Source organism: Plectropomus leopardus, chromosome 20, assembly GCF_026936395.1.
Source record: "Plectropomus leopardus strain MGB_pleo_1.0 chromosome 20, ASM2693639v1, whole genome shotgun sequence".
Lineage (NCBI taxonomy): Eukaryota > Metazoa > Chordata > Actinopteri > Perciformes > Serranidae > Plectropomus > Plectropomus leopardus.
Window position 1 is genome coordinate 13,750,006 of NC_142195.1, and position 223,319 is coordinate 13,973,324.

At 39.1% G+C, this 223,319-nt stretch overlaps 6 protein-coding genes and 1 long non-coding RNA gene across 15 annotated transcripts; 5 read left to right on the forward strand and 2 right to left on the reverse strand.

Annotated features, from left to right (window-relative positions):
* Positions 1–20,029: 20,029 nt before the first annotated feature.
* LOC121960025 (ADP-ribosylation factor-like protein 3) lies at positions 20,030–24,776 on the reverse strand. Its single transcript, XM_042509614.2, has 6 exons — positions 24,630–24,776; positions 23,099–23,242; positions 22,809–22,925; positions 22,611–22,661; positions 22,073–22,258; positions 20,030–20,426 (listed from the first exon to the last, which is right to left on the reverse strand). The coding sequence occupies exons 1-6, from the start codon at positions 24,630–24,632 to the stop codon at positions 20,379–20,381; spliced, it is 549 nt and encodes a 182-aa protein (XP_042365548.1). The 5' UTR covers positions 24,633–24,776; the 3' UTR covers positions 20,030–20,378.
* Positions 24,777–26,469: 1,693 nt separating this feature from the next.
* On the forward strand, positions 26,470–36,911 carry wbp1 (WW domain binding protein 1). Its single transcript, XM_042508880.2, has 4 exons — positions 26,470–26,730; positions 27,595–27,697; positions 28,651–28,818; positions 30,775–36,911. Exons 1-4 carry the CDS (start codon positions 26,668–26,670, stop codon positions 31,317–31,319), a joined length of 879 nt encoding a protein of 292 aa, XP_042364814.2. The 5' UTR covers positions 26,470–26,667; the 3' UTR covers positions 31,320–36,911.
* Positions 36,912–38,132: 1,221 nt separating this feature from the next.
* On the reverse strand, positions 38,133–46,202 carry lman2la (lectin, mannose-binding 2-like a). 2 transcript variants are annotated; one of them, XM_088070849.1, is made up of 9 exons: positions 45,982–46,202; positions 44,413–44,531; positions 43,335–43,452; positions 42,838–42,920; positions 42,652–42,684; positions 42,172–42,333; positions 41,599–41,713; positions 40,751–40,870; positions 38,133–39,748 (listed from the first exon to the last, which is right to left on the reverse strand). In XM_088070849.1, the coding sequence occupies exons 1-9, from the start codon at positions 46,169–46,171 to the stop codon at positions 39,606–39,608; spliced, it is 1,083 nt and encodes a 360-aa protein (XP_087926975.1). In that variant the 5' UTR covers positions 46,172–46,202; the 3' UTR covers positions 38,133–39,605. The 2 variants fall into 2 exon arrangements, with proteins under 2 accessions (XP_087926975.1, XP_042365141.2); XM_042509207.2 differs by lacking the exon at positions 42,652–42,684.
* A 6,173-nt stretch (positions 46,203–52,375) lies between these two features.
* On the forward strand, positions 52,376–61,846 carry mtfp1 (mitochondrial fission process 1). Its single transcript, XM_042509904.2, has 4 exons — positions 52,376–52,535; positions 56,665–56,792; positions 57,316–57,548; positions 58,989–61,846. The coding sequence occupies exons 1-4, from the start codon at positions 52,466–52,468 to the stop codon at positions 59,053–59,055; spliced, it is 498 nt and encodes a 165-aa protein (XP_042365838.1). The 5' UTR covers positions 52,376–52,465; the 3' UTR covers positions 59,056–61,846.
* Positions 61,847–63,201: 1,355 nt separating this feature from the next.
* On the forward strand, positions 63,202–64,308 carry LOC148186191 (uncharacterized). Its single transcript, XM_088071171.1, has 3 exons — positions 63,202–63,359; positions 63,501–63,692; positions 64,132–64,308. The coding sequence occupies exons 1-3, from the start codon at positions 63,254–63,256 to the stop codon at positions 64,281–64,283; spliced, it is 450 nt and encodes a 149-aa protein (XP_087927297.1). The 5' UTR covers positions 63,202–63,253; the 3' UTR covers positions 64,284–64,308.
* A 3,939-nt stretch (positions 64,309–68,247) lies between these two features.
* LOC148186192 (uncharacterized) lies at positions 68,248–77,533 on the forward strand. The gene is made up of 3 exons (XR_015775243.1): positions 68,248–68,376; positions 70,647–70,783; positions 76,720–77,533. It is a non-coding gene; the product is annotated as an uncharacterized LOC148186192 (long non-coding RNA).
* Positions 77,534–78,174: 641 nt separating this feature from the next.
* On the forward strand, positions 78,175–179,953 carry LOC121959487 (mediator of RNA polymerase II transcription subunit 13-like). 8 transcript variants are annotated; one of them, XM_042508792.2, is made up of 31 exons: positions 78,175–79,519; positions 100,988–101,225; positions 140,274–140,358; positions 144,649–144,732; positions 158,042–158,187; positions 159,119–159,325; positions 160,295–160,459; positions 160,575–160,731; positions 160,827–160,931; positions 161,263–161,919; positions 162,226–162,439; positions 163,371–163,452; positions 163,584–163,705; positions 163,913–164,009; positions 164,160–164,377; positions 166,238–166,416; positions 167,500–168,428; positions 169,180–169,359; positions 169,506–169,735; positions 169,848–170,046; positions 170,752–171,040; positions 171,134–171,386; positions 171,486–171,674; positions 171,788–172,011; positions 172,228–172,370; positions 172,910–173,068; positions 173,394–173,558; positions 173,844–174,007; positions 175,898–176,062; positions 176,230–176,339; positions 178,261–179,953. In XM_042508792.2, the coding sequence occupies exons 1-31, from the start codon at positions 79,448–79,450 to the stop codon at positions 178,391–178,393; spliced, it is 6,360 nt and encodes a 2,119-aa protein (XP_042364726.2). In that variant the 5' UTR covers positions 78,175–79,447; the 3' UTR covers positions 178,394–179,953. The 8 variants fall into 8 exon arrangements, with proteins under 8 accessions (XP_042364726.2, XP_042364730.2, XP_042364727.2 ...); XM_042508796.2 differs by having other exon boundaries at positions 163,931–164,009; XM_042508793.2 differs by having other exon boundaries at positions 163,374–163,452.
* The last annotated feature ends 43,366 nt before the right edge of the window (positions 179,954–223,319 follow it).

A 223,319-nucleotide genomic window follows, 5' to 3' on the forward strand; every position in this document is an offset into this window, starting at 1 on the left:
CAGGTACACCACACCTGACCCGGGTTCACATCAGCGGGTTAAACAGGAAATGTGACTCACTGACACAAGATATGTTTCAAAACTGTTTTATTGAACAGTTATTATAGGGTACTATTATGAATAAGAAAAAAAAGCAGAGGTAGAAAATTGTAAACGCAAATTGACTTCCGGTCATTCACAGATATATAATTATAAGACATTAATGGAATTCTTATCGCCAAATAATTGTCGTTTCCAAGCCCAGATGGTGAGTTACAGCCTTTTATTAAAATAAATGTTACTAACTCGTTATTTCAAGTGTGCATCGAAAAAGAAAATAATGGAAAATAATGGAGGTGATAATTTATTATTCTCTTTTAGTCAGATCAGTTCAAAAATCTGAAATCATGACTTCAATGATAAATTATTGAGCACTATTTTGTGCAAGTAGAAGAAAGTATAAGTGGAAAAGTCCAGAGGCAGATTTCTGTCCAAACCATTGACCTTCAGTCATTCACAGATAAATATTTTTGATTCGTGTTTCCAAGCTCAGACACTGAATAAGGTTTTTTTTTAATTAAAGGAGACAATTTCCTAATAAATCTCATTATCTCATGCATACATTTATCCTGAAAAAGAATGGAGGTAAATGGTGTTTTTTTTCTTTAGGTCAAATCTGTTAAAACATATGAAATCATGACGTCAATAACAAATTACTGGCAACTATTTCAGTAGAAGAAAGCAGTTAAAAAGTGAAAAAGTGTAAAAACAGATTTCTGTCCAAACCATTGACCTTCAGTCATTCAGAGACACATGATTCTGTAAGACATTACTAGATTATTTTTTCCATATAATTGTTTCCAAGCTCAGATAGGTATCTCTCCTGTACATTTCTATTTCATGTATGCTTTTGTCCTGTAAAAGACTGGCGAAAAATGTTAAATAAGTTAAAACATCTGAAATCATTAACTTAATAACAAATCAGCTGATTCTGCTAGACAGACACCTTTTTTTTGTTGTCAAATTTAGAATAAATAATATTTCAATTAAGATTAATTTGGGCACTCTAATAGTAAAGCCTAAGAAAACATGAAAATCAATGGATCAGGTTGCTATTGGCTCACATTGCTTTTTGCATTAAATCCATTGTGAAAATTACATGAGATTAAACCACAACAGAGAGTTGGCCTCTGTGCATCTCTATTTCATGTATGCATTTGTCATACTTTTTTTTTCTTTTGGTCAATTAAGTTAAAACATCTGGAATCATTAACTCGAAAACAAGTCGAGTGTCGAATTTGAGCTAAATTACAGGCCTATCTGAATTAAGATTAATTTGGGTTTAGATATGTATGCAGATTTGCGTTAGATTGGGCTGTTTCTTAGCTCATATTGCTCTTTTCACGAAATCCATCTTGGAAATTGAATAAGACTAAAGCAGAAAAGAGTGTTGGCCTCTTTGCATCTATTGGCAGATTAAAAGTGATACAAATGAAATAAAAACAAACTCGGAGCATGTAAGGTGATACTCCCTCTGGGTGCAGCATGAATTTATTTCTGTGTCATTCTGAAAGGATGTGAACGTGCTGAGGTGTGATCGACTCCCTCAGAGCAGATTTCTCTGCAGCTTTTTCTTGCATGCAGACGACTCGAAGCTTCAGAGAAGTGAGTTGATTTTACTTTGATGTCACACCAGGGTGTCAGGATCCCCCTGAGTTAAAACGCTGTTAATGTTGTATCTCATGAGCCTGCAAAACAAACACAACACCTCTAATGACAGCCATCCATGGCACCGTGTCGCCTGTCTGATGGAAAAGCAGGTTTATTCAGCCATATGGAGCTTTCTCCTTTTTTAGGGGAGTTGATGAGAAAATGGCACACATTTTTAAGAAAATAATTTATATGGTGTAAAGTTTGATCTGCAAGAAATAAACAGTTTTAGGCACATTTATTTAGTTTAACGACAAGAAAAGGGAACCAAAATGCAACGTCAGTCCTTATCTCGTCTCTGTGATTGAAGTTATTCATCCCTCGTCTTAAAAAAACCCTCAGTGCCTCTGCAGGACAATGGAGCGACTGTTTTTAAATAAATAAAAGCGCCAGGAGACTAAAGGGAATCATAACCTGAGATGGAAACAGAGACAGTCCTCTGTAAAGTGACCAGAGAGAAATGACAAGTGCCCGGAGGGAAGAGGAGACAGAAGAAAGAGAGGTTATAGAGAGTTTAACAAGGGATTAAAACGCACAGATTGGTATCTATCGCGATGATACTGTGAATTGAAATTGCGCGTAATTATATAGGTCCACTTGCCAAGGGGCAGGAGCCACACACGCCCTAAATCCGGACTCTCATAAAGGCCGATATTTAGAAAAGAAGCATATTTGTGTTTTCCTGAAGCTTCATATCGAGCCGTTTTCATGAGGATGATTGTCGTTAAGTGAGGGACAAAATTCTTCATGTTAAAAGCTACAAATTCTCTACTGACACCTACAGTGAAAGATGAGAAATAAAGACTCTCTGTACTTTGGACTGCAGAAACACTCTTACAGAAATCCAAGAAGACGCACACGAGGAAATACATTTTCGTTAGAAATATGGTATTCTTGGATTTATGGGTGATTCAGATCTTTCTTTTCAAACGAAACAAATGTGTAAAAATGTTATCGCTTATTTTCCCTAAAACTGAAACTTAGTCTTAAAAAATGCAATTGACAGTTTTAAAACGTGCAGTAAATATTAACTAATATGCTATTTGTCTTTAATAATCAGGCTTTTTAAAAAAAAAATGTTTTTGTATCCAGGACCTATATGTTTAATAGGCCTGTGCTGGAGGGTAGTGAAAAGGAGAGGGGACAACTGCGCAATAAAATGCCTTTTTAGGGCTGACAAGGTACAAGGGGTAGAAAATAATCTTAAAATCATTTTTTTTAAAAAAAGACCCAAATGCTCTCCAAAATTGCTTTTGCATGTACACAGGCTGGAATGTTACTTTAAATATTTTCATGAATGAATAAATGAATGGATTACACCTTTATTGTCTTTACCTTGAATTTACCTTGCACAAGTGAGCATTAAAAAGTTTCAGAAAACACTTAAACAACACCAACTCATGACATAAAAAACATGCAAAAACATCATAAAAAGCATCATCAAGTGCCAGTTCCAAGGTGATGCAAAACGAGGTACCCAAACCTATCCAAACCTCGTCAAACATGAGGTGCAAGCTGTTTGAACTGCTTTGCTTCGGCCCTGGTGTCACTTAAAATTCACTGTCGTTAAATTATGTCATAAAGATTCTTAAAGGACACTTTGCCAGACTTCAGAAATCCTTCAGCACACTCACTGACTCAGATCTGCAGTCCCATCATTTTTCCTCTCGAGTATGCTGCTGACTTTTTTAAAAACTGTTTAGTCTTTCAATAATCATGAGATAAAAATGGCTTTAAATCGTTTTCTGTAGAACATTTTACTCACTCTGTGTGTTACAATAGGCTATAGAAACGCTAAAAAGTGGGGACTATACTCAGAAAAAAATGCAATGTTTATCTCCTCTCTCTCTTGTCTCCGGGTGTGTCTTGTTGACGGGTGTTTCTCCGGATTTACTTCCCCGAGCAAAGTTTGTGTCCGCAAGAAAGCAGCGTAACCTGCGGCGACAGGTGGCAACAAGAGGTGAGGGAAGAGGTCAGAGCGAACACTTCCGACTGCAAAGATAAGGACACATGCATAACCTTTTTTTCCGTGTTTGGGAAATATTTTCCAAGATGCCTGAAAGTATTGCTACGCACAAAATAAACTGGAAACGAATTGTTTTTGATATAAAATGCAGTTTCACGTCACCATATGAAGTTTAACTGAGAAATTAAAAGCTATTGGTAGTTCTGCATGTATAATATAATTTAAGACAGGAACAGGTGGAAGTATAACACCGCAGGGAATTTAATATAAACAGCACCGTGAAGGAATATGGTCTAAATAAAGCCATTTTAAACAAATAAAGACACGCTGCTTATTGGAGGATTATTAAAGTGAAACCAGTTGAAGATAAATAAGCACACAGTGGCTGATTTTGTAAAAGTCATATTTTTCCTTCACCATAGCGCACTCTGTCTCATCTTTATCCCTCACTTACAGAGGTGTGACTGTCCGACTCGCAATGCGCGCTCCCGCACTGCATGATGCATCGCCTCCTGCACCTCTGCCGCGCGCCCCCGTACAAATAAACGCATCCCGAGGAAAAAAAAAAAGCACCCACTTGATGACAACTTTTATAAATCTAGCCCAGCGAGCGCACGTCTTCTTTGTGGTCAGCGAGTCGAGATGAGCCAGATAATTAGGTCGTAATAGCTGCAGAAACACCTCACTATTGATGATCCCATTAGGGCGGTGATTTTCTCAGCCAGCAAGTGCTGAAACGTATATTTTCTGCCCTGTTTAATTTGGACATTCACATGGAGAATAATTACATGTTTTTGCAATATTTAAATGAGACTGCCGGTCACAATCTATGTTTATCCACTCAAGTGTCTTTAGACTTTATTTGTGGGTGAAATGAAAATATTCTACATTCCTTTAAAGGCTTTCTGAGGACTGTCCAAATATGTCACTGTGAGAACCCTTAAAGGTCCCGTGTGTAGGATTTTGGGGGATATATTGACAGAAGTGGAAAATAACCCAATAAATGTGTTTTCTTAAGTGTATAATCACCTGAAAATAACAATCATTGTGCTTTTGTTATCTCAGAATGAGACGTTTATGTCTAGAGCAGGTCTTGGTCTAAGGAGACAGCCATGTTGCACTGCCATGTTTGTGCAGTTGCCCAGAATGGACAAACCAACCACTGACTTCAGATAGGACCACTTACATTTTTCTTGTTGGCCACCATCACCCTTACGCATCAAAAAGTGTCAGAAAAACAGTGATTTTTAATTTTTTAAAAAAAATAATTACTTGAAACTGTTTTATTCAGCAGTTTCAATCACCTGGCCCATTTGTTTTCGATAAGACCTTTAGGGATAATTCTGTTCACACTAAAAACCTGTGGAACGTCTGGATCTTAGGTTATCAGACAAAAAGGTGAACACAAATTAGCAGGTGTTTGTGTAGCGGTATGCAGCCAGTTCACATTCCCAACTCATCAAATACTGCCGCTTGGTCAGAAATTTTGGTGTCGGGCACTGACGCAAAAAGCCACCTTCTGCAGCGGTATGTCATGCCATCAGACAGCGTCAGTTTGAAACGCTGCTCACCTGTTGTGCACTTTCTGCATGAATAATAAGCCAAACCATGATAAAAGTATACAAAGTGTTTTACCAAAGCTGTAGGTTTATTGTGAAAAAGACTGTATGCATCTAACAAGCAGAAACTGTACATTACCTGTGAAAAGTGTATTTTGAAACTTTACAATGCATATAACGAGAATAAAATGACATGCCGACTCGCAACGTCAACAACAGATGCAGTAGGATACCTAATGCGTCATATATAGACCTGAACAACACCGACCAGGCTGCAATATTTGACGAGTTGGGATGAGAGTGTGTTGATCTCCGAAATGCAAAACAGCAAAAACATCGATTTGTAATCTGAAACTGCTTTATTCAGAAGTTTTTTACCACTTTTAATAATTTGTTTTTGGAAGGAGGAGACCTCTGTGGATAATTCGGCCTCAGATAAAAATCTCCTGCACAAGAAACACTGAAGGAATTCTAACCAGGAGCAGTTTCAGCTGGTTGCAATCTGCAATCCTCACCGCTTGACACCCGTAAATCTCTCTAAATCTTGCACACCGTTCCTTTAAGAAAGAGCAAAGTCCATATAAGATATAGTTGATATGAGGAGTTTTGTTACATATAAAAGTGTCTGTTTGTTGCCATATGGGATTCAGTCATGTTTAGGTGTTACTGTCATGCATGTGTTGTAGCTTTTCAGCTCTGGCCCCTTCATCCTTTCAGTGCCGCCCTCTTTCTCTCCGACCGGCCTTTACCATCTGTTTTGGCTCCCCTCCATTCTGTCCCCTCATCTTTTTCTCCTCATCTTCCTGTGTTTTGTGCACTGTCCACCCTCCCTCCAGCTTTGTCTGTCTTAGTCCAGCCCCATCCATTGTTCCCCCTGTGCCTCCCATTTCCGCTTTGGTGTTGCCCTCTGACCCCACACCCCGTCCTCCCCCCGTCCCTCCTGCTGACGTTCCCCCCCTGTGCAGGACCCCAAATCTTCTTGTTCCTCTCTTGACTGCTCCCCCTTTAAGTTTTTTTTGGGGGGGGCTAATAACTGTTGCCAGCAAGCTCCACACAAAATCCCAGCGTGATCGCTATTGTGAGGCCTACAATGGCATACAGGCAGTAATGGCCATTAGCAGCAGAGGGGCTTGGCCTGCGAGCAGTGTTTAGTTGTGTTTAGCCCACATGCAATTTGAACTAGTGGTCAGATGTGAACTCTGCAGTCAAGTTTCAGTCCCTGTTGGTGTATTACTGACCAACACCTGACTACATTTCTCCTAAAATAGTGTAAAAGTGTGCCGACCATCATGATTTAGATGACTGACTTCAGTGTGGCCGATAGTGGCCACAAACACACACCAGCATCGACACACACTAGTGATTGCAGCAGACTTTGATGATCAGAGCGGTCCATCAGAGTGGACCTAGTCTTCATGCCTGTCAGTCAGAGTCGGTCTCCGCGGTGATGGGCATCACACAGGTGGCAGTTGGCTGTTGTGTTTTGAGGGATGTGGAGCTACATGTCCTCGTGAAAAGTCAGGTCTTCTGCGTTCAAATAAAGGACGCAGAGTTAAATATTTGGATACTAAAAGAGCCTTATTATCCGTGCAGCGGTATGTGGCTGTGCTGCAGAAAATATCAAAGCACGACTCTGTTGCCAGGCTGAGTGAACGTCAGCAAGGAAACCAAACACTTTGTGTCATCTTCCAGATTAGTGTTACTTTCAGCCTTTAATTAACTTCTAGATTATCAAAATAAAAAGACACGTTATGGCCACTTTTCAAAAAAAAAAACAAGAAAGATTTTGTCATGTGTAAGTGTCCGTGGAAGAAGCCCTACATTTACAATTGACTGAACTCAAAAGGTCAATTCAACCAAATTTTCATCAGAAGAAAGTAATTCCAGTGATGATAGTTGGCAATTGCTCCAACACTTTTGTCCAGATCTCAACAACAGTTGGATAAACTGCCTCAGTTGTCTAATGAACTGCCATAAAATGCTGTACAGAGATTCATGGTACTCAGATGATGAACCCAGCTGACTTTCGAGATCACCTGACTTTTCCTAGTGTCACCATGAGGTTGACATTTTGAGTGAAATATGTCAACAATTATTATTGGATGGATTGCCATCAAATTTAAATTGCAGATGTGAGTATTTCAGAATATTTTAGGAGTATTTTAGGATATTTATATCTATCCAATTTACCTTTGGCTTTTGACATCTGAAGCTGCAATCTCTTTGGCTGGATATTGCCTCATACTTAAGACCACGTTTACACGTGAAAGACTGATTGTGTATTGTGGCCCAGCTGGAGTCATTTACACAGTTATATGATCCACCTGGCACCTGAAATCTCACGTGGAAGCATTAAAACCTAAACCTACAATATGACCCATACAATGTAGAAGCAGTGAACCATCAAAATAAGAGGTTTAGCAGCCGAGTTGTATTCTCTGTCTTGTTTTGGTCGATACTTTTTACTGTCAGCTACACAGAGGGAGGTACGAATAAAAGAGGTAGTTAAGCATGCAGCTTCTCCTGCATCGTATATATTTTCGTACAGTCAATTTCATGTTTATTAGACTGATATAATGCAAGTGTGACCGACTTCAGTAAATTTGTCTGTCTCTGCTGTCAACAGACGATAAAGCGGAAAGAAATGTTAACACTGTATTGGCAACAGGCATTAAGAGAGACAGAGAGAGCGCCTGCAGATTTACTGCTGTGATGTCCCACTGATGCGTCGTGTTTGACGATTATGGACAGCCCAGGGTAATAGCAATGTAATTAGGCCTTTACTGTCGTGTAATTCTCCGTCAAGCACATTGTCAATAGCTTGGTTGATGAGGTTGAAAGTGAGATTGGAATCCAGTGACCCGGGCCAGCCGCCGTAATACCAGCACACACACATTAATACACACACACACGCAGGCAGAGTGCTTGTAATGCAGTGTTGATGCTGTGATATTTGCTTTTGTCCCAGTGTTGATCTAAGCTGACATTATGCTGTATGGCCCTGATCGCTGTTTGTCTGAGTGTTACATTTGTCATCTGTGGGAGGGCAAACGAGGGATCAGGAGGACTGGAGAGCAAAGTGAGAGAGGGAGGGAGGGAGAGAGGGCCTGGCAGGTGAAGGAGGGAGGAATAGAGGGAGTGAACGGAGGAGGAGGGGGGAGGAAGGGGTGTATGTGCTCATCTCTGGTGTGTCAGTTGCAGATCTGCTGGTGCGGAAGCAGATCTTTTCCCTCAGTGACTCTATTAATTTACCTCATTTATCTTAACCACCTCCCCCTCCCCCCAATAAATACTGGAGACCTCAATCCGTGTGTGTGTGTGTGTGCACGTGAACAACCATATATCTGTGTGTGTGCGTGTGTGTGTGTGTGTGTGTGTGTGATGGAATAAAAACACAGCAGCTCCCCTTTCTATTCCCAGAGGACAAATCCGTGGCGGAAAAACTCATTTTCCTGCAAATAGTTTGTCAGCCAAGCTAGGAGGAGTGATAAATTATCACAGACGTTAGGTGAAGGAGGGTGACTGGAGGAAGAGGGAAGCCCTCTCTCTCTCTCTCTCTCTCTCACACACACACACACACACACACACACACACACACACACACACACACACACACACACACACACACTTTCCCAAACTACCCCTCTTGTACTTCCGCCTATCATTTCTATTTACTTCCCATTTCTCTCATCCTGCATCTCACATGTACAAAGCTCTAAACAAAACATGATACATGCATTCCACATGCACAGATAAACACTCAAATGCAGGCACTTGCACACACACACACACACACACACACACACACACACACAGAGCCCAAGTTGGAATTGGGAAAATGTGGTTGCCCCTACAACTCAAGTGTGACTCCCCATTCCAAATGATAAATTGATGGCCAGAAAAATGGATTTGTTTTCAACTAGTAACACATCAAAGAAATAATAATTCTGTGCGGGGGAGAGTGGCGGGATGATGAATGGGGTGGACAGCTGGATCACAACGGAGCAATGGAGTGAGTGAGTGAGAGGAAGAGAGAGAGAGAGATGAAGGAGTAGGATGTGAGAGAGAAACTGCAAAATCAACACGCAAACAAAACACTGTCAGACAGCTCAAATGGTTGTGTACGTTTTGTAACAGGCCGACTCTGGGCGGACAAGTCTGATCCCGGTCTCAATTGGCCAAATCGAAATCTGGACACCTGAGTGTTACACCCATTTGTGATTGCTGGACATCTCACTTCATAACTGTGGGGATTAATGTGATGCTATGACAGCCTTTTCTCTAATAGGAAGCACCACAGGAATATTAGTGTACGCAAATTCATCACAGAGGTGTTGGATGAGGTTCAAGCTCTGCACACAAAACTGGAAAAAAAAAACATTTCTTGTGGACCTGGCTTTTCCACATTGTCATGTAAAAATAGAAAAGGTATTCCCCAAAGTGTTGCCACGAAGTTAGAAGCACACTATTGTCTTAAATCACTGTATGATGAAGTGTTAAGACCTCATACTATGACAAACAGCCCATGATCACAAATATGTTAAGCCAGGAGTGGCCAGTGTAGCTATATTCATAAAAAATATGTTTTTAAATGTATTTATTTATTGTATGTATTAAATGTGTATTATATTTCATTTGATTTTTATTAGGCATTTTAAATGTTTCACAGTTAGTTAGTGACACTGATTAAAATAGAAAAAAATGATCGATGCAACTCCTTGACAGACAGATGAGGGAAAAGTTCAGCAAAGCTGAAATCTTAAGATTTAATGGCACCATAAAGTATGTACATAGTTTAGCTTTGGAATTTTTATTTCAGATGCAATTATCAAAATGCTCCTTCTCCACAAGTATTTCACATTTATATTTTGTGACAGAGTGAAAATAATCTAGTTAAAATCATTGCAACATCATGATTCGTCTATTGCAATATAAGTTTATACTCTAAATACTGAAAGGGCTCTCTGCATTATAATTTATTTATAGTTTGCAGGTAGTTTGTAAAATTGTTGAGAGGTTCAAGGAGCTTCACTTAACCTCTGATTTATCAAACTGTAAATGAACACAAACATTCTTATGATGGATGTCAAAGTTACTGTGCTATCAAATCCATTTTTTTTAGTTTAGCCACGAGAGTGAAGCCATTGTGATGCACAACTGTTCCTAAATGCCTGTTTTTCAGGGTGGGACAGCTGTGCTCAGAGATAAACAATGTTCAACTTTTGGAACACAGCAACCCACACTGCATGTCATGTGACGTGGAACAACCAGTCACAGCCGGTAGCTATCTTCGCTTTCTTCCATAAATATCAGTCCATGATAGATATAAAGGAGAAGTTGATCATTTTAGTGCAGGGCTTCCCAGAGCTGTACGTCTGTCCAACGGACATCATTAAAGGCTTAATGATCACTTTAGTGAAAAAAAACTGAAATTGTGATTTCTATAGGCCTGATTTCAACCTGCCTTGACATGTTTGAAAGTTGGCACAGAATACACACATAAGAAGCACCCAGTGCCCGATTTTGCGCTTTCCAGGTTGTTAAAGTCATAGGTTTAAGAGGCCCCCTGTACAATGGACTGAAGAGTTTGATTAATTGAAGGGACCATCTTGCAATGGGATCCGTCCAGTTGTGATACAGCAATCCACAGCTTAAAACAAATGCAGGCAAGGTGCATAAAGTGGGACGGCCATTTCCCCCTTCCCTACATCCTACCCTGCTTCTTCCAGCCCCCTCGCTCGGACCAAGCCTGCCTTTGAACTCCGTCTGCATTTTGATCTCAGCTACACATCTGTAAAGTTTCTTGACTGCATCTTGCCCAGTTGGGACGCTATACAGACATATAAGTCACATCAGCTTCTATGGTGGCTCCCGTCACAAAAGGTTACACCAGGACTACATTTCTCCATGATGACACACACAGACTCACAAGGTGAAAACTATACCCCAGCTGTTAACCCTCTGCTCTGCAGGATCTTCATAATGCTTTAATGCTTGTTAAACAGATAAGTGAACACAGAATCAACCATCGCTATTTCCAAGAAAGCTATATTGAAATTTCAGTTTTATTAAAGCAGGAGGTAGAACAGTCATTTTACACAGTAAATGGATGACGATATCAGGAGAACAAAAACAAACAGGTGTATATTAGTCCCATCACTTCCTTGTGTGTGTGTTAAAGAACAGTAACCTAAAAAGATCATCTTCATTTCTCTCTGTTGCAACTCAGTCCTCCCACTCAGCTCTCTCAGGTAGGCATCTCGCTCAGGTAATAACCGTTAGCATAAGCACTAAAATCACATCATCATAATCATCATCATTATCATCATCGTGACTGCTCCCAACACACTTACAACCAGAGTTAGAGCCAGTAATAACACAATTGCATTCATATATCCACACAGTATTCGGGCAATTATTTGGACTGCCATCGTGCACAGCGGATCATTAAATGTAAGAGGTGTTCTTCCCACTCGTTTGCTCTCTTCCCTGCAGCTTTTTAAAACTGTAGTCTCCGATGTCTATACCCAATGTGTGTGTTTTCATCCTGCTCATTTTTTCCCCCAACCATATCTTATTTCTATTCTTTTTTATCGCCCCCCTCCACCCCTCCACACTCTCTTCTCTCCCCTTCGCAGTGATTGATGGAGTTAGGCAACAGAGCACAGAGCAACGTGTGGCCAACAGTCCAAGACAGCCTGCATCTGAGAGGGAAAAAGAGAGGTTGGTGAGGAGGAGGAGGAGGAGGAGGAGGAGGAGGAGGGTGGGGATTAAACGAAGAGAGAGGTAAAAGGGAGGGAAGGAAAGAGGAAGGGTAAGGGGAGTGTGAGTGAGAGAGAGAAGGGGAGGGAGGAAGAGGGAGAGTATGAGAGAGAGAGAGTGAGAGAGAGAGAGAGAGAGAGGGGAGCTCAGCTGAAAGCCACAGACTTAATTCTATGCATCATTAAGCAGTCTCACTCAATGCAACATCCCCTATACATCATCCACGCTCAGTAAACACAACGGTGACATTACATTAGCAACTGCAAATGAATTTTCTTTTTAGAAGGAAATTGAGAATACTCTCTTTCTCTCCCTCTCTTTTACCCTCTCTGGCGCTTGCAAAGCTTCGGCGTAGGCCATAAAAGGCAGGGAGATATAAACAAAATAAAAACACAAACAATATTTCCCTTCTCTCTCCTGCCTCTGTTTCTCTGATGGCACACACACACACGCACACGCACACACACACACACACAAACACTCAGTTTGTCAGCGGTGCAGAGATTTGTGTACAAAATACACACCACTGTTTTGCTGTAATTTATTCATAATATGAAGGCAACATCATAAACATCAACATTCATGCTGCTGCAGGAAATGTAGATTATATTTAGTTAAAGATAAGGTAACACTAAAGCTGTTTGTGTTGTGTACTGTGATATCTCTCAGTTTGTTTGTTTGTTAAACTGCATCAGGTCCTGGAGGAGGTTGCTCCAGCTGTTCCTAAGTTACCCTGATGTTGCTGTTTACTACGTTGGTAATCACATTTACTTTATATCAGTAAAATTTAAAAAAGGGTTGCACCACACAAACTAGTTGTCACATAGAGATTAGTTGTTATATTCATACCAAGTCACTGCCAGATGTCACTAAACCAACCAACAACACTGCCATTTGCTATTACGTGTTTTGACTTTCGAGTATGAGGCAATACACTCGATATGGCAATCAAAATTCTGTTTAAATAATTATGCAAACTTACCTCAAAGTAGAAAATGTTATGTTTACTTTAGCTTAAATGAAGTAAATTGACCAACTAATATAGCGTAGGCCTATCACGAATCCTGCTGCATTTCTTGCTGCCCTACTGTGCTGTGATTGGCTAGCACTCGCCCTAAATGTGACCTCTTTATCCAAGGCATCAACATGACCAGTGCTAGCCAATCATGGCGCAGTCCCACTGCACGCAATGCTTAAATTACATTGGTTGGGTCAATGTTTGCTTGACTTGCTTGGCTTGACAATGAAACCACTTCAGACAGGTGCGCTCCGTCAATTAACATCCCCTAATAGTTATTCATTTTGCAACCAACAGGCTCAGATTGTTATTATGAGTGTCTTAAAACAGGACCATACAGATAAATTAGGCTTTTTTATTTTTTACATTCACTGGTCTTTTTGTTGACTAAGTCTTGCAAGAAATCTTTTTCTGAACTCTCACAAACTTTTCGACATTGTAGAATTCAGCTAATTGTTGTCTCATGACTGTTGAATGAATCTTTTAGATAAGAGAAAGACTTCTTTTCTGTACTCCAGCACAACAAACTCTTACTGGCATTCCTTTCTCCAGCTCCTACTCAAGTCGCCATTGTTTTCTTCCTCCAACAAGTCACCTCTCGTGAGAAATCAAACTGAACATTTTACTTAGTGAGACTTGAAAACAAAACAGACCATTTTAGCCTGTTTTTGCAGCTGATGGCTGCAGCATTCTTGCTCAATACTGGACTAATTTGAAAAACTGTTGTTTCCACAAGTCACTCAGACACAAAAACATTGAAAAATGTGATTGAGGTTAAAAAGATACCAGAGTTTCCCTGTAATCTAGTAATTATATCTAAACTGCATTAACTGCAACGTAGTGTTTTAGGGGACATTATGTTTTAAAAAAATGCTGTTTAAATAAAGATTTGCACTCACAACCTACCTAGCCTACCTTAAAGCAAAAAGCAGCAGCATTCGCCTTAACATTTGTTCAGGTAATATTGCCCTGTCACTCTAAACATATCATATTTCTTTATATATGCATATACATACAAATACTGTTACTGTCCAACTAAAACTGTTATTTTCTCCAGTGACGTTATTATCTTATTTATTGCCTTATACTCGATGCTGTTATGGATGTTTCTAAGACACTGATTTACACATTACTTATATATGAGGCTCACCAGAGTGAAACTAGACTGTGGTTAAGAATTTTGGAAAACACAAACTTATTAATGTATTCATGATGATGCAGCCCATCCAGGGCCCACACACAGATCAGCATGCAGACACGCACTAAATTCACACACATATTTAAGCTGTAATGGCCTAAGAACATAAATTATCAAGCAAGTCAAATGAATAATTATGTTTTTATTGCACAAATTATGCCCTGTCCCCTAAGCTAGCCGGTCTCTGAGGCCTGGGAAATCTATTAAGGCTGTGCTATAGATCATCCCATCCACTGTGGCGTGTATATAGATCGGTCGGCTCATTTGAGGAATATTGAATCGGTTACAGTAAAGTAAGCCCCTGGATTGAGTCAAATGTAAAAATCCATGCATGTGTGAGGAGCTGTCAGCGTGTGCTGTAATGACGGATGGCACTGGGTCTCTGTTTCAGCGAGAGGTGATAAAAAGTCGTATTATGAGTGCCGGAGAGGGACAAGGCAGTGTGGGGGAGGAAAGACAGAGAAAAGAGAATTGGAGCAGATCCGTCAAATGATAAGGGCAATCAGTCAATCTGGGAACGTTTCGGACGATGGAAAGTGTATTTCCTCCCAGTGCAGTTTGGAGTCAAGGGTCGGTGAGGGGTCAAGAGTATGACCTCTGACCTCATGCTAGTGAAGAGGGAGACACCAGTCAGTCCAATATTGATTCATGGTCTTCACTGATTACCCATGTTATTATCTACTGGACATGATTGGTGTCCAATTGCAGTAATTTACAGTGAAAGTGATTTAACACAAAGGAGTGACAAGGACTTGATTCGCAAGTAAAAGTCTTTTTTATTCCTGTAAAAAAAATCCTCCTAAATTTAGTGAACCTCTTTCACTATGCAGACATGCACTCAACATTTGTTTCTTTTGAGGTGAAGATACAATTTAAATGTTTTATAAAGAAAATGTTGTGTGTATGTATGCACTATTTTAGCATTTGATAAGACTCCTTTGCAGAGATGTTGCAAATTAGTGTTTCGCTACAAACACTAAACACTGTGCATCTGGTTCTTGCACATAAAAATGCTACTGTGATGTCAACCCGACTCAACTCAAACTCAACTAAGCTAAATGGCTCGTGTTGGGCATACTGTTTTGCTTTGACAAACAGAGAACGAATACAAAAGAAAACCAGAATTATTCAATTTTTTTAAGAAGTATTCCAGGTAATTTCCCTTTTTTTTATATAATTTTCAAAAAACAATTTTCAGGGTTTTTTTTTTTTAAACTAATTTTTGGTCATTTTTGTCTGTTGTTGCTCATTACGTTCTTCCCATGTTTGTGAAAGAAATCAAGCCATTTTGCACAAATTTCAAAGGTTTAAACTGTGGAAAATAAGCAAAGAAAAAACATTCAGACACCTCTGACTATACAAACTCACACACTTAATAACACTTTCATAATCAAAATAAAAATTAAATGCTTTTTGGATAAATTCTTCATGTAGGGCTCGGTTGTTTTTCAAGAGGTGGGACCTATATTTAGACTTAAGGTTTCTGTCATGTTTCTGTCTCAGGTCAGTTTTTGTTATTTCCTCTTTTTGTCAGTTTCCTGTTTTATTTTCTTAATCTCTGTCTCATGTCACTTCAAGTCCCCATGTCCTGTCCAGTTTCCCTCCTGATTACTTGCCCTAATGTGTCTCACCTGCGTCTGATTGTCACCTGTGTCTTGTTTGATGACCCTCCTCTTGTATATATAAGCTGGCTGTTCCCTTCCTCTGTGCCAGTTTGTTTTTGTCTCTAGTTGCAGATGGTCCATCATTATTTTCTTCCTGTTTGCTTTCTCATGCTTTATAGTTTTGGACTGGTATTTTATTCTATGTCTGTCCAGGCTTTGTTGGATTGGTTTGCCTCTTTGCTTGTGTACCCGACCTGCTTGTGTAATCAAACTTTGTTTACCTGATCTGCCTCTGAGTCATGCACATGATAGTGGAAGTGATGTAAGAGACATTAATTTACATGAAAATCTTTGAGATGTGGTACTTACTTTAATTTCAACTTTGATCACTTTATATTGAAGCAGTTTCCAACAATTGCATCCACCATGCTGATTTCTGTCTTTACAAATAAATACTAAAAGTGACCCCATGCTGGCTATTCTACCTTTTTTTTTTTTTTACAGAGCCAGTAGCCTATTGTCAAAGATTACATTTTTTTGAACAACAGGACCCTGCAGTTCAAGCAAATTCACAAGTTTATTCCAAAATCAAAATGTGTCCCACTACGATGGCCAAAACTGTTTTAAAAACATTAAATTTCTTAAAGTAAACAAATGAAATAAACTTTATTAAAATGTACATGTTCATGAACTCCCCAAAGTCCAGACACTTCCTCTGAACCAACACACACATAAGAGTGATCCCAGTTCTTTAGTTTGACTTTGCTCAGTATTCACTAACAACCTCCTGAAAAAAGTAACTATGTTACCCCACTTTTGGTTTCCCAGCTTCTCGCTTTACCTCCACACAGACGCTCTCCCTCAGCTCCCTGTCTCAGAGCATCAAACATAGACCCCCCACCAGGCCGACCCCCAAGCGGTCTGAAACTGACCCGCTCCGAGGTGTGAACTTCTGTCCCCCAGCTGATAGAGCCTCCTGATCATTTTTATAGTCCCCATCCCTCGCTGTTTATGACTCTGCAGTTTGATTATAGCAAAGGGGGCTTGGAGTGGGAAGAACCCCGGAGAGGTACACACACACACACACACACACACACACACACACACACACACACACACACACACACACACACACACACACACACACACACACACACACACACACACACATCAAAGGAGCTATGAGAGGAATGTGGACATTTGTTGTTTGTTTTATCATCCACTACCAGGACTTATCTGCTTAATCATAAAGGATTGGCCTGGGAATGAGGCAGGAGGGACTCTGTGCTGGCCAAACAAACTATCCCCAGCATTGTGATTGTTACTGGAGGGACGAGCCAATTTCATTTTGGTTGTTGTGGCTTACAAGGTACATGGGAGTTTTATTTGGAGTGAGCAGAGGAACAGTTTACTTTAGCATTACAAGTGCAGACAGAAGACAAGCTGTTGCATGTACAGTAAAGATGCACTTAAATGACTCTGCTGCAGCAAAGTCACTATTTATGCTCTTTAACATTAAAGATTATATATAATCATGCTGCATACATGCTCCTGCTAAAATTGCAAAGACCTGGTGCCCTTTGTTAAAAACAATGTCTCAATTCATAGAGTTTTAATGTTGTATTCACTCCCAATTTTGAACCATTTAATGTTTAGGGTCTCTTTTCCCTCTCAGTTATACAGACAGTATTATTGTAGATGTCTGCCTTGCAATATATCATATTGCAGAATTACCTGTCTTATAATATAATTGTGATCAAAGTCTTACCTCTCTGTTGAAAGCGGAGTCAACATGGCAGGCGACATAAAGTGCATGTAAATGTTTGTATTTGGTTAATCAACAGTCTCAGAATATGTAGTTCTGTATGATAGATGCATACAACATAAAGCCACCTATGCATTTTTCTCACATTTTCTTTTCTTTCTTAATGAAATGTAAGTAGATGGCATTCTGAGTATGGTGCTCAAAGCACCCAAAAAAAAAAAAAACATTTGTAAAATCTCAACAGCAATGTCTCTCTGCAGAAATCATGACTGGATTACTCAAGATATTTTACAGACCTTGTTGTAAGCAGTTTCATGTGTCAGCTGTTTTCTTTTTACCAACTACAACTGCAAACCGTGTCTGTGCAGAAAGAAGCGCGCATCTACTCTTAGGCAAGGGATTCATGCTCGTGACAGCGTGAGATGTTTACTGCAATGGCATCCTCCTCGGCTGAGCTGTAACATCAGCTGCTTCTCCACGGTGATACTGTTGACGGGTAAAGTTTGGTAGAAAGAAAATAGTTTCTATATGAAACTGCTCACAACAAGGTCTGTGGATTATTTTAAGTAACTGGTCATGATTTCTGGAAAAAGACATTGCTGCTGAGTTTTTCAAATGTATTTTTTGGTACTTTGATCACCACAAGTCGAGTGCCATGTGGTTCCATTATACTGCAGAGAAGGCAGACATTGCTCTCTGATAACTCCAACAGTCCAGCCACTCACACCACAGAAGTGTAGACTGACAAATATCCCTACAGGTAAGAGGAAAATATGTATAGCTGATTTTGGGCTTGAACTGTCCCTTTAAAATGAGGTTGAGGATAATACCTCACCATCTCAACACTGATGCACCCCATGCTGCTGCAGTGACTGAGCTGTAGTTACAGTGTGTGAGATACAAAACACTTTAATTAAGTCACAGCATCGCACCCCCCTCTCTTTTCTCTCTCTCAGTGGCCCTGAGAGTCAATCAGACTCTCTGCCCTTCGTTTCCCCTGTGTGGGAGGCCAGTGTGCCGGCCTGAGTAGCTGGGAAAGTCCCCATGATTTATGGCCCTTTGCAGGCCTGACTGCTCCTCACCTCGCTGGTGATAGAGCCAGAGGTAACGAGGACTGGTTGCTCCAATCCACTCTTCTATTTGCTAAATCCAATTTTATTCATTTGGGATTTAAAGGCACTTCACGGCAGTTGCCATGTGATGCGCATACTATTGGTAGATAAAATTGGAAAGATTTATCAGAGTACTTCTATGTGTAATTGGGTATATTTCTTACAGGTTGGGTGATAATCACATGGATTAGATGTTAATGATTAAGCACTCCAAAGGGAGAGAGCGGGCATTTTATTCTCAGTCTCACATGGCAGACTTTCATTTCCTTATTCATTACTTTTTTTCCCCGGCTTTTGATGTACGCTCCATGGAGCCTTGTAAAAGTGTTGAATGCATTTGCACGAGCAAATTGAAAGCCGCTTTAACTGAATAACGCTAGGTGCGACAATGTGTTGTGGCTTAATATTTACCTTGTGACTCTTTGCCCTGGTCAAGTGTCCCACACTGCTGTATCAACAATATTCAAATGTGCTGCTTTGCACATACACATGAGACCAAAGCTCATACTGAATCATCATGAGGTGCATTTTGAGGCTTTCCACACTTATTTCAGTCTCCATCGGAGGATCAAGTAAGTCTGACATATTAAAATCAACCAACCTTACATATGTAGAGGGACGAACATACTCACCAGCAACAGCAGGGGCAGTAACTCAAGGCCAAAGGAGGAGGTTTATTTTTATCACGGGCAAAGGCGCCAAATCATGTTGGTATGAAGGGGGCTATATAAATGCAAATTGTATTGGAGAGCTATTAGTCCTGGAAAAGGTTTGTATGTAAATGCCCTATAGGACCACAGCGGAGCACTCGGCCAGTTCAGATTAGTGGAGTTTGTGGCAAATGTGCTGCAAAAGACAAAATAGAAAAAAACACGCAGAAATGCAATTGCCTCATGGTAAATCATGGTGAACAAGGTGAGTATTTGAGTAATTGAATGGCCAAGGTGTTTCTGCATGGTTTATTGTGAGGTCTGTTTCCTGTGTGTATCTGCATGTGTCATTTTATTCATGATATTTTTTTGTGCACCTGTAAAACATACACAGTGTGGCCATAAGCACCTCTGTGAAAGTGTGAAGAAGCGTTGCTAAATGTATTAATGCCTGCCTTCTTTATGACATTTTAATATATTAAAATAAGACTTTGAAGTTGGCAATAGAGAATACTATATTGACTGTAGAAAAGACTGGTGATTATGAAATGAACAAATCAAATATGGCACATCATTCATGGAGGGTAGAGGATTGAATAACTGGGCATCAGGCTGTGGGACACAACTCTAGCGCAAGGCCGCCCTCTAGCTTTAAGTAGAAAGACTCACAGGCATACCATCAGTCATGAATACGCCACACAAAATATTGCATATTTTAGTATTTAATTTTATTCAGACAGTCAGTGACTACATACACTTTCATCAAATGTACCACATTATAAAATAATTGTGTGCAAAACCACCTGTTTGAATACAACATACTTTTATATATATATATATATACACAGTATATACACTTCATGATATGTATTTACAGGGTTAAGAAGTTACTGTATTGGCAGCCTCTACCTAGTTTTATACTGCCAAGTGAAGATGGAAAGATAATGGTATAGTTTCATGAAAAAAATATAATAATACACTCTTGACATAAAATGACTGTGTAGGTCAAATGTAAAGTGCAATTGCAATTCTTCACAGATCTTTTGCTTCCTGAATTATTTCTTCCGAAATGTTATATTTCTGCAGACCCAGTTCATGCCATCCTGGAAAGAAGCACATAATGTGTTTGTGCTGTTAGAATTAGTGAGATAAAACTGATGACAGCTGCAGGTTAAAATTATGTTTGCAAGACAGTTTGCTGCTGATTTGTAGGGCAATATGAAATCCACTTTTGGTAGCCTACTGACGAGGACAGGAAGCGGGCTACTGCATCCTGACTTACATGCAGTCAGTGTCAGTGTCTAAGTCTGTCATGTAAGTCTGTTAGCAGTTTGATGATGTGTGATGCCTTGACAGGCAGTTGAGAAGAACATTTTCTTACTGGGGCTGGTGTTGACATTTTCATAGGACACTGAACCTTTTATACATTTGGTATAGATGTAACAGCAAAGTCTCTATGGTCATTAGAAACATGCCTAATTTCAGACCTTTAAAGGTCTAGTGTATAAACTTTAGGTTTTTAGGGACATCTATATGGAGCTAGATCCAGGCCAAAAGGTAAAAAAATTGATTTTTGAAAGTTTTTATCTTAAATTATATTTTAAAAAATCAAAAACATAAATAAAATCAACACAAAAGAATATCAGAATTAAATCAAAATTATAATTAAATTGATTTTCCTAAACTTTTTTTGTTTTTAAATTGTTTTACCTTTTTTTCATTCAAAACTTGAACTTTTGGCTTCAATTTTTTTTTTTTTTTTAAAGTTAAACCGTTTGGCCTTGATCTGGCTCCATATATCTATTGACAGATATGGTGTAGTGTATTGTGTATTGTGTATGTATAGTGTATTAGAAGACAATGGGCCTCTGGGCACAGATATGTAAAAGGCTCCACCACCTGTCCTACACAGGAGCAAAACACACAGACTTTGTGGTGGTTTTGTGTCTCATTTTAGTCATTTAGTGTCTCCTTGTGGTTGTTTTGCATCTTTTTGAGGTCACTTTGAGGGTCTTCCAGGCCAGGTGGACCCCTATTACTTTGGGCCCATGGGCCTGTGCCCAATAAGCCTGTTCAGTAACCCATCCATGAATATTATATTCATAACTATGTTTTCATTAGTATTTTATTTTATTTTTTACCTTCAAGTGAGCCGTTTGTATCTATGTAGGGAGTAGGTCCTCTCCCACTATAGCCCAGAACGGCCAAATCGAACAGTAGCTCCTGAAAGAGCCAAAGGTGCTTTCGCACCAGCCAACGTAGCTCCACTACACGCTTGGTACATGGGAGAAGTTTCACTTCTGCAACCTCACCACTAGATGTCAACAAATCCTTCACCCTGAACCTTTAACTTTGGCAGTCTTACTATAAGTATCTGTAATTTTAATGGTGTCCTTCTTTCAGTTCAACACCCAGATTGAGCTGAATATAACAGAAATAAACTGCAGAGTTGCTCCTGGCTTGTAAGTTAACATGAACACAGTGTACATCAGTGTATATTTGCAGTTTTCAGTAAGGTGGTTTTAACCAGTCTGTCTATTAGCTTACCATTTGCTACTGCTTTTAAATTTCCTCACACTCACACAAACTGTATATGATAGAAAATACACCATATGTTCATTTGGTCTATCCAACATAAAAAGGTTTTTGTGACCCCTGGTAAAATGTTACATAATAAATTTGAATAAAGCAACCAGTGGCAATATTACATAAGCCCTTGCATGTTGCACACAGTGTGTACTGCATGTACCTGTACTCCTTCAGCAGTGACTGCTGAGCAGGCCTGGACCTGCCACATGCGATCCCGGATCGTATGCAGATTGAGACATTCTGCCAGCTCAGACGCTGGGGTGGCTGTCATCAGGTCCTGCTTGTTGGCAAAGATTAGCAGTGGCACAGCAGCAAGCTTTTCCTCATCCAGCAATTCAGACAGCTCCTGCAGGAAAACAAGGGTAGTCATCGACACGTGTTCTGACTGAGTGAGAAAACAAAATAATATTGACTTTTTGGCTATAACTCAATATCATCAGAAAACATGCTTACAATTGACATCAGGGCGTCTACAGATATTAGACACTTAAATCTTTTTAAGACCTTTTCAAGATAATTTTTGACCAAATTTAAGACTGCTTTTTTGGCAAGTAATATTTTTAAATGACTTTTAATGCCTAATATTTATTGAACCTAAAACATTTTAAGACTTTTTAAAAACCTACAGACACTCTGGAAATACTGTGAGTAACTGTGTATGAGACACTAAAACATTATTGCACTTATTTGCATCTCACCAGGCTCGTCTCTTCAAACCTTTTCCTGTCTGAGCTGTCAATCACATAGATCTGCAAATAACACATTAACAGATATTACCAAAACGGTTTATAACGTGTATGACATACTTTGTCATGAGAACTGCTACCTGTGGATGTTAAATTTGTTTAATTCTCAATATTGTAACAATCAGTTTAAGCATATGAATGAAAACCTACCAGAACATCTGTGTTCTCAAAATAGTTCCTCCAGTAGGGGCGGATCTTGCGTTGGCCTCCAATGTCCCAAACATTCAGCTTGAAGCCAGATGATTGAACGCTTTTTATATTGAAGCCCTGTTAAAAGATATCCCTTCAGCACAGGTGAATTTAAGCATAATTTGGAATTCTATTTGAGTGCAAAAAAAAAATAAAATAAAGTAATGCATCTGTTTGAGGAAATGTGTGATCAGGTCATGTCTCTGCAGTGTGTGACTCAGCTATGTGTGCGAATGTGTGCAGATTTGTACTTGTGTAGGGGTGATGTGGCTGATATCTTCAGCTGCCAGTTGTTTCAGCAGAGTGGTCTTGCCAGCATTGTCCAAGCCAAGCAACAGCAAGCGCACCTCCTGTTCTGGAGACTGCTTCAGCCTCCGGAGAATGGCCAGCAGGCCCTGCAGGTGGGTCAGAGGACATGGTCGAGATGATGAGCTTCAATGGGACAAAACCTTCCAAGATGACGCATCATAGGGGAAACCTGCTGTATCAGGTCATCAGAGGCCGACACTGCATCAGGGGTTGGCAGAGACACCCAACGCAGCACGTAAAGGAGGTTTAACACTCATCCCACAGCAAGAACCATCTAGAGCGTCAGGACTTAGCTGTTAGTCGTTTGCAGTGACCTACATGTTTATCGGGGCCAAAAGCTCTCATTGGCTAAGATTAGACATGTGCACAGTGAGTGGCTTGAGTTCAGAAGGAGGTAGGAAGGCTTTGACTCAAGCCATTTACCTTGTAGAGCTATGCTATGCTATCACTGCACGCTGTGACCTGAAACATGTGCACTGTGTCAAATATAGACACAACTGTTACTCAACAGATTTTCTCCTTGGATAAAAAAAATGGATACATAAAGTAATCTGTTCAGCAAACTTCAGTGCACTTAATTAAATACTGTCTTAAAACATGTTTGTATTCTTTGGCTTCTTGATTTTGCAGCTTTATAATTTATGGTTTGTTTTTATAATGTGGTATGACAATTGACGGTTATCATACTGTGTACATTTACATATATCTACGGTTTTGAAAAAAAAAAGATTGAACAGAGGATCTCTCCTTTATTTTAGTTATTTCAGTTTCAGTTTTATTCAAAGGAGAGACTATTAAAACATACTGTCTATGTTTAACCAAAGAAAAAAACTTCAATTTTTAGTCTTTAAAGGGTCAATGTAACTGTTAACATTAATTCTGTAGTACTGTTTTACCTTGACACCACAATATTTTCTGACACAGTTATGGTAAAGTCTCATGCCGTTTCAACCCTGTTGCCCACTTTGTCTTTTTATTTCCATATATTGATTTCTCTGTCTCACTTTATTTCTTCATTCTTTCTCCTGTAAAGCACTCTTTAACTGCTGTTTTGAAAAATGAAAAATTACACATAAAATGTGCTTGTTTGCTTGCTTGAATGATCCCTTAAAGAGAACAAAACATCATTCTAAATAAATTATTCTACAATTCACCAAACCATAGCATACATATATGCAATGATAAAATGCACAAATATTATTTTCAATGACAACCCATATTATTTGCCTCAGTATCAGTCTGCTAAATGCTATTTTTTGACAGTGCCAACTTTCTGAAACTAATGCAGTATGAAATTAACCCTCATTAGCTATAGGTAAGTTAGTCTACTAAATTAGCATGTAGTTAATGTTAGCCAGCTTTAGCTAAGTTTTCAGTAACATACACGTCATAAATCACTATTATTTAATGAAAATATGAACTAAAATGTCAATTTTCTTCATTCTAAAGCAGCTGTGAATCGTTATAACTCACCATGTTTCCTCAGGTGTTGGTGTTACGGCAGTTTGCTCAGACTTAGTGGATTAACCTATCATCTCTCTGACCATGCTTTCTGGGAGAACAGCTGTTAACTTCCGTTGCCAGGGAAACCGTGACGTCAGCGTAAACAACGTGACTGCTGGGCATCTGTAGGCATGAAATAAAATTAAAATATTATTTAATATATTATATAACCTCTTCATGACTACAGAAGGAATAAATTTAATTTGCACCTCTTTTTTTATATAAATATTTTTGTTGAATTATTTTTTGAAAGTGCTTTAAATAAACTCTAGTAGCCATCATATCATTATACTGGATGACAATATAATACTTTTGACTTTTTCTGGCAAATTGTTCCAAACTTAGCTGCCGCAGTCTGTTAAAAACTATGCTGACCTGATTTTTATATGTCAATGTACTATTTAACATTTTAAGGTATTTATTATTCTGTTCGACCAGTGGGTTGATTTAGATTTGATTGCAGGCAAGTATAAAGGTAAATATTAAATATGTGAGCTAGTCCCATGCAAAGGTAGCCTATAGGCTTTAGAAATATGGTTTTACTGGGCTACATGAGGAATGTAGACTATTATGCAGAAGACCATAACTAATTTTAACAAAGGGAAATTAAAAGATGGATAAACAAAATTGTATAAAATGTTTTTTGCAATTAAGACATTACAAAGTCAATATTTAAGCTTATGTAATGGCTTTTCCTTTGAAGCCTACTGAATTTAAGACATTTATGACTTTCTTAAAGACTGCACTGAACTTGTATGCAGTTTTGAAGCCCTTCTTCATCTATCTGCAAGACACAGGGCTGATAACAGGGATACAAGACTTCTGTAACACTGCAGTTAGTTACAGTAATGCTCCTTTCGGTTGCAATTTGCCATTAAAAGAGGAAGGATAAGATTGAACTTATACTTGCATCAGAGACAGTTCACAAAGTTAACTAATGTTCGGGACTGTTCATTACTTATGAGAGGGGAGCGATGGTGCAACATACAACTTTAAATGCTCTCCCTCAGAGGTAGAGCAGGTCGTCCTCTAATTGGAAGATCGGTGGGTTGATCCCTGGTTCCTCCAGTCAACATGTTTAAGTATCCTAAGTACTGTTTCAGTATCCTAAGCTATCCTAAATTGCTCCTGCTGGGTAATTGATCGATGTGTGAGTGTGTGACACCTGTGAGTGTGTGTCTATGAGTAGCAGGTGACACCTTGTATGGTAGCCTCAGCTACAATGTGAATGGGGTAATGCGACTCATACTGGGAAAGCCCTTTGAGTGGTAAAAATGACTAGAAAAGGTCAATATAAATGGCTGTATGTTGTATCTATTTTAAACGTTGTTTTTTAAAGAAGAAAATTACATTTATCATAGCCATAAACTGTAAAAACTGAAATTATGGTTGGATTTTCAAATTTTCAGTGGTCCTTGAACACATTATGGGTGATAGCAGGAAATTTGTAAGAAAGTTAAAAAACAAACAAAAAACAAAGAGTAAAAAAACAAAACAACAACAGAAATGAGATAGAAAAAGTGCTACAAAATTGTAAGAATTTTGTCACGTAATTTTAAATATGTAATCATGACAATTCAAAATATATTTTTTTTACACCTTTTGCTTTTTGCATAGCTTTTCAAAATAATTTTCTAAATCTACTAATTTCTTAGTAGATCTCATTTATATCCAAGTTGCTCATTGTTTTTTTTATTTTAATCTAATAGCTAACAATATTTTTGCTTGCAATGTGTGTAATCATGTTTCCACAGACCATAGCCTGTATTTAAATACTCTTTCAGTCTGTTTCACAGACGCGTGCACAGCGCCCTCCAGAGTTCAGCGGCAGACTCAGTTTCACGTTACTGCCGGAGCTGTTTGTTTCCGAGGAACAACAAAAACATGTCCGAGTACGACAGGATAAACCGTTAATCAGCGACAGCCACCTGAAGTCACCTCAACACGTCGTCGTTTCCACCGACTGCTTTATGATTCCCGTCGTGTTCACGGCCGAAAACCCAGAAAGATGCCGCAGAAAGCACTGGGATCCATTGTAGGTCTTCTTTGTACCGGGACTTGTCTGGTGCAGGTAAGCCGCAGCTAGCGCCCCCGGGTTCGGCTGCCACTTCCAGCCGAGGCCGCTGCTCTTGGGCTGGGTGAAGGCCTCTGCCGATCCTTTTTGTCTCCTCCACAAAGGAAACTGGGCACGGTTAGCTGTTGGGTGACGTCAGTTAGTCAAAGTTTGAATTTATATTTCGACAGTTTACTTGCTAGAAAATTCATAACAACAAGAAAATATATTTAGATGTGTTTTAGTGCCTCAATTCAACAGTTTTAACCAAGTATACCAAGATTAACGTTAGCCGCTGCTAGCTGGTGGCACCCGGCGAATTGACGTATTTATACATAGTTGTAGATATTAGCTAACAGGACAAGGCAGTCGGTCCCAGTTTGTCCTGTTTGTTTCCCCGATAGAATAACGATTTAGATCTAATGTTAAATAGCCTGACACAATATTTACCCTCACAATGGTAACTTAAGCAATTTAGCATTTTATCTGCATATCTGTTTACGTCCTGACCTCATTTGGCACTCTAACGTCATTGTTTTATCTCTGCAAGTTGCTTTCAAAAAACAATTTAAATTCACTTTTAATGTTGTTGCAGCAATTAATAATTGTATTGTACCATTGGCAACATTTAGCAGTGACTGCGGGCAATGCCTCGGTAACATTTCAGTATATGTATTTAAATCTCAGTGAATTTTGTCTGTGTAAATATGGCTGTGACAGCTCAGAAAATTAGCACAGAAGTGTGCAAACTCAACACTGAAGTGACAAATGACAAAGGCTAAATAGACCTTAGAAATAGGTCAGTTTGTCAAGAGCCTGCTATGCAGTTGACTTGAGTGAAAAAATGGCTCTCATTTTCTGTACCTGTTGTATGTACTTTAGGGGAAGGAGTTCTGTTTCGGGGTAAATAATGAGCAGTACCGCTGTGAGATGGGGTACTGCTGTGGAGAGACAGAGTGCTGCACCTACTACTACGAGCTCTGGTGTAAGTTCCTATTGATTTTTTTACCAATTTCTTTATTTACATAAATAACGCAATTGTCTTTCTATCCCATCCCTATTGTCCATTTAACTCTGTTTTCAAGATTTAGCTCTGTTAAATTCTGTCATCAATTGTCTTTATGTGTGTCATTTCATCCTTAAATTAGCTTGACTTGTACAAAAAATATACTGAAAAGTAAAAATGACTTTAGCTTGAAATTTGAGATTGCTTTACTATGATATATGGAGCCCAAATGCCCATGGACTTACCGCCTTTGCCTGACTCAGTTCATCAGTTACCTATGTTATTGTGTTGTCTATTACCTAGCTATTAACCAATGATCGCTTAATCAGTCATCAAGAATTAAATCGAATCTATTAAATTGAATCGATCAGTCGATAGGCTGGCCTTCGCTGTAAAACTATATATGCAGTATTCCTGTGATCTCAACTAAAGAAAAAACACATTGTTTGAAATAAATTAAGTTTTCATGTTTATGTCAAATAACAAATGATTAATTTATTGTTAATTGTATTAATAATAAATTAAGTGCTTGCAATTTGTAACCCTAAATTCCACAATACTGAAAGTTCTAACTTTGATACAATATCTTTAAAGTTATCAGTATTCGATCCCATTTTCTATACCAAAACTGATACTGAGGGCAATCTATTTAACATTTTGTTAAAATATAAATAAAACAAAGCTATCATATGACAGCAATTGCTTTTCTTTTCTTGGTCAGTGGTGGAGAATAGCAAAATGTCTGTAGTAAACATTAACAATAAGAAAGATCGAGAAAAGGGCAGCCGGTACGGGTGTATAAATCAAGGGAAAGATTAGCATTGATGCAGTTTCAACTATTAAAAATCAATATGTATCTATTAATCAGTATTTTCAACAACACTAATCTGTACAGGATGCTAGGATTACACTGAGTCTGTCCCTCCTCATAGGGTTCTGGTTGGTATGGACCCTGATTATCATGCTTAGCTGCTGCTGTGCCTACCGACACCGGAGGGTTAAGATGCGTCTCCAGCAGGAGCAACGTCAACGTGAGATCAGCCTCATGGCCTACCAGGGAGCCTCCAGCTCCTTCATTTCACCTCCTCCGCTCAATCTAAGTGAGTATTCTTTGTGTGCTATTTGGGTTAGTCTTACCAGCAGATGGAGAGGACACTCAGAATGCAGATTACAAACAGAGTATAATGGTGTAAGCAAAGCAGCCCAGATAAGCTATTCTACAACATCTTCCTCCTATGGCAGGGATACTCAGCTTGTTTTGCTTAGGGGCCACTTTTGCAAAATGGCAGGAGGCGAGGGGCCGGTTGCAGCAGCCCCATATGTGTTTCTAGGAGTAAAGGACATTCCAAGAATTTTTTGTGTGATGGATTTCAGGAAATTTCTTGGATATTAGGAGTGTGTTTAGCATTTTGGGACATTTCTGGGATTCTGGGACATTTCTAGGATTGTTGCACATTTCTAGAATTTTAGGATGTTTCTAAGAATTAAAACATTTTCTCTGAATTTAAGACATTTCTAGAATTTTATGGATTTTTAGATTTTTTTTCCAGATTTCAGGACGTTTCTAGGATTTTAGGATGTTTCTGGGACATTAGGACACTAGGGGCTTAGCTGGGACGCCTGTCAGAGGGTGTTAGGAACCACCATGGAGCTTTTTTTGATAAACAAGCTTTGTTTGGATGCTGTTTTATGCACTCTGGCACCTTATGTATACTGAAAGTACTAAAGCAATCCCCAGTGTGAATCACTTATTTTTATTGTGGGTAAGAAAATTGTTGGGGAGCGGGCACCTGGCACCCTGTCAGGGGCTTGATTTGCCCCGCAGGCCGTAAGTTGAGTATATGATTGTCCTTTAGGACAGTGAGTGTCCTTGTGTGCTTATGGACATACTGGGAGATTCAGTTTCTGCTGGGTTTGCCCTGAGGTCTCCCCTGATTCAGTGCAGAGTTGCACCTCTGTATGTCTTAAATAACTTTCCTCCTCTACTTAGAGCCAGTCATCCTACAGACTTCATGTTGGCAGCTTGTATGTACAATATTTATTTAAAACTTTGCTCACTCTACCACCTAAATACAATATAATGTACACATTACAGCGGCAAACCTTGGAAGCTTTATCATTCAGATCCACAAGATACCTGAACTCTCCTTGCAGCAACTGTCCTCTCCTCTTCCTTAATAAAACGGCCACCTCTTAATGAGAGAGTCATAGTTGGAACTTAATGTTGTCCTGCTCAGCTGCAAATTGCCTGAGTGTATATCAGAGATCATAGTCTCATGTTGTGAGAATGGCACCAGACAGCAGAGATGCCACACTAATGTCAGTGGTCACTCCGGACATCAGCTGAAAGTTGATATCGTGTCCCCTAATATCATAAACAGGGGGTGGACAAGCCAAGGTGTATACTTGTCAAGAGTCAGGGGGCCCTCAGTGGACATACTTGACTTACGGTCAAGAATGTGAATACAACTCTTACTTTGAACATTCATAGATAGTGACTCACACTGAGACCCTGGTAACATTTACTCCTGCAGCACTTTCCACGCACAATATTGGAATCAGGAACAACTTTTTCCAAATGTTTAGGGTATGCTTTAGCATTTTTGTTAAGCATGACCTCCGACACTACAGCTTTAAACATATAACCCTGATGTATTCAATGACTTGCCTGTTCAAGGCAGACATATAACACCGTTATACCCCCTCGCCGTTCTGCATATAATGTCCAATCGCCATGCATGTAATCTGGCATAAAATCTGCACTGCGATTTGGTCACATGGCATATGGCACTGGTTTTCGGTTCCAAACCCTAATCATGGAGGACAAAGAAGCAAATTTTAACATTGAAGCACCTATAACCATCAATCTTTTGGCATTTTAGCTTTTAAAAATGACTGAAACAATAAATCACTGATCAACATAGTTTTCGATTACTGTTCTTTTGATTGACTTATTGATTAAAGGACTAGTTGTTACAGCTCTGCGTGGCTGTACACCTGTTTCTATGGGGAAGATGAGTTGAAAGCTAAAGCTGTCCGTATTTGCTGACTCTCAGGGTTCTGGAACGACTGCAAGCTTCCTGACTATGAAGAGGTTGTAGGTCACCCCCCGACACCACCTCCTCCTTACTCTGAAAACCCCCCTGAGACGACTCCAGCGCTCCCTCCACAACTGAGCCAGCCAGACGCCACGGTGCCACAACCCCTGCCCGAGGCAGACCCTGGGGTGGACAGTCAGGCGTCAGGCTCGTCATCAGACCAGGAAGCAGTGTCGATGTCCACCCAAGCGCAGTGTCTGGCAGAGGAGAACGTGGAGGCTTCACTGATTGCAGCGGTGGCGGCAGAGGGGGAGGATGAGGAGCTTGTCACTCGACGTCGCCACGTCACCGGTGACTCAGGGATTGAGGTGTGCGTCTGTCAGATGGACGTAGATGAGGGCTCGGGGCTTGAGGAGGAAAGTGACGAGGAGCACCGGATGTGCAAGGTCACCGGTCAGGACTGCTGCTCCCGGCACCAGCAGCAGACCTTCAGACAGAAGGAGCACACCTCTGAGCTACCCAGCCAGACCGCCAGCACCAGCACTGGAGACCACATGGTGTGATCCGCAACGTGACTAACCAGCCAACTGGCGCGGCTTTCTGCTTCACGCGGAGGGATACAAGATATCTGTTGCTGTCATCATCGCCACAGAGACTGTTTGTGTTTTAATTCTTTGAACTAACACACAGGCATGACGTTAAGATGATGATGATAACTAATCCTTAAAGGCTCCTGATTAAGAAAGATGAATAACACATTGTGCGGACAAGCTCCTGGCTTTTTAAAATTTAGCTTTGCTTTTGTTTAGTGGGGAAACCAGTAAACACATGTTGATGCTTTTTTTTCTTAGCATTGAATGAGAGAACGTCATTGGGTAGTGAGAAGGCAGCAATTGATTGTGACTGCAACCAGAGGTGACTGCTTCCCTCGCTCCTACCCTCTCCTTGAGCACTGCCATCATGTGTCTGACCCGCCACGCTCCTCGATCAGAACATTTCCGGCCATCCCTCCATCTGACATTTTACCTCTGGTGGGATGGTCAACTCGGAGCATACCAATATGGTCAACAACATTTCTCCCCCTATCCCCACTTTGACTCTGAAGCAGAGGAGTCAAAAACAAACCTTGAAAACTAAGGACGATACTGGATGAATCGCCAAGATTTTCCCCCAAAGCTGTGTGTGCGTGAGTGTGTGTGTGTGCTGTGAAATCTAGGGCACAGCTGCATGATGATGTCAGCTCTGAGGTCATGGCAACCGGCGTCTGGTGTGAAGTCTGTGGGACTTTTCGCTTCTAGAGTAGGGGAGACTTTACACCCACAAAGAGCTGTAGACAGAGACAAGAAGGGGTTGTTGTTTTGTCTCCAGGTTTTAAATGCCTCACACCTCCCCCAGCTTCTTTTTTTTCCATGTTTTGATATCCAAATTGTGGTCTCCACAGCTCTGTGGTCACCAGTTGGCATGACTGTGGGTAAGGAGCTTAGAATCAGTTTCAGACTGCATTGAATTCATAGAAATAGCCAAGAGGGCTACGCCACCAGTTTTGTAATCAATAAAAAGCCTCGTGGGGGCTCTGTGTTAGGGTGTTTTATTTACATCAGAGCAAGAAGTGGCAGCATTTTGCTCATTCTAAACAAGCAAATAGTTGGATGTTCATAAAGAGGGATACACTTGCTTTAAAAACAAACATCATAATCAGCTATACTTCAGTAAAAGCTGCAGGTGTCACCATTAATTACAACAAAGCTCCTGACAGGGCTGCTAGAGTGTGTACTAGTGAGTTGTTATAGTGCAGTAGGCAAGGATTGTGTGTCTGTATATCTTTCAAGTGCTGCAGCATCTGTTTGTAATACTTGCTCAGCACTGAGGTGGATTAACTATTAAAAGCACTGGTATTTTGCATGAGGCATGAATTTCTGTGTTTCTATTTGAGTTGATTAGCATTTTCTGGCGCTACTTGCTTTTCTCATCAGCTTGTCAAAATGATTGGCTACACAGCTGTGTACCCAGATGTTGGGGTGAAGAAATTGAGTTGAGATGCCCTGGGTCCAGTTTCATTGTGTTGTTTGACCGTGTGAGCCACGCTGTGCTGTTGTGTGATGCTGGTGGCCAGTTAGCTCATGCTGTCTTGGCTCTCTGTGGCCCCTGTAGCTCTTGGCAGCATGAGGGATTTGCAGTGGTATTTTCCATTGGCAGCAGAGGGTGGGCGCATTAGCAAGTTAAGGTGGATGCACGCTCTGTGCAGTGTTGGCACCGCTGCAGAATCTATTGTGATTTAACTGCATGCTTCTCTGCATTGTTGCATTGCATGTTGCTCGCCCAATATACTGTACAGTGTGTGCAAAACAAAATTACAATTTGTTGCGAGATAAAAGTATGTGCAAGTAGAGCTGCAACAGCTTCAATAAGAATTTAGTTTGCTCAACGACTTTTCATTTGTCTGCTCTGATACTGTGTGTTAAAATGGGCACAGTGTAAAGACTCAGGTCGGTCATTCTGCTTCACACAAGTAACACGCTCACAAAGTGCTGCTTCTCGTTGGCCTTTATCATTGTTATGGTGTGCAACCTCCATGGTGCAATATTTTATTCCAGATAAATCCATCTAAAATGCCCTATATACAGACACTATCTTGGATCTATGGACTATCTTGAATTAACAGTTTAAATGTCCAGTTATCACTTAACAGGCTAACTTTCAAATATAGCTAATAATCACACATTTCCAGCCTGCAAAATAGGGAGTAAATGCTAACATTTCATGCTTGTCAGCTAGATTTATTAAGGCATTAAAATAAGTTGGCATGTCTCTTTATTTTCAGCACTGTTTGAACCCTGACAATGACACATTTAAGAAATTCTTGGCCTCTTAACAAGAGATGATGCTCTGCACTGGCTGTAGTTGTGTTTTTTATCATTCAAGCTGAGTGTATAGGGAAACAAGACAAGAAAAATATCAATATAAAGTGCAACAAAATGAGTGCATGACTTAAACTGAAAGAAGACTTTGTTTCATGTTCATTGAAAAACCAGGTCCAACATCAGTTTTCTTGTGCTGCGTTCAGGCGCCTTTGACAGGCTGTTTAACCCTTTCAGATCTGAGCAGATTGCTTTGATTTCTTTCACAAACATGGGGAAGAAATGGGCAATGACCCACTTGGAGAGAAATGTCCTACAAATTGCAAGAAATTTTTAAAAGGTGATGAACAAAATTACATGAAAATTAGTTTTCATAAAGGAGGTAGAATTATTAGAAATGATAAAAAAAGGGGGAGAAAAAAAGTCCAGAAAAAGATATTTGTTAACATCATATCTTTGAAATTATCTTACAGGAAAAATCATATACATATGTTGTTTGATTTTCTGAACTTTGTTTTTTACTTTTCTTTTTTTTAACGTATTTTCAGGTAATTTTCTCGTAACATTTTACTCATTTCTTGTAAATTTCGGGGACATACGTTAAGTTGCGTTCTCTCCTATGTTTTTGGAAAAATGAAACCAATTGACTCAGGTTTCAAAGGGTTAAATAGGCAACGTGTTGTAAAGTTTGCAGTCCTTGTGTTGCGTAGTCGAACAGGTGCTTAAATATGAAGCCAAACTAACATGACATCGACCTTTTAAGAGGAGCTGTTACACTGTGAGCATGACTACACGCCCATTAGCAGAAATAACAAGACATTTTTTTGACCAACACACCTCAAACTGCCTTGCTGCATCTCTAGAGAGCAAATGTCTTGATCATGGAGCTGCACAATAAAACGAAGCCTCTGTGTGCAGAAACAGACTGCCTTATTCGAGTAGATGTAGTCTTTTGAATGGTCATAGTTGTGTTTTGTTTCTAGCATGATTGCTTCAGAGGCAGAGGAGCGCTTGCATTGATAGAAAATAACGCTTGTTCTGGGAAAGTGTGCTCGCTTTGTGAGAAGAGGATGTGGTTTAAAAACTTTTAAAGCCACAAGTTATAATCTGTCATACGTTGTGTAGAGTTTTACTTGCATTTTGTATCTGAGGGGTGGCTGTGTTGAATTATAACAAACTGTGCGTCTAGTTAGTTGTGGTACTGATGGAATTAGTCAAGACCAGATTTTGTGCTTGTTCTGTTTTTGTTCCAGGGATCTGGTTGCAGTTAGTTTGTGTTGTTAACTGGCTCGAAAACATGATGAAAATAAGGAAAAATGTTGTTTTTCTTTTTTATGATTTTGTTGTGATTTGTGTGTGGAGGACAAAAATGAACAACAAGAGATTGTGTCGTAACCTTCCTGCTAAGGTGCATTTTTGCTTATTTGTATGTAGACAATATAATAGGGGATGTGGGTGAGGAACGACGGGAACGATAGGGGTTCTTGTGTGCATGAGTGAACTGGAGGTCCATAGTTTTCCGATTGCCAAACAACGACTATGCCTCCCTGGTTTTCACACGTTTACCGAGATTAAGGGCTAACAGAAGTCATCAGTTGTGGACAGACATCCAGCCATCCATTTCACCGCGTGATCCGTCTCCTTTGTGCTGTTGATTAAAAGCCACAGTTGCCGAGATCCACTATCTAAACATGGTCCGTGTTTGGACGCCGTTGTTATGTTGTGGTGGAGCTCATATTTAACAATAGCTGATTGTATATTGACTGTATATGTTTGTTTTTACAGGCTTTAACTTTGCCTTTTTTTGTTTTGTCAACGGAGGTGCGTGATGCGACATCCCTCCAACATCCCCTTCCACTTAATGAGATAATTATTTCATAGCTGCATGTGTGGCTGTGACAGGAGTTTTGTTCCGTTGGCTCTTTGTGGACAGTGACTCCACCCTCCGCCAGGCTCTGTCCTGGTAACGCAAACCGTAGCTCTGCGCGTGAAAACGGGAGGCTGCATCAACTCATGCACAAGTGTCGACAGAATAAATCTACCAAAGTCGCTGCCACCTCTGTACTACAGAGATCGTCAGTTTTCATTATTGTGTGCGTGTATGATTGTCATGACGATTTGGTTTCCCACTCTCAGGGTAATCTTTAACAAGCAATGCTTAGAGTTTTAAATACACAAATTATTTGACCCACCAGTCTCATAAAGCCAAAGCCGTTCTTTCGTGATAGTCTCCCCATTTGTTGGTTAATGTTGTTTCTGCATCACGCATCTCTATAGTCTGTTGTACTGAACTAGGCTATGCAAAAACATACTGTTATATGCTGCGACCCCCTTTTCTCACTCTCTCTGTCATTTGTCTGTGGGCACCAGTACAAGCAATATAACTCTCAGTACTCGTGGCACTGCACTGTACTGTAATCTTTGGTTGGTGTGCGTATTTGTTTAAGAAAACGTGTAAAAAAAAAAATACTTGTAATGCTACTGCAATGATGTGTTGAGTATGTATGCTTCCGTGTCAGCTGAGGGGCTTCAGTTAAAAAGCCATTCTAGTTTATTATATACTCTTTTTTTCTCCTCTTTTTGGCTTTTTCCTGCCTGCCTCCTCAACCACTAACACTTTGTACTCCGGACTTATGGATAAACCACATTAGTAAGTTGTTTAAAGCCGGAGGAAAAAGTTGAGTATGTATGTATCTTTAATCTGTTTGCCACTTTTCCATCCGTCATTTTTGTTGCACTAATTCGATGTGTTGGTTTTCTCAGTTAAAGCAACAGCTTTTCTTCTTTTTCCATCCCGGTGAAGTTTCACTGACTGTTGCCTTTTTAATCCTCAGTTATTACAACACAAAACTTTTATATATTATACATATGAAAGACCTCAACATGGAACACAGTCAGCCTACATTAGACCATTTGACTGAAACAGGGACATTGTCATTGTTCCCATCCAACAACTTGTAAACTGTACTTTTATTCTCAACCATATGATACCAAACAGATGGAGGTGCCATGGTTGAGTTATGCGGATTTTTTTTTTTTTTTTTTTTGCCAAAATGAGAAACATCCTAGTTTGAGAGGGAAGCAGGCATTTACAAACACACAACCGACTCTTTCTACATTGTTTTCCTAATAACTTTAAACAAGCCAAAATGAGTAATGTGGGAAAAACAGAGAAAAAAATATGTAAAGCACTGAATGAAAGATAAAAAGGCTTTGGGTTTCGTAAGAAGTCTGCTGTGTACTCGTTGGGTCATCATTTGTATTTTATTTTTTTAATAAAACAAAGATTGGCACTCAGCTGACTGAGTCTTTGGCATTTTTCCCCCCAAAATCCTCAAATAGCCTTTTTAGGGTTCCCACAGTCATAAAATTCTTGTAAAAAGTTAGAAATCAGAAGTACTGTTTGAATCCACTTTGTTTTGGCTCTAGTTTTAAATGTAAATATAAAAATCCCAAATAGGCTTGCGGATAAGATTGTCATGGTACAATAATATCACGGTTTCACTGCATCACAATATTACAGAAAATTATTATCTTTGTTTGTCATGGAAAAGGGGTCAAATATTGTGGAAAAGTTTTGAGATTTTATTGATATTATCTGTGGGAACTTGCCTTTTGCACAGTCCAGGTACAATATTTGTAAAGCCTAAAAAAAAAACAAAAAAAAAAAAAAAAACATTGAGTGCTTGAAGAGAAATGAACCTTGAGCACTCGAGCGTGTTGCCCTTCCCTAACATGTGACAAAGCGGAGATATTGATCTGGAGGAACATCGCACGGCTGTGTGAGAGCCTGAGTTATTGACAGGGTGTTATGTCATCGAAAAATGGGATGTTGTTGCCCACACAAACACACACTGAAAGCCTTAAACGTTAGACGCGCTTTCTACAGCACACTGCAGAGTTGTTATAGTTTTGTGTTTTTTAAAAGCTTTTTATTTAGACGTCTTCATTTTCAATTTTAATATGAGTTCAGTTTAGTTTCCAGAGTGGGTCTGCTTGTTTCAGTTTAGTTTCTATCATTTAAAAATATTTATTTTTAGTTTAGTTTTTATTAGTTCCAGTATTAGTTTTTTCTTTCTTTTTTTTGTAAATTGTGATATGGCTGGTATTTATAAGGGGCAAGATTCAAGTTCAGAATAGGTATTACAATACAAACATAACCTTGTGAAAGCAATTGACTCCCGGTCTCATAAAACATATGCACCAATGCCTCCTGGTGTTTCCTGTTTATTTTTATTTTAATCAGTTTTGTGAGTACATGGGTTAGTATTTGAATTTTTGTATTTATTTTATTTGGTTTTTTATTTGGTTAATTTCTTTTAGTTAATTAACATGTTTTTTCAAATGTTGCTTGAATTTTTAGTTTAGTTTTAGTTAACTATAACAACCTTGGTGCACTTTTTATCAGGAGGTGATTTATTCTGTAACTTTCTATCTGGAGCACAGATAAAAACGTATCTGTATGTTGTTGCTTTAAATATTAGCACTTCATACGCACAGATCATAAATAACATCATGTGGGTTTTGTTTGGTCTTTAATGAGGCAATTAAATAGTCGAAGACAAATGAAGAGGATGAATGGATAAAAAAAGATAATATGTGGTTCACTGTATGGATTCATGAGACACATTTTACATACAAAACAAACGGAAAATAAATAAAGAAGGGCGGTTGTCAAAGTGGCTACAGGAAATGAGGAAGTCCTCACTAATTGCACAACTGAAAAAAGCACCACATAAAGAATAAATGATGTTGACATGAGGCCTGCAAACGTTTCCAGATCATATACAGGAAGACGGGGCTGAGTCAACAACAGCTGGCAGACAAACGCCTCCGTCCTGAGAGGGCAGCCTGAGGGCAAACCAGCACGTTTGTTCAGTTCACAGCAAAAGCATACATGACACAGAAACAGAGGTGATGTTTTTACATATAACAAAATCATATTAGTGTTCAATGTGCAAAGACAATGTGTCAGCAAAAGGGAATAATAGCAATAAATGAGTAGTCAATAAAATTCTCTTCAGTGCAAAGTCCATTTCTAACATTAAAATTCATCTCTTAAATATATTCAGAAGAATTTGCTCTAAACCGATCCCCAAAAAATTGAAATTCTCTCAAATACACACATACAATTTGAGGGAGGGAAGAGTGGTAAATAGAAAATAACATTTTGCCAGAGCTAATATTGTTAAAAAAATCAAAAAATTCAATTAAATATTTCCCTGAAACGTCCAATCTTTGTCACATGCATTGATGAGGAGGATCCGTTTTCCATATGCTTTACATCTACATATGGAAAAGGTCAAGCATAATGTAAACAAAGCATAGCTGTAGCCTAAAAAATAACCTAAACAATTGTCATGCATACTACAACAACAGCAGGAGAATATACAGCATAGTATATAGTATATACTCAGGGTCAAAATGATGGAGTACAAATCACAAAGATGCTTTTACTACTGCAAAGAAGTGAGGAGACGCATCCTTACTGACAGAAAGGATGGCTTTTGGATGCTATTTAGTTATCATTCAAGTCATACTGCAGAGTAGGAACATATTGGATACTTAAATATTTCTCAAAGCCATAAAATCAACATCAGTTAACTGAAAATGAGTGGACAAAATACCAGAATTTCATATTTTTTTGTTTTATGCAGCAAACAGTGACAAAAAAAATAAATGTAGCTGCTCACAAGATGTCATTCTGCACGTTTACTGTGCATCAAGTACAGAGGTGGAGATGGTAAGGCCCAGTTGGTGTGTGTCAGGCAGGGGCTGCTTCATGACTACCAGTGGTTGGACGATGGCTTTTTGCAGCAGGTGATACATCTACTCCGTCTCCTGTCAAAATAATGTCCTCAGGATAAAACTATCTGCTGCTCTCCGCTGGCTGACAGCAGTGCCTCACTTCTGTCTTAGTGTGTTTGGGGTCCACGGACCGCAGTAATTATCACAATCACCACCTCCGTCTTTTTTTTAAAAAAAAGTCCTTCAGTAGAAACGCTTGCGTCGGCTCTCGTTCCAGTGGCTGTAGACCACCAGGACGATGACGATGAGGAAGATGCATCCCAGCATTGAGAAGAGCACGGTGAAGAAGATAGCTATTCCGCTCATCCCTTCTTCATTCTGACCCACTGGAAGAGAGGACGAGGCACAGGGATTAAAGAGAGAAGGAAGTGTGAAGGAATAAAGTGGATGATGGAGGGATGAGGGAGGTGATTAAAGATGGAAGAAAGAGTGAAAAGCAGCAGACAGAGACGGAGAGAGGAAAAGAGTGACGTTTGTGTTAGCCCAGAGATAGACTTGCTTTTTAACCAAGTTATAATATAATATAATATATATAGTGTTCTATGTAAGTCTTGGTTTTTGTTGGATTAATGTCGACTCACTGGTTACTTTTTTGTTCTTTGTTGTCATTTATCATTTGTTGTATTTTACTGTAAAATTTCCATTTGTATAAGCCATCTTGGGAGATAACTTCCATCCTCTGAGCTCTGGGAGGCGCTCTAGAGTCCCTCTGACAACTAAAAATGTATTCAAGAAGTCCTTCATCCCAAATGAAATCTATATTCTTAACTGGAGACAGTGATATGAACTGATTTAATGTGTTACGTGTTTCTTATGACCTTGTCTTTATGTGTGTTTTACTAACTGCTTGTCTGTTTTTTATTGTGTTGTCTTCTGTGTCTGGTTGGCCAAAGACAAATTTCCAACCTGGTGGACAATAAAGATATAAATGATAGATTCTATAATTGTATTCGTGTCAACAAATAGCTGGATTGTTAACAGAAGTGTGGACATACGTCTTCATGTACTACGCATGACACTGGAGGATTCCAGTAGAGGGCGCACCGAAGAACTCAGACCACAGAGAACTTCCAGGTTGGCAGGATGTGAATGATAAACATGGGGACTCTCGAGGAGGTGACGCTCCCTGGTTACAGAACTGATCACTCTGAAATCACTGTGGATCACGGCACAGCGTCAGTATCTGAGGACGTGTACAACCAACGCTCCAGATGGACGTAGGAAACGCAAGGTAACCATCATGCACACAATAACGCTTAGTTTAAAGCAAGCAGCTTAACTCCACCAAAATGTGTGTGTGTGTGTGTGTGTGTGTGTGTGTGTCTTACATCTGAGCAGCTCAATGTTATCCACACTGGGTATGGTTATCTCCTCTTCCTCCTCTTCTTCCTGTTTACTCCGTAACACCGTCAGTTGGTAGAGTTTCAGGGAAATGATATCATGGTTGTCTGTAAATTTAGAACCAAAAAACAAAGTGGTTAAAAGTGCTTGTACTTAATTAAATGTGCTGCACGCTTTCGCTGAAAATGTTTCCAGAGCAAAAGAAAGGCTTTGCAAATCTGACTGTGCCACCATTTGCTATCAGTTTATTTATTTTTGTGAATGAATGGGTTATTTAAATATCAAAATCCCAAATTGCAGAACTAATGTTTCGCAATTTTGAAGTAATCCAAAGGCCGAATGACAACCAACTTGAGTTTTAGACATCCTTTTTCTTTCATCCTTTTTTTGAAATAACAGTGCTGCTTTGATTCAAGCTGATGAAATAAATCTCATGTTTTCAGTTTAAAAAAAACAAAAAAGTGTTATCAAGGTAACGGAGATAAAATTGCATTTGAGATCTAAAATGGTTTGGATAGTAGTTTGATTTATGTAGACTGTAATCTGTCAGTTATGGGGATGTTGACTTTGTTCTTAGTTTAATTCACTTTCTTTCTAACTGTAATGGTATGCTGAGTTACACTTAGCTATGATCGCTTTCACGATACAAGGCTCTGTTTGTCCCTCCTAAATCGATGGCGCAAAAACAGCCAAGCATGAGCAGAAAATAATTAGTCTTTTATGCTCTCGTGATAATTCTTATCAGATAAAATAAACTTTGAAACTAGGATACAGAAAAGTGAAAAGTAAATCACTATAACTTGAGGAGCTACTGTGAACGATGAACGCTGTTTACCAGAGAGGTCTCCAGTGATGGCTGAGGCTCCAAAATAAAAGCCTCGGGGAAGCCGCACCCCGGGTATGTCCAGGCAGTCCCTCCACTCATGCTGCCCGTCAATGTCTATCATCACCTGGAGAACAGAAGCGATTTATTGACTTTTCACTGAATGTAACATGTGGTTCATCGTCGGCACTCAAAGGAATCTAACTTTTAGTTTTAATCTGTAAACCTGAAAAACAGCCATCTTGTCATCTTGTATTTTGCTCCTCTAGAAAGACATTTCTCTCTGTGTAACTTTCAGACTAAGTAATTTTTTGCTGGTGCCGGCTTTAATGGAGGCTTCAGCTGCTCAGATTTCTGCTGTTTGTGTCTGTACTTTTTAAAGTATTCTTTTTTTCCGTGTAACCTTAAACGGGGTGCTGATATAAAAGAGCATGCATGCTCAGCCAGTCTAAAATAATTGTTAGCTGGCAAAACTCGGCGCACCCAGCCCATGTTAACCACAGGTTAGACAGCTGAGGACATGAGGAAGTGTCTGCCTTTGCTAAGCTGTGTTCTTATGGTAGATAACTGAAGAGAGTCTCTCACCGTGAGCCTGCGGCGGACGTATCGGATGAAGAGGAAGGTGTCGTGTTTGAGGTTGCGCACCATTGCGTTGCAACCCCCGAGCTCTGTGGGCCGACCGTCTCTTTCGTGGTCGTAGCTGATGCTGCCATTGCCGACCATAGCCAGGACGAAGGGGAAAATCCTCTTGCGTGGAAAAGAGAACAGCGAGGACAGACTTGATTTAAATAAGTCTCTCAGTTGATGATACTTTTACTTTTATATTACTGGTCTGCTCACACTTTGCAGCCAAGTCTGGAATCATGCAGAACCATTTTTACAGTCGACAGTGCCATGCAGACTGCAGAGATTTCTATTGAATTTTATGTGGCTTTTGTCATGAAAAAAAAACCAAGCATGTCACCATATTGTTTAAAAAATAAGGGTATGTTTGCAGCCAGAGAAGCATGCTGTATAATGAGGTCAAACATAAAATTGGGATCAAATGTCCCAAAAGCCAGTTACCTGTGTGCGAGGAGTATATCTTTTCTTCTGCGCCTGTCTCCAAATAGTTGCGAAAATAAACACAAAGATGGTGCTTTTACACACATTTGCAAGAACCCCTGTTAATGGCTTGCACTTGAACTTTCACTCAACCCGTCTTTATTTTCCCACAACACGTTAAATCTAAGCAGTGCGACTCCAACATACCTCTAGCTGTTTCTCCTCATTGGGATACGTGTCCACAAACACACCCAAGCCAGTGAAGTTGTCCATATTTCCAAAAACAGGACCTGAAAAAGAATAAAAAGAGCAATTATGAGTGAAATCTTTTTTAATAACTGATTTTTTTAAAATTATTGTTAATAATGACTTTATATTATCTCATTTGTATTATTTTCACTGGTCTCTGTACTTTTTACTTTCACTTAAATATGTCATTTAACATTGACTGTTTTTTTTATTGTCTAATCTTATCATCCTTTTGCTTTTGTGTTGCATTTTTAGTGTGAAGCACTTTAAGCTGCATCCCTTGCATTAAAAGTACTCCATAAATACATTTTTATAAATATTTTTTTTAAAATAATAATAATTATTATTATTAGCATTGTAATTATTATTATTATTATTAATAATAATAATAATAATAATAATATGTTTAAGTGTAGATGATAAAAATATTAAGAAATATTTCCTGTAATGTTTACCTTTCTGCGTACGTTCCTTAGTGTACCAAATTGCCAGCCCATCACCGTTCAGGTTCTTCTTTCCTTGACCATGAATCTTAAAGTGCACCTGCATCTCCCAGTCTGTTAAATGGCAAGGCTAGAAACACAAAACAGTTTAAAAAGCCACTGAAATACATGATGGTTACACCAACAATATCACAATAAACACATTAGAGGACAATAAGACATTTTTACATTTCTGATTTCGCCAGGTGAAGGTCTTTGGTAAAACCTAACCCCCATAGAAAGCAGATGACCTGACCAAAATGTAATCATACTGAAATCTGGTTTCACTTTTAATAGTGACGTTTTCTGTAGCGCTGTCTAGGCGTCACAGAGATGACTGGTTGGGTTGAGGTCAAGGCAAGAGGAACACACAAATGAAAGAGGAAATCCGCTGCGGCCTTCAGTGGCGAAATACAAGTACAAGTGTTCAAGTCTTCCGCTGAGTGGGGTGATATTTAGGTCAGCATATTAGAGATATGGGATAAACATCCAACCACAATCATGGGCGGCAGAAGATGAGGGTGTTTATTTTGGTAAGTGCGAGATAAGATCCAAGAAGGGTGAGGTGAGGACGATGGCAGACAGACTGTCTGAAGGCTAAAACAACCTTTACTGATTAAATATAACCAACTGAAACTTAATAACAAAACGTAAATAACTGTAAACCACATTTCCAAAGAATACAGTATATACCTACTTACAGTACAGCTTCTGTACAAACCTTGTTGATATTTCCAACGCTTTGATAACTTGCTTTGTATACACTGAGCTGTCAGTTTACCAGCATTTATATCAATGAAGGTGGACTTTTCCGAATAACGCATCACAACTGAGTAGTATCGCAAACAACTTATAATTAAGCTTGTTTAACTTCACCTTTTGTTACATAATGGCTCTAATCCTTCTTTTTGTCTGCATAGTTGTCGCTGGGTTGTAAATATATTACCTGTAACCTTTTCATCTGACCTGTTTTGATGCTCCACACTGGCATATCACAAGTCAGTAATGCTGCAGTTAACCAGTACAAGTCATAGTGCAAGTTTATACTCACAAGGCGGCTCCACACTGCCCCCTGCCTGCTCTGCATGTCAGGTGTGAGGCGCACCTGCTCGGTGGTTACCATGGCATCCCCCATCAGCTCCCAGTGGGAGGAGCCTAGAGATCCCACACCTGTGCACACAAATAGCACCATCATGGCATAGGAGAAAGATGACACAGCACAAAGGAGCTCATTCAGCCACTGCTTTGTTACTGACCAGCACATCTGCTGCACATGTTCTGCTGCTCCTACTGTATATCTCAGTGTATTCACTACACATCATCCATAATACCATATCTATCCAGCATATTCATAACTTACTTTTTATTATATTTTTTAATTTATATTACAGCTAGACATATTATTCTGCACTTCACTGTAGTGGCGGGAATCACCTGAGGCACCACGATACAATATTATCACGATAATTAAGTCAAATTACAGTATTACTGTGCTTTTAAATGTTTTCTGTTATGCTGAGTATTGCGATTTCTCAACTTTCTTTACCTACCTTGTCTATTAATTTCACTTAAATACTCTTTTACTGCAGCAAATGTACCTTGTTAACATAAAAAATAATACATTTTATAATTCTTGTTGAATATCAAGTTTAATTTGTATTTGCAATATTAAAAATTTATAAAATGAAAAAATAGATACTTGGCATCCATGTAATGATACAATATTGTTGTGCAAAATATTGCAATACTATGCCTAATGACTTTTTCTCCTACCTCTAAGTTACTGCTTTTTTTGTTTGCTTATTTGTTTGTTCTTTTTTCTTCTGGTTTGATGCTAAACTGCATTTCTTAGTGTCAGTGTCTGTACTCCAGTGATACTCAACTTATGTTGGGGTGCCATGTGGCTCACCAGTTGTCACTTCACAATGAAATTAATATATTATATATATATATATATATATATACACATATATATATATATATATACACATATATATATATACATATATATGTTTTTTGTGCATATACATTGTATATTGTATTTACACACTTAACACACATATTATACATATATTTATATTTTTAAATATTTGACATACTAGTGCTTGTTCCCCCCGGGAACAATTAAGTAATTCAGATTTTGATACTGAATATAAATGCCAAAGGGGTGCCAAATTGGATTTGTTGATTTTTTTAAAGAGCCTAATAATATAGTTTCTTTATTCTTCTTCTTGTTATGAGGCACCCCAGTTCCCCCGACAGCTATGCCCCACTTGTCCTAAAATCCTAGAAACACCCCTGCATACACCTGAACTGTACAGGGCTGCACTTTGTTTAATTACTGGCCCCTCATCATGTCGATAAAGTGGCCCCCAGGCAAAGCACGTTGAGTATTTCTGTGCAATCACAATAAAAGTGAATCTTATCTGTTCTGTTTAAGACACCAACAGCAAGCTTCATCTGACGACTGAAAGCGTTTAGAGATAAATTGAAACATTTTAAGAGAAAACGAGCTCGACTATAGACGTAATTTAATCGTAAATGCATAATGTTCTGGAAACATCTGTCCTCAGCCCCCCCCCGTGACAGTCTGTGGGTGAAAAACGGGTAACAGCGCTACCTTGATACGGCTTGGAGAGAGAATACTCCCGCTTCAAAAACTCCTCCATTTCGTGATCATCCTCAGCCAAACACCGGCTGGCAATGACAATAAGGAAAGCGAAAGTCCAGTGTGATATTAAAGGCATTATTTTCCGTCTGAATGGTGATTTTGGAGCCCTGTAATGAATGCTACTGCAGGAGGCAGCCATCGTAGGTCAAAAGTCCGCCCATTGAATCGTCAGCTTCCTTTCCATTGGCTCACTGTGTTGCATGGCTCCTTGCCATTGGTCCACTTGATTGTCAATGAGAATTCACGCCTTTGATTGGATGCATTCTGCGATTGTTTTAGAGACCATCAATAGTGAAAATAAATCAATTTACTTATTAAATCTGAACTGCAACCGAGCTGTAATAAGCTATTTTATATATTTTTTTGATCTATCTTTATATTTTAATGTGCAAATAAATAAACAGAACTCAAGGGATAATATTAACAATGAAAATAGCGCATTCAGGGGTCAACACAACTATAGTATAGTGAAAAACACAAGGGGATCAAACAGGAAATAAAATGAAATAAAATAAAGATTTGCAAAAATGTATAGTTTTGCTTAGTTTTAATTACATAATTAGTTTGACATTGTTTTAAGATATATTTCTAGATCAGATTTTAGTGGTATATGAGGACAATTTCTTTAAACATGACATGAATGTAAAATTTTGTTTAAATAATGAACAAATTAATTATATACTGTTCATTCTTGGAGAAATTATTATTTTATTATTAGTTTTATTATTATTTTATTATATAGTAGTAATAGTAGTAGTAGAAGTAAAAATAAGGTTGTATTTCAGGTTGTATGTGTTATAATGTTTTTACCATTATTACAGAAGGTGCATTTTTTATTAATATCAGGAATGTATCTATAGATAATAACAATTATTGAATAGTATCTCTGTATAATTTTAAAAAGCATGATTTTGTTGGTCACCGCATATTTGTGAGGAAGAGTAAATACAGTAATCCTTGTCTTACCTTAAAGAGCCTGGTCTGTCCATTTTTTATATAGCAGGTGCTGCTGTTCTCGGAATAAGTGAATTTTTAATTAAAGTATTGCTGAATTTTTTTTTGTCAAAAATTGAGATTCCATCCACAATAATGCTGTAACTGGCTATAGTGATATTGTCTATATCGTATATATTTGAGTGGCAGCGTGATAAGGGTATAACACCAGTTGGCAGTGCAATTACTGCAGTATTATGCTCGTGTTGGGAGATAGGAATACTATACATATATGTACATATAGATATATATAGATATATGTATATTTCATCAGCCATTTGATGTGCTAACCATAGGTGGCCTTGTTTAAGTGAAGAAATACAGATCAATAAAATATTAATAATTTAAAAAAAAAGATCAATAATATTATTTCTACTATATTATTTTGCTATTTATTTTAGTTAAATTTACCACAATTTAACCAAGCAGTATTAACAAAAGCCTTAGTTTTGCCATTCCCGTGGCTCTGGCTGAGACTGCAGCTGAGGCTGTGTCTGAGACCGTTGTTGTGGCTGTGGCTGGCACACAGGCACAGGCACAGTCTCCTCAGTTTCGGTGCCCTTGCTCCTCTTCCTCTTTCTGCCCTATACACAAAAACAGACATATTGCGTTCACAAGAATGTACCGGACAGACGGACAGATGAACAAACAACCCACAAACATAATGCCTCCGTCCACTGATTTCGCCAGCGCAGAGGCATAAAAAAATCATTTTTTCAGTGACTTTGTTTTAAAAGCTCAAGTGTAGAGATGTGTGTACATACGTAGTTATCAAGGACTGACCATCCCGGATATCTCTCCTCATGGAGCCTCCTCTGTCTTCGAGCCTCTTCGTGGTATTTTTCCTTCTCCACTGTTGATAGTGCTTTCCACTGCGGACATACGACAACACACTGTCAGCACACCAACACACAACTACAGTGCATTTGTGTAGTAGAATTCTGAAAGTCTTCATTTTTAATGTAGGTGTGCTGTTGGGTCATGTGACATTACATAAAACATTTCAAAAATTACTGTTAACATGTGAAGATTTAAAAAATGCTGAAATAGAAAAGCAAGCATGCCAGCAGAATCTTTTATCAAACTGTCATGAAGGTTGTGTGTTTGTTTCACAGAGCTTAACGCACGTACCTTCTTTCCCAGGATAGTACTTACTGCCACACTTCCACCAATGCTATTTTCAAATGAAAATTTCGGCCTCTGCTCCTTCAGGAACAACATGAAAGAATTTGGCGGCCTCTTGACATATGGACGGTTGTGCTGTGAGTCGTTACGCTTTTTCTTTCTGTGGGAAATCAGATGACTTTTAGAAATACACAGTAAAGTAAGCAAAAAATACAAGACATGGACAAAGTGCATCCTTCTGTGTGCTCTGTTGTACTGAATTTTATATCATATTCATGCTGGCATCTTTTAAGATTATTAACACATGCAATCAAGTGACAAGTGCAAAAAATTAAATGTGAATATTCTGATTGAGTTTGTTGAGAGTTTGTGACCACTGCCACACATTATGAGCATGTCACACAATAAAAGGACATTCTGACCGAAATGGCCACTGTTCACTTACTTTGAAACTGAGGTGTTTTGTGGCGGTGGAGGAGCAGCAGAGTTTTGATTGCCCGCTGAAATGTCGTAGATCACCACTCCATTTCTACACAGAAACAGAGACAGAGATATATAAGATAATTGATATATTGTGTTTAAAGATGCAAATAGGGCTCTGTTTCAGAAAGCAGGTTTTGTAAAAACTCTAAGTAAGTAAGTAAGGAAACTCTGGGTTTGCATAGCAGGGGTTTTATCTTTTAATTCCTTATGGTTTCTTTCTTTTGACATCTTTTACTGGTCTTTTTATTTCTTATGCATACAGCACTACAGTAATAATGATTTAATGGACAACACTGGATTTAACTTTCTTTAGTGTTAACTTATTGACACTTTTATCCGCTCTGACTCAGGCTCTTTTTTAAAATATGCGCAGCCTACAAAGACTTGACACATTTATCATAATCCTGCAAAGCTCTGATGGTGGAGCTCGCCATTTCAGTTATTAATATGTTTACATCCACCGGATTAAAATGGAGGCCGGGCCTTTTATTCACCTGTTGCCATGGTGAATGGTTATATCAGAGCTCCATCGATGATGGCTATTTTCATTTAGCGCGCGAGCCTAACTCAGTGTGAACATACTCAGAACTGACTGCACAAACTCTGCTCAGCTGTTCTGAAACTGAAAACTCAGGGTTGTCTACTAAGTGTTCAAGGTTACACTCAGAGTTTGTTAAACCCTCTTTCTGAAACACGCCCCAGAAGTTCAATGTATGTGTACACTTGTGTGTATCTGTTTGCATTCATGTGTGCTTACAATACTCCAACAGGACGCAGGTTGCGGGTCAGGTCTTGTGGTAGACTCGCCTCTGTTACATTGTCATTCTGGAGACACAAACATGTACAGAGCAGATGGTTAGATGAGCAGCAGTGGTGCCATAATGCACATGCACCAGGTGCCAGAGCCCACCCTCTTTTTTAGTAAAAATAACTTTGGTGTAATAAAAGTCACTTGAAAACTCTAGGTTTTATTTTTGTAATTATTAAAATTTCTAAATCTGTTTGGCATCCAATGTCACTAAAAAGTAATCTGGACAATCTTGCTGTTTTACTGATCTAATTAAGCCGCAACATATTTGAGTTATGAGATGAACTTGAGCTCAGCCTGACAGCGTTAACTCTGACACACAAGTAAAAAGATTTATTGTTTATCCTCATATAAACTTTGCAAGCATTGACTGAAGATGACTTTATCTTCGAAATAGCTTGGAAATATGTCGTATTGGAGTTTTTAACTAGAAATGCAGGATACATTTTGAACATACATAATTGAAGTTTGTGTGTGTGTGTGTGTGTGTGTGTGTGTGTGTGTGTGTGTGTGCGTTTCTTTACAGCTGTGATTGTTCCATTAATGATATAACTGCAACCAAACAAAGAAGATTGTTCAGGGTGTATAGTTAACCAGTTTCTTACCATTTGTGGAGGAGCAGTTAGGTTATATGGAGCATTAATGTATGCTGGACACTCGTACAGTATCTCACCATTACTAAAGAGATGAAAAGAGAAACGCAACTATTGCTTTTGAAGATAGATGCAGAAGCTTAATAACTGTGTAAGTAAGTAATTAAGTACATTTTATTTATATAGCACTTCTCACAGAGAAGACTTACAAAGTGCTTTACAAAGGATAAAGGAAATGCAAAATACAATAGAATATAGAATGCAATCAATATGATAACAATTTAAACTCAGAAAACAGGACTGCAAACAATTACAGTCATAAAAATAAAAATAGACTATGGTCTTGTTTGTATTTCTTTGTTTGTATTCATGTGCGTGCTACTTACAGTATTCCAACGGGACGCAGGTTCTGCGAAATGCCCCCAGGAAGTCTCTCCGTTAGAACATTGATAGACTAGAAATACAAACACATACAGAGCAGGTGGTTAGACAAGTGGCAATCCTAACACATGAATGCACCTAAGCTACCAAACTGTGGACAGCTTCATCTTCTATATAGTCCTAAAATGTATTTCTATTCTGTTCTATCCCAAAAATATCCACAAAACCAGTTAATAATCACATTTGAAAAGCTGGAACCAGTGAATTATGGCAATATTTGTTTCAAAATGCAATTTATAAATTATCAAAAGTGTTGTGAATTAATTTTCTGTAAAAACATAGTAATAAAAACAAGATAAAAAATAGGAATATAACACCAATCAGTAAAATCGTGGCAGGTAAAAACAAAATAGAAATAGAAATGTACCATCAGTAAAAACTAGATTTAAATGTGCAAAGATCAATAATTAGTCAAGAGATAATAGTGAATTTGCTCCTACATCATCAGAGCTGTGTTGCTATGACTTACTGATCTCACCGATGGCTGCTGGGACAAAGCTGTTTTTGTATTGCTTGGTTTTACAAACTGAACAAGAGAGGGGACAGCACATATCCTTGTGCCATAAATGTTGTCAGGTCTGTGACTTTTATTTGTTCTTTTGGAAAAGAAGGCCTTTTCAATGTATTTTTGCTCAATATTAAAGTGCTGATTGCCTTGTTTTTTACTCACTCTCTGTATTTTTTTGCTAAAATCAAAAGTATCAAATTGAGAATACAAACAATTAAGAGCATTTGCAGATCAAAATCTGAGTCAAAGCCATCTAAAGTGACAGCGCTGCTGTTTTTTGAGTGACTGAGGCCTGCAATGGCTTTAATGCTTGACCAGGCAGAGCCAAGGTTGTTTATTTTGTTTTCCAATTTTAATTAATAATTCTGTTTTGCTCTTAAAAATTCTATTAAAATGTCTATTTTTTAACAATAAAACTCAAATGATATCTATCCCTAACCTTTACTCAGTATCTTACCTCTCTCTGGCTGTGCAGGTGACCTGGCTGCATGACGGTTTGTGTTTGCTGGATAGGAGCAGCCTGTGCAATGTTCATTTCTGGAGCAGACATCAGTGGAGCTTCTCCCAGTGGGTTGCACCCCGAGCTGAAGGCTGAGTTGATTTAAATCACCAGCTACTATGACAATTCCATTCAGCTGTTTGGGCATGTTGCTGCTGATGGCATCATTCATTTCCTGCAGTGCATTTTTTTGAATTTGCATCAGAATCTTGTGTCCTTATGGTTCCCAACAATTTCTGCCCAGAGCCCTTTAAGTGCACTAAGTCTGCCAATCCAATGCAATAGCTTGATCCAGAATGTTAGGGGTTAACCGTGTCGCTGTGAAAATGTCCCAGCTCTCCCATTGATGAGTGAACCTCAATCACATTTCATCCACTTTATTCCCCTTTGACTGGACATTAGCCATAAGAAGGCTTGGTAGAGGAACAGCTCTCGGTCCAAAAAATGATGTTGGAAAAAACTGATGGTAGAAAAAAAATTTCATGTTCTCCCACAACATTTTCTTGAGAGAAATTTCTCGGGGGAAGTAAAAATTTTCTCAGGAAAATAAAGAAACTTCATTGAGAATTTTTTTTCCACCATCATTTTTCTCATCACCATTTTTTTTTTTTGCTTCTAACCACAATCAAATTTTATTTCCAGAATCATTTTTTTCCACCATCATTTCTTTTTGTTTTCCCTGTCATTATTTTTTTTTTTTTTGCTTCAAACCACAATCAAATTTTATTTCCAGAATCATTTTTTCCCACCATCTATTTTTTTCTCGCGAGTGTCCCTATAGGAGCTCCGTAGTTGTCGATTATTATTTATTTATTTTGCCCATTTTGAGCAGTGTTTGATTTAGGCCCTGTATGTAATTTGGGAGTTGACGGCCCCTTTAAGATCACGCCCCCTTCACGGCCGCTGCCGTGTGTCGGCTTTCTCACTGCTCATACTGATCCCGAAAAGCACAGCACTCGGGGATGGAGTAGAGGAAGGAAAGCATGGATCCCATTGAAGAAAAACCAAGCAAAGCGGTCGACATTTACCGCGACACATGGGTCCGCTTCTTAGGTATGTAGTGTCGTCTTTGTATAGTTTGCGGCGGCTCAGTCAGCTGTTTTCCCTGATCAGACTGTAATACGTGAACAGCACAGGACAGAGAGTTAACGCGACCCTGGAGCTGTGTGCTCAAAGTTAGCATAGCAGGCTAACCACTGTTTAATGTATTTATAGCAAGGTCATTTTGTTACTATAGGACGTAATGGACGACGGCCAAGACTGGATATTAGTGTTTGTGCTTTTTTTCCATAATGTTAGCTAACATGTGGAGTTATAGTTGTCTCTGTAGTTAAGGTTTGTCTATAGAAAGGCAGTTGTTAAGCAAGTTGAAACCAGTGAGTCACACTCAACCACTAAAAAAAACCCCCACAAAAAAACGCCCTCAGCTAGCACCAGACTGAAAGCTGACACTGCTGGGATAGGTACAACTTCCTGTTTCCATTGCTGTCCTTCTCTGATTGAAAAACTGAGGTCGATACTGACATGGGTTACACTATCACCCAATGGGCTGTTAGCTGACAAAGGCACGTGCAGTAAAATAAATAAATAAATAAGTAAACAGTTGAAGGACATCCACACTGCAGCAGTTTCCTCTGTGGAGGCTGCTGTGGCCCCTGGTGCCTGAAAGCTCCTGCTCCCCCGCAGCTTTCATCGGCCAGCAGTGACCACCTTATCCATGTCATGTCATGTGAATCTGTTTATCCCCATCATAAAATCATAATCTGTTTGCTTTCATCTTTAATCCTGGCTGTGCAGGGGATATCTTCATTTCTAGTCTGACATGCGTGTAAACAGGAATGTTATTTTTTTTTTTTCAACTTTTTATTTAGTCATTTTCAAATATCAAAAGAAAAAGAGAGAAAAAAATATAATTAAAAAAAAAAAAAATAAATAAATAATTTTTAAAAAATCATTTAATGAATAAGGGGTGAACGTAATAGTTGATAATAGTTGTAATAGTAATAACATAGTAGCATCCTGGGGGGGATGTTCCTTAATTGTTAGGTTTTTTTTTTTTTGTTTTGTTTTCCTTCCTACCCCCATTCTTCTTCTCCTTTAAGTTCAAGGCTGGGATTTAACCTTAAATATAGTCCATTTTTGCCACTTTTGGTCAAAGTTAGTTTCTCTGATTCTCAAACAGAAAGTAATTTTTTTCCATGGCATATAGTTCTTCAGGAAACAGGAATGTTATAAACAGAAGTTTCTAATATTTGTGTTATGTTGGTCTCGATAACAAGGCATGTTTTGAGTTGAAACATTTAAAGTTGAAAATAATAGTGCAACATAGGGACAAAAATGGGTATTTTAAATGGAAAGCTTGTCAGTGAACTTGTCAGTTCAGATATTAAAATTTTACATTAATGTAATATTAATTTATTAGAAAAGGAATTGAAAAGTGACATTAGTCGTGTGACAGTTGAAACACTTCATACTATATATACTGTATGTATGTGTGTGTATATATATATAAAATACTCAACTTGTGATATCTTCTCCCTTGAAATGGTTGCTTTCATGTCATACCTCAGCACAAATGTTTGCCAAAATGCATTTCTGCCCATCACTGGAATCCTTGGAAATCTTTTGAGTGCCTGGAAAGGATTATTTTTTTATTGCTGTGAAAAAAGTGGGATAGTGGTTATGCAACAAAGACTGGATTTAACGTGAAATGTGGCAGTTTTACTCAACTGAACAAGCAGGGAAATCCTGAAATACCTTTTTTGAAATGCATTCATCACTACCCCTCAAGTTTCTATGCACAAACCACATTTCACTGATATTAAAAAAAAGTGATTAAAACCTGTAAAAACGTTGAAAAATGCAGTTTCACATTTCAAATCGTTTTTAAAACAGCTCATTGTACAATCAAATATTAAAATAAAACGGATCGCTTCCTATTTCAATTTCTACACGTAAGAAAACATACTGCCTATATATCCCTCTAAATCCTTCACACTGAACCTGTGAAATAGTGAATCACAAAGGGTAATTGAAGCCTTTGCTCACAGGTCAGAATCGGACCCGTGCCTATTATGCCAGGGCATGGCATATTTTGTTATTAACTGAGTGCTTTGCTGGAAGCTAATCTCATCTGTTATCAGGTTTTATTATACAGCTCTTATCAGCGTTTGCTCACAGGTGCTTCTGGAGCTCCAGATTCAGTCGTTACTTTGCTGTCATTTCACTGCTACAGTATTAAAGCAAGCAGCCTCGAGCCAAGACTCAGTTCCATAAAGTGGTCTTGTTCCTTTTTCCAGCCCTGTCCCAGCAGACGTTTTGACTTGCCATCGTAGGGAAAGCACAGGAAAAGCATCAATGATTTTTTTTTTAATCTAAATTCTGTTTATAATTCCAATTTGTTTAAGCCATTACGCAAACTTAAAATTTTGAGTTAAAAGCATTTATTATCAGAAGGTGTGACTCTGATTGTACTCTTGTCTGATGTCTAGTGTGTCCACTGTCCACTGCATATTCTAATGTTCGTACTCAGTTTTTTCTTGTGTAATTGTCCAGTACCTATTTTTTTCGTTGTCTGGACGTGCATGCTTTTGCAAACTTTTTTTTTTTTTATTAGCACTCACTTGCAACTGCAATTTTTGTTGTGATGTGCAGAATTTCTCTCACCCTCTTTCCTGAATCATTAAGTGTGCCGGAAATGTCCTTGTGGATGGCACAAGGACTGTGCTGAGTTTGACTTCATAATGACTGTTAGCAGTATTGCTCAATCTTAGATGATCTAAGTCCTTGGTTTTGATGTGCTCTTTGTCTATTGCTTGGAAACAATAGTTAAAAACAAAGCTGTCGTGGGATTTTCACTCCTACTGGAGTTAGGGAAGCATGATTCACTCCTGCATCCTTTTACTGAAGTCTGTGTGCGTCAGTGTTTGTGTGGTGTTTGTTGTTAACTCTTTGTGAGTACTTGTCAGGTTTTATAGGATAATGCATGGTGCCACACATTTAAGCTGCATTTAAATTTGCTTTTGGCCATTGAAAAACGTTATTAACGATTTCAAATGACTGTTATAGTATATACAATATTTTTTTTAGTTAAGTTTTTAACCTTATAGATTAAGTCATGCTCAGTTTTGGCTGTTAGCTTAGGGTTTTCTTACTTTTAGACAAGTCGATTAGTCTAAATTTATTGCTAAATATCACAGAAATTAGTTGTTAGGAGCATCCCTACTCAGGGCATCTGCAGATACCTGTGCTCTCTCTGTTTTTATCGAAGGTGACATCAGGCTGAGGCCTGTATTGACTAAATTAATATAACTCATAGTGATAACCATCAAGCACTTGATGATACTGCTTTGGGAGATTTAAATCATCCAGATTTTCCAAACTAAGTCTCAGTTGACACCTAAGATAAAAATCTTGTGTGTATTTGAAAATCCACTGAGTAGTTATGGGGATTATCTAAATTGAAACAGAAATCTATAATCTGGATCTGATTTTGATTTGATTGCCATAAATGGAGAATAAAGATTAGTTTTTGAGGTGTTAATCAAGCAAAGTCCGACTCAAAACTAAGAAATGTGTACTTCACTGACTTCTAATGATTGTCTCTAATCGATTCAGCCAAAGACTGTTGCTACGGATAAAATAAATCGTCACCAGTCAGTGTTTCTTTGGCTGTGATGTGCTTGTAAGATAAGGGCTTTCATCAGCTCAGTATAGTCTTTGCAACAGCTGCATCAGAATTTGATCTCACCACGCTCTGGTAGCTTTGTTGTCATTAAACTAGAGATAATACTTCCCGTGTGACTGGAGTTAATTTTACCACTGGTTTATACATTTACTGTGGCGTATGGCACAGGTGACTTTTTAATAAGGGAACAAGGGCGTTTGAGTCATTCCCTCCATGTTGAATGGCTTTTGCATAAATCTCCAAATGTTGCTCTCCATTTTCACTGAGACAATGTCAGAGATAAAGTTGAGGTTTATTAGGTTCTTGTATGTTTCAGGATATATGTGCTGGAATTTGGAGACACTACACCACACCACAAGTGCTCCCAGTTGTGACACTACTAAAAGGCTTTTTCATGCTTAAATTAAACCTAAGTTACTTTTTTATAGGTTATGCTGCCTTTAAAGAAGACCAAGAAGGTTTAACTGTCATTTATTTTTTAATGTATGCCCACAGGCTACGCCAATGAGGTCGGGGAGGCTTTTCGTGCTCTGGTACCAGTGAGTTTCGTATGGGGCAGCTATGCCGTGGCCACCGCGTACGTCACTGCTGATGCTGTTGACAAAGGGAAGAAAGCAGCTGTGGTAAGATATTATCTTTGTATGTGCTCTTTATTAATACAAATATTGTTCATGTTCAGTTATTGTGTAATGAGAAAGGGGTATAAATGAATATTAGGTCAGTATCACTTTAGATCGAGGCTTACACAGGATTAGCAGATGAATCTATGGGGTTACGAGATGCATTAACAGAAAGCAGAAAGAGGTATTTCTACTACATAAAGGTCTCCATTCTTTGCTTTTTTTCTTGTGACTTATAGGAAACTTTTACAGCCTTAGGACTCCAGAAATTATTTAAATTAAGTTTAAACATCACTCTTTAGCTGAAAGTAAACTTTGCTTTGTTGGAAGGAGTTACATGCCAAACAGGTTGGGGAAAAATGTTGATGAATAAAGAAGCCCCTGATAAAGAAGCTAAAACTGAGAAAGTAGGAGTTAAAATTAGAAATGGAATTATCATATTTTTATTTGCACCCAGTGTGTTTGAAAACCTAACTGTGATAGCTGTGACCAGCCTCATTTTTTGACACTCCATCTGTTCCTCAAGGCCCACGGGGACAACCCAGGGAAGACAACACGGGTAGCGGTGGCAGTGGTGGACACGTTCGTGTGGCAGGCTCTTGCCTCTGTGATCATCCCGGGCTTCACCATTAACCGTGTGTGTGCTGGGTCACTATATCTGCTGGGCAGAACCACCAAGTGGCCTCTACCAGTCCGGAAGTGGACCACTACAGCTATAGGCCTCTCTACAATCCCCTTCATCATCACTCCTATTGACAGGTTGGCACACATGTATTTGTTGTTTTGTATAAATATTGATTTTGTATGTTACTCATTATTTAAGGTTTAAATTTAAGGCCCAGTCCTGCTGCTGGAAATACTAACCAGAGCACCAAATGTGTATGAATCAGCTGATAAAATTTTTCCCCACTATTGGTCCTTTGTGGGTGATGTTTGTTAAAATCTATGGCCTAGTCCACACGCACACAAGTATATTTGAAAACGTAGCTTTCCTATGCATTTGGCCTTTCGTCCACACATTAATATTCAGGGACAAGTTTTTGTTGTTTTCTGTTATCTCCTTATGAGGTGTCACGAATTAGGCGATGTTTCGTGCAGAGGAGGATGTGACCAAATTAGTGTTGGCTCTCACCTCACCAACAGAACTTTTTACAAGTTTACACATTAATGTACAGTTACTTTTTCATTATAGTAAACTTAAAGTTCAGAATCGATTGAGAGGTCCCTGCTCCAGGTAGACTTCTGGTAACAGCTTCTTTTTGGGCTGCTGACTGGCCAACATCGTCTTCTTCTTTGCTGGCTTTAGGAATAATGCATCACTGACAGTTGGTTTTGCATGCTGTTGGCAGCACTTTAGTTGTGATTTTGCAGTTTCATTTGGACAAAGATTTTTTTAACAGTGCTTGAGTGGATGGGAATCTTTTTTTTGAGAAGGAAGGAGTGAAAACCCCAAATTTAAAAGAAATACCAGAGTCCATGTGGACTAGGACTACAGTGCTCAGTTGTTTTAGGAAATGACTGACACTATATGTTTATCAGATGTTTTTGTATCTTAAGTAGGAACAAATGGGTTTGGGGCTGAGTGCCACAGAATACAGGTATTAAACTAACCATATTGTTTTTGGTCTTAAAATATTGATATTTAGAAAAAGATGTATAGATATAAATATAGAGTAGATAGTAGCCTCTTCAGTTATATTCATGCTTTAGAAATTAATTATGTAAATCAAAAAATTTGCTGTCATTATCAAAATTATGACAAATAGTTTGGAGCTTTAATATTAAGCTGAGTGCATCAGTTTTTGCCCCTTGTCTTACAAACCTAAACATAATAGCACATTGCAATGCATGACAGACATTCCTCCATTTAGAGGTGGTCAGAATATTTTAAATAATGCAACTCTAAAGTTTGGCTTTAACATGAAAATAAAGGTTATTATTCCCACATTCAACTTAATTCGCATTTTTGTTCTCAGGTAGTAAAAAAGGATGCTGGTCTTTGCACAAATGTCCAACCAAGGACAACAGCAAAGAAGTTACACTCCAGCATTTTAGCTCCTCTTGCCTTTATTGCTACGGCTGCTCTTGTGAAGCAAAGAGAAGTTTTCACAGATCACGTCTACTTTAATGAATTGGATTTAGAAAAGCTGCATTATGTATCTAACACCACAATGTCCACACACTTTCCGTGCCCTGTAGGTCGGTGGATTTCCTGCTCGACTCGAGCCTTCGGAAGGTCTACGGTGAGGAAGAGAAGCACAAGTAAGGACAGGTCATGCAGGACATATTATCCCCTTCTGGGTAGAGACCAGTCTCCTCTGCAAAGACCTGTGCTGGTTATTCAGCACTGTGAAGCACTAAAGAAGTGTGAAGAAGAATTTCATGGAGCAAGACTCCGCTGTTAGTCAGAGATACATATAATAAAAATTGATTTTTATTTCAGAATTATAACATTTATATAAGTTAAGTTGTTAAAAGTTAAATCCTGCTTCGTGAAATATCCTCGTGGGGATCCTTTACTTCAACCTCTCAGGGCAATCTGTGTAGCGACGCCAAAATATGCTTGAACAGGAATGTAACAGTATGAAATGTGTATAAATATTCACAGTGAAATCCTGCTTTTTAAAGTATTCTTCAGGAGGGATACGTTGTGCTGTTATATTCCTGTGATCCTCCTCACAGAGAAAGCATCTAAGGTTGCCCTCGTGGTTCAGAGCCGTGAGCTCACCTCATATCCAGATGTCAAGGTGATGAAATACAAACCCACACTGACTGTGCTCGGTAACCATATGCAGTGGTACTGTACTGACAGGCCAAAAAGCCAGTTTGCCATAATGTCCCTCTTATTCATAACTTCAAGTTCGTCTTTGCCTGTTTTTGTTTGGTTTTTTGGTGTCTGTTACTTCGAATAGCTGTTTCAAGTGTCTTGTGATGCACTTTTTCAATGTTTCATTCTACCTTTTTGTTGGTTATGGGAGCCAAGGTTTGCACTGGGAGTATTTTTTAAATCACAGTTACAATCTGTTTTATTCTATGTGGTATGTGGGTCTCTTAAAGGGCAGGTCCAATGTTTTTTGCATTCTTTTTTGGGTTTTACAAATTGAAACAACCTCTCAGCTGTTGGCAAAAGGCAGTGATGCAAGTTAGAGTGGTGGTGCTGATTGCTGAAAAATAAGGACTGAAAGGATTAGTTCGGACTTTTTAAAGTAAGGCTGTAGAGGTACTTATCCATAGTATGATTTTTTTTTTTTCACCACCAGACAGCCCTTTCAGTCATTTTACCTCGCAGAACACAGGAGTTGCTTGTCACTGCTTCATTTTTGTTATTGTGTGACTTCGGGATTCAAACTAATCTGGCGTCCACAGCAGTATATTATTTAGCTTCCATGCTGGTTACAGAAAAAGAGCTAATATGGATAATTGATAACACACAATTCTCAAAAAAGCTAGAATAATATAAACCTTAAAAATAAAACAGAAATAATGGACCCGCCTTTTAAATTAGGAATACTTGCAGTAATTTCAAGTAGTATTTCCTGAGTAACTGAATTATTTCTCACCATTATCTAAACAGTCATTTAATAGGTCTGTAGGCAGACAATGTAGAATTATTGAACTTGTTAGTCTGAATATGTTAAACATACGAGTTTCAGACGTGTAACTAATTAAAACCAGTCTTTCTTGCATCAGCGGCCAAGCTGCTTTGAAATATCTCTCCTATAAACAAGTTTTAAGCTTTATTGTACAATTTTTAACATGTATTCCTCATTGATGCACAAAAGTAGAGATTTCCTTCCAGCAAAAGTACATTAAATATAGTGTCTCACATACTTGTTTAGGCCAGTGTTGCATCTATGCAGACATGGGTTAAAGGGATTCTTTTGAAATACAAAGGTACTGTATGTCTCTAGTATTTCCAATGCTTTTCTTTGAGGAGCCAAGTCATATACTGTATTTCATGCTAAACTATGCAAGGGAAACTTGGGAAGATTGCAGGGATTATTTTCTCTATTTAAAAATAAGGTATGTGGTTACATAATATTGTGAAATAAACAGGGGAATCTGATACTAAATGTAGCTTGAAATTTGGATGAACAAAGAGGAACATACTGTATTAAGAATGGTTATCATTACCGTTTTTTTCTGTCAGTGTACACCAGTGTACTTTTCCAGCAATAATTTTTGTGTCACACCATATTCTCCTTGTTATGAAGGATGTGGTTCACTTTGTCACGGAGAGACATATGCTGAAAGACAAGATTGTGAAAACTTGGGGTGCACCAGTTATGTTTGTGCTTGCTGATGCAACCTGTTTAATAATATTTATTGACAAGACCAGATCAACGCACAACGTCTTTTTATTGGCTTTTCAAATGATCGAAACACGTGTGCTCAAGGATCCGGTGTTTGAAATGAGATCAGGGCTTACTTTCACCTTCAGTTTAACAGCAGAGACCTTTTTCATGTCTGACTTGTCATAGCCAGAAAAGCAAAAGTGTAAGCAACACCCAAGTCAAAGTCTAAACATAGTTTCTTAGAGTGTCCCAGTAAGCCAGTGATTAATTGTATATTGTAACATGGCTCTGGAACTGGGCCACCTTAGTGTAATATACCTATAATTAATATTATTAATTACACTGTGCTTTCCCTGCTTTAATAAGCATATTGGTGCATCCCTTGTGAAAATCTCTTTATATTCATATTCATTTTTACATTTCAGACTGTAAACAGAACGTCACTGTATTTTTATTGATGCATGCTGTCAATGAAAAGCAACAGTTTACTTTTTTGGAACATTTTAGATGTTTTCTTATGTGGCAGTATGTTTGTGAGTGGGTTTTATGAGTCTCACTTTCAGCCTTAACTGGAAAAAAAAGATCAAACCTCAATCTTTGTCTTGTGTGCTGTGTAGTTCACAATGTAGATATTTTTTTCTTTCAAATGTGAAAGCTGGAGCTCCTTTCAGTACAACAGACACCCACATTCAGCAGAGCTTCTATTCTGAAACACTGGAGAAAAAAAAAAATCTGTTGTGAATTAAACGATAATGAAAAGAGCGTGTGGTTTTTCTTTTAAATATCATAAATCATAGTTTAAAAAAAAAAAAAAAATTTACAATTCTACCTGAATAGACTTTACAAGGACCTGAATTCTTGAACAGTTGAACATTCAACTCTTGAATTTATATTTAACACATCTTACATTCACATCTACATTTTATATATTCTTATTGTTATTCCTACTTATTTATATATTGTGTTGTACCTTGTCGCATCATACACATTTTACATTTCTAACTTTGCAGACTAGTTTTATATATTGCACTACAGCATAAGGCACATAATTTTATATTTTTGTACACTCAGCACATTGTACATATTTAGATATTTGACATACTAGTGTTAACATTGTTTTTATTATTACTGTATTTCTGTTTTAAAATTTTAAATACTATGACCTTGCACTAGTTTCTACTTTATATAATACTATATGCTTGGCATTGGGCTGTAAGAAAACATCATTTCACACATCGCTGTTCACACCTGTGTCTATCAAACATCTGGTTGTTGTTGCGTTCATGCAACACTTTGTCCAATTCGCATTGGTGCGCTGTCACCAAAACAACCACACTGTCCTGCACTAATGACATTGTCCCTGCATATAAGGACATATAAGCATTTACATTACAAAAGATATGTGGTCAAATGTTTCCCAGACCACACTGTTAAGTGGTTTGAGTGACTGGATCAAAATGCGTCTTGGTGATCGTTCACACTTGTATTTAGTGCTGTCCACTTGAGATTGCATCCCCCAAAATACATGCTAATACCAGGTCTTAACAGGCTCGTAGCATTGTCAGGGACACATCAGGAGACATTTGCATGCACAATAAAAAATAGGTGGTCAAATGTGTCCCAGACCATACTGACTGGTGGTTTGTGTTATTGGATCAAAATGCATTTTGGTGGCTGTTTACACTTGTGATTGGATCACCAAAAACACTTACATAATAGGTCTAAACAGACTCTGAGTTATGTTATGGGTCCTTGTAAAGTCTTTTTTATACCTATAAAGTCTTTTTTTTTCTTTTTTATTATCATCTTTATAGTTATCTACCTCTACAATACATTTATTTGCAAAAAAGTAAGGCAAATCCACTTTTTCAGCTTTGGGGAATAATGATTGACAGCTTAGTTTAGTGAAAATATTGAAGCATTATCCAAACGCAGTCTGCATTAAGGCCTTCCTGAGAACACCTCTCTGCAGTGTGATTTCAAGTGGCAGCATAACAACTTGGTTTTTCTGCACGCACAGTTTCCACTTCCTGAGTAACCGACCGTCACTTTAAGATGAAAGAGGTGTAATTCAAGGGACGGTTTAACCAATGAAATAAAAGCACCCAAAGCACATCAGACCAGGCTGCTGATGGAGTCAGGAGGCCACAGCTGATGCCAATCCTATAGATGAAGTGCCCACATAAAGAGCTAAAGGAAGTCCAACTACCACTAAGCGCAGTCATGTTTGTTCTTGTGTTCTTGGCTCTTTTGGCCTCATCGACTGCTCGGCCAGGTAAGATGAACGTTTTTATATCCGTCCTCTGTTGGACTCATTTTAGTTACATTTTGCTTGTGAACCTTTATGCTGAAAATACAACATCAGATTCCTCCTGCCGTCTTTTGTACCACACACCTGACTGTTTAACATCTACAGGTATTCCTCAGTACATCCATGGCAGATGGGTTATTGCTGACGAGAATTCACAGTATGACGACACTGATGGACAATCTCTGACAGTAGTGGAGAGGATGTGGCCTCTGAGCCCACCAGAAGTTGTTGAAGTGGTGACAGTGGAGGACCAGAACTTGCTGACAACACCAGAGCCATATGCTATGAACGAACAAGGTGGGCTGGAAACAACAACAACAACGAAAAAAAAAATTATATTGGCTGCCTGTTAGTTTTCGCATTGATTTTAAAATTATTTTATTAGTTTATAAGGCTTAACACAGCCTTGCACCAAACTACATCTCAGAGATGATTTAGCTTATGAACCAGGAAGGCACCTCAAATCCTTCAACTCTTTTTTTTACAATCAAAATTTCATGGTTTAAACTTATTCTTTTTTTTTTAATGGTTTTTACTTATTCTATTTTTTTAAATCCATTTTTGCTCATTCCATCTCGTTTTTGTTTCTTCAATCAAACTGTAAAGCACTTTAAATTACATTCGATTTGTTTGAAAGGTGCTAAAAAAAAATAAAATGTGATTGATTTTATAATCCAGAGCATCATAGTCTCTACAAACACTCATCACTTTTTTGGTTATATCCCGATGGGTTCAGATGAAGAAGAGGAATCGGCAGTGTGGAAAGTCGTCCTGGTAGTGGCCGTCCTGCTGGTGTCTATAGTGGGATCTCTGAGCATGGCCTATTACATGTGTGTCTGGAGAGGGGGCAGGATTCACTATAAACCTCAGAAGGAGGATTATGCTTAAAATAAAAGACTTTGTGTAGAAAGTATTCTCAAGTCTCATTTTGCATTTCTTTGAAAGCCTGCATGAATTGTATATGAGGCGGTGTCTGAATGGAAATCACACTTTAAATTCGATGTATGCTTTTAATGCAGCATGTTCTACTTAAATCTAAAGAGGAAGAGTAACAGACGAAATCAGTGAAATGATTAATGGTAAAAGCTGCTTAACTGCCCAAGAAAATGATTTAAACTGTATAAAAAGTGTGTTCTTAAAAGTAGTATACAGCTTTTTTTTAATTTATTCATTGTGGAATACTAAAAACAGAAATTCACTTTTACATGTATGTATTCTTGGCTGAATAAGAAAGGCCTTCCTCAGCCATATAGCATGAGTGTTTGTCATGTTGACAGTAGCAGAGATTAAATATATCTATTAAAAATGAATATCAGATGTTCTGTAGTTTGACTTCATGTAAATGGCTTCCTTTGCAAAACTTAGTTGACACCTTTATTCAGTTATTGTAATGGCCACTAGAGGTCAGCACTAATGTTGTGTTTGTGCTTCCTGTCCTCTTCACAGGTCTACAGCTATGCCTTCTTTGTGTGACACTATAGAGTGAATGTATTTATTTTTAATATGTGCAGTGGATTCAAGCCATGACTTGATGCCTCTTGACTCACTGATCTGTGATTACTTGCATAAGTTTCATGACTTAAACCTCAGTCAGGCTTTAGACCAATATATAGATAGCATAACTTTGAAAATGATAATTTTGTTGAAATGTCATATTTACAGGAGCCCTGAGAAGAAAAAAACTATTCTATTTTCTAAATCTTAATTGTTTTATATCCCGTGTTCACAATATAAGAACAGGTCATTTGTTTTTTCATCAGTGAAAAAAGATGTGAATTAAAAGTTTTAGGCAATGATCATTTCTAAGTTACCTTTTTCATTCAGTGAAAACGGATCAGATAAAAGTTTTGGCAGGTGACTGCAGGACTAAGTGTTGTAATACAAATATTAGCCACAAGAGGCTGCAGTTCACCTCTTCCCCATGTTGTAAATAAGCCTAAAAGCATTTGTCTTTATCCAGGTGTTTACATTTCTCCATGCACTCCTAACATAAGGTACATTTAATATGTGTTAGAAAGTTATGTAACAATACTTTAATGTCATTCTTGAAAATTCACCAGAGACAACATTAATATTTTGAGTCCTATTTAGAACCTAAGGTAGCCACTTATGGTCGATATTTGTATTACAGCAATAAATACTTGATACTTGCAAGTGATTCTGACAAAAAATTCTCCTGCCAAAACTTTATTTTTTCCCTACCTAATTTTCCTGAATGGAAAAAAGTAACTGAGAAAAATTCTGGTTAAAATCAAAATAATAATAATATATATTTTTTAAAAATCACCTGTTTCACAAATGATCCTTTTTAGGGAACTTAGATTATTACAGCTAATTATTATTATTTATAGTTTGTGTTCATTATTTATTTTGTACTTGTTCTTAAACCAAACAAAGCAGAGAAACAATATCTATCACACTTAGAAAATTAACCATCAGAATTTATTTATCTTTTTCTCACTTGCCTCTTTGGGCTTCCTTAAATTCTAGGTTAATTAAGAAAATCCATTGATCTCTGGCCAGTTACACATCATTAAAAAGGCTATTTCATTTAGATGTAGAAACTGTATATTCTTTTGTTGGCCAATAGAGATAAAACTGCCCAAACCTGAACAAATAAATCACTCATTGTGCAGAAGGCCTTTAACAGTGTTGTGCTAATAAGCCCAAAGTGGCTGTATTTTTTCTCTGCCTTGAGAAAAAACATCCGCAATGTGATGGTTCAGCATTTTCATTAAAAGCTTTTTCTAGGAAACATTTACAACACCTGTATTTTTGTTTGTAACCGCCAGCTAAAGCTTTTTCTCACTTTGCAAACTCCAGTTTATGTTATTGTTCACTGCCTTTAGCCAACATTTTCCTCCTCAGACGAATTCATCTTCATCAGAATTATGGCAGGATTGGCAGGCAGGGCTGTTGGCGAAACTAGTGTAGTGCTAGGAGTAAAGAGTAATGTTTTAATTCAGTGTCAAGCAAGCAGGCTCAGATCAAATGCACAAACATTTATAAGTCCCCCTTGAGCAATATCAGGTGGCATTAGGGGGCCCAAGGAGACAAAAAGCTGATGAATTGAATTAATCTCCCCCCCTGTGATGGATGGGCCTGTTCGCAGGGGGCTGGAAAATGGGAGCATTGTTCATCTGTCACTCAGATTGCCATGTCCCTCTATATTGGTGCCTGGTTTGTGAAGGCCACAAGTGGCCAAAAGACCTCCCTCTCTCCCTCTCACTAGTTTTACCGCTTTTTTCTTTTTTTTTTTTTTTCAAGAATTCCCAGCCTTTCAAATGCCTCCACCCCCACACTGATATCCATACTGCCAGATGCAGAAAAAGTCCTCTCTCAGGACAAGCAAACATAAATATCTTTCACTTTTGCTTTAGTTTATATGGAGTTTTAAACTGTAGTTTGTAATTGTGCATTTCAGATACATGATCCCTAAATTACTGTGCACACACTGGACCAAGTCATAATTTGCAAAATGTGTGTAATGACATTATAAGGCATAATATCAGTGGGAAAATATTAAAACAGCAATATATTTGCCAGAATACAATAAGATGTTATACATTTTCTTTCAATAAGATAATACTAAATTGGATTATTTCTGTTATTTGAGATTTGTGAAGTACAATAAAAAGAAGAAAAGTTTGTTTGATAAATCATGTTGAATTTAATCTGCAAAATATGTCTGTATGCATATTTGGTTTTGTGACGTTTTACGTTGAATTTATTTCTTATTTGATCTGTTGTCTGAACTTATTCTGTTTCATTAAAAATGTCTTGTACTCAGAGAAAGTCATGTCATGCCTTAATTTCTTTTCCTAATGCTGGTTGTAATCCTCTTTTCTTGCTTTAACTGTGCGGTCCATATAAGTACAGAGTGAAGCTGCTTGGCCTTTAGCTTCAAGTCTCATTTGAGTTGCCTTGTTTGGGTTTTCAGACTTTGAGAAAATAAATGTTTTGATCCGAGCTAATATTATGCTTCATTTAATCCTGTGTATTTTAAGCGTAGTAGATTAATACATAAAGCTTTCTATGCTGCTCAACATTTTATATTAAACTAAATGTAATCCAGTTTCCTCTGTTTCCTAAGATACAGAAACTCTTGTTTAACCCTTTGAAATCTGCATCAGCATCACTTTTTTTGTGCTGCTTTCAGACACCTTTCGCAAATATTTAAACTTTTGAACCTTGAGCAAATGGCTGCAATTTCTTTCAAAAACCTGGAAAAAAAGTGATGAGCAACTTGGTAATGAATTTGACAGAAACTGCAAGAAATTAATACATTTTGAACATGATTTTTAAGAAGAAATAAGAAAAAATCTAGGGGAAAACTGTATTCAGAAGTATAACTACGTATTTAAAATTATGTTACAGAGTCATTTAAAAAAAATCCTTTAAAAAATGATGTAATTTCCTGGTACTTTTTTTAAAAAAACAAATTTCTTGCTATTTTTTGGTCAATTTCTTCTTTCATTAGTCACTGCCTTTTTTCTTTTTCTTTATAAGAGCTTTATTTGTATAGAAGCTTTCATACATGAAATTAAATGAATGAAATTACATACACCAAGCACTTCACATGAAAAGACATAGAAGACATAAAGACACATTAAAACCTGCATGTAAAAACAAGATAAGATCAGAATACAACACATAAAAGGCATCTTCACATGGATAAAACCCACTTAATAATACTATCTAAAGTAAGATAAAAAAGGAATAAAAACAGAGTGAAGCATAACAGCCTCAGTTCTACGGGGCTTCCTGGCGCTGAGTTTGTAGTTGCCATTGTTTCTCTCAAGTATCTGCCCTTTAAAAGTCACCTGACCCTCTGAAGGAACAGGTGCTAAAAGGTGATTTTACTGAAGAAAACTGAGCTCTGATTTCCTTGTTGCTTTTGTGCTATGTGTGGATTACAAATTGGGATCAGATAATATCTGCTGCCTGAGAGCAGAGGACACCGGAGAGGCCTGAACAGGAGGTAAAGCAGTAACTGTAAATTAATACTGCAAGGAAGTGATGCCACTACACCAATGTGGCACTGGGTGCAGAGGTTCCTGGCCAAGAGAAGCACTGGCAATAACAAAAGTTACAATGGGATACTGGGGTGTGGAGAGGCCTCTTGCCTGGTGCATACTGGGAAAGCTTCCAGCCCTGAGGACCTATCCAGTTATGGTTGCAGGGAGCTGAGCTGAACTAACTTTGAAAAGGACACGTAAAAAAAAAAAACATGCATGGTTAGAAAGTGTCTCCAGCCATGCTAGCTGCTCTGTGAGGTTGTACTTAGGCAAAGTTATGCTTCAAGCTAAATGCTAATGTTAGCATGCTAACATGCTCACAATGCCAATGCTAACAGGATGACGCCTAGTAGGTATATTGCAAACTATATTCGCTGTCTTGGTTTATCATTTTAGCTTGAGAATTAGCACTAAATACAAAGTATAGCTGAGATGTGGTTGTGTCTCAATGGTAACCCCAGATTTGAAAAAAATCCCCAGACATTTCATGTTTCGTGTATCATCTAACCAAGTGCTTTTTGTGAGCATGACAAGAATATCTTGAAGCTCACAAGAGTTTTGCAAATCTTGGGTTACCATCTCGCCAGGGGGACTTTCTACTGTTCCAATGGCCCAAAATGCAAAAGTCCTGGTTGTGTGAAAAATGTTCTCATGTGCACTGAAAGCACATTTCCCCAAAAGCCTGTTACTCCCAAAACAATTTCCTCAAGTTTCTCAAAAAATATCCACTCCCTGCAGTTAGACAACCCAATCACCAGAGAAATGTTTGTATTGTATGTGTTTCTGTTAACCACAGATGCGTTTCATTTTCACATTATTTTGTAGAATGAAACCTAACATTTCTCACCAACACTGTGGTGAATGTATGGTTAGGTTTAGGCTCAAAAAGACCTTGGTTGAGATTAGGAAAAAAAAATCATGTTTTGGCTTGAAACACCCATGTTTGGTGACACGCAAAGCCACTAGAAAAGCAGGGATGGGTTGAGAAAAACACCTGGGTTTAGTAGCTCAAACAGCACTGAATGTGTGCACCAGCAATGAATGTGTGCACCAAATTTCATGGCAATACATTGAATATTTGTTGAGGTATCTTGCTTAAAAACACTTTGCGGTGCTGGAGAACCACCAAAATTCACCAAAATCAGTTTGATTTGTCATCTGGGAACCACAGTTATCTTTGATCGCTGGCACCAATCCAATCCATTCTGTGGATCTTGAGATATTTCACATTTTGTATTTTAGACTGGACTGTAATCCAGCCAAGGTGCTAACATAGCTAAGAATCAGTACTCCTGAATTTTTTTATTTTGACACTGAGATAAAGGGCAGACTGAACAGGATACCTCCTTAAAATAACATAAACCTAAATCATCAGACACAATCATCAGTAATAGGCAATGGGCCATAATTTTATTATGCTACAATGGTAGTTACTACAGTGCTCCTCTCCCTCCCACACAGACATGCACAGCTCTCAGTGCCCCCCTTTAGAAAAGGACTGTGTTTGTGGAAAGGCCACTTTAAGGGCACTAACTGAAATGTTTAACGCTTACTGGTCGATTTATTGAGGTCAGCAGAAGGCTACGTTTTGAGAAACTGAAGAGCGGGCAATGTTTGGATTGATTTTCATGAATGATTTTATGCTGTGAGCAAAAGAGAAACAAAAGACAATCACGGCACATCAAATCACGCCACAAAAGAAATAAGGCAAGGCCACATAAAAAATGAAGGGCAAGGCCAAGTGCCGTGTCACTGAGCATTAAACTAATAAATATCAGTATGTAACGTGAAGACAAAGAGCATAGAGAATTCTGCTGAAATATGCTGTTATGTTGACTTGATCAAGCTCTTCACCCTGGAGGAGGTAGCACATTATTAGTACAGTAGATAGTAATTTATTTTGAAATAATAGCTTTAGAAAATAAAGGCAAGTATCATACACTTAGTTGAAACAAAGGATGATAAAAACATTATTTAAAGGTCCAGTTTGTAGGATTTTTAGGGAGGTATATTGGCAGAAATGGGATATAATATAACGAGTATGTTTTTTTTCATGAATAATCACCTGAAAATAAGAATGTTGTGTTTGAATGGGGAGAGGGTTCTCATCTGCAGAGACTGCCATGTTGCATCGCTATGTTCCTAGTTAGCAGCCCCTCCGTTGCAAGAGATTTTGAAAAATAGAGATTTTTTTTAACATTTATTCTGTGTTTTTATTGTTTTAAATCCACAGGTTTTGAAGAGGAGGACACCTCTAATGATAATTCAGCTGATGGTAAAAACGACCTGAACATCTGGATCAGAAATAAAGTGAGCAAGCGGTCCATCTGCGACATGCCAAACAAGATAGGAGAAACATTAACTTGTAAGGTAAACTTTTTTTCGGCACTTCTAGTGTTTTTTAGTTATCTGGTCTGTTTATTTGGAGAATAAAGAGACCTTTATGGATAATTTGCTCCTGGTAAAAACCAACTGAACTATGAACATTGAAGGAATTCCAACCAGTTTCAGCTGATTGCTATTTACACTCACCACCACTAGATATTACTAAGTCCCACAAAATCTTACACATTGGACCTTAAAGCAAAAAATGCATTGTAAAACAATTAATATTTGGCACAGAAGACACAAAAAAGTAAAAAAAAAAAAGAAAAAGATATTAAAACCTATATAACTACCTGGTATAATAAAAAACATGTCATTAGGATTAATTTGGCGCAGTGTACATCTGAAAATCTGTTGCTTTATATTGACAGAATGCAACAGAAATAATTCTGATACATGTGGAACAATATTTATCGACTTGATAAAAATTCAAGACAAACAAAGAGCAACATGACGGTGCATGTTTCAACAAAAGAAACTGTGAGTGATGAAGTGGTGACTGCTGATTTGACAGCGTACAGCATGATACAGGCTGTGTGCTCTGTATGCTGGCAGAGCTCTCTCTCTCTCTCTCTTTGTGAAATGAATTAGGAGAACATGAAAACTGAGCAGACCTTCTGCAATACATTATGTATGAGGAGCTTGAAGGCTCCAACTGAATTCTGTTCAGGTGGCATCAGAGGGTGCAGCCAAGTGGAAATGCTGGCTGGTCACTTAAAGCACACTATCTGTGGTAATATTTCTACATGAAAGCGCAGCACGCAGTTGGGGCTATATTCTTCTCCTTGCAGGCTGAAATATGCAACACAACCAGGTTTCTATAGCTGCCACCGAGGAGGTTTACTGGGGCAACAGGGGATTAAAGGCCTTGCTCTAACCTTCAGGCTATCTGCTACCCTGCATAACTTTAAGCTGCTATTTGCAATTTAAATTAAATCTATATTTTGTTTCCCATCTTGCACTTGATTTACTAGTTACAGTGTTTCTGTGGTAATCCGCAACATAAGAGGAGGCTTGCAGCACACATGTCATCTGGGTATCATTGAGTCTGACAGCTTGACATCATTTCAAAATCAGATAACATACCATATGATTCCTCATTTTCTGTTGTTATGAGATAACATCTAATTTCCCTTCTCTCGAGTAATCTTACAAAGACATCGTCTGCTCATCGTGAAATCAATATGCTGCGGAAACACTATTACAACAGTCTTCACAGTGCTTGAGTGAATCATTTGAGATCACAGATGAACACACAGGCAGGCAGACACACACACACACACACACACACACACAGACGCACACAGGTAGACAAACACGCTGTCACCTCCAGTGTGTCCTTTGCTATAACAAGACTAATTAAAAAGCCCAAAAAGCACAAGAGTGCTCGATGTAATTCAATAGTTTCTCTGTGTTCACAGACAAATCTTTGGCACGTTGAGAAATGAGCATAAAATCACACAAGAGCAGAACCAGTATCAGGATGAATTATGCTGGGTGCAGTGGGCTCACAGGGGAGTGAGGATCATGGTCAGTGGAGTGCATCTTTTGCCAACAGACAGACAGTCATTAATAGCAAAGTATAGAGGGAGGGAACATCTATCAACACAAGGCAGGACAGGCAAATGAAACATATGGTTATATGTGATTTTCCTAGTTTAGAATCTTAACATGCTAAAAATGAATGGCACGCCGTCCCTGAACGTCCAAAATAGATGCAGCAGAGTACCTATTACGTCATAAGGAGCGACATTTGACGGATTGGGATGAGAATGTGTTCAGATGTTGAGATATTTAAAAAAAAAATTGTAACATCCCGGTGGCACAAGAGATGAAGTCAGAGGTTCCTCAATGTCATTCTGATTCACCCTCTGGGGAAACTCAATGTCCGTAAGAAATTTCATGGCAATCCATTCAACAGTTGTGTGGATACTTAAGTCTGAGCCAAGGCCATGGCTAAAAATGCTGAAAATACACTTAGTCTAGCTTCTTTAACATCATCTTGGATCCTTCTTGGATGATTTTTTCACCATATCCTGCCATTTTTTAGACGAAGAAATCGTAATAGTTAAAAATTTGTGAATAAAAATAATTAGTAGCTGCTGACCCAGTAACAGGAAAAGAAAGTAGACACAACACAAGCATGTAAGTGGGAACAGACTGAAGCATATTCAAGGTAACATACATTGGGAGAGTTACAGTGTGTATACAGTAAAGTGACAGGTAGACAAACGGTGAGCCAGTCTCCTCCTGAGAGGGAAATCAGAAGTGGACTGGACAGTTAGAAAACCACAACAATGAGCGAATGACAGACTGAGAAGAGTTAGACCTATAGACGTCCTATGATTTAAAGTCTCTCTCTCTCTCTCTGCACTGCTATAATTTTCCTGGGTGGAATGATGGATGAGGCGGTGTCAGCCCATGTTCATTATAATGCACACCATCTATTCTTCTCAGCTAGACTCTGCACTCCAGGAAATGCCAGAGAGGTATTGGAGCTGGGGAGAGAGGAGAAACTCTCATCTGATTTTATGGAGAGAATTTGCTGCTAGGTGTGTGTTAACTTAGCGCACGGTGATCCATCAATCACTAATGAAGATACTGCGAGGCTACTGCTTGTTCTTAAAAGAAACTACATTCCTCTCTGGGTATGAATGATAAACACCCTTCCATGTCCGTGCAAGCATGTTCCCTCAAAGTATGCCCATCCTAAATTAATAACGAGCACTCAAACAGTAAGCTGTATGCAAAACATTTGGAAAAACATGTAGAAGCAGTGTTTGTCATCATGACCTATTTGTGATGTATTAAGGCCCTGAAAACCGACTTTCAGTTAAATCAGCTTTTTACTATGAGAGATGGGACTCTATAAGAACACACAATTTTCTATCAGATTTCGAACAGTTTTGGTCATTTTACATGAGAAAAAATTGTTTTCGTTCATTCTCTTCACATCAGTTTGAAGCCAGGTGGGCTCTGTTTTAAAGTGATGTCATGTACGTTCATATGCACATTAGGATTTAGAAATATTTCAATCAAAATGATGATTAAATTGATTAAATCTGACCAAGTGCTAAGTAGCTCAACTGGTAGAGCGGGCACCCGATATACAGAGGATGTGTTCTTACCGCTCAGGTTGAACTCCAACCAGGGGCCCTCTGCTGTATGTTGTCCCTTCTCTCTCCCCTTTTCACACTTAAGCTGTCCTTAAAAAGGCAAAAGCCAAAAAAAGATAAAAATCTGCCCAAGCCACAAAACGCAGGGATACATTGCTATGAAGTCCTTATTAAGCCATGACAAAAAAAAACCTGTTTCAGGGGCAAAACAATTGATTAAACTTAACTATAAATCATTTTTTAATGTAGGTGTTACTTTGTCTTATTCATATATGCATATTTATGCATATTTGAAAGAGTGAGTGGGTGGGAAATAATATAATTAGACTAACCTAACCAACGCTACTTGCTCTCACAGTCTGATAGTTCATGTTTTGTTTTTTTTTCACCTCTATTTGGTCCCAATTTCAATTCTGACTTGTGGGTTTATTGTGGTTTGATACATTTAAAGGACAAAATATAAAACAACATTTTGAAAAAGTGAAACAAGTATGTTATGTGTGGCAAAAAGACTTGTGTCACCTCTGCATATATTCATGACTGACTGCACCTTGTCAGTTTATATGACAGGAGACTAAATGAAAGATCCACACATGAAGAGCCACGCATTAAACAAACACCCAAATGCCTATCCACTCCATCCCGAACAAGACTAAACACATCGTCTAGACAAACACATTACCTTTAATCAGAACAGTAATGCATCTTTTCTCCTCACACACAGATCAAATCAGTGGGGGCCTGATGAGGAGGGATATGTGGCATATTGAAATAGATTTATTCAAACTGATAGCATCTCATCCTATCGGCTCGGCAGAAAGAGTGCTAAAGTGTGTGCGAGAGTCTTTTAAAAGCCTTTAAGGATGTATTGAACAAAAGAGGGGGGAAAAGTCTCCAAATGAGTCCTGGATCATTCCTGGAGCAAAGGGATCAATAACCGCCAGGCTAAGCCCTCGCTCATCCATCTGATTCATATCTTTCCCCCCAGCTTCTCACATATAAGAGGGATCACTGGACTAAAGTCTCCCTCTATGTGGCTATATGTACCAGCTGCAAGCTGTTTCCTCAAATACATAAAGGTTTATGACATGATTAATGTCTGAATTGTGCTTATATCATAATAGATTGGATATGTCGGTAAATGATGGTCTTTTCAAGAGATGTATAGCAGCAAAAGGAGCACCCAGTTGTCTATAAATAGCTCTGTTAGATTTACACTCAGAGGTAACATCTCTTACATGTAGAAATTCAGCCATAAATTATAAAACAGACACCAAACTGCTGCTACTGTGCATCCTTTTATACACATCAGATGATGGGTTGATGCTGAAATGTCTTTCTGAGAGAATGTAAAAGTCCAAATGATGCAACGTAAAAATTAAAAAAAAAAAAACAACTATGTCATGTATTTAGCTGACTATGAGGGTTCTTGTGCATAAATAATAGTTGTTCACTCAAATACTAACGCTCAATTGAAAACCTGGCAGGGAAGAGAAATTTCTTTTGTCAATGTTTGTAACTAATTATAGTCTCAGTTGAGTCTTCAGGCAGTCACAATGACATGCAAAAGAAATTCCTAGAAAGAGACCCCGGTAATAGATAGTTTAGGCATTTAAAAAAAATCATTGTACTTTTATAACTGCAAATAAATAAGCTACTTCAATCAGATTCATTTTCCTGTGATGGGTGATTGAGGGATAAAAAGATTATTGACTGAATAAACTAACTATTGAATCTTTTTAAAGACCTCTAGGGGGATCCGTGTGCAGAGGTCTATTGATTATTATTCATTTTCCTGTCTATTCATGACTAAAATGATAGTTGAGATAAAGCAGTGTGCAGGAGTTCAAGAAAAATCATTCCCTTGTTCTTCAATACATTTTACAGATGTACAGACATTTACAGTGAGTTTGAGGCTACAACCAACAAAACCAGTTACATTTGCAGTCCAAACATTTAAAAAAAATCCAAGCATATGCAGTGCATATTTATGATAAAATAAATTATTGATAATAACACAAATATTTGATGCACTGACTCCTGGATGGCCTCTTCCTGCGTACCTCAGGAAAATGCAGCTGTGTTAATAATCTTTTGTTATTCAGCCTCAAAGGACATCACCTGCAATCCCAGAGAACAGAGAGAACAACTGAAGCTTTTATGAACAGTATAAACAAACCCTTTAACAATATGTCTACCTAAATATACTGGTGCATCACACAAGATGGGATAATAGGAGGATAGAAAAGTTCCCATTATTTCTGGGAATTTTGGGGGGTTTAGCAACCTTGATGTGGATAATTTTTTGACTCAGTGCATGCAAATTGTATTAAGAAAGAATTCTGTATTTCTCCATGCCAATTTTCTGATGAGAAACAACTTTAATGGATTATTTTAATGCCTGTAATTTCATAATAGAAAGAACTCCAGTGTACTCTGATGATATAGTTACAAGGAAGAAGAGTTTATAAGCATTTGTTGATTTCAAGAGGAATTTAATTGAAAGAACTGCTCAATATAAGCCTGCACTACATGATATTTTCATAGTTAAAAAGTTTATATGCTGAATTTGTCATCAAACAGTTGCCTATTTACACACCCAGGAGATGTAGAGTAACATCCAATTCATTTGCAGTCATGTTTCTGGCCAGTTGATGAAAATAAGAGCAATAAACACTCTCCTTTTAGCTCTGGTTTTGGTCTCCACCTGCTCCTGAGAAAGATATCTGTCTTTAGCTGCTAAATGCTCCACTATGTTCAACAGCTATAGTTGCTAACTTTGTTTGTTTACTGTTTGAATTCTAGAAAAGCTGCCTATAATGAGACCATGGGCAGATTATGAGAAAATGGGCCTATGGGCATAGATATGCAAAGGGCCACCTCTCCTACATGAGAGTAAGATACAGAGACTTTGTTGTAATTTTGCCTCCCTTTGTAGTTGTTATGCTTATTCCAGTTGTTTTGTGTCTCTTTATGGTCATTATGTGTGTCTTTGAGATAATTTTGTGTCTTTGTGTTAGTAATTTTGTGTCTCTGTGGATATTTTTTGTTTCCTTGTCATTGTTTTGTGTCTTTATAGTCATTTAGGTCTCTTTTAGGTAATTTTGTGTCTTATTGAAGTAATCTTGTATCACTCTGAGGTAATTTTTGCTCTCTGTCACTTTCTGGTCATTTTGTATCTCATAATTTTGTGTCTTGTGGTTGTTTTTTGTCTCTTTGAAGTTCCTTTGCTTCTCTTTGTGTCCATTTAGTGTCTTTCTGGTAATTTGAGTTTCTTCCTGGTTGATATACATGTTGATATGAGTGACATTTTGCATGTGGAGGCCAGGAGGCCCCCGAAACACTCCGAGCCCAGGGGCCTATGCGTGGTTGGTAATCCTTTCATGGATGCAAGAAGTGAGACTGAACCAGAGCATTAAAGCTGCGGGCCACAAAACGAAAACACTGATCTTAAAGGCATTACAATGCTCTGTGGAGCTGAGAGGAACTGCAGTTTCAGGTGATAATTCTCTGTGGAGTTGTTACTATGAGTGATGCCTTTCTTATTACATATTAAATCTTTCTACTTGTAAATATGACAATATTGATAAGTGAACCTTTAAATAAAAATCAACATGTAACCCAGCAAATAAAATATAAAAAAAAACGTGTGTGTGTGTGTGTGTGTGTGTGTGGGGGACTTCACCTCATCATGACCCTAGTTTCTCAAAAATCTTGGCTACGGCCCTGGATATAACCAGTTTGGATAACTTGCAGTTAAATCAATGCTTGATTTAAATATTATTCATATCAGTTCATCATTTATGGTATATATTTTTTCAAATACTAAAATGTTATGATGTGTTTTTTTTGTGTGTAAGACTAACCTACATAGATGCCTCTTATGAAACACAGTGTGAGCTCAGTAAGTCATTCTGACCTCTATTCTGTCACATCCTCTGTTGTGAGAACACAGTTACATTATGTAACCAATGCATCACAGAAAGACACCATACAGCTATGAAAAAAAATGACATCATACGAAAGAATGTTTCTTCAAGCACTTTTAATAGACATATGCCTACAAACAACAAAGACACATCTAACAACAAAGAGCGCAATAATAAAGGAAGTGCTGACTGTCAGCGCGCACGACAGACACGGTGTCTCCGGTGTCGCATCCAGTCTCATATCAAAGATACTAAACAGTACTGTAATCCCAGACTTTGATCACGTGAGCACAAACTTGGTCAAATGGGAAGGCGAGTCTCGGTAGTACGCTTCCGACCGCCATTACATTACAATGCGTGGTGGGCTGGACGATCGTGCGCGAAAAAATGCTCGAGCGGCGCTTCGCGTAAAGCAAACAGACACAGAGGGTGAGGAGGATGACACACTCTCAGGCTTCACGCACACTTATTTACCAATATAATCAAACGCTCCGGGAGACAAACAGCGAAGGAGGAAGTGGAGATAACCGTGCACATGTTTTGAGGATTTAAATCAAGAAGCAAATCGAGACGGAGGAGGACTCGCGTTTAAATGTCGTAAAAATCTGCAGCGTGCAACATATTCTTTATGTCAACGATCGGCGCCAGACAAGGACTGTCACTTGAACTGTAAAAAAAAACAATCAGATTTTTTTGTGCGTGAAGCTGCCGCGAGAGGACGTTTCGTAATGATATAAAACTGAAAGGAAGGAAGGATTTTTTTCGCTCTACAGAAGCTTGTCGTTTGCCTGGTGGCGGTGGAGTGTAAGAATAGTTTTTCTTGTCTTTGACTCATGATTCGGGGGGTTACATGGGAACCCGCTCGACTTTTGTCCGCCCTGCCACGGAGGAGCACCGAGGGCTTTTCTTTTTTCTTTTTCGTCCGCGGTCCGTTTAATTGAAGAGCAACAGAGGGATTAAACATTCCTGCTCGCAGCGCCTGTTTGTGTGAGCCAGACTGGGTTACATTGTGAGAGGAACGGTTGTGGTAAGAAAGAAGGCTATAAATAGCCCATGCAATTCTCGAAAACTATCACAAGTGGTGCATCAGCTTGTGGAGCAGACGGAATCCTGCATGTAATGTCTCTGCTTTAATTTTTTCTGTCTTTGCAGAGCGTGTTGTATTTTTAAAGTTTTGACGCGTAATTTCGCATTTTTTTTGTGCGTGTGGGGCGCGGAAGAAAAGCTCTCCCCATGGATTATTTAATGATGAAACTATCAGCGATATGGAAACAGGCTGATCTTCCTCTGGATTGAAATGGATACATTTCTGTGCTCCTCGCCTTTGACAATGATCACATTTGGAATCGCCTGACCTGGTTTGTAACAATGTTTTGATCCCCGCGCACGCTTTGGATTTACATTACAACATTAGTATATCCGCTGGGGTTTCATGGATGCATTCTCTTCTTTTTGAATACGCCCATTCCTCTGCCCGATCGAGTCTATTATCTGGACCTCTTGTGAGGTTATACGCCTGCCGATTTGACAGCCCTGCTCGGTGTTTTGATACCGATGTAGGATTTCGACATGCCCAGCGCTGACGACCCCAACGGCGGACGATTATGACTGCAACAGCGAATTGGGTGGCTAACGGGGCAAGCCTTGAGGACTGCCACTCCAACATCTTCTCTCTGGTACAGTATGCATTAATATCGTCACAGACACGCGAGCCAGTTGTGATTGACAAGTCATAAGACCGTGGGAGGCACGCTTAAATGTGTGCCTGCCGTGCAAAGGTGAACCAATGGCTGATGTTGTTATTAGGTAATCAGTAACATGGTTTAATGGTCCAAGAAAAAGCCCCATATTTCACCTCTCAGCCTGTTTATATGAAGACGTCTCAGCCTCGAGGCTGAAATCTACATGCTTTTAAAAACAATAACACTTAAGCCTTTAAAACAAGCAAAAATGGCTTGAATTCTTTCAAAACATAGGGAGGAGCAACTAAAGAAGAAATGATCCACAAAATTAGCAGTTTATTAGTAAAAAGTACAAGAAATTAACTCAAAATTAGTACAAAGCAAAATACATTAAAAAAGAAAGTAAAAACAATGCCCTTGAAGTGCTTGCAAATGATAATAATTACACTATTTTAAATTTGTAATTATGATAATTATACACGTTTTGTTTACCTAGATTACTAAGTTTTTGCAATATTTGGAACATTTCTCACCAGGTTGCTCTGCATTTTTTTCAATATTTTATAAAAGAAATTGCACCAATTCGATCAAGGCTCAAAGGTTTAGAGGCGTCTGAAAGCAGCATGAGAAAAGTGATGTCCCTCCAGATTTCAAAGGGTTAAAGTACAAATTTCAAATGCTGCCAAAACATACCGACCGCTTACTTTGGCATGTATTTGCAATTATGGCATGGGTTTAGCACATAAACAATACATAAACACATTTTTACTCATCAAGAACTCATTGTGCTCTGGCTGCTCCTTTAAATAATCATTTAACTGAAAATCAAGCTGGAACTCTGTTTCATTGCCAAGCAACTAACTTGGAAAGAAGGCATAGGCCCTTCTGCTGCCTCTGTCAAATGTTTCTGAAGCCAGAGAATAAAAAACAATGGTTTGTGATCTTTAGCGCAAATCATAGTTTAACGTGCTGATCCACATAAATGCCTTACCGGGTTATAAATGAGAAGATTGGGGATCATTTTGTTGCACACAAAAGCTAACAAATACAAATTGATGCCATAATAATGTCTCCCACAGAACTGAAGGTTAATAAGATTTTGACAGACAGCAGCAAGCACACAGCGGAAACCACACTTTCACACTCTGTTTTATCTGAAAAAGGCTGTTTTTTGGACTCGGCAGGCAGCATCGTTTTTGCAGTGGGGTTTTTGAGGGTGGAGGAGATTGAGCAGTGTGTTTTCACAGTTTTCATCCTGCAATCAGCGAGTTAACTGTCCTACTACAACAGGCAGCCAAGTGGAAAGGCATGCGGTAGACTGAGCTCAGGCGCAGGGCTGCTGAGAACCACAACAACATAGGGGTCCTGAGGGCTTTTTAGGTGATTATGCAGGTTGTTCACCGGCAACAGCAGCCGGGCAGTGTTACACTGCACAGGTTACACCAAAAGCTAAAGAAACACGTGTCACATGGTGTGGATTTTGGTTGTTTATGGTAGATAGAGAATAGAAAGAAACTTTTTCTGACTGTAAGCATGGAGAAATAATATCTTAAGCTATTCAAAAGTATCTTCTTTTAATTTCTGTGTACTGACATAAATGCAACAGTGCTCCAGTATCAGACACCTTCAATTTTATTTCTGACATTTTACACTCAAAAATAGTGATTTTTGTCTCTGTCAACATCTCAGTTCCCTCGTGGAACAAGCTTTCATTCACTCGCAGTGGCGTTGTTGGCCACCGTGTTGGCCCCTGTGAACATCCCTTTCAAAGCGAGGGAGAAAGAGACCATCCATCAGCTGGCTTGTTGAGAATATTTATGACTGGCTAGTGCCACAGCAGTTGCTCACTGGCAGGGGCTCCGACAGGGAAGTCCAAGACTGAACAAAACGCTAATGACACTCAAATTGTCCTGGTTAGAGGATACGACTGAGACAAAGAGACAGGCGAGACGGACAGAGGGATGCAGAATGCACCCTGATGTTGCGAATGAGACATTTGTGCACGACAGGTTTAAGAGGTAGAAGCTGAACTGTTCACTGGAATCAGGTGTGAGTATTGATCCAGCAAAGCAGGACTTGGAAAAATGCGTATTTTTACATGAATAAATGTAGTTGAGTTGTAGATTTCTTGCATGCATGTGACCACTCTTTGCTTGGTTCAGTGCAGAAAATAATTAGTTGATCAATTCACAGAAAATTAATTTTAGAGAGCAATTTTGATAATTAGTTAATAATTGGGGGTTGTTTTTGTCAAGGAAAATGCCAAACATTTACCATTTTAAGCTTATAAAATGTGAAGATTTGCAACTTTTCTTTGTATTTTCATTGTAAATTTAATCCCCTCTGGGGTTGGGGCAGGGGCCCAAAGTGCCAGGGGTCCCCATTTGCCTTCACCTTCAAGATTTCACTCAAATTAGGACGTTAACACCAGGAAGAAACTGAAAATGACACTTGAAAGAATACAGAGAGATGCAAAAACAAAAAGAAAAGACACAAAATAACTACAAAAGGGACAGAACAACCATGAAGAGACACAAAGTGACCTCAAAGAGACACAAAAAGATAAAAAAGGACACACAGTTACCAATAAGAGACACAAAACAACTACAGACATGAAAATTGACTATTAAAGGACAAAAAAACCCTACAAAGGACACAAAATAGGTCTAACGAGATACAAAACAACTGCCAAAAGATGCAAAATGACTACAAAGAGACTGAAAAGGACTACAAAAAGATGCAAAATAACAAAAAAGAGGCAAAACTACCACAGTCTGTGTGTCTTGTACCTTTTTTAGCAGAAGTGGTGGGGCTCTTTGCATTTTTTTTTTTTGTCTCATAATTCGCCCATGAATTTTGGCCACTGTTACAGCAGTTTCAGAACATCACTTTTTTCTGACATTTTATAGACTACATGGATCAACACAAACATTTAGAGCTCCGAAAATGACAAGAACACGACCTCTGAGGTTGATATCTCTTAACCTTCTCCTCCAGGTCATGTTGGCTATCTTCTTACTTAAAGGTCTCGTGGATAACTGGTGAGCGCTCTGGTCTGACAGCCTGTTAAACAGCATTCCAACATGCACTAACCTCGTCCCTCACACAGATTTACTGGCTGTTATAGCAACCCACATCAATAAAAAGTACCTTTTAGAAAGCATAAGTGCCCATACTGTGGGACTTTATGGGGACGCAGCAGATTACTGTCATGCGCTCTGCGAGGCCGGTGTCACATACTAGAGATCGCTGCCATCACACAACCCACAAAACAACTGTCTTGTGTTGCTGGTGATCGTCCATCTGTGACAGAAAGCAAACGAGACCCTTGTAAGTGGGAGAAAAGATCCGAGCTGGTGTGCTAATTTGAAGTGGCGGTGGTGACGGAGGAGGAGGAGGGGAAGGGCGGAGGACGAGAAGAGAAACAGAGGAATGTTTTCAGGCGAAGGAGTGAGTGAGACTGCAGCGGAATCTGTTTTCATTTTAGGAAAGTATTATGACTGATGTGCATTTCCTGACTGCTAGCCTCAGCCTGTTTGAGAGAGAAACAGTGAGAGTGAGACAGAGCAGGAGAGAAAATTAAAGAGGGAGCAACGTAATGAGAGAGAGGGAGAGAGGGAGAGAAAACAGTCATCTTTCTGTGGACTGGGCCGGTTCTCATGACGCCGACTCGAGCCAGAGCTTGAATATGAAATGCAAGGAGACAGTCTAGAGCCTCACGACGCAGGAAGCCTCAGTGTGAGCGTGTGTGTGTGTGTGTGTGTTTGTGCGTGCGTGCATTGTAAACACTGTAAACCATCCAGACTCGGGAGACAAACTTCAAACACCCATCACATTATGCACACACAGACAAATACACACACGGATGAATTCACCAACATAGAGACAGAGGGGAAAAATAAACACCCACATGCACGCACAAACATATGTATCACAAATGCAACGCATGTGCACACACTATATCTCACACTCGCATGTTTTATCTCCTTTATCTGGGTTGTGAATACACCCTATATCCCAAGGACGCAGGCTTGTATAAACATACGTAGAATGCAGCGCCCTTAATTAAAGGACTTCCTCTGTCCCCTCGACAGAGTGCAACACTGGTAATTAAGTGTCCTCAAGTGGAGGTCTAATGTGATCAACTAAGAGGTGCTCATTAGCCAAACTGTATTCCAATAGAGATCTTGCATGTATAATAATGATGCTACTGTTTGGCATGGAAATAAAGTGCCAAGAGATGAGGCAGAGGGAATACCATTAACAGCAGTGTCTTGATTTATGGCAGGTGAGTGGCCGTGCCTTGTAAGAAGAAGCAGGTAATCAGGGACGGTGCCTTTTTAATATTAGGCTGTTTGCATTTCCTCATTATTAATGGTGGTGGATATTGCAAGGATGCTTAATGATGAGAAAGAGGCGGCGGTTGGATGAAGTGTGTGTCGTGATCTGCTGGGCCAAAGAATCAGTCAAGTTGGAGTTTATAAAGGGCTCGGCATCGTTAGGCTGATACCATACTTGTTAGAGTTGTTTCTTTTATCAAAATAATATTATTTTCAACATCTTAATTTTTTTTTCGCTTAACAATAGTAGTCAAATGAAGTTCTTAAATCATAAACATTGTCTTAACTAGAGCCAACAAATAATTTGTAACCAAGGGCTGGGTGATATAGAGAAGGTGGAATCTCCCAATATTTTTGACCAGATACCTTAATATTGATATTACGACAGTATTGTAGGATTGACTACTAGCGCTTTCACAAAATATTTACACAATGAGATTTTTGTTTAAAAATTGTCAGTAATGTGGATAATATGACGTGAGTAAAGGCAAAAAATAGGACAGCTAGAACTGGCATTTTCAGAAAATTACATCACTTTACTGTAATGCAGCCTTCAAAACTAGGAAAAGACAACAGTTAAAATATATACTAAAATGATAGCAAGTCTCATTTCATAATATTGATGAAATATTGATGTATTGCCTTGCCCTCTGGTAAGCTATATAAAATTCTGGTAGATTGTTGGTATTTGTGCATATGGTGCACATTGGTGCTTTGGTGTCCTCCAACCTATAAGTCTTTTATTCTTACCCTTTAATATGACCCACAGGAGCAATTCCTAAAATAGGACCCCTACGCATAGTTAATGTTGTGAAACAGTTGCACCAAAACCACTTTGTTAGTTTAAGAAGATCATGCTTTGACTTAAAATAATTTGTAACTAACCAAAATATGTCATATGACTTATGACAGTGTGAAAAAGTTTAAATAAAGTTTAAAATGTCGTATAAAATGTGTATGTTATGGCTATATGTATTTAAAAAAAAGACAGTTAACTGATGTATAATTTTTGGATTCTTTACACTCCTAAATAAAAAACAAACAGGAATTTTGCCCGTATATAATACATAAGGCTGGTGATATTCTAAATTTAGTCATTAGCAACAATTCCCAACAAAGACTAAAGATGAATCTCTGAACAATGATCCCAAATATAAGCTTGTATTTATAAAAATAAAAGGACTGCATAATTTCCAAGAATAGCTGGACACTGTAGTTTTTACAATAAGAATGCTAACTGAGGTAAATGGTGAATTTGTGGGTGACTGTTTTCTGCCTTGGGTTTTTAGGCTATATGTATCCAATGAAGAATTGACTCAAAATAATCTGCAGTAGCTATATTCATTGTAATGAAGGAACATGCCACTTTTTTGTCACACTTTAATATTTTTGGAAAACAACGGAGGTCTTAGGCATGGAGGAATAAATCAGGCTCTGCTTAAAAGACGATAATTGTTAGCAGAATCAATTTATTGTTACTTTTGGTCTTTTCACGGGATTTGTTGACAATAAGAAGATTATAGATTATCAACAGACTTATCCTTTAAAGCCTTCTTTAAAGGAACTATCTGATGAAACGATCTGATAAGTAAACGTCACTATTAATCTGCCAGCAGTTTGCAAAAACTACGAAAGTATAATTCGTATTGAGACATCCAAGGATGACATTGAAGCCGTGCCAGCGTCCTCTTACACAAGGAGAGGATCAGTCCAGGTTTCCTAGGCATCACCCCCCAGTCTTCTGCTGCATGCCCTACGGAGCAGCTCCATCTGGTTGCTTCTCACTCAACAGTCCACCCCCCACGCCCAACCTGTGCTTTTGGCTCCGCTCGCTTGCAGTTTTGACAGTGAGCGCTGGCTTCACCTTGAGTCTGTGTGTGGCGCCTCCCACTAATCTGCCCCTGTCACTACTGTGGGAATCCCTTGTCATCGCAATAGGACTCAACCCGGCAGTGGCCCACCTGTGTGAACATGGCATTCTGTGTGTCAGAAACCGACATGCAGGCTCCTCAAATAGTTTGCTGCCATAACGAAGTGATTTGTGAGCAAGGGTTGCTTCTGTTTCTACTACACATCTCGTTTGTATTAAGTCATCCCAGAGTGTAGTCATGGATCTTATCTGAGCAGTAGGCTTGTCAGAGCCCTGCCATGGAGGTGAAGAACGGTTCAAAGACAGGCCAGGGAGGGAGGAGAGAGGGAGGGACCACCGCTGGTCCTGGAGCTGGAAATGGGACGGGATGGGCAGGGGTATTTTGGAGCACGGTGGCTTGAGTGTGAAATATGTAAGCCCTGCAGTGCCAGCTGTGTTCTATTCTTAGCACCCGCTGGTGTTCCCGCATGTGTGCAGGGCGACAGAAGGCTGAGTGGGAAAAGAGGATTGGTAGGAATGGGCAGTAGCTGGTGCCATCAAGTGCTTGTGATTGCTGGAAAGTTAGCTTGTTGGCTGCCACATGCACTGAGAGGATAGATAGATAGATAGATAGATAAAAAGCAATCCATTCAAAAAGCTTAAATAAAAGTGAATTTAATTAATACTAAAAGCGAATGTACATTGATATCGAATGTAAAAGTAATCATTATGCAGAGTGTTCACTTTTATATATGGTGGTACATTAACCTCTGAGCAGCATTTTAAAGGGGAGCTATTATGATATTCCTTATCTTCTGCCATATATATTATGTTATAATGTTGGATGTTCATATTGTGGCTGGACTTTCAGATAATGAGTTAAACATGTGTAAAAGTAATTCCTGTGAGCCAAAAGAGGTTGCTCTGAATAGGCTACTTGATTCCAGCATTTTTTGTTTGTTTGTTTGTTTGTTTTCTGTTTTTGAGACAAGCTGATGTCTGATTGTGACGGATTTCTTGATATGGTCATCTGCTCCAGGCATGCTACTGCAAGTGTTTACATTGCATACACTGCTACATGTAGCTACATGCTAACGTTAGAGAAACATGTGATCTTGTTTGCCGATGTTGTTAATTTCTCCGAGATTAACAATCAAGAGACAGATGCATAAATGGAGTGCTTCAGACAGGATGCGAATACAAGTGTATAGTATAGCTTAGACAGAATGATGAAAATAGTTTTTTTTTTGACCATGAAAGCATGTAAACACTTTCTTGTAGAAACCCAAAATACAAGTATGAACCTGAAAATGAGCATAGTAGTTATTGTTGTAGCTAATTGTATATTTTTTATTTTCTGTTTGGTCATGAACATGTAAACACTGAAAAGAAAACCAATCTTAAAAAGACACATTTGGTAGTCACCAATGCATTTTAACCAGTTTACAGTATACGTAGCTTTTAAATGTTTCTAGAAATCAGAATAAGTCTAATTATGCTTCATTCTCAAAAATGAATGAATTCAAGAAACCAAGTTGTTTGAATAATGAGTAGAAGAATCATATGGAAATACTGGCGAAAATGCATAATTATTCTTAAATACTTGAGTAAATAAATTATATCCCACCACTGCTGAATGAAGTTGTCCTGTTCCCTGTAGTGAGACACAATTCCCTGAAAGGCTGGTGTTTCTCCCGTATGGATTTACACCATTTTTTTCCCCCAAAACTATTACATTTTGGATGTGTGTTGCTACACTCCCTCTGGTCTGAACCCAGCATCTGAAGCCCTGTTGTCTGATTGGTAGATAAATGCCAAAAACAGATACAACTCATGCTCGATAATGCTGCCATCACAATATCTGTTTGCAATCTCTTCACCCGACTGCAGACACCTTGACAAAGAGAATTTCTTTAAAGGGAGATACAGCCCTGCTTGTAACTGGGCAAATATTTTCTGCAAGCCAGACAGCTTTGCCAATATCATGGTTGGCTGGGATTCAATTGCAGTTAAAGCACACTTAGGTTAAAGGGGTGTCTTTTTAGAGCCGCAAAACAAGGGGAGAGAGAAAACATTAATGTTGGCTGCCCCGCTGTTGCAAATTCTAATTATCATGTGTTCATGTTCCATTGAGAGATTATCTGCGACCAATCAGACGGGCACTTGATGAGAACAAACACATTATGTGCAGACTGTTGATTCACAGCCGTTTGTGGTGCATTGATTCTCCCTGCGCTGCCAAACGGCGCTCTCTCTCATCTTGAATTAGGCAGACACCCATGATTTTTCAGATGCTAATGAAAACTTGTACAGCTCAATTTCAGTCCTGGCTTGCCTCACAGAATAAATGGACTTTGCAGTATAAAAGTGAGACACAAAGGGTTTGATAGAGTATTTACCAGGCATGATTGAGTGAGCATGGAGCCGCAGGGCTAAGTGTTTAGGCAGGGTGGTGTTGGCAAAGATATGAACATGCCATGGTACTATCTGTTGTAGAGTAGTAGTAATGGTAAGGAGAGGAGCAGGATTCCCACGGTCAAGAAAAACCTGGACAAGTCATGGAAACCTTTAAAAGTTTTGGAATGAAATGACATTTTCTTGCATATCATAAAATTGTAACAATAATCTTCCATAGAAAACCTTCTACATAATGCAACATAACGACTGTTTTTCTTTTTTTTTTTTTTTAACCCAGAAGAGGACAAATTCTGTGGGGTTTTTTTTTGTTTTGTTTCCTTGGTATTTTATTTTATTTTATTTTTTTGATAGGTGAAAAATAAAATTAAGTGGCATTTCTATTCTGCATATTCCATTTCTGCTTCCATTTTTCATTTTTGTATTTTGAAGTGAAAATAAAATCAAGTTTTTGTTGTTTTTTTTTTTTATTTTAGATTTCTGTTAAGGAAAATCCAAAGACCAAAAAGTACAATGACTAAAACAAGATTAAAAAATACTGGGCTAGTGGGGCAGGAAGAAAAAGCGGCTTCATTTTGGGTCCTTGAAAAGTCATGGGGGACCCTGGAGGAATACTTGAATGGGAATAACATAAAACTGTGTGTGTTCATGTTAGCAGAGGTGCAGTGGACTTATAGTGTTAAAGCTCTGATTGGCTGCCACTCCCACTCGGTGAGCAAACAACAGATTACAGACAGCAGCCAGGTGAGTTGCAAGCTGAAACCTGTTCAGGTGTGACCTACGGTGAAGTTAATGGCCCTGCCTACGTCCTGCATACACACACACACAGACAGATAGACACACACACACACACACACACAGAGGCATTGCTGTTTTCCAGTTTTTCCTCATTTATATTTTGTTTATCTGGTGTGTAATGAAACAAGGAGAAGTCATGCTGATTTATGCAGGCCTGTCATTTTATCTGAAATGGCATCCCTGTGGAAGAAATCAATGCAGGAAATTACAAGCCAAATTAGATATTTTTCATACTGCTTATGCACCATTTACTCAATTTCAGGAACAATCAAGACCATTTACTACTTGTAGGCATTTCCGAAGCCTCCATGCAGTGCTAATTGTACAATTACTGCGCCTCTCATTCTCTCACTAAAGAAACTCTGTGAGTAATCTTATACTGCGATGTCTTGCTCCTGGTAATCTCAGGACTTTCCTGACGCATGTATGACGTGCTCGATAATATCTTTGGCCAAATTTGAGCTCATGAGTTCCAGCTGTAAGGGAACAAACGGAGGCGTAGCTCAGGGGAGACAAACATGCAGAGAAGTACAGTTCACTCCTTTGTGATTTTTTGAGTAAAGTAAAGGACTACAATGTTATATTTTCACTGTAACCCTGGAGACAGAAATCTCAAAAACTGAATACCTTGCTGAATTCCTATAGATGTTGTATGTTGCCTAGCAACTGTTTTTACTTTTTCCTCTCCGGCCTCTGTTTTTCCTTCTTTGTGATCCTCAGTTTTTCTGTCTTTGTCTGCGTCTTTCGCTCATTTCTTTCTCCCTGTGGCTCTTGTCACGGTTAATTAAGTTACACCAGAGACACTGGTAAAGCAGAGACTGGTTTATTTATTTGCATGTTAATAATTTAGGCTAAGCAGGGCCACTGCTTTAGCCTGTCCCCTAACGCTTTAAAAGCAGCCTGACGCTGCAGCTTTGTGTTGTTTTATTTGCCAAGTGGCTGGGGATCTTGTCAGCCCTTTTAGATGCTGCAGTGCCACTGTACACAATGTCTCGCTGTCCTTATTGGTCTTCCACTGCTGTCGCCTCCTGCCTCCTGCCTCCTGCCTCCTGCCTCCCGCCTCTCTTTGTGTCAGGTGAGAAGTCATGGCTTGATGGAGGCTTTCTGCGGCGTGATTGGCAGGTCTATCCGTCACTCAGCCCTGGGGACTCTCGGTGCTCTAATTAGGTCGCTTGGCTTGCTCACCTCCCAGGGCTGGATGCTACAGCAGAACACAGATCAAATGACGGTCCCTTGTTTTGTAGAGACTTGTAAAGGTGGCGGCAGAAGGCAGAGGAATAGCATCTGTTTAGTGTCTGCAGCCCCAGAGGCCTTCTCTCTACACCTGTTTGGTGCTTTTGTGTCGCTCTTGCTCCTTCACAAGTGCAGTAATGTGCATCGCTCTTCATTTGTGGTGTAAAATGCCAGAGGGGAGCGCGACTCCTTGTGGGTTAATTTGATTTCGGCGGGTTAATTGATGAAGGGGGAGTCGTTGCCTGTTCTGATTTCTGCCACTGGCTCTTCTAACTGGTGACTTCTCACTGCTGACTTAGCAGCTCAGCCACCTTCATTGTCTTTGTTCATATTTTCTTTTCACACTTGATTTTTTCTTTAAACTGTTTAAGCGCACCACCTTTGAAAATTGTGCCATAAAGTTGTAATTCGCAATATTTCACTTGATGGTGTTTGTGGTAACAGCAAATGTGACTAAATATGACAGCAAATGCTCCTTAAGCAGCTACTTTATCTGGAGTAAAACAAAGGAGCAACTGTTGTATCTGTTTACCTTGCAGCCACACAAAGTCACAATGTTTTAATTAAGAAGTCACTTAATATTTTCTTCATGAGCAACTACCACCATCTGATTTAATGCCATGACCAGTGCAAGTCAGTTTCTTGCAGTTGGTTGGTATAAAAAGTGATCTGCTGCTGAATGTCCAAAATTATTGTTTCATATGCTGTTTTGATGAGTAGATATGATAAGCACTTACCTCTATGACTAAAAAAGTAATTTTCTTTGTCTGCTTAACAATAAAGTAGGGGTGTGAATATTTCAGTATCTCATGATTCGATTCCATTTCGATTCTTGGGGTCGCGATTCGATTCAGAATCGATTCTAGATTCAAAATCCGTTTGCGATTCAAGATAATTTATTATTATATAATTAATTATTAAGTATTATAATTTCAGGATCTACTCCAGTCTGTTTTGCCAGTAGCATATTATGTTATTAGAGCAAAGTGTGTATGAAATTATGGAGGTTGCCCAAGTTTTGGGCATCAGAAAGTGAAAAAATAAACATTGCAATTATTATGGTTCAAAAAATGGACATGCTGTTTCAAAAAAAGTCCCATCGTTTTTTTGCAGATGTTTGTGTATCCCATTATCTGTGCCATTCTGCAAAGCAGGTTCTCTCTGTGATGCTGCAGAGGGCCACATCACACTCCTGACACTTCAGAGAGGGCCCTGATTCTCCTGCCTGCTCTGTCTGCAGTGAACACAGAGTTTACATCCATGCGAAGCCCTGCTGCTTATTAGACTGTCTCCTGATTTACCCTTGTCTCATTATTATTATTATTATTATTATTATTATTATTATTATTATTATTATTATTATTATTATTATTATGATATGGGCTACCGGAGTTTATTCTAATACACGAGGCGCTACCAATAACACAGAGCCATAGATACAGTAGGATTAGGCCAATCACAGTGCAGTTTTCTTCAGATGACGTAGGGCATACGTAAGCGGATACAAAGCGTCGGCTCATTTTCCGATTGGTGAACAAGACCAAAACAAACCTCTGACCTCGCTCCAAAGGAACTATGGGAAACCAATATGGCGTTTAGCATAGATGCTAATGTATTTTTACCATCGAAATATGGATAAAATATGGACGGAAGACACCCAATATCGGATATATATTATTATGTAATTATCGAACAAGGTCCCGTAAAAACAGCTGAATTCCCAGGCTGGATACTGAGGCTCCTAAAAGAGCTACAGTGCATCTGCGTCATCTCCGAGCGGCACAGACGGCAGCTCTCACTGGCGACAAAAGTAAGGCGATCCGACAAACGGTCTCAAACTTATTAACGCTCTTCTAAATGATAAATATTTTAGAGGGTTAAGAATAGACTATATTCAGTAAATCTAGTCTTTAATCGATGCTTATGATTTTTGAATCGTTTCTGAATCGTTAAAAACGAGAATCGAGACTCATGTGAATCATTTTTTTCCCCCACCCCTACAGTAAAGGCTGCCCTGTAAGAGAGCGTAAACAGTTAACAGTGAGGCCGATATCAGTGAGATAAAATTACAAACAGTAATGCTAAGTTATGCATTGTTTCTCGCGTAGGTAGGCATTTTGAATAGGGTGTGGGAATAGTTGACCCCGCCGCTAACTAGAGGTGTACCGATACACCAATTGGTATCTATGTATTGATTCAGTGGTCCCATATCATAGATGCAAAGTTAAAACATCGATACATGTCAATAAGAGATGCCTTTATTTTTAAATTTTATGGCACATCCATGCAATTCAATCCAATTCAAGTCCATTATCGCAAATCATAATTTGCCTCATTTGTGGCACAATTTCCATCCAAGCACACGCAAACAGTGGCGGTGTTGTATAGTATTGTATTGATAGGTACATGGTGGCCAAGTATGGATATTGTTATTGTATAAATTTTAATATTGCAAGCACAAACTAAACCTAAACTAAATTATAAAATAAAAAGCTTTTTTCATTCTACTGTATATATTTTTTGCACTAAATATGAGTGAAGTGAAATGAACAGACTTGAAACTTTATTTAGTAAGCTAAATATTGAAAACCTTTTACTTTGGGAACATAGTTTGTGGCTGAAAAAAGGTAATAAATCACAGTATTTCCAGTATATGTTATCCTAATACCTAGAATATTGTATTGTGAGTCCTCTGGTGATCCCCACTCCTAGCAAGCAGTCAAAAAAAAAGGACAATACAGATATTTACTTAACTCATCTTATATGTATCGCAGGTCATGAATTAGATCAAATCAAATTCGTATCCCCTACCATTAGCAATGAAAACTATTATTCAGAGACGCATATAAAATTTCAATACATTGGTGAAAAATGCAGACCACAGACAGCATCAAAAATGGGGTTTGATTTCATGAATGTCGCTGAGATTATAACTTTCAACAAAAATGTTTCTGCTGAAACTTCAGAAAAGTTGCATTGGGTCACTTCTTTCACAGTGTCTCTTAGACATAATTCAATTATACCCTGTTCTTTGACACTGAATAACAGAGAGATGGATAGTGTTGCATGTGTCTGATAAAGACTACGAGTCTTATCTGAAGACTCGCAGGCATCACAAGCGATCTGAACACACCCCAAATATTGGCAGCTTGTCAAGTGTCTAAACTGATTTGACGTTGATGAGAAAGCTATGCCACTCTGACAGAATAAGTGTTTCACTTGTGCCAGAGTAGGTAAAACTGCTGATACAAGCTGTCTCTCAATTGCCTAAAGTGCCTCCTTTGTCAGACTATCAGACTGCGAGGCTCTTACACTGTTGTGAGAGTCCTAAAGAAGTGGCATCTCTCTTAGATGACATTCTCATGCGCTTTCTGTCACTTTGATAGAGCACAAGGCTCCACTGAGAGAAAAATAGTCCCATCAGCTGCAATTTTAATAGAAAAGTGTCCTTAATAAAGCTCAATCATCTGCATATAACCAGACTAAATACTGTTTTTCTCTTCTGTAAACATTTTCAATAATTTGTCATTTAGTTAGCTTCACTTACATACTGATTTACTATTAAAAGTAATTTGTCATGACAGTGAAATTACATGCCGTTCTCTGTCTCAGGCAGCTGCAAAGCCTTGTCTGTGTGGAAAAAGTCCAACACAAACATACATTCAGCTGCATGTTGGGAAGTTTAAGAGGTCTGTTCAAAAGGTCCCACAAGTTTTTTGAGAAAGAACAGGAGGAGCGAAAATATTTTCAGTCTGCAGAGGCATTCCTGCAAAGTGCATGTCAAGTGTGTTTTCCTCTCAGCTCTGCTATCTAAGTAGCGGAGGCTTCCTCTGCATTGTAAAGCTCCTGGCCTTAAGACAATATGCAGTATACAGTGTATGTGGGATGTATTTGTGTCTTTTCGAATTGCAGTATGGCAAACCTTTTGATTCTCTTTACTGTCGAAGTCACGTGGTGCATCCAGTACTTTCTGTTTGAGCAAAGTATGCCAAAGATTAAAGTTTTGTCTTCCATATTTTCCTTTGATTGCAAGCACATGTCTGCTGCACTGAGGATGACCTCCGGTTGGGATACAGATTATGTTTTCCAAGCCTGGGCTCAGTTCACCTTATATTCAGGAAATTATTTTTAACTCTCTGGTTTTAAGTTCAGGTCCCTATTTAAAATCAGTTTTCAAAAAAATAAAAAAGTACAAAAGCATGTAAAGAAATAGAGAATCCACCTCACTGCCAGACACTGAAAGGGTACTACAAATAGAGCACAATCTTCCACCTCCTCTGTGCTAACACAAAAATATTCAGGAAACATAAGGTTGGCTGTTATCTTTGCTCTGTTTACCAGACAAAAAAGACATAAAGAGAGGAATAACACAATGGCGAGAGGGAGAGCGTGAGATACTCCTGGGTGTATTCAATAGGCATCCGTGACAGTGAGAGAGTGCTGAGAGATGAGAGGGAGAGTGGAGACAAGAAAGATAATAGAGGTGAGAGTGAGGTCAAAGCTTCGGTCCGTCTTAGCAATGGGAGGAAAAGCTCTTGTTTTTGGTCCTGCGCTCAATCAGAAATTGAACCAGCTAACCAACAGAACAAGGGGCTTGGACGAGTGCTGGCTTTATTGACAGCGAAACAAAATTCGCTGTCTTTTTCCTTGACCTCTTCGCCTTTTTCTCCCTAGTGGTAGTTTTTAAGAGAGACAGCGATGGCTGCCTGGAGTAATCGTTGATTTGCTCTTTCGTGCTTTGAAGGTTAGCGAGGAATTTGTTGCTTCGGGTGCATATTTGCTCTGCTCTTTGCCTGCCATCTTGACGAACGTACATAAAAATTCACTGTCCTACCAAAGACACCATCAACACCACCACTGATGGCATAAAGGATCTCAGATTTCTCTATGATTAATGAGATTGAAAGTCTTTTTGGCTAACCTTTTTAATGCGTTTACCACCTAAAATGCTACCTCAGTGCATAGTATAATTTACCCGTTGATTGGTGGACACTTGTACACTAATGCCGTGTTTCCACTATATGGTACCAGCTCTACTCTACTCTACTCATCATCTTTGGTATGGGGTACTTTTCTCGGGGTCGTTTTCCATTAAAAGAAAGCACCGCCTCAGTGTAGCTGGTCATTATAGCGACTTTCCAAATGTTTTGACCGAAGGGATTGGATCCTGTTGGTGGAACGAGTCATTTCACGGGGGTTACGACTCTCAAAAATATGTATCCGCTGATTAAAAGACATCTCTTTGCCGATGTGGGAAAAAATCTTTTTGAGCCCAATGGCAAAATTTTCCTTGCATCTCATGCAGACTGGCAGGGCAGGAGTGTGTGTTGCTAAAGTTGGATTACAGAGCACTGCTCGTGGTAATGAGGGAGTGTTCTTTCGCATTTGAATACTTGTTTGATTGATTGGTAGCAGAAAACTTAAGTTTTGAACGAATTGTGGACAACCAGGATTTCTATCTCAATCTGATGAATGGCAAATGTCATTGTCATAGTACCATTATTGTCATTGTCGCGTCTGCTTACGTAACCGCCATCGACGACTACTGATGACGCATCAGGGTCTTGAAGGGTTGTCCCACATCATAGGTGAAGATTTCAACCGGCAGCCTATCCTTTGTAACTCTCTTCCGAGTTATGTTTTTATTTGCATGACAGGATTTTGCTCACAACACTGATTTGTGACCAAAGTCGCAGAGATAATAACTCGACACGCTTGACAGCTTCTCTCTGCTTTCTCTTATGTGTTACAAGTGATAATTTATTCATGCAAATATAGCAATTTGCTGTGTTTTTAGCACCGGTATTACTGCGCCTCCAAAGACTCCATACATGTGGATGCATATGTGCACATACAGGACAGAAACACCCACTGAAATACAGCTGTCATCACTGACAAATAACTGGACATCAGCCGGAAAATATGTCTGCCTCCTGATGCATGTCAGTGTCTTTGAGCACTTCTGGTCTGCACATCATCACAGCTGCTGTGCATGATGTGTGTGTGTGTGTTAGTGTTTGTGTGCAGGCATGTGTTTGGATCTGCCTGGGAGCATGTGACTGTAGCCCTGTTCTCCTTCCTGCAACTGTGCCGCAGCTAATCCTCCACAGGAGTTCAGCAGGGTGTTAGGTTAGTGCTTTACAGATGGCCAACAAATACACAGCACCTGTGTTTGAAAGACATAGTGCAGCCCCTGGCCGTTAAATGCAATATTTCACTGAAAATACAACATGTTATTGGAGAACAAGAAAGAGGACAGATTTTGTGTTAAACTCAAAATGTGTTTTGGTTGTTGTTACTGCTTTTAAATGTTTGGCCTTCTCTGTGCAGAATTATGTATGTCTTAATTTAAGGCATGTGCCTATGAGCATGATTTTGTGACATCACATTTACACACACACACTGAATATAGTCTTGTCATTGACGTAGGAGGCATTATAATCCAGTTGTGAATATGCTTGCAATGGTATGAGACTTAAATGGCGTAATGATTATCACTGAAATTATCATGGTATCACGGTATCACAAAATTATTCTGATTATCAGTTACATTGACCCTTACGTAGAATTTTTTTTTAGTTAAGCAAACATTTTATTACTTAAATTAAAAGTTAAGGTAATGTTTACAAAGAAAAGTATCAATAAAAAGTCTCACTTTTGTAAAGAACTTGGATAAAATGAGATTCTCCATCCAGTTGCATTTTTCTTCAATACGGTAGCCCAGAAAAGCCAACGTACACATTATGATAAACTTAAATTTTCATACCTTCGTATACCTTGAAACCATAATATCACTGCAAATGTATTTGTGAAACACTTTAAACAAGAAGTACTTGCATACGGTATTCACAGAATCCTAATTTTGCAACAAGGGAGAAACAGTAGATGTAATGACATGGGGCATTGCTAAAAACTACTGCACTGGGGGAATTACTACAAAAGTGTGTCCAGACATTCGTGGTCCCCAGAGGAGGAATGCTACTGATTTTGTTGACTCTTTGACATTTTCTCCATCCCTTTTAAGGCTTTGATTGATGTTTCTTGACAATTATTGGGTGGATTGCCATGACATTTGGTGTCCACATTTATGTCATTAATAATTCTAATAACAAATACCTCTTTACATAACTTTTCATCCAGCAGCATATTCAGGTCAAAACATCAGTTTGTCCAAAACCTTGGCACATGACTAAATACCTGAATAATTAGTAACATTCCCATCAGCCTCAGCTGTGTGTGAAAGAATATTAGGATCTTGCATATGAATGAATTTTTTTTAAATAAAGATGACATTCCGTTGCAAAAATCAAATTGAAATGTCAAGAATTCATTCATTGCAGCTCTCAGATGCAGCTGACACTCAGCGAGTCCCTGCTTCTTCTAGTTATCTACGGGTATACAAATGTATTTACTTACAAAAATGTTCCTCCAGGCTCCAAACAAGGAATAAAAAACATGATTCTGTAAAAATAATATCAAATAAAATAAAACAACAACAACAATAATTAATGATAACAGCAAGGAAATTATTTTTGTAAGTTTTAGGACTTTAAAGAGATTGTGCCTGAAATTGCAAAATGGTTACACCTCCATTGCAATACACAGAAAATATATTCCATCACAAGACATAATTTTATATACCAGAAGAGTTGGTTTTGTTCTCAGCATTTTGTCTTTTTTCTTAACATTTTTATTTTATTCTTGAAATGCAGAAAATACAGCTTTATTTTTTTAATGCCTGGCACTAATTCTGAAAATGTGACTTGAGTCTCACCGTTTTGACTTTATTCTTGAAATGCAAAGTAAAAAAAATGTCTCCCTCCTCTCATGTTTCCTGCTTATGCGTTGCTCTAATATGCCTCCATAACTAAACCGTGTTTAGTACTCATTAGAATATGAGTGAAACTTAGATGAACATTGTAACATTACATCTGCATTACAGATGCATGTAAGCATTTAGCTGAAAGCATTCCTGTGCCGTCGTACAGCCTCACAGAGCTGCTCCCATGGCTGTAGACTTGTTAACTTTTTCTTGGAAACACTATATCAGACTCAAATTATTATTCCAAGCAGAATATTTTTATGTCTAAAAACATATCTGGAGGGGATCTTTAACAATCAATTCACCAGAGAGCATGCGCTGCCTTAAAAAAAAAACCCAACAACTGGTATGCCTTTTATTGTGAATATATTTTTTTGACATTTCACTTCTCCTCGCCTCCTCGTCTCCGCTCCTGATTCAGTAGCGGCAGACAGCTGTGTCAAGCAGCGGAGGAACTTTTGACATTGACTGGGAGTGACGAGGCAGCGCAAGCAGATGTCTTCCTCTTTGCTTTGGGAGAAACAGCATCCTTGACCTTGTCATGGCTAATTTTAGGGCTTGGCTTATCACAGCGCCAATGTTTATATCTCCCATTACACACACTGTCATTACAGGAGGGACATGCTTGTAATTATGGGTGCATTCTGCAGTCGGGATGTTCCTGGGGGTCATGTGCATGCACTCATGTATGAGATACTGCAGTTTTAGTACATGCACAGGCTTCCTCAAAAGCATAGATGTTTGATTCCAACATATCCCTGCTGCTGCCATACACACTGTGAAAACACACACTTCATAGTCTCTTCAAAGCTGTGGAGCCTCCTTTTTCTTCTTCCACTCAAAGACACTGCAGGCTTTAATTATCATTGAGCTGCTCGTTTCTACCTGTGCCCGTGTTAAAATGGGTCAGTATTTTTTCTCCTCTCAGCTGGTCTTGGATGTCTTGGTGCCCGAGACCAGCGTGCCAAACACGATCCTCACAGCTGGGTGAACACAGGAGAGGAGGGCAGCGCGACGCACTGAGAGATTTCCCCCCCTTGCCTGCCAAATCTCTGTCCTGTTCAACAATGCCTTTTGTGCACTTGACTCATTCATGTAGAAATACAAACGCAAGGACACAAACAAACATGAGAAAGAGTTTCCAAAGCACACATGAGCATCACTGGGTCTGTGTGCTTTTTGCTCATTTGCATATGTATGCTCATTTACAAAATAAGGGGAAGTTTGGCTCTTTCTCTGTCTCTTCATGGCAGAGAGCCTCCACGCCCAAGTCTGCAATAGGCAACATAAACACCTATCATCCCATTAGATTAAATGGAGTGGATGTCACTCACTGGGCCAGACTCCAACCATTGACCCTAACACTATTTCCTCTCCTTGCGTCTCTCTCACTCTCTCTTGTATTTCAATGCTGTCTCTCCTGTAGTAGTTAATTCCCCACATTTCACTCAAGGCTGTCCTTTATGTCTCGCTGTCGCTCTCCGCCTCCTTGCACTGCAACAGACTTTATCGTATCTTTACAGCAGCGAGTGAATGAGGTCATAAGAACACAACGGGGAGACGGTAAATCTGGTTAAACATTTATTCAAAGATAGTCGCTGTGTAAACAGGACACCAGCGAAATTACAGCATGATTGGAGTCGGTGCAGTTATTGATCGAATATTGTCTGATGCTCTCTTACATGTTAATATTGTACACTGAGGTAAAGTATTTCAAGGTTAACACAACACTAAATGGATGCTATTACATTATAGATCTATGCATGATGGTTTTATTTCATCTACTGCATCTGAGGTACATGCTGAAAAAAGCTTTTGTAAAGGTAAAGAATATGCAACAACAACTACAACTCTGCTGTGATGCCAAATGATAAGCTTTTCAAATGACCTTTATAACTGCAACTATTGATACTTTCCAGTATTGACTAATCTCATTAATTGTTTGGTTCGTAAAATGTCACAGAATAGTGAAAAATGATGATGAGTTCCAATGTAAGACTGACATTGAAACCTAAAGATATTCAATTTTGGCATGGATAGATTATGAGACAGTGGGCCCCTGGGCACAGATATGCAAAGGGCCCCACCAGGTGTCCTACAAAGGAACAAGACACAAAGACTTTGTGGTAGTTTGAGTCTCCTTGAGGTTGTTGTGTTTTGTAGTTGTATGGATCTCTTAGAGCTAATTTTGTATCTTATTTGTGTTTTTGTATTGCTTCGTGGTTGTTTTGTGTCTTTTTGTAGTTGTTTGTGTCTCTTTGAGGTCTTTTTGTGTCTATTTTTGGTAGGTTGTGTTTCTTTTTGTGTGTGTGTAAACCTCTACCTCTTTTTTTTTACCTTACCTTACCTTAAAAGGTAATTTTGTGTCTTACTGAGGATTTTTCTATCCCTTAGTGGTGGTTTTCCACTATTTGTAGCTATTTTGTGCTTCCTTGCAGTTCATGTGTATTACATTGTGGTCATTTTGACTCTCTTCCTGGTCAGTGCGTGTTAATTTGAGTGACATTTTGCAGGTAGAGGGGGCCCCCTGACACTTTGAGTACCTGGGCCTGTGCCTTAGGGGTGCCTTTTGTTGCTCACCTGGTAGAGTGTGTGCGCCCCATGTAGCGCTGCTCACAAAGCCCTTTGCTGCATGTTGTCTCCTCTCTCTCTCAGCCCTTTCATAGATATCTATTACAGTAAACAAAAAGCTTAGGGAAAAGATCTTGGAAAAGATATTCATTGTAAAGTAATTTGAAACTGAGAAAAACAGCGCATTGAAGAAGCTTGCATTAGAATTATTTGGTGTTCTTGCTTGAAAAGGGACTTAAAAAATTAATGGATCATCAAATTTGACTGCAGATTAATTTTCTGTCAGATTGACTTTTCAATGACTCAACTCCTTGTTTGGGGGTTTATGTGTGAAATGTGAATGAAATTACTTTATTTGTCCCTGCACATAATAACAGTGCTGTGTTCAGGTTTGAATGAATGCTCTAATCATCACTCTGTCCTCCTCTCCTCAGGCGGAGTTGACAGGCATTAAATGGCGTTGCTACAGCTTCCGCGGCAGTGGTGAATATGGGCCGGTGATCTCGGCCCCGGCCCAGGACGACCCGGTCCTGCGCAGCTTCATGCGCTGCGTGCAGGCCAACTTGCTGTGCGTGTGGCGACGCAAAATCAAGCCCGACGCCAAGGAGCTATGGATCTTCTGGTGGGGCGAAGAGCCCAACCTCTCGGATGTCATTCATCAGGAGCTGGAAGGTGAGAATGAAAGAGCTCTTCTATCCATCTCAATTATTTTTCCGTCCCATCGCTCCTTCTTCGGTGTTCATTTAAGCTCTGAAAGTTGAGGTGAGAGGCTTGTTTAGTCTGTTTAATTTTATGGTTGCTTTTTATGATGTTGCACTGGGTTATATAGACTGAAGAGCGATTCAGTTCAGTTTTGGAATTTTAGCGGATTGTATGTAACCGACTGACGTGTGTTGTGTGTGGATGTACAGCATGAATTTGCATTGTATGAGTGCTAAATAAATTAGAGCGTAACGCCTGCATGTTGTACAGAAGCTGCACACAGAGCAGAGTTCAGTATTATGCAGATTCCAGCTGTTTAGTGTGCTGCAGATTCAAGCGTCGTACTGTATGTTTAATATGTGTAGGGTTGCATTGATCCAGTGCTATATTTGAGACTCTTATAGCACATATGTGGAATGTGTTTGCTTTGCAACTCAAGTGTTTATATGCTGCTTCAGGACTATCACTATGATGAAGCACACGGCAATGGAGGAGATTTTTCTCGCCAGTATTTACAGTGTGTTGGTGAAAATTACACTGCGATATCTCACTTGAGAGAGTGCTACTGTCAGCACTATTGTCCCTATTTATAGAAACGTTTTCATTATCTCACCGCGCACGTGTGTAGAAGTCTAACATATCGACTAAGCCTCTGGAAGACAGGGAGAGGAGGAAACAGGAGAGGGATTATATTGGGTTTGGTTAAGCACAACAACAGTCAGGAGGAAAAGAGCAGGAATATTAGATGGAGAGGTTGAAGCGATAGTGAGAATTTCACCTATTAAAGCTGACTTGATGTGAAAAGGCCTCTCAGGCACTGCGGTAGATATTTGACAGATGTTCTCACTGCTGGTGGGGAGAGCCCTTTACTTCAACTGCACGAGCACGTGCAATAGAGAAAGATACATTTTTATTTTGTTTGCATCACTAACAGACGCTCAGATAACTTATTTCCTTGCTTCCCCCAAATATCCAAACCGTGTCTCCAGACATCTAATAGCAAAGTTACATCATCTGACTCTGATATGATACGGCCTTTTAAATCATTTGATTTTGTAGTGCTCACTGATCTTAAAAGAAGCATGGGCGATGATAGCGATCACACAAAGACACACAGTCAGTATTTAGTGGTAAGAATTCGCCATCCGGAGCAAAAATGTATTGCAAGAAGCCGCATAACGAGTATGCTGCTGTGAGAAATTTTATCATTACCTCATCAATTTGCAAGCTGTTAGCTGGCAGCCTAAACCGTCAATTATGACTCCCTTTGAGAAGCACACTGAGGTCTAATAAAGTTAATAATATTCTTGGCCTGTTCAATTATATTTTACAGCTATTGATTATTTAGGAGTGAAGATGTGTCATCAGTCCATGGATTTTGTTGTAATTATGCAGACCATGGAGATGTGCTCTGCTAATACACACATTAATACATTTACATACAGATAATTAAAGCATAGTTAGCAGTTTTAGGGGAAATAGGGTTTATAAGAAGAAACAATTAGGGGTTCAAGTGGGGGTGTAAGAAAATATTGATACACTTTAGTATCACAATATTATTATATGTTTTATGATACTGGGTCATTTCTTAAAAAACACTTTGAATCTTTGTTCACTTTTTTTATTCTCTTAATTTTTACTGAAATAATCTTCTAAGCACTGTTTCTTCTTTTACTGATATAGGAACATTTTAATTTCTTTGCTCAGATTGCACAAAAAGTTGCACTTTGGTGTTGGATGTTTATCCCCATTGGTTCCAGTCAATGATGGTGTGTTCTTTATAGAATGACAGTTTTCCTTTAATTTTAGATAAAAAAAACAAACTAATTTTGTCACCCTCCTGACAGTAATGCAATATAGCCTAACATAAAGAATTGTCACCCCTATATGGCGATGCATGTTGTATCCCCAGATTATTGCCAATATGCAGCTCTTTTTAAATCTGAATGTTCTTAATCAAGTTCGAAGTACATTTTGTCCAGTTCACGTCTTCTCTGCTGTTGGGGTTTTACTACGTGTCTCATTTAGGGCTGCAAAAAATGATCGTTTTCATAATCTGCTGATTATTACTTTATCAATTAATGAATAAATATGTTCAAAAAATATCAGAAAACAATCTCCTTGACATCAGATGTTTTGTCAGAAGGAACATTTCAAATCCCCAAATATTGAATTTACTCAATATTCAGGGATTTACTTACTTAAAATAAAAAGCAGAGAATTCTCTATTGCAAAGTCAGTTATTTGACGTTTGAAAAAATTAAACAATAATTTAAGTCTCGAAATAAAATAAATGGACATTTAGTGTTGAGTGATCTCTGCAAACAGATATCTGCATATGTATGCACAACCTGTACCCGAGGGGACACAATTTTGGTATTGGAAGTGTTCTGGTTTTGTTTGTAGTGCGTTTGCAGGGTTAGTTTAGTATTGACCAACAAGGTTTGATTGGCAGGTAAACAGTCCATGTGGAGAGGCTCAATGCGAAGGTCAAAATGCAAATTCAGAACCCAACGGCTATCATCTGACAACAATTTAGCATTATATTAGCAATCCTAAAAAAAAAAAAAAGAAATGAAGTATCCTAAATATCCGCTTGTTACATTGGATTTCCCAATTGGCCGATGCCCCAAGAGTCTTTATGGTCGTTAGACCGATAGCTGAAGGATTCTGAGATTGGTGTGGAAGGACTCTAGTGGAGGATTACTGTACAGCACTACAGATAGACAGACACACTCTCTCTCACACACACACACACACACACACACACACTCACTCACTTACCCACACATGCTGAATAAAATTATGATAATAAGACTTCTTTACTTCTCTTGTAAAATCTCACAGGTCTCCCTGTACAATTCCTATTAAGCACTGAAAATAGCACTTGGGGTGTGAGAAGGAGTTGATAATTGTTAATTAAAGTGAAGCTGGATTTCCTCCAAATTAGAATCAGATGTAACATGGGGAATATCAGTGTTTTACCGAGTCTTAAAGAGCCACGCACCTGAGTTTCTATTCACTGTGGGAATGTTTTATGTGTTAGATTTTTCCCCCTCTCTCTCCCTTGTGTCGCCTTGACTTCTCTCTCACCTGTGTCAGTCTGTTCCCGGCATGATTTCTCGCTCTCTGTCTGCTCCTGGTTCTCAGATTGACCCGGTCGCTACATGAAAAAATCTATTGATGTGAGGTAACCTTAGATGCTGCATATAAAAGCAGACATGCAGTAGTAGAGCTATAATCTCAAGCTTGAATTCAGCATTTCAATAATGTGGAAAATTGTTTATACGTCAAAAAATATTTGCACTATTGGGAAATTTTTTTTACTACAAGTGGTATCATGACATTTGAGAGAAATTTACTCAAGTACTGCACTTGTCTACTACTACTGTCTGAATATTTCCACTTCATGCAACTTAATGCATCTGCTTCCCCATATTAATTTCGGAGGGAAATATCTTTATTGTTTATTTAACCGCTATAGTTACTGGTAAATTTTCTGAATACGATTTTTACAGAAAGACGTGATAATCTTACAAAATACAATATACTGTAAGTATTAAAGCAGAGGTTCTTCAACCAGAAAAAACAAGCCCTTGTCACATTTTGATGTCGATGAGTTTGTTCCACCAGAGAGTCATTTCCTCTATAAACTTCTCACATGGTTTCATTTAAATAATTGTTCAGGGCCCAAAGATGTTTTTTTTCTTCTTCTCCTCCCCCATTAATCATCTCTTAGATTAATCTTGTGACCCTTAAGAGGGGCCCTACCCCCAGTTTGGAAACCACAAGACTTAACTACCAACAGTAGCTGTAATTAAAGTATTCAGAACCGTAACCGGGGGGGGGGGGCAGCTACAACCAGGGCCGTAGCACAACATTCTTGTCCCTGTGCATAAGCAGTCTCTGTGGGCCCCCTTACCTTCTTCTCTCTATTTTTATTTTTATTTTTTGCAAATTCAGTTTGCCTTCTTTCACTTTTCTTTTTATTTCATTTTTTTGGAACCCCAATGTCCATTTTTAGGGGAAAGACATGATAGTGTATGTCTTTATACCTATTTATTTAGCCTGTTTCAATTTAGTTATGGCACTAATTGCTAAAAATAAAAACAACTACAAACAATGCAGTTCTGAACTTATACACTGCCACTGTATCATAATAATCTTCAACCAATTTGCCAATTTCTGCAGAACGATTACTATTATGTTTAATACTTAAGTGCTTTTAGCTATTAATGTTTCTGTACTTGTAATTAATTTGGGTTTTGAATGCAGGACTTCCACTCATAATTGTATTTTACAGTGTGGTATTGGTACTTTAACTTGGGGTCTGAATACTTCTTCAACCACTGGTTGTTCTTCGGTTTTGGCTATAAAAGAATGCAGAATTTACATTCGGAAATTACATCCAAAAATTCTGTTAGACACAGCAGTAGACTCACCACAAAGTATTACGTTTCACTTTCACCTCCTCTTTTAAACAAAAAGTAAACCGTCACAATCTTCCCCAATCTTGTTCCCTTTATGCAGAATTTCACAAACTGCATCAGCTGCTTTTGATTGTCGATCAAAGTAGAAGATTTACAGAGAAGGCAGTCGTAATAAATGAACTTCTGTTATACACCACAGATCCATAAAAGAAATAGGTGTGTTTTATTCTTACTCATTCATTCACAAATTGATTTACACACATTTGACTGAACAGCTAAAGCTGTCGGCTTGTCAGGCACATAGTGTGAATAATCAGCAGGTTAATTATGTTTTGAGTCATATAGGAAATACAAAGCAGTGTGGATTAGTAGACATGTTTCAAATGAGCTGGTAGACGCTTGAGAGAGTTGTCTGCCTGCAGAGCAGTTAATGGTTGAATTTTCAGAAGGTGTGTTTCCCGTGTAATGTAAAGAAGAGGATGTTGCACAACATCCCTTACACAACAATACGAAATAGACAAATTACACACTGTTACACTCAAGTCCAGTTAAAAAAAGAGAGTACTGCTTTAATTACAAATTTGATAACCACAACGCACATAAAAAGTGGCTGAACTGGAATGCACCAGCTCAGAAAAGTCACCTCATTAAGGTGTTGTTTATGATTTTTAAGTAAATTAATGTAGAAAAGCACATTATATTTACATTACATTCATTAGTTTTCAGTCTACCCGCCAGCAGCCATTAGACAGATATAAATAATATAAACAGTGTTGTGACCTGTGAAAATGAGACATGTATCGTGTTTACACACATAGGCTGCGCTCCAACAGGTCGGATTAGGGCTAAGGGTAGTTCAGGTGGGATGCAAGGGTGCAGAGCGATGAGGTTCATTTAGAAATAATCTGAATAGAAGTGGAGAGGGCAAATTAATTGGCTGATAGGTAACATGAACATAGTAAGACCTTCACAGCAGGAGTGTCGTGAGAAGTTGGTATCAGCGCCCTTAAAATATGTATTAGGTCGTTATTTAGAAGTATGTGCCTTTAAAATTGTCACATAAGTAACATAATAAGTTACATTTTCCTCTTTCATACTTAAACGCACACAAAAAACAGACTTTTTTTGATGTCATGAAGAAGCGTGGGATTGTAGTAGTTGTTGTTATTGTAAAGAACCACCATTGCCAAAATCTGATGTGACTCAGGCAGAAATTATGTTTTTTTTTTAATTTTTGCGCAAATCTGTAATGGAAACCCGCCTACATGCAGAGGTAGCCTGACTTCATTCTCTGCTCCAGAGACATTACTCCACTATATCCCAACATAGCACATAGCTGTTTGCTGCTTTATTAATGCATATCTTTGAAGCCTTTAAAAGCAGGAATTTTACTTTTTCTGAGAACTGTTTAGTTGTTACACAAAAGCTATTCAGAAGGGCAACCACCTTAAACAACTTTACCATTAGAGTGCTGTGAGTGAAACTGTCATTCAGGTTTTGAGATATTATTCAAATCAGTTCCCATTAGGCCACACATTACAGCTATGCGGTAAGGCAGCTTGGTAGATACTACACTAGCTATCAGCTCTGCTCGAAAATAAAAACACGAGATGCAATGCGCAGTTAGGCAGGAAAGGGAGATTTTATATTTGCTATTGCTCGGCCACTACCAGAAGCTCATCCTCATTGAGGCAAAGGCCTCTCCTGCTCTGGATGACCTGCTAATTACCCACTTTTCAGCGGTGTCAAGTGGCCCATTTGATCTTTGGCTAATTTGATTTCATATAAGGATCACAAACCCTGCTGCAAGCTGAGGAAATAAACGGAACAAAATCTAATACCAAAATCTTATGATTACAGCGCCTGTCGTGATGAAGAAGCCATGAATCCTACAGTGTGACTGGAGTGCAGAACTGTTCTAGTCTAAATAAATCATGCCTTTGAGATCGTGCCAGCAGTATGAGCAGCTATGATCTAGTGTTACCTCTCTTCTCCTCTCTCACTCTACTCCAGCACTCTCTGATATTGTCTTTGGTTCAATGATAAGTGTTTAAACATCACTTTCAACACGCTGTGGCTTTCTTTCTTAAAATCAGACGGCATTGGCCTTTGTGTGGGTTAAGTACAGATTGAGAAGAAACAGGATTAATGTGTGGAATCGACTGAGCCGTCAGCATGTTGCGAGCACAGCCAGAGACAAAGTGACATATTTTGGACATGAGTCATAAATATGAACACACACACAAGGACGTATGTGGGCTGTCATGCACAGATACAGTACACCCACACCCACATACTCACACAATGGTTAATGTATGACTGAACATACGACGTGAACCTTGTGATTACCCAGCAGAAATGTCACATGCTCTGTGGCTCTGGGTCTACTAAAATACTAGCAACTGTATTTATGGAATTATTTACAGTATTATCTGTGCTGAAACCACAGCATTTTATTTAAAGTGTAATTTATTACATTTCTATGATGACTATCATGTATGAACTACTTTTCACATTCAAAGAAACAATTTCGTCTCTTGTAAGATTTACATTTTTAAGTTACATATACGATTTCCATTCAGTTGAATTGAGTAATTGTAACATACAGCAAAAAAGTACAATTTATGTAATTAAATAAAACACTGAGATGAATGACAAGAGCTCCCAAGCTCATAGAATTTAAAAATTCTAAATTGCTTTAAGAAAGTTTCTGTAATTACTGTTACTAAATTACGTTTATTTTAAATATACTGAATTTACTTTTATAAAATCTATGTCCTTCTTGTTGAAAAATTCTGTATATTTTAAATATTTTTTGATACATAATGTTTTTGAACAACATGTTTGAAATACATTTAAGTTATTAACATTAATTACATATGTTATTAAAATAATTTAGGTATTTTTTTTAGCTATAGTTACATTCATTTTAATAGTCTTTTCATCTCATTGAGTATTATTTGATTTAATTACATAATAGTACTTTTTTTGGTTTATGTAAGAATTACTTTACTCATTTGGATGGACATTTTTTCTGCCATTGCAATACCTAAAAACTGTCACAAAAAGACCAAAAAATTTTGTTAAGTGCGTCACAGGAAAACCCCAGGTGTAACCAGGAGCATTAATGAGAGTGTGTTTTATAGAAATATCCCTGTAAGCCATGACAGTGAGCCAACAAATCTCATACCAGCAGTCTGGCATCAGATACACATCATTAATGTTATTGGAGATACCTGTGCTTTTCCTGCTGACATGTCAAAATTTCTGACATGAATATAAGAGCAATGAAAGTGGTTCAAAGGGCTAGTCATTAGGTTTTAAAATGACAGGTTTAAACTTGAAATCAAGAGTGTAAACATTCAGGTCAGGTGTGTGTGTGTGTGTGTGTGTGTGTGTGTGTGTGTGTGTGTGTGTGTGTGTGTGTGTGTGTGTGTGTGTGTGTGTGTGTGTGTGTGTGTGTGTGTGTGTGTGTGTGTGTGTGTGAAGGTGATAGAGCATGAACCTGTAAGGAGCTGCTGCAGACGGCAGTGTTGGTTCAAATTAAGGTGTTTCTGATCTGAGAGACGAATAACTAAAAAATGCGTCTGAGTCGTGTCCGGTGTAAACAAGCTTTAGTCACAGCTGACTGCATGCAGACATGGAGTCAGCAGCCACATCACACCGGCCAAAGATGGGTGTGAATGATAGCTTGCTTGGCCTTCAAAGTACAGATATAATTCATCACCCTGTAAACAAAGGAGTGCAATGTACACATGTGGCCAACATTGAGGTTTGTATTGGTTTGTAGTTAATCTGTTGTACCGAATGGAACATTTGATCAACCTTATCACTACCAGAACACACAACGCACTGCAACTAACGACTACTTTAATTTCTTCTTAATTAAATCGATGAATCGTTTTGCGAATAAAATGTCAGAAAACAGTAAAACATGCCCAGTGTAAGTTCCCCGATCCCAGGGTGATGCCTTGAAAAGTTTTATCTGACCAACAGTCCAAACATCTAAAGCTATTTATTTTATTATCATGTACTTCAAAGAAAAGCACCAAATTTGCACTTTTAAGCATGAAAACAGCAAATGCTTGACTTTTTTGCCTGAAAGTTACTAATTATTCAGTCATCAAAATAGTTGTCAATTAATTTTGTGTCAGTTGACTAATCCATTTAATCCATTAATTGACCCAATCCTTGCAGCTGAAGTTTAAGATGAGGAATGTAGTCGCCAACATATTCTATAGCCTCAAAGTTATCAGACAATAGAAAGTACCAAAAAGCCCTGCAGGAGGTGACATGTGTTATTGTTGGGGTTAAAACAACGGTTTTCAATTTTTAATGAAACTTTTCTTTGATATAAAAATCCCTGAAAAAAACTGAATTGGATGTTAAATTATGACTACTACAAAATTTTACAATTAGGTAGTTTCTGATATAAACACAGTAGTTGTACTGATTGTTACTTGATGTGTTCGAGTCAGTGTCTTGTTACATCGCAAAGTATACAAAACGTTATGAGGGGAGGGCATAAGGCATAAAAAAGAATCTACTACTAAGAACTCAAGAGTATTGCCCAGTAAAAGATTAGCCTTGATAAAACATTAATATCAGCAGCCTTATAAATGCAGTGTCCACTGAGGAAATCTATCTTTACACCTACAATGCCTTGCGGATCATATTATGCAATTTCCAGGAATTCATTTTTTATAACTTCGTTGATTTTCTCATGACTTACTTTGTGGTATACATTGGACATTCGTCTTTTATCTCTATTTGACATGTAAGTGTAATCTGTTTTAGGAGGTGTGCAGGGATTACAATTTAATGGAACTCAACTGTCTTTTTGTTAAAAAAAAAAAACCAGTAGCATATGTTAAAGTGATAACATTAAAAAACATTTTTTAAAATTGTAGGTTAAAAAAAACATTGTCTTTATTACCTCATATTTTTCTTCTGTTTTGCTCCATCTGTTTATTTCCAAATCATCAATGATAACTTGCACTCCTATCACCTCCTGGAGTTCCCCAGGGTTCACTCCTGGGCCTCCACCTCTTCTCTTTCTTGGCTCTAGTTTTTGACTCTGCTTTACATCACACAGCTTTTCCTGCTACTCTGAGACCAGCAACACTACCTTTGTACTCTCTACCCCGACAGCTGGGAGTATGACACATGGGTACTGGTAAAGTTTCATCTCAGCCGAGCTGTGTTCATCTGTTCTCGCCTCCCTGACATCTTCAGTCGGATGCTTGTCCACCACCTTTGGCTTAACCTTGACACGACTGCTACTGCTTTTCTTTGGCAAAACCTGTGCAAGACCTCCCTGTCAATACCGACAGCACTGCAGTGACTTAGATAACAAACTGCTGTGTGAGCTCCACATCATAACCGTGAACCTGAACCCAGCTCATCTCCCAAATGAGACTATTCACAGCCACAGAATTTTCTTTAGTCTCTGTATCTCACCCAAGCAGCTGCAGCCACAATTGTCCTCAGTGTCCCTTCATTTCTCCCGTCACATTGCTCCCACTAAACATACTGACTTTAAAAACAAAACTCATCGTGTACTTTCAGGTCATGACCTAGACTTCAGTCCACGCTCTCTGTTCTGCCACAATTGTCCAATTATTTATCCCTCTCCCTGCAGTGGCCTTGCCGTCTCCTTTCTTCCCCGTGGAGAAATGACTTTCCCACCTGAGTTAGACAAGCATGAGTCATTACCTCTTCTCCATCACAACTTCTCATCCAATATTTGAGTCATATTTCACTCTTTATTCATTTACTTACTTATAAAATGCTCAAGATTTAACAGGATCCTTAATAGTGTTGTCAGAAAATACTGATATATCCAAACATAATGATTGTCAATATTTGAAACAGTTTCAATTCTCATATATTTTTGCAGTATCGATACACAGATAAGCAGGGCTGTCTCACTCTCTCTTGGCAATGTTTACTACAGTCATTCTTCTTTTTGCTGCTATTAGCCAAGAAAAATAAATTCATCGTCATGTTGTAGCCTTGATTTATTTACTGTTTAATAAAAATATATAAAAATATATAATTTTATGCACTCAGTATTAAACATATGGTAAAAAAGATCTTTCAGAAGTCTTAAAAATGCTAAAACAAGGGAAAAGGGATTTTAAGATTTTTTTTTTGACATTGCATAGTAATATGTCAAAACAATTGGTTCCAGTTGGTTGGTTCCTGTTTCCAGTCAGGATGCTCAGAGCAGAGGATCCACTTTCTGCTAGCTAGCTGTCACTGTACCAGGGAAGTGCAACTGCAATAAAAATAAGCTATTTAAGATTTTGCAGCACAGCTACACTGGGACACAGCAATGCATGCAACGTTTGCTGTACTTTTGAAAAAACTTCAATCAAGGCAGTTTAAACAGCCTAACTCTAATTATCTAAGCACATATTTAGCACTTTTTACTAACACACAAATCTGTAGTTAAATCTAGATTAAAATGAATGAATGAAATCAAAAAACATCTTAAAAAGTCATCTATATGCTTCAAGCTGTCCAATAAACCTCTTCCCAGTGCTCCAACCAGTCCTTCTTTCTGGAGATTCACATGCTATCAAAATTGAAAGCATATTCAGTTTTAAAGGAGGTGAAAATGCGTTTGTAATGGTTAAATGCTCAATTTAATATGCACTTTTTATTGTTTCCATTTTGAATGTCCAGAAATCTGCTAAAAATCCTCAAACAAAGCTTTCATTAAATTTGCATTAGCCCTTTATCATAGATATGGACCTAGTAATAAGTGATACATGTGCTGTGCAGGCACTGAACCCTACAGCCCCTACAGTGTGGGTTGGTGACTTATGAATTTCAAATGATTCCGCCTTTGCACTCCTCACAAATTACCCTGAATGAAAAGCATCAGCTAGATCACTAAAATGGAAATGTCAGTTTTGTTTGTCAGCCCACAAATATGCTCAACTCCCATCGAGACAAGAGCGCTGTTATAGGATTGATTATGGATTTGCAGAAGAGCGTGTGGGTGTAGCGTTGTTATCTAGTTAGGAGTTTTTACAGCGGAAAAAAGAAAAAAACTAAGGGCTGATGACTTTGATAACACCATAGGCGGTGCTCCTGTGTGCCACCAAAACAGCGTGTGGTCAAGGTGAATGTAGGAGCAGGAGGAAGAGTTGGAGGGCCGTTGACTAAACGCTGTGTAATAGGTTTTGGCGTATTTATATATGATGTATGATCTGAATAATTTCATCTGACGTTGCTAAAACATTTATCTTGTGCATCCCAATCAGAACCATGTCGCATTGAATTAGTACGATTTTTCATAAAATGTGTTTTACACTTAAATTAAAGCTCCCATCGGAAATATCTATATGTTTTTAACAAAGAGTCAGCCTTCTACCACCCTGAGTTTTTCCTTTCTTTCTTGAAACTGTAGTAAAGCTGAGAGGAATACAAAGTAGGGGAAATCCAGCAGAAAAAGATTGTGACTGGAATCAATCCTAGCTGGGGGTGAATGTTGTTCCAGAGACGGGAGTCTTAACCACACTGTCTCAGGGAAATTATGTGCATACTTAATTCAAAAATCATCTTAAAAAAAACAAAACAACTAAAAAGCACAGAGATGCAAGGAAGCAGAGAGATGATTTAACACCACGTCTTTGGATAAACGTCCCAAATCACTCACCTGCTAAGCTCTTTTTGTTATTATCTTACTTTAAAATTATGTTCAGCGTCATCCGGTCTATTTCTGCTGTCATCACAGTCAAATGAGACTGAATTAAAAACCTGGGTCGTGCATATCCATTATCAGCTCACTGGTTGGCTGCTGCAACAAAGATATGTGACCAACAAGTGGATTAGAGCAGCAATGCTTATGAGAAAATAATCAGAGATAATGGAATTAACAGAACAGAACGAGCGAGTGAATTGGACATGACTTCAGGCACCGGGTTTAAACAACAACAAAAAAAATCTCTGCCAAATATGTAGGGGAGCATCTCAGTCTGTCTGTCTTCTGTGTTCGAAAGCTGCAGCTGGGTGCTGTGCCCTTCATAAACCGAGCTGGTTGCCATATTTTGTGGAGCTGGAGGGGCTGTGGAGTGTGTATGTACACACCGTGACGGGTTTCTATGTGTGTGGGGCTCGACTGTGACTGTTATCATTCCTTGTGTGTGTCCGTAATTGGCCCAGAGTGTGTGTATATGTGTGTGTGTGTGTGTGTGTGTGTGTGTGTGTGTGTGTGTGTGTGTGTGTGTGTATGTGTGAGAGTGTGGGCTGGCAGAGGTCGCAAGGTAATTGTCCTGTGAAAAAACGGTTGCCAAATGTGTGTGTGTGTAGCAGAGCGCAGGAAGGAGGGCTAACCTCTGCCTCCATCTGTCCACGTCTGGCTGTGAACTCATAATCTGGCCTGTGGAGACAAACCCTCTTCACCACTTGCCACCTGCTTCAGAAATACAGGTTAGATTGAGGTTATTACTGTTATGGATCCGCTGGCGAGGATGCTCGGTTAGTAATGTGCCGTACATAATTTCCTGTTTGTTTTAGTGACTATTCTATTATTTAAAACCGGAACAAAACCAATTTGCATTTCACATTTGGAGCTAAAGTTTCATTTCCACTTGTGCGCAGCAGCAGGATGAATTCCTGACATGAGGAGCATTTCATGTTAGAGAAGTGTTTGTGTTTGATTTGTTCTAATTATGTACACCTGACACTGCTTACCTGTTTTATAGAGGCTGTGACAGTCACTGAAAAAGGCATCAGCCAAATTTGTTTGTGCTTGTTACTGTTCTGCATTACAAAAGAAAACAGCAGATGTGAGCTTCAAAAGACTATTTCATTTAATCAGTTTACCTTCAGTTGGATCTACACCAGATAAAATAGAGTATTTAATTCAGGAGAGTTATTTAAACATTTACGTCCTCTCCAATTAAAGCATTAGAAAGTCTGTTTTATTAAAGGAATAGTTTGACATTTTGGAAAATACACTTATGAAGTGTAAATGAGATTTATGGGGGGTTAAGTGCTGAACTGTTTCTTGTCTCCGCTGGTTGCCTGGCAACTTCATGGTGATGAAAAAACTCTAGGAAGTCACTGCACCCTGCCAAGAAATTGTGCGGCACATAACCTTGTGGAAAACATTTTTTTTCACTTAAGTTATTGTGCAGATTAAACAAATATGATTTAAGTAGAGTTAGAATAATATTGACTGACATCAGTGTTGGTAGAAATAAATTGCAGTACAGAAATGCCACAGCAGCTTTGGGGTATTTTAGACGCAGTGTCGCCACTACATAGACGCTCGCTACTAGAGCGCTGAACATGTCACACTCAGTCTGTGTTGTGGTAACAATTACTGAAAAACAGGGATAAAGACAATTTTATGTCACGGCCAATATGTTGTTTTTAGATTTTTAAAACTCCCAAATGTTGATTAGATCAGAACAGTATCCAGTTGGGCTATATATAAAGCTTGTTAATTGGTGAGTTTTAGAAGATTGTGTTTTCTTTAGACTGTGTTGTAGTCAGGACCACCTAAACTGAGACCGGCAAGTCATGACCAAGACAAGATTGTGTCGGTCTTGTCTGTAACAAGACCAAGATTTGGAGTGGTTGAGACCAAGTCAAGACCAGAGTGAGTCACACACTGAACTGCATATTACGATAAAATTTGGAACATGCAAGCCACGGGCACTCCCAAAATTGATCTAAAAGATCTGCCTTCCTATAAAACCACCCACAGAAAAAAAACAAAAACCAGACTCCCCTCTTTTACTGCCACACTGTATGTGTGTTTTTAAAACTGTACCATAAGAAAGACATTGCACAGAGAAATTTTAATTAATTTGTTTTGCACAATCAAAGAAACACAAATAAATACAAACAGTAAGGAGCTGAAATCAACTTTATTCAACTATTCTTTTTTTATTTCTTGGCAATTAAGTGATATTAGAGCAGTTGTAAAGTTGACCTGTCTTGAAATAAAATCCCATATCCTCTTTGTCTGAGACTGAGACAAGACCAAGTAAAAATGCCAAACGTCAAAAAGTGGCCTTGAGACAGCTCTTGGGACTAAAACCAGTCTTGCATACTACAACACTTCCTTTTGACAGAGCCATTACAGCTGTTTCACCTTTTTTCTTGTCTTTATGATAAGCTAAAGTCCCTTTCCCACTGGACAAAAATCCTACTCCTCCTCCTAACACCCAGTAATATTTAATTTTTGTATTTGATGGGAAAGGTTAAAATCAGCATTCACTTGGCTCAAGCTGTGATTATCTCTGATCTGCATTGAAGGAAATATGACATTCAGGTGTACACGCTATTTTTAGCCCCTTAGCTGGCGCATTGCAATTCTAGGCCGCCACAAAATACTGTCTGTCTCTGTCCAAGCAGTGCTCAAATCACTCAAAATTTAGTTGGCACTGAGTTTGAGAGAGACTGACATTAACACATAACAGCATAGCATTTTCACTGTCCTCCATCCTGCTTTCTACTGTTTACTAACCTGTTTTCTGGCCCGACCATAACGTTAGAGTGAAACACCAGAAAAAAACAAACGGAAAGGCGTACTCGTCTGTTGCAGCACCGTGTACATGCCTCTGGTCTACAGGCAATTATGATAAATAATGATTTTTCATCTAAGTGAATACATTCCAAAATGTCAAACTAATTCTTTAATGGACTGTTCTTGTTTTCTAGTGCAGATTTTTTTACTGCAGGTGTGCAGTTTACAGCAACTGCCTCATACAAAAACAGATATTCTCACCCATCCACCTAATAGCACTGTCATATCCACTGCAGTACTGCCACAATCTTCTACTTACGGCCCTCCTTGAATCAGTGACGGATTAAGTGTTTTGCTGAAGTGCATCTCAGCAGCGGTTGTTAAGTGAATGGAGATCGCTGTCCATTCTCACCTCCCTGATTATCACAGCCAGGATTCAAACTGGTGATCCTAAAGTGCCAGCTCTTCTGCTGCGAGCTGTAACCACCTGATCATTTTGATGATCACAGTGAACCGCTGAATATACTGCACGCTGTGAAATCTAACCTTTAAGGTTATACTGACACATTCTCAGGGCCATCATAATATGTAAAATTTTAAGATCTGGGAAGCAGTTGGGAGTTATGATGTGTTTTATGATCCCTATTTCTCCTCGTCTCTCCATTTCACTTCTCTTCTGTTATTTTTTTCCCCTCATTCTTTTTCTGTCTCTACTCATCTCCCACAAAGATTAGGCCCCTTTACACCACCTGTTCAAGGTGGCAATATTATTCTGCCTTACTGTTCTTTATAAGGTACAATTGCTTACTGAGAGGTAAGAGTTGTCTCGCCTTTGAGCTGGCAACAGAGGTAGTGACAGTGCTGAGGTCTGTGTAAAAAGGACAGCAGGCAAGAAGGAATCATGGGTGTGATGTATTTATGGCATGAAATGCGTGCAGCTGACTATAGGAAGTTTAAACGCAGCTAGTAGCAGTAAGCAGCTAACTCTTAAAAACAAAAGAAAAAAAAAAAGACCTGAGACTAGAAATGTCAGCCTCTTACCAGATGTTCATGAAATTCCTGGAGCGGTCAGAGTTTCACAATCGCATTTCCCAGGCCTGGAAAAGTCATGGAATTAGAGAAAATAGTTAAAAAGTTTTGGAAAAGTCATGGAATTTAGTTGTATACAATGTAATGTAAAATAACACCAAATTTGTTTTCTGAAGCTGTCAGTGTTAACGCAGCCCTAATATAGTTGATGAGTAACTTTTATCATCGCGTACATTTCTTCATTTTTACCCTACATCCATTCTCTCCCTTCTTACCAGCTAGCTGAAATTACAATTACGGACAGGAAGGGCAAGAAAAAAATTGAAAAGTCATGAAAAAGTTTTGAAATTTTCTCCATGAAGATGTGTGCGAACCTTGACCCTCAGAGCAGAGGACAAGATAAGCCGCCATATGAAAGGGATGGTAAATGATTGTTATTGCCATGTTATGTAATGGTTATTATTTTGACCAAAACTTTATTGGCTTTTTAAACAATTATAACATTAAACCAACAAAACAACCATAAGGAAACTGCAAGGATACATAAAAAAAAAAAAAAAATATATATATATATATATACATATATACATACATACACACATACATATATATATACACATACAGTAATGGTTATTATTTTACTTCATGCCTCTTTTGGTTCCGCAATGCCAGCATGCTGTCTAAAATTACAGACTTGATAAAGCAGTTGTTTGGTTCTATGTTAAAATGCAAAAGTGGTCAAAGAAAAAAGAGCTATAGTTACTTATATCATCATCATGCTACCATACAATGACAAATTAACAAGCAAAGACGGAAATCAATTGAGATTGTCAAGGGCGATGTTCCCAAGGCTTTACAGCATCGCTGTCACTGCTCAGCCTTGTCCCGAACATGATCCCTGCATGCACGTTGAATCCTCCCAGGGTGCACGCTGAATACAGTCACACAAAACAGGTACCAGGGAGCAGACAAGTGTGTTTCTGACCTGATAATGTGGTTGAAACCCTTAATTTATTTCCACACAGGTTTTGTTAGGAAGCCTTTTAAGGTTATGACTTGTAGTCATAAAGCGGTGAATAGGAATTGTATGAAAGAGTGTTAAAGATTAACAAGACAAGGGCCACATGGGTCAATTAAGGTAAAATAAAGCAGGCAGGAAGTGAATAAAAGAGAGTCAATAAAAAGTGAAAGACACGTCTGCGAATGTGGAATGGTATTTTTTTTTCATGGTGTCGTTTCAAAGAGAAATATTCATTGTTGAGAACAGCAACGTGATAGTAACATTTTTTATAGAGTGCAAAGCCCGTATTCATCACCACTGGCCTTTTCCATAGATAATTTAATATGATTTTAATGTGTGTTGCACTGAAATGTTTCCCCTTACTGATGAAAGTGAATTAAAAAGCACACAGGTTTATTGAATCAGCTGAACCTCGATTATATCTTTTTTATAGAGGAATGATGAAAAAGCTTCTCCTAATAATTTGATTTTAATAAATAATAATAATAATTAAAAAAAAATCCAGCCGTGATCTAAAATGACTCCCAAGCCCCATTTCTGTGTCAACAAGTTTTACTTGGCATTTATTCTTTCCTCTGACGCTCGCCTCTTCCAGCCCTCTCTCCATCCTCCCCCTCCTCCTGCTACTCCTCCTCTTTTCAGGCTTTGTTGTGCTTTATTTTCTCTTTCCTCTCTTGTTTTTTGGGGTTGCTCTCTGTGATGTTAGGGTGGCGAATGTCTGTGAGCACGCTCGGTTCCTTGGCAAATAAAAGGTGGGGGTGTATGGATGCCAATCAAGGCCTACTCCTTCTCTTTATTCCTCCAGGGTTTGTCTTAGGAACAGCTCTCAGAAGCAAAACTCAAACAGAGGGAATGAATAATTAGCCTCCCAATTTTTCCCTTGAATTGGGAACTAGGTCGCCGGCTGACACATGTCTCAATAGGGAACAACCTCGCTGAAAGAGGGAGACCTATAGAGCCCAGTAAAGGGGTGCTGCTTCACCTACTGAGAGGGACACAGAGTCAGAGAAGGCAGTGAGAAGACACAAGCATTTGCCCTTTTTTTCTCCCCTGTCTGGCTTTGGCTGGTGAAAAAGTGAGTCACACGTGGAAAGCGGCAATTCCATGATAGCGAAAAAAAAAAGGAGAAAACATGAGCAAAAGAAAAGAGAGGAGGAGGGGCGGGAAGAAGAAGAGGAGGGAGGGGGGTGGGACAAGGGAGAGATACATGTAGGGAGGGAGAAAGGGAGGGGAGTGAGCGTATGACGGGAATTCATGCTTCAAAAAGGAGAAAAAAAAGTGGTTTGTTTGGAGGGAGAGGAGAACATCTGCGATTTCTCTTTGGGCAGTTAGATATGCAGTCGGTTTGTTGTTCTGCACATTTTCCTTTTTGGTTCCTTATTTGCCATCCTGCCAGCAAAAGACAGCATACACTTATTTTTCAGAATTGGTCACTTCACACCTCCTGTTCACATCCTTCTCATCTCAAATCTGCGAGAGAGGATCAGTCTGTTCTTCGGCTGTGACTGCCTGGACACACGTACGGTGTTCTGTCACAGATTTACTGCAAGAAAAGTGTTGTGGGGAAAAACCTTTCCCTCTGACTTTTCCTGGACAGACAGGGGCAATGCTCATGGAGAGAGGAGGGGAGCTAGGAAACGAGGAATGAAGGACGCAGAATGAGAGCGGAGGAAAAAATTGCCTCAGTCATGTTTACTTGTCTCTAAATTTTGTGGGGCAAGGACTGAGAATCTCTGATTTCCTTCCCGCCTCCTCCTCTTCTCTCCACCCCCTTGTGGGTTGTCAGGGCGTGGTGGCCTGTGACCTCCTGACCCTGCACCGTGTTTGTGTGTGTGTGTGTGTGTGTGTGTGTGTGTGTGAGAGAGAGAGAGATGAGATGGTAGGGGTGAAGTTTCCCAGCTGCACCAAGCAGGAGTGGGGGTGCACGTTTTTTCCTTTGCAAGCTTTCGGTTTTGAAAGAAAAGCCACAAACTGAAAGAATGAGAGCTTTGTGTGTGTGTGTGTGTGTGTGTGTGTGTGTGTGTGTGTGTGTCTTAGAGAGAGTGACACAGAAAGAGATGGAGGGACTAAAAGAGGGACAGAGAGAGAGTAGGAGTGAAGAAGAAGTAGACAGAGAAAGAAGAGAGGTCGTTAGGGAATAAGGAAGTGAAGAGAATTGGTGAAAATAGAGAAAAAGTTGAGGGGTGGGGCAAACTGTGAGATGGAGGGTGGAGGGAGTATGACATTTCTATTTTAGCGTTCAAGAGGATCAACAGTCTGGCGCTAATATAGAACACAGGTTTACATGGATCCCTAAAAACAAATGGACTCTGTTTATGTATATTTCTGCCGCTGTATTTCATGTTTAAGCTCAAAAGAAGGAAATATGTTTCTGAATCTTTTATGGGATGATTTGGAGTCACAATAAACAGAAATGTGTTGCTCAAAAGAGTCGCTCTGCTCCGACTCTTTTATATGTGCATGCATGCAAGATCAATGTTTGAGATAGGCGTACTGTATAGATCGTGGGCTGATATTAATGTTGCCTCAGGTTATTCGCTTCCATATCGCATTTACATTCTATGTGCGGGTACATTTTATTTATTTATTGTGCTTACAGTAACCTATGTGCAGTAAGAAATAAAAAACATACTGATAGTAAGGGGTTGAGAGTGGGTCGGACTAAAGCACCCTCCTGTAAGATACTAATCAGTAAGATAATTCACTATATGGGAATAAACAACATGAAAAAGGTCTGCACACTCTCACTCCCTAAAGTACAATTTATAATCACGTCCACAAGTGATGTTTTAAGCTGAAGCTCTTCTTCAGACTTGGTTGTAGGTATGAAGACATCATCTTTAAATTCATGTACTCTGGTCACATGATTGTTAAGTGATATGTTCAGTTAAATACAAAACCCCCACAAATAGCAAATTACATTAAATACAGTACGTACAAATGCATGTTATAAATGTGCATGCTATACTGTATAATAATTACTACATACAAATATATGAGCTACAGAAAAGTATTTGTTTTTTCATAATACACTGTATGGGCAAATGTTTATTTTATTTGGTTTGAGACATGTATCTGTTTGCAGCATTCTATAATATAATGATAATACTAATAATAATAAAATAATAATATAGAACTAAGTATTATAATCTTATATTATTATTATTGTTATTATTATTATTATTATTATTAGTAGTAGTAGTAGTAGTAGTAGTAGTAGTAGTAGTAGTAATAATACTAGTAGTAGAAGATCCTTGAGAGGATAAGTGGTGGAATGAATGAATGAATTAATAGTAATAGTAATATTAATAATAATAATACAGTACAGTAATACAATAATAATCACAATCATAATCATAAAAATAATTTTAAAAAATCTCATTTTTTGTGTTTTTTTTTGTGTCAGAATTAAGGGTCTCAGGACAGCAGGTGTCACACTTTATGTTGCAAAGATTGTAAAGTCCCTTTAGGCAAATGTATTATCATTATTATTATTATTATTTATTCCTGACCACTTAACCGTATCATGTATTACTATGCAGCATTAGTTAAGTATGCAGTGTTTTTTTTTAAATATAGCAGTAAAGTACATTGCACAAAAACACTAAAGAAGGAAAATTTTAGCAAAAACCAAACTTAAAAAATCTTGTTTATGTCCATAGATTAGAAAAGCACATTTCATTTTAGTCAGACTTTAAAATTTTGCCTTAGGACACAAGTATTATGATGTGCAGACTAAAACCGAATGTGTTAGACACCAACGATGACTCAAAAAGTCAAGCTATATATACGTATATTTTTAAATAAATGACTGAGGATTAAATGGAATGAATGCTGTTGTTGTTTCCTTCCATCCTCCCTTTTGAAGACGAGCCAGCTGCCTTTGATATCTGCAGTTTGTGAGGCCCCTCAGCCGGCGTCAAGTGACTACAACGGCCAAATTGATTTTCTCCCCTGGCGTTTTTATCAGCAGCATAGAAATGCTGATTTTGTGTTGCAGGACTCACACAATCAATCTCTCCACAATAGCCAGCTATTCTGCTATAGGGACCTACACTGTTTGTTAAAACAATTAGCAATCATGGAAGTATTTTTTGATACTGAATGCCTGCAGATAGACTCTTAGGAATGTTTTCAGTTGCACTCGTCAGTATATACTGTACTTCATAGACTGTTTTTAACAAGGCCAGAATAACAATTAAGCTTGCAGAGGTTTTGATTATTCAGTGAAGTTTAACTTTATAGTTAGTGTTTGTACTTTTAACATTTCAAGTGGTCCTCCTTTGTACCAGTTGGGATGAAAATTAGTGCTTGGTGATGCCACTGAAATGAATTCCCACACTCCTTTTACACTGGGCCGCTCTTTCATCATCAGTATCTATTTTTCCTTAATCCTCTATGACCACATTTCCGGCTCAAATGGCAGAAGACTCAAGGATTTTGTCATAAAAACTTGGATAATGAGACCTTGTGAGGCCAAAAGCAGACATGATCATTTGAGTTTGAAGCAAGATTCCCACACAACCCTGTGGAAACGGCACTTTTGGTTTGTTTTTATATATTTTTTTTTTTGGAAGAGATACATTTTCAGCAAACTAAACATTCTTGTATGTACAAAATGATATACACAAACTTGTGTGTTTAAGTAAGAAAGACAATATGGATAAAACCGAATCAGCGATCAATGCTGATGTGATCTGATGTGCTTGTTCTGTTAGATGGTGTGTTGAACATTTTGTTCCTGCAGCAGTACAGAACTGAGCAGTAATGACAGACTCCTTGAACTGTTCTGTGATTAAATTATTGTCTTTAAAGGGTATGTTCTGTATTGTCGACCTAGACACTGTTTTGCTATGTTTTTGTAGCTAAGTGACTAATGGGAACAACTGTTTGGACTTTGGTCCGATATTAAATGAGAGCACTGAAGACGGCAACTGAAAAACGGGCTGCAATGTAACCACTAGGAGCGTTTGAACTCTGTCAAATCTATGTCCTTTAAAAGTGTTTGTTTTTGCTAATGATAGACTGAGATTGTTAGAAGTGTCTTAAAGTGTCTGAAAACATTATTTAAAACGATCGATACACAGATAAATATTTTTGTTAGAGTGAGCTCCCTTGGCCTCAAAAACGGCATTGTCAAACCCACCAAACTCGATTTAAATAAACAGTAATTTTTTATAATTTGTAAAAACCGACTTGGTTAATCTTTCCACTGTTAAACAATCACAGACTCTGGTTTGGTTGACATAAGTCCTTATTTCACCCAGTTAAATGTGAAAATATGCTGACTCTGTACTAGGTGTCACCAGATTATCGGCCTGGCGGATTATTGGAGCAGATATTTAGCAATTTTCCGATCATCTGTATCAGCGTTTTATGTTAATGATCATCAGTAAAATTGATTAATGAAAAATTGTGTGTATTACACCAGGGAAGGCAGTTGGCAATACATGCAAAGAAAGTGTCAGCGTGGGAGAAAGTTTTACTTTGTAAAACCTCAGGGAGATATGTTTATTCATTCAGTTTTTATTTAAATTTTCACTGAACTTTATAAAAAAGTCGCTGGGAACTTGCTGTATTTGATGTTGAAAGTTTTAGTTTTGATCAAACATTTGCTAAAGGCATTTAAAAGTTTTTTTTTTGAGTTTATTATATTCTTAATTTCGACAGAATTGTTTTCATTGTCATTGTAAATGCATATCGGTCCCAAATATCGGTTATTTTTCTCATTAAATACTAATACTCGATTTCAATATTGGCCTTGAAAAACCAATTTTGGTCAACCCATACTCTATACACGCTAAAGCGACTCTCTCTCTATATAAATGGAGTCTAGTAGATTTGCTCATACCGATTTCAGGGCTGTTTCTTGTTAAACAAAGAGGATTTTACTCTCTAACTATCTATGGGATCCTTTCCGTATTTATGTCAGTAACTAATAACAATCTCAGCCTGTCAGTGGCAAAAACAAGCACTTTAGTGAACATTAATTGACAATGCACAAATGCCCCGAGAAGCTCATTTTGCCACTTCTGTATGCAGCGCTCTTATTTAGTAATGGACCAAATTAGGGTCCAGGTTAAAAAATACCACAGCTACCCTTTAAAGTTCAGCAGTTTCCTCATCAATGAAGCCTTTATTTGGCTACAGTGAGACGGACATTTGATGATTGGCTGTTTTTCAGCTGCTCTCTGCAGTGCTAGTGCTATGCTAGACTTTCGCTGAAAAATGTGTCCCATAAGTGCTCTAAAGACCAGACGAGGGACTGACACAGACGCTGCCATGAATGAACTGCAGCCTGGAAAGAGAGGAGGGCTTTCCATCTCTTGCTCATCCTTGAGAGAGAGAGCCTCACTGTCAATCTCCCTCTGTCTCTCTCTCCTCTCCCCTCTAGTGGCAGTTAGGGAGCCCTGTGGAGTCCCGCTAAGCCTCTCAATAGCTGCCCTGCCTCCCACCTCGAGGCCCATTCACTTCTAATGAGGTGCTCAAGTGTCTGTGGCTTAACATGAGGGTCAACACCACAGAAATGGGCCCTTTTTCACCGTTATAGCTCCACCGCTTAGGCAAAAGTGATTAATGATATCATGCTCTTATATTTTAATCTGCCAGTGTTTCATTTTAATGTGCATCTTGTTATTTTTTGTACACCAGACAATTTCTTCATTAATATTAATAGTGTGTCTTTGTAGCTTGCTTACAAGATGTTATATTATTCAGAATATTCGCAGGTGGCACTTTAAAATAAAAAAGAAACGATTTTCCTTTACCATAGTGCTGCAATTTCCAAGATGTTTGGCTTTTGCATGTCCCAGCACTACTCCCTGCTTGACACTTGACACATTATTTTGACGGCTGAATGAATGGGAATTCACAGGAAGCGTCACTTCACTCTACCTGAGCAACACTCAAAATATCAAGGTCCTAAACAGACGTCCTGCACTTGAGATTACGTTATAGACAACCAAACAAAAGAGACATTTTATTGCAGTCACTCTCCAGTCTCCCACTTCACAAATGCTTCCTCTGGAACGACGAGTCAAACGCAGTGTTTTTGATCACTCGTCAGTAACCTCCCCTTTGGTGTGAACTGAGGCTGTGCGGTTACACTGGCAGACAAAAATGATGTGAGTCCACCTTAATATAATTATGGATGTTTTCTCAGTCTGAACAGGCAGGGGCAGAGTTCAGTATGAGATTGATGTTGTGGTTGTTTAGAAGGAGAAGCAACTTCCAACAAGTAAAGGAGAATAAAAGAAGGGGAGGTCAAGGTTTCAGGTCTGTTTCATTTTGATTGTATTTAATATTTTCAAGCAGCATAGTTTTTTTCAATTAGTGTCACTAGCGGTCTGTTGTATAGCCTGAGTATTTGTATTCATTCCTATATTTAACTCTGCATCTTCGACATTCAGTTTGTCTTCAGTCAGCTTCTAAAGGAAAAAGGATGTTCTGTATTTCCGAGTGCTACCGTATGACTCAATCTTGTGGTTAATCAGTTGTCTTCTTCTTGTTCTCTGAAGAGTTTCCTTCCAAATCTGCTGCATTTCAAGTTTCAATTTCAAGTTAATTTCCCCCCCAAAATAAGCAAAATAAAATTCATGTTTCCATTCACTGCTGTTATGTAAATTTTAGGAAACGGGTGCATTGAGATAAGCAGTCGGATGTGCTTAGTCTCCAGTTGGGTTCCAGTTAACAGTTGCAGAAGAGGAGGGCACAATAAAATGACATTGGCATTAGTAAATCTACTCAATTATGAAAAGCATGATTGAAAAACTGCATAAATTTGAGTTAAAGTGTCTTTAGGGACTTTTTTTCATATTTATGTGTTCGTCTGGCACCATGTTTTTATCTATACACAATCTTTTCCACCACAGTCGGGTGTAAAAACTTGGTTGATATATATATATATATAATTTTTATTATTATTTTTTTACTCCACATTATATGCTTAAAAATGCATACAAACACAAGTGAATAGAAACACCCTTATTACAGTTCCCATGCTAACATGAAGAGGAAAGTGCACGTTCCTCGTGAAAAGGATAGAATCCAGGGGTTGAAGGACTCAAGACTAATGGATAACATCGTCATACAGACCACCACTGGAGTTGTTCAGAAACACCTGCTTACATTAATAGCAAACTGTAAATACAAGTCTTCCTCACCACATTGAGCCAAGTAAACAGAAACAAACGGTTGCTGTCACTTCCTGTGTGTTCAGACAAGCAGGATTTACTCTTACAGGAAACAGAAGACTGTTGAAGTAAATTTAGGACAGAATGATTGATGATTCTTCACTTTGAGAGCTATAAAATTAAGGGAATACACATTATTATAATACATTTCTTTAATTATTATCCTACTTTTGCATGTCTAAGATGACAATGGTAGCAAATAAAGCAATATCAATTAAGGTTTGGCTACTTGCGCAAATACCTGCACCTGTAGAGTTTACTTAATTTCCTATTTCCTTCATGTTATGTATTTATATGCATCTGGATCCGCCGTAGTTGGGAGCGTTACGTTTCTTTACATTTGACACAATTGTCAACTGAATTCAGAGAATACTGTAACCTTACAAAACACACTTTTGTCCATAACTCAGAAATCAATGTGCTTATTAGTACAAAAAATGTCCAATTGTATAAAATTATGATATTTTACATGCAAGATGTCAAAGCTGGGTCAAGGATCTTTAAGCTTCTTTGCAGCAGCATCCATATTTGAAACATCGTCTGATGTCAAGGCTAAAACGTCATGCTCTTACTGGCCATGCATCTGAACATACATAAGGCATTTGACTCTGTTCAGTGAACTTACACACTAAAAGACACAATACAGCAGAACAAGAACAAGAAAGCTTAACAAAGTCAAGTAAAATCAATCTTATATATATTCTTGTATCATAAATCAACAATTTGCCTCGAGGGGTTCTACAATCTGTACAGCAAACAACACGCTCTGTTGTTGCATCATGTGATGAAGCTCCATCAGTCCTCTGTACTCCTGTGAAAATAGTCTCTAAGTGAAAACAGCATGTTTCTCATTGGAAAGTATTCACTGGAATCATACATGTCATTATAGTCATAACTTGTATTTTGTCAAATCATACTCTTTGTGCCTTTTATGTTAACCCTTCAGATTCTTCAATGCAAGTTGACCGGCAAAGGCTTTCAGTTCTAGGTTATTCTAGTGAATTTTATTATTACTCTTTTTTTTGTCAAGAGGCGAGCGTACAAACAATAACATTACAAGACTGGTCATTAAAAGAAAAAAAATAAAGAGGCACTGCACTAAACACAGTAAGATACACAAAGTGGTGAAGTTAAATGATAATTATTGTGCTACTTTCATCTGATTCGTCCCCAGTGTCCCTAATTCAGACATTTGTCCGCGCTTTTTGTCCGTTTAAATCCAGATTATATTTAAATCCCAGATATTCCAGCTGTTTCCTACAATTGTTGCAGAAAAAGATGAGACCCTACATTGATATAATATTTTATTTCATAATAGTGACAACTTCAGAGATTTCCACATATATAACAAAGGAGGGTGGTCCACAACCTCCTTCACCATGATGGCTTTTTCTTGTGACTTTTAATTTTGTGCCGAAATCCGAGAGGCCAGTTGTGATCATGTGAGACCGCAGAGACAAAATGTGTTTTCATGACAATGTGTGCAAAACAGTTCAGACACCACGTCCCATTCATTTATTTATTTCCCTGCGACTTATGGGAAAACACTTGGCACTTAGCATCCATCCATCCGCAACATCCCAAACATCAAAGGATTTGTGCGTGTAAGTGTGTGTGTTTGTGTGTGTGTGTTTGCGCGCGCAGGGCTGAATGAGCTAAGTGACTCAAATTACGCAAGATTGTGGGATAATTCTGTTGTCCTTTCTCTGCACAGTTGTCTCTTTTTTGAGTGTCAGGGTTGGCGAGAGGCCAAGGCACAACACACACCACCACACTTTCTTTTTTCACTGTCAGCATCACACAGAGTCCAGTTTTATTTCCATACGTTTTTCTGTCGTGACTTTTCAGCCATCTTTTCTGTTTCATCTAGACCTCATTTCTTCCTTCCTTGTTCTATTTTTGTTTTACTTTGTTTCTAAATCTGTTTTTTTCTCTCTTTTTCACACTTACCATTCCTCTCTGTCTTCCCTCCATGCTGTCTAAACACACACACACACACACATACGCACGCACACACACACACACGTATTTTCATAGCAGGTTATTTTCAAGTTTAATGTCATTTTGCTCTTGATGTTGGTATTGTAGCCTCAGCTAGATCCCCTCCAATCACTCTAATTACACCATTGACTCTGCATTAATACAGTAAATACCCTGTAAATTATAAATTACACTGTCAACATACTCTTACTAATGAATCACACACAGTATCACTCCAAATCAGCGCTGGACTGACTGATGAGCTGCTAAATAAATTAAAAGAAGCTTACGTGTCAGTTCGGTTTACAAAATTAAAAATAAACGAAGAACTGACAAATGTGGAAAATACATGGAAGAAGGTTTCTAATCTCTAAAAAGAAATGAAATTTAAGAATATGCCTACAGTACAGTGATATGTGCTGCCTGTCTTGTTGGCTCAGGGAGTGAAAATTGAGCTGTAAGCAGCTTGTGTTTTCTAGTGTTAACATGGTGCATTTAGTGATCCTTCTTTGTTGTTTTCAATTATTTATTTTCCTCTTTATTTCCTGCATGCCCAAGACAATCGCCTCCCTTTTGAGTGTCTAAAATCTGCTGCCTTGTATATGAAATAGATTCCTGTTTGCATGTGGAGAGGCTGACTCCTCGGAGAATTACACATTGCCATTTCATACCTTCATTTTTCTGTCTCTTCTCTTTTCCATCTCCTATTAATCTTGCTATTTAACCCAAGCAAACGCACATACAGTAACACTTAGACTTTACATTGCATCTCTCTGTCCTCCTCTCATCAGTATGCATGCCAACAGAAATGCTTTAGGCTACTGGTATTCACACCAGGTCATCGCTGGCAGCAGTGTGACATGCTGTGTAGTAATGATAGCATGTGAATAAACCACAATCGGTGCAACTTCAAATTGTGACATGATATATTCTGTGCATATTGTTACGTCTGCAAATTCAGATTTGTTCTGCAGACCTCAGCGAGATGCAAGCTTTCTACAGCAACTTTCCTGATTCGTCAGAGCCAGCGATATGAAACAAAGTGAATTTGGTGTGCGACGAAATAACGAGGGGAAGCTGTGTGAGGAAATATTGAGAGCTGCTGTGTTGACATGGCCTGGGCCGGTGCCAGCCGCCCGTTCATACCCTCCACTTTGACCTCAGCTCAGGAGAGGTGGGGCTTTTCTGGCTGCAACTTGACTCCTCTTTTTCAAGTGTTGGGAGAGGAAAGAGACGACCAAACACGTTTCAATTGACCAAATTCTCACACGGAAAATGAGATATATCACAGAGTACTCCGTGAGCAGGCGTATGCTGTTGTTTTAGTGTGTTTATATGAATACATCGTCTCATGGCACAACACTCACACCCTGGTCCCTTCTCCTACCTCTCTGCCTGACTCAGTCCCACAACTATGCAAGCAACTCCAGCTCAGTCACCTAATTGATTCCAGATTTTCCCTTCATCCCTTTGCTCTCTCAGTGCTGCCTCCTCCTTCTCCTCCTCCTCCTCCTCGCTGTCACTGCTGCCCCTTGTTCTGTCCATCTTTCTGGGCTTTCTAGGTCCCAGTGCCTGCCGTGTGTGCAACTTGTTTGCTCTTACATATATATATATGTATATATATATATATATTACACACACACACACACACACACACACACACACACATATATATATATATATATCAGTTACAGTTGCCAAAAAAAAGTTTTTAATTTGCAGTTACAAACTATTTGGAATACAGATGAAAAAAATCTTTTCAGTAAAAAGTTAATATGTTGAATAAAACATTAATTCTGTTGCTTTACATCTTTTTGCCATCTTTTGGCATATTTTAGGACAACACGGGTCAGAAAAGCTGTAAAGACAAATTTGAGAGCAACATATGTGCACTTATGTTTTTGAGCTGCAGCCACATTATTTAAAACATTTGTTAGAAAAGTCATCAAAAAGTAATTGAATGTAATAAGCTACATTACTTTGATGAAGTAATTATAAATAGTTATGTAACTTATTTCATTTTTTTACAGGGTAACTAATAATATGTAACCTATTACATTTCAAAAGTAATCCTCCCAACACTGTGTGTGAAGTACAATTGTGCATGCATAACTTTTCGGGACATGACAAATTATTTATTTCCCCAAAAATGATGCAAATATTTCATCTTTATTAAAATATGTGCCATTATTCTGTGAGATAACTTGATAAGAGAAACGAAACGAAATCAAAGTTGCACCTTGGTGATGGATGTGTTTAGAGGCTGTTGTGTTGAGTGGACGGGTCTCACTGAAACGTTTAGGGAACAGTGTTACTAGAGCACGAGAATGTGTGGGTGATTGTCAAATGGGCAGAGATGTTTGCTGTTTAATAATCTGAAGAGCCAAAAGAAATCTGGTGAGAAATAAAAATATGTCCCATTGTAACCTTCTGTCTTAGAGACTGTTGCAGTTCATGCATTATATTCAAGCATATTAACCATCTGAAAACCGAGCAAGTCGGCTTGATTTCTTTCAAAAATATTGAAAGAAGGCAAGGAGCAACTTAACAAGGAGTTATCCCCAAAGTTCATAGGTTAAAAGTTACAAAAAAACCCCAAACAAACCTGAATTTAGCTAAGAAAAAAGGGACAAGTGAAAGAACGCAAACGGAATAAATTAAAATAAAAATGATAAATATAAATAATTATGATAAAAAAAAATTCTGCAACCTTATTTTAAGTATGTTATCATAATAATAACGACAACAAAATGACCAATCACTTACTCCATGTTACCTTGAATTCATAAAGCAAACGTTGAAAGGAGAATCCAAAAATGGAAGAAGTTCTTGGTGAATCGAAGTCATAAAGGTACGCGTAACAACATCAAAACTATACCAAAACATCTGTTTACAAACTCTCAAACAACTTATGCAGTATAATCCAGGTCTCAGTTTTCCATTCTCATGCTCATTACTTTCCAAACACATGCATTTCCACTAAAAACGTACAATTTAAAACACTTCCACCCATGAGCAGCGCACCCTGAGTGTGCATGGGTGAGCACTACTCATCTGTGTTTGAGATTGTTTGTGCGGATGTGTTTTAAATCGGAACGTTTCAGTGAACAAACTGAATAAATTACCCTTGGATTTGACTGCACAAGTTGTTATATAGAGTATTGAGAAGAGATTATTTCTATATAGCTTTGCTGCTGTTAATGCGCACGTTAATTACTTTGATTCATGAGGAATGTATGCCTTTTATGTATTCTCTGTTCACAGTGAAGACGTGAGAAAGGTTTTCTTCACAAGTTCAAGGTAACACATGGTTAGTAATTAATACACAAGTGGATCTTTTGCAGGGTGGAGTATCCCTTTAAATACCATCTTTCATGTGAACATTTTTAGCCCTGTTTGTGTAAAGTATACAGTCAGGCAGTGGCGACTCTGCGCAGACATGGTTGAGCATACAGATCATTATGTACAGTTTAAACAGTATGGCCAATGGTACAGGGTTGTACAAATACACAGTATTTATATACCAATAGATAAGAGGCACAGTCAGATGCCATGTCCTCATGCCACCAGTGTCAGATGCCACTGGATGTTTAATTGACCTCGCCTGATCCTGCAACATTTTCTTTCATAATGTCTCAGTTCAGCCAGCTTGATGCTCATGTGACTGAAAATGGAAAAAAAACAGGAGCAACAGTAAACTTGGGCCTATAGAGTTGTTTTTCTCAACCATTAAACATAAACCCCTTTCTATTCTAACCCTGAAATGTTTAGGAACATTTCCATGGGGGCCATGTGTTAATGGTAGCAGAGATCAATGTTCAGGGAGATGTGTACTGACAATTTCTCAACTAAAGACTCCAGCCAGAGCTGCTGTAGAGATAAATGGAGGCAAACTTTTAGACTCAGTGGGATGAACGATAAGGCCCGATTTTCACTGTGGCTGGTGTTCTACTGCTCAGTCTGTGCCCAGAGTACACTCTGTGCTGCCAGAATGTGATGAAATGAATAACTGGACGGCATTTTTTCTAATAGTGCTCCTAATGACCAGTCCAGCTCCGCAAATGAACAGTTCAGCGGCATATGTTTTAATCGTGGTGGGTCTCCACAAAGAAATTAATGTGTGGGAGAACCTGAAAGTTGAGTACCTCTGACATAAAGGGTTACATCTGTTTGATGAAAAATGCTTTGACGCCGAACAAGTGAAACAACTTAGTGATGATGTGTTGGACTCTAAGACTTGTTTATAGTTTAGCATTATGCCAGTGGTTACACAGTTGATTTGATAACAAACAAGCAATGCAAGTTCTTTTGTTTCATTGACACTGGACAAAAACAGCTCCTCGCCCCCCATGTTCCTGAAAATAATTAGATAACCTCTTCCGTTGCATAAACATCCGGCCTTGCCCCATCTGTTTCTTCTGTTGAGTTTTATGGCAGTCAGGATCCATAAGTGTTGCATTACCACTATCTGCTGGACTATCCCATGCTCCATGTATTCCAGCATTGGCATTGCACGTGAAAAGCTGCAAGACGGAAATGGACCTGAGTGTAGTGCATGTGTCAATAGTCGGTCACTAAAGATTATCCCAGTAATTTACCAGGAACTATGTGTGAAGGAGGCTATAGAAATGAAAGTCATTTGCAGGCGAGTTTCCTGCTATGGTTGTGAATTGTAATCACTTTCCTTAATCAGTTTTTGGTAAAAATTAACGATCAATAATCGATTTATAGTTGCTTAAAAAAAACAACAAAACTTTTCTTATTTCAAACAATGCCAAATGCGTGTTTTTATTAATAAAAACTCATATTGGATATAATTTGACAGCATTGCATAGCCTATCGATTGATCAAATAAACTCCACAGGTTAGATTAAATTCTTAACGATCGTCCATACTTATCATTCCTACTTTATACCTAAACTCCACAGCTTCTTCAGAGCTAGTTTCCAAGCTCAAACTCATTGCTGTTTACATAAGACAAAAGCACTGTTTTAAACTGATGCTGAAGGAGAAATTGTCAGAGTTGAACAAATAGCTTTTAAGTTAAAGCTACTTTGATCTAACAAGCTTTCAAGAATTAATGTGTCTAATGGGAGACTGCACTATGTTCCGTGGAAATGTACGCCTGATGACAAACTTATTTTTCGACACAGATGCTGAAGCGTTCATATTCAGTTATGGTAGCAATTATAGCGTAATGGGACCTTGCTTTACCCCAGAAGATAATAAACAGAGTTTAAGTTTGGATTCAGTCAACAGTGAAAGTTTTGTCTAACATCAGAAAAAATCTTTTCTTTTTAACCATTGTATGATGTAACTGCTCAGCTGTATGGATCACAGGTTAGGGTGCTGTCTCTGTCTTGTCCTTAAACAGGGTTGGTCATACTTGGACCAACATGGCTTCATATGGTGATGATTAATGTGTCTTTCAGTCTGTTGGCTGAGTGTAGACCGTAGCATCGCCTGAAAGGGGAGCACATTTTTTCTTTACACTAGAATAAGTGTCTTCTTGCTTGATGCTAAATTCAATATGATTTCAGGGATAGATCTTGGTTTTAAATAAAGATATAAGCAGTATACATTAGGATTGCAGAGAAGGAACACTGGAGTTTAGACTTCGCTGACGTGGAGAATTTTAATTATATAAAGTCCCCTGAAGATAAGACCATAGGCCGACAGGAGATACGCTTGATATGATGGTGTCAAGAGTTGTGAATGACAGAAGTTCTATAAGATCCTCCTGAACTGAACTTTTGGGTTAAAATAAGGCCTTTTCCACCAAAAGGACTGAGAAATTGATGCACTTTAGATTATGTGATTTGCAAAAACTACAGAGTCAACACTCTTATGTTTGCCTGCCACATTTCAAACTTAAACGATGGCCAAAGAACCCAAATTGGAAGCAGATTTGTAAAGTGGAAATGGAGGTAAAGTTCCTGAATAATGAAGGTTCTCCAAACATCCTGGTTTCTAGCCAAACTTCCTGCAGTGGAAAACGGGCCGGACTGTGAATGTGTTTTTGTTCCCCTTCTATGAATGAATTTTAGAATATGTCTATTTTCTGTTTTGTGTTGAGAGCTGTGTAGCTCAGCTGGCCGTGCTGCATTAACTGTGGCTCGGTGCCAGGGTAATACAGCATATTATTGCCATATTAAAAGCCCGCACAAAGACAGTGGACTGCTATAAGTAATCCCCTCTGGGCTTCTTGGATCTCCTTGCACACTTTTTTTTGTAATTCAGATGTTTGTGATTGTTGCGTGGGAAACTGTCCCTGTTAGAAATCTGCTTTGCTCATATCACACAAATACCTGTCTTTGGTAGGAGTTGACTTTTATGTGGAGAATGTAACTGAGTCGAAAAATGCAAAAAAACAAAAAGTTATCAACAGTGGAGAGGGTATCCGCAACAGTAAATCCAGATTAATAATCTGTCAATATTGATGACCTAACAATTACTCTTCTTTGAGGTGATCTAAAGCTCACAAGCCTACTCTCTCTTTTGAAGCAGTCAGCTTTTATGGCTTTTTAATTTTCCTTGGCAACATCAGACATCATCCAGCACCTCTAGGTGTTGACAAACCACTTATACTCTTGTCAGATAGTGTCATAAAAAATGTCGTATGTGCTTTGAAAGATGCTTACACGTTTACAGACGTGTGGAATTTCTCTCACAGCGTTACATTATAAACCTGGCTGTGTATGTTTAGGGTTCACACATTAGCTCTTGCTTGTAGGATTTTTAATTTAGTAAAACTGTGTCTTTCTCAAATCTTTTCATTGATTTTATAACAGTTTTGTGGACTCTGAGCAAAGACATATCTGACATGGCAGAAATCTGATTTAGTTAAACTCTGAAAATGCACTCAACTTTCAGGAAGAAATATATATATGTTTTTATTAGTTTCTACTTTTGTAGAAATTTCTATAATTTTTTTACTATTAATTCCTACTTTTGTACAAACATTTTTTATTTCAAGTTTTTAGTTGTTTGATATCAAGATAATGTTTGGATAATTATGGCAATAGTAATTTTTGCCTCGCGCACTAATCTTCATTCCATCATATGTCATCATCATTATCTAGGGCGGCAACTAATGATTGTTTTCTGGGTTGATTAATCTGTTGATTATTTTCTTGGATAATCGATTCCTTGTTTAGTCTATGAAGTGTCAGGAAACGCAGACAAATGCCCATTGTTGTTTCCCAAAGTCTAAGATGACATGTGATAATAGACAGTATTGATTGTCACCCTCTGTCTAAAGAAAACAGGAAATATTCACATTTAAGAAGCTGAAATCTGAAAATGTTTGCCTTTTTCAAAGTAAAAAAAAAAAAATCAAATCCATTATTGGTTTTAGCGATGAATTAAATAGTTGGCAGCTAATAGGTTAGATGTTGCACTGCGCTCCTTATGCTTCTTTCCTTGTGTGTCCCCCGGTCTTTCTGTTTCCATCTGTCCATCTGTGCAGCCTTGTAATCTTTCTCTCTTATTAGTAATAACACAGAATTCAGATTTGTTGCTATGCACAAGCACCACATGACAAACACGCACACACACACACACACACACACACACACACACACACACACACAGACCAACCTCTGCTCAGACATGCAGCAGGGCAGCTAATTAGTAAAGTGGCAGTGGGGTTTTGTCTGAAATCACACACACTCATACACACAATGTTACATTCGCACACACATTTCCCAGTGAGAGCTCATAGTCTGCACACTGCAGAGACACCACTGGACGCCAATACTGCTGCTGTTATTGATCCAAGACAAATGAATGAATGAGGGGAGAGACAGAGAGAGAGAGAGAGAGAGAGCGAAGGGAGGAAGGAAATGTGTGGAGAGGGGTCATCGTGTTCGAGACAGAGTGTTGTCACATCTCGACTCCCGCCTCCTCTCCCTCCGCAGATCAATACCGTCTTTTGTGTTCGTTAGCACGGTATTGTAGTGGTGAGTGGTCGCTCCCTCTAGTGGTGTGAGACCGACACAGTCATGGGATTCGAAAGCGAGAAGAGTTGAAAAACGAGAGAGAACGAGAGGGTTGAGGGCAATGGTAAAAGAGAGAGGGACAAAGCAGAGATGGAAAGATAGGGTTAGATAGAGAGAAAGAGAGGTAGGAATATAGAGAGTGGTAGTGGCGACCCAGTTCCATCACTGCTTGTTTGTGTTTGGGGTGGCGCGGCAGTTAAGAGCATTGAGGCATGGGGATGGGGGGAGGAAGGTTGTGTGAAATAAACATGCATCTGTGAGGACGTTACCTCACTGTACACACATACAAGCACTCACACATGCAAAGTCAAGCCCAGAACTCCCATGTGCACTGAGGCACTTTGGGAACCAGTACTCACACACACGCTGCATGCATTAAGACAAACACACGTGCACATGTTCCTAACAGCGCTGACAATTTTGTTGACTGATGTTCCTCACACACTGAGATGTTTATAAATGTATGGCAGACATACACACACAAAAACACACCGTGACCATACATAACCGCGCACACACTGTTTTAGGACCATTTGGAATAAACTACAACAAATACATCCTTCTACCACATCCACCTCAGACATTTTTATCCATGGCACTTTATTTTAGGATCATTTTAACGTCAGTGTACACAATATAAAAGTCAAATTGGTAGAGATTTTACGGTTTAACAAGGGCTCATAATTTGATAGATTTATTAAATTTAAAGGAGCAGTGTGTAGGATTTAGAGCCATTTCATGGTGAGGATTGCAGATTGCAACCACCTAAACTTCATTGTCAGAATTCCGTGTGTGTTTATTGTTCGGGAGGTTTTTAACGGGAACTGGAAAGTCTCTTCCTCTCCAACTGATAATTTAAACTGCTTAAGCAGTTTCACGCCAAAAAAAACCCAAAAAACAAAAAAGACGCTGTCTCTTAATCTCAAAAACAAACAGGCTCAGTGGTTTAGGCCAGTGAAAGCACTGAGCCGTTTAAGTTTTAATAGTGAAGTTTTTCCGACACTGCTCATCATGAAAAGGCTACTCACTACAATGGCTGACCCAAAATACGTAAACAACCCTATATATATATATATATATATATATATATATATATATATATATATATATATATATATATATATATATATATATATATATAGTGTTTGGTTTGTCTGTTCTAGCTTTCTGTAGAAACATGGTGGTGAGACATGGCGATCCCCGTGGATGATGACATCTTTCTTAATTCAGTTGATCTTTATAAAATATTCCAGTTCTGCCTGTACCTTCAAATAAAAACAAAAGAAATCGATAAAACAAACTTAGGAGGGAAATATATTTGCAAAACAGACTGCTGTTTTACTACCACCATTACTGCTTTTTTAAAATAATAATTTTATTTATTTTTTAAAATTGTTTTTAAATTATTAGAATATTGCTATTTATAGTCACTTCACAGGAGCCTTGTGTATAATCAGACATTCAGTGAGTGTTTCTCCCAGTTTTTTCTTCACTTTCCATCCTCGGAAACAAACATGACTTCTCGCCTAAAATCTCAGTGAAAATCTTTTCTTTTTTTAATGGATCTGCTTCTTTAAAAGATATCTGGCTTTTTATCAGTGAACATCAGTAAAAACCAAAAATGATGAGCTTTCAGTTTAGTCTAATTGAGGCTGATTACATCCAGTTCCTTTAAGATCTCTGAGGCATGATGCCGTTCCCTGTAGCTGGGGCTGTGATGAATGATGGATCGTGATGCTTTAAAGCCCTATTGCACTTAGCTGTGCATTTAGTGTCTACAGTGCGCTCTTCCCCCTGGGCCATCTGTGTTCCTCCTCTGATTAACAGGCAGTAAAAACTCAAAACACGGTGGACTGACTCTTATTGAAATGACAGTTTGGTGGTGTTTTGGTCTCACACATCCCTCCAGAATATCACTCTTTAATGTATTAGATCATTGTTTTATTTCACACCCCATTTTCTATGTTTATAAAGCTGGTGTGGGGTTGTGTATGCATGCTCGTACGGATGCCTGACCTTGTTTGCTTGCAAGAGTGATTTGTCACACCTTGTGTTGATATGGTGCAGTGAGCTGGCTCTCTGACAGCTACAATATAAACAGGAGTGTCTAATGCGGATTGCATGTTTTCTCAGGCATCTAAGTATGTGCTGCTGCCACTGCTGGGATTTGTAAAACACATGCTACCTTCTCTGTTTTGGAGCTACAAAATCCTGTGTAGGAATTAGGTAGCAAATGTAAAAAAAAGTTTGTCCAAATCTCTGAGGTGTCTGGCTCTGTTTTGTCAACTTTTGGGTGGGAGAGTTGAAAGGATGTGGTGACAGTTTGGGAGTTATAGGGGTAAAGAGCCTGCTGTGGAGCTGGTCATGACGAGAGTAAATGAAGATGGGTTGCAGAGGATTGGCAGACTGCGGGGAGAAGAAAAAAAAAGTTGGGGGGATTTTGAAGAGAGGGAGCAAGAGAGGCAGATATAGAGACAGTGAGAGCTAATGAGCTGGATTTGCCGGAGACTTGGCATTCTGCTCGTGGTGCTCGCTCTATCTTTCTCCTCTGTAGAGGAGCTGGCTAGAGCGAGCTTCCTGTCTGAGCCCTGAAGCAGGAGTAAATGAGGGGTGGGTGGTTGGGGAGGAGAGGGGGGGAGGAAGGTGGGGGTGGTGGAGGGGTGTTGGAAGCAATAGAACAGAGGAAGGAGGAGAAGGAGGAGGGTGAGGGGCGGGAGGGACCAGTGTTGAAATTGAATGCCAGGGCGCCATGTTCTCACCGCCAGCGTTTCCATGGTTACAGGGTAATTCTGGCGAGTAAGGAAATTTCATTCACTCTGGTATGAAGAAGAAGAAGAAAAAAACAGGAGCGAAATATCAACAAAGCAACAGAGAAAGGAACACACATGCAAAAAAAAAAAGAGAAAGAGGAGGAAAGAGAAAACCTCTACTGGGGTTTATGCCACCCATCCCCCAGGCGATCTGCCTCTGTCTCTTATTCCTTTTTTTCTTGTGTATTTCTGTGATGCTTGGTTTGTTTGCCACCACCCTATAAGCAAACACAACACCCACCCACAATCCTCCAGTTCTTCCCGGAGCCCTGCAGGTATATTGCAAGGAACAAAGAGAAACACTGTTAACTGGCCGCTGTGTGTGTGTGTGTGTGTGTGTGTGTGTGTGTGTGTGTGTGTGTGTGTGTGTGTGTGTGTGTGTGTGTGTGTTAGTGTGTTCTTTTTGGGAGCAGGGTGATGGGGGGTTGGTTTCGGGGTAGGGCCGTGGAGGTTAAAGAAATCAGGAGGGTGCTCAGTTGTTCACAACACTTCTGACACAACTGGCGGCTGTCAGAGGCAGCGTGCAGCTGATTTGACCGCATTTTGTCTCAAATTTCACTGAAAGGAAAAAGGGGTTTAGATGAAGCTACGTGTGCATGTATAAACCTGAGCACGCAAGCATGTGTGCCAGCCTGCACAGATACAGCCACACTTTCACTCTCCAGCTAACTGCTGTTGACAACTGCATGGGGTTTGACTGGGCTGTCGCTGCAGCCAACCTGACAGCTGGAAAGCCAAGCGCCCTCTGCACACACACGCATGCACACACACACTCACACACACACACACACACACACACACACACACACACACACACGACTTCATCTTGAGTGTAATTCCTGATATGATGTGCAGGTTTTCGCATCAGCACATGCAGCATGTTTTGACAGAGTGGGCCATAAACACATGCAGTTAAACGCTGAATCATGTGTTGTTTATTATCCTCAAGCTGGTGCGTGCAGATGTTTTGCCGTTGCAGAAAATACCACCACTTTTTTTTGTTATTGAGATAATAAAATAGGGAAAATTTATAATTTTGTGAATATTTTCTTCTTTTCTTTCAGTGGCTGAGGAGGGGCTCTGGGAGTGCGGGCTGTCCTACGAGTGCAGGACTCTTCTGTTCAAGGCCATACACAACCTGCTGGAAAGGTAAAAACCACTGTCCTTATCAAGAAGTATTGCATTAACTGCAGAGTGGACGCTGCTGCGTGTTGTACAGTATGAAAACATGTTACGTAACAGACTACTTACATAAAATGAAACATATTTTATAAGGTTTAACTGACATTGTTAAAAAGTGTTTGAGTTTTTGTACAGTTTGTGTTACTACAAAGTGATTTTACAATCACTCAAGATGACCTCATCAATTCTTTTGTTTTACATTTGCACATTGTTGTCGCTTTACTTCAGCATTTGACATATAATAAGTGGTTTATAACACACTATCATGCAGTTATGGTATAAGCAGGTATAAGTGTTTATTAATGTATTTGTCAATAACTAGAACATGCAGATGCCACATATCATTTTTTTTCTTCAATTATTTTTTTTATTTAGATATTGTTTGTATTTCAAACACAAACTCATAATAGCCCTCTAGAATAATAAAAATCGGTTAGTTTTTCAGTTTACTAGATGCATTTTGCTGTGGTAAAATGCCTGAAGTGAGATTAATTGACTTGAAAAGTTTATCTTATTAAAAAACAAACAGATGTTGACAGAGTTTTACTTTGGGGACATAATATACAGCTGAAAAAAGGTAATAAATTGCAGTATATTGCAATATATGTTATCAAAATATAAACTCCATGTACTGCGAAACATTTAAAATTGAAATAATAATCCATCCATGAGTGGAGGAGAGAGTATAAAAACAGATAATGAACGACAATAGTAAAACAAACAAAAAAAAAAGTATCCCTTATAGTTAAAATTGTTGACAAATACTGTACATCAGTTAACACTTAAAACTGTCCTATATCTGCATACAACTGCATAATAGGGTGGTATAAAGCCGTTATTCAAGGTTAAGATAGTGTGTATATGCAGAGTTTATAATCTCTAAATGAAAAAGGTAAAGGCTTGAGAACCCGAGCAAATTATTTATCTGATTATTATTACTTTTTTACTTTGTAAATTAGTATTAATATTTTAATATGAGACTAGATTCAGATTTATTTTAGATTTTGGATATCATAATATTGAAACTTATCTTATATCTTATTAATATCTCTAATATCTTATTTTAAAGGCTGCATTACAGTAAAGTGATGTTATTTTCTGTACTTACAAGACTGTTAGCTGTTATGTTATTCTCCTTTACCGACTTAGTGTATCCACATTATTGATGATCATTTATCAAAAATCTCACTTTGTAAATATTTTGAGAAAGAACCAATATACAATATCGCCACAATATCGATATTGAGGTGTTTGCTTTTTTCATATTGCCTTCCCATATTATTATTAATAATATAAATAAAAATCTTTAGCATTGAAGATAATAATAAACACACTGACTATAACTCCTCCCTGAGCCTCAAATGACCTTTTCAATCACATATAAAAATGACCAAACAAAAGATATCTGTCACACTGACAGACAGTTCCAGTTTTCCTCCAGCAGCTTCACCTTAATGAAATTATAATCTGTGCGCTGAATCACTTGCTCAAGTACCCAAAGCTCTCCTTTCTGAGTCAGAGCCATCTGTTAAATGAAGCAGCACATATTTGCTCTCTATTAAGTTAAGCATCAGTGATCATCATAGGGGGCAGGTTGAATTAACCTTCCTATTACCTTGAAGCTAACTCCTTTTATAGCTCACTATTTCAACACAGGACGGATCATTTCCATTTTCTCTGTCATATTGTACACACAAAATTGACCTCTGTCACTGACTCTTATTATTATTATTATTTTTAATTGTTGTCATTAGTAAGAATTAACATTTGTTTGAATTAACTGTGTCTTGATCAAACAATTACAAACAAGGCAATTATAAATATTACATTAAAACAAGCACAATAACCATTTAAAAAATATAAATGTTAAAAACAACATAAATACAGTTAATGCTATAAATAAAACTTAATATACAAACTGTTAGGACTTTGTAGCACGTAGCTTAATTTGTCAGACGTAGCACTAGAGACAAGATGACCAAGTTAGGCAGGTCAGGAGCGCTTTGTTATAATTGTTTATATTTTGAAAAGTTGATGTATGCAGTCTGGTTAAAAAAAGGTTTCTATAGGGAATTTTCCCATTTATGACAACTGGAAAGGGTTGAATTTTTAAATCTTTTAAATTTTTAAAGTCACCTGTTTACATTTTTTCAAGACTTAAAATTATGCATAATTTGAGTGACAGGCTGTCTGTGAGTTGCATAGGTGAGATCCACCCCTCGCTCCTCCACAGCTCCACCCTCTCGTCCAACTATGGTCACTTCTGACTCCAAACAAACGAGAGTGCGATGGCCAAAAAAATGCAAAACTCAAGGCTTCAGAACGGGATTCCACAAACCTAAGGGTGACTTCAAGGGTGGCTATGTCCATTATTTTTGTACAGTCTATGGTATGCACGAGTAGTTGTGCAATAGAAGTAAAATTGGCTTTTAATAGATTAAGTGAAGGTGGATGTGTCTCTTTGGCTTCAGTATCATCTAAGGTATTTATTCGAGCCAGCATTTGAAGACGTGTCTTAAGGCTTTTCAGCATTACCTCCTTTACTCCCTGTAGTTGCTCCATTGATGTAATTCACTGTTAACTCCCTTACGCTTTCCTCTTTGTAAGAGCTCCAGTGAAGTGACTGTGTGCAGAGATGCACTGACCTGACACACCTAATTAGTATCGGGTCCAAACGTGACCTTATTAAGCGGTTCAGATATCAGCCATGATGTAACCAGCCCACATTAATTCCAGTTTCTTTGTTAATGTTGCTCTAAAATGAATTGTTTGGAGTTGATAAGACTGTACCAAAGATGGTAGAGCTGGAGGCTGAAAGCTTTGGATAGCTCAGCCTGGCAGAGTGCAGAGGAGTCCATAAAATCATTTTGTAATTCCTTGACCCGGGTCAGAGGATCCAGAAGGGAATTCTCTGGCACCTGCACACAGAGATGAGTCAAAGTTCTGAGAGCGCTGAGTTTTGTCTCTGAAAGGAGGCTGAAATGAGGTGAAGAAGTGCACAGATGGTGGGATAGCCAAATAGGGAGCATGATGACTGAACTGTTTGATGTGATCAAATTTTGATCTGATGAAAGAGAAGGGTTTTTGGAAAGCTATGTGTAAAAGTGAAACACCACTTTGAGGGGGAGAGAAGATTAGCAGAAGATTACCTTTCCTTTTCCTGTGCACTTGTCACAAAGTCCGCATTTCAGACTTCAGACAGCTGCAGCTGCAGTTTATGTCAAATCAACAATTCTAACTGGAGAAAGGCCAACATAGTTAATATTCTGTTCTGCAGGTGTCGTGGCTTATTTTACCCTTCGAAAGATGTAAGAAAGTGGTTTAACTTATGCAAGGTCAGCTAAAAATACATGAAACTGTACTCATACAAGGCCGTAGATTGATATTATGGAAGCTATCAGTAGCTGTGACTACGTGGATAATATTTTTTCAATGTGACTGGAGATTCCAACTGAACTGTTGATGCGTGTTTACGCGCATCAATGCATTTAATCAGGATATTACCTTTTTTTTTACTTTTTTTTTCTTTTTGACTGACCCAAAGTGGTTCTACCCACTATGTAGCATCTTATCTACTGGGGATATAACAGAGGAAGGTTTTTTTTTCAACCTTACTAAGAAAATTCGATTCCTTGAATACATAAAGTATAAAAGAAGAAGCGGTTCCACCTGTTAATACAATTTAGTAGTTGTTAGTGTTAGTGTAACTTATGCTATTTTCTGTAGCTGCAAATTACAGATGTCCCGTAAATACAAACTGTGGCATACAAACTATCAGTAGATGTTACAGTTTACCAATGTTCACTTGATGTCTCATATAGAGTCTACTGCTACCAGTAATGGTGGACAATTACTAATTATTTATTAAATCAAGACAATTAGCACTGTAAAATGAACACACGCGCAATCAAACAATTACATTGTACATTGTTGGAAAATGATAGATCAGAGTGAGAAAATAAAAAACTATAAGAGAAAAAAGAGAAAGAAGTCAAATAATAATTAAAAATAGGAATGCTTAATAATTTCAGCAGGTGATTGGTGTCAGCACATCTGTAATGTAATTACGTCCTACAAAAATACTAGCATTACAAGCATAAAAAATCACCACTGAGTTCTGAGCCTCTCAAGAATACCATTTGTCACATGAGTCATATTGAGGTGCATTAAAATATGTTTTTAACCACTTGCTCATTCTCTAATAAATAACTTTTCACGTCTTTTGGCTTCTTCTTCTTCTTCTCTTTATTGCTGCAGATGCTTGATGGACAAGGGGTTTGTGAGGATTGGGAAGTGGTTTTTCAAACCGCACGAACTGGAAGAAAAGTCTTTGGGCAACAGGTAAGGACACACACACACACACACACACACACACACCTCATTTTGACACTTCTTCAGCATGTTTTGTATCCCATGAGGTTTCATATAGGCTGTGAGAAATCCGCACTACAGAAGTCCGTGTGTGTGACCATGTGTGACACAGCGAGGCGATGTGAAAGGCTTTCATGTGATTCAGTATTTGTCTCCTCTCCTTGATGTTCCAGTGGTTGGCTCATGGTGTGAGACTATTAAAAACCAGGACAGTGAATGGTGGTGAGAGGTGAGAGCCGAGCTGAGTCGCGCTCTCACAGCTCTCTTTCTCTCTCTCTCTGGGTGAGGGGAGTGTGTGTGTCAGTGTCACGCTGTGTAAGTGTGTAGGCAGTGTGGGAGACCGAAAGAGAGACTGAAACAGAGTAAAAAAAAAAAAAAAGAGGGGTGGGTGTGATGACAGTTGCTCAACTTGTTGCTTCAGCCATAATAGTTCCCGCTCACAGCTCTGTCTGCCCACTTCAGCTTCTTCTGCTGGTGAGGATGCAACATTCCTTACATCTCTAACGTAGCACTGCTTAAAAGTATTCAAGTGGGAAACCGCTTAGCTGTCAGATGGCTCATTTTAGAAATCTGTTAGACTATCGCTTAGAGGCAGCAAACAAAACAAAAAAAAAATCATCCTTTTATTTACGTTTACTTTGTACTTTTTCAACTGGAAAACCACAAATTGCACTGTCATTCAGATGTGGTGCAAATTAAGAGATACACAGGAAACTCTTGCTCTAGAAAGTTGCTGACACAAGTGCAGTCTGCTGTGATGCGCTGTAGCAAACTCTGTTCAGAGCAGGTGGAAGTCCCTCAGTGAGGCACACCGCGTGACATCCTGAGAGCGTGTCAGTTGTATTGCCTGCGTGTAGTGTTTTGAAGCCTGATGTGATGGTTTTGCACCTGAAAGCCCTCCCATGTAAAACATACTGCACATACAGGAGATGAATTTAAGTTGGAAAAGCTGAATAAATGAATGGAGAAATGTAGTGAATGCAGGTGCTTCCATGCAGAGCACACCAGGGGTCACTGGATGGTTTGATTTGAGTGAAAAGGATGCAAATCAAATGAACACTTTACACTTATTACTCTACATGGACACCAAACTTCTCACATTGTGTCTGTCACCCTTACTGGTCACATGAGGTGACCCCAGCTTTAATTAGCCTGGATGCCTTTTTCTTCTCTTTTCTCTCTTTTTTCAGAGGTTGTGACATCTTTTACACATTCTCTGTGTCTATGTGTTTGGTACATTATCCTGTTTAGCAAGTGGCAGTTGCTCATTAATTATCACCAGTGGTGGGAAGTACAAATCTGTAAAAGTACACTTACTTCTATAAAAATGACTCAAGTAAAGATAAAATTACCACTTGAGAAACAACAAAAGTAAAAAGTACTTGGTAAATAAGTTACTTTTAATTCAAAACATCTAAAATTAAATCCATAATAGCTCAAACATTCATTAGTTTTGCAGCAGAAAGTTACGGCTTCTGTCTTTCGTGTCGTCACATCACCTTCTTGTGATGATTGTGCTATGTAACATGCGAGGCAAAACTGCACAAAAACGCAGAGTGGTGGAGGAATGAATGTTTTATCTATTAATATGCTTTTGTACACTGCACATAAAAAATAAGCACATTTCAAAAACTAGAAAAAGTGCATAATTCATTTAACTTATGGTGTGTTAAGAATTATTTCATTGATTTGTTTGCTGTTTTGGATCAGTGTTTTCTGTGTTTATTTTGTAAAATTTGCTGAAAAAAGGGAGATAAAAAAAATATTACTATTTCAATACTTTGATCGGTTATTTTGTTTATTGACTTGCATAACCTTTTAGGTCACGTTGTACAGATTTAAGGAATATGAAGCGTTTGAATATACTCCAAGAAATGACATCAAAATTAGCAAAAATAAGTCACAGCAACCAAATTCTGGCTTTTGTTTAATAGCTTGTGTCGAATTGTCGTAAGCATAGCATTAGCTCGTGCTAACTTGACTCATTTACTAAATTGTGTGAACATTGCTGTCACCCTGGACGTCCAGTTAAACCCTGTTTAACTCTCAAACTTAAGGAACACATACTTATATATTCGTCTTGAACAGTGCATTTTTACATATTGTTTGGTGTTCAACCAAGGACCACTTTGGAAATAAGTGTTTTTAGTAATTCTGTTAAGTGCTACCCTCTGGGCTTTTTTGGTATGTTTTTTGTCATGATACGTAATTAAAAATAAAAATTAAAAATTGAAAAATCCAATCAAACAGTGGAATCCAATTTGACTGAAATAATTTAAAATCAGATACAGCACTCCTTTTACTTATGTGCGTTACTTGAGATGATATCCTGCCCTGATTATAACATGAAATGTTTGACTCTTTATTTATTTATTTATTGCACATATTTATTCTTCCCTCCTTGTTTCTTTTGTGTTTTGTTTTTTCACCTTGATGATTTTTTCTCTCTTCTAGTACTTCTTGAGTTGTGGTGCTATAGTTACAGCACAGGAAAAAAAATGGTGATATGTAAACATATGTGAATGTTGTACTCGCTCTGCTTTCACAAATAAAAATAGTTGGAAAAAGCTACGGCTTTTGCTTTGAAGAGTAGAGAGAGAAAAAAATATTAAGACCAAATATAAACCGACATTACAACTTACCAACTGGGAGTGAAGCACAGAGAGTTGCTGAAAGATCAGTAAATAACATTTGAGTGGGAAGTAGCAAGGTGTGAAAGACACTGGGTCCTGAGAGTGTGTGTGTGTGTGTGTGTGCAGATACTGTATGCACACAAGCATATGTTGCAATTCGCTTTCAAGATTTACGCTTTGAGTGCCGAGATTTTACATGTGTGAGTGTCTCTTTTGTACATCATGTAATTCCTCTTGGTCTTGACAGCTCTGTATGAAAATGTTGTCAGCTGGTACGCCCCCTGCTGAGCCAATCCTGACTTGTTCTGTCTGTGAATTATTGAACATCCTGGAAGGAAAGAAACAGAGAGAGACATTCTTGAGCACACACAGTGCAAACAAATACAAATCTCATGTAGATGTCTGCACAAGCCATGCCATTTTCATGCTTCCACTCTGCGGGTGTTGCGTGTATCACATTGTGTAAGTGAACCATGACATTTTTTGCTTCCACATGTCTCCACTGCTTGCTTCCAGCACACATGCAAACATATACTGTCCCAAATGCCCACACACACACCATCCCTTGTTCTCAGAATAGTAGTGCTGCCCCTCGATTGACAGTGTGAGCCCTAAGGACCCCTGCAGATCCCTGGTCATCAGTGTTTTCATGCCATGAGGGAACATTGCTCAGTTAGGCATGTACTGACCTCTTGCCTCAGCTGTAACCAGCTCCTTTGTCTCTTCTTCACTCCCACATTGTGCCTTTTATCCCCAACAGGGGGCGCTTCGGTGCTAATATCCATGCCATGCCCCCTTACCCGTGCCAACTCCTGTGCCTTGGCGCCGCCGCCTTTGTCAGGCTTATCTGGTGTTTATCTCGTATGTGTCCCCGGGGCACGGCGAGGATTGGCACATCCAGGACACATTCAAACCCTCCTCCTCCTCTGACACCCCCTCCCACCCTCCTCTCTCAACACAACACTCATGCTCTCTTTGTGTCTGAATGGGAGGAAAGCACTCTGGGTTGGTAACGGATTGCATCAGACGCTGAGGGGAGCGAGAGAGAGTTACAGGGAGAGAGTGTGAGAGAAGAGGCATGAGAGAGGAAGAGCAGGGAGGAGGCTCATTGTGTGTGTGTGTGTGTGTGTGTGTGTGTGTGTGTGTGTGTGGTGGGGAGGTGGGGATCAGAGAAGGTGGGGGGTCGTAAATTAATCATTACTATAGACGGCTGAATGGATGTATTAGAGTCTGTTTCTCTCATTAGTTCAGTCAATTCTATGCATGCCAAGAACACTACACAGTATATTTGTTAATCTGGGTGCTTTCATTCGCATTAATAGCCCTATACTCATGCATAAATAATGTTCATATTTTACAGTGTAATAGAGCTGTCCTCTGGTGCCAGACCATGAAACAGAAACAAGTTGATCTGCCTGTTTAAACTACCTTAAAAAAAACTATAGAAATCCTTACCTGAGAGAATAAGCTTTTTAACCATTTGATACATGAGCAAATTGGTTGATATCTTTCAAAAACATTGGATGAGGACGACAAGCAACTTAACAAGAAATAGCCCAAAAAATAGCAAGAAATTAGTAAAAAGTTACAAGAAACCTGCTTGAAAATAAGCCCAAAAAGAAAGAAATCATTCAAAACAAACACATAAAAAAAAAAGAAATAAAGTGACCTTGAAAAAGTGTTTTATATATATATATATATATATATATATATATATATATATATATATATATATATATATATATATATATCCTCTTCTTCATGTAACATAATTTTGAAGGAATAATTAGTAGAATTATAAATGTAGTTTTACAAACATTTTCCCCCCTTTAAAAAAATAATTTAGAATAATATTTACAGGTCTTTTACTACTTTATTTTACTTTTTACTAATTCTTTGCAGTTTTGGGATGTTTCTTACCAAATTGTGTGGGTTTTTTTTTTTCAAAGAAATCAAACAAATTTTCACAGGTTTCAGAGGTTTAAATGCTAGTGAAAAACGTCTAAATGCAGTACATGAAACACAATGTCGATCCAGGTGTTAAGGGGTTAATACAAGTCCTCTCCTCTCCACTCCTCTCCTCTCCTCTCCTCTCCTCTCCTCTCCTCTCCTCTGACATTGAGATATTAGCCATCTCCAAGGCAACAAACATTTGGTGTTTCGCCACATCACAAGGTCGCACAATCTCCAGAAAAACAACAAAAAATATATTAGATCTATGAGATAATTTCACAGGATTGTTAATTCTTATTTTTTGCACAATTAAAATAACATGGGATATATATATATATATATATATATATATATATATATATATATATATATATGTATATGTGTGTGTGTGTGTGTGTGTGTGTGTGTGTGTGTGTATATATATATATATATATATGTGTGTGTACAGGAGAACAGAAACCTGGACTTACAGTTAAAATACATGAACTCCCAGTTGCAATATAAGTGACAGAAGGAAAGTCCTGTGCCTTTATGTTATTCAGCCTTTGGTCTTCATTTTTATTCTAAATAATGTGATATTACGTTATGGTAAATATAACATTTTAAAAAAGGGGGCGTTTTACAGGTCATTTCCTATTTCTTTGATTTCTTATTTTCTAAAAACTAATTTTAAGGTAATTTTCTTCTACTTTTTACAGCTTTTAAAAAAAAAAAATTTTGGCTCATTTATTCTTTTTTGCTCTTTGCCTTCACCCCATGTTTGTATTTTCTTTTTAAAAGAGATCAAGCCAATTTAATCAGGGTTAACAGTTAGGCATCCCAACTTTGAATAACTTAATTAGCGCAAATATGTAACATTTTTGAAGGATGAGTGGTGTACTGTAAGACACCAGGTGTGTTTTATTGTCTGCAGATTTTCATTCCGGTCAACTTGTGGTTGAGCTGATTGTTTGACTGGTTAGAAAGGTGACTGACAAGAAAAATGTCCCCGAGTGGCTGATTGATAGATGGAAGCTTTCGAACTGACTGGCAGACAGATGGATAAGGTTAAATGAGTAACTGACTGAATGAGTGGTGGAGTGATGGCGATACTCTGTGACTGGCTTCTAAAGACCAGCTGTGTAAAAGGCTCTCATAAAATTTAAAGGGTTTGCACTTAGAGCTTTAGGATTTAGAAAGCGTGTTAAGAGAGGAATTCTTGATTAGTTTTCGATACGTTAGTCAGTAAATACTTGTTAGTGGGACCATTAAGGAAAAGACATCCCATCCATTGCTGCTCTCACTCTCCATTATTCTGCTGTCCGTACTTTTGTTTCCCGTACTTTTGCAGTTTAGTATTACTGCAGGTTTTATCGAAATGTTCTGAATTAGACTGACAGCTTATGCTGAGCAATAGAGGGGATATAACTACCACTTTTTTTCTTTCTTTTTTTATAGTAATTGCTGATTATTCTGACAATTAAAATATCAATTATCAGATTACTAAATCTTAATCTGGATCAGTGTTTCCCAAAGCCCACAACATTTGCTGTCATAGAGGAGTGAATAAATCAGATAATATTCTTTAAGAAGCTGAGATCAGAGAAATGTTACTTTTTTCTTAAAGAGTTACTCAAAGCAATTAATTGATTAACACATTAGTTGGTGATTAATTAAATGGTTAACAACTAATTTTTGTTCAGTTTATTTGCACATACACATTTAAAGAAAAGTCAAAAAGAAAATGAAGTCTTTTAGGAGAAAAAAAAGGCTTTTTAGAGAGATCATACAGTGGCTGAGATCTATGCAGTGGCTCATTGATTGACGACATGCACCATGAGCCATAAAAATATGAATGCAGGGGAATGAGGCACCATCTGATGTCATGTTTATTTTGGGGTTGTTAAAGTCATTCTTATCATGCTTTTAAGATAAGAGTTCAGGAGTACCATTCTATAATTCACCCTTGTTAAATATTTGGCTTTCTGAAATATTTGCATTTTCTCCTTTGAAGAGTGTTGTTCTACATGTTTTTTTGGGCCTCCCAGGAGACAGAAAGCAGAAAATATGTGATGCACTATCCCCCAGATTTCTAATATAACCAGGTAAAACCACTGAGAGCAGCAAGAGAAGGAAGGATGAGAGAAAACCTCCACATAGATCAATAGAGAGGACGGTGATACATCACAGCAACAGCCTACCAACAGATCCTTTTCCTCTTTTTTAATTAGGACCGCAGATATGAAGGTAAAAGCCAGAGGTAGCTCAAAGTATTCACAGTCGGCTGTTTTTCAGGACTAACAAGAAATATTTTTTCTTGTGCCCGTAGAGAGGGCGATGACTGTGCACAGTTTGTGTCCTTGAGCACCTTTTCATTGTGAATCCATATAAATAGTTGGAGCAGTGTTTGAGTACAAACATGGTGATAGCAACACTGGCTAAAACCACCCACTGGGGGCTACTGAATAATACATCAAGAGAACTGCATCCCCCTTATGCTAGTGTTAATACTGGTGTGTTGTGTGCGTGCAGGAACATATGCACACACCTGCATTAGCCTGAGAGTACTGGCGGTTTGGTTGTTTGTATGGAATATTGTGCCGGCGCGGTGGAAGGACTTTCACTGCATGTGTGTACATGCTGCTCACAAGAGCTTACACAAGGGTAAACATCCTCTACATCAGTCCACCAGAGCAGTGTTGACACTCTTGTGTTTCCAGAGATGTGTTCAGAATGTGTAGGAAGGGTTAGGCGGCGAGGAGGATGAAGATAACTCATAATAGTGCTGCTGCAGTAGCAGACAGAGAATTTAAGGTACAGATTAAGGAGATTAATCCCCCAGATTTGAGAGAATCTAAGAAAATGCTATCATTCCCGTTTAGTGCATATGATTGTTAATGATATCTTAACACAGTTATCACACTGTGGGCTTTAGATGCCTGTATCAGTGGGAATAGAAGCTTTGTGTGCACGTTTTTTTTTAAAACTGTTCATTGCTTTCTGACTAGAATCTAATCTAGTTTTATTTTTTCTCCCACTGGGTTAGATGTGAGAGAGTCCCCACAGCCGAGATGTTATTTTGTTTGCATGTGATTGTGCACACAGATGCACTTGTGTCAAGTCCATGATGCATGTCGGACATTAAGCGGCTCCCCTGCTGTCTGGCTGGTAGCGTCGTGATGGGGTGAAAAGACACATGTTGTCACATGAACCCAACTCTGTCGATTTACCTTTTTTTTTTTTTTTTCCCCAGTGGCATTCAAACGTGTGTGATGCACAAATGTTACTGACGTGACTGTGGAATTATGTGAGTGCATTTGTGCACATTTGTATACCAGTTTGAAAATATATCGTGATATGAAAGACGACGGTTAACTTTATCAATCAAGTTGATTATTATTTGGTTCAGCATGTATTAACTTCTACAGTATGTGTACAAGCAGTACATAGTGCTAGTCCTATTACTATTGTTATCTATCATTATTATTATCTTTTTTAAGCATTTTTTTGGGGGGGGGGTGGTTGTTTTGGTCACTTTTTATATTATATGACCTAGACATCACAGGTCATCCTAATCCATCCCGAGGAGGAGAGGTTGGGAAGGGTTGGACAAAGTTGAGTTTCCCTCTGGAGTTTAAATAACCACAAAATCAGTAAAATATATGGACACATATGGATGACATGTGTTTGTGTATGTATGATTTATCATACTCTGCACAGATACTAAATAAAAATTTCATCACAAAAAAAGAAAGTTGATGGTTATCATACCATGTACATTTCCTTATCTAAGATATTGAAAAAAAATGCAACTGGAAGGAACATGTAGTTATTTTCAAAGGAAAGACATTAAAAGAAAAATGGTTTCAAGTTTTAATTATAGTGATAAAATGTTTGCTTAACCGAAAATAACACTTCCTGTCTTTAAGGGTCAGTTGGACCGATAATAATAATGATTTTGTATCTGAGACAAATATTGAACCTTGAAAATCATATCATTGCAACCCTAATATACACATTTGCACACATATGATATTTTTGCTGTTATTGTTGGCTTCTAAGCTTAGCCGTACCCGTGAAGCCAAATGAAACAGACACATGCACACGCGGACAGTTATGTGTGTGCGGCTCTACATTCCCTGATTGATTTCACCATAAAATTGTGCTCAGTAGCCACCCATTAAAACTCTGATCTCATCGATATGTGTGCAGCAATTGCAGTGCGTGGCACTGAATTATTCACCTCCTCCTCTTTCTCTCACGCTCATTTTGCTCTCACTCCTCATTTTACATTTTATCCTTCCTTCCTTGTCCTCCCAATTTCCTCCCTATCCTTCTATTTTCCCTTTTTTTGTGTTATTTATGCATCTCCTTAATTTTTCTACCTTTAGTGCTCACTCTCTTTTCTTCTCCTCTGCTCTTCCTCCTTTCTTCCTCCTCTCACGCTCACTTTCTTTCTCTCAACCCGACCCCCCCTCCACCTCCTCTCTCTCTCCGTCTCCTCTCTCTATCTCTCTCCAGTACTGTCAGCCCTGAGGCGAGTCTCAGCCATCACTCCTCTTCATTTATTAATACCTGTACTCATACAGCCCAGCACACACAGCTGCCTCACATCTCTGTCCACTCTTCTCACACACATACAAATGCACACACGCACGCATGCACGCTTGTGCACAAATGTCCCTGAGGATGCAAGAAGCCCAGTGTGTCCACACACTCACACTCGCTTACTGTGCAGAAAAATGCCCTTTGTAAAAGGACAGGGAGCATCAATCTCCCAGCTGCGTCAGCCTACAGTTTGATGCTCTTTTTGTAGTTCAGCTTTTCCATGACTCCCATTTAATTGCACTTTATTGCAGCCATAATAGATCTTAGGTCATAATTGTTGCGCATTAGTTAATGGTTCGACTGATTGCTTGTATAGTTTATCAATTATAATTGTGTACCCGGCTGAACTTTTCCTCTGTACACAGTATTAAATGCCTGGGATCATTTTCATCACTCGCCTTTTTTTGGACTTTGCTTTGCAACGTATCAGGTAGATTTAATTGAGAGCACCAAGGTGAGGAATTCTTTATCTGCACACAGCAATTCCAGCTGAAATATCAAAAGTAACCATCTGCTAATTATGTTGGATTGCTGTCTGATTTTAAGCAACGACAATACGAAGAGAGAGCAGATGATTTCCGACAGCGATTCGGAGCTGTTTGGCCAGAGCTGCTGTTTTTACGAGGGGTCTTGAGGGAGTCGTGTTTCTGTACACACATCAGTCCCTATCAGTGCGCACACATCTCATAAAAATATATAATAACAATATAAACAGAATTATTAACACAAGAGGGAAATAAATACTAATGGATGCTTCATATTTTAGGCTATTATTTCATAGCCTTATTTAATGTGCAGTGCAGACAGAACCGAAAGTGGAACACAGTGAAATAAATACAATTTATCAATCAATCAACCTAAAAACATATATACAATATTATAACAATATTTTAATTGTTGGTAGTTGTTTCATAGCAGTTTTTTTTTGAAGGGACATTGTATGGACTTCTTATGCATAGACAGTATATTACATACAGTAGATGTCAGTCGGCATGCACCCAGCTAGGAGGAACGGGCTCGACATGGCAGCAAGGCAATCTACTGCTGTGGAGGGGTCAGCAACAAAACTAATTTTAACCACCTAAAGAAAAATCCCATCCCCTAATCAATGTCTGGTGTATGCCTCATTGAGAGTATTTCCGCTGATTTACTGTCATTTCAGACAGTGGTTTCTAAAGTGAAAATAAGGCTGATCATTCTCTCCAAAGCCAGACTCCATTAAAAAAAACAACAATGATTTCACATCACTGAACACAGGAGCTGCTGGTCTACCACTGCCTAGATCACTTTGTTTTATTTTTGTTATTGTGTGACTTTGGTGTCTAAAAAAACTGGGTCAGATTCAAAGTTACACAGTAACACAAACTAACTACCCGATTGAAGCACTGGTAGACCTGCAGCTCCTGTGATCAGTGTGCGAAAATGACTGTTCTGGTGGCTTTGTCAGGGTAATACAGCTGTTTCAGTTCCCTATTGAAAAGGGCTGTCTTAATGCAAGATCAAGCAGTAAAATAATCTAAATATAGTGTACTTTCAAACTCATGATCGATTATCTTTTTTAGGTGGGACTTTTTAAGGTGGCCAAAATACATTTTGTTTCTCCATCGCAGCACGTTGCATTGCTTGTTTGTCGGACTCCAGCCTGCTTCTGCCAACTGAGAGTGCCCACAGACTGATACATGTGATACAGTGACTATGCTTAAGTACCCCATACAACCCAAGTCAAAAAATCCAAACTATCCCTTTAAGTACCCTTAGTTATGCCATTTATTATAGCTTAATTGGAGCTTGTTTTCAATAGTACTAAATATCCTAAATGTAAATTGTGCATATGTGCACGTCACTTGTCTGGACGTGTACTCTTGACTTGCAGCTGTTCCCCTGAGTGTCTTCATGCAGTTATATATAGCTCTTCATATGGTGTAATGATGCACTGAGGACAAGGTTGGAGGGCAATGACATTGAAAGCATTTTGACTGGTGTACAGATGTGAATTGAGGAAATTATAGACTAGTGCTATGTGTGTGTAAGAGTGTGTGTGCTTGTGTATGTGCTCTTTCTCCTGTGATTGTGCATAACTGTTTAAACCACCTGTTCTGAGAGTGTGTTTTTGATTCCGGGAGCATCAGGAATATTTATGAAGCAGGGAAAAACTGGCCTCTTTGGGTGCACTCGGCGCCATCTGGAGGCTGTCAACGTCAACGCCACGAGATATTTGGCTCCCTCAAGACCGCGTTTAGTTCTGCCCATGAGTGACTGTGGAACTGGCCATTTTATTGAATTTGATGATCCATTACAGCTCAAATGGAGGTCTGTCTCCCTAAGGGCAAAGGAGATATTGCATAGGCAGCAGGAGTAATCACGAGGATATTACAATACCTGCTGACTTTATTGTCAGTCTGATATATATAAACCAAGGTGGTAAGGAGCTTTATAGATTAAAAATATACATCAGTGAAGCCGTCTTGGTAGTTAATGATGTCCAGCCCGCCCACTGGTATGTAGATTGCAATAAGGCCCCAGCAATTACTCCTCTGTGATTAAAAAAGGAGCAATGCATGATGAACTATGCCTGGGCTGCGTAATAAAGAGAGCGCTGCATATGTAAACATGTAGTCACCACAATCAGTCATAAGCAAATGAGGATTTATACCTGCAATAAGAAGCCCGTGTGGGGAATGATGAAGATGATCAATGTAGGTAGAGCTTAGCGAGGCTTTTACAAAGACACATCCTGAGTGTTGTTCTCCAAATTGCTGTTTGGAGAAAAGCACCCATCATCTGTCATGCGGCCGCCCCGAAAGACATGTGGTTCATCTGTTTTTCAATAGGTGTGATTTATGGGTTTGTTTAATGACAAGTTTAAAATAATTAAATGTGATTGTGATTCAATTTAAACCTCAATTTAATTATGTTAACAGTTAAATTGGACAAAGAGATTTTGTTTTACAGCGCAAACTCATAGTGCAAATTAATTGAAGGTTTTTCTGTCATTCTGTAGCCCTCCAGTAGTGTTTCTGTATGTATTCAAATTCCAATTTTGGTTGACGTAGGAATGTTTTGGAACCAAAATGCTATTTTTTCAGCCTTTCTAAAAACTTTTTGAACTGACGTAGGTTTCTGCAAAATGTCATTTGCTACATATAAATCTCAGTTAGCTTGAAACGTCACTTGTGGATGTGCTCATAAATTGCACTTTAAGGAGTTGTTTATGTTTTATTTTATTTTTTTTCAATCTTTTGGGTCCAGCAACTGTCTTCAATAGAAAATGTGTGTGACTACTTTTCTTTTTTCTTTTTTTTTTCATTGTTTTTACAAGTAACCCACGCACTGGTGTGAAAACCACATTAGTTTGGTTACAAAAGTCGCATCATAATACACCAACCAATCAGAGATTGCTAAATACACAAGAAACTCTTCATGTTCTGTGATGTAAAATTACTCTTTCTGTCAAAGAAAGTCAGCAGTAAAACTTGTTAGCCTCCGCCAGAAAAGGACAGCCTGAAAAAAAGTCAATATTAGTTTAGGCGTAGGCTTTAGATTATTTTACTGCTTTATCTTACTGTCAGACAGCTCTTTCCGACAAGGAACTGAAGCCTTTATACTGCCCACTACAGAGCCACCAGACTCCATTGACGGAAACAGTTATTTTACTTTACAGCACACAGGAGTTTCTGAGATTGTTAAGTTTGTTTGTGTTATTGTGTGACTTTTGGAACAGAAGTAGTAATGGCGGCCACAGCTGTATGTGGGTTTACACGCAGCAACATAGTGCAGAAACCTACATCAGATCAGGAAAAAGATTTTAGAAAGTTGTGTTTGATGCTGAAACATACATGCTTCATCAAAATTTAAATTTTGTATTTTAATACATAAGGGACACTACCAGTAAGCTACAGAATGTTGTAAAAACCTTAATAACCACAACAACAACAGCAACAAATCGAGCTACCCTTTAATTTTTGTATGGTGTCTAAAATTTTGTTCACATCTTTCTTTGGTCAGCTCACTGTACAGATGCAGAAGATACACACCATTACGCTCCTGTTCTGTTTCTGTCTATCTGTGATCTCACTATCTAAACCATTCCTGTTCTCTGTCCCCAGTGAACACCTATCATGTTCCTTCTCCTTCTTCCTCCACGGGGAGAGCAATGTCTGCACGAGCGTGGAGATCGCCCAGCACCAGCCTGCATATCACATCACAGAACACCACATCCGCCTCGCACAGACCTCCATCACCCCAGTACAAGGTGATACTGCAAACCCATTATTTTACTGTTTTTGTTTTTTTTCTGTGGATTAAGTACACAACACTAAACAGAAATGATGTTTGGTGAGCATGCACTGCAGTTTGGTGAGCATGCACTGCAGTAAAGTACAACCAAAAACTGATGAACACATAAAATACAACGTGTCCAATTGCACAAAACAGATGTGTGATGATGAAATTAGCAGCTGTGGGATTCACATTCAGGTCCTTTGGCATTACCACATTATAGAAATACTCCAGTAAAAGTAAAAGTCTGGCGTTCAAGTCTAGCATTAAATAACTTAAAATGGATCATTAAAGTATGTGTAATATCTTAAAATATACCTTAAGTATCAAAAGTAAAATTACTTTTGGAGTAAAATGTCCCTTGTGAGGGTAATACTGTGAGGGTACATGTTATATTTTAGATTTTTATGACTGATGTATTTATGTGTAAGTAGAAATTTACCATTGTAACTGGTCAAGGTGGAGCTCATTTAGACAGGTTTTACTTTGTGCTTTTAGAGGTTTGCCTTGTATGTAAAAATCTTAATTTGAAACATAACAAGTGACATAAGTTGAATAAAGTGGAGTGAAAAGTGAAATAGTGGAGTAAATTAAGTAAATATTTACAAAAATATTTTCCTCTGAATTGTAGTGGAGTAGAAGTATATAATAGCATGAAAGGATGTATTGAAGTAAGGTAGAAGTACCTCAAAATTATACTTACATTCAGTACTTGAGTCTGTTTTATGAAAGTTATGTTGCTTATCTCATACTGAAAAAGACGACATACTGTGAATCATATGATTAAAAATTATGTTATTGTGTGAAACTCCTGAAATATTAGTCATATTAGTCATATTAATGAAATGATTTAAGGTAACTCATGACACCGTGGTTTATATCTCTCCGTCTTTCACCCATCGCAGTGATCCTGAGTCCGTACGGTCTGAGCGGCACTCTCACGGGTCAGGCCTACAAGATGAGCGACCCAGCTGCACGGAAGCTGATGGAGGAGTGGAGCTACTTCTACCCCGTGGTACTTCAGCAGAAAGAGGGAAGTGGAGAAAAGGAAAAAGAAGAAGCAAGCCAGGCCTACGATCGCAACTGTCACGCGGCAGTGGAGGTCATCGTAGGTATGGAAAAGTCAGCATGTTTGTTTGATTCAAAAGAGCGTGGAGCCCTCCCTTGGCCTCCTTGTAGACTCCCAGGCCGTTTGAGCTGAGCTATTAGTGGATGGGGTGCTATTGAAGTGTACTTTGGCTGCAATGATCCTCACAGTCTTTTATCACATCTCAGAGTGGGAAAGGGGAAGTGACTGTTAGGGAGGAGAGAGCAAGAAAGACAGAAAGGAAAGATAGGGAAGTCAAGGCAAAAGCCCCGGGGAGTTATTCTTAACAGCTTTGTCTAATCAGTCTGATCCCACAGCGTTGGTTTGACCTGATTAGAATCAAAACTCTCATGGATACCAGTGGCTTTTACAGCTAAGATGGAAAGTCTGTCTCTGCGTTGGTTTTAAATGACAGTGAAGGAGTGTGAAGGGATTTAACGTGATGTATTTTTATATGAGCAGTGAAACTGTGTGATTTTATGAAGGAGCAAGTGCATTGCGTATACAATATACCTACTATACTTATATATTATTATTTATGTTCTTTGGTAAAATTATAAAGGAGCTGTATGTGATATTCGCAGCATATATATGATTGAGATAATATGCATAATGTGCTGATTGTGTAAAGTGTGCATGTAAAATATAAAACTGTGCCTTATGATACAGTGCAACATATAAACTAGTATGTCAGTTAAAAATATATTGAAATATGTTTGCAAAGCTACAACAATGAACAATAAAGGTATACATAAACAAGAATAACAAGGATATATAAAATATGTGTAACATGTTAAATGTAGCCTACATTCAAGAGTTGGAAAAATATTGCACATTTGAATAATTGCACAGAGGATTGCTGTGGTTGTAGTTGCTGTTGCAACTGACTCCTGCAAATGGTCCTTATTTCCGGTAAACCTTGCAGTTTAAAATGAGCAACAGCCATCCAGTTGTTTCATAATAGTGAATAATGCTCTCTTTTTCATCTCCTTAGGTGGAGTAAGGATGACCTACCCAGCTGCTTTAGTGCTGATTGCCCAGGGGGACCTGCCAGTTGAGCAGCCTCCACCTGTTCCTGCAGCTCAGGGCCTCAGCAGGGAGCCAAACCACTGCAGCGTTCCACTCACACCGCCGACGTCACCGCAGCAGCCCTGCTCAGGTAACAAATACACGCACAGACGCACCTTCCTGCAGGACATTACAGCTCATTGTTCTTTAAAATCCTGTGCTTAGTTCTGCATTACGACACCTGTTCCACCCTTCCATCTTTTCAGCGGACAGTGGCTTTGTGACCTCCGTCTCCAGCGTCCCCACTCCAGACAGCAGCATGGGGGTCGCCAGCATCAGCCCAAAGCATTCTGGGAAGAAACTAACCAGTCAGGTAGTCCATCAGGCCTGGAGGGAATGCTATCTCAACCAGCCGCAGCACACGTAAGTTCCACAATCGCTGAGTTTGGTGCAATTATTATTAAAATGCAGTGATGCAGTGGAGCTGGTGCCCTCATGGATCTGTTTGTTCCCCGTAGGCTGAATCCACCAACTGACGTGACGCCTAAGAAGGAAGTGCCAAATGGAGTCACCATGTGGGACTTCAACGATCTGGGAGCAAGAGCATCCTGCAGCTGCTCCAGGTACCACAGAGCTGCACCCAAGCTGTTCAGTATCAGTATTATACTTAGATGTGCAGCATTTCAGCTCTTAGTTCATGCTAATTATAAAAGACATATATTATAAGCTTTTTTTACAGGATGGATGCTTCAATTTAGACTTTGTTAACACTTTGAAACCTGGGAAAAGTGGCTTGATTTCCTTCAAACGCAGGAAAGTAAAGTAATGTCGATCCAGATTTCAAAGGTTTAAGAGAAAATTTTAAATTTAAAAACTATATACAGTCTGGAAAACAAACTGAACTCTTTTCAATATTTCTTGTTTTCTTTTTTTACCCACTTGACTTTGTTTAAGGTTGAAACAGCAGAAGCTGAATCTGACCGCCACACCCACTGCCAACCCCCAGACTAGTGCCAACCCCACTCAGTCCTCTGGCCTGTCATTATACCCTCCCTCCATGCCCAAACACAAGACCAGCGACAAAACAGAAAAGGCTGACAAACAGTCCAAGAGGCCAGCCATGATCCCCTTCCACCACCGACTATCCATCACACAGGAAACCCCTCTGGAACAGGACTCACCCGGAGGGCCCCAGCTCGGAGGTCTCGTGGCATTGGAGCCATCCTTGGAGCCTCTGGCTGCTCTGCCAAGCTGCAAGTATCCCAAACCCCTCTCTAACGGCAGAAAAGCCCCTGATTCCCTTCTGCATTCTCCAATGTCTCCACTTCCACCGACACTCAGCCCACATCCCCGAGTGCAGGACCCAGAGGTCCTGGACGGGCCTGTGGATATGCCCGTCTGTCAGGATGGGGCTTCAGGGCTGGGGATGATTACCAGCGAGACAGCTGTGTATACAGCTCTGCTGAGGCAGAGGGAGAATGGGGCCGGCTGGTGGAGAGGCTTCAGGACTCCCAGGACTGATAAGACTGACTTCAGACCCTGTGAACTCCCCACTGATAATTTAGAGGAAGCGAAGACAGAGACGGCCACCGAGGGAGCTCCGCTAAAGAGGTAGGAGAGGGAACCAGTGTTTTGCAAAACATTAGGTGCAGTTTAGAGAGGAAGAGCATGGAATAGCAACATCAGCACTGAAAACTGGAGGATTTAGGTGGATTTAGCACCTTTGTCAGACACTACCAGACCTACTGTGTGTGACAAATCAAGTGAAAGCATCTGAGTTATTTAATGAGATATGATGACAGAAAGAATTATGTACTACTACTACTACTACTACTACTACTACTACTACTACTACTGCTACTACCAACACCAATACTGCACAGTATTTGATTGTATTTGACCCTTTGTCTCCTCCAGACTATACACACAGACTCACAAGAGATTTAAAATCTCAGAGGAGAGGGTGAGGGACCAAATCCAGACTTTGGGCCTGTTCCAGCAGCCAGGTGTGGAGGGGCTGCGGGAGCCTGGCGATGATCCCTATGACTTTAAGGAAGGAGACATCGAGTACACGTTCTCCTCTTCCAAGAGGTTAAAGGGTCAAGGGCGAGAACCCAGCAAGAAGGCCAAGGTAGGACACAGTTTAAAGACTTGAAAGAGAATAATTACACGCACATAGGTGCAAGGCTATAAAAACAGAGTACGTAAAGGAAAAAACTAACACCTGCACATTAACTCCATATCACACAGTTTTAATTAAGACATTTCGATCCTACTTGGATCTTCATCAGGTCACAATGTTTGAAAATTTGAAAGCACACCTATATTTATCCATAATGCACACCAATGGGCTAACTAACTCTATGATAGCAGGTGTGATCAACCATCTAAACCACTCACGTTGATAAAAAAAAATAATAATTCATAAAATATATCAAATTCATCATATATATCAATATATCAGTCTACATTAAGAGAAAAACAGTGAAAAAAAATCTTAATTCATAAAATATATCAAATTCATCATCCAATATATCAGTCTACATTTTGAGTAAAAAGTCATAACATTATCAGACTAAAGTCATAATTTAATGAGGATAAAGTTATACCATTTTAAAAAAAAATCATAAAATTACAAGAATAAAGTCATACTTTTTAAAGGAAAATCATACTATTAAAAGAATAAAGTCATAATTTAAGGACATAAAGTGAAACCATTTCAAGAAAAACAGTTCTAGTATTACAAAAACAAAGTTGACATTTCATGGGAAAAAGTCATACTATTACGTGATTAAACATGTACATCAACAAGAAAAAAAAGATGCTTTTTTTCCCTTGAGGACACAATGCAGTGACAGTTAAGTTTCCGAAAAGCTATAATCAATACTTTGACTAAATATCACATGACTACTTGGGATGTGGCACAAAATGCATTGTCTTAATCATGAGTTTTATTGAAAGAGGGGCGCTCCTGACTTTCTAATCTCTCAGTTTTTTAAAATATTTATTTTAAGTGAAAATGATCTGAGAATATAACTTTCTTTTTCGTCTAATGCATCCAGCAGGGAGAAGAAATCACCAGCAATGGAGCACTGCCTGACGGGAAAGATGCTATGTCCATTTTTAACTCCGCTCCAAAATCAGGTAGGACAAGCCATCATCATCATCATCATCATCATATGTATATTCTACAGCATACTGAGTTCAGTCCATATTTCAGAGTTATTCATTGGTTATTTGGGGCCATTGTCCTAAACTTGTTTGTGTTGTTTTAGACGAATCAGGTCAAGATGATGGAGCTGCCAAAGCCAACCCTTCTCTGACTAGAGAAAAAGATCTAGTGGTCAATATCTCTGATCTAGACAACATATTTGATGAAGATGAGGAAGAGTTGGGGGTGAGACTTCATGGTTTATGTGCTTTATTCGTATGTATTTTGTGTTTTAACATGCAGCATGTAACAAACATACTGAGATGAGCACAAGAGACATTATTGATATAATTTCTCTAATTATCCACCATGATTTATGCATCAATATTGCAAAGCAGAAAATATTATATTGGTTAAAACTGATCATTTATTCTTATGTGTAATAATTTGTAGACTGTTTACCCCAACCAGCACTCGACCAAGCTGCCAGTATCAACAGAAGATCGCCCTCTGGGGAAAGAAGGGAGAGTTGCAGTACCTTATCCATCAAGTGAGTCACTTTGTCAGTTCTGTAATGGTGAAATAAGTTCGTCTAACTAAAGTTTTTATGCATAATCGCATTACACCTGTGTAAACTGCATTTCTTGTTCCTTCTCTTCCTCCTATCTCCATCTCTTCCCTCAATTCTGTCTCCTTTCAGCAGTAGCAGACCTCCAAAGGATGTTTCCCACCCCACCTTCTTTAGAGCAGCACCCAGCCTTCTCTCCCATCATGACGTATCGTGACACCCCGAGCCAAGAGCCCCCTGCGCCAAGCGGAGCAGCTGACCACCTGCCGCCTTTAGCCTGCACCCAGTTTACTGAATACAGGATGGAGATTGAGGAGGGCATGGTCAGTCCCAGGCAGGAGGATATCAAGGTGAGAGAGGTGGCCGATAAACAGCACACATAGCAGCATGCTTAGCTTTTTGTATCATGTGTTAAACTGAGGACATTATGCTTAAGAATGGGAATAGGGACTCGGACTGGTTAATTGCTTTCATAAATTACTTTTATCTATTTAAAACTCTCATCAGGAGGAAGTCAATACAACGATTTGTTGACAGCTCCTGAGCAGCTGGTCAGGCTCACACATCATGGTGGAGTTGTTTCACTGATACCTGTAGATTGCTAATTAGATGTCTCTGTGTTGTGAGACAGACATCTGTCCTGTCTGCAGCTAGGGATTGCTAATTATAGTGGTATGCACTTAGTGGCCACTATTAGGTGCATCTGCTCGTTTACACAAACAACAAGCTCCTCTAAACAACAAGTATTGTTAGTGCAATTCAACACGTGAAACATGCAAACAGGATTAAAAAGGTTCAATTTAGCATTAAAATTGATTGGATCTAAGTAAATCAGTGACAACTGATTGTTAGCTGCAGATGTCTGATTTTCTTTGCATTGTACTACAGCCTCTGTGGTTTAGAGAGTGTGATGGGGTATATACTGTAATCAACATGTATTCAGCGCCAGCTGATGTGGCAAATATCCCTTTGTAGAATGAGAGTGGTCAAAGGAGGAATTAAAGATTTCAATATGATTAACTTACATAAAATGTCAATGGCTAGAGAGAGCTCATGATCACAACACTTGAGGAGTACAAATATTGTTGTATATCTTACTGTCTTTTGCAAAATGTTTATGGCATGGCTAAAAAAGGCATAAAATGTGTAAAAGCCACTTAGTGTTAACTTAATGTTTTTGTAATCTCGAGTAAACCTTGTTTGGGCTTTCCTTGTCTCATAAGAGTACTTTGAGTTTTCACAAAAATGGCAATTGAATATAGGTCAAAACTGGGATACTGTGCAGACAAAGTGGCCTAGAAACATGTTTTGTGCATGTTTGGATGGCCATTATAAAATGTTTAAGCCTTTGGATAATATGTGGGGAATATCTCCTTGGAACATAATAAATGCTTCATTTCACCAGCACATAATTTGAAGACAGAATACCTTGGCACTGTGACAGGAAAACAACTCTTTACTACTGGCAGTATTACCTGTGTCACCAACTCCAGATTTGCATACTGTATTTCTCTGTACTATAGACCTCCATTGTTGTTAGAAAAAAACTATTACACTGTTGCACACGGAAACATCTTTAAACATTGGCTCTGATCATTTATTTTGAATCAATCCGATATAAACTTTCCTGCTGGACATTTTATTTATAAAACGCCTTTTGAAACAGAATTTACAAGTTTCTGCACAAAAAAACATTAAAATGTAAACAAGTAAAATAACAATAAAACCAATGAATAGAAAGAAGTCATTAAAACAGCACAGAAGGCAAATGCATATAATAAGAACAAAGTGCTTTCAAAGCAATGAGTTTGAACAGCTTTTTAAAATTGCAGATACAGATACAGATGGTGCACTAAATGTGTTTTAATCAGCAGCTGAAAATACTAAGCTACCTTTGTTTGACACATTTACTAAAATCTACAGTGCCCAACTTTTTAAAGGACATCACTAAACCTCGTAACTAAACTGAAATATATTTATGATTTGATTTTTTTCAGTAGGAAGAAATGCTGAGAGAGCTCTGAATTACATAGCATACATGTTAAATTATACGTTATCTCATTCTGTCGGGCAGGCTTACTAGCCAGATATGTCAAACCTATCTTATATTTCTTGAAACTTATTGCCAAATGACTCCCCTATGTATTTCTAGTTTTTTATTTGTTAATAAATGATTAAAATCAATTTTTCTATTATGTTTCTCTTTCCAGCCACAAATAGGCTCCTCCATGTTTGCTCCGCTCTCCTGCCTGCCCAGCCAGAGTCTACCACCGCTCAAGATTCCCGAGCAGTGCTACTATCGTCCATCCTGGGCCCTCCTGCCCAAAATGGAGCATTTCCCAACAGTCATGAATCCCCAGAATACCGCTTTCATCAGAGATGGATACACGTGAGTAGTCAGCTCTTACAAGCTTTTGTGACAAAGAGGTTTTTCCTTGAAATTTCTCCATTCCATTATTTAAAAAAAGAAGCTGTGGTGAAGTATGTGGCTTCTGAAGGATAAATATGCAAGGTTGACTTTTTAGCCTCACTCGAGAGAGTGCCCTTCTCTTAGGATGCTCTGTTAGGGTTTGGGGAGTAGCATGGCCTTTAAGAGCTGCTGTTTAGACGTTTAAAGTAATCTTGTTTGTCTGTCTGACTTTTAGTTGTTCAGGGTTCTCCAGGGGCATTGAAAACCTGGAATAGTTGTTGAATTTCACAATCACATTTTCCGAGCCTGGAAAAGTTATGGAACTAGTAAAAATCAGTGAAAGTTTTAGAAAACTCATGGAAATGTGTTTAAATGACATTAATGTAATATAACGGTGAAATTTATTTTCTGTAGCTGATGATGTAAAGTAGCTTTAATATGCGTCTACATGTGACAACGTCCTGGTTATTGTTGTTTATTTGTTAATCACCAAAGTTTCTTCATTTTCCCCTTGAGTTCTGTCTCTCCCATCATGTGTGCCCATAGGGCATCTCAAATAATCTTTTTAAGGCCCTTTTGGTTTTATGCGAGGGCCATACAACTTTCAATGGCTGTATTTTGTGCTTAGTTTCCTTACATAAATTTTGGAAATTTTTCTGTTTTTTTTTTCTTTTTTTAAATTTTTACTTTTTTTCCCTTCTTTATATTTCAATTTTATTTGATTTCTTCTTTTTTGTGATTTTTATGGAAAACTTTGGGCAATTGTAGGCAATTTTATTTTTATTTAATTTATTTATTATTTTTATAATTATTTTATGAAATGCATTTTTTCTTAAAAAAGAAACTGATAAAACAGAAATTATTGTTGGATTTTTAAATATCCGATGGCCCTTGAACATATCATGTGGGATGCTAAAATCTGAAAAGTTGAAAGAAAAAAGAAAACACTGGGCAAAAAAACTGGTTCCTTAAAAAGTCATTGAAAAGTTTTGAAGTTTTGCCCATAACAATGTATGGAAACCCTGTTTTTTTTATTTCCTGCAATATTTGTGTGTTTTACAGAAACATGCCTAGTGTCAACACCCTCACGGACCAGGAGTACGGCCAGATGAGCGCCACCACTGCCTCTGTGAGCACCACTGCTGGCATCCTCCCATCTCCTGCCACACCCCGCTTCTCTGTGCCCACCCCACGAACCCCTCGCACACCGCGTGGTATTAATGCTGCCAGCTCTGGGCAGGGTTCAGTGAAGCAGGATGGTACTGAGCTCAGCTCGCCGGTCTCCACGCCCTCCACTAGCCTGCCTCTTAGCTCTGTAGAGCCCCTAGCTCGGCCAGGACCCTCCCTGCCTGAGGTCCACAGCCTGTACGCCATCCTCCTGCTCTCAGACTCCGTCCTCAATGTCTTCAAGGATCGCAACTTTGACAGCTGCTGTATCTGTGCCTGCAATATGAATGTCAAAGGTGCAGATGTGGGGGTGTATATCCCTGATTCAACTTGTGAAGATCAGTACCGCTGTATGTGTGGCTTCAGTGCCATTGTGAACCGGCGGCTAGCCCATGGCACAGGCCTCTTCCTGGAGGACGAGCTTGATATTTTCGGTCGGACTTCTGAGGTAGGCCGGGCGGCTGAGAGGAGACTAGCTCTTTGCAGACGGGATCCAACTATGGGTGACCCCAGAGCCAAGCGGCCCCAGGATGCAGCTCCAGCCTCTCCGTCAGTCATGATCCTTCTGCAGGAGCACTGCTCCCAGCCCATATCTTCCTTGGCATCACTGCATCTCCCCCTCAGCTGCTCTTGCCATGGCCGCAAGGGGGCACTGCTTCAAAGCTGGATGTCTGAGAAGCAGTGGGCAGATGGGAGTGATGCCTGTGTAGACTGTTACAATGCCTTGGAACAGGGGCTGCAGTATGTGGATAACCCCACAGGAGGGAAAGTAGATCCAGCTGTTGTCAGAAGTACCGCCCTTCACACCTGGCCTCACACAAATGGTAAGAAATATGATTTGGCTGGCAAAGGAGAGGTTTTAAAAATCTGAAAATAACTGAAGGAATCATTTCGAACATAGTGTGTGATACACTTAAAGAGGCAGTCTTGAAGATTTCAGCCCTGGCTGATTTACCAACACTGATAGTCACTGATGGTAACGTCACCTCACTGTGGTTGCTGCTGCTGTTTCATTACTCCCCCCTAACTGATCCACTGTCAAAAAATGCTATAAAGTGACAACAATAGTAGAATTACTGCCAATATCACTGGCAAATACATTGCATTTCCTCTGACTGCTTCATAATAAAAGTCATCACCTGTTTTACCAGTTAGATGATTTTAATGTGAAGGTGCAGCAGTAGGAAATGCTTGCATTAGCAGTAACTTAATACATTTTTTTCACAAAGCGGACATCCAGTTCATAAAACTGCAAATACAGTATATGAATAATGCAACGCCAGTGGTGAAAGTGCTAATACCACCTTGTGAAAATATTATAAGCTAAAAGTAAAAGTAAAGCATTAAAAATGCATTTACTTAAATAAAAATGTCGAGATTTTTACCTTAAATAAAGTCCTACTTTACAGATTGTTATTGAGAATAGTATTTCTATGTATGTCTTACTGCCTTTGTGTTATCTAAACTATGTACTGATGTGTTTTATGTGTGTTTATTTGTGTACAGAATCATGTTAACGTGTGCATCTGTTCATGTGTCCTTTCTCTGTGTGTTTGTGTGTGTCTGTCTCCACAGTGGTGGACATGAACATGTTGTCGTCCCAGGATATGGTTCGTATGCTGCTGTCTCTGCAGCCTTTCCTGCAGGATGCTATCCAGAAGAAGAGAACAGGACGGACCTGGGAAAACATCCAGCACGTTCAGGGTCCATTGACCTGGCAGCAGTTCCATAAGATGGCCGGGAGAGGCTCCTACGGTGAGTCAATACATTCCTCTTTTTTATGCAGAAAACGAATGCCCTCTTTTTACTGCATGTTTGCTGGAATACTACAAATCTCTAAAGTGATAAGTCATCCTTAAAGTGTAGTTAACTCAACATGTTACTATTTCTATGTGTCTAAGGTTCGGAGGAGTCACCAGAACCCCTGCCCATCCCTACAGTGTTACTGGGCTACGACCGGGAGAGAGACTTCTTGGCATTGTCCCCTTTGGCGTTACCTTTCTGGGAGAAGTTGCTGCTGGAGCCTTATGGTGGGCAGCGGGATGTGGCATATGTAGTGCTGTGTCCCAACAGCCCCTCTCTGCTGGCTGCAGCCCGGGCCTTCTTCCAGGAGCTCAGCGCTGTTTACGAGGTAGGACACTGGATTCTGAATTAGATGCTTTGCAAAATTTCAGCAAATATTGTAGATAATGTGTAAGTGCTCCCAATGAGAGAATGAACAGAAGCCCTGATTCCGTCTCCAGACATGCCGCCTAGGGAAGCACCGTCCTCTGGCCAAGGTGTCCAGGGATGGCCTGGTGCGTGTGGGGGAGGAAGTGGAGCCCGATAAGCTGGAGGAGCTGGACGTGGACCAGTGGGTGACTGGACCCTGGGCTGGACAGCAGCACACCGACAACCTCAGCAAACTTAAACTTTACGCTTACGCCTGCAAGCAGCAGCTTGGTGAGAATAATGAAACAGATTAAACTAATCTAATTAATAAGATTTAATAAGATAGTGGCACTTTTATTGCACTGAGTTTTTATGCCTGCGTGCCAGTGATAGCTGTGGCCAGAGGCGTAATGTTTTGGGGTTCTTCGTCCATCCTATTTAGGAAGCGTACACTTGGACTCAGTGATGAGCTGATTCAAGACATATTCTCAGTAACACAATATCTCAAGAACAACTTGAGGGCATTTTTTCCATATACAGCACAAATGTCCACTGGGACTCAACAATAAATTGACTGGAGCTTGAATTTGTGGGATTCTTGTGAAAGCTATGAGTCCCATTGGACTAATGAATGAGCTTATTGGAATTTCTTGTGGTGGTCAAAAGTCAAGGTCACTGTAACCTCACAAAGCTTCTTTTTTTTTTCCAATCTCAAGAATTCATAAATTGTTGTGACGAAGTTTCACACAAATGTCTACTAATAGAATAAAATGATGAATTGATGAATTGAATTGTATGTCTAAAAGGTGAAGGGTCAGCTTCACTGTGACATCATAATGTTCTGCAAAATCACTTTTCTGGCACCATATCTTGTTCCCATGCTGATTATATAGATCTTCTGTGCTGTCAGGGGGAAAGATGTGTGTCGAGCATCCATGCTTTCACAGATATGGATATAAACTGTAAGTACAACCCACTTTTTTTTTCTTCTTACAGGTCCCCAGCTGTCAGCCCTGCCTTTGGACAGCACACTTTTGTTGCCTCCCAAAGTCCAGCCTCCCTCAAACTCCACACCCTCAGCCCAGCCTGCCTCCTCCGGGCAGCCGCAAACTTGGGGCCCTGATGGTGAACAAGCTCCAGGGGCCGTCAGCTCAGGAGACGCTCCAACGCCGAATGCGGCAACCTCAAACCAGACGGGGGAAACAACCCAAGGAGCAACCAGCGACTCTAAAGGGTCTTCCAGTGCCACACCACCAGCCAACACACCAGCAGAAAATCCTGAACTGTAAGACCCTAGTAACTGAGGAAATTACCTCATCACACACTATTTACTTGTACAATTGCAGTATAATTCCTTTCTTCTCTTGTTCTCTTTCAGCACCAGTGAGCAGTCCAGAATCGGCATCCCCACTGTGGCCGACTCAACGGACAGCCTTGCCAACCCACCAGCTATTGTTATTTACATCGTGGATGCTTTTCTTAGCTCAAGTGCAGCGAGAAATGAAGGGGGAGAGGAAGAAGAGGGTGACGAGGTGGAGGCCAGTAGCATTTGGCTGCTCGGGCTTCTTCGTTGCTACACTGAGATGCTCCAGACTCTGCCGGAGACAATAAGACCTGCACTGGTGCTACAGGTGGGAAAACACTCAGACTTACACTGGACAGACTTAAACAGAATTTGCTTACAGTTGCGATCATCATCTTTTCTTCCCATCTTACTGTGTCTGACTTAGGTGGTGCCATGCCAGTACCTTCTCCAGCCGGCCAGTGGGGAGAGCCATTTCTACCTGCAACATCTGCGCTCCCTGTCCTTCTCCTGTTACTCCCAATGCAGACGTCTTCTACCCCAACAAACACACATAAAGTCCCTGACTGGCTTTGGACCAGTGTCCATGGTCAATTCTGTACTTAAGAGTCCAGAGGTAGGCATTAAAGTTGAGCAACTTTTTGTTAACTTATACACTGAAATTGAGTGTAATATTCTTGCTCATATTAATCCACTTTAATTGACTGAAATCTGAATTTCCTCCTCCAGCATCCCAGCCCACTGCAGCTGTACACACCCCCCTTCATCCTTGGTCCGACCCGTCCCAAGCAGCCAGAACAAGGGGAGATATGGGCAGAGATCCCTCCCAAATACAATGTGCTCTTCGTTGGATATTGCTTATCACATGACCAGCGCTGGATCCTGGTGTCCTGCACCGACCAGCAGGGGGAGCTCCTGGAGACCAGCATTATCAACATAGATGTACCCAACAGGTGTGAAGAAGTAGTTTATGGTCCACATTCTTTGGAATTTACATTTGTTGAATCTGATTCATAAAGTGTTGCCTATCAAATGTTTTTTTTCCCCTCATTGGTCTACATTCTCATGACATCCGAATTTGGCTCCTTAGATCAAAGCCTTGAGTCACAGTTGTCCTTATTGATTGCGCGAGATAATACTCTGATCTCTCGATTTTTTGCTCACTTCAGAGCACGACGTCCCAAGGTTTCAGCCAGAAAAATGGGCCTGCAGAAGCTGTGGGAATGGTGTATCGGCATCATCCAGATGACCTCACTGCCATGGAGGATTGTGATTGGTCGATTAGGCAGGCTGGGGCATGGGGAGCTAAAAGGTAATGGCATCCATTCAGAAGAAGCCAGGCTTGTCTTGATTGATAAACCTTACAGATGACTTCTGTTTAGAGGAAGTGTAGAGTACCATAGGAAGTGTGTATTACCTGGTTGTTTCTTTTATTCTAATTTAGATAATATATTTAAATATATTCACAATAATGACTTTGTTTCCCAGAGTGCATTTACTGACAAATATAAATAAGTGCGTGTTCATTTCAAACTCTTCTTTAGGCAAAGACAAAGCAATAAATAGGTTGATTCATTCAGCATAAGCTGTGATGTTTATTATCTCTTCTCTTTTTAGACTGTTCAGGCATTGACCAGTTTCCTGTTGTTGTAGCAAATGTTCTTTTAAATTGTTATAATAAAAGCTCTATCACTTTCTTTTATATCCCCTCAAGAATTTTGGTAAGAGAGAAAATAAATTAGCAAGTGATCCAAAGACTTTTCATATCTTTCTCACTCACCCTCTAAATAATCCTGTCTTTGCTTTGTTTTCTCTCTTGCATGTCTAATTCCCACCCTCTCTCTCTACCAGACTGGAGCTCACTCCTTGGGGAGCATTCCCTCCATTCAATAGGGCGCCAGCTGAAGGATGCTTGTCGCATGTGTGGGATCTCTGCTGCCGACTCTCCCAGTATTCTCAGTGCCTGCCTGGTAGCCATGGAGCCACAGGGCTCTTTTGTGATCATGCCTGGTTAGTAGCCTTTCCACTTTGTAAAACTGTAGCATAATGATGGTAATAATAATATTTGGTATTGCAGTACACTGGAATGATATTGTTTAGTTTCACATTGACAAAAATGACAGTTACAGTAACACATTATATTGGTAAAAACACAGATTAGGCACATAAATGTGCTACATAACTGGGCAGATTTGATAAACTGTATTTACAGCATTAAAAAAAACGTAATACATTAATGAGACATTATTTTTTCAAAGCTCATTTAAACACATATTTTTACAAGACCCAGTAGAAGTATATACATCGCCTTTGCTGTATTTCTCTCTGTGTCCAGACGCAGTCACCATGGGCTCAGTGTTTGGCCGCAGCACTGCTCTGAACCTGCAGACCTCGCAGCTGAACACACCTCAGGATGCTTCCTGTACACACATCCTTGTCTTCCCAACTTCTGCCACCACCCAGTTGGCCCCCAGCTCCTACCCCACTGAGGACAATAATGGTAATAAATAGCAGTTATGTTATATCTTCTTAGATAAAACTTCACCCATCTTTAAAAATGGTATAGAGATTGATGTATTTTATACCAACAGGTTGCATCTTTGAGCCAAAACATCTCTCCCCACAGTCACAAAAGGCTTATGCAAAACATTTCCAGTTCCAGATCTGTGTGATATAGTGTCTTGTGCAAAAAAAAAGAAAAGAGAAATTACCCCATCTGGAGATGTGTCATTGCTAGCTCCTAAAGTGTAAATCCATTCATTTTCATCTCTGTTTTTTCCTTCAGATGACATGTTCGATCTGCCCTTTCCTGATGAACTGGAAAACGACATTGGCCATGACATGATGCTGATCACAGGGAACCTCCACCCTTCCCCCAACACCTCTCCTGTGCCCTCGCCTGGCTCTCCGTCCGGGATGGGAATGGGATCACATTTCCAGCACACCAAGGTGAGTCACGGGCCAGTGGAAAGAAAGCAATCCTACATTGGCTTGAGCTGTTGCAAATGACACCCTCTTACAAAGGAAAACAGTGACCTACATGCCCCATGTTTGAAAAGAGCATGCTGCTGTATTTACACATTACTACTTGGACATTGTTTTTGAACAAAGAAAAAGGCTGTCTGCTGCTCAGACTCTGCACAGGAAGGAAGAGTGATACAAGGTGTGATCAGATTAGATTGTGTTGTTTGAGAAAAATATAACTTCACTGAGATCTGTGTACTTATTCTAGCTGAGCAACCTTGATATACTTAATCAATCTTATATATGACCATATTGAGCAGATAATGTACTATACATTAAACATTTCAACTGCTGTGTACAACTGTTTATTACAGAATCGTTTTATTCGAACTATTATTGCATACCTTTTCAGGTTCAGATTTGATTTTGTACGGTGTTGCACTGGAGTTTTGTTTCAAACTATCACACAAGAATCAGAATTATAGTTTTGCCAAGTATAATCAATGCAGAGGAATTTGTCTGGAAGGCACAGGAGAAGAGACGTGTTGACAACCTATAGTACAGAACATTTCATTCAGTGAAGTACTGATAAACTGTGGGAGCAGTGTGTAGCTGTATGATGATGCACTTTAAAGGTGAAAGAAACTGTTATGCAAACTTGTGTTAGCTGTGTATGTTGTTACCACAGTGACCTGCAGGCAGAAAACTCAAATAGGTATGTTGTTCTTTTGCAAAATCTCTGACTCAATCTTCACTCTTCAAATGGGGTTGCTGGAGCTTTATGTATAGCTTCAATTATACTGTATTGTTCTACAGTATTCTCTATAGTTTAAGACTGACAACAAGGGGATCAGCCTGTGGTTCCAGAGCCACATGCGGCTCTTAAGCCCCGGTCTATAGTGGCATACTGTGGCTTTGAAAAGAAAAAAAAAAGGTAAATGAATTACAGTTATTTTTCAATTTTACAATTGTATAGGCACAGCCAGCAAAATATAGGTTAATTAACTGCCCAAACCTGACCTGAAAATGGCAAACTTTATGCTTTATGGTAGCACAGTTGTCAAGACTGAGGACAGAGACACAGACTGAGTGTGGCTGCGTATTTGTATGTGTGTGAAAGAAAAGGACAGAGAAGGAGGGTTACAGAAGATGGGAGGTGAATAACTGCATGCAGTTTTCCTGTAAGTTTAATGGCTGGGGCAACAAGAGGATTTATAACATCTTCAGTACCCTTGGATACGAGGCAGATTCCTAATGAGATTATTTTGCTCCATTGCTCCAATGTTTGAAGAAGAACATAGTAGATATCCTAAATACTGTAATGTTTTTTTTTTCTCTCCTCACATTTTCTGTATTAATTAATATTCTCCAGGTTGGATGGAAAGCTATTGCAGGCCGGATGTGGCCCACCAGTTGACAGTTGCTGCTATACACTAAATTAAAAAAACATGTTTTAACATTTTATCATTAAAATGTCCGTCTTTTACTGGACCTGAATAGTCGTGGCTATAGTGGTCTTGAGTCTCTTAACCAGGCCAGCTATGGATTCCAAACCCAAAAATGGGGACTGCTCAAAACATAGGCAACCAAATAAGCAGATCTCATATGACAGTTGCTGAACTACCGAATATCTGCAGGAGATAGATCTCTGACATAAATGTATGTACTTTTGTAACCAGTTTTGTCTGTACTCTTCCTATGCTCTTATGCATTATTGTTACAAATGCATGTTCGTATTCTTATACAGCCCACTCAAGTTAGCACAAAGGCTCAGAAGATGTAGATTGAAGAATAAAATGGTTTAGATCATGACCCTGGATTTCAAAGGATCAAAATGGTTTATAGTTAATAAGTGGCCTTCTCTTGTGCGTACAGAGCCAGGGAGAGCGCTTGCTGTCCAGGGACAGTCCACCAGAAGAGCTGAAGCAGCAGCCGCTGGCTCTGGGCTATTACGTCTCCACTGCACAAGCAAATGGACTTCCTCACTGGTTCTGGGCCTCCTGCCCGCAGGCTGAGAGCCAGTGTCCACTCTTCCTTAAGGTACTAAAAACACAAGATAATGCCGGTAAAGATTATTTGAGAGAGAAACATGTAGATATTAGATTAAGATTGTGCAGAATTGGATTTTAATTATGTGGTTTAAACATTAAAGAGGCATACAGCTGTTCACTACAGTTTAACAAGGCATGCTTGTTTCTCCCCATCAGGCCTCCCTCCATCACCACATCTCCATAGCCCAGTCAGATGAGCTGGTGTCAGACAAGACGAAGAGGACCCCTCACCCCTTAGACTCAAAGACCACCTCTGATGTGCTCAGGTAAATACATAACAAATCTGCTGTGTAGGAAGCAGATACAGGAGGGTGAGTACAAAACAGGCTGAAGCCTTAAAAGTCTGTGGCTGATGGTCTTATTCAAGAAGTTGATTTAAATCTATGGGCCCTATTTTAATTAAGCAATATCACATTTGAGGTTGTGCTGTTGGACTATATATTATCATGGCTGTGATTCTGTCGTAGTGCCGAAGATAATCACAGCCATGATGATATACAATCCAACAGCAAGAAACTCAAATGTGGTATTGCTTTTATACAACAGCTCTACAAGCACAATTTATTAGTTAACAGTAATAAGCAACAACAGATTAAACAGCAGTTAAACAGCACATAATCTGGGCACAAAGTAAGGAACAAGGGGGAAAGGGGTTGCATTTAGTCCCCTAGTTAATCATAGGTGTGTTTTGGGCCTAACATGAATCCAGCTAATCAAAGTGTCATCTCCTATTCTGTTTTAAAACAATGGTTTTACATTGTAGATTTGGCAAATTGGAGAAGGGAGCAATTTTATGCTGAAAACAGCATTTGTCAACAGAACTTAGTTTGTAGCTTCTGAAATAATTGATGAAGTTTTGTTTCTCCTCATGCATAAATGCAAACAAGGTCTCTCTTAACATTGAGTTTGTTGAAGTCCAGAAATGAACAGTAGCTCTTCTCTGCTCTCTGCTATGTTCACATTTTACAGAATGTAACATTTTCTTCTTTATGATGTATTGTGCACATTCCTCTGTGTGTAACTAGCAGAGTGTGTATATGTTGTGAACTGACTTTTGTATGCACATCTTATTATTTGAATAATGTGCCCTTCAATAATGTGCACCATTCTGACTTTTGATCAATCGCTCTGTGATACCTCAAAAAAGCAATGACCCAATCATTTAAAGACCTACATGCCTATGGAGTTTGTTGAAAAACAGCAATGGACCGTGGCTCTGCTCTACTCTCTGCTATGTTCACATTTTACAGAATGTAATATTTTCTTCTTTATGATGTATTATTTCACCCACTCGCAACCCATGTGCATATTCCTCTGTGTGTAACAAGCAGAGTGTGTACATGTTGTAAACTCACTTATGTATGCACATCTTACAATCTGAATAATGTGCCCTTCAAAAAGCAGGAAAATACTGCACCATTCTGACTTTTGATCAGTCGCTCTGTGATCCCTCAAAAAAGCAATGACCCAATAATGCGCCTGCCCACACCTCATTTAAAGACCTACTTGTCTGTAGGCACTCAGATGGGCTCAAGCTACTACACAATGTGGACGCCGGCCCTGAAAATTACAACTGTGTCGGTCTGAAACTAGCAACGTGTGCCGCTTTATACCAGATGCGAGATAGGGCCCTACATTCAATATACACCATTTGTTGTCTCATTGTTATCAACCAATACTTAGCATTTTGTTGCCATTGCAATGTGTGCTAAGAACAGGTATGTGTGATTAAGTCATGTGTTTATCAGTGTGCTAAGAACGTGTGTTTTTTAATGTTAGTTGTTTATCACTAAAAATGAACAGCTTATTATTTGCACATGTATCGCGACTGATAAGAGATGTGTGATAAGTGGGGGTTTTCAGAAAATGTGAAAAACTAATATTTATTGTTAGAATTGTCATGATTAAATCTACATACCTTACTGATAACTGTTTAATGATAAAGATGTACGTATGGTATAGCATATATGTTACAAAATGTGTGATACATTTTTAATTAACACCTAATGAATACTCAATACCAATATATATATAGAGAAAAACACATTTTAGTGTGCACTGTTGTGATTAAGGAAGTTGTATTAAGTGGATGAACCCTCACGATATAACTCATTTCAGTATTTGTTTTAAAAAGACACAATTCCTTACAAATTGTAATTGCCTAAATTGTATATTTTTCAAACCCAGGTTTGTATTGGAGCAGTACAACGCCCTTTCCTGGCTGACGTGTACTCCGGCCACCCAGGACCGCCAGTCCTGCCTGCCTGTCCATTTGGCCGTACTGATCCAAATGTATAATGCCATTCTGAACATGCTTTAGCCATGCAAGACTTCAAGGACAACTTTAAGGGGCTGATGGTTACCTTCATTTCCTCTGTGCCTACGCTTCCTCCTTCTGGGCACCAGAGAGCACCAGAGCTCTTCGGTTGTTTCGGGTAGACGTGGATTTAATGGCCAAATCAAGGACAGGGCAAGTCAGACTCTCCCATGCCTGGAATGTAATGAAAAAGAAGATTGAAATGCTCCGAACAAAATCTTTCACTTGTTAAACGTGACACCCTTCACCTCTTTGTGGCATTGAAGCGTCTGACATTTACAGAGAAGCTGTTTACGATTCTCTTCACAAATTTCACCTGTGGAAAGGGACGTCCGTGCAGGGCCACGCAACTCCATATTGTACAACCAGCAAAGTGGCATGACGACACACACACACACACACACACACACACATGGCTTTGTTACATCAATTATGTTTTTACATTTTTTTGTATAGAACTGCACTGCTGAGCTTCTTGGGACTTGCAGTTGGTCGATGAAACTTTTACCTTTACTCTGAAAGGAGTCCTCATTCACTCCAAAGGGGGAGCATTTGCTAATGGCACTTTTTCCTCGCCTTCCAAAGTGTTGTAGATACGAACACAATGGAAATATTTGACCAGTTAAGACAGAAATGTTGTTTATAATGTAAGACATACATTTGCAAAGAATTGAGACTTATTTTTAATATTTAAAACAAGAAAATGAGAAACTTAAACAAGGCCTTTTTTTCCCAATTGACTGTTAACTGTCTTGGGATCTGAAATAAAAATTGTCATTTTAATGCAGTTGTAAAGATGCCATATTTATACAAATTATATCATGTCATAGAATTTGATATATATATGTATATACATAAATATATATTACCTCTTCCAAGCAGGCACTTAATGATAAGGGTGATGGACACAACCATCTCTTCAGAAGTGGACACAGTATGAACATTTATCAAAGAAAATGCATTTTAGTTGTTTTTTTTTAATTTTCTACAGATACTGAACATTTTACCTTTTTATTTAATGAGTTTAAATTAAACTAATTGATGCAGGAGATACAGTATACTCTATATTTATAATATAGAATAGAAGACCATGGTATTTGAACATTGCAAGGTTATTAAATATTTAAGAACAATGCTTTATTTCATTGGCTCTCCTAAATGATGTCAAGCAAACCATTAGAAAGACCTGTCTCTTCAGCTTCACTCAGTCTGCTCTTTGTTAGATTCCTAGCATGTTTGTATATACACTTTTCAGCTGTGTTTTTTGGAATTTTTCTTAAAGCTGTACATTTCATGCTGGTTGGTTTACTTTAAAGTGATTCATATCAAAGTATTTTTTGCTGTGAGCTTTTTTGATATACAGTATACAGAACAAAACTCATTTAATTACAGCCAAGAGGTTGAATTGCCAAGTAAGTGTACGCAAATGTACAGACGAGGGCAAGTTTGCAAGAATTTGTTACATCTGTCATCACTTTGAATATCAAGCAGATCCAATTTAGTGGGAGAGATCTGTTACTTTTACACTCTTTTTTAGTAAATTATTAAAACTCTTGAAAATGATGTTGTGTTCAGTGTTCTTGTATTTCATTTCAAAACTATGTAAACCACAGGCTGCGCCATATTCTTATTTCATTTAATGAAGTACTATTTTGTGGTGTTTGCCTCTGATTAGTATTTAATTTTTAATACAATTTATATAGTTGTTGAGTGTTGGCTATATCAGCCATAGAGATGGAACTAGATGACGCTCACCTTGTGGTGCTCAAATGCCAAAAAATATATTAAAAAAACTCAACAGTAACATTTCTTTCCAGCAATTATGACCTGCTTCCTTAAGAAAATCCACAGACTTTGTTCTGAGCAGTTTTATGTATTTGATGTTTGTATCTTGCACAGAAGCACACTTCCTTTTGCACGGTGCTATAGCTGGCAGGTGTTGTTTGACAAAAAACAAAATAGTTTCAACATGAAACTGCTCAGTTTTTCAAATGTATTTTTTGGTGCTTTGAGCTCAACAGGCTGAGTGCTATCTAGTTCCATGAGACTAGAGAGAAGGCATGCATCTCTACAGCCGACATTTTCAACACTGCATGTTGGCAACTCACACTAAAACAGTCTAGACTAATAAATAGCACTGCAGGTGAGAGGAAAAATGTGTACTTTTGATTTGGGGGTGAACTGTCCCTTTCAAAATTTGGTTTCTTTGCTGACTTTCATTTGTACAGTATTTTACAGTTGCTAAAACACTAAACCCTGTTGTCTGAACCAAATGCTCAGCTCATGCTCTGCTGGCCTGAACCTATTTATTGAATCAGTCACTCTTGGCAAAACCATAAGCACTTTAACCTTGCATCACATTTGCACTCTGATGCACTTGTGTTGCACAGGTAGCAAAAGTTGAACACAGTTAAAGCACAGATGTCACAGCTTAAACATAATGACACAAAATTGATCACACTTGTAGCTAATGATGTGAGGGAACCAATTCAGAGAGCACTGGTTGTTGAAGGCTGTACAATGAACAGAAACAATCTGAGAGGCAGAGGAAAAGTGCATGTATAAGGTGGTTGAGGAGGGAAGTGCAATCGAGTAAGACAAAGAACAGTAATTTCTGATGAAATCCGAGCTACTGTGTCGACCATGTTCTTGTCCATGGTGTGACAAAGAGAGGAAACAGGACAAAGAGTACAACCAAACATCAGCAGATTCACTGTGTCCACCGTTATCCAGAGATTCAGAGAACAGAACAGGTAATTGCTTTTTTTTTGTCATTACATAATCATTTACAGTGAAGTATGACTATACTGTATACTATGTGTTAACAGATGTTTCAATCCATCACTTTGCCAATATACTGTAGTATTGTAGTGTAAAAGAGACCTGGGGAAAAGTCTAACTGTTATAGGCCTAGTACTGCATGTATATTTTTGTAACTGCATGTTCTCTTTTTGTAGAATTACAAGACTGCCACATGGGGGTGGAAGGGCATCTATGTTCTCGCCACACCAAGAGACCCTCATTGTTGACATGGTCCGTCAGAACAATACCAGTAGACTGCGTGAAATGCATCAGAAAATCACTGAAGACCATGTGAAATTTGAAGGCATCAACAGTGTCAGCCTTTCCACCACTGATCGCGTCCTCAAACGCAACAGAATGCGCATGAAGCAACTGTATAGAGTGCCATTTGAGCACAACTCAAAAAGGGTCAAGGATTGTACAGGTAGGTGTACATCCAGACACATTTAGTGTTGATTACTGTAAGTAGTAGTGATGTTGTAATGTATGTACTCTAAATCTGTCTTTTTGTATCACTTACAAAACTATGTCTATTTCTACATATAGAGAGTGTTTCAACTGGATTCCTTGGAAAAAGGCCACAAGAATATATTTCATGGATGAAGCTGGGTTCAATCTCACCAAAAGAAGAAAGAGACAACAAAAGGTGATTGGCCAATGGGCCATTGTTGCAGTTCCAGCATGGTGACAATATCATGTTATGTGCTGCCATCAGCAATCATGGGGTTCTCCACCATCATGCCACCTTGGGGCCATATAATACCCAACATCTCCTGACATTTCTGAATGATCTAGGAGATGTTGTGTTAGGACGTGAGCCACAGAATCATGAGCACACAGGGCATCCTGTCTATGTCACTGCGTGGGGCAATGTCAGTTTTCAAAGCGCCCTTCAGGTCAGAGAGTGGTCCAACATCAACCAGAAAGTCATCAATGTTTGCCTTCAAATGTACTCCCCTTTCCTGAACCCTGGAGAGGAGTACTTCTCTTCATGGCGCTGGAAGGTTTTTGACCACCAACCTTATACCAGGAAAAATCTCCTGCAGGCCATGGAACTAGCCTGTGGTGACATAGGTGTGGAGGCATGCCAGGCCTGGATCCGGCACGCCAGGGTTTTTTTCCCCCGTTGCCTGGCCAGGGAGAATGTGGCCTGTGATGTGGATGAAGTCCTGTGGCCTGAGCCAGCACATAGACATGATGCTGTGAATTATTGTAGACACTGTAAGCACCTGTAATGCACTTCTCATTTATATTTTTGTACTTTATTTTTACTGTATACAAGTGCTGAATGCACAGGATTTTTTTTTCAAAATGCATTTAGCCTACTGTGAATAGTAAACATTATTTTTCTACAGCTTTATGTCCTGAGCATTGCATTTTCCTTTTTTTAATGTGTAATGACTGCTCAGTAGTATTTTTAATTTTGATTGACTTGGGGTATGATTTGACGACTATCGGTCGGTTTTGAGCACAGATGGAACTGTTTTGAGGCAATTGCTCGGTTTTGCAGGAAGATTCAGAGGTTTTGTGAATGTAGTTTGAAATCTGGGTTTTGTGTTTAAAGTTTTGAGAAAAGGGTAGAAAGTTTGAAGAAATGTCTTAGCAATTGTGAAAAACTAAATTTTTAAGGCCTTTGATTGTAAACAAGTTTTCTTTTTAATTCAAAGATTTGAATGCTTCTTTTACAAATGCTAATAATCAACATGTGTATGCAGTATACTACGCTAATAAAAAGTATTAGAAAAAATACACACATAAATGCCGATGACAGTTAAATATTTATTTCCGGTTTTGAACAATTAGTTGTTTATCTTAATATTTTCCCTTAATTAGAGAGATGAGGCTGTGTATCTTTTCTAGAAACAGTAAATGCTTGAGCACAGCAGATCAGAGATTAAATTATATGAATACAGCAGTAGGAACAAACATAATTTAACAGGCTGTTTGAAAAAGATTAGCCCTTTAAATACACTGTGCTTTCATGAGGTGCGAATCATTGTTTTCCTACATCTGCCTTCCATGTGACAACATTGAAAGAGCTAACATCTACTGCTTCTGTTAATGTGAATCAGTCTTAATGGCTGAGATGAGATAATATCCTGTAACTTTAAAGAACATCGTTTGCTGAGTAGTTCTTTGAAACGAATCATAATGAATGATGCTGTCGAGTGACTATCACCCAGCTGTTGTCCTTCCTGTTAAACAAGATAGTCAAATTTTTTTAGATGTGTTCGGCACGCTTGTGCCAGCATAAGAGCTGATTCAGTTCCTTTAGTGAGCACAGAGACAAAGGGGAGTAAAGTAAATAAGCTTTTATCACATTTTTAAAAAAAAAGAAAAAAGAAGCTTTCTCAGCACTTACCTGTGTCAGCTGCCAAACAACAAACTGGTTGAGGAAATGGCCCTAAGCCAAAACACAAGGAGTGCCACATTAGTGTTGCACTGTACTCACAATAAAGCCAAGAAGCTCCAGGCCACAGCGGCATGTTTAAAGTTTGATTTCATAAACTTATAAACATAGGCATGCTGGCATGCCTCAGCTGTTGATTTTGAAATAATGCCAATTAGGGACAGCATCAAATAAATTTCACTGCCTGTTCAGGTGTGTGTGTGTGTGTGTGTGTGAGAGCATTGACAGGGACTAGATATATGGAACAAAGTAAATGCATTTGTCAAACAGCTGTAATGGACTAAATAAATGTATTGTGCGTATGTCATCATTCTAAAAGGATGTCCTCTTCAGTAGATGTAAGAGCCATGCTCCTTTTGCATGATGTATAGTAGGGGACTTCAAATATGTGAGGACAATGGAGATAAAGAGGTAGTGAAGGAGGTTCTGTTGGACCACCAGGGTCACATAAGATCCTTGAGTTAAAAACTGCATTTCAATAGAGCCTAGAAAGTGGACAGCAAAACTAAACCAAATATCGGCCTTTGAGGGACTGGGCAGCTCGAGGACACCGTGAATGAAAAGGATTGGGTAGCTGAAGAGTAAAAGCCACTGAAGAGTCACTTGTCGTGGTGAGGTTGTCTAATGGCCATCGCAGCTGGAGGCAGTGGACTCTTAATTGACTGCAATGTGTTTTCCACAGATGGCCTATTAGGCATTGGACAAAGGAGGCCAGGGTCTGGCTTGACATAGCATTAGCGCAAACACAATTAGAAGTCAATGACGTTTTATGTCGCTTTTTTCTGCCAACAGCGCACCACATGAGATGACAAGGTTGTACAAAAAAGCCCTCTTAAGAGAGCAAAAGGTTGACTTAAGACAAAATTTCCGGCGTGTTGTCGTGAAACAGAACGTAAAAAAAACACGCATCTTAGATTTTTTTCTTCATCAACAGATTCTACAACAGGATTTAAGGGGCTAAATGGTCAGAAATGGAATATAAGTATGTTTTTATTGTGCGTAATGACCTGAAAATAGGTGTCATTGTGTGTGTAATCATTGTGTGTCCATTACCTTTGAATTAACCGTCTATATCTAAATAGGGAGTGCTACCATATCCATTGAAATCGCCATGTTGCATTGTCATGTTGCATTGTCATGTTGCATTGTCATGTTGCATTGTTGCATTGCCATGTTGCATTGTTGCATTGCCATGTTGCATTGTTGCATTGCCATGTTGCTACAGTAGCCCAGAACGGACAAACCAAACACTGGTTGTTAGGGCCATTTGCATTTTTGCGTTTTCATGAATTGTTTTAACATGAAACTGCTTCGCTACGTGTTTTTACTGGTTTAAATCACCTTGCCTGTTTGTTTTGGAGGGGAAGACACCTCTGTTGGTAATTTGGCTCCCTGTAAAAAGACCCTGAATTTCTGGATCTCAAGTTGTCAGCGAAAAATATGAGCACACATTAGCAGGTGCTGGGCTAGCATCCCATCTCTGACATGCCCAACAGCATCACACAAACACTGATTTTTAATGTGAAACTGCTTTGTTCAGTGATTTTAAACACTGTGTCCTTTGTTTAGGAGAGGTCAGTGAATATTTTGGTTCCCACTGACAACCTAAACAATGCACATTGAAGAAATTCTAACTGGGAAAAGTTTCAGGTGGTTGCAATCTGCAGTCCTCACCACTAGATGCCACTAAACCCCCCTAAATCTTACACATGGTTACTTTAATTTGCAGTATAAGCCACTACTATTATGGTCATGACTGATTCATTGTTGCAAAATGATTGCATCTGAAGTGAGCAACACTGTAAATCTTGCCAAAATGGCTGATCATTAGTTTACAAAATACAGCGACATGTTTGGTGTAATTCACATGTTGGTGTAAATGCAGATCTTCGTAGAATTTATTGTCCTGTCTCCTCCGCCCCAAAACACAGCAGAGGTGCATGGATCAAGGATCAGAGCCATTCTGTTGCTCCAGATGACCCGTGAGAGTGCTCCACTTACAGGCGTGACTTTGGCAGGGCAGAGTCATGTGCTGTTTTGACATGCCCTTTCCCTCTGAAGTGGAGGCAGCTGGGGGCTGTAGCTTCACACTGCTCTGTAGATGGTGGTTACACTGCAGATTTTTCTGTACTTCAAAGAGGACACACACACACACACTGTCTGCTGTCTGTCATGGCAGCCTTTAGCCAGTGGTCATATGGGGGGGGGGGTCGACAACATGGTAGATCCTGACCCCTGATATGCCGGTCAGGCCAGCAAGGGTTCAGGGCTCTGCAATAACTGTGGGTGGTACCGTTCAGGGTCATCACCATTTAGTGTGAGAGCCATGAGTTTGGGATGTTGTCGGACTTTTTGCTCCTACTTAAATTTGATGTGACCTTAAACTCCAATTGTCTACGCTTTGTCACCAGGTTTAGCATGCTAAATAAGTCAGACATACACACAGTGAGAGTCATGTGGAAACTGGTGTTGGAGGTGTTGACTCTAGTCAGATGTGAATCATGTTTGATTGCTCAACGGGACATCGCAATTTTGTGTGAAAGAGATACACCCATTATATTTGCATCACATACATTACAGCAATCAGCCAGATGCTGAAGCAAACTAACTGGCTGATTAAGGCCCGTGGCCAGCAGAGATCCCTAAGAGTGCCTGACATGTCCCACAAGCAGAGCTGGGTGACCCAGTGCTGCCTATGAAAATTGCATGGGACTCACAAATGATGTAAGGGCCCCACCACCTCTTAAACCAAATTTGCTTAAGAACTTAGTTGATAACAGTGTCCAAACTCTCTGCGTGCATTTTCCGACTTTCATGGAATGAATGGTCGCTTTAGCTGGAGCTCACCAGTGCCCTGACATACGTGGGGGTGTGAGGGCCCTTTCATCGCTGCTTGCAGCTTTAATTACTATTGCTCTTTAAATTATTGCCTTTTATCTCGGTTGCGTATAGACTTTTGCCACAAGCCCAATACAGTGAAGGTGAAGGGAGCATTATCTTTCTAAAACTCCACAGATTTCTCGTGGAAAAATGGTCCTGATTATTGTGGATAATTATGCTTCCTGGTAAAAAAAAAAAAAAAAAGTATACATGAACGTGTTAGAAATATATGTACCAATGTTATTTGAAGTATACTTGTACTTTTGGTACTTAACGTAAAGTATATTCAATGTAAACTTTTGAAAGATGTACTAAAAATATATGTAATTAACAACTTGAATATACTACACTTATTCTGCAATACTTTAGTGTTTTTTATTGTACTTCAAAAGTATACTTTATTTTAAGTTTACTCATTAAAGGTGTACTTATTTACACAGTGTGTAGTGTAGTGTAAGTCCTTAGCAATACACTACTAGTTTGTTTTATTAAAGTTTGCTTTAACTTTACTTTATTATAGTGCATTTAAGTATACTATAAGTGACTTAAAGTTGATTCATTTTAAGATGTATTATTTGGTGATCTGGCTCGTCCAAAAATGTCCTACTCTTTCCATATTGTACTTGGTCTAATAGTACCACTGTCTATATTTTAATGGCGGGAGGAAATGTGCAAAAAACAGCATCACTTCTCTTCATATCACTAGAGGGGGTTAATTGATTTTATTAGGTTATTAGTATTCGTTTTAATTAGTACCCCCACTTTCACTGTGCTCCTGTGCAAGGCCAGCTCTGGCCAAACAAATCCTCAGCCATCTTCCAGATGGCTCCAAGGAAATGCAGTTCTTGGCGCAGCTAACACTCGACACAGAGAGCCATCAACGGCTTTTGTTTGAAGGGTCCCTGCTAAAGCGACAGAACATCTGCCAACTCAGCACGGCAGCCTGTTTGGAAACATCTGATTTTGTCTGGGAGTGCTTTCCATCTACAACCTCTGCATTTGCATAAATAGTTTTTGTTAGAGGGGGAGCCGCCGAAAGGAGCACACAGAGTTTGCAATTTCCTTTCCTGTAAATCTCTCATTGCAGGCTATTACATTCTTAAAGCCAAACGAGAACTCCACTTAACACTTTAGCCAATGTAAATAGAGGAAGATAAAAGCTCTGCGGACTTCAAAGCAGTCCCCCTGTGCCCCTCTCTTGCACACATCAAAACACACTTGAGGAAACAATCTGTCATTTATGTCAGATATAAAAGTTTGAAGGATATTAATTCCCTTGATGACTGTATGCCACAAGCAATGCAGGAAGGCTGAGTGGGGAATGCAGACCTAGGAAAAAAAGCAAGGACGAGGACTGGAACTTTGCACAAATCGTTCCAGCATTACAAAGCATACATTATTTGAGAACCGGAACTACTGAATTGAAATCAGCGAAACGGGTGCATTGGTCTAAAGTGCACTTGATTTGCAGTGTGTACTAATATTACTGTGACATATAAATTGGTTGCTTGGTTAAAAAAAGCAGTTGGAAACAATGATATCTAAGAAAATTTCCCTGCACCAGTTAAATCAATCACCAATTAGAACTGTAATTAGTAGAAATAAATCAAAAGGGAATTAAAAGTAGTCCTTGTTGGGTACATTTGGAAACATAAAAAATCTATTATGAAAGAAATTGCATATTGTCTAGTTACTTTGGAGGCTTTGTGACAAGGCTGGTATCCCCCATCCAACCTTTGGGAAGACTATTTTAAAACACCCCCTGTGACCCAACCCTCAAGGGTTGAGTTACCCCAAGGAGGAATCTTCAGAAACTTAAAATCTAATTTAATCGTCTTTGCAAAAAATAAAGAAATAAATACTTAATTAATATATGAGTACATGAAATGAAATGAATGAATTAGAAAACAGTTTTGACATATTTATGTCGCTAGTTTAGGCGGTTTAATGTGGTTTTCAGCAGTTTTTTGGACAGGTCATATTTTGACATTTTTGCCATACTATAGCCTTGCATCTTTGGCGGATTTTTCAACATGCAATTTTATGCAGTTTTTGGCCGTTTTTGCAAAATCCTATGCTATGGCGCGTCTCGGCACGCTAGTTTATGCAGTTTAATGTGGTTTTCAGCAGTTTTTTGGACGGGTCATATTTTGACACTTTTAGCATACTATAGCCTTGCATCTTTGGCGGATTTTTCAACATGCTATTTCATGCAGTTTTTGGCCGTTTTTGCAAAATCCTATGCTATGGCGTGTCTCGGCACGCTAGTTAATGTGGTTTAATGTGGTTTTCAGCAGTTTTTTGGACAGGTCATATTTTGACATTTTTGCCATACTATAGCCTTGCATCTTTGGCGGATTTTTCAACATGCTTTTTTATGCTGTTTTTGGCCGTTTTTGCAAAATCCTATGCTATGGCGCGTCTCGGCACGCTAGTTTATGCAGTTTAATGTGGTTTTCAGCAGTTTTTTGGACGGGTCATATTTTGACACTTTTAGCATACTATAGTCTTGCATCTTTGGCGGATTTTTCAACATGCTATTTCATGCAGTTTTTGGCCGTTTTTGCAAAATCCTATGCTATGGCGCGTCTCGGCACGCTAGTTTATGCAGTTTAATGTGGTTTCCAACAGTTTTTTGGATGGGTCATATTTTGACATTTTTGCCATACTATAGCCTTGCATCCTTGGCAGATTTTTCAACATGCTTTTTCATGCAGTTTTTGGCCGTTTTTGCAAAATCCTATGCTATGGCGCATCTCGGCACGCTAGTTTATGCAGTTTAATGTGGTTTTCAGCAGTTTTTTGGATGGGTCATATTTTGACATTTTTGCCATACTATAGCCTTGCATCTTTGGCGGATTTTTCAACATGCTTTTTTATGCTGTTTTTGGCTGTTTTTGCAAAATCCTATGCTATGGCGCGTCTCAGCACGCTAGTTTATGCAGTTTAATGTGGTTTTCAGCAGTTTTTTGGATGGGTCATATTTTGACATTTTTGCCATACTATAGCCTTGCATCTTTGGCGGATTTTTCAACATGCTATTTCATGCAGTTTTTGGCCGTTTTTGCCAAATCCTATGCTATGGCGCATCTCAGCACGCTAGTTTATGTGGTTTAATGTGGTTTTCAGCAGTTTTTTGGACGGGTCATATTTTGACGATTTTGCCATACTATAGCCTTGCATCCTTGGCGGATTTTTCAACATGCTATTTCATTTAATTTATGACCATTTTTGCAAAATCCTATGCTATGGCGTGTATCGGCACGCTAGTTTATGCGGTTTAATGTGGTTTCCAGCAGTTTTTTGGACGGGTCATATTTTGACATATTTGCCATACTATAGCCTTGCATCTTTGGCGGATTTTTCAACATGCTATTTTATGCAGTTTTTGGCCGTTTTTGCAAAATCCTTTGCTATGGCGCGTCTCGGCACACTAGTTTATGTAGTTTAATGTGGTTTTCAGCAGTTTTTTGGACGGGTCATATTTTGACATTTTTGCCATACTATAGCCTTGCATCTTTGGCGGATTTTTCAACATGCTTTTTAATGCAGTTTTTGGCCGTTTTTGCAAAATCCTATGCTATGGCGCGTCTCGGCACGCTAGTTTATGCAGTTTAATGTGGTTTTCAGCAGTTTTTTGGACGGGTCATATTTTGACATTTTTGCCATACTATAGCCTTGCATCTTTGGCGGATTTTTCAACATGCTTTTTTATGCTGTTTTTGGCCGTTTTTGCAAAATCCTATGCTATGGCGGCGCGTCTCGCACGCTTAGTTTATGCAGTTTAATGTGGTTTTCAGCAGTTTTTGGACAGGTCATATTTTGACATTTTTGCCATACTATAGCCTTTGCATCTTTGGCGGATTTTTCAACATGCTTTTTATGCTGTTTTTTGGCCGTTTTGCAAAATCCTATGCTATGGCGCGTCTCGGCACGCTAGTTTATGCACATTAATGTGGTTTTCAGCAGTTTTTTGGACGGGTCATATTTTGACATTTTTGCCATACTATAGCCTTGCATCTTGGGCGGATTTTTCAACATGCTTTTTATGCTGTTTTTGGCCGTTTTGCAAAATCCTATGCTATGGCGGCGTCTCGGCACGCTTAGTTTATGCAGTTTAATGTGGTTTTCAGCAGTTTTTGGACGGGTCCTATTTTGACATTTTGCCATACTATAGCCTTGCATCTTTGGCGGATTTTTCAACATGCTATTTTATGCTGTTTTTGGCCGCTTTTGCAAAATCCTATGCTATGGCAGCGTCTTGCACGCTTAGTTTATGCAGTTTAATGTGGTTTTCAGCAGTTTTTGACGGGTCCTATTTTGACATTTTGCCATACTATAGCCTTGCATCTTTGGCGGATTTTTCAACATGCTTTTTTATGCTGTTTTTGGCCGTTTTGCAAAATCCTATGCTATGGCGGCGTCTCGCACGCTTAGTTTATGCAGTTTAATGTGGTTTTCAGCAGTTTTTGGACGGGTCCTATTTTGACATTTTTGCCATACTATAGCCTTGCATCTTTGGCGGATTTTTCAACATGCTTTTTATGCTGTTTTTGGCCGCTTTTGCAAAATCCTATGCTATGGCGGCGTCTCGCACGCTAGTTTATGCAGTTTAATGTGGTTTTCAGCAGTTTTTGGACAGGTCATATTTTGACATTTTTGCCATACTATAGCCTTGCATCTTTGGCGGATTTTTCAACATGCTTTTTATGCTGTTTTGGCCGCTTTTGCAAAATCCTATGCTATGGCGGCGTCTCGGCACGCTTAGTTTATGCAGTTTAATGTGGTTTTCAGCAGTTTTTGGACGGGTCATATTTTGACATTTTGCCATACTATAGCCTTGCATCTTTGGCGGATTTTTCAACATGCTTTTTTATGCTGTTTTGGCCGTTTTGCAAAATCCTATGCTATGGCGCGTCTCGGCACGCTAGTTTATGCACATTAATGTGGTTTTCAGCAGTTTTTTGGACGGGTCATATTTTGACATTTTTGCCATACTATAGCCTTGCATCTTTGGCGGATTTTTCAACATGCTTTTTTATGCTGTTTTTGGCCGTTTTGCAAAATCCTATGCTATGGCGCGTCTCGCACGCTAGTTTATGCAGTTTAATGTGGTTTTCAGCAGTTTTTGGACGGGTCCTATTTTGACATTTTTGCCATACTATAGCCTTGCATCTTTGGCGGATTTTTCAACATGCTTTTTATGCTGTTTTTGGCCCGTTTTGCAAAATCCCTATGCTATGGCGCGTCTCGGCACGCTAGTTTATGCAGTTTAATGTGGTTTTCAGCAGTTTTTGACAGGTCATATTTTGACATTTTTGCCATACTATAGCCTTGCATCTTTGGCGGATTTTTCAACATGCTTTTTTATGCTGTTTTTGGCCGCTTTTGCAAAATCCTATGCTATGGCGGCGTCTCGCACGCTTAGTTTATGCAGTTTAATGTGGTTTTCAGCAGTTTTTGGACGGGTCATATTTTGACATTTTTGCCATACTATAGCCTTGCATCTTTGGCGGATTTTTCAACATGCTATTTCATGCAGTTTTTGGCCGTTTTTGCAAAATCCTATGCTATGGCGCGTCTCGGCACGCTAGTTTATGCAGTTTAATGTGGTTTTCAGCAGTTTTTTGGACGGGTCATATTTTGACATTTTTGCCATACTATAGCCTTGCATCTTTGGCGGATTTTTCAACATGCTATTTTATGCTGTTTTTGGCCGTTTTTGCAAAATCCTATGCTATGGCGGCGTCTCGGCACACGCTAGTTTATGCAGTTTAATGTGGTTTTCAGCAGTTTTTTGGACAGGTCATATTTTGACATTTTTGCCATACTATAGCCTTGCATCTTTGGCGGATTTTTCAACATGCTATTTCATGCAGTTTTTGGCCGTTTTTGCAAAATCCTATGCTATGGCGCGTCTCGGCACGCTAGTTTATGCAGTTTAATGTGGTTTTCAGCAGTTTTTTGGACGGGTCCTATTTTGACATTTTGCCATACTATAGCCTTGCATCTTTGGCGGATTTTTCAACATGCTTTTTATGCTGTTTTTGGCCGTTTGCAAAATCCTATGCTATGGCGGCGTCTCGGCACGCTTGTTTATCCAGTATAATGTGGTTTCCAGCTGTTTTTTGGACGGGTCCTATTTTGACATTTTTGCCATACTATAGCCTTGCATCTTTGGCGGATTTTTCAACATGCTATTTCATGCAGTTTTTGGCCGTTTTTGCAAAATCCTATGCTATGGCGCGTCTCGGCACGCTAGTTTATGCAGTTTAATGTGGTTTTCAGCAGTTTTTTGGACGGGTCCTATTTTGACATTTTTGCCATACTATAGCCTTGCATCTTTGGCGGATTTTTCAACATGCTTTTTATGCTGTTTTTGGCCGCTTTTGCAAAATCCTATGCTATGGCGCGTCTCGCACGCTTAGTTTATGCAGTTTAATGTGGTTTTCAGCAGTTTTTTGATCGGGTCCTATTTTGACATTTTTGCCATACTATAGCCTTGCATCTTTGGCGGATTTTTCAACATGCTATTTCATGAAGGTTTGGCCGTTTTTGCAAAATCCTATGCTATGGCGCGTCTCGCACGCTTAGTTTATGCAGTTTAATGTGGTTTTCAGCAGTTTTTGACGGGTCCTATTTTGACATTTTTGCCATATTATAGCCTTGCACCTTTGGCGGATTTTCCAACAGGCTTTTTATGCTGTTTTTGGCCGCTTTTGCAAAAATCCTATGCTATGGCGGCGTCTCGGCACGCTTAGTTTATGCACATTAATGTGGTTTTCAGCAGTTTTTTGGACGGGTCCTATTTTGACATTTTTGCCATACTATAGCCTTGCATCTTTGGCGGATTTTTCAACATGCTTTTTTATGCTGTTTTTGGCCGTTTTTGCAAAATCCTATGCTATGGCGCGTCTCGGCACGCTAGTTTATGCAGTTTAATGTGGTTTTCAGCAGTTTTTGACGGGTCATATTTTGACATTTTTGCCATACTATAGCCTTGCATCTTTGGCGGATTTTTCAACATGCTTTTTTATGCTGTTTTTGGCCGCTTTTGCAAAATCCTATGCTATGGCGCGTCTCGCACGCTAGTTTATGCAGTTTTATGTGGTTTTCCGCTGTTTTTTGGTCGGGTCATATTTTGACATTTTTGCCATACTATAGCCTTGCATCTTTGGCGGATTTTTCAACATGCTTTTTTATGCTGTTTTTGGCCGTTTTTGCAAAATCCTATGCTATGGCGCGTCTCGGCACGCTAGTTTATGCAGTTTAATGTGGTTTTCAGCAGTTTTTTGGACGGGTCCTATTTTGACATTTTTGCCATACTATAGCCTTGCATCTTTGGCGGATTTTTCAACATGCTTTTTTATGCTGTTTTTGGCCGTTTTTGCAAAATCCTATGCTATGGCGCGTCTCGGCACGCTAGTTTATGCAGTTTAATGTGGTTTTCAGCAGTTTTTTGGATCGGTCCTATTTTGACATTTTTGCCATACTATAGCCTTGCATCTTTGGCGGATTTTTCAACATGCTATTTTATGCTGTTTTTGGCCGTTTTTGCAAAATCCTATGCTATGGCGCGTCTCGCACGCTTAGTTTATGCAGTTTAATGTGGTTTTCAGCAGTTTTTGGACGGGTCATATTTTGACATTTTTGCCATACTATAGCCTTGCATCTTTGGCGGATTTTTCAACATGCTTTTTATGCTGTTTTTGGCCGTTTTGCAAAATCCTATGCTATGGCGCGTCTCGCACGCTTAGTTTATGCAGTTTAATGTGGTTTTCAGCAGTTTTTTGGACAGGTCATATTTTGACATTTTTGCCATACTATAGCCTTGCATCTTTGGCGGATTTTTCAACATGCTATTTTATGCTGTTTTTGGCCGTTTTTGCAAAACCTATGCTATGGCGCGTCTCGGCACGCTAGTTTATGCAGTTTAATGTGGTTTTCAGCAGTTTTTTGGACGGGTCATATTTTGACATTTTTGCCATACTATAGCCTTGCATCTTTGGCGGATTTTTCAACATGCTATTTTATGCTGTTTTTGGCCGTTTTTGCAAAATCCTATGCTATGGCGCTGCCTCGGCACGCTTAGTTTATGCAGTTTAATGTGGTTTTCAGCAGTTTTTGACGGGTCATATTTTGACATTTTTGCCATACTATAGCCTTGCATCTTTGGCGGATTTTTCAACATGCTTTTTTATGCTGTTTTTGGCCGTTTTTGCAAAATCCTATGCTATGGCGCGTCTCGGCACGCTAGTTTATGCAGTTTAATGTGGTTTTCAGCAGTTTTTTGGACGGGTCATATTTTGACATTTTTGCCTTCCTATACCCTTGAACCTTTGGCGGATTTTTCAACATGCTTTTTATGCTGTTTTTGGCCGCTTTTGCAAAATCCTATGCTATGGCGGCGTCTCGGCACGCTAGTTTATGCAGTTTAATGTGGTTTTCAGCAGTTTTTTGGACAGGTCATATTTTGACATTTTTGCCATACTATAGCCTTGCATCTTTGGCGGATTTTTCAACATGCTTTTTTATGCTGTTTTTGGCCGCTTTTTGCAAAATCCTATGCTATGGCGCTGTCTCGCACGCTAGTTTATGCAGTTTAATGTGGTTTTCAGCAGTTTTTTGGACGGGTCATATTTTGACATTTTTGCCATACTATAGCCTTGCATCTTTGGCGGATTTTTCAACATGCTTTTTATGCTGTTTTTGGCCGCTTTTGCAAAATCCTATGCTATGGCGGCGTCTCGGCACGCTAGTTTATGCAGTTTAATGTGGTTTTCAGCAGTTTTTTGGACAGGTCATATTTTGACATTTTTGCCATACTATAGCCTTGCATCTTTGGCGGATTTTTCAACATGCTATTTCATGCAGTTTTTGGCCGTTTTTGCAAAATCCTATGCTATGGCGCGTCTCGGCACGCTAGTTTATGCAGTTTAATGTGGTTTTCAGCAGTTTTTGACGGTCATATTTTGACATTTTTGCCATACTATAGCCTTGCATCTTTGGCGGATTTTTCAACATGCTTTTTTATGCTGTTTTTGGCCGTTTTTGCAAAATCCTATGCTATGGCGCGTCTCGGCACGCTTAGTTTATGCAGTTTAATGTGGTTTTCAGCAGTTTTTGGACGGGTCATATTTTGACATTTTGCCATACTATAGCCTTGCATCTTTGGCGGATTTTTCAACATGCTATTTTATGCTGTTTTTGGTCGCTTTTGCAAAATCCTATGCTATGGCGGCGTCTCGGCACGCTTAGTTTATGCAGTTTAATGTGGTTTTCAGCAGTTTTTGGACGGGTCCTATTTTGACATTTTTGCCATACTATAGCCTTGCATCTTTGGCGGATTTTTCAACATGCTTTTTTATGCTGTTTTTGGCCGTTTTGCAAAATCCTATGCTATGGCGCGTCTCGGCACTCTAGTTTATGCAGTTTAATGTGGTTTTCAGCAGTTTTTTGGACAGGTCATATTTTGACATTTTTGCCATACTATAGCCTTGCATCTTTGGCGGATTTTTCAACATGCTATTTCATGCAGTTTTTGGCCGTTTTTGCAAAATCCTATGCTATGGCGCCGTCTCGCACGCTTAGTTTATGCAGTTTAATGTGGTTTTCAGCAGTTTTTTGGACGGGTCCTATTTTGACATTTTTGCCATACTATAGCCTTGCATCTTTGGCGGATTTTTCAACATGCTTTTTTATGCTGTTTTTGGCCGTTTTTGCAAAATCCTATGCTATGGCGCGTCTCGGCACGCTAGTTTATGCAGTTTAATGTGGTTTTCAGCAGTTTTTTGGACGGGTCCTATTTTGACATTTTTGCCATACTATAGCCTTGCATCTTTGGCGGATTTTTCAACATGCTTTTTTATGCTGTTTTTGGCCGTTTTTGCAAAATCCTATGCTATGGCGCGTCTCGCACGCTTAGTTTATGCAGTTTAATGTGGTTTTCAGCAGTTTTTGACGGGTCATATTTTGACATTTTTGCCATACTATAGCCTTGCATCTTTGGCGGATTTTTCAACATGCTTTTTATGCTGTTTTTGGCCGCTTTTGCAAAATCCTATGCTATGGCGCGTCTCGCACGCTTAGTTTATGCAGTTTAATGTGGTTTTCAGCAGTTTTTGACAGGTCATATTTTGACATTTTTGCCATACTATAGCCTTGCATCTTTGGCGGATTTTTCAACATGCTATTTCATGCAGTTTTTGGCCGTTTTTGCAAAATCCTATGCTATGGCGCGTCTCGGCACGCTAGTTTATGCAGTTTAATGTGGTTTTCAGCAGTTTTTTGGACGGGTCATATTTTGACATTTTTGCCATACTATAGCCTTGCATCTTTGGCGGATTTTTCAACATGCTTTTTTATGCTGTTTTTGGCCGTTTTTGCAAAATCCTATGCTATGGCGCGTCTCGGCACGCTAGTTTATGCAGTTTAATGTGGTTTTCAGCAGTTTTTTGGACGGGTCCTATTTTGACATTTTTGCCATACTATAGCCTTGCATCTTTGGCGGATTTTTCAACATGCTTTTTTATGCTGTTTTTGGCCGCTTTTGCAAAATCCTATGCTATGGCGCCGTCTCGGCACGCTAGTTTATGCAGTTTAATGTGGTTTTCAGCAGTTTTTGGACGGGTCCTATTTTGACATTTTTGCCATACTATAGCCTTGCATCTTTGGCGGATTTTTCAACATGCTTTTTTATGCTGTTTTGGCCGCTTTTGCAAAAATCCTATGCTATGGCGCGTCTCGCACGCTTAGTTTATGCAGTTTAATGTGGTTTTCAGCAGTTTTTTGGACGGGTCCTATTTTGACATTTTTGCCATACTATAGCCTTGCATCTTTGGCGGATTTTTCAACATGCTTTTTTATGCTGTTTTTGGCCGCTTTTTGCAAAATCCTATGCTATGGCGGCGTCTCGCACGCTTAGTTTATGCAGTTTAATGTGGTTTTCAGCAGTTTTTGGACAGGTCATATTTTGACATTTTGCCATACTATAGCCTTGCATCTTTGGCGGATTTTTCAACATGCTATTTCATGCAGTTTTTTGGCCGCTTTTGCAAAATCCTATGCTATGGCTGCGTCTCGCACGCTAGTTTATGCAGTTTAATGTGGTTTTCAGCAGTTTTTGGACGGGTCCTATTTTGACATTTTTGCCATACTATAGCCTTGCATCTTTGGCGGATTTTTCAACATGCTTTTTATGCTGTTTTTGGCCGCTTTTTGCAAAATCCTATGCTATGGCGCTGCCTCGGCACGCTTAGTTTATGCAGTTTAATGTGGTTTTCAGCAGTTTTTTGGACGGGTCCTATTTTGACATGTTTGCCATACTATAGCCTTGCGTCTGTGGCGGATTTTTCAACATGCTTTTTATGCTGTTTTGGCCGCTTTTGCAAAATCCTATGCTATGGCGCTGTCTCGCACGCTTAGTTTATGCAGTTTAATGTTGTTTTCATCAGTTTTTTGGACGGGTCATATTTTGACATTTTTGCCATACTATAGCCTTGCATCTTTGGCGGATTTTTCAACATGCTTTTTCATGCTGTTTTTGGCCGCTTTTTGCAAAATCCTATGCTATGGCGCACTCGCACGCTAGTTTATGCAGTTTAATGTGGTTTTCAGCAGTTTTTTGACAGGTCATATTTTGACATTTTTGCCATACTATAGCCTTTGCATCTTTGGCGGATTTTTCAACATGCTTTTTTATGCTGTTTTTGGCCGCTTTTGCAAAATCCTATGCTATGGCGGCGTCTCGGCACGCTTAGTTTATGCAGTTTAATGTGGTTTTCAGCAGTTTTTGGATCGGTCATATTTTGACATTTTTGCCATACTATAGCCTTGCATCTTTGGCGGATTTTTCAACATGCTTTTTTATGCTGTTTTTGGCCGTTTTTGCAAAATCCTATGCTATGGCGCGTCTCGGCACGCTAGTTTATGCAGTTTAATGTGGTTTTCAGCAGTTTTTTGGACGGGTCATATTTTGACATTTTTGCCATACTATAGCCTTGCATCTTGGGCGGATTTTTCAACATGCTTTTTTATGCTGTTTTTGGCCGTTTTTGCAAAATCCTATGCTATGGCGCGCCTCGCACGCTTAGTTTATGCAGTTTAATGTGGTTTTCAGCAGTTTTTGATCGGTCCTATTTTGACATTTTTGCCATACTATAGCCTTGCATCTTTGGCGGATTTTTCAACATGCTTTTTTATGCTGTTTTTGGCCGCTTTTGCAAAATCCTATGCTATGGCGCTGCCTCGGCACGCTTAGTTTATGCAGTTTAATGTGGTTTTCAGCAGTTTTTTGACGGGTCCTATTTTGACATTTTTGCCATACTATAGCCTTGCATCTTTGGCGGATTTTTCAACATGCTTTTTTATGCTGTTTTTGGCCGCTTTTTGCAAAATCCTATGCTATGGCGTCTCGGCACGCTTAGTTTATGCAGTTTAATGTGGTTTTCAGCAGTTTTTGACAGGTCCTACTTTGACATTTTTGCCATACTATAGCCTTGCATCTTTGGCGGATTTTTCAACATGCTATTTTATGCAGTTTTTGGCCGTTTTTGCAAAATCCTTTGCTATGACGTGTCTCGGCACACTAGTTTATGTAGTTTAATGTGGTTTTCAGCAGTTTTTTGGACGGGTCATATTTTGACATTTTTGCCATACTATAGCCTTGCATCTTTGGCGGATTTTTCAACATGCTATTTTATGCTGTTTTTGGCCGTTTTTGCAAAATCCTATGCTATGGCGCGTCTCGGCACGCTAGTTGATGCAGTTTAATGTGGTTTTCAGCAGTTTTTGACGGGTCATATTTTGACATTTTGCCATACTATAGCCTTGCATCTTTGGCGGATTTTTCAACATGCTTTTTATGCTGTTTTTGGCCGCTTTTGCAAAATCCTATGCTATGGCGCTGCCTCGGCACGCTTAGTTTATGCAGTTTAATGTGGTTTTCAGCAGTTTTTTGGACGGGTCATATTTTGACATTTTTGCCATACTATAGCCTTGCATCTTGGGCGGATTTTTCAACATGCTTTTTTATGCTGTTTTTGGCCGCTTTTTGCAAAATCCTATGCTATGGCGCTGCCTCGCACGCTTAGTTTATGCAGTTTAATGTGGTTTTCAGCAGTTTTTTGACAGGTCATATTTTGACATTTTGCCATACTATAGCCTTTGCATCTTTTGGCGGATTTTTCAACATGCTTTTTATGCTGTTTTTGGCCGTTTTGCAAAATCCTATGCTATGGCGCGTCTCGGCACGCTTAGTTTATGCAGTTTAATGTGGTTTTCAGCAGTTTTTTGGACGGGTCATATTTTGACATTTTTGCCATACTATAGCCTTGCATCTTTGGCGGATTTTTCAACATGCTATTTTATGCTGTTTTTGGCCGCTTTTTGCAAAATCCTATGCTATGGCGCTGCCTCGCACGCTTAGTTTATGCAGTTTAATGTGGTTTTCAGCAGTTTTTGACGGGTCATATTTTGACATTTTTGCCATACTATAGCCTTGCATCTTTGGCGGATTTTTCAACATGCTTTTTATGCTGTTTTTGGCCGCTTTTGCAAAATCCTATGCTATGGCGCGCCTCGGCACGCTTAGTTTATGCAGTTTAATGTGGTTTTCAGCAGTTTTTGACGGGTCATATTTTGACATTTTTGCCATACTATAGCCTTGCATCTTTGGCGGATTTTTCAACATGCTTTTTTATGCTGTTTTTGGCCGCTTTTGCAAAATCCTATGCTATGGCGCTGCCTCGCACGCTTAGTTTATGCAGTTTAATGTGGTTTTCAGCAGTTTTTGACAGGTCATATTTTGACATTTTTGCCATACTATAGCCTTGCATCTTTGGCGGATTTTTCAACATGCTTTTTATGCTGTTTTTGGCCGTTTTGCAAAATCCTATGCTATGGCGCGTCTCGCACGCTAGTTTATGCAGTTTAATGTGGTTTTCAGCAGTTTTTGACGGGTCATATTTTGACATTTTTGCCATACTATAGCCTTGCATCTTTGGCGGATTTTTCAACATGCTTTTTTATGCTGTTTTTGGCCGCTTTTTGCAAAATCCTATGCTATGGCGCCGCCTCGGCACGCTTAGTTTATGCAGTTTAATGTGGTTTTCAGCAGTTTTGGACGGGTCATATTTTGACATTTTTGCCATACTATAGCCTTGCATCTTGGGCGGATTTTTCAACATGCTTTTTTATGCTGTTTTTGGCCGTTTTTGCAAAATCCTATGCTATGGCGCCGCCTCGCACGCTTAGTTTATGCAGTTTAATGTGGTTTTCAGCAGTTTTTGGATCGGTCATATTTTGACATTTTTGCCATACTATAGCCTTGCATCTTTGGCGGATTTTTCAACATGCTTATTTTATGCTGTTTTTGGCCGCTTTTGCAAAATCCTATGCTATGGCGCTGCCTCGCACGCTTAGTTTATGCAGTTTAATGTGGTTTTCAGCAGTTTTTGGACGGGTCATATTTTGACATTTTGCCATACTATAGCCTTGCATCTTTGGCGGATTTTTCAACATGCTTTTTATGCTGTTTTTGGCCGCTTTTTGCAAAATCCTATGCTATGGCGCGTCTCGCACGCTTAGTTTATGCAGTTTAATGTGGTTTTCAGCAGTTTTTGACGGGTCATATTTTGACATTTTTGCCATACTATATCCTTGCATCTTTGGCGGATTTTTCAACATGCTTTTTTATGCTGTTTTTGGCCGTTTTTGCAAAATCCTATGCTATGGCGCTGCCTCGGCACGCTAGTCTATGCACTTTAATGTGGTTTTCAGCAGTTTTTTGGACGGGTCATATTTTGACATTTTTGCCATACTATAGCCTTGCATCTTTGGCGGATTTTTCAACATGCCTTTTCATGCAGTTTTTGGCCGCTTTTGCAATATCCTATGCTATGGCGTCTCGGCACGCTTAGTTTATGCAGTTTAATGTGGTTTTCAGCAGTTTTTGACGGTCATATTTTGACATTTTTGCCATACTATAGCCTTGCATCTTTGGCGGATTTTTCAACATGCTTTTTATGCTGTTTTTGGCCGCTTTTGCAAAATCCTATGCTATGGCGCTCTCGCACGCTAGTTTATGCAGTTTAATGTGGTTTTCAGCAGTTTTTGACAGGTCATATTTTGACATTTTTGCCATACTATAGCCTTGCATCTTGGGCGGATTTTTCAACATGCTATTTTATGCTGTTTTTGGCCGTTTTTGCAAAATCCTATGCTATGGCGCTGCCTCGCACGCTTAGTTTATGCAGTTTAATGTGGTTTTCAGCAGTTTTTTGACGGGTCATATTTTGACATTTTGCCATACTATAGCCTTGCATCTTTGGCGGATTTTTCAACATGCTTTTTATGCTGTTTTTGGCCGTTTTGCAAAATCCTATGCTATGGCGCTGCCTCGGCACGCTAGTTTATGCAGTTTAATGTGGTTTTCAGCAGTTTTTTGGACGGGTCATATTTTGACATTTTTGCCATACTATAGCCTTGCATCTTTGGCGGATTTTTCAACATGCTTTTTTATGCTGTTTTTGGCCGTTTTTGCAAAATCCTATGCTATGGCGCGTCTCGGCACGCTAGTTTTTGCGGTTTAATGTGGTTTTCAGCAGTTTTTGGACGGGTCATATTTTGACATTTTTGCCATACTATAGCCTTGCATCTTTGGCGGATTTTTCAACATGCTTTTTTATGCTGTTTTTGGCCGCTTTTGCAAAATCCTATGCTATGGCGCCGTCTCGCACGCTAGTTTATGCAGTTTAATGTGGTTTTCAGCAGTTTTTTGATCGGGTCTTATTTTCTCATTTTTGCCATACTATTGTCTTGCATCTTTGGCGGATTTTTCAACATGCTTTTTTATGCTGTTTTTGGCCGTTTTTGCAAAATCCTATGCTATGGCGCGTCTCGCACGCTTAGTTTATGCAGTTTAATGTGGTTTTCAGCAGTTTTTGGACAGGTCATATTTTGACATTTTTGCCATACTATAGCCTTGCATCTTTGGCGGATTTTTCAACATGCTATTTTATGCTGTTTTTGGCCGTTTTTGCAAAATCCTATGCTATGGCGCGTCTCGGCACGCTAGTTTATGCAGTTTAATGTGGTTTTCAGCAGTTTTTTCTTCGGGTCCTATTTTGACATTTTTGCCATACTATAGCCTTGCATCTTTGGCGGATTTTTCAACATGCTTTTTTATGCTGTTTTTGGCCGTTTTTGCAAAATCCTATGCTATGGCGCGTCTCGGCACGCTTAGTTTATGCAGTTTAATGTGGTTTTCAGCAGTTTTTTGACGGTCATATTTTGACATTTTTGCCATACTATAGCCTTGCATCTTTGGCGGATTTTTCAACATGCTTTTTTATGCTGTTTTTGGCCGCTTTTGCAAAAATCCTATGCTATGGCGCTGCCTCGCACGCTAGTTTATGCAGTTTAATGTGGTTTTCAGCAGTTTTTGACGGGTCATATTTTGACATTTTTGCCATACTATAGCCTTGCATCTTTGGCGGATTTTTCAACATGCTTTTTTATGCTGTTTTTGGCCGCTTTTGCAAAATCCTATGCTATGGCGCTGCCTCGCACGCTTAGTTTATGCAGTTTAATGTGGTTTTCAGCAGTTTTTTGATCGGTCATATTTTGACATTTTTGCCATACTATAGCCTTGCATTTTTGGCGGATTTTTCAACATGCTATTTTATGCAGTTTTTGGCCGTTTTTGCAAAATCCTATGCTATGGCGCGTCTCGGCACGCTAGTTTATGCAGTTTAATGTGGTTTTCAGCAGTTTTTTGGACGGGTCCTATTTTGACATTTTTGCCATACTATAGCCTTGCATCTTTGGCGGATTTTTCAACATGCTTTTTTATGCTGTTTTTGGCCGTTTTTGCAAAATCCTATGCTATGGCACGTCTCGCACGCTTAGTTTATGCAGTTTAATGTGGTTTTCAGCAGTTTTTTGACGGTCATATTTTGACATTTTTGCCATACTATAGCCTTGCATCTTTGGCGGATTTTTCAACATGCTTTTTTATGCTGTTTTTGGCCGCTTTTGCAAAATCCTATGCTATGGCGCCGCCTCGCACGCTAGTTTATGCAGTTTAATGTGGTTTTCAGCAGTTTTTGACGGGTCATATTTTGACATTTTTGCCATACTATAGCCTTGCATCTTTGGCGGATTTTTCAACATGCTTTTTATGCTGTTTTTGGCCGCTTTTGCAAAATCCTATGCTATGGCGCCTCGGCACGCTTAGTTTATGCAGTTTAATGTGGTTTTCAGCAGTTTTTGACGGGTCATATTTTGACATTTTTGCCATACTATAGCCTTGCATCTTTGGCGGATTTTTCAACATGCTATTTATGCTGTTTTTGGCCGCTTTTTGCAAAATCCTATGCTATGGCGCTGCCTCGCACGCTTAGTTTATGCAGTTTAATGTGGTTTTCAGCAGTTTTTTGACGGGTCATATTTTGACATTTTTGCCATACTATAGCCTTGCATCTTTGGCGGATTTTTCAACATGCTTTTTATGCTGTTTTTGGCCGCTTTTGCAAAATCCTATGCTATGGCGGCGTCTCGCACGCTAGTTTATGCAGTTTAATGTGGTTTTCAGCAGTTTTTGACGGGTCATATTTTGACATTTTTGCCATACTATAGCCTTGCATCTTTGGCGGATTTTTCAACATGCTTTTTTATGCTGTTTTTGGCCGCTTTTGCAAAATCCTATGCTATGGCGCTGCCCTCGCACGCTTAGTTTATGCAGTTTAATGTGGTTTTCAGCAGTTTTTTGACGGGTCATATTTTGACATTTTTGCCATACTATAGCCTTGCATCTTTGGCGGATTTTTCAACATGCTTTTTATGCTGTTTTTGGCCGCTTTTGCAAAATCCTATGCTATGGCGCTGCCTCGGCACGCTTAGTTTATGCAGTTTAATGTGGTTTTCAGCAGTTTTTGACGGGTCATATTTTGACATTTTTGCCATACTATAGCCTTGCATCTTTGGCGGATTTTTCAACATGCTTTTTATGCTGTTTTTGGCCGCTTTTGCAAAATCCTATGCTATGGCGTTGCCTCGCACGCTTAGTTTATGCAGTTTAATGTGGTTTTCAGCAGTTTTTTGGACGGGTCCTATTTTGACATTTTTGCCATACTATAGCCTTGCATCTTTGGCGGATTTTTCAACATGCTTTTTTATGCTGTTTTTGGCCGTTTTTGCAAAATCCTATGCTATGGCGCGTCTCGGCACGCTTGTTTATGCAGTTTAATGTGGTTTTCAGCAGTTTTTGGACGGGTCATATTTTGACATTTTTGCCATACTATAGCCTTGCATCTTTGGCGGATTTTTCAACATGCTTTTTTATGCTGTTTTTACCGCTTTTGCAAAATCCTATGCTATGGCGCTGCCTCGGCACGCTTAGTTTATGCAGTTTAATGTGGTTTTCAGCAGTTTTTGACAGGTCATATTTTGACATTTTTGCCATACTATAGCCTTGCATCTTTGGCGGATTTTTCAACATGCTTTTTATGCTGTTTTTGGCCGCTTTTGCAAAATCCTATGCTATGGCGCTGCCTCGGCACGCTTAGTTTATGCAGTTTAATGTGGTTTTCAGCAGTTTTTTGATCGGTCATATTTTGACATTTTTGCCATACTATAGCCTTGCATCTTTGGCGGATTTTTCAACATGCTTTTTTATGCTGTTTTTGGCCGTTTTTGCAAAATCCTATGCTATGGCGCTGCCTCGCACGCTAGTTTATGTAGTTTAATGTGGTTTTCAGCAGTTTTTTGGACGGGTCATATTTTGACATTTTTGCCATACTATAGCCTTGCATCTTTGGCGGATTTTTCAACATGCTTTTTTATGCTGTTTTTGGCCGCTTTTGCAAAATCCTATGCTATGGCGCGCCTCGCACGCTTAGTTTATGCAGTTTAATGTGGTTTTCAGCAGTTTTTGATCGGTCATATTTTGACATTTTGCCATACTATAGCCTTGCATCTTTGGCGGATTTTTTCAACATGCTTTTTTATGCTGTTTTTGGCCGCTTTTGCAAAATCCTATGCTATGGCGCTGTCTCGGCACGCTTAGTTTATGCAGTTTAATGTGGTTTTCAGCAGTTTTTTGACGGTCCTATTTTGACATTTTTGCCATACTATAGCCTTGCATCTTTGGCGGATTTTTCAACATGCTTTTTATGCTGTTTTTGGCCGCTTTTGCAAAATCCTATGCTATGGCGCTGCCTCGGCACGCTTAGTTTATGCAGTTTAATGTGGTTTTCAGCAGTTTTTTGACGGGTCATATTTTGACATTTTTGCCATACTATAGCCTTGCATCTTTGGCGGATTTTTTCAACATGCTTTTTTATGCTGTTTTTGGCCGTTTTTGCAAAATCCTATGCTATGGCGCGCGTCTCGGCACGCTTAGTTTATGCAGTTTAATGTGGTTTTCAGCAGTTTTTGATCGGTCATATTTTGACATTTTTGCCATACTATAGCCTTGCATCTTTGGCGGATTTTTCAACATGCTTTTTTATGCTGTTTTTGGCCGTTTTGCAAAATCCTATGCTATGGCGCGTCTCGGCACGCTTAGTTTATGCAGTTTAATGTGGTTTTCAGCAGTTTTTTGACGGGTCATATTTTGACATTTTTGCCATACTATAGCCTTGCATCTTTGGCGGATTTTTCAACATGCTTTTTTATGCTGTTTTTGGCCGTTTTGCAAAATCCTATGCTATGGCGCTGTCTCGCACGCTTAGTTTATGCAGTTTAATGTGGTTTTCAGCAGTTTTTGACGGGTCCTATTTTGACATTTTTGCCATACTATAGCCTTGCATCTTTGGCGGATTTTTCAACATGCTTTTTATGCTGTTTTTGGCCGCTTTTTGCAAAATCCTATGCTATGGCGCGTCTCGCACGCTTAGTTTATGCAGTTTAATGTGGTTTTCAGCAGTTTTTTGACGGGTCATATTTTGACATTTTGCCATACTATAGCCTTGCATCTTTGGCGGATTTTTCAACATGCTTTTTTATGCTGTTTTTGGCCGCTTTTGCAAAATCCTATGCTATGGCGCGTCTCGGCACGCTTAGTTTATGCAGTTTAATGTGGTTTTCAGCAGTTTTTTGGACGGGTCATATTTTGACATTTTGCCATACTATAGCCTTGCATCTTTGGCGGATTTTTCAACATGCTTTTTTATGCTGTTTTTGGCCGTTTTGCAAAATCCTATGCTATGGCGCGTCTCGCACGCTTAGTTTATGCAGTTTAATGTGGTTTTCAGCAGTTTTTGATCGGGTCATATTTTGACATTTTTGCCATACTATAGCCTTGCATCTTTGGCGGATTTTTCAACATGCTTTTTATGCTGTTTTGGCCGTTTTGCAAAATCCTATGCTATGGCGCTGCCTCGGCACGCTAGTTTATGCAGTTTAATGTGGTTTTCAGCAGTTTTTTGACGGGTCATATTTTGACATTTTGCCATACTATAGCCTTGCATCTTTGGCGGATTTTTCAACATGCTTTTTATGCTGTTTTTGGCCGTTTTGCAAAATCCTATGCTATGGCGCTGCCTCGGCACGCTTAGTTTATGCAGTTTAATGTGGTTTTCAGCAGTTTTTGATCGGTCATATTTTGACATTTTTGCCATACTATAGCCTTGCATCTTTGGCGGATTTTTCAACATGCTTTTTTATGCTGTTTTTATCGCTTTTGCAAAATCCTATGCTATGGCGCTCTCGGCACGCTAGTTTATGCAGTTTAATGTGGTTTTCAGCAGTTTTTGGACGGGTCATATTTTGACATTTTGCCATACTATAGCCTTGCATCTTTGGCGGATTTTTCAACATGCTTTTTTATGCTGTTTTTGGCCGCTTTTGCAAAATCCTATGCTATGGCGCGTCTCGCACGCTTAGTTTATGCAGTTTAATGTGGTTTTCAGCAGTTTTTGACGGGTCATATTTTGACATTTTGCCATACTATAGCCTTGCATCTTTGGCGGATTTTTCAACATGCTTTTTATGCTGTTTTTGGCCGCTTTTGCAAAATCCTATGCTATGGCGCGTCTCGCACGCTTAGTTTATGCAGTTTAATGTGGTTTTCAGCAGTTTTTTGACGGGTCATATTTTGACATTTTGCCATACTATAGCCTTGCATCTTTGGCGGATTTTTCAACATGCTTTTTTATGCTGTTTTTGGCCGTTTTTGCAAAATCCTATGCTGTGGCGCGTCTCGCACGCTTAGTTTATGCAGTTTAATGTGGTTTTCAGCAGTTTTTGACGGGTCATATTTTGACATTTTTGCCATACTATAGCCTTGCATCTTTGGCGGATTTTCAACATGCTTTTTATGCTGTTTTTGGCCGCTTTTGCAAAATCCTATGCTATGGCGCTGCCTCGGCACGCTAGTTTATGCAGTTTAATGTGGTTTTCAGCAGTTTTTGACGGGTCATATTTTGACATTTTGCCATACTATAGCCTTGCATCTTTGGCGGATTTTTCAACATGCTTTTTTATGCTGTTTTTGGCCGCTTTTGCAAAATCCTATGCTATGGCGCCTCGCACGCTTAGTTTATGCAGTTTAATGTGGTTTTCAGCAGTTTTTTGGACAGGTCATATTTTGACATTTTTGCCATACTATAGCCTTGCATCTTTGGCGGATTTTTCAACATGCTTTTTTATGCTGTTTTTTGGCCGTTTTGCAAAATCCTATGCTATGGCGCGTCTCGCACGCTTAGTTTATGCAGTTTAATGTGGTTTTCAGCAGTTTTTTTGTCGGGTCATATTTTGACATTTTTGCCATACTATAGCCTTGCATCTTGGGCGGATTTTTCAACATGCTTTTTTATGCTGTTTTTGGCCGCTTTTGCAAAATCCTATGCTATGGCGCTGCCTCGCACGCTTAGTTTATGCAGTTTAATGTGGTTTTCAGCAGTTTTTGACGGGTCCTATTTTGACATTTTTGCCATACTATAGCCTTGCATCTTTGGCGGATTTTTCAACATGCTTTTTTATGCTGTTTTTGGCCGTTTTGCAAAATCCTATGCTATGGCGCTGCCTCGGCACGCTTAGTTTATGCAGTTTAATGTGGTTTTCAGCAGTTTTTGGACGGGTCATATTTTGACATTTTGCCATACTATAGCCTTGCATCTTGGGCGGATTTTTCAACATGCTTTTTTATGCTGTTTTTGGCCGTTTTTGCAAAATCCTATGCTATGGCGCGTCTCGGCACGCTAGTTTATGCACATTAATGTGGTTTTCAGCAGTTTTTTGGACGGGTCATATTTTGACATTTTTGCCATACTATAGCCTTGCATCTTTGGCGGATTTTTCAACATGCTTTTTATGCTGTTTTTGGCCGCTTTTGCAAAATCCTATGCTATGGCGCTGCCTCGCACGCTTAGTTTATGCAGTTTAATGTGGTTTTCAGCAGTTTTTTGACGGGTCATATTTTGACATTTTTGCCATACTATAGCCTTTGCATCTTTGGCGGATTTTTCAACATGCTTTTTATGCTGTTTTTGGCCGTTTTGCAAAATCCTATGCTATGGCGCTGCCTCGGCACGCTTAGTTTATGCAGTTTAATGTGGTTTTCAGCAGTTTTTTGACGGGTCATATTTTGACATTTTTGCCATACTATAGCCTTGCATCTTTGGCGGATTTTTCAACATGCTTTTTATGCTGTTTTTGGCCGTTTTGCAAAATCCTATGCTATGGCGGCGTCTCGGCACGCTAGTTTATGTAGTTTAATGTGGTTTTCAGCAGTTTTTTGGACGGGTCATATTTTGACATTTTTGCCATACTATAGCCTTGCATCTTTGGCGGATTTTTCAACATGCTATTTCATGCAGGTTTGGCCGTTTTTGCAAAAATCCTATGCTATGGCGTCTCGGCACGCTAGTTTATGCAGTTTAATGTGGTTTTCAGCAGTTTTTGACGGGTCCTATTTTGACATTTTGCCATACTATAGCCTTGCATCTTTGGCGGATTTTTCAACATGCTTTTTTATGCTGTTTTTGGCCGCTTTTGCAAAATCCTATGCTATGGCGCTGCCTCGGCACGCTTAGTTTATGCAGTTTAATGTGGTTTTCAGCAGTTTTTTGATCGGTCCTATTTTGACATTTTGCCATACTATAGCCTTGCATCTTTGGCGGATTTTTCAACATGCTTTTTTATGCTGTTTTTGGCCGTTTTTGCAAAATCCTATGCTATGGCGCGTCTCGCACGCTTAGTTTATGCAGTTTAATGTGGTTTTCAGCAGTTTTTGATCGGTCATATTTTGACATTTTGCCATACTATAGCCTTGCATCTTTGGCGGATTTTTCAACATGCTTTTTATGCTGTTTTTGGCCGTTTTGCAAAATCCTATGCTATGGCGCGTCTCGCACGCTTAGTTTATGCAGTTTAATGTGGTTTTCAGCAGTTTTTGACGGGTCATATTTTGACATTTTTGCCATACTATAGCCTTGCATCTTTGGCGGATTTTCAACATGCTATTTTATGCTGTTTTTGGCCGTTTTGCAAAATCCTATGCTATGGCGCTGCCTCGCACGCTTAGTTTATGCAGTTTAATGTGGTTTTCAGCAGTTTTTGACGGGTCATATTTTGACATTTTTGCCATACTATAGCCTTGCATCTTTGGCGGATTTTTCAACATGCTTTTTATGCTGTTTTTGGCCGTTTTGCAAAATCCTATGCTATGGCGCGTCTCGGCACGCTTAGTTTATGCAGTTTAATGTGGTTTTCAGCAGTTTTTTCGACGGGTCATATTTTGACATTTTTGCCATACTATAGCCTTGCATCTTTGGCGGATTTTTCAACATGCTTTTTTATGCTGTTTTTGGCCGTTTTTGCAAAATCCTATGCTATGGCGTCTCGCACGCTTAGTTTATGCAGTTTAATGTGGTTTTCAGCAGTTTTTTGACAGGTCATATTTTGACATTTTGCCATACTATAGCCTTGCATCTTTGGCGGATTTTTCAACATGCTTTTTATGCTGTTTTTGGCCGTTTTGCAAAATCCTATGCTATGGCGCTGCGTCTCGGCACGCTTAGTTTATGCAGTTTAATGTGGTTTTCAGCAGTTTTTTGGACGGGTCATATTTTGACATTTTTGCCATACTATAGCCTTGCATCTTTGGCGGATTTTTCAACATGCTTTTTTATGCTGTTTTTGGCCGTTTTTGCAAAACCCTATGCTATGGCGCTGCCTCGGCACGCTTAGTTTATGCAGTTTAATGTGGTTTTCAGCAGTTTTTTGGACGGGTCATATTTTGACATTTTTGCCATACTATAGCCTTGCATCTTTGGCGGATTTTTCAACATGCTTTTTTATGCTGTTTTTGGCCGTTTTTGCAAAATCCTATGCTGTGGCGCTGCCTCGGCACGCTTAGTTTATGCAGTTTAATGTGGTTTTCAGCAGTTTTTGACGGGTCATATTTTGACATTTTTGCCATACTATAGCCTTGCATCTTTGGCGGATTTTTCAACATGCTTTTTATGCTGTTTTTGGCCGCTTTTGCAAAATCCTATGCTATGGCGCTGCCTCGGCACGCTAGTTTATGCAGTTTAATGTGGTTTTCAGCAGTTTTTTGACGGGTCATATTTTGACATTTTTGCCATACTATAGCCTTGCATCTTTGGCGGATTTTTCAACATGCTTTTTATGCTGTTTTTACCGTTTTGCAAAATCCTATGCTATGGCGCTGCCTCGGCACGCTTAGTTTATGCAGTTTAATGTGGTTTTCAGCAGTTTTTGGACGGGTCATATTTTGACATTTTTGCCATACTATAGCCTTGCATCTTTGGCGGATTTTTCAACATGCTTTTTTATGCTGTTTTTGGCCGTTTTTGCAAAATCCTATGCTATGGCGCGTCTCGGCACGCTAGTTTATGCAGTTTAATGTGGTTTTCAGCAGTTTTTTGGACGGGTCATATTTTGACATTTTTGCCATACTATAGCCTTGCATCTTTGGCGGATTTTTCAACATGCTTTTTATGCTGTTTTTGGCCGCTTTTGCAAAATCCTATGCTATGGCGCGTCTCGCACGCTAGTTTATGCAGTTTAATGTGGTTTTCAGCAGTTTTTGACGGGTCATATTTTGACATTTTTGCCATACTATAGCCTTGCATCTTTGGCGGATTTTTCAACATGCTTTTTATGCTGTTTTTGGCCGTTTTTGCAAAATCCTATGCTATGGCGCGTCTCGGCACGCTAGTTTAAGCAGATTAATGTGGTTTTCAGCGGTTTTTGGACGGGTCATATTTTGACATTTTGCCATACTATAGCCTTGCATCTTTGGCGGATTTTTCAACATGCTTTTTATGCTGTTTTTGGCCGTTTTGCAAAATCCTATGCTATGGCGCGTCTCGGCACGCTTGTTTATGCATTTTTATGTTGTTTTCTGCAGTCTTTTGGACGGTTCATATTTTGACATTTTTGCCATACTATAGCCTTGCATCTTGGGCGGATTTTTCAACATGCTTTTTTATGCTGTTTTTGGCCGTTTTGCAAAATCCTATGCTATGGCGGCGTCTCGGCACGCTTAGTTTATGCAGTTTAATGTGGTTTTCAGCAGTTTTTTGACGGGTCATATTTTGACATTTTTGCCATACTATAGCCTTGCATCTTTGGCGGATTTTTCAACATGCTTTTTATGCTGTTTTTGGCCGCTTTTGCAAAATCCTATGCTATGGCGCGTCTCGGCACGCTTAGTTTATGCAGTTTAATGTGGTTTTCAGCAGTTTTTGACGGTCATATTTTGACATTTTTGCCATACTATAGCCTTGCAACTTTGACGGATTTTTCAACATGCTTTTTTATGCTGTTTTTGGCCGTTTTTGCAAAATCCTATGCTATGGCGCGTCTCGGCACGCTAGTTTATGCAGTTTAATGTGGTTTTCAGCAGTTTTTTGGACGGGTCATATTTTGACATTTTTGCCATACTATAGCCTTGCATCTTTGGCGGATTTTTCAACATGCTTTTTTATGCTGTTTTTGGCCGTTTTTGCAAAATCCTATGCTATGGCGCGTCTCGGCACGCTTGTTTTTGCAGTTTAATGTGGTTTTCAGCAGTTTTTTGACGGGTCATATTTTGACATTTTTGCCATACTATAGCCTTGCATCTTTGGCGGATTTTTCAACATGCTTTTTTATGCTGTTTTTGGCCGTTTTTGCAAAATCCTATGCTATGGCGCGTCTCGCACGCTTAGTTTATGCAGTTTAATGTGGTTTTCAGCAGTTTTTGACGGGTCATATTTTGACATTTTTGCCATACTATAGCCTTGCATCTTTGGCGGATTTTTCAACATGCTTTTTTATGCTGTTTTTGGCCGTTTTGCAAAATCCTATGCTATGGCGCGTCTCGCACGCTTAGTTTATGCAGTTTAATGTGGTTTTCAGCAGTTTTTGGACGGGTCATATTTTGACATTTTGCCATACTATAGCCTTGCATCTTTGGCGGATTTTTCAACATGCTTTTTTATGCTGTTTTTGGCCGTTTTTGCAAAATCCTATGCTATGGCGCGTCTCGGCACGCTAGTTTATGCACATTAATGTGGTTTTCAGCAGTTTTTTGGACGGGTCCTATTTTGACATTTTTGCCATACTATAGCCTTGCATCTTTGGCGGATTTTTCAACATGCTTTTTATGCTGTTTTTGGCCGCTTTTGCAAAATCCTATGCTATGGCGCCTCGGCACGCTAGTTTATGCAGTTTAATGTGGTTTTCAGCAGTTTTTTGGACGGGTCATATTTTGACATTTTTGCCATACTATAGCCTTGCATCTTTGGCGGATTTTTCAACATGCTTTTTTATGCTGTTTTTGGCCGTTTTTGCAAAATCCTATGCTATGGCGCGTCTCGGCACGCTAGTTTTTGCAGGTTACTGTGGTTTTCAGCAGTTTTTTTGACTGGTCATATTTTGACATTTTTGTCATACTATAGCCTTGCATCTTTGGCGGATTTTTCAACATGCTTTTTTATGCTGTTTTTGGCCGTTTTGCAAAATCCTATGCTATGGCGCGTCTCGCACGCTTAGTTTATGCAGTTTAATGTGGTTTTCAGCAGTTTTTTGACGGGTCATATTTTGACATTTTGCCATACTATAGCCTTGCATCTTTGGCGGATTTTTCAACATGCTTTTTATGCTGTTTTTGGCCGTTTTGCAAAATCCTATGCTATGGCGCGTCTCGCACGCTTAGTTTATGCAGTTTAATGTGGTTTTCAGCAGTTTTTGACGGGTCATATTTTGACATTTTTGCCATACTATAGCCTTGCATCTTTGGCGGATTTTTCACCGTGCTTTTTATGCTGTTTTTGGCCGTTTTTGCAAAATCCTATGCTATGGCGCGTCTCGGCACGCTAGTTTATGCAGTTTAATGTGGTTTTCAGCAGTTTTTTGGACGGGTCATATTTTGACATTTTTGCCATACTATAGCCTTGCATCTTTGGCGGATTTTTCAACATGCTTTTTTATGCTGTTTTTGGCCGTTTTTGCAAAATCCTATGCTATGGCGGCGTCTCGGCACGCTTAGTTTATGCAGTTTAATGTGGTTTTCAGCAGTTTTTTGACGGGTCATATTTTGACATTTTTGCCATACTATAGCCTTGCATCTTTGGCGGATTTTTCAACATGCTTTTTATGCTGTTTTTGGCCGTTTTTGCAAAATCCTATGCTATGGCGCGTCTCGGCACGCTAGTTTATGCAGTTTAATGTGGTTTTCAGCAGTTTTTTGGACGGGTCATATTTTGACATTTTTGCCATACTATAGCCTTGCATCTTTGGCGGATTTTTCAACATGCTTTTTATGCTGTTTTTGGCCGTTTTGCAAAATCCTATGCTATGGCGTCTCGCACGCTTAGTTTATGCAGTTTAATGTGGTTTTCAGCAGTTTTTGACGGGTCATATTTTGACATTTTTGCCATACTATAGCCTTGCATCTTTGGCGGATTTTTCAACATGCTTTTTTATGCTGTTTTTGGCCGTTTTGCAAAATCCTATGCTATGGCGCTGCCTCGCACGCTTAGTTTATGCAGTTTAATGTGGTTTTCAGCAGTTTTTGACGGGTCATATTTTGACATTTTTGCCATACTATAGCCTTGCATCTTTGGCGGATTTTTCAACATGCTTTTTATGCTGTTTTTGGCCGTTTTGCAAAATCCTATGCTATGGCGCGTCTCGCACGCTTAGTTTATGCAGTTTAATGTGGTTTTCAGCAGTTTTTGACGGGTCATATTTTGACATTTTTGCCATACTATAGCCTTGCATCTTTGGCGGATTTTTCAACATGCTTTTTATGCTGTTTTTGGCCGTTTTGCAAAATCCTATGCTATGGCGCGTCTCGGCACGCTAGTTTATGCAGTTTAATGTGGTTTTCAGCAGTTTTTGACGGGTCATATTTTGACATTTTGCCATACTATAGCCTTGCATCTTTGGCGGATTTTTCAACATGCTTTTTTATGCGGTTTTGGGCCGTTTTTGCAAAATCCTATGCTATGGCGCGTCTCGGCACGCTAGTTTATGCAGTTTAATGTGGTTTTCAGCAGTTTTTGACGGGTCATATTTTGACATTTTTGCCATACTATAGCCTTGCATCTTTGGCGGATTTTTCAACATGCTTTTTATGCTGTTTTTGGCCGCTTTTGCAAAATCCTATGCTATGGCGCGTCTCGCACGCTTAGTTTATGCAGTTTAATGTGGTTTTCAGCAGTTTTTGGACGGGTCATATTTTGACATTTTGCCATACTATAGCCTTGCATCTTTGGCGGATTTTTCAACATGCTTTTTTATGCTGTTTTTGGCCGTTTTGCAAAATCCTATGCTATGGCGCGTCTCGCACGCTTAGTTTATGCAGTTTAATGTGGTTTTCAGCAGTTTTTTGACGGGTCATATTTTGACATTTTTGCCATACTATAGCCTTGCATCTTTGGCGGATTTTTCAACATGCTTTTTATGCTGTTTTTGGCCGTTTTGCAAAATCCTATGCTATGGCGCGTCTCGGCACGCTAGTTTATGCAGTTTAATGTGGTTTTCAGCAGTTTTTTGGACGGGTCCTATTTTGACATTTTTGCCATACTATAGCCTTGCATCTTTGGCGGATTTTTCAACATGCTTTTTATGCTGTTTTTGGCCGTTTTGCAAAATCCTATGCTATGGCGCCGTCTCGCACGCTTAGTTTATGCAGTTTAATGTGGTTTTCAGCAGTTTTTGGACGGGTCCTATTTTGACATTTTTGCCATACTATAGCCTTGCATCTTTGGCGGATTTTTCAACATGCTTTTTATGCTGTTTTTGGCCGCTTTTGCAAAATCCTATGCTATGGCGCGCCTCGCACGCTTAGTTTATGCAGTTTAATGTGGTTTTCAGCAGTTTTTGACGGGTCATATTTTGACATTTTGCCATACTATAGCCTTGCATCTTTGGCGGATTTTTCAACATGCTTTTTATGCTGTTTTTGGCCGTTTTGCAAAATCTATGCTATGGCGTCTCGGCACGCTAGTTTATGCAGTTTAATGTGGTTTTCAGCAGTTTTTGGATCGGTCATATTTTGACATTTTTGCCATACTATAGCCTTGCATCTTTGGCGGATTTTTCAACATGCTTTTTTATGCTGTTTTTGGCCGTTTTTGCAAAATCCTATGCTATGGCGCGTCTCGGCACGCTAGTTTATGCAGTTTAATGTGGTTTTCAGCAGTTTTTTGGACGGGTCATATTTTGACATTTTGCCATACTATAGCCTTGCATCTTTGGCGGATTTTTCAACATGCTTTTTTATGCTGTTTTTGGCCGTTTTGCAAAATCCTATGCTATGGCGGCGTCTCGCACGCTAGTTTATGCAGTTTAATGTGGTTTTCAGCAGTTTTTTGGACGGGTCATATTTTGACATTTTTGCCATACTATAGCCTTGCATCTTTGGCGGATTTTTCAACATGCTTTTTTATGCTGTTTTGGCCGCTTTTGCAAAAATCCTATGCTATGGCGCGTCTCGCACGCTTAGTTTATGCAGTTTAATGTGGTTTTCAGCAGTTTTTGGACGGGTCATATTTTGACATTTTGCCATACTATAGCCTTGCATCTTTGGCGGATTTTTCAACATGCTTTTTTATGCTGTTTTTGGCCGTTTTGCAAAATCCTATGCTATGGCGCGTCTCGCACGCTTAGTTTATGCAGTTTAATGTGGTTTTCAGCAGTTTTTGATCGGTCCTATTTTGACATTTTTGCCATACTATAGCCTTGCATCTTTGGCGGATTTTTCAACATGCTTTTTTATGCTGTTTTTGGCCGTTTTTGCAAAATCCTATGCTATGGCGCGTCTCGGCACGCTAGTTTATGCAGTTTAATGTGGTTTTCAGCAGTTTTTGACGGGTCATATTTTGACATTTTGCCATACTATAGCCTTGCATCTTTGGCGGATTTTTCAACATGCTTTTTATGCTGTTTTTGGCCGTTTTGCAAAATCCTATGCTATGGCGCGTCTCGCACGCTTAGTTTATGCAGTTTAATGTGGTTTTCAGCAGTTTTTGGACGGGTCATATTTTGACATTTTTGCCATACTATAGCCTTGCATCTTTGGCGGATTTTTCAACATGCTTTTTTATGCTGTTTTTGGCCGTTTTGCAAAATCCTATGCTATGGCGCCGTCTCGCACGCTTAGTTTATGCAGTTTAATGTGGTTTTCAGCAGTTTTTGGACGGGTCATATTTTGACATTTTGCCATACTATAGCCTTGCATCTTTGGCGGATTTTTCAACATGCTTTTTTATGCTGTTTTTGGCCGTTTTGCAAAATCCTATGCTATGGCGCGGCGTCTCGCACGCTTAGTTTATGCAGTTTAATGTGGTTTTCAGCAGTTTTTGGACGGGTCATATTTTGACATTTTTGCCATACTATAGCCTTGCATCTTTGGCGGATTTTTCAACATGCTTTTTATGCTGTTTTTGGCCGCTTTTGCAAAATCCTATGCTATGGCGCGTCTCGGCACGCTTAGTTTATGCAGTTTAATGTGGTTTTCAGCAGTTTTTGACGGGTCATATTTTGACATTTTGCCATACTATAGCCTTGCATCTTTGGCGGATTTTTCAACATGCTTTTTTATGCTGTTTTTGGCCGTTTTGCAAAATCCTATGCTATGGCGCGTCTCGGCACGCTTAGTTTATGCAGTTTAATGTGGTTTTCAGCAGTTTTTGACGGGTCATATTTTGACATTTTGCCATACTATAGCCTTGCATCTTTGGCGGATTTTTCAACATGCTTTTTTATGCTGTTTTTGGCCGTTTTTGCAAAATCCTATGCTATGGCGCGTCTCGGCACGCTAGTTTATGCAGGTTCATGTGGCTTTCAGCAGTTTTTTGACGGGTCATATTTTGACATTTTGCCATACTATAGCCTTGCATCTTTGGCGGATTTTTCAACATGCTTTTTATGCTGTTTTTGGCCGTTTTGCAAAATCCTATGCTATGGCGGCGTCTCGGCACGCTAGTTTATGCAGTTTAATGTGGTTTTCAGCAGTTTTTGACGGGTCATATTTTGACATTTTTGCCATACTATAGCCTTGCATCTTTGGCGGATTTTTCAACATGCTTTTTTATGCTGTTTTTGGCCGCTTTTGCAAAATCCTATGCTATGGCGTCTCGGCACGCTTAGTTTATGCAGTTTAATGTGGTTTTCAGCAGTTTTTGACGGGTCATATTTTGACATTTTTGCCATACTATAGCCTTGCATCTTTGGCGGATTTTTCAACATGCTTTTTATGCTGTTTTGGCCGTTTTGCAAAATCCTATGCTATGGCGCTGCCTCGCACGCTTAGTTTATGCAGTTTAATGTGGTTTTCAGCAGTTTTTGACGGGTCATATTTTTACATTTTTGCCATACTATAGCTTTGCATCTTTGGCGGATTTTTCAACATGCTTTTTTATGCTGTTTTTGGCCGTTTTTGCAAAATCCTATGCTATGGCGCGTCTCGGTACGCTTGTTTATGCAGTTTAATGTGGTTTTCAGCAGTTTTTTGACGGGTCATATTTTGACATTTTTGCCATACTATAGCCTTGCATCTTTGGCGGATTTTTCAACATGCTTTTTATGCTGTTTTTGGCCGCTTTTTGCAAAATCCTATGCTATGGCGCGTCTCGCACGCTTAGTTTATGCAGTTTAATGTGGTTTTCAGCAGTTTTTTGGACGGGTCATATTTTGACATTTTTGCCATACTATAGCCTTGCATCTTTGGCGGATTTTTCAACATGCTTTTTTATGCTGTTTTTGGCCGTTGTTGCAAAATCCTCTGCTATGGCGCGTCTCGCACGCTTAGTTTATGCAGTTTAATGTGGTTTTCAGCAGTTTTTGACGGGTCATATTTTGACATTTTTGCCATACTATAGCCTTGCATCTTTGGCGGATTTTTCAACATGCTTTTTTATGCTGTTTTTGGCCGTTTTGCAAAATCCTATGCTATGGCGCTGCGTCTCGGCACGCTTAGTTTATGCAGTTTAATGTGGTTTTCAGCAGTTTTTGGACGGGTCATATTTTGACATTTTTGCCATACTATAGCCTTGCATCTTTGGCGGATTTTTCAACATGCTTTTTATGCTGTTTTTGGCCGTTTTGCAAAATCCTATGCTATGGCGCGTCTCGCACGCTTAGTTTATGCAGTTTAATGTGGTTTTCAGCAGTTTTTTGACGGGTCATATTTTGACATTTTTGCCATACTATAGCCTTGCATCTTTGGCGGATTTTTCAACATGCTTTTTATGCTGTTTTTGGCCGTTTTGCAATATCCTATGCTATGGCGCGTCTCGGCACGCTAGTTTATGCAGTTTAATGTGGTTTTCAGCAGTTTTTTGGACGGGTCCTATTTTGACATTTTTGCCATACTATAGCCTTGCATCTTTGGCGGATTTTTCAACATGCTTTTTAATGCTGTTTTTGGCCGTTTTGCAAAATCCTATGCTATGGCGCGTCTCTCGGCACGCTTAGTTTATGCAGTTTAATGTGGTTTTCAGCAGTTTTTTGACGGGTCATATTTTGACATTTTGCCATACTATAGCCTTGCATCTTTGGCGGATTTTTCAACATGCTTTTTATGCTGTTTTTGGCCGTTTTGCAAAATCCTATGCTATGGCGCGTCTCGCACGCTAGTTTATGCAGTTTAATGTGGTTTTCAGCAGTTTTTGACGGGTCATATTTTGACATTTTTGCCATACTATAGCCTTGCATCTTTGGCGGATTTTTCAACATGCTTTTTTATGCTGTTTTTGGCCGTTTTGCAAAATCCTATGCTATGGCGTCTCGGCACGCTAGTTTATGCAGTTTAATGTGGTTTTCAGCAGTTTTTTGATCTGGTCCTATTTTGACATTTTGCCATACTATAGCCTTGCATCTTTGGCGGATTTTTCAACATGCTTTTTATGCTGTTTTTGGCCGCTTTTTGCAAAATCCTATGCTATGGCGCTGCCTCGCACGCTTAGTTTATGCAGTTTAATGTGGTTTTCAGCAGTTTTTGACGGGTCCTATTTTGACATTTTTGCCATACTATAGCCTTGCATCTTTGGCGGATTTTTCAACATGCTTTTTTATGCTGTTTTTGGCCGTTTTTGCAAAATCCTATGCTATGGCGCGTCTCGGCACGCTAGTTTATGCAGTTTAATGTGGTTTTCAGCAGTTTTTTGGACGGGTCATATTTTGACATTTTTGCCATACTATAGCCTTGCATCTTTGGCGGATTTTTCAACATGCTTTTTTATGCTGTTTTTGGCCGTTTTGCAAAATCCTATGCTATGGCGGCGTCTCGGCACGCTTAGTTTATGCAGTTTAATGTGGTTTTCAGCAGTTTTTGGACGGGTCATATTTTGACATTTTGCCATACTATAGCCTTGCATCTTTGGCGGATTTTTCAACATGCTTTTTTATGCTGTTTTTGGCCGTTTTGCAAAATCCTATGCTATGGCGCGTCTCGCACGCTTAGTTTATGCAGTTTAATGTGGTTTTCAGCAGTTTTTTGGACGGGTCATATTTTGACATTTTTGCCATACTATAGCCTTGCATCTTTGGCGGATTTTTCAACATGCTTTTTTATGCTGTTTTTGGCCGTTTTTGCAAAATCCTATGCTATGGCGCGTCTCGCACGCTTAGTTTATGCAGTTTAATGTGGTTTTCAGCAGTTTTTGGACGGGTCATATTTTGACATTTTTGCCATACTATAGCCTTGCATCTTTGGCGGATTTTTCAACATGCTTTTTTATGCTGTTTTTGGCCGTTTTTGCAAAATCCTATGCTATGGCGCGTCTCGGCACGCTAGTTTATGCAGTTTAATGTGGTTTTCAGCAGTTTTTTGGACGGGTCATATTTTGACATTTTTGCCATACTATCGCCTTGCCTCTTTGGCGGATTTTTCAACATGCTTTTTATGCTGTTTTTGGCCGTTTTGCAAAATCCTATGCTATGGCGCGTCTCGGCACGCTAGTTTATGCAGTTTAATGTGGTTTTCAGCAGTTTTTGGACGGGTCATATTTTGACATTTTGCCATACTATAGCCTTGCATCTTTGGCGGATTTTTCAACATGCTTTTTTATGCTGTTTTTGGCCGTTTTGCAAAATCCTATGCTATGGCGCGTCTCGCACGCTTAGTTTATGCAGTTTAATGTGGTTTTCAGCAGTTTTTGGACGGGTCATATTTTGACATTTTTGCCATACTATAGCCTTGCATCTTTGGCGGATTTTTCAACATGCTTTTTATGCTGTTTTTGGCCGTTTTGCAAAATCCTATGCTATGGCGCGTCTCGGCACGCTAGTTTATGCAGTTTAATGTGGTTTTCAGCAGTTTTTTGGACGGGTCATATTTTGACATTTTTGCCATACTATAGCCTTGCATCTTTGGCGGATTTTTCAACATGCTTTTTTATGCTGTTTTTGGCCGTTTTGCAAAATCCTATGCTATATGGCGGCGTCTCGGCACGCTAGTTTATGCAGTTTAATGTGGTTTTCAGCAGTTTTTTGGACGGGTCATATTTTGACATTTTGCCATACTATAGCCTTGCATCTTTGGCGGATTTTTCAACATGCTTTTTTATGCTGTTTTTGGCCGTTTTGCAAAATCCTATGCTATGGCGGCGTCTCGGCACGCTTAGTTTATGCAGTTTAATGTGGTTTTCAGCAGTTTTTGACGGGTCATATTTTGACATTTTTGCCATACTATAGCCTTGCATCTTTGGCGGATTTTTCAACATGCTTTTTATGCTGTTTTTGGCCGTTTTGCAAAATCCTATGCTATGGCGGCGTCTCGCACGCTTAGTTTATGCAGTTTAATGTGGTTTTCAGCAGTTTTTGACGGGTCATATTTTGACATTTTGCCATACTATAGCCTTGCATCTTTGGCGGATTTTTCAACATGCTTTTTATGCTGTTTTTGGCCGTTTTGCAAAATCCTATGCTATGGCGCATCGGCACGCTAGTTTATGCAGTTTAATGTGGTTTTCAGCAGTTTTTGACGGGTCATATTTTGACATTTTGCCATACTATAGCCTTGCATCTTTGGCGGATTTTTCAACATGCTTTTTTATGCTGTTTTTGGCCGCTTTTGCAAAATCCTATGCTATGGCGCTGCCTCGCACGCTTAGTTTATGCAGTTTAATGTGGTTTTCAGCAGTTTTTGATCGGTCCTATTTTGACATTTTGCCATACTATAGCCTTGCATCTTTGGAGGATTTTTCAACATGCTTTTTTATGCTGTTTTTGGCCGTTTTGCAAAATCCTATGCTATGGCGCGTCTCGCACGCTTAGTTTATGCAGTTTAATGTGGTTTTCAGCAGTTTTTTGACGGGTCCTATTTTGACATTTTGCCATACTATAGCCTTGCATCTTTGGCGGATTTTTCAACATGCTTTTTATGCTGTTTTTGGCCGTTTTGCAAAATCCTATGCTATGGCGCGTCTCGGCACGCTTAGTTTATGCAGTTTAATGTGGTTTTCAGCAGTTTTTGACGGGTCATATTTTGACATTTTTGCCATACTATAGCCTTGCATCTTTGGCGGATTTTTCAACATGCTTTTTATGCTGTTTTTGGCCGTTTTGCAAAATCCTATGCTATGGCGTCTCGCACGCTAGTTTATGCAGTTTAATGTGGTTTTCAGCAGTTTTTGGACAGGTCATATTTTGACATTTTGCCATACTATAGCCTTGCATCTTTGGCGGATTTTTCAACATGCTTTTTATGCTGTTTTTGGCCGTTTTGCAAAATCCTATGCTATGGCGCTGCCTCGGCACGCTAGTTTATGCAGTTTAATGTGGTTTTCAGCAGTTTTTTGACGGGTCATATTTTGACATTTTTGCCATACTATAGCCTTGCATCTTTGGCGGATTTTTCAACATGCTTTTTTATGCTGTTTTTGGCCGTTTTGCAAAATCCTATGCTATGGCGCCTCGCACGCTAGTTTATGCAGTTTAATGTGGTTTTCAGCAGTTTTTGACGGGTCATATTTTGACATTTTGCCATACTATAGCCTTGCATCTTTGGCGGATTTTTCAACATGCTTTTTTATGCTGTTTTTTGGCGCTTTTGCAAAATCCTATGCTATGGCGCTGCCTCGGCACGCTAGTTTATGCAGTTTAATGTGGTTTTCAGCAGTTTTTTGACGGGTCATATTTTGACATTTTGCCATACTATAGCCTTGCATCTTTGGCGGATTTTTCAACATGCTTTTTATGCTGTTTTTGGCCGTTTTGCAAAATCCTATGCTATGGCGTCTCGGCACGCTAGTTTATGCAGTTTAATGTGGTTTTCAGCAGTTTTTTGACGGGTCATATTTTGACATTTTTGCCATACTATAGCCTTGCATCTTTGGCGGATTTTTCAACATGCTATTTCATGCAGTTTTTGGC

Excerpts from the sequence above, each read along its gene's own strand:
- LOC121960025 (XM_042509614.2), bottom strand. Across the intron at positions 22,926-23,098 it reads GCCACATCACCCCTACACAA|GGCTTCAATATAAAAAGCGT; the intron begins GTACAAATCTGC and ends ATCTTTTAACAG. Across the intron at positions 20,427-22,072 it reads TCACTGCTGAAGGAGTACAG|GATGGCATGAACTGGGTCTG; the intron begins GTACATGCAGTA and ends GCTTCTTTCCAG.
- wbp1 (XM_042508880.2), top strand. The coding sequence starts at position 26,668 with ATGCCGCAGAAAGCACTGGGATCCATTGTAGGTCTTCTTTGTACCGGG. Across the intron at positions 26,731-27,594 it reads CCGGGACTTGTCTGGTGCAG|GGGAAGGAGTTCTGTTTCGG; the intron begins GTAAGCCGCAGC and ends TATGTACTTTAG. Across the intron at positions 28,819-30,774 it reads ACCTCCTCCGCTCAATCTAA|GGTTCTGGAACGACTGCAAG; the intron begins GTGAGTATTCTT and ends GCTGACTCTCAG.
- lman2la (XM_088070849.1), bottom strand. The coding sequence starts at position 46,171 with ATGGCTGCCTCCTGCAGTAGCATTCATTACAGGGCTCCAAAATCACCA. Across the intron at positions 44,532-45,981 it reads TCTCTCCAAGCCGTATCAAG|GTGTGGGATCTCTAGGCTCC; the intron begins GTAGCGCTGTTA and ends TTGTGTGCACAG. Across the intron at positions 39,749-40,750 it reads TAACATTGAGCTGCTCAGAT|TGGGTCAGAATGAAGAAGGG; the intron begins GTAAGACACACA and ends CCTCTCTTCCAG.
- mtfp1 (XM_042509904.2), top strand. The coding sequence starts at position 52,466 with ATGGATCCCATTGAAGAAAAACCAAGCAAAGCGGTCGACATTTACCGC. Across the intron at positions 56,793-57,315 it reads AAGGGAAGAAAGCAGCTGTG|GCCCACGGGGACAACCCAGG; the intron begins GTAAGATATTAT and ends CTGTTCCTCAAG. Across the intron at positions 57,549-58,988 it reads ATCATCACTCCTATTGACAG|GTCGGTGGATTTCCTGCTCG; the intron begins GTTGGCACACAT and ends CGTGCCCTGTAG.
- LOC148186191 (XM_088071171.1), top strand. The coding sequence starts at position 63,254 with ATGAAGTGCCCACATAAAGAGCTAAAGGAAGTCCAACTACCACTAAGC. Across the intron at positions 63,360-63,500 it reads CTCATCGACTGCTCGGCCAG|GTATTCCTCAGTACATCCAT; the intron begins GTAAGATGAACG and ends TAACATCTACAG. Across the intron at positions 63,693-64,131 it reads ATATGCTATGAACGAACAAG|ATGAAGAAGAGGAATCGGCA; the intron begins GTGGGCTGGAAA and ends CGATGGGTTCAG.
- LOC121959487 (XM_088070867.1), top strand. The coding sequence starts at position 91,803 with ATGGACGGAAGACACCCAATATCGGATATATATTATTATGTAATTATC. Across the intron at positions 160,732-160,826 it reads CTCAACCAGCCGCAGCACAC|GCTGAATCCACCAACTGACG; the intron begins GTAAGTTCCACA and ends TGTTCCCCGTAG. Across the intron at positions 164,010-164,159 it reads TGCAGTACCTTATCCATCAA|CAGTAGCAGACCTCCAAAGG; the intron begins GTGAGTCACTTT and ends GTCTCCTTTCAG.